This window comes from Cavia porcellus, unplaced genomic scaffold, assembly GCF_034190915.1.
Source record: "Cavia porcellus strain 051 isolate PalLab524CR breed Dunkin Hartley unplaced genomic scaffold, mCavPor4.1 scaffold_8, whole genome shotgun sequence".
NCBI lineage: Eukaryota > Metazoa > Chordata > Mammalia > Rodentia > Caviidae > Cavia > Cavia porcellus.
Window position 1 is genome coordinate 27,878,041 of NW_026947491.1, and position 260,831 is coordinate 28,138,871.

The 260,831-nt window shown below is 42.1% G+C and overlaps 1 protein-coding gene, 1 long non-coding RNA gene and 1 pseudogene across 20 annotated transcripts; 1 reads left to right on the forward strand and 2 right to left on the reverse strand.

The window, feature by feature from the left end:
* Nucleotides 1–23,485: 23,485 nt before the first annotated feature.
* On the reverse strand, nt 23,486–39,002 carry LOC134477276 (uncharacterized). 9 transcript variants are annotated; one of them, XR_010049201.1, is made up of 7 exons: nt 38,561–39,002; nt 33,428–33,546; nt 33,094–33,172; nt 32,013–32,125; nt 30,705–31,368; nt 30,094–30,180; nt 23,486–29,998 (listed from the first exon to the last, which is right to left on the reverse strand). It is a non-coding gene; the product is annotated as an uncharacterized LOC134477276 (long non-coding RNA). The 9 variants fall into 9 exon arrangements; XR_010049199.1 differs by having other exon boundaries at nt 23,486–31,071; nt 31,154–31,368; XR_010049200.1 differs by having other exon boundaries at nt 23,486–30,180.
* Nucleotides 39,003–39,060: 58 nt separating this feature from the next.
* Bicd1 (BICD cargo adaptor 1) lies at nt 39,061–241,135 on the forward strand. 11 transcript variants are annotated; one of them, XM_003466773.5, is made up of 10 exons: nt 39,061–39,512; nt 139,517–139,729; nt 180,179–180,331; nt 182,269–182,694; nt 193,632–194,726; nt 202,681–202,832; nt 206,044–206,361; nt 207,331–207,524; nt 229,757–229,832; nt 235,373–241,135. In XM_003466773.5, exons 1-10 carry the CDS (start codon nt 39,300–39,302, stop codon nt 235,458–235,460), a joined length of 2,928 nt encoding a protein of 975 aa, XP_003466821.1. In that variant the 5' UTR covers nt 39,061–39,299; the 3' UTR covers nt 235,461–241,135. The 11 variants fall into 11 exon arrangements, 10 of the variants coding, with proteins under 10 accessions (XP_003466821.1, XP_013004772.1, XP_063110594.1 ...); XM_013149318.3 differs by having other exon boundaries at nt 39,063–39,512; nt 206,044–206,251; nt 207,359–207,524; XM_063254524.1 differs by lacking the exon at nt 207,331–207,524 and adding an exon at nt 229,335–229,485 and having other exon boundaries at nt 39,063–39,512; nt 206,044–206,251.
* Nucleotides 161,758–162,012, reverse strand: LOC134477192 (trafficking protein particle complex subunit 2-like; annotated as a pseudogene).
* Nucleotides 241,136–260,831: the final 19,696 nt, after the last annotated feature.

The following is a 260,831-nucleotide window of genomic DNA, read 5'->3' on the forward strand; positions in this document are numbered from 1 at the left end:
GAAAACAATACATGGCTGGTCTGAGTCCTGGGTTCAGTTTGCCCTCCCTAAAATAACATCTGGCCAAACTCTCTTTCCAGAGGACTGCAGGACTGAAGTCACTCACTAGCTATTGTAGTTGACAGCATCCACTTCTCCATTCTACTGGTGCGTTTCTCCGTGGAGGGCCCTGCAATCACCCAGGTCACTGTGTCTTTAGATTTGAGCCTCCTCACTCACACCAGTTCGAGTCAGGGGAAAACTCAGGCTGCTATCCCTTTTTCCTGTGTTGAAGCTGGTCTCTCCTCTTCTCCTGTGGGCTCCAGTTCTCCATTCAGATCCTTCGTAGGTCTCAGGAATCCACCTCAGATTAATTCTTCAGTACTTAATTTTTCTTGACTAATGGTATTGTTTTCCTAATTTCTCAATGACTTCATTATTGGTGTACAGGAAAGCTATTAATTTTCATGTGTTTATTTTATATTCTGCCGTCTGTCTCAATTTGTTTATTTTGGGTGTCTTTTGATGGAAATTATTGGAAATTCTATGTAAAGGATTATATCATCTTTGAAAAATGACATTTGATTTTTTCCCTTTTATATATATATTCCTTTTTTTCTTTCTCTTCTCTTTATTGCTCTGGCTGGTGTTTTAGGTGCTATATTGAACTGGAATGGTGAGACAGTGAAATCCTCATCTTATTCCTAAGTTTAGAAGGGATAGTTTCATTCTTTGCCCATGCAATACTTCTTGCATCCCTAGGACAAAACCTACTGATGTGATCTTTATGCTGCTTCATTGCATTTCTTGGGGGGGAAGGGTCTTGCCATACAGTCCAGGCTTCCATCAAACACATTAGGGAAGGCACATTGGCCTAGAACTCATGACAATCCTGTAGTTCCCTCAAACTGTAGTTCCCTCAAAACACCCGTGTGTACATTTGTATGTGGGTGGGTATGCGTGCGTGTGCGCGTGCGCATGTGAATGCGTGTCTGGTGGGTATAAATATTTTCTTGCATCTCCTCACTATCACATAAAGAGCATGAGAACCAGATGTCCTGTAGGGTGAGGGGCAGTGCGGGAGGGATGCAGAGGACGGATCTGCTGGTCCATAGGCACAGCACTCCGGCACTCGCCCTATTTTGCCGTCTGTTTAGAACACAGCAATGGCACATGCGACTTCAGGGCACGGTTCCCTCTGCTACAGGAGGCGCACTTGTAGGGCATGGTTTCCCGAGGGCCATCTTGGGGAACAGCCTATTGTGTTATGGTAGGACCCCAGCGTTACCCGTGCTCGTACCCTTGACCTTGCTCATGGTCTGCCCTTCATCCCCACCGTCCCCATTCCCACCATGCCCCACGGCTTCTTGGGTTCAGTTTCCCTCCTAGTGACTCCCTCCCACCCAGAGTGGGTGCTGCTTGGCTGGACAGGGGCCTCACAGAGGTGCAGCCAGCAGCTTTATCATATATTTCCTGCCTGTCCTGATGTAGGACCAAGCCTAGCATGCCTGCCCTTCAGGTGGAATTCCTGAGCCTCTCCAGGGCTCTCCAGGAGCTTGCTCCTCAGCTCCTGCCTCAGAACATTCTAGGGAGGCTCTAAGAGCAGACAGAAGCTCCTGCTCTGAGGCCTGCCAACTTCGCTTGCTATATTTACATAAAAGGAAAAACATGCAGCTTTGAAGAGGCACAGAGGGCCACAGCCTGCTCTCAGCAGCAGCCGCAGCTGCTTCCTGCCCCTGTTCTTTCTCTGCTGCCTTCCTGCAGCTGTGCACGAGACCCGAGTTCAAATCCTGCCTCTTCAGTTTACTATCCCATGATCTGACCACAGCAACTCTAGAAGGACTAGAGCCAGAATTCGGGCCAGCAAGAAACCTTGGAGGTTGTGGCAGGTGCCCAGAACCTCAGAGCGTCATCCACCTCACACAGGTGTCCACCACTAGGGTGAACTGGTTAGAAGGCCTGAGAATAGCGTGGCCCTGGCACAGGAGGATGGTGGTGTGGAGGGCACCTGGGCTCGCAGCAAGAGGAGGAGCAGGGCGCTAGTGGTGTGGAGCAGCAGGCCCAGTTAGAGCCTGCACAGGGCCTGGGAAACCACAGTGTGCTCAGCCCTTGCCTACCAGTATCACCCCTCGGGGGCTGAGGTCTGAGTGCAAGACCACTCGGTGTTGCAGCCCAGGTGAGCGTTCCCAGTGGGAGCAGCCAAGAGTCAGGTCAGCACAGAAGCCAGCTCTATACCAACCAGGCAGCCTGTGACACCGTGAACAGGAGAGCCACCACAAGGATGCCTCTGCATGGTCTCTGCAGCCCGTGGCTCCCCATGGCGTGGACCCAACCCTGTGGGAGCCTCACTCACGTTTTATTCTCATTTCCCCTTCAATGTTTAAACATGTTTCTCACTGTATGCTGTCAGTGGGATGCATTCACCCCTTCCACCTTCACCCTTGTGATGTTTCCTAGGACAAGTGGTGGCCATGGTTCCATTTTCAGCTGTGAGGCCATGAGTTTCCCTGACCTGGGTTTTTCTCTTTCATCTCTTTCAAAGGAAATCCAAGCATCTTGCCCAGGTTTTCCTGATGGGAGCCTGTGTCTCCTCCATGATTGGATTGACAGATCTTGGGAAGTGCATTGGTTGAGCACAGAGGATTCATTCCCAATGGTGTCAAGTGTCACTCTGTCTACAATTGCATTTGTCAGCATCTATCTGGAAAGGTGCACCAGAGCACCGAGCAGCCCGAAGTCAACATGCACAGATGCAGCTGAGGATGTGCAGGGGGGCCTGGTGCCGTGTCCCGTGACAAGGCGACGTGTGGGTCTGAAGGATTGCTGAGAGAGCATTCTCTGCAGAGGAGGAGCCCAGAGTGGAGCTTCCCACGGAGACCTTCCTGGTGACTGGGTTTCTTCTGCCCCCTCCTTTGTTCTTCCCAGGGCTCCTTCTCTGCTCAGACCCTGGGCCTTGCAAAGGAAGCAGCTCAGAGGGCTCCTCTGCCCTTTTGTCTGTCCTCGGCCACCTGTGGAGTGTGTAGCAAGTGACTTGTCCCAGCCAGCGCCCTCTATGAACCCACACAGACACCGCACGCCTGTCTTTCCTGTGCTGCCCTTCCTGTTTGCCCTATCAGAACTCTTCATGGTTGCTTGTCTTGTGAGCGCACCTTCATGGTGTGTAACCAACTCATCACGGAGCTGAGTGCACAGTGCTTCTGGATCCTTTTCACTTCCCTTTCCCTCCTCACGCAGCCCCCTACCCCATCTCTTCAGTGTCTCGCTGTTTCATATCACATTTATTTTGTTTGCCTCTAATTTAGTTATACTTTGTGTTTCTCATATAAGGAAACCAAGCGATATTCATTCTTCTGAGTCTGATCTGTTTCCCTTCCCATTGCGGTTTCAAGGCGCATCCCCTGCCTACCCAGGACTCAAGCTCATCCTTCTTCGTGGCTGGAAAGTGCTCCATCACAATCTGTACCACATTTTCTCTGTCCTTTTCTCATCTCACTAGAATTCTACCTGTGAGCAAAGAGAGCTGAGATTTCTTTACTTTTGTCTTGGAGATGACTAATAGAAGTTCTGGTCCTGACATGAAAATGTGTTTTTTAGGAATCCATTTGGAGTCTTATGATAGGAGTTTTGTCCTCCATCTCCCACTTAGCTGTAAGCTCCCATCTATCTTTCTTGGGGTTCTGTGTGTCCTGTCTTCTTATCCCTACTCATTCTGAAAGGCTTGCCCTTAGGCCCTTGCCATTTTCTGTCCTGTCCCACGATTCCTTAAATGTCCATTGTGAATTTTCTTTGAAGAGTCTCTCCAAGGGTGATGTCTGAAGACATGTACAAAAAATTACAAAAAACTGTCAAAGCATCCATTTGGCTTGTTCCGTAGTGCTTATGCCTCAATGTGGCTTCCTTCTTTCCTTTTGGCATGAGCTGGGGGCCTGCTTTGGAAACCGTTCTGGTCTCTCTTCTTTTTACTGAGGTCTCTCTGTTGTCTTGGTCTCACTGAAAGCAGGCAAAGCTTTTCCCAGAGTGACGACCAAAATAATTAATCTTCAATCACTGCAAGAGGGAAAGCCAGATCTGATCAGTGTGTGAGGAATATCTCAGGCTGCTCAACTCCAGACGTGGCCTCCAGTCCACGGGAACTTTCCATTATCTCCTCATTGAGCTCACCAGGGCATGGCTTGGGCTGCAGTGGAGCCACTCACTTTGGGGACACAGGTTGTGATCCAGTGATATCATGGTTCATGAACTTAATTATTTCCACAATTCTGGTCACAATCTGAGCTGAATGAGAAACAAATCAAATTCAGTGGTTAGGTTTAGTGTTGGCCTTATTCGGACCATTGATTCAGTTCTCATCCAAGTTCATCTGTGACCCGAATCATGGAAAGAATAAGTTTGTGACTGGTATAGCACTGTAACTGAATTGGAGTGTGACAAGGATGGGTTCTAGGAACAACAGTTCCCAGGATTTTTGGATGCATGGTTCGGGTTGAGAGCAGAATCTGCCCAATGACAGTCAGCAGAATTAAAAGCAGTTTCTTCTGAGATCTTTGAGTTGGCCATTGTGTTTGCTTTGTCCCCAAGATTGCCTAAACTATGTTGGCTCATTGTCACTTAACCAACCATCCCATTTTGGCTCTGTCCCTTGACCAGAACTCCTGTACATTATGTGGCAGTGCTATTCTTCTGCGTCTTTGTTCTCATGTCCTTGAGTTATGGATAAATAGCTTCAGAGGTCTGACCTTTGGCTGTTTCTGTGAAGCTCTCTTAGCTTTGGGTCCTCTTGGTGGCTGAACTAAGGCCCATCTCTGGGTGATCCTTCTCACCCTCCACACAGCCATGGGTGCAGACAGCCACACCCTACGGGTGCTTCCGTCTCTGGGCTGTGATTGTGGATGGAATCAGGAGCCCTAGCAGGCTCCCATGAGCAGGCCGGACAGGAGCCACCCGGGGACCTTAGAGAGTGTTAAAAGCAATGCGTGACACATGGAAGGACAGCTCGTAGCTCAGAGCTGGAGCATGTCCACATGTACAACCCACTTTTACACTGCTCAGCAAAGCCACACAATTGCCAGCAGCACAGATATAAAGAGTCACTGGGGTTACTCAAAATATATGACCTTCCAGGGACCTTCCCTTTCTACCTTCACATTTGACTTTTATGTCTACCCTACGGGTTCAATTAGGAATCACTGGCATTCTTACTTGCGGATAAAACTGAAGCCAACGGGGTTGTGATTTTACCATGGCCACTAGCAACAGAATCCTTCCTGTGCTCCCAGTCCAATGCTTTGTTCATTGCAGCGTCTCAGTAGAGAACATGACCTGTACTTCACGTTTACTCATCGGGATGGAAGAGGATGCAGAAGGAATTGGGTCGAAGGAGTACATGACATAGAAAAGAAGGTTACATTAATAGCTGATGAGCATCATTTCAACTTGGGGAAGGCTTATAAGCTCCTCATGCCTTTGTTTCTCTGTAAAATAAGATATTATTATTATTATTACCCTAAATCTCCTAGATTGTTATTGGGACTAATTAGTTAACATATATAAAAAGTTTAAAATAAGGTCTAATAGATAGCATTCAAGACATGTTATTAAAAAAACTGGAAAAAGGATGACAATAGAATGAAATCTGCTTACCAAGGTCTTGTAACTAGGTTCTTCTCTGAGTTGTGCAAACTCTAGCTGCTCATTAAATTGAATGTGAGCTTTGTGTAGCTATTATTCTGGTTTGTATATGGAACCATGGTGAGCATACCTTTGAGTGACTTGTTATTATCCTAAAAATAGGCTAGTGTACCAGAGACTTTATCAGGAGAAATTAAAGAACTATTATGGCATGAGTTTACATTTGCTAAATTATTTTAAAAGAATAAAGGAAGCTAAAACATCAATAAAGAAAGCCCAAGATACTGATCTGTTATGTAACACAGTGCCAAAGCTTTTAACTTCCCTCTACCAGCCATAAAAGAAAGCATTCAAAAATAATTTTAGTAAACAAACTAGACTTCTACTATACTACAAATTGCCTGTGCAAGCTGGATTGTAGTCATGTCATTAGCTAGGTTTCCATGACTACCAAACTAATTACCTCTTCTGGAAAGTCTTTGCGGCTGAGAATTGTTTGAGTATGATCTTAAAATTAGTTTGTAATTCAAGGAGTTCTATTTCAACTAAAGATTAACTACATTTTTAGAACTGATAATCTCAAAATTTAGGACAAGAGGAGAGCTCAAGATTACACAAAGATTCTGTTAACTGTGCTTAGTGTGTTTTGCTTTTGGAACTGTGCCTCTCTCCTCCTTTAGTAAGAGGGAAGCTTACTGGGGCAGGACCACATGCGGATATGGTCATTTGTGTGTCTTTTGTCACTCTTTTCCACCCAACACTGTGACTAATACTGCTTTCAAACCCTTGTACCCTTCCTTTTCTCAGCAGGGGACTAGCGGCAGAAAAAATGAGAGTCCCTTGCTGGGAACTCAGATCTCTCATCCCAGCAAGGAGATCAGGAGTTCAAGGCAAGCATGGGTGACATAGTCAAACCCCATCTCAAAAAAATATACTTTAAAAGAAGAGTCCCTCATCTTAGTCAAAACATTTAAGCAAAACACAAGGACCTCAACAGAAATACTGCAAGAGATGGAGAGAAAGACAAGCTATATAAATAATAAAATAAATATAGTAGTCTTGGGCAAAGGTTTCAGTTTCATGAGTTACAAACAGAATGAATATTCAGATGACAAAAAGGTGACCTTCCTTTTCCACCTGTCAAATTAGCAAGGAAGTTTTACAGTAGGAGCATTTGACTTTGGCAAAGGCAGCTAAAGCTAGAGCTCACTTTCACTTGGAAAGCAGCAGCCATCTTTTGAAACATTCATACTCTTTGACCCACTGATTCAGCTAGAAACCAATAACAGGAGAGTGTTTGCAATGCTTTCTTACTTTGAAATGGTTTTATAATCCTACCTGTGACCTAGCCACAAGTCTAGATCATTGCATGTGCTTTGCTGTCTTCATCACTGAGGAGGACATTGCTATCCCCTTTTTACAGAGGAGGAAACTGAGGTAGAGGGCAGATGAGTGGCCAAACCCTGCTTAGCATTCAAGATCAGCCGAAATCAAGCATGTTCAAGATGATACAGCGTACGTCAGGTGGGTCAGTTTCTCAAGGGTGCATAGTACCTCCAAGGTCACTGTATTCGTCTATGAAAGGTTTAAGGCAGTCTGTGTAAAACACAAGATAATTCCAAATATTCTGTAGGGGAAGAATACAATGGTGGACAGACAGAATGTTAGCAAAGGAATTAGGCCAAAAATAGGGATCATTTGACTCCACTCCTCCCTAAAAGACAGACACAAATGTGGCTAGAAGTTTTCAGAAGCTGGGGGATAAAGCGAGTTCACTCTGCAATGAACTCCCAGTATCCGTGAGACAAGGCAGACCACATATTCTCAGAAGCCAAACCAGATGCAGATTTATCCAGCAGAATACAGAAGATTCTGCTAAGAAGAAACACTGTGTGAGCCCATAGAAATGACCTTGACATTGTCCTTGTGGAGACAAGATGGTCAGTTTCACTGGATGGAAAGTTCTAGCACTGCTTCATCTATTATAGGAGTTGTAGGCTGCGGTGGGCTGAGTGCTCTGTATCTCCACATGCCAGGTCCAGTTATTCATTCTGAAAGAAGCAATGGTGAGGAAAGGAACTTTTCAGCATGGCTGCAGGGGCACTGATGAGACCCATTGTTTCTGGAATCCAGGACGACTAGAAGACAGAATGACCTGTCAGAGAAAAAGACACATCAGAGAAGCCAGATGGCGTGTGTTCCTTTAAGAATAGGGTAGTGCCAGAAATCTTAGACACTACTTGGTCCATAGCAGGACACTGCAAAAGCTAGCAGTTGACAATCTATTCACGATGATGTCCCTGCAAAGGTTGGAAATCCCTTAGTTCTTAACTTGATGCTTTCAGCTTTGAAGAAGAAGGATTGCAGGCTTTGTTCAAGGCTCAAGGCAGAAAGGAAGTAGATACAAAATGAAGGCAGACATTCTTGGATGTAATCTCTGTTTAGTTACCTGTACCAGTCTACACTCCCACCAGCAGTGCAGGAGAGTTCCTTTTTCCCCACAGCCTCTCCAGCATTTGTTGTTGGTTTTCTTGATTCTGGCCATTCTTTCAGGAGTGAGATGGTATCTCAGTGTGGTTTTAATTTGCATTTCTCTAATGACCAATGATGATGAGCATTTTTTTATGTATTTATTTGCCATTTGCATTTCTTCATCTGAGAATTGCGTATTCATCTCAGATGCCCATTTTTGGATTGGATCTTTGAATTTTGGAGGTCTGAGTTTTTTTAATTCTTTATATGTTTTAGACAAGAGTCCCTTGTCTGAGAGAGAGTTCACTAAAATCTTTTCCCAGTTTGTGGGTTTTCTTTCTGTTGGTGGGAGTGTAGACTGGTACAGCCTTTGTGGAGATCTGTCTGGATATTTCTCAAAAAGTTGGGATTGGAAATCCCATTTATTCTAGCTATTCCACTTCTAGGCATATTCCCAGAAGAACTGAAAGCATCATACCACAGTGATATATGTGCACCTATGTTTATAGCAGCACAATTTGTAATCGCCAGATCTTGGAAACAACCCAAGTGTCCATCAACTGAGAAATGGATAATAAAGTTGTGGTATTTCTATACAATGGAGTATTATTCAGCTATAAAGAAGGATCACATTGAGATATTTATCAATAAATGGGCGCAGCTTGAGACCATACTCATAAGTGAAATAAATCAATCTCGCATGTGTGAATACCGAATAGTTTCCCTAATGTAAGTAATGATTCAAATATATAAAAATATGTGGTAATCATGACTCCCCATTATGTGGCCTTGAAGCCTTATAAAGTTTTCACTCATTAATTAGAAAGGCTTTATTCTGGGCTTCTTGATATGGAAATATTTGAAGCTAGAGTATATGAAGTTTTATCCAAATATTTCAAGGAAGAAGACAGACACTATGGTAACTACTATTAAGTCGCGTTATATGGTGGTGAAGTACTAGGTTGCTGAAACAGTCATGCTTTGACCTCTATTGTTATATTGTTATGTCCTGTTTTATCTCAATATCCCCCCTATTCTTTAAAAAAATTATTTAGTTATTTCTTATGTTTGTTTTAATTAAGGGGAAAAATTTTAAAAATTAGGATATATAATAGTAACTCTTTTTGATTACCTATTAACTTGTTTTGAAGTCCTGTAATACTCCCACGATCTTGTTTTGACTGATTAGACTCTGTTCCACTCTGTATGATAGTATCAAGTTTGAGGGTATAGGCAACTACTTTGAAGGCAATAAGATTCACTAAGATGCCCATTCTGGTTTGACTATTGTCTCCTTTGGAAGTCCTGTAATGTTTACAATGCCTAAGTTTTATTGGTCTTGTTCTCTACTGTTTTGTCCAACTTTATAATATCTAATGAGATAGACAATTCTTTTTAAGGAAACAAGAGACAACGTTGATAACCATTGTTGATAACCTTGTACTCTGTTCTACACCATGTGCTATGTCTATCCTTAGTTTTGACTGACAGCTTTGTTTTGCCATATTTGACTGTATTCTCTCCCCCCCCAAAAAAGTAATAAGAACTAAGGAGTAATAAAATCCAAAATGTGTACATTTTGTTGTAAAAAAGAGAGGGGGAAAAAAAGAGCTCTAACGGATATAACAGCAAGTGTGTTTAGGGGTGTTAAATAGCTGACTATATCAATGTTTTTGGATCATTGAACACAGCTGTTTGCAGTCTCCCTGTTTGAATGTCCACTTTGTATTCTTTGATACTGTGATTTGAGCAACTATTTTCAAGATGATAATATGTAATCTGTTAACAGGTGATTTCTTACTGTTATGTTTTTTTTTTTTGTAGTTCTGTATTATGTGTACCCTTACACCGCTTTGTTTTGTTTTGTGTTTTTCTCTTTTTCCTCTCAAATAAATAAAAAAAAAAGAATAGGGTAGTGCCAGAAATCTTAGCACTCCTAGGTCCATAGCAGGACACTGCAAAAGCTAGCAGTTGACAATCTATTCACGATGATGTCCCTGCAAATGTTGGAAATCCCTTAGTTCTTAACTTGATGCTTTCAGCTTTGAAGAAGAAGGATTGCAGGCTTTGCTCAAGGCTCAAGGCAGAAAGGAAGTAGATACAAAATGAAGGCAGACATACTTGGATGTAATCTCTGTTTAGTTACCTGCCAGGCATCTGTAGACCAGGTGAAGAGTCCATGCTTTTGGCAAAGGCAGCCTCTGTCCAAGTACTTGTTATAATAGGGCCACAGGCTCGAATGAGCCGTGGTGACCAGAGAACATCATGGGCCCTGGCACGTAGCTCTGAGTTGGGCAGAGGATTTAAGAGTACTTCAAAATGATAAGGGAAGTGTGACTTGCATCTGTGATTCCTGGGCTTAAGAGGCTGAGTCAGGAGGATCACAAATTTGAGGCTAACCTGGTCTACACAGTGAGTTCCTCTCTCAAAAAATAAAACAAAAGACATCTCAGAATAGGTAGGGCAATAGCCTTCAAATAACCCTTGTTTGGTAGATGTTGTGAAGCCTGAGAATGAGATTGTGCTTTTGGGGATAGAGCTCAGTGACAGTGTGCTTACCTAGCATGCACAAGGACCTAGTTTTAATTCCCACTAACACACACACACACAACGTCAAGTGAGGATAAAACAGACTGTGCTTCTCAAAACCTGGCTAGAAGCTGGTGTGGTGGTGCACATCTACAATCCCAGCACTTGGGAGGTTGAGGCAAAAGGATGACTTTGAGTTCAGACTAGCCTGAGCTACACAGCAAGACCCTGTCTCAAAAATTAATAACAACAACAATAAAAAAAAACCCTAGCTAAAGTTCATTTTTTCCTGTTCTAACAAGTAGTATTTATTTAAAAGAATTAAAAACTAAATTATCATTTGCTACCTTCTTATATAATAGTTTTTACTTTTATTTTTGTGCTGCTTACGTGGAGCCCAGAGCCTCAGGCCCGCTAAGCAAGCATTATAGCCCCGAGCTCCGACCCAGCCCGGTTAGGTTGTCTGATATGCAATAAGGACCACTACGTTGGAGATAGGATTCGTTAAAGAAAATTTTAATATGAAATGGTCAATTACACAAATGTTAAACACGATGCCTGTACTTGATACAAAAAAAAAAAAATGCAGACCACAATGTTAAGTCAGTAAAGCAGGAAGCAAAAATATGTACAATATGTCATCTCAGCGAAATTTAAAATATATATGTAGTGAGATACTGCACACAGTTATTCTTTAAAAAATCTCATTTTCTTCTTTTTTTTCATATCGAGGATTAAACTCACATCTTCACACTTGCCAGGAAGGTGCTTGTGCCACAGAGCTAAATCCCTGGCCTTTCTGGAAGGGTTAGCCTGTCTTAGGAAGAGGCACCAGTCTTCAAAATACTAATTGCTGTCCTGTGTCTGACTGGCCATTGAGCTAAGGGGACAGGAGGAAACACCTTGTGCAGCTAGCTGATGTATTTGGAGGGTCAGAGTGAACAGAGAAGCATAAAGACCATGTGGGGGAAACCCCCAGGGGAGAGAGGTAGAAATGTGCACCTTTCCAGAGCAACTTCAAAGCCCAGAGCTGATCCCTGAGGTCATTCACAAGGCGAGAAGGCCTAGGTCTAGAGATAATTGTGTCCATGAGAGATGTGGGCTGAGTCTTTATCCCCATGAGGTGGACCTAACTGTCAGCAGGCCCACCACCAGCATCACAGGCTCCACAACTTTGCTTCTCATAGGAAGTGGATGAGGCTTGCTGTTTCCTGCACTTGGATTCAACTGATGACTGACCCAGCCCAGGCCTCCATGGCCCCTCACTCTTTACCCTACAGAAACGACTTCCATGACCATGGCCTAAGATACCAGATAACGGGGCGTGGGGGGCGGTCAGGTCATTAACCACCTTTTCTATAGGACGATGTTGAACTAGGAAGCCAGCTGTGATTTTAATTAACAGCGCATGAACACATGGACAAAGCTGTCCCTGGGAGGAGCAGCACTTCTTCTGGGCTCCAGTGCCTTTCCCTTCCTGGTCCTTAAACATGAGCGCTACACACGGTGCGGTTTCAGACCGTCTTCTCTCCCAGCACGACTTTAACTTCCACACTCTTTGCACATAACCTCAGATCTCTAGCATGTGCTCCATACAATTCTGATAACATTTTTAAAAAGTTTCTGTGCAAGGAGACCATGGAGCTTCTCATCTATGAGTGGCTGAGGGGTGACTGATTGAGTGTGGTGCTGATGTGGAACCCAGGCCCTCATCCAAGCCAGGCAAGTGCACCACCATTGAGCTGCACCCCAGCGTTTTTAATTTTTTTTGTTTTGATTTAAGACAGAGTTTTCTAAGGTGTGTAGCCTGGCCCTGTACTTGCAATCCTTCTGCCTCAGCCACCAGCGTACCTGGAATTGTAAGTATGCACCACCTCACCCCGCTTCATTCATGAGCTTTCTGCCTCTGTCTTTGCTTTTGCATCTAATTCCCCAGAACACTGACAGATATTGTTCCACTCTAAGAAGGATGGTCCCGGGGAAGACAAGAGACACTAGCTCCTGATGAGATCACATCTTTATTTCATCCTTGTGACCCCTCTGTGAAGCAGGTCGACTCATTCTCGTGGGTAGAGGAGAAGGCTGAAACCTTGAGAGGGTGATTTGTGCAGATCACACAGCTTGGATGTAGGATGAGGGAGGCTGGAGGTCAGGCCTGTCAATTTCTCTAGGAAAAGAAAATTGAGGATTTCCTTATGGTGCCCAAGAAGCAAAAGGGAGAAACAGGAAGAGGCCAGGGTGCCCCAGTCTCTCCCAGGGAACCCCCTCAGTGACCCAGCTTCTTTTCTCTGGTACTAAAGGAGCCACTGCGTCCCAGCAGCACCACATGCTGGTGACCAGTGTTCAGGACAGAGTCCTCTAGTGGACTTCATGATCCGAGTTTACATGAGAAAATAACCAGTGGTTATTTTCCTGAGGATGTATTTTGGGGTACATGAAATATTTTCTAAGGCAATGACTTTTGTAGTATTTTGTGGGTGGTGTACTGGGAATCAAAATCCCAATCTTTTGCTTGCCAGGCAGGCCCTTATGGAACTGAGCTATGTCCTCTGCTCCACAGTGACCTTTACTTAGATTTTACTTTAGCATCTTGAGTAAGGACAGTCTCTTTCTTGCTTTATTTTTCTTCTGATCATTGTCTGGGATTCCGCCTGCCTGTCAAAAAGTTATATTGCAGAACTCACAATTTCCACTTCAAAATTACTACAAAGCAATGGTAACCATGGCATGTGGTGTTGTTATAAATAAAGACAATTCTGAAATTCAGCTTGGTGATGCACACTGGGAATCCCAGAACTCAGGGAAGCTGATTCAGGAGGGCTGCAAGTTTGAGCCCAGATGGGGCAATTTAACAAGACTCTGTCCTGAAGTGGGGGAAGGCAGCCGCTGGGGATGTCTGCCTGTGCAGAGGTCCTGGCTTCAGTGCCCCATACTGCAGAACAAAACAAAACATCACAAAACTAAACACACACACAGAGTTTTGAATAGACAATTTGAATGTTTCTGTGCTCCCAAAAACTCATGCTGGAACTTCCCCTTATGTAACCCTGAGCCCATGTGGGTGATTAGATCACGAAGGTTCTAAGTGGCAAAAGGGAGTCAGCTAGGCTGTCCCCCTACCATCCTTCCACCATTCTTCCACAGGGAGAAAATATCATGTGAGTAGCAAGGTGTGGTGCCTGTGACATGTCTTTATTCCCAGCACTGGGGAAGCTCAGGTGCGGGCGCGGAGTTCCTGGCCTACACAGTGAGACCCTGACTGGAGATACAATGAGAAACACAACACATCACAGCACAGGAAAACAAAGAAGTTCGGATGGATCAGAGACCTAGAAATAGGAACTAAATCCGTAAAAGCTTTTAGAAGAAGACATAGATCCACAGATTCAGAGGGAGCTTAGTGGTAGACATTTGCCTCACATGCATAATACTGTTGCTCTAGACCTTCATGACCTCCTGTCTAGTGATGGATTTTTTTCTTCCTATGGTCCTAGGGATTGAAGCCAAGGCCTCAGGCATGCAAAGCAAGTGCACTTCCACGAGCTATGTCACCAGCCCTTTTTAATTTTATCTTGACACAGGGCAATGAAAAACTGCCCAGGATGATCTAAAACTTGTGATTCTCTTGCTTCATCCTCTCTAGTAGCTAGGATTAGAGGCAGGTGGCACTGTACCCTGCTTAGCAACTGGTTTTGCTATAACATCACAACCACGAAAAGAAAAGGAATAGATAAAATGAACTCCATCAACATTAAAGGCTTCTGCTTCAAAAGAAACCATGAAGAACATTAAAGGACAACTTTCACAACAAGAAAAATTCTTTGCAAATCAACTATTTGATAAGGACTTATAGAAACAACATATAAAGAACTCACATAGTCAATAATGAGGACAAATCACCCATTTAAAAACAAGCAAAGCATCTGGACAGCCATCTTCTCAAAGATACAATAATGGTCAAAAAAATTTGAAAAGACATTAAACACATTAGCCACCAGGGAACACAAGTCAAAGCCATAATGCATCACTTCACATTGGCAGTGGGCTAGAATAAAAAGAGATCAGATAATAACAAGTGTTTCTGAGATGTGGAAAAGCTGAACTCTTTATTTCCTGGTTCTGGAAGTGTACAACAGTTTAGCCATTCTGGAAAACAACCTGAAATTTCTGAAAGAAATGTTAAACTTACTAGTCACCAATTGATCCAGCAATATCAATGCTAAGTATACCCAAGAGAAATGAACATTTATGTCCACACAATAATTTGATCATGGTGTTTATAGCAGTATAAGTGATAGAAATCTAAAAGTAGCAATAACCCAACACTCCATGAAGTGGTGATGGAGAAAAACATGTGATCAGGACAAGGAAAGTAGTTTTGAATGAGCTATATATGGATTAACCATGTAAGCATTGTGATAACTGAAAAAAAAATCTTAAGAAATGATATATGATTCCATTTATTTAAAATGTTAAGATTAAGAAAATCCACAGAGAGAACATATTTCAGGCGCTTACTAGGAACTGGGGCTAGGAGCTGTGTTGAGTGTCTTAGTTAATTCCTCATTGCTGTACAAAATACTCCACAGCCACACATTAGAGGAGGAAAAGTTTATTTTATCTCGTGGTGTGCAGGGGTTTCAGTCCGTGGTCAGGTGGCTCCAAGGCAGGGTTACATGGCAGAGGAGCAACACGGAGGAGGAACAGTTCATGGTGTGGCAGGCAGAAGGCGGCAGGCAGCAGCCTCCCTTGGCCTTTAGATTCCATCCAGGCTGCAAGCCTGAGGCTGCTCCCACCCACACCCAGGGAGGGTCTCTCCTTCATCCACACCCAGAACCATGCTAAACCAACAGGTGCACTAATCCAGTAATCACACACCTTTAATCCACAGCCACACACTTGAACCCAGCACCACACCACCATGATCCAGCCACCTTCCCTAACCACTGCACATGGACCATGAGGCTTTGGGCGATGTCTACACATCAGCCAGTAGCTAAGGGACAGGGTTTCTTTGCGAGGTGGCAGAAAAGTTCTAAAATTGACTCTTGTGATGGTTGATAATTAAAAGCCATTGGGTTGTGCATTTTAATTACATGAATTCTATGCCATGTGAAGTATATCTTCAGTAAAATTTTAAGAAAATGACCAGAATACAAGATTTCTAGTGTCACTGTCAACCTTAGTTACGCTGTCCTTGTAGTCAGGATGGAAAAATAAATACTAAACTGATACTCTGGATTATAATTTTTTCTTTATTTCATCTAATTAAAAAAGTCACCTAACAGGAGTTTTGTTGGCATTGGAACAGTAAGGCCATTTATTCCACCTGCTGCATACAGGTTTGAGGAACCCAAAGTTTTCTGTCTTATTACTTGGTTTCCGTGGCTGTCATAATCAAAATTATTTCCGCAGCCAGGATGGCTCTCGAAGCACTAGTTATTCATTGTTCATTCCTGCCAGCAGGAAACTGTACACTTTTCTTGTGCTTACATCCTACTAGTCAGATCTTGGTTACATGGAAAGTTACTGAGCACAGTAACTGAGGTCAGTAGCCACACTTATTTTATGACCATATACACAGCAAGAAACCGGAGGTTCTATTACCATGGAAAGAGAAAGGAGCAGGTGTTGAGAGGCAGCTATTCACGTGCCGTTTGGTCCCTGCTGTAGCTCAGTGGCGGCTTTCCCATCAGTATCCCTGAGTTCCTGTCCCCTGGTCCTCTTGGGATCAGTGAACCGGACCCCCACCCCACCACACTGCTGCTCTTACTTTTGACCCTCTGGAGGAAGGTAAGGAATTGTGAGGCTTGCATAGCCTCTCTCTGTGCAGGCTTTCTAAATTTCAGCTGGAGTTTTGACTCAGATTGAAAAAATTCATTGAAAACTACTTTCAAGTTCTCTGATCCACAGAACCTTGTAAGACTGTGGATGTCTGTATCACTCTAGCTGCTTACAAATATTTGTGCTCAGCAATGTGTTCTTCAAAACACAATTTATAAAAAGAGGACTTGGTTTTCTGAAAGATGTGACTCAGGACAATGCCACAAATAAAGGAAAGGAAGGCTCGTCAGTGGGCAGCCTCTAAAAGGATAATAAAGAGTAAAGAGGATGTGTTAGTCTTCTTTTAAAGACAGAATCAGTTACATCATCCTGTGCACTGAACTTGTGCTGTATATTTTGAGGCTATTCTCAGCTGAAATGGATAGTGAACAGACTCAATATCGAGGGATTAATAATAAGAGACAGGAGACTGTCCCCCAGTTCAGTAAAGGCTGATGACCTCAACAGGATCATTAAGAATTCTGAAGTGATCATCATTTAGAGAACAAAATAAAAACCAGATGAGAAAATGTAATCCAACATGTATAGAATTATACTCCTGTAAATTAAAGATAAATGAGAAACAGTTTAAATATGCAATCTCAATTTAAACACAATGTGGAGACGACAAAGTGGCGTGTGTGACTAAGAAACCCCAGCAAGCAGACAGAATCTCTTGGCCTCTGATTTGGAGATGTAAAGTGTAGAGAGATCAGTTATTCAGTTGTTCTGTTTCCTGGCATAAACTATTCTTCCTTTTACTAGCCAGCATCTTGAAAGAGAAGAAAAAGCCTGTGTGGTGGTGCAAGCCCGTCACCCCAGTCCTCAGCGGGTAAGGCAGGAGGACTGCAAGCTCAGGCCAGCTGGGTGACTTAGTGAGACAGTGTCTCATGACAACACATCAGAAAGGGCTGGGTGTAGCCTAGGCTCAGTGCCCCACAAGGGCACACAGCTTACAGGGCTTGGGGAGCCTCATGAACAGAGGAAACACCCTGAGTTCTGCCCATCCAGTACAGAGGCAGCTGGTTTGAAGGCTGCTGTCTAAGTAGCCTGAAGTTGAAGTCCTGGCCACAAAAGTCTTGGGTACGGTGGTTTCACTCTCGGTGTGAGGAGCTCAGGAAGGGCAGATTTCCCCCTAGCTGTCCACAGGAGCGCGCCCAGTGCCCCAGTGTTCACCTCTTCATCACACCCTCTCCCCTCCACCATTTCTGGGCACACAGGCCATCTCCACTTCTCTTCATGCTTCCATGAATTAGAAAGTGGTTTCTGCTCCTTGTTCCACACAAACAGCTAATTTCAACCTTACCCTCCCCCATGAAGCCAAATCCAGTGATGCTCTGGGTCTTTGTCTAACTTGGCTTTGAGCTCTGGGAGGCACTGGCTGCTCCTACTCCCTCATTCTCTAATGTTCCCACTTTTGGTCCCTTCTGACTTTCCTCCCACACTTGCCTGGCCACTCTTAGCTTTCTGTGCTGGCTTCTCCAGCAGGGGAACCCCAGGAGTAGACCCAGGATCCCTTTTTTATTCTTACTTCTTTCCTTAGGTGATCTCACCCATTTCTATGGTTTTAAACAGATGACCCAAAGAAAACCCATTATACTTTCAAAAATTCTTCTTGGTTCTCGTTTTACATCAGATATTTCCTAACATTTGTCTTCAGAAGTTTCAAACCTAACCCTGCATGTTGAAAATTGAGCTCTTTAGCTAGCTGTGGGCTGGGAGGCTGAGGCAGGAGGATGTTGGCAAATCGAGACCAACCTGATGTACAAAGTGAGCTGAAGAGCCGCCTGAACTGCAAGTGAGACCTTGTCTCAAAAAAAGATAGAAAGAAAGAAAGAAGCTCTTCATTTGTTGAGTCTGTCCCATGAAACCAATTAGAAGCCCATCTAAGCAAAAGACAAACCACCTAACTAAATAGAACCACCTATCTTTCCCATCTCACTAATGCCAAACCACCTTTCTCTAGGCTTCTTTTCTTCTCCCTACCAGCTTTTGTCTCATCCAGTCTCCAGCCAGGTCTCAGCAGCTCTGCTTTTCCATTCCCCTCATCCCATTCTTGTAAGTCCAACCACTTCTTCCCCCCACTGCCATCAGCACATGGCATCTTTTGTCTTTGGCAACAACAGTGACAGCTTTCACACAAGTGACCCTCCTCGTAACTTTGCTACTACAATCTTTTTTGCACTCTGTAGCAATACTCTCACCATACAAATAATTTCCTTCTCTATCCAAAGAATAATCAGAGGCTTCTTTTTGTCCTCAAAATAAAACTCGAATAGCTCCCCACCTGCAAAGCAGGCACAATTCCCTCGCTCTCATCAGTGTTTCTCGTCTTGCTGATGGTGTCATGGGTCATCCCCATTTGCTGATGAAGCCTCAGCCTCTCTGACTTTGTTCTGTACATTTGCTAAACTCTTTTCTGCCGTCAGCTTTTACAGATGCCATTCTCTCTTCCTGGAAAGCTCTTCCCTCACATTTTGCATGTCCCGACGTCTTGTTTAGATAACAGGTCAATCCAGCGTCACATATTCAGTGATATCCTTACCAGACATACTTCTATGTTATTTGTCTCTTTTTGCCTTATTGGTTCTTTTATTCTAAACATATTACATTGCCTCGGTTAAGGCAATTGGAGAACATGTAGCTTACAGTGAGTGCCAAATCTGGATGTGACTCAAGTGGACCTGTAGGATTTGAGTAGCAAGGATTTGAGTGCCAAGTAGGAAAGCTTTGCCCTCTCAGAGAAATCCTAGCTGCCAATGTGAAAACTTGGGATGATACTGGTGACTGTTCTTTTGGGCTTTTTTTATTGCTTGTTTTTTGTTTGCTTTGTCTGTGCCTTCTACAACAAAAGCACCATCATACAAGGGCCACTGACAACTGCTTCGTCACTGATTTTGCAATGTCTACTACTGCACCTGGTACATAACAGGTACTTAATAAACACCTTAATGAGTGAACAGAAGAGTGAAGGAAGACAAAGCAGTATTTGTGCTGACAAAGTAAGAGACTGGTTCAGCAAACTAGGTCAAAAACACAATTTCTCCTGAACATTTATAAGAAATAACGTTTCCCAAATGATTGGAGGTTGCTAGGATGAAGCCATCTGAAGGAACCCTAATTGTAGAAATGTTTTAAGAAATTATTTCTTACATACTTGACATTGATGTACATGAAACACACGTGGATATACATTTGAAGAAAAGGAACTGTTACTTGCACTGTTGGAAAGAGGATAGCTTACCTTCTTTGAGTGAGATCCCAATGTTGAGCAAGACCACGAAGTGTTAGAACAGTATGTGCCCAGATGAAGTCAGACTGAATATACTAAAGTTATCAATTAGAAAGGCAGGGCTGCACAGAGAGTGCGCAGCAACGGAGACTTAGCGGAGGAAAGTCACAGAGGCAAACTCCACTTAGTTCTGTGAAAAGGCAGGGAGACCCATGTAAAACGACTCCAAGTATTTTGATCCCTCCGTGGGCTGTGGTTAGTTCCTGGGGTGAGGAGTGCCCAGGGACACACTGGGAAGAAAGCAGGCTAAGTGAGTTCCACTGTGAGTTTCATCTCTTCTCTTTGGCAGTTCATGACATTTCCTCAGTGGGACAAGATGACAGATGTCACAGTGTACATGGAAGGAGCTTCTTAATTGGAGTGTGAGATCCAGGAAGCCTGGTTGGAAGATGGGGTCATTATCCTGCCTCTGAGGGAAGCTGGAGGTTGGGCATCATGGCAAGTGTTTTGTTTATATCAGCAATGTGCAAGAGAATATTCTGATTTTCTCAAGCACAGCAGGCCATCTTTACAAAGTCTGTTGGTAGGAGCACTGGAAAGCACTGCCATTCGCTTTCCCGAACACACATCAGTTGTCCTTTTACTGTGTCTCCACCAGAGAAACCAGAAAGGAGTTAAAGCTGCTTTAGGGGACAAAGTGGGAAGATTAAGGGCCAGGTGAGGGTTAGTGATGACAGTGTCCAGTGGAAAGGGTCTCAAGCACATTCTATTTCCCCCCTCCCTGTGCCCAGAATCTGTGTGTGCCCCCACCCTGCTCTGTGCCCACACAGGGCAAGGGAAGGAGGTCCTCTGATGTAGGGCTCAGGGAGGTAAGTGTGTGGGATGAGTATGAGGCCAGAGCCAAGCCCCACGTGAGGCCTACAGGTGTGACCCTCTGGAGGTGGAGGCATCCATTTGGGCTGGGAGGAGAGGGCTGTGAGAGGACTTCAAGGGGGCACTGGAGTGCTGAGGGTCCCCCCTCTTTGCTTCCAGGGGGTATAGACTCTGCCAAGGAGCTGCTATCTGGGACTTGCTCTGGGTCCAGGGTCTGGGACCCTGTTGCATTTACCTTTGTCTTGGCTGCAGCCAACTTCTGCTTTCTGATTTCTTCAGGTATTCCAACACAGGGAGGGGGTAAGGGGTGGGACCACTTCATGACAATCACTTCCATCGCAGGAATCTTCCTGCAACACCCTCCACTGAACTCCACAACCTGCCCACAAGAGGGGTAACCAGGGGCTGGTGGTTTAGCTCAACGGCATAAGCACCTGTCTTGCAAGCAGGCAGTCGTGAGTTCGATCCCTGGTACCGATAAAAATGAAAAAGACAAAAAAAAAAAAAAAAAAAAAAAAAAAAAGAGGGGTAACCAGGGCGGAGCCAAACACAACACAGCGGGGCGTGGCCTCAGACCTCCCATCCCATTGGCCCAGTGGAACTGTGACATCATAAGGGACCTAGTGAGGCCTTCTCCAGGGAGTGGGGGATGGGTGGAGTGCCATTAAAGCTGCAGACTGCTTCTGTTCTAGGCCACCCCAGGGAGCTGGGACAGGAGGGGCTGAGAGGAAGGGAAACTAAAGTATCAGAAATACAACAGAGTAAAAGCATAGAGAAAGATGTGAGGACCTCTAGTAAGGAAAATGTCATGGCACAGCTCTTTTGAAATCACATAAGAGCCAGGCATGGTGATATGCACATGTAAACCCAGTGCTCCAGAGACTGAGGCAGGAGGATCCCCCTGAGTATGAGGGCAGCCTGGGTTCAAGAGCCTGAACTGCCTATCAAGACCATATCTCAAAAATAAAAACAAAATGAAATAGTCACATAAAACAGACTTTGAGGCAAACAGTATTTACTCTCAAAAGGGCCACATTCTGTTAAAATGTGAACTTCATAAGGCACTGATGACGAGCCTGCATTTGCCTGACCTCCTTTGTTACCTGATGAATCCTCCTCAGCTGACAAATCTGGTATGTACCAGGATCCAGATCCTACATCATCCCTATGATGATCTTTCTCTTACCTCATGTGATCACATTCAGTTCTGTGGCATCAAATACCAGCTACACAGCAACTGTGGAAGTTGTGTGTTCAACCAATAGCCTATTGTGAAATCTAGGCTCATGAAATCAGTAGTCTCTGTGACATTTCCTTTGCATGTCTGATCGTATCTCCAGCCTTCTAGATCCTGATGTCGGCCTTTGGTGTCACTCCTAGAACGTGTTCCCCTCACAGGCTTTAGCGTGTCAGGTGCAGGAGATTCCACCTTTCCAGTTGCTTAGGCCTAAAACCATGGAGGCATCTTGGGTGGCCACTTCCTCTCTTAGCACTTATCCTAGCAGCCAGCCTAGTAACTGTTCTCTTCCTTTATCATGGTGTTAAGGATTGAACATGGGGCTTTTACCCTGAGCTGTTAAGTGCCTAGGTTCTTTCTTTCCATGGGTTTGTAGTTTTTTCTTGACATTCTGTCTTTGACAGAAAGGCATAATTTGATTTGTCTCCACCCCTGTTGTCCCTACTCTATTCCAAGCTACTGTCCCCTGTCCCCTGTCCCCTGTCCCCTGGGTTGTTCTGTTTGCCTTTTCTCCCTGAGACCCTGCTTCTGCCTTGGAGGCTATGTTTGCTCAGATTCAGATCCTCCAAAACACTGATGCTGAGACAGGATCAAATATCCCTGTAATTGATTGTGGGAAACTTGGGAGAGAAAGTGAGAAGAGAATCAGGAGGCATGGGCACAGCTGTAGCTCAGGACCCCACACCAGCCTGGCTCAACTTTTCCTAAGCACAAAAACATCTACATTCATTGCTCTTAACCTGCCTTCTCTTTCATGTAACATCAGACTTACATTATACATAGCAGAGCTTAGTAATTTCCAATGTGTGCTGTAAGTGCTAATCTTGCTGCTGTGCCCAGATGTAGTCAGACTGAATATACTAAAGTTATCAGTTAGAATGGGCAGCTCTGGAGACTTAGAAGAAGAAAGTCATGGAGCAAACTCCACTTAGTTCTGTGAAAAGGCAGGGAGACCCAGGTAAAAGGACTCCAAGTATTTTGATCCCTCCGTGGGCTGTGGTTAGTTCCTGGGGTGAGGAGTGCCCAGGGACACACTGGGAAGAAAGCAGGCTAAGTGAGTTCCACTATGAGATTCATCTCTTCTCTTTGGCAGTTCATGACCTTTCCTCAGTGGGACAAGATGACAGATGCCACAGTGTACATGGAAGGAGCTTCTTAATTGGAGTGTGAGATCCAGGAAGCCTGGTTGGAAGATGGGGTCATTATCCTGCCTCTCTGGGAAGCTGGAGGTTGGGCCTCATAGCAGGCGACTTGTTTATATCAGTAATGTGCAAGAGCATATTCTGATTTTCTTAAGCACAGCATACCATCTTTAGGAAGTCTGTTGGTGGGAACACTGGAAAACACTGCCATTCGCTCTCCGAAATACACATCAGTTGTCCTTTTACTGTGTAAAGCAGATTGGAAAGTTGGGTTCTGTGTTTTGGCCCTGAAAACGCAGGTCTGCTGAGCACTAGTGCCCATGAGAAAGATCTCAGGGATAAGAGCCTCCTGCTAGGGGCTAGCAGGAGCCAGGAAGGCCCAGGGCCTGTGGAAGGAAGGGCGCCTGCACTTCCTCCTTCTTCCAGCCCCTGGGTGCTCCTGACCTTCATCTCTTTCCCCCTCTTTGTTGTTTTTAAATGTATTCTTTATTTTAAAGAGAATAAAATATAACGAAGTAAAGCCAATCCAAACGAAACAGTAAAAGTGGTACAAACCTTCAAAACACAGTATAATAGGAAACCTACAATGGCTACTTTAATAACACTTGTTATCTTCACAAGAGCTGTGCATCAGACATAGTAAAAGCAAATGGGGGCTGGGGATTTAGTTCAGTGGCAAAAGCACCTGCCTTGCAAGCAGGCAGTCATGAGTTCGATCCCTGGTGCCAATTAAAAAAAAAAAAAGTAAAAGCAAAAAAAAAAAAACCCCACAAATAAACCAATCAAAATAGAACATTCAATAAAACAAAGTAATAATTGGGAAAAAACTAACCAGTGAACGCCCTATTGGATTTCAAACACAGGACAGAAGGAAATTTCCCCGTATTTGCTATGCTGCGTGCTGTCATCCTCCTAACAGATGCTTAGACTATGGGCCTCAGGCCTGCAAAGTCAACCAAACAACACAAGCATTTAGTTGGTTTTGTACCTGGGTTTCTATTAACTCAGCTTGTCCTCCAGAACCAACCTGTTGTTTCTGGAGGGCAGGTACCTTGATTCTCACACCAGTGGGCTCACAGGAGGGGCAAACTGGCTTCTCTTTTTCTGGGCCCCACATGGCTTGAGTGGCTTACAGGAAGGGCAAATTGGCTTCCTGCTGTGCTCCCCCATACCCAGCTTGGCTCCTGCTGACTCCTGGGAGGGGTGCACTGGCTTCTGTCTTCCTGGGCCCTGAATGGTTTGCATTGCTTACAGGAAGAGCAGATTGGCTGCTTCATTTTCTCTTCCCAGACCCAGAAGAGCTTTTGCTGACTTATGGGAGGAGCAGATTGGCTCCTCCTTTCCTGGATCCCACATGGCCTGCATCTTCCCTGCTCTTTGATCTTTTCCACCCCCACTTCACTTTCCCCTCTTTGGGGGGCTTTACCCTAATCTCCATACTGATGAATGCAGTTATCTTAACGACCTGTACTGTTTGGTTGCAGGCTTTCCGGGAGTTATGCGTGAAGATGGCACCAACCTGACCACCCTGTGTAGAGCTCTGGATTTATTTATGACTCACATTTGGCTCCCCATTTAAGAAATGCCTGCCACTGGGCAAAGCACCCAACCTCTCTGCCCATGAACTGTAAGTAGAAGCCCCCACATCAAAGAACTGTCCTTAGAATAGCACAGACTGACTGCAGGGAGCATGCTCAGGACAAAGCTTGGTCTCCAGAACTCTGCCCTCATTACTTAATTTTTTTGTCACAGGGTGATTTTGTTACTTTTATAGGGACTTTTATGCAGTTTCTTTTTAATAGGGACCCATACAATAAAGCGCTTAGTGGTACACCCACGCATGCAGAGTTCCAATCACAGAAACATTTTCAGGAGCAGCCAAGGATCCTGTGAGGAGCTGGGCTCATCCAAGCCTGGGGGAGGCAGCACAGGCAGCTTGTGAGGAAGCCTGTCTTGGGGAGACACTGAAGTTCCACTCTGAGAGAGGAGCAGGTGAACAACCCAGACTTTGGAGGTGAGGGCTTGTGTGGAAGGCTTCAGAGACAGTGTCCGTGCTGGCTGGGATCAGGACCCCGCGGCGTTGAATCACTTTTTGTGGGGAAGGTGTTTCTTTCTGAGTTGGGGTGCTCACTGTGGCCAGAGACTCTGGGCAGGGGTGTCTGTGCCTAGCACAGTGATGGTGGTCGGGGGAGGATCTCGCACCTCAGGGGGGACGCAGTGGACACCCTGAGGTCTATGCCAGGCAGTGCTGCCAGAGGCGGGCATTGGCATTGCTGCTTCTGTCTGGCCCACCCCCCAGTCCTGCACCTCGCCAACTGCATCTGCTCCCGCGCCCAGCTGGCCCATCCAGGTCAGGCAATGACAAGCTCAGTTGGGGCAGTGACTGCAGCTGCAGCATCCCAGTGATGCAGAGCAGGTGGCCCAGCATGGACTGGGGCCCGTGGCGGCTGTGGCTGTGAGCCTGAGCCCCGGGCTGATGTTTCCACATGTGGCAATACAATGCCCCACAGCCGGGTCCCAGCATAGCCCAGCACCATGCACGCTCAGCCAGCGGCCTGGCCCGCACCCCCACAGCAGCGGTGGCCACAGAGGAGCTGAAGCCAAGTGTGGATCACTGCAAGACCGAGAATGATCAGCTGACCCGGAAGCTGAGACCACCAACTAGAATATCTAGGTGGTGGAGTATGCGCTGGTGCTGCTGGAGGAGAAGCTGAACCTGAAGCACCACTGTGACATGCTGGAACCCGAGGAGGACAGTCCTTGAGGTGGGTCACTGGCAGCTGAGGGCAGGAGGGGAAGCAGGCCTGAGCTGTAGCTCCAAACCTTTCTTGGCCAGAGAAGATTGGGAAGTCCATGTGTTCTCCTTGGGAGAGAAACTGCCCATGGAATGAAGGTGCATGATGGACTGGGAGTCTCCTCCGGCTATGGGGAGCCCGCAGAGAAAGGACAGTCTCCTGAGTCTTCCAGGATCCAACTGGCTGGGGAGAAATAAATCCAACTTCCCCAAACTGCTGTCATTTCCTACCCAGATTTTAGCGACAACACCGAGGTCCACAGAGCTGATGAGTGGGTCCATGCCCAGAAACCCCAAAATATAGCAGGGTAACTGCTCAGGGTGACAGGGCACCAGTCTTAGGAGAACTTGCTGATGCCAGCCCACAAAGACTGGCAAGCTTGGTTCCCCTGGATTTAGTCATTCTTACCGTGGAGCTGTCATGGCACACCACTTAGTTGGGCTGTCTGCCTTGGGCTCACCTCTGAGCCCACCTATAGCCCAATTCTAGCTCTAACACTAACCACATAGTAAGCCTACCCCTAATTTAACTCTACTACAGGCCCAAATCCTAAACCTAACTCTCACCCTAAGGATAAATCTAATCCCAAATCCCACATTAGCCATAGTCAAATCCCAAAAGTAGACCTACACCAAAGCTAGAGTTAGCCTTAATCATAGGCCTAATTTGAAAGATAACACAAACCTAAACCTAACCAAAAGCCTAGCCCGGCACTAGCACTATTCTGATGCCTAAATCTAACCTTACACCTAACTCAAAGCCTAGCCCTGTCTCCAGAAACCTAATACTAACACTAACTATAGCTGTATACTTTCCTAACCTAACTAGTACTACCTCAAACCATCTTTTCCCTAACCCTAGCTCTAGTGCCAGCCCTAACCACAACTCCAACCACCACTCTACCACTAACCCCACCAAATCTACCACAGCCCCACCATTGACACATTTTCCATTTTGGAATAAATTTTCCTGTGAATATGGGACTCTTTTGAATCCTTTCCTTAAGGAAAGCTGGTGCTATCTCAGGTTTTGAAATTTCTGGACCAGAAAGTTGAACTTCAGTGTGATTTTGGGGGACATGTTTGCTGAGCACTTATTGTAGGCTGATGCATGAACTTGTTTCTATAAGCATTGTGGTTTCTTCTGTGTCCTAAGATGTGTTGTTTCTAGTAAGAAGCCCCCTGGACTTTTACGGTGACACTAAAGATGGGTTGTGAGTGGTAGCTTTAGAATTGAGAGGCAGCTTAGGAAAGCACACCTCTTGATGTGTCCCTGAAGTGTAACAAAGGACACTATATTGGACACCTGGCACTCGCTCTCAGGAATAATCAATCTGCTCTGCTTCCCAGATGCCATGAAGTAAGCAGCTTTGCCCTTCTGCCACGATCTATCTGCTTCAGAGCCAGCCAGACGTGGACTGAGTTTGCTGAAACTGTGAGCCAAGGAAAAGTCTCCTTCTTATATTGTGGGTGTCAGCTACTGATCTCAGTGAGCAAATACAAAGAACTGGGACTAGAGAAGTGGAGTCCGAACAGCGACTGCCTGAGACCATGAAGTTCAGATGCATTTGGGACAGTTTTGAGGGAGGGATTTGGGGATGTTAACAGCTGTGTGCTAGAGAAGCCCTGCAATGCCATAAGCACAGTCTAGTGGGTGTTTCTGATTGGATCTCAGATGACCAGAGTGCTGGCAAACTGCAGAGAGCGGAGCCAAGTCTCAGGAGGTCTCAGGTGGGAACTTCCTGTGCATGGTACATTCTGGCCAGAGAGAACTTGTCTGCACTCTGCACAGGTCCCGAAACCTTCATGTCTTTCTCACTTTCCACCTGTGAGACAAGATACTTGACACCCGCAGTTTAGAGGAGGAGGGGTTTGTCTGGGCTCAGACTTCTAGTCTCTGATGGACTGGCTCCAAGGCAAAAACAGGAGGGAAGAGGGACACGGCCAAGGGAAAGGTGCTCAGGCCACAGTGGTCAGCAACCCCGTTCCCAGCAGCCTCACACCCTGACAGCACATCTACCCCCTGAACTCATCAGTGGACAAGTCCTCTGTAGAGTATGCTGCCCTTCCCATCCAATCAACTTCCAAACAGAGGAGACTTCTGAGGGGGACTTCACGTTAAAAGGTATCACCCCCACCTTGTTCCCAAGGACTCATGTCTGTCTCATGAGAATGAATTGAGTTTCTCAGACTAAAGTTGATATGTCACAGGCATTCCAGGGCTATGGAATTCCCATAGAGTATTCTTATCAAAAAACAACAAAGAAACCATTCTTACCACTAAGGAGCAGGGTCACAAACTGAACCTCAAGGAAGAGGGGCAGCAGCCAACAATAGGCTGAGCTAACCAGAAGGAACAGGCCCCCATGTGCAGACAGCACCAGAACCAGGGCATGAAATGGAAATGGTGCACTGCAGGGCAGGGCAGCCCCCTGAGTCTGTCCTTCCCCACTGGATCTCAGGCTCCAGTCCACAGCCCATTAAGACGGGATGCCTGGGGAGCCTCCACACAGTCCCCTCACTATGCCCTAGAAGCATCCAGGTGACAAGGTAAGGAGATGCCATCCAGGCCTGCTGGACCAGCTCTGACTTGGGACCCTGCACAGCCTGATGTGCGCCCTCTGCCGGCAGCATCTGCTTCCTGCTCCTCATCTGATCCTTGCTCTTCAATCCCAGGAACCTGCTGGGCCAGGAAGCTGATGGAATCCAGTGATTCACAACCAAATGAAAATCAGCATAAAGGGGATAATCACGACCAGGGCATCAGGACCCCATCCCATCTCCTCCCTCTGTCCTTCAGAACCATAAATGAGCTTTTCAAGTTCAAACTGTGATAGAGGAAAAAAGAAAGGGAAAAAAGAAAAAATTAGAGTGAAGATAATTGCACAGCTAGCTTTGATTTGTTCCTTGAAAGCAAAGTTTTGTGCTAACATTGTTTAGATGCTATAGGATGCCTACATCCTGTACTCCGAATAGCTACCTGGAAGACAACAGCATGCAGGGTATCAAGTATTGTCGCTGTCCTACTATCCTGTTCGGAAACTCAGTTTCATTTTGTCATGTTTTACTCTTTAAAATAAAAAAGATTTTAAAATTTTAATACTTTTAATTAAATATCTCTGTGGGGTTTTTCCTTTTTATGCAAATTAATTAACATTTTTTGATATTTTAAAGAATCCTTGGAATTAAAATATATTTAGGAAGAAATAAATTTGTAGAGTTTTTCTTGCTCCTCTAGACATCAGAGCAAATAAGTCAGGAGAAGAGGGATGCGGAGGCAGGGACTGAATTGGGGAAAGAGGGCACACAGCCCCGGCCCCACTTCCCCAGGACCTGCTGGTGAAACTCTTTAGATTAGACTGGGTCCTGTGGTTTCCTCCTCCTCAGCGTGTTCCAAAGCAGAAACCACTGTACTCGGGGTGAAGGCCCAAGCCAGTCCGCTGTGCAGACTCTCACTCTCATGCAGCTGGGGTTCTGGGGGGCACCAGGCCACAGCCTCTTCAGCTGGAGGCTGCTCAGTGTGTGCAGGGCTTCCCTCTGCAGGATCTTTGGGGAGAGAGCAGCAGGCACTGAGTGTGTGCCCCTTGCCATGCCTGCCCCTGCCCATCCCTCCCAGGACCGCACTCCTCATCTGAGGCTGCAGCGTGCTTGGTGGGTGGGGATCCCACAGTGGGCTCCTCGCCACGGCTCTGTGCAGTGCCCTTAAACTCATCCTGACCGGACCTGCAATCTGTTTTCAGGATCAGAACCACCTCCTGCAGCACAAGCAGCTTTATTTTACCAAGAGGGACAGAGGCTCAGGGCCCACCCTGACCCAGCCTAAGGAGACATCCAGACCTACCTTCTCCTCTCCCTTCACTGGGAACAGCTGGTGTATATGTTCCTCCTCCTCCTGCTGCTGATCCTCTGCCTCCATCTCTTCCTCCTTTTCCTCTTCCTCCTCCTCCTGCTCCTCCAGCTCCTGCTCCTCCTCCATGTCCGCTTCCTCCTCCTGCCCTTCTGGCTGCTGCTCCTCCTTTTCCTCTGCCTCTTCCTGCTCCTCTACTTGTTCATCCACCTCCTCCACTCACTGATCCTCCTCCTCCTGCTTACAACGCTCCTCCTCCTCCACCACTTCTTCCTCCTCCTCCTCCTCCTCCACTTGTTCATACTTCTCCTCTTCCTCCTGATTCTCCTGCTCTTCCTCCTCTTCCATTGGTTCATCCACCTCCTCCTTCGTGTGTCCTCCTCCTCATAATTCCTCTTTTTAAGGACTGGCCCCTGTTTGGGGCAGATGTCAGGGTGCTCGGCTGTGCAAAGGAGAACAATAGTCACAGGTCACTTGCAGGCCTCCCCAAATCCCAAACCTTAGTGCCCCTGCTGCAGGGGCCCTGGCCCAGCTCACCAGCGGTGCTGGAATCACCACAGAGCAGCAGGCCCTGACATGGCAGCTCCTGCACACTCTCTTCAGTCCTGCCTGGCCCTGCAAGGCCTGCACGAAATAGGAGGCAGAGCACAGAGTCAGGGCTCTGTGGCAACCTGTCCTGCCCACCCTTCTCAGCCGGGTGGAACAGCCTCTCCTGCACTTGCACTGTGGCCACATGGTCACCACTGCTCCTGGGTACTGAAGCCTCCTCCTTAGGCTTGCCCTGGGTCGGGATTTCCACTAGGTTATGCTCGGGCATGGCTGCCTCTGCATTCTCTGATGGCTGGCTGGCTGAGCCCACTATTTCTGCACAGCGGTGGGACCTCTGTTGACAAATACCATCTGTGGAGGCAGGGTGTGATTCTGTGGGGGGAGCTATCCAGATGACAGTTGCATGGGGTACAAAGGAGCCTCCCTTCTGCCACTGGCACCTGTTGCTCCTAGGGGATGGGGTGTGACCACTGCTTCCAGAGAAGGTCCAGGGAAATGAGGGGATGGGAAAATCCAAAGTATTGAGATGTTCAAAAGGACCTCAGAGGGAGAGGCAGGGAAGGAGACCCAGGCCAGGCTCAAAGCAGAGCCCAGCTCACCTCGGCCTCTGAGCTGCCCACATCCTCAGGAGTGGTGCTGTTGGTCTGAGGGCTCTTCGTGTTCCTTTCCTCCACATCCCCTTCATTTCCAATTGTGATCAATCAGTCAGGAGGGTCCCCAGTAAGCCCCAAAAGGGAGGCAGAGCAGTCCCGGGTCCCCTCCACCCACCTCACCAGGTCCCCCTGGCCCACCACCCTCTGGGAGAGAATGAGCAGCCCTCTGCCATCTCTTCCCCCTCCACTCTCTTTCTCAGAGTGCTCCTCAGCCCATCCAGCACTGACACCTCCACTCAGCTTCCCGGGGCAGTGCCAGATCTCTGCCCGGGGCTGATTGCTGTTTCTGCAGCCTGGAGGATTGCACCACTTCCTGTAGGTGAGGATGGACAGTGACAAGTCAGAGGCAGCCAGGTCCTCCCAGGCAGGGGCCCAGCCTCAGCAGCCTCAAACACCTGGGTCTTCTTCAGGTCTTGGAAGATGTTCTCCAGGGCCTTGTTTTCTTGTTCGTGTTTCTCCTGCAGCTGCATTACTAGTTGGGAGAACTCCACTGAAGAGCCTGCTTTTCAGAGACCAGCTGTAACCAGGCCTCAGTGCCCTGGCACAGGGTGCCCAGCAGCTGGTCTCTCTGCAGCTGCAGCACCTGGGCCTCCTGGCTCTTCAGCACCACCTGCAGAAGACCCAGAAGTGAGGGCAGGCATGCCCTGGGGCCTCAGCACCCTGAGCTCAGAAATTTGGTAGGGGCCACTCTGAACTGCTGGCCTCCTGTTCCCAGCCTCCAGCCCTGGAACCTCTGTTCTTGAACTTGGACTTCACGCCACAGCTGTGGAGGATCAGATGGAGCCATGTCACACGTGTTAAGTGCTCTCCTCTAGCCTCCAGCGTGCACACATAGTCTCACTAAGTCCAACAAGTCTCTGAAGAAAATGCTAACATCCAGTGGAAGGGATGGCAACTGAGGCTGGGGATGGGCAGCACTGAAACTGTGAGCAGTGAAGCTGAGACCCAGCCCAGTGTGAAACCAAGGAGCCTCCCTCCTACCCTGTCTCCTCCTGTCTACTCCTAGGAGTAGGATGACTCAGGCTTCTGGCAGAGAAGTGACATCAGGACCTGGTTAGACCCCAGAGCCACACACCTCCAATAGTCAGAGGCCTAGAGCAAGAGACACTCCCAGAATTGCTCTGCCAGACACTGCAGGACTCTGGGGTCACTTGTCAGCCCTGGTATAGGAGATCAGTTCTGGCCCCAGCACCTCCCCTCCCCATGGGCGGCACCTCTGTCCTAGCCCAGTCCTATGGGGCAGGAGTCACCTACCACTGACTTGAGTTCCAAGATGTCCTCCTGTAGCTGGCCCAGCTTCAGAGTCCACTCATGGTTTCTCAGCTGCTCTGAGCTCAGGTGGTCACTATATTGGTGTTCTCTTCTCTCTACAGAGAATGGTAATCAGTGCCACCCACACAGGCAGACCCGAGACGCCACCTGGGTGTCTACAGTGCAGGGCAGGATGCAGAATCATCCCCTGCCTGCAGGAGATGCCCCAGCAGGGTTCTGGCTCACAGGACACTTTCATGATTGAGGGGGACAGTGGCCCAATGTGTTGTGTGGGAAGAATGCAGAGGGGTTAGTGTGCTGCTGTGCCCTCAAGGTGCTGGCAGTGAGGAGCCCAGTGAGCAGTGGACACACACCAGCCTCTGCAAGCTGTCCTGCATCTGGGCCAGCTGCCCCTTCATCACGCAGTTCTGCACTCCTAACCCAGCCAGGGTGGTATGCTGTTCCTCCAGTCGCTGCTGCGGGGTGCTCCTGTGCTGAGCCTCCTCAGCAGCCCACAGCTGGGCCTTGATCTCAACCTGAAGAAGGCGCTGCTCCTGCTGGCTGGCTGTGTTCCTCAGGGCCAGGTTTCTTCCTGGGTGGTCTTTAGCTGCCCTTAGAGGCACTCCAGCTCTGATCTCACCTGCTGCAGCTCCAACAGCAGCTGCTGCTCTGCCCTGGAGGGCCCTGCTCGGGGCTGCGGGACTGGGGCACAGGTGACAAAGGAGGCAGCCAAAAGGGTCCGGGCCTCTGGGCCCTGAACAAGCTCCTCAGTGCTCAGCCCCACTGCAGGCTTCTGGCTTGGGCCTTGGCTTCCTCATGACTGATCCCTTCTGCCCACAGCATGGCCAGGCCTAAAAGCAATTCCCTCTATGGACCCTAGGTGTGGGTTGGCACGGGGCACAACACCTATCTCTGCAAATGGGGATACTGAGGTCCAGAGATAGGACTAAATTGCCAGCTCCTGGCATAGATGCCTTTCCATTTAACACTGTGCCCTTGAATCCACCTTACTCCCTGGGGCAGTGTGAGCCCCACCCACAGCCTGGGCACCCGCCCTCCCCAGGTCACCCTTGTGCCCACTCACCCATGCAGTTCTTCAGTTCGCTCAACTTTACAGGAAGCTTCTCAGCATTCTTGTCCCGAACCTCCTTCAACTCATGCACCTGCCAAGGCACAGGGGACAGTAGATGGAGGAAGGGACCAATGAGCTCAGACACTCCTAGCACCCTAGCATCTCTCCCATTTTCCCTCTTCGGGCCCCAAGCCGCAGTCCTCTCTTTGACATTCTCCCACTGAGCTAGAACAGGCCCAGCCCCAGAATGCAGGATTCTCAGCACCTGACCTTGTTCTCATCTGCACCCTGACCCTCTGCTGCCATTGCAGCCCCATCCTCAGCTGCCTGGCCACCCATGACTCACAGCTTCATGGGGGTGATATTCTCCTCCACTGGCAGGCTTAGGTTTTATGCTTTTTAAAAACTTGCTCTTTTGTCCACTGGAGAGTGGTCAGACTTCTTCTGTTTTTGAAATTGTCTTAGCTGCAGAAAGAGAAGCAATCATACTCTTAAAAGCAATGAGCTGCTGTGTTCACATCCTCCTGCATACTTTCTGTAGCACACTCCTATGCACACCACTTGCTTAACGCTGCCAACAGCCCAGCAGCTCACTGTCATGATCAGCTAGTCACTCAAGAAATGAGCAGTTAACATGCCTGGGCACCAGAAAGTAAGAAATGAAAGAAAAGAGAAAGAGAAAGAGTAACTTGTGACTGGGGTGTAGGCCTGTAAACCCAAACACGGGTGGTGTTGCCATAGCAGGATAAGAATGAGGGAAGCTTGAGAGGATACAAGCAGTAAAATGCCTCCCCAAATAGAATAAAAACTAAAAAGCGCTGAACATGGAGCCCTGTGCTCCCCGCACTTAACCCCTACTTGTTGGGGGAAAAGAGTCAGTAACATGCTGCATTGCAGCTCAGTAACAGAGAGCTTCCTCTGCTTTTGAATGCTGTGGGCTTAGCCATCAGCAACACACACACACACACACACACACACACACACACACACACACACACACAGAGGAGAGTCAGAGGTTCAGGGGACAATTAGAAAACATTCTGGGTCACTGTTAGAGACAACCCCTGGGAAAAATCCAACACACATGGCAAATCCTGTGGCCTCCCAGAGTGACTGTCAGCCTTTTGAGGTCCCTGATGAAGTTTTTATGTTGTCAGTGTCTCAGTTAAGGTGCCCAAACCTGTGACCAAAACCTCTCTGCACCCATTCCCATGATCACAGGTCCTTCCAGACAGAAATCTGTGTCTCCACCAGAGAAACCAGAAAGGGCTTGAAGTTGCTTTAGGGGACAAAGTGGGAAGATTAAGGGCCAGGTGAGGGTTAGTGATGACAGTGTCCAGTGTAAAAGGTCTCAAGAACATTCTATTTCCCCCCTCCATGTGCCCAGAATCTGTGTGTGCCCCCACCCTGCTCTGTGCCCACACAGGGGAAGGGAAGGAGGTCCTCTGATGTAGGGCTCAGGGAGGTAAGTGTGTGGGATGAGTATGAGGCCAGAGCCAAGCCCCAGGTGAGGCCTACAGGTGTGACCCTCTGGAGGTGGAGGCATCCATTTGGGCTGGGAGGAGAGGGGCTGTGAGAGGACTTGAAGGGGGCACTGGAGTGCTGAGGATCCTCCCCTTTGCTTCCAGGGGGTATAGACTCTGCCAAGGAGCTGCTATCTGGGACTTGCTCTGGGTCCAGGGGCTGGGACCCTGTTGGATTTACCTTTTTCTTGGCTGCAGCCAATTTCTGCTTTCTGATTTCTTCAGGTATTCCAACACAGGGAGGGGGAAAGGGATGAGACCACTTCATGACAATCCCTTCCATCACAGGGAAACTTCCTCCAACACCCTCCACTGAACTCCACAACCTGCCCCCAAGAGGGGTAACCAGGGCGGAGCCAAACACAACACAATAGGGCGTGGCCTCAAACCTCCCATCCCATTGGCCCAGTGGAACTGTGACGTCATAAGGGACCTAGTGATGCCTTCTCCAGGGAGTGGGGGATGGGTGGAGTGCCATTAAAGCTGCAGACTGCTGCTGTTCTTGGCCACCCCAGGGAGCTGGGACAGGAGGGTCTGGGAGGAAGGGAAACAGGAGGAGTAAAAGCGTAGAGAGAGATGTGAGGACCTCTAGTAAGGAAAATCTCATGGTACAGCTCCTTTGATATCACGTAAGAGCCAGGCATGGTGATGTACACATGTAATCCCAGTGCTCCAGAGACTGAGGCAGGAGGATCCCCCTGAGTATGAGGGCAGCCTGGGTTCAAGAGCCTGAACTGCTTATCAAGACCATATCTCAAAAATAAAAACAAAATAAAATAGTCACATAAAACAGAGTTTGAGTCAAACAGTATTTACTCTCAAAAGGGGCCAAACTCCGTTAAAATGTGAACTTCATCAGGCACTGATGACAAGCTTGCATTTGCCTGACCTCCATTGTTACCTGATAAATCCTCCTCACCTGTCAAATCTAGTATGTACCAGGATCCAGATCCTAGATCATCCCTATGATGATCTTTCTCTTACCCCATAGTGATCACCTTCAGTTCTTTGGCATCCAATACCAGCTACACAGCAACTGTGGAAGTTGTGTCTTCAACCAATAGCCTTTTGTGAAATCCAGGCTCAGGAAATGAGTAGTCTCTGTTACATTTCCTTTGCATGTCTAATAGTATCTCCAGCCTTCTAGATCCCGAATTCAGCCTTTAGTGTCACTCCTAGAACGTGTTCCCCTCTCAGGCTTTAGCGTGTCAGGTGCAGGAGACTCCACCTTTCCAGTTGCTTAGTCCTAAAACCATGGAGGCATCTTGGGTGGCCACTTCCTCTCTTAGCACTCATCTAGCAGCCAGCCTAGTAACTGTTCTCTTCCTTTATCATGGTGTTAAGGATTGAACATGGGGCTTTCACCCTGAGCTGTTAAGTGCCTAGGTTCTTTCTTTCTATGGGTTTGTAGTTTTTTCTTGACATTCTGTCTTTGACAGAAAGGCATAATTTGATTTGTCTCCACCCCTGTTGTCCCTACTCTACTCCAAGCTACTGTCCCCTGTCCCCTGTCCCCTGTGTTGTTCTGTTTGCCTTTTCTCCCTGAGACCCTGCTTCTGCCTTGGAGTCTATGTTTGCTCAGATTCAGACCCTCCAAAACGCTGATGCTGAGACAGGATCCAATGTCCATGTAATTGATTGTGGGAAACTTGGGAGAGAAAGTGAGAAGAGAATCAGGAGGCATGGGCACAGCTGTAGCTCAGGACCCCACACCAGCCTGGCTCAAATTTTCCTAAGCACAAAAACGTCTACATTCATTGCTCTTAACCTGCCTTCTCTCTTTCATGTAACATCAGACTTACATTATAGATAGCAGAGCTTAGTAATTTCCAATGTGTGCTGTAAGTGCTAATCTTGCTGCTGTGCCCAGATGTAGTCAGACTGAATATACTAAAGTTATCAGTTAGAATGGGCAGCTCTGGAGACTTAGAAGAAGAAAGTCATGGAGGCAAACTCCACTTAGCTCTGTGCAAAGGCAGGGAGACCTACGTAAAACGACTCCAAGTATTTTGATCCCTCCATGGGCTGTGGTTAGTTCCTGGGGTGAGGAGTGCCCAGGGACACACTGGGAAGAAAGCCGGCTAAGTGAGTTCCACTGTGAGTTTCATCTCTTTGGCAGCTCATGACCTTTCCTCAGTGGGACAAGAACACAGATGCCACAGTGTACATGGAAGGAGCTTCTTAATTGGAGTGTGAGATCCAGGAAGCCTGGTTGGAAGATGGGGTCATTATCCTAGCTCTGTGGGAAGCTGGAGGTTGGGCCTCATAGCAGGAGATTTGTTTATATCAGTGATGTGCAAGAGAATATTCTGATTTTCTCAAGCACAGCAGGCCATCTTTACAAAGTCTGTTGGTAGGAGCACTGGAAATCACTGGCATTCGCTTTCCCCGAACACACATTAGTTGTCCTCTTACTGCATAAAGCAGATGGGAAAGGTGGGTTCTGTGTTTTGGCCCTGAAAACACAGGTCTGCTGAGCACTAGTGCCCATGAGAAAGATCTCAGGGATAAGAGCCTCCTGCTAGGGGCCAGCAGGAGCCAGGAAGGCCCAGGGCCTGTGGAAGGAAGGGTGCTTGCACTTCCTTTCTTCCAGCCCCTGAGTGCTCATGACCTTCATCTCTTTCCCACTCTTTGTTGTTTTTAAATGTATTCTTTATTTTAAAGAGAATAAAATATAACAAATAAAGCCAATCGAAACGAAACAGTAAAAGTGGTACAAACCTTCAAAACACAGTATAATAGGAAACCTACAATGGCTACTTTAATAACACTTGTTATCTTCACAATAGCTGTGCATCAGACATAGTAAAAGCAAATGGGGGCTGGGGATTTAGCTCAGTGGCATAAATACCTGCCTTGCAAGCAGGCGGTCGTGAGTTCGATCCCTGTAACCGATTAAAAAAAAAAAGTAAAAGCAAAAAAACAAACCAGAAATAAACCAATCAAAATAGAACATTCAATAAAACAAAGTAATAAATTGGGAAAAAACTAACCGGTGAAAGCACTATTGGATTTCAAACACAGGACAGAAGGAAATTCCCCCGTATTTGCTATGCTGCGTGCTGTCATCCTCCTAACAGATGCTTAGACTATGGCCCTCAGGCCTGCAAAGTCAACTAAACAACACAAGCATTTAGTTGGTTTTGTACCTGGGTTTCTATTAACTCAGCCTGTCCTCCTGAACCAAAGGTTGTTTCTGGAGGGTGAGTGGGGACGTACCTGGATTCTCACACCAGTGGGCTCACAGGAGGGGCAAACTGGGTTCTCTTTTTCTGGGCCCCACATGGCTGAGTGGCTTACACAAAGGCCAAATTGGGTCCTGCTGACTCCTGGGTGTGGTGGCCTAGCTTCTGTCTTCCTGGGCCCTGAATAGCACTGCTTACAGTAAAAGCAGATTAGCTATTTCTTGTTCTCTTCCCAGACCCAGAATAGTTTTTGCTGGCTTATGTGAAGTGTAGACTGGCTTCTCCTTTCCTGGATCCCTCATGGCTTGCATCTTCCCCGCTCTTTGATCTCTTCCACCCCCACTTCACTGTCACCTCTTTTGGGGACCTTACCATAATCTCCATACTGATGAATGCAACTATGTTACAGGTCTGTACTGTTTGGTTGCAGGCTTTCCTACCCGTGAAGATGGCGCCAACCTCACCATCCTGTGTAGAGCTCTGGATTTATGATTCACATTTAGCTCCCTGTTTTTTAAGAAATGCCTTCCATTAAGCAAAGCACCCAAGTTCCCTGCCCTTGAACTGTAGCCCCTACATCAAAGAACTGTCCTTAGAACAGGACAGAGTGCGGGGAGCGTGCTCACGACAATGCTTGGTCACAAAAACTCTGCTTTCAGTACTTAACGTTTTTTTCTCAGGAGGTAGTTTTGCTTCCTTTTTAAGTAACTTTTATGCAGTTTTCTTTTATTGGGGAACCCATCCAGGTAGGCGCTTCTCTGGTGTACTCACATAAGCCCTGCAGGACTTGGAGAAACGTTTTCTGGAACACAGAAGGATCTTGTGAGGTGTTGGCCTCAGCCAAGCCTGGGAGGGGCAGCCAGGCAGTTTGTGAGGAAGCCTATGCTGGGGAGACGCTGAAGTTCTGCCATCAGAGAGGAGCAGGTGGAACAGGCCAGACTGTGGAGCCGAGGGAGCGCGTCGAAGGCTTTGCGAGCAGCATCCGCGCTGGCTCGGGCCAGCACCCGCAGAGACGCATTGCTTCCTTTGGGCAAGGTGCCCCTTTCTGAGCTCCAGCTAGCTCTGCAGCCAGAGCTCCAGGGCGGGGGCGTCTGTGCAGAGCTCGGCGCCGGTGGAGCTCGCGAACCAGGGGGCGGCAGTGCGCAGCCAGAGGCGCGTGCCCCACGTTACAGTCCGCTGTTGGCCTCAGTGGCGCCGGTCCTTCCGTCGAGCCCGCCCCCATCCCCGCCCCGCCCCCGCCCCTGCGCCGCGCCGACGGCATCCGCTCCCGCCCCCCGCCGGCCGCGCCGGGCCGAGCCGGGCGAAGGCTGCGCGGCGACTGCAGCTGCAGCATCGTTTCGCGGCAGAGCAGGTGGCGCGGCGGGGACTGCGGGCCGTGGCGGCCGCGCGCCTGAGCCCCGGGCCGACGCTCCCACGCGCGGCCATGCGGTGCCGGGCAGCCAGGCCCCCCGCGTAGCCCCGCGCCGCGCGCCCCCGCCCCGCGCCCGCGCCCCGCGCCCCCACCGGGGCGATGGCCGCAGAGGAGCCGCTGCCGAACGTGGATCACTACAAGACCGAGATCGAGCGGCTGACCCGTGAGCTCACCGAGACCACCCACGAGAAGATCCAAGCGGCCGAATATGGGTTGGTGGTGCTGGAGGAGAAGCTGACCCTGAAGCAGCAGTATGACGAGCTGGAGGCCGAGTACGACAGCCTCAAGCAGGAGCTGGAGCAGCTCCGCGAGGTGGGTCGCTGAGGGCTGCCAGCTGAGGGCGGGAGGGAAGCAGGCGCGGGACCGCAGCTCCAAGCCTTTGTTGGCCAGAGAAGCCTGGGAAGTCCATTTTGTTCTCCTGGAGGGAGAAACTGCCCAAGGAATGAAGGTGTACGAGGAGACTGGGGAGTCGCTGCTGGCTGTGGGGAGCCCGCGGAGGAGGGACTGTCCCCTGAGTCCACCAGCGACGAACTGGCTGGGGAGGAATAAATCCAACTTCGCTAAACTGCTGTCATTTCCCACCCAGGTTTTAGCAACAACACGTAGGTCCTCAGAGCTGATGCGTGGGTTCCTGACTGGGGACCCCCAAGATGTAGGAGCAGTGGCCCCTCAGCTGTAAGCAGTGTAGTAGCTCGTGATGACAGAGCACTGGTCTTAGGAGAACTCGCTGATACCAGCTGACAGAGGCTGGCAGGCTTGGTTCCCCTGTCTTTAGTCATTCTTGCCATGGAACTGTCATGGCACACCACTTTGCTGGGCTGTCTGCCTTGGGCTCACCTTTGAGCCCACCTCTCAGGGGGTCACCCTGAGCAGGAGACCAGAACCCCTCGGGGAGGTCTGCTCTGCAGGGAAGCTGTGTGGAGAGACCCTGCAGCAGGGATCTCAGAGGAGGCCCTGCAGGTTGAAAGGCCTGTGCTGGCCACACCGAAATATCACAAATGGGCCATGTAGGATATTTGTCCTCTTAAGTCTTTTGGTATTTGACTTTTTTTAAGGGGTGACTGTGTTCTGCATGAAGGTAGTGAATGAGCTTTGATCTCCCATCAAGCTCTTGTAAGCACATACGTATTATTTAAGACTCTGGGTGGTTTTACCTCACTCTCTGGGCGCTGTGAGGACCAAATAAACAAGTAGAAATGTTAGTGTACACATACACTGCTTTTCTGTGTGACAAACCTGTCTTTGGTGGCATGGTAGCGTCTTAGACGTTAAACATATAATTTTAGGAATCTTTTTCTAATAATGTAAGTTTGTTTTTGCAGGCTAGAAGGTTTTTATCTTATTACAATTTAAAGATGTGATTTATGATGTATCTATTTAACCTGCCTTCTACTTTAGTATGTAATATGATAAACATTTTTGTTTTCAGATTTTAATTTTATCTGAAATTTAAAGTAGGGGAAAAAAACCAGTGTAGTACATACAGTTAAAACCCCAACTAGACATACAATTTTTGTGTATCAGGTTGTAGATTTCTAGATGATGCTTTTCTTGCCATGTCAGTGTTTGGTCCTAAGGACCACTGGACCTGTTTCTATTTTGTGGCTTAGATGAGGTCCTCAGTTGGCGTGTTTAAGTGCAGTGATGCTACCTTTGGCAGAAGCAAGGAGTCGGGACTATGGTTGTAATTCTCAGAGATGTTTTGATGTTGTCTTCACCTACCAGTTGGGCTTTGCCAAGGTGAAATGCAAACCAGAAGGACCAGGCCACACTCTCCTTGATAAAGGAGGGGGACTTTTTCAGACAGGGCCATAGCTGTGCACTGACCTTCCTGCTTGCTTTAAAGAGACCTGCATGATTGGCTGTGTTGTTGTATATACCATGCACAGTCAATCTTAATGAGGCTTTTACCTTTAATAAAAGACCATGGGCTTTGCAGGCAAGGAATCGCTTAGGTATTTATTTACTTTACCTAGACTGTGTAAAATTGTATGTATGTATTGTTTGCAGTGTATTTTGAGGTATATAGATTGGGAAATGGTTAACTCTAATTAACAAATACATTATCTCACATGGTAGCGTTTTTGGGACCCACTGTCTGCATTGTTCAGAAATACAGTTCATTGTCATTAACTGTATCACCGTGCTGTACAATAGTTCTCTTACACTTATTCTACCAGGTATCTCTAATTGTGTGTGTTTTGACCAGCATCTTTCCAACTTCCCCTGCCCCTGGCCAGCCCAGCCTCTGGTGACTACCATGCCTTCTACTCTCTACTCCTAGGAGATGAACTTTTTGATTCCACATTTGAAGGAGATCATCAGGTCTTTGTCATTCTGTGATTGGATTACTTTGTTTAATATAATGAACTTGAAGGAAGCTTAGTGCACATCAAATCCAAAGTTTTTAACACTAGCTTAGCACATAATAGCAGTGAAATAAGTGTTTTATGAAAGAATCAGGGGATTTAGCTCAGTGGCATAAGCACCTGCTTGACAAGTGCAAGGGCATGAGTTCGATTCCTGGTATAAAAAAAAAAGAAAGAATCAATTTCTACTGGATCAAGTATTCACCTAGTCAGTATTGGTGGGTGTCAGAGAAAAACTAAGAAAATCAGGATGTATGAAGTGACTACCTGTATTAGTTTCATCAACAGTAATGAAAAAAATGTTTGTTTCCTAATGCAGATTAATACAGATACCAGTTGTATACTTTTTTCTACAAAATTTTAGAGCAATTTTATTCTGTACACCAGAAGATCAACAAAGATTTATCAGGATTATTTTTTAGCAAATGCCACTTGACCCCATACATATTTTGAGTTACATTTAACATAAATGAAATTCAGTTTAAGGTTCTTAATAAATTGGCTTATATAATTATATACAGATTGTTTAAGGTGACAGTTATTTTAGTTATTTAGGTAGCAAGACCTATTATTTTTGTCCATTAAGCATGGCTATGTACTTTTAGTTTGAGCACCACTTAAATGAGCTTCGTGAGTCTCAATCTGTAATGTTTCCTATTTGAAAAGTAAATCCAAAGTAATTGTGCAAACTGAAATATTTTGATGGTGTCATGTAGAAGCCATTTTTGAAAACCATTTTGTGAATGCTCTGATTCTTCAAAGAAAGTTTTGTTCATTATCAGGAAAAAATGTTTTTGTATTATAACTGTAAAGCCAAGTAGAAGAGAAATCTTTGACTTACTTTGGAGTTTTTCCAACAGATGTGATTCATTGAAAAATAGCTGGATCCTTGTATGGAAATGTCAGCAGAAGCTACTGTGCTATCTCCAAAAGGGGCATTGGGGCAGCTTCTTAAACGTGGTACTCAGCGAGGGTGCCGGCCCCCTTCCAAGGCTGGGTTCTGGGATGCCAAGAATGCAGGGGAGATACCAAGTGAACAAATTCATCAGTACTTTTCGGTTACTTCTTCTCTAGGCCCAGTTGCTTTTTGCACTGGCCTGACACTGTTGAGGGCTTTGTGTGTGCTTAGTTGTGTGACTGCTGTAATTCTGTGCAGGCGGAAGATGCTCCAAAGCACCAAGGAGCTGGAGAAAGGATGACTTGTTATATGGTGATAGTGTTTTCCTGCTCATGGTCCTCTGGGCAGCTGGTCAAACTGTCTTGTCCACCTGAAGCCTTGACTTCTCCTATGGGACAGAGGGGCCCACCTGCCTGGTTGGCTGGTGCATTTGGGAGGTGCCTAAATTAGTGCTTTGTGTCTGTCACCTGGGCCAAAATGGTGTTGGACGAACAGTCATGATTCTAAAATAACTTGACAACTAAAAGTATGTATCCATAAAAATACCCTAGATTTGAAAGTTAAAATGCTTTCTTTTGCTTCCAAATGGTTGACATTTAAAATCAAAACTTACAAAGGTACCTTCAAAAGGAGTGAGTCAGCATTCCCCATAGCCAGCATGCTGTTCACAGCCAGGACAGAGCAGCAGGGTGCTAGGACCTCAACTCACTGCAGGCTGCTTTCCTGGACCCTAACCCAGGAACAGGGGCCAAACCCAGCCCCAACCCCGACTGACCCTGACCCCAAATCCTGCCCTGTGGGAAGGCCACAGCTGTACAAGTGCTTCCTGGGCATCATGCAGTTCTTCCTCTCCAAAATTCTTCAGGCTGTCAGTCATTCCAAAAAGCAAATATGTTCTTGTATAGTTTTAGAGGTGATCAAATTAAGGATCTGATGAAACCCATTTAAATTCCCTGACTTCATCTTTCAATGGGATTCATTTTTATCTCTCTTAAGGTCTGACAGATTGTCAGCTTACTTTATGTCTGAGATTCAAAGTCACAAATCTTATGTGGGGAACCCCAGATTCCTTTTCTAATGTCTAAATGGACATGATGAGAACGCAAATACTCAGCTGATTTGCCCGAACTATTTGAACTGCTTTTGTTTTTGAAGAAGGAATATTTACATTTATAATAAAATGAACACTAATCTATCAGTCTGTGATTTTGGAAATGGCTTACAGTTTCCAGTATCACTTCAATCACAGCTTTGATTTTGACCCAGGTGTGCACGCTTGGAATTTTACTTTTTTTTTTTTTTCTTCTTTGTTCAGTCAGGGTTTGTTTCTGGCAAAGGCATTTTTCAGGCACCGTTGTTTAGCCAGCACATGTACTTACAAATATCCTGTCCTTTCATCTCTTTAAAGCTTGTGCTTTTGGATATTGTGTTCTAAATTTGAGTTTTTTGCTTTTTGAGACAGAGTCTCACTATGCAGTTCAGGCTCCCCTTGGGCTCACTTTGTGTAGCCCTGGCTGGTCTGGAATTTGCAGGTTCTCCTGCCTCAGCCTCCTTACAGGAGTGCACCACTATGCCCCGCTGCATTCCAAATTTGAAAATGTAGCAGTTTTTGCATATTGAAATTTGTGGTAATGGTGTTTCTTATGCAGAAAGTTCAGCCAGGAGTTATGGCTTTGAAGGCCAGGAGAATGTGAAGAGTTGCTGGTCTTAGGGCTGAACAGTCCCTTAAACTGGAGGAGAGGATACATGGGCTCAGGAGGAGAAGCTGTTGGAAGAGTGTGGAGGCCATAGCCACAGATCACTTGGTGGAGAGCCAGGGAAGAAATGAACAGTAGCTGTGTTTGGGTGCCCGCATCTTATCTCATTTAATGTTTAAAATCAGAGATGTATTTCTCACTTTTACAGTGAAGAAAATAGTAAAAATAACCTGTCTATGAAGCCAGGTGTGGTGGTGCACACCTGTAATCCTACCATTTGGGAGGCTGAGGCAAGAGGATTGCTTTAAGTTGGAGGCCAGTCTGGGTTACATACATGAGTTCAAGGCCAGCCTGTACTACATAGTGAGACCTTGTCTCAGAAACAATAAACAAACAGATAAACAAGCAGTCAAACCAACTCCATATGGGGTTGCACTGAGATGTAGGTGAATTGTAGGACTTGTCTCTGGTTTTTATAAAAATCCTTATTCCTGCAACCCAGCAAGGCCAGGCCTGGTGATGCACAACTCTAACCCCAGTACTTAAAATGCTGAGGCAGGAGGATCACCGTGAATTTGAGGCCAACCTGGGCTACCTAATGAGTTTAGAGCCAATTTAAACTACACAGTAGTACCTTGTCTCAAAAAATATGAAAAAAAAAAAAAGCCACGAAGTTCTGATACATACCACAGTGTGGAGAAAACTTGAACATATCATGCCAAGTAAACAAGCCAAATACAAAAAGATAAATACTGTGTGGTTCCGCTTCCGTGGAACCTCTGAACAGACAAGTTCACAGAACAGAAAGTACTAGGGTAGAGGTTGCCTGGGGTCAGCTCCCCCAGCTGGGCCACACTGCTGCATGGAACCTGCCAGGTAAGCAAGATGATGATAGAGCTGAGACTCCTTACAGATGGCGGATTGAGGTTGCATTTACAAAGGAAAATGCTATGGGCAAGAACAGTTATAGAGGATGAGGTTGATAGGCAAGTTTATGTGTCCTTTCAAGTCGTGTTTTCTTGGGTGGGACATCAATTGCATGATAAATTCAAATACAACTCTCAGTTTTATAAATTATTTTATTCAAATCTCCCTTTTAACTTACAGAGTGCATGAACAGAATAGTAATGGTCTCGTTTGTTGGTTTGGTTAGGAGAAGTTCAAGCTAATAATGGTAGGTAAAGAAATGAGCACAGGGCACAGACCAAGAGAGCCCTGGTCCTTTCTAATCGTGGGATTCTGGGAGCTCAAGGCAGCCTCACTGTTGGTGGCTCAGGAACCGATTTCTTGCACTTGTGTTAGCACTTGAAATTAAGGTTTTTTTTTTTTTTCCCTTTTATTTTTGGTTAAAGAGTTTGCATGAGTTGCAGTCACAATACTATAAGGTAGATAAAAGCATGAACAAATTACTAATGTTCTCTTTTCTGCTTCTCATCTGTTCCTGTTATTGACACTTGAGTGAGTTTTTTTTTTTGATACGTGATTTAAACACCTTCAGACTTATAGATCCATCTGCAGGGTTTTTTGTTGTCTTATTTCTCATTTTTATAGGAATGTCATGCCACGCATGCTGTTTTGCAATCTGGTGCTTTATGTTTTAACAGTGGGCCCTCAAAATGCAGCTGTTTCTGGAACAGGGCTACCTTTTGTTGTTGTTGTTTTTGTTCTTTGAGACAAGGTCTCACTATGCAGTTCAAGCTAGTCTTGAGCTCACTTTGTAGCCCAGGCTGGCCTTGAACTCACAGCAGTCTTCCTGCCTCTGCCTCCTAAGTGCTAGGATTACAGATGTGTGCCAGCATGCCCAGCTAGGGCTGCATTTTCAACACAATGTTCTTTCTTTCTCTTTCTTTCTTTCTTTCTTTTTCCTTCCTTCCTTCTTTCCTTCCTTCCTTCCTTCCTTCCTTCCTTCCTTCCATCCTTCCTTCCTTCCTTTCTTTTTTCCCCCTGGGGATGGAACTCATGACAGAACACTCACCAGGCAGGTGCTTACACCATTGAGCTAAATCTCAGACCCTGATTTTATGTTTCTTGTTGTGGTATTTTTGATGACAGGATGTCACTGTGTAGCCTAGGCTGGTGTTGAATTCAGGGCAATTCTGCTGCTTCAGTCTCCCAAGTGCTGGGATTACAGTTGTGTACCCCTGTGTCTTGTTTCACTGCTTTTTTCAATATGAAAAAAATCGAAGAAAGAAAACCAGAGAGCTTCAGAGAGAGGGGTGATCCTGGGAGCTGGGGTGAGGGAAGTGGCACAGGTTCTGCCCTCATAGTTTGCATGGTAAGTGAGAGGAAGAGGTATAAGTGTGTGTTAAGTGTAAAAGGAGCTGGTGGGATGCCTGTGGGTGTCCCCGGTAGGCCATGTGATACCATGGGGAGCTGTGGGCATTTTGTGGGGGAGGAAGCAGTGATTTTGCTTCCTTGTCTCCCTGGCTGGGAATGGGACTGGCATGCATCAGCATCACACCTTGCGGGTTTCCATGGGTAGCAGGAGTGGGCCTGCAGTGTGACTACATCTTGTCCACTCTGGATCCTGGGAGAAGCCCCAGTGATCAGCCAGGCCTCATTGTGTTATCCAGTCTTGGCCCTCTGGGAGCTGTTTTGGGTTTATTCAGCTTTATTCAGCTTTAGGTGGCCTCTCACAGGGAATGGGGGCAAAGAGGCTGAAAACAGGACAATGTTAGCAAATGTGTCTCTTTATTACAAGGGCAAATAAAGATAGTCATTGGTACCTGTTCCTCCCAGAGTTAATTGTTTCATCTGTAAAATTCGAGTTTGGAATAGATCAGCTCCATGAGGTTAAGCAGCCCTGCATTTCCGAGGTGGTCTATTTTGGAGCTACCTATTCTGCTTGCGGATTTTCCTGTCCTTTTCAGATTCAGTCCTTCTTCTGCAGTACAGAATCATCTCACTTAATGTCAGTAGCTTGCATGGGGTCCCCAGGGATCTGTCATCATCTATTCTATTAGTCTTGCTGCTGATTTCAGCCCTGGGCTTTACTTCTAGGGGGATACTCTGCTGTCTGAACACTTGTACTTTGTCCCTGGACATTAAAAAAAAAAAAATAATAGAGTAATGGTTACGATTTCTCTGCTTTAAGCATAGCGTGTGAACACACTTCCATCTGGGTTTGCTTTTCTTTTTGAATCACGGTTATGTTGCAGAATGGGTTCACTGACTTCATTCTCAGGGAAGCATTTGAACTTGGCTTTGCAGAGCAGGACAGGACATAGGAATTCAAATTTTTGGGTCAAAATGAAGAGCTTTCTCTCAAGTATAACTGTCCAGTTGTGGAAAGAGGAGGGTACCTTAAAAATTAGTGAGTTCCTTGTTAGCCAAGGAGCCCCAGGTAAGGCCAGCTGAGCCCTGGCAGGATGCTGCCTGGAAGGGAGCTAGGACAGGGTCTGTCCTGGAGACCATCCCAGAGGTCCTCTTTCCTTTCTGAGTCTCTTTGATTTTGTTCTTGCTCATGTTCCCAGTAATTTCCTAAGTTTCTAATAGTTAAGATCTCTTCTTTTCCTAGTAGTTCACAGTGCTTTCAAACGGTTAACGTTTTCTGCTTTAATTTTTGGTAATTTACAGTATTTGATGACATGTATGGTTTTGGTATGGATGCTATAGAAGTTTCATGTGAATGTGTCTGGAAATTTTGGGCATCTATATTTTAAAACCTATGCTGAGGTTCTATTGAGGGCAGTCTCTGCGCCCTCTAAAGTCTTTTCAAACATGCACATGTATGCACGTGTGTAAGCACACACACAGTATATTATGTCATTTGTGACAATGTCTGTTTTATAATTGCATTTTAAGCTACTTACAGTATGTAGCAATCTGACTTTTTCTTTTTGTATTAGACCACTCATTCCTTCTTGTTCTATTTTAGTTCCTCATTCAGAAATTCTTAAGGAGTGGCCGCTGGGTAGGGCAGGGTGTTGTCAAGTGTGAGATCTGGGCCGCAGCTGCCTGACTGTATACACTCTTCAAAAACTGGTCCTTCCTTTTCTCACCAAAAACTTTCCTGCATTAGACAAAGAAATAGGTTAAATTGGACTGCACCTTCCTCTCCCTCCTCCCTTGGGTAGGGCTCAGCCAGGGCCCTGAGCATGGTAGGCACATGTTCTACCACAGAGTTCTGTCTCCAGCTCTTGATTTTGCATTCTGGAAAGTTATTTAAAGTTGTTTTTTGGGGATTGGGCATTTAGCTCAGTGGCTCAAGCACCTGCCTGACATGTGTGAAGTCATGAGTTTGATCCTTGGTACCAAAAAAAAGGAATAAATAATGTTTTCTTTGTTTTTAAAGTTATTTGTCTTCTTTGTTTTATTTGTCTCATTGGACTTACTCTTGTTTACGGTTGCTTATGCCAATAGACTGTTTAAGAAGAATTTCTGTGAAGGATTAGTTTTCATTGCTGGATTATTTTCACTTGTTCTTTTGGAAATACACAAACATTTTAGGAAGAAAAGGCACCACTTTAAGATGCAATATTTAACTGCTGTATTTCTACCTTTAAGTTAGAATTGAAAACATGGAAGCTGTTTATGTTTATGGGAAGAACCCAGTGACTGGTGCGATTTCCTGACGAATGTTTGCTCCATGGTGCAGTGGGGTCTCGAAGAGAGGGCTCCAAAAGAAGGGTTTTGTGTTTGTGCTGCAGGGCCCTTTGCTGCCGGCTTTAGAAACTGAAAAAGGCCTGTGTCCCAGCGTGGATGCAGGGCTTTCCTTTCCTGACTGTAGATTTCCTGAGGTTGACCTCCTGGGAAGTGACAGATGGGGACAGGATGCGCTCAATCTGGGCATGGCTCCTCTTTCTCTTTTGCCGAGGTAGAGAGGCCCTCATTTTGCAGATAATCGCTTTGGCACGCTTTCCCCTTCTTTAGGTCACAAAGTAGCTTGTTTTTGTGTGTTCATTTTCTCCCAGTGCTGGGGCCTGAACTCAGGACCTCATGCATGCTAGGTGAGTGTCCAGCCCCTGACCACACAGATGGCTTTTCTTTTTGCTAAGGCTTGTGTGCACTCAGAGCCTTTAATAAAGCCAAAAATCTAGAAAATATAATTAGGAAGAAAAATCGACCCATAAATAATGTTCTCTTGAACCATAGGCTCTTTTTGAATTTTTAAAAAATTAAATTCTTAATATTGAAAACTGAGAACTGTGGTTTAATGATCCAGTGGTCAGAATAACAAGGGGCCTATTTTTGTCAATAGGTTAAAATAATTTAGAACCAGAATTCTTTCTTAAGAGAATTTTATGTCTTCTACCTTAATCATTATAGTTTTTGGTTTTTTTTGTTTTTTTCAGACAAAGTCTCACTGTGTAATTTAGGCTGGTCTTAAACTCACTGTGTAGTCTAGATTGGCCTCGAATTTGTGGCAATCCTCATGCCTCAGCTTCCTGAAAGAAGGGATTATGGCAGGAACCACATTATAGTTATTTTTACTTGAAGGACTGCTTTCAAGTACTTTTTTCTTGGTATGCAAATTAATAATGTACATTTGCAAATCATCCCTGAGACATCTGAGATAAAATATTATTATTTGCTAATATTTAGACCAAGGCCGCAAAACTTTTAAAAATTGTTTTGGATAATAGTCACGAGTCATTTCAGGAAAAAGGATGAAAAGAAATGTACTCTCATGAGATTGTAATTGTCATTGATCAATGCCATATGAATTAGTTTTAAGATGTATTTAAATTTGTGATGCTGAAATGATGAAACAAAATAGATATCAGAGTAAATGCTGCCGGTATTGAGGTTGTTCCACACAGATGAATTCATTTATTCCTTCCTTCAGTGGCTGTGCGTTTAGTGTCTCTTGCCCATTATTAGTCAGCAGTCTAGGTGTGGAAGGATGTAACAGAGAACAAACCCAACAGAAAGTTCCATGCTCCTGTAGCTGCCACTTGTAGGGGAAGAATGTCAATAAACATAAAAAGGAGGAAAAACAGCCAATTGGGTGGAGAAACATAAAAGTTGGGAACATGGAGGGTGGCAGGGAAGTGGGAAATGTTTTATTTTTAGTAAGATGATCAGAGATAGCCTCACTGATGAACACCAGCAGGGGGCCTGCGTGGCTGGAGGAGACTGAGCCAGGGGTGAACAGTAGAAGAGACATTTGGGCTGGGATTTGCAGTTCTCCTGCCTCAGCCTCCCAGAGTGTTAGAATTAGAGAGGTCTACCACCACACCTGGTTTTCTTTCTTTTTTCATTTAGTTGAGATGAATCTCTGTTGCCTCGGTTGGTCTCTGATTCCCTTCTTGACCAGCCTGCCGAGTAGCCGGGAGTAGAGGTATGTGCCTGTGGCCCAGTTTGAAAAGGAGTTCTGATCACCCCTGTGTGTAGCCTGTGAAGTGGGTGGTGTTCTGTGTCCCTTCTCATCACAAGGGTTTCATAGATATTTATGGTATCACATTGAATTACCCTGGGAAAATAAACATGAAGTTATTAGAGACAGCCAGTTATTTTGAAAAGAAGTGAAACAAAACCATTCGATTGATATCAATAATGGTGATGCTCAAACAGAACTCAAAACCCGTTTATTTATCACAAAGTGCCAACACTAATTAAACAGGAGTCTGAGGTTTAAGTTTAGACAAAAACAACTCATGGCCAAGCATCTCGGGACACACCCATAATCCCAGCACTTGGGAGGCTGAGGCAGGAGGATTGCCTCAAATTCAATGGGATCTTCTTGCCCTGGTCTCTGGAGTACTGAAATTACAGGTGTGTGCCACCATGCCTGTCTGAACACTTGCTGTGCAGAAACCCACCATGATGGTGGGCTTAAAAGAATCATTACAGATAATAATAAAGATAATTTTATATATATATATATACACAAATATACATACATATACCTATACATATCAACTTATGTTAGAAGTGATTGTAATTGTACAAGTGTACAAGGAATAAGGTCTCATTGATTATACATCGTGGCAACTACTTTGTATTATTGAATTTAAAAATATTTTCCTCACTAGTAGTTGCAGTTTTACTCCACATTTTTATGATTAATAATGAAGTCAAGCAAAGAAAAAAGAGGAAGAAGCTGGGCATGGTGGTGCATGCCTATAATCTCAGCACTCAGGAGGCTGAGGCAGGAGAATCGCTGTAAGTTCCAGGCCAGCCTGGGCTACATAGGGGGATCAAAACAAAACAAAACAACAACAAAAAATGCAAAAACCCCCAAACAAACAGACAAATGGAAAGGAGGTTAACCACCTTTAATTTTATGGGCATGGTCATGGGTTAAATCCAAAATGTACCCTTTGGAAAGGATCATGTCAGAGGACTGTCCCTCTTGTGGGATGACACCTGTGAAGTGACTGGGTCCCATAGGAGCTAACCCGGTCAATGAGTGATCATCGTTGGTGAGTGCATAGATGAATGGGAGGTGGACCAGTTAGAAGGAGGTTGTGCAGTGTGCCTTTGGAAGCTGTGTCTGGCCCCTGTCCTTTGTTCTCTGTCTCTCCCTGTTTCTCCTTCCTGGTTTCCAGGAAGTGAGCAGCTATCCTCTGTTAGGCCCTTCTATCACGATGTCCCTGTCCAGGAGCAGCAGACCATGCACTGAATCCTCTAACACTGTGAGCCAGGTAAGCCTCTGCTCCTCTAAGTTGTTTATCTGAGGTATTTGTCACAGTGATGAAAAGCTGAGGGATCCAGAGGTTTACTCCCCTTCACTGAAATGCATTTATATGTTTTGCCCATTTTTTTCGTTAGGTTGTTTATGTTTTTGAATTTTTAAGACCTTAGTTCTCAATATTTTACATCATATATACTAAACTTTTTCAGTTACTTATGTTGGAAGTATTTTTTTCTTGTCTATAGCTTGTCTTTGCAGTTTTTCTGTGGTGTTCTTTGATGAAGAGAAGTACGTAACTTTTTTGTTATTGCTTTGTTTTTTTGGAGTCAGGGGCTCACTATGTAGTGCAGACTGGCTTTGAACTCATGGCAATCATCCCACCTCAGCCTCCTAAGTGCTAGGTGTGTGTCACCACACCCGGTACAGTACTTCTAATGTAGTTGACTTATTGTGTTTATAGATTGTGATGTTTGGTTCTTAAGAAGTCTTTTCCTAATACAAAGACTTGGAAACGTTTACCTATGTTACCTTTTAAATATCATAAAGTTTGCCTTTTATATTTACACTTGATCTTAGCCAAAAGGCCAAGAAGTGATTGTCTTTTATACTTAAATCTTTAATTTTTTCTGACATTGCTTTATGTATTTGGTGTTAGGTAAACATCTAACCTAGTTTTCTTCCCCATAGATTTCCCCCCATAATTTCCCTCTCAGAACAGTGGATAGCCAGTTATTTTAGTATCACCAGTTACCAAACACCCATATGTTCTGATTGCACTCTGGTGCATTTTATTCTATTCATTTGTTGGCCTTTTCCCAGGCAAGTAACACACAATCCTACTCCGAGAGCTTTTGGCCAGTACTTGGTAGCTGATGAAATAGTCCTTCTCATTTTGCTCTTCTCCAGGAGCCTTGTCTTTAGAAGTCTTTGTGGTCATAGGGCTTTTGCTGCAGGATACTTCCAGCACTTACAAGGACGTGAGCGGTATGAGGGATGGTAGATCATAGCTATCTGAGTTACTTTTCTGGCTGAGACAAAGCATCCGACACCGGTGTTGAAGGAGAAAAGCTTTACCTCAGCTCACAGTGCATAGAGGTTTCAGTCCATCTTTGGCTCCAAGACAGGGCAGCATGACAGAGGGACATCGCAGAGGAGAAACAGCTAATGGTGTAGCAGGAAGAAGGCAGCAAGTGGCAAGCAGCAGCAGTAGCCTGCCTTCCTGCTGTCCCTTTATAGTCAATCAGAGCCACCAGGATGGGGCTTTCATTATCCAGCCCCCTTAACTCAGCATCACACCCTTAATCCACATTCGCAGCGCTAATCCGGACCACTTCAGAACTCCACGCCTGTGACCACATGGCCAGACAAGGCTTTGGGAGGACATCTAGATACAAGCCCTAATGATAGGCTTGTTCCTGAAGAACTTTTGAAAGAGAGCCTGGGAGTTTGGCTCTGGTTCATTAGAGCAGGTTTGTGTTTATAAACAAGGAGCCCAATGCCAGTGAGGCAGCACAGGTGCTCAAGTGGGTCTTACTGTGAGCTGATTCTTAGGAAGTCTCTTTGGGAGAAAAATATTATCCAAAGGCTTTTTGTAAAGTTTTAAAAATGTAAGCTCAATTGAGCAGACTTTTTTTGGGGGGGGTGGTATTTCAGCAAGCACATGCATATTTCTTTTTTTTTTTTTTTTTGTCTTTTTCCTTTTTATCGGTACCAGGGATCGAACTCACGACTGCCTGCTTGCAAGGCAGACGCTTATGCCGCTGAGCTAAATCGCCAGCCCCGCACATGCATATTTCTAACTTAAAACAATTATTTGGAATTTCTTACTACCCACACACAGCTCTGTGATTATTTTCCTCAAGCCTTGGAAAGTGAACATTTCTACCAATTTCCTGTTAACTAGTTAGATGTGAATGATACGAGAATCACATGAAGTTTAAAATGTCTGTGGAAAAGGCTTAAATGAAATACTAAGTGGAAGTTAATTGCTTTTTATCGCTGTGGAGCATTTCATTTTTAGTATTTTGAAAAGTGTAACTGTTCCTCTTCTTACTTTTTAGGAAAAAGTTCTTAGTATGATTTGTATTCAGGTAGTTTTAAACCAATATGCTGTTTGTGTTGATGGATTAATTGCAATTTCAAGTAAAAAAAATCTGAGGTTATTTTTTGGGGACAAAAAAAGGCTGAAGCTGTTTCTCCATGGTAGAGCACTTGCCTAGCACATGCAGGCCCTGGATTCCACCTCCAGCACCAGAAAAATTTTTTAAAAAGCTATTCTTTCTCTACTAAAAAGCTAATTAATTAAGCTAATAATTAAAAAGCTAATTAATGTTAACAAGGAAGGAGAGGTTTAGCCAGCTAGTGTCACGTTTTACAGCTTTCCCAGTCTCTCTGTCTGCCATAACGGGCTGGAACCCATGAACACACAGGCCCTCTGTCCCTGAGCTGCTCCCAGGCCTTCCCGTCTCTTCCTCCCCCTTCACCCCTCACTTCCTCAGTGTCTCTCCCTGGTTCTTTCATGAGCATTACACTGGGATACCAAGGATTTAGGGACTGATTGAAGAATGAATTGCAATCAGGAAAATTCTTGAGAACATTTATTAAATATGGGTATGGAGGAAATATTCCTAATTAAGATATAAAATATAGAATCAAAAGACAGGACTGGCATGTGGTTGGTTACACAGATATTTTGGAAAAGGGTGAGATCGTAAGTGAAACCAGAATACAAACAACACCCTGGAAAAATGATACAGTATGGTTGACGTATAAAGTATTATTATCCATAATTTACAGCATCAATGAGTTGATTGAAAACAACAATAATATAATTGAAAAAAGGCCCTGGACAGTGTATGGATTTACAAATAACCAATAAGTATGTGAAAAATGCCCAATTTTAGTAGTCAGTACATGTAAATTACATAGTGATTTTTTACTTTTTTACTCATTGATTTAGAAAAATAGTAAATATTGATATCAGTGTTGGAACGTATGCAGAAGTGGAGGTGTGAATTGCTGGGCACCTTGAGAATGTGACTCAGCAGTGTGTGTAAAATGGCAAAGTTTATAAAACAGAGATTCATAAGGGCTGGGAATGTAGCTCAGTGGCATGAGTACCTGGCAAGAACAAGGTCCTGAGTTCGATCCCCAGTACAAAGAAAGAAAAATGAAAAAAAGAAAGAAGAGAGAAAAAGAAAATGTACAAGCCTTGAGGCCAGGAGTCTTACGGAAGCCATTGGTGACAACCCTTTACCCAGGTGTGAGGAGTGCACTGCTCCTCTTTCTGGGTGTTTCCTTCACAGTCTAGTGAGGAAAACGCCATGAAAAAGTAAGGAGATGAGTAGTTTTGCATAGTGGTTTGTGCAGAAAGAAAATAAAGCAGCACTGAGGACTGAGGAGACCCGCGGAGTACAATAGAAACCAGGCCCGGTGTGGACCCTGGTGGAGAGCAGGAGCCAGCAGGGAGAGGGTTGTCCTGGCTGCCAGTGCAGCCCCGGGAGACCCATGCGGTGAGCTGAGCCGGCCTCTGTGTAAACAGCATGGGTGCTGTTGGCATCTGCATGCCACAACCTTGGTCGCGCAGAGCTGCACTGTGCCGGGGCCTCCATGGGCCCTGTGTGGCTCTGCGTGGCTCTGCAGGCTCCGAATGGCTGTGTGATTCTGGCATCCCTGGCCCTGCCCTCTCGGTACCTGCTGCCTCCTTCCTAAGACTGTGTTTGCAAAGACACAGCTGTGTACTCTGAACACCTGCTCTGGCCCCGGCAGCGCTTAAATTGGCAGGAGCAGAGGGCTGGATGTCAGCAAGGCCCGGGCAGGGACAGTGGCAGGCCTGGGAGGCCGGGCAAGATGTCTGCATTTTATTTTAAGCATGACTGGCAGCCGCTGGAGTGAAGAAGTCTGACAAATGCTTTAAAAAGATTGTTTTGGCTGACCTTGCAGGCTGTAGATTCCCCCTTGATTTTTTTTTTTTTTTATAAAGAGCAAAGATGTATGTAAAGAAATAAGATAATAGTTATACAAGTGAAGGGATAACATAATTGTTCAATTCAGGAAATGAAACAGTACAGACTTATCTGAAAATTCTTATGCATCCTAATTTTGGCACTCTGTTTAAAAAAGGAATTAAAGGAGGAGTCTGCCAAAACATTTATAATTTGGAAAGGATTCATCACTCTGACAGAAAAACAAGCATCATTCTATAGCTGTAATGCTCCATGATGTAATTTACTGGACTTAAATTGGCTACATTTCATGATACAGAAGAGTGTGTAGCTATATTTCTTTGTTTCTATTGCAAAGCTAAAATTTTAAGTCATTTTCTGAACTAAGTAGCCAGGCCTCTTCTATTCACACTCTGTGCAACTAACCATTTCTGCTACTAAAATGGGTGTTAGGAGTTTTTAAGCCAAAGAGTCCAAATAATTCTTTATAAGAAGCAGTGCATGCTCAATTCCTGATTTCCGAGGTAAACAAACAAAAAAAAAGAAGTAGTGCATGCTCTGGAGATGAGGAACGTGAAGATGGGGATGAGAGTAAACCCTGCAGTGAGAGATGTGGCTGGTGGAGATGACAGTTCAACCCCTGTTCCACGGAGAGCTCGGGAAGGCTTTGTTGACACCCTGGTGTTGCTAAAGCATGCTAAGGATGGGAAGGCAGCTGGGAGGCAAGGCTGGGTAGAAAGCTGATGAGATCTTTTTTCTGCACTGGCAGAAGCACAGGGGGACTGTTGGCATGTGGCTTCTGGAATGCTGTGTTGTAAATGGCTGACTCAGGCACCTGTGAGTACGGAGGAACCTGGATGTGGAGATACTGGATGCAGGCTCGGCTTCCTGTGCAGAAAGGCTGCATGCAGACTGAGCAGAGTGCCTGTCAGGCCAGCGGGGGTTGTCTCTGTCGGCTCACGGTGCTGGGGCAGCAGCCAGACTGGCAGGGGTGTTGAGGAAGTGAGTCAGATGCTGGCTGGATTTTGGAAGAGGCGACTGCTGAATTGTTTTTAGCATGGTGACTGGCACTGTGGGTGCCTGTGTCCTTGTACCTCAGAATGGGACCCAGTTCCGATGCACCCCTGTGCTGATTCTGTGGCCATGCTGAGTGTCAGGTGCTTGAATCTCACACATGAAGCACTGCAGGGATGAGTGCCTAGGCGGAGGCCACAGACTGGTGTCCCAGGGCCAGAAGCCACCCCAGTGCCTGAGAAACACTTGATTTAGAGCATTTATTTTCTCAGTAGGAAGAGTTATATACAATTGGAATTTAAGGCCTCTCTCCAAAAATTGGAAGATTTCATGAAGCCCTGGTGTTTCTGCATGGCACCTGAGGGCTGCAGCTGGGCGAGTGTTTCCTTTAAAAAAGATGTGCATCCCTAGATCACCCTAGTCCCTGCCATCAGAGGAGGTCAAGCACACTGTCACGCCTCTGTCTGCTCCACCTCTTTATTGTGAAGGCTTGAGCTTTTACTTCTGATTGAAACTGACATATCTCTCCTTTCCATGGAAGTACAAGAAAGGAGAATGGAAAAGGGGAGATGTTGAAGGAGGATCACAGCATGGAACAGGAAGCCAAATTTCACTCTCAGTTCTGTCTCATGTCTTAAAGCTTCGGTTTTTTCATCTGCTGAACAAGAACGACAGGATTGATGTTTGTTTTTTTTTTTTTTTTTTTCCATACTAGGAATTGAAACAAGGGCTTTTCCACTATGTGGCCAGCTCCTTTTTATTTTTTATTTTGAGACAGGGTCTTGCAAAGTGGCCCAGGCTGAGCTGGAACTTGAGATCCTCCTGCCTCAGTTTCCCAGAGTGTTGAGATTAGAGTCATGTGCCATCAGACTGGCCCTGGTGTTTCCTAGTGAACAAGGTAAATAGAATATACAGCAAAAGCAGGTGTATAATCTTGCCCCAAGTCCACATTCAATGCTGGCTGCCAGGTATCCCAGTCTGTTTTGTAGAGGAACCTGAGGTATATTATGGTGGGTCCCTTGCTCTGGGATGGTATTTGTATTTGTAGCTCATTTAGCATTCTGTCACAGGCACCTTAGCTGACAGCTGGATGAGTAAACGAAGTAGTGAGTGAATTGGGGGGGCGGGGGAGAACAGGGAGATGTCTAGGGCTGCCCCATGGTCTCTAGAAGGGTGTGGAGCCAAATTCACCTAGACCCGTCTGTGCATGGTAGAAGGTTCTCAAGAAATGAAGAGAAGGCTCTGTGCTCACCGTTTCCAGTTCTTTGTCTAGGGGCTTTCTATGAGCTTTGCTATGGCTCCAGAAATAGCTGTTAATACCTACAGCTGGGGCACTGTTCGATTTAATGAAACTCTGGTTTGCACTGAACCTTTATCCTTCAGTTATTTCATTAACAACAGATTATTTGACTTGTACAACTCAGAGTAATACTCTCCAGTATTTCCTAAAGTAATTTATTATCCAGATTAGTAGTTGTTTTAAAAAGAAAAAGTCAGAGGGAAAAAGAGAAGATAACTGTTTACAAGTGTTCTATGGGAACATCTGACTCCTTACCTGACATTAGGTCAGGCCTTGAGCAGGGCTGGCCATTAGTTCAGTGGTAGAGCACTTGCCTAGCATGTGTGAGACTTTGGGTCTGGTCTCAAGTACTTTTTTACCTTTTGTTTTATTTTTATTATTGTTATTTTTTGATACCTGGAATCTAACTCAACATCATGCTTACCAGGCAGGCATGGTGCTGCTGAGTTATATACCTAGCACCCCAAGTATTTTTAAAAAGTTTTTGGTAGTCACCGAGGCCTTAATTACTATATCAGGTGAGACATGGTTGTATGTCTTATTTCACTGGGCCATGTGCCTGTGTGTGTGTTTCCCTGCAGCATGGCTATAGAGAGGGCTCTAAACTTTATTGTGAGACCAAGGTTTTAATTCAGGTAGATATAGAGAGATTTGTAGACATCATGTTTTTTGGTTGTTTTTTGTACTGGGAATCTAACTCTCAACCTTGTGCTTGCCAGGCAGGCGCTGTGCCACTGAGCTCAAGGTTTTAATTTGGATTAGTGTTATTTACCAGCCAGTTGACCAAGCCAAACAATTAAACTGTAAAAATAACAAAATTCTGTTCTGTGCTTTACTGCATCCTAGGCAGTACCCTCAGCAGCATATAAAAGTAGATGTTCTTATTCATATTTCCATTATGTACATGGGAAAATTGAGGTGCAGATAAATCAGTTTGCCTAAATAGTGATAAAACCAACATTTAAGTCAGGCAGTGTGACTTCAAAACTTATATTTTTAACAGCAGTACCCACAGTTTAAGCAAGGATAATGTTGCAGTGGAAGTACTAGATTGGATTTAGCAGTGTTGGCCTTGGCTGAAGCAGTTCTTTAAGTTTACTTGCATTAACTCATTCAACTCACTAAGCTGTGCTTTCTTAGTTCACAGAGTTGTATTAAATGTGAACGTGCACTTCTCAAATGAAGAAATACAAACAACAAATAAATATATGAAAAACTGTTAAGTGTCACTGGTCATTCAAGAGATACAAATTAAAGCCACACTAATGTTCTATCTCACCCCAGAAAGAATAGCTATCATCAAGAAATCAACCAATAACAAATGCTAGCAGGGTTGTGGGGGAAAAGGAACTTTTGCTCACTGTTGGTGGTAGTACAGACTGTGTAACCACTGTGGAAATCTGTATGGGGATTCCTCAAAAAACTAGAATTGGAGGTCCCATTTGACCCAGCTATTCCCAGTCTGGGAGGAATTTAAAACATTATACCCCATATGTGCACTCATGTTTATAGTGGCACACTTTTTCCCCAAATCCATTTAATTGAAGGATAAAAGAAAAACAAAAGAAGAGAAGAAAAACTGTAAGACTTCAAAACACATCAATCAGGGGGCAACAGTGTGCATTGTCACCCCCAAATCATTCACCCAGAGCAGACTTCTGCATTCAATTATCTAAGCAATATGAGCACAAATCTTTCTCTTCAGTGAACTAAAAAAAATCAGTAGCATAACTATCTTAACTATTTTTTTATATACATATACATGTTTTTTTCTTTCAGCTTCTCACACTACTGAAACAATACTATTTTATACATACACCAGCACAATTTGTAATAGCTAAATCTTGGAAGCAATCCAAATGCTCATCAACTGAGGAATGGATAAAAAGATGTCATTTTATACAGTGGAGTACTACTCAGCCCAAAAGACAGATAAACTGGAGGATTTTATTGATAAATGAATGCAATTTGAGACCATCCTCGTAAGTGGAATAAATCAGACTCACATGTGTCTCCTTACAGTGAGAAGCTGAAAGAGTTAATAAGATCCAAAATGGGAAGAAAGTGTTCAAAACAAAAGGAAAGGAAAAGGGGAAAAATATACAAAACAGTTAAGATAGTTATACCACTAATTTATCTTAGTTCATGAAAAAGAAAGTTTTGTGCTAATATTGTTTGAACAATTAAATGCCTATATTTTGTACCCTCGGTAACTAATTTAAAGATAACAATATTAACCATTGTTAATCTCCTATTATCTTGTTTTGAAATTTTGTTTTTTCTCTTTAAAATAAAAAAGGTGAATATATTTTATATACACCTATCTGAACATTCACATGCTCTGAAAATTATAAACTAACTCTAAATAACACATATGCCATTATTGTACATGTGCATGAAGGAATGAGGCATTTTGTGGTTTTGGCTGATTTATATTCTTTAAAGTGATCAGGAAACTGGTTTTAAAGCATGTGAATGTTAATTTCATAAAACAGTGTGACAGTAATAGCTTGGTTCTTTTTTAATTTTTTTTTAAAGAGAATAAAACAAAACAAAGTAAATAAGAACAGAATAATGTAAGCAACATAGGACTTCACAACAAGACAACAGGAAATCAACAATGGCTACCATAATGTCTCTTGTTTTCTTCAAAATAATCATCCATACCTTCACACACAACAAAATCAAACAACACAAAGCAGTGTAAAACCAAAAAAATAAAAAGAAAGCGTTATGGGACTTCAAAACAAGACAATAGGAAATCAACAATAGCTACCATACTGTCTCTAATTCTCTTCAAAATAGCTGTCCATACCATCATATACAATGAAATCAAATAATAGAAAACAGAATAAAGCCAATCAAAACAAAAGAATAAAAGCATTACAGGACTTCAAAACCAGGTAACAGGAAATGTACAGTGGTTACTATAATGTCTTTGTTTTCTTCAAAATAGCTGTTCATACCATCAAATTAATAAAATTGAACAAACCAAAACAAAAAATCAATTAAACAAAAGAATAAAAGCATTATAGGACTTCAAAACAAGATAATAGAAAACCAACCATGATTACCATAACATATCCCATTATGTTCAAAATAGCTGCCCATACTATCAGACACAGTAAAATCGAACAAAACAAGACAGAACAGAACCAAATCTAACAAAATCGTGAAAACATTACCAAGAGTTCAAGACAAGAAAATAAGAAATTCACTTTGTTTACCACTTTTTCCTCCTTGTGTTTCTTCCCCTGTTACTTTTGTCTCTGTTGTGTTTTTGGATCCCACTGTTTTTTATGCTAGTGTTCACCATATGGGTTCAAACTGTTTTGCCCGTGAATGTGACCTCCAGTTGCATCCATGTACCTACAAGAGCCTTAAGATTATCCTATTTTATAGCTGGATAGTTTTCCATTGTATGAAAATACCATATGTTTCTTGCCCATTCTGTGATTGATGGGCAAGTTACCCTTTCTTTTTTCTGGTCTCCTGTTGCATGAAATAATTTTTTTTCTCTCCTTTGATTTTCAGTCTGTGTTAATGTGTAATTTGGAGTTAAATGTGTTTCTATACACAGTGTATTGATGGATCTTGTTTCTTGATCTACACTCCCTGTGTTTCTTTTTATTGCTGAACTGAGGCCATCTACATTAATGGTTACAACCGGCATACATTGGTTTGTCCCTGCCCTGCTATCCTCCTGTTGTTGGCTCTCCACTTTTCCCCTTCATTCAGCTGCCTGTCTTGTTTGGCAATCCTCCTCTGGAACCATGATCATCTTTATCTCTCTCCAGAATATCCTTCAACACTCTCTGTAGGATTTGTTTGATGGTCACGAATTCTTAAGTTGTTCTTTATTGTGGAAGTATCTTATTTTCCCATCAATTTTGAAAGAGTTTTGCAGGGTAGATCAATCTGTGTTGGAAGTTGTTTTCTTTCAGGATTTGAAATACTTCATTCCAAGTTCTTCTTGACTTGATGGTTTATGTTGACAAGTCTGCTGTGATTCTGACTGGTTTTCCTTAAAGGTGCTCTGTCTCTTTTCTGTACTCTATTTAATATTCTATTCTTTTGTAGAATTTCTGGGATCTTGATTATTGTAGGTCTCAGTATAAGTTACTTTGGTTATGGCTAGTTGGAGTTCTGTATGCCTCACTTGTCTGTATACCAGATCATTTTCCCATGTTTGGGAAGTTTTCTGTTATTTCTTCTGTAAATAGCCTTTTTATTTCATTTGTATTGACCCCTGCTTCTTTATTGATACTTATCACTCTTAAATTATTTCTCTTTGCATCATCTTGCAGCTGTTGAATTATTTCCTAGTTCTTTGTTATTTTTGAAAGATCTTTCATTTTACAACATCTAGCTGCAATGCTGTCTTCAAGGTTTGAATGTCTATCTTCAGTCTCTTTCAAGTGGTTTTGCCAGCTTTTGACTGAATTTTTAATTTCCTGGATCTCTCTTTGAATCTGTTTCATGCCTTGTAATTCCTTTCTACATTCATTTGAGGGTTCCATCATTTTCCTATGCTCCTCTTTATTGTCTCTGTCTTTTTTAGACCTGCTGAGCAATTCTTTCATTATGTTTTTCATTTCTTCTTTTACCTGAGACATTATTTTTGATTTGATTACTTTTACAGCCTCATTTTGTTGTTTCTTTACTTCACTTGTTATCGTCTCGGAGATTTCAGGTGTGTAACTTTCATTTTCTTCCATGACTGTAAATGCCAGAATTGTTCTGTGTGGGCTGGAGGTCTGAGATTGCCTTTTGCTCTTTCATTTTGACATTCTCCCGAGTTCTTCGCAATAATCTGGTTGTGGGGTCCCAGGCACTTCCTACATTGGCAGCCCCTAGGCAGTGTAGGGGGATGGGATAGGCATCTGGGTTCCTCTAACCCCAGATTTACAGGTAGCAGGGTGTGGGACGGGCTTCTCCAGACCTGTGCAGCTGCACTGAGACTTCCCTGATGATGAGGGGTGCATGGAAGTGGGACTGCTTCTCTCAATCTGTGTCTATACTGGGACTCCTGTGATGGTGGCGGGCACATAGGGGTGTGTTTTTCTGATTCTCCAGGTGGGTGATGGCTGCCCAAAGGAAGCAAGGGTCTCCAATGGTGGCCTGTGGGTGGGGTGCACAGGGCTTACCTGGCTGTGTGTCCCTATTCCCACTGGCTGCCCACAAAAAGCAGCCTTCTATTGTCAGCAGCTGGCAGGTGGAGATGAATCCACTGGTTCTCTCTGCCTGTGCTGGCTGCCTGAAGGAAGGACTGGTTCTTCTTTAGTAAGTCTGTAGTTAATTTTTCTTTTCAAAATTTTTATACAACATGGACTTTACAGGATTGCATGCTGTTATTTTGCATCCTGTCACCACTTCATAATTTGGGGCTAAGTGTATGTTTTGTGCTGTAGTCTGTGTGGTTGCTGTGGTGACTGTTTTATTAAAGGCTCCATGACTTTTGCCTTCAAAGTGACTTCAGTGCACCATCCATGCAACTTAAGCCAGAGTTTCTGTCATGGCTTCCTCTGTTTCTGTACATTTGTGTTACTTATTGTCTCTCAGCATTTGTAGGGCAGTGGTTTTATGGCCTCTTTTTGCCTTTTGTGTCTGCAACATGATTTTTTAAAAAGCCCGTAATTACTGCTGCTGTTGACCTTTCCTCCCCTGTGCCTGGCACACCACCAAGGCTCTGTAAGCACTCGCTGATTGACCTCAGATTAAAGGTAACTTTTACTGTAGCACATGGTGGGCACCCAGCTTTTTAAAAACACTGGTAGCAAAAACCTTGCTGCTGAGTATTCATCTTCAGAGGCCACTAGCAGGTCTTGTCCTGGGTAAGAAGCAGCAGAACCTCCGTGCCACGGGTGGGGCTGGAAGCCCACCCTAGTTGCCTGTCTTCACAGTGACTTCACTTGCACTGTAATGAAGTCCACCCCGGGATCCCAGTGCTGCACCCCGCCTTCCTGTCACATGCATGGCATTGTGTAGGGCATAATTTTCCTTCCTGCACTGGTCTCAACATAACAGCAGGATCCTCTTTGGTTTTGTTCCAAGAAGCACTGTAATCCCTTGAAAATAACTGATGGATGGATTTTTTTCTTGAGACTATGAAAAATGCTTAGGTTAAAGCCTTCCTTTTCTCATTCAAAACAATGCTAAGTGTTTATAATTATACTTCCAGTGAGTTGCTTGTTCTGCTCGATGTTTTTACTGGGAGGAAGATGAATTTTGTTTCCATACAGAGGAACTGTATACAATGTAATGTGTAGAAAATGCCCTAAAGTCAGGCTATAATATCTCCTGCTTCCCTGGATCTTGGTTTCTTTTTTTTGTTGTTGCTGAGACAAAATACTCAACACCCAGAGTTAAAGGAGGAGAGATTTATTTATTTATTTATTTATTTAATTTTAAAGAGAAAAAATAACAGAAAAATCAAGAAGCAAACAAAACAACAAAAGCAACCCGGTAACAACAATACAAAACAGTAGCTACGTGGGCTTTCAAATAGGAATTTAACAATGCTTGTTGTTTTGCATATTGTTATCTTCACAGTAGTTGCTTAGGTTTCCAGATACCAGAATAAAACAAAACAGTAAAGCAAAACAAAGCATTGGATTTCAAAAACAAGACAGGAAGCAGGGAGCATTGGTACATATCTGTAATCTCAGCGCTTGGAAGGCTGAGACAGGAGGATCCTTGCAAGTTCCAGACCAGCTTGGGTTACAAAGTGAGCTCAACGGCAGCTTGAATTGCATAGGGAGACCCTATGTCAAAAGACAAACAAAGGCAGAAGGAAGTCCCCCTCAGTTGCTATAATGCATGTTGCTATCCTCCAAATAGATGCTCAGACTACCACTTTAGGCCTGCAAAGTCAGTCAAACAATACAAGCATTAAGTTTTTTTTTTTTTTTTTTAATACTTCAGTTGCTATCATGTCAACCTAACTCCCTCTGAACCAGCACATTGCTTACTGGGGGTGGTGGTGGTGTTGCTCTTGTCTCCTGGCCTACATACTAGCTAGTTTATGGGAAGGTGTGGTTTGGCTTCTTTTTTCTCTTCCTTTCCCCATGGTGACTGCCACAGCTCACAGAAAGAAGTGGCGGTGACGTTCATTTAGCTCACAGTCCATACTTAGTTGGCTCCAAGGAAGGGTGGCATGGCAGGGGGCATCGTAGAGGAGAAACAGCTCATGGTGGGCAGAACGCAGCCAAGTGGTGCAATAGCCAAGAAGTAGCAAGAGACAGCTGCAGCCCTTTCACTGTCCCTTATATGCTGTCCACAGGCTGTCCCCTTAGTGGAGACAGCACTCACACCTGTGAAGGGTCTTCCCTTTATCCACACCCAGAACTATGCCAAACCAGTGGACTGTGTAATCACAGTGGATCCCAGTATCACACCCGCTAGATCCAGCTGCCTCTGAAAAACCCCACCTCTGAGCACATGAGGCTCTGGGGGGACATCAAGCCATAACACTTGGGTAGCACACACACTGAACTGGATTGCTGCAGAGATGATTAGGGTGGGTGACATGAATTCATTATGAATTCCACATTTTTCTGTTGGTCTGTTACTATAATAAATTTAAGTTTCTGTTAGTTGGGAGGAATGAGCTTTTGGGGTCTCTTGCACAGTGACTATAGTTAACAGTCATGGGATGTTTATTTCAAAATTGCTAACACAGTACATTTGTAATATTTATTGTACACAGAAGAAGGGAAGAAGTATCCGAGCTAACAGAACATATAGTGAGTTTGGTAAATCATTCCATAATGGTGCTGTATGTCGGAACATTACATTGAACTTCATAAACATGTAAAATTATTTTTTGTTAGTTAAAAACAAAACCATAAGCCCCTTCCTATATCTAGTAAAAGAAACAGGCTTTATTCTCCTGTGCTTGAATTCTTTCCCTCGTAGAAACTTTGCTTCCTCACCTCTAGACTGCCCTGCATACCCTTTTCCCCCCTTTCCTCCCACCGTGTCCTCCAAACTGTCTACACCTTTGTCCAGCGCCCTTGGCTTTCCTGTAAAACTCTGTGGGGACTTCGGGAGGTGGTTGGGATCAAACCTAGACCTCACTTGTGCTGGGCAAGTGCTCTACCACTAAGCTGTACCCCTCCCTTCACCTTAATCTCTTCAATTTTATTTGTTCCTTCCACACCCCACCAATCTAAGAGTACGGAGACTGGCCAGTCCTCACCACGATTCTTCTGTCGTCTCGTCTACCTTTGCTGGGCACCTTTGCCTCCAGTCTGTTTTGAGTGAATAGTTCAGTGAGAAAGAACAGATTCTAGGAGGAAGGCAAGATGGAAATTACAAGGGATCAGTTCACCAGAAGATATTTTTATGCTCAGAGGATTTTATCGTTTTATGAAAATTTATAATTTCAATGATAAGCTTCTGATTTTGACTTTATAATTGGATACAGAGTAGCTGTGACAATGATGATACAAGTTTTGCATGTCTAATTTGAGGGTAGAAATGATAACCCTTTGCTAAAATACACTGTTATGAAATGCTGGTAAATCAAGTCAGAATGGTCCTAAGTTTTCTAAGCATTTCATGGCCTTTCATTTCCTGGAAATCTTTCCAGATCTGACCTTTTGAAGTCTGTTATTGTTCCAGGGATGAATTGTGGAGAACATACGATCAGAAATGTAATTTATGAAAAAGACGGAACTTTACCTGTGGTCTCAAGTGCTGCTGGCCTGTACATATAGCAGAGAGAAATCTGCTGATTTCTTATTTAAAAATCCCCTTGCTTATTGAATAGATAAAAAACATAGCATGCCATGCTATTTAAAATCTTTAAGACCAAATGGGTTTTTTTTGTGTTGTATAACCACGTAAAATTCTTCTGTTGTTTTGAGGTATATGCCTTTTTGCCTCTGAAGAGAGTGCTGCAGCATGGAGATTTCTGTTTCCTAAGCAAATTATTTGATTATACCTTTATAAGAACTAGTATATTAGCAAAGTAAAGGCAGTATATTGGGTTTGAGTTTCTCTGGAGGAATTAAATGTTACTTCTCGTTCCTCATTCTCACAGTGTTCACGTTACATACTTAAATGCGTGCAGTTTTGGCATTTAAGGAACCAGACCTAAAAGAAGAAAAAGACTGATAACGACACCCACGCCATGATGTGTGTGGTAGGGACGCAGCGCCTTATTTCTGTGACTGTAGATGCAGTTTTCCAGGGGAGCTGAAATCTTCTCAGATCGGACATGTTTCTTCGGCGTGGGAAGGAACCACACTGGGAACATGAGGGGACACTGGTCCCCTCCAATTGTGTCCAACTGTCTCAAACTCAGTCATCTCAAAGCCTTTGAGGGGACAACAGTTGCAAACCATGTTTCTTGCTGTATCCCATTCCCTGTGGCTGAGCGCTTGGCTTTTCCTGGGAACAGGAGGCGCTCCATCTGCTGTGTTAATACGCTGGCTTACAGTTCCCTTGAGACAGGGCCAGCTCCATATTCCTGTTCCATAAGATTCCACCTTCAAGCTAAGAAAATGGGATTACTTAGGACCTTATTATTCATCGTACTTACATTTTATTTTTAATTGCTTTGTTCTGTTTGTCTTCCTTTGACTGATGTGTTGTACTTTTATTATTAAGCTAAAAAACGAGCTCCTGTCCTTCAGGAGCCCACTGAGAACTCTGACTTTGACCCCCTCACGCCCACTTACTACTAGCATGCACTTCCTGGACCTCCGGGCTTTTTCCAGTCTTCCTTCCCCCTTTTTTGTGAGGGTCACGACTCAGAAGTCCTCATTCTGCTGCTTCTGTCTCCCCAAAGCCTGGCACGTGTTAAGCTGGCAGCAAATCTCAGTTGAGTTATGCGCTGAACCGGAGTGCTTTAGAGAAGTATCTATTTCATCATGGTTTCTGGGTTTGCTGAACAAAAGAGGGGGGGATTAAATTCTTTTTAAACCTGAAGGAGAAACTACAATGGAATCATACATCTCTGCATACTGGACACGCTGTCCATCTTGCACTCACGGGGCAGAGGGTGCAGCTTGATGCTGGACTTGCATGCAGAGACCAAGCACAGAAGTTACTATTTTTATAGATCAAAAGTGATGGTGTGTGGCAGTGCCAGCTAACACATGAAATGGAAGGGGAACATAATGTGAGGACTTGGAATCGACTCCGTTTGAGAGCCTTACTTGAGAACAGCTCAGATACTGAGAAAGCCAAAGCAAAATGAACAGACTTCAGATGCAGACGAATACTTGTAAATAGTGGGGGGAATGGGTTTATAGTTCTTTACTGAAATGTCAACATGTAAAATGTCATGGACAGAAATAGCTGGTGTGGTGGCACATACCCGTAAGTCCAGCATTTGGAGAGGCTGAGGCCAGCGCATCACAATTTTTCTGCATAGCCTGGGCAACTCAGTGGCTTAGAGAGACCCTGTCTTAATAATAAATAAATAAGAGGGGTAAGAAAGGAAATAAGGAAGGGAAGGAGGGGCTGGGGATGTGGCCACTTGTGGAGGCCCTGGGTTTAACCCCAGTACTTCCCCACCAAAAAAAAAAATCTTCATGTGAAAAATGGTTATTGCTGTTTATGGTCTGATTTTCCTTTTCTGTGGTAAAGGCACATTACCTGTAATCCCTGTTACTTGGGAGGCTGGAGCAGCAGGATCACTAGTTTGAGGCCTGTGTGGACAATTTAGACTCTGTCTTAAAATAATGAAGGACCAAGGTTACAGCTTGGTGCTTTCCGGGTTCAGTCCTCAGTATGACACAGACTAACGCGAAACAAACAGAAAAGCTCATGGTGACAGCCTTCGCTATGAGTCTGGTGTTGGCAGCATTCTTAGGACCAGAGATAGCAGGCAGTGTTTGATGGCTTAGGTGTTTTTTCCCAACTCTTTAAAAAATACTTTACCATGAAAAGTATTCTCACCTGATATGTAGACAGTCATTCTTGTTTCTTTCTTTTCTCTTCAGCTGTTCAGGCTTACACTGCCAGGTGTTTATCCGTCAGGGACTTCAGGTTTCACTGGAGATGGATGTTGAATTAGGCACAGATTGAAATCGCATGACTCTCGGTTGGCGGGGCCTGCGTAGCGGTAGTGGTATTCCTGAGACTGGTCTGCCAGGACTGATTCCACAGCTGTTAAATAGTTCTCTCCGCAAAACCAGGCCCCTTACCCTGCTTTCCTGTTCTCATTTGCTCCCCCATACTGTTTCCAGAGCATTAGTTTTACTGTCTGTACAACTTTTTTAAAAATACCAGAATCTCTGAAATACACTGTGCATACTGAAAAGGTACATAGATACTGATGCACAGTGTAACAAATAATGTGAGGTTGTTTTTGAGGTACCCACCATTGAGGAGAAGCAACTAGAATAGCACAAGCACCCCAGAACTGCCTTTGTGTCCATATCTGTTGCAATTTTCTTCACCCCAGGAAACGGTTACCCATAATTTTCTCATTATAATTTTCTGTTATAATTTATAGGTTTCTATCTGGTTGTGAGGATTACATGAATAAAACGACATTGTATATATTCTTTCATGACTTTTGTTTCATGTTTTTGTTAGCTTGTCCAGGTCCTTCCATGAGTGGTGCTTATTCCATTTCATCATTGTACAGTGTGCACATCGTGGTTTTAGCGAAATTTATTTACCCTTTCTTTGGTTGATGGACCTTTACATTGCTTTCATGGTTGGGCTGTTATAACTTGGTGCTAAAGTTCAAGGTTTCTGTGAACACAAGCACTGGGATGTACTGTATTCCTGTCCACAACCTGGACAAGTGTTTGGTAGCTTCCCATCACTGCAACGAATACTTAAGATGATCAACTTGAGTGAGGAAGAAGTTTATTTCAGCTCATGGATTTAAAGGTTTTTGGGGCAACATCTCTTGTCCCTAGTGCTCTGGGGTGGGCTGGAGGACTAGAGCTCCTGTCTAGCAGCAATCATATCAGTTTGGATTTCTGTTCCTATCACTGAAGAGAGTCAGAGTTTAGATAGCATACTATTTAGATATTTTGCCATCTCTGATTACTAGTGAGGTTGAGCAACTTCTCATGTTTGTTCCAATTTCCTGTTTTATGAAATGCCTGTGAAAGTCTTCAGCCATTTCAAATACTAAGCCATCTATGTTTAAGTGATGTGTAAGAGCTCTTCATATGTATTTTAGATGCTAGTACCATCTAATATGTACTGTTTAGTATGTTGCAGATATCTTGGCCTCGTCTTCTTTCTATTTTTGTGGATCTTTTGATAAAATTCTCAATTTTTACATAATTAATATAATTGAATGTATCAATTTCATCTGTTGTTCATATATTTTGGGGCCTTTTAAGAAATTTTTCTTTACCTTGAGATCTTGCATGTATTTCTGTCTTCATAATTAGTTGTTAAGTCATTCAGAATTATTTAATCCTTCATAATTTCAAATATGAGTAAGTTATTGTGAACATCTTTGAATCCACAGCCCAGTTTTTGTTTTTGTTTTGAGATAGGGTTTCACTGTATAGTTGAGACCTGCCTTGAACTCACTTCGTAGCCTGGGCTGGCCTCAAACTCACAGCAGTCCTCCTGCCTCAGCCTCCCAAGTGCTGGAATCACGGGCATGAGCCACCATGTCCAGTTTGAATCCACAGTTGAATTGAAGGTATAGAGGCTTGAGTTCATACATTATTCTTCCCAAGGTGATTACTAGTGTATCTCCGCAGGATGAGGGCTTTGTTAGTGAAATGTAAGATTTCTTTTCTTCCATTTATGAAAATATTCTTCTTAAGTAATAACGGATGATCAGGAAATATAAATCCATAGTATGTATAGATACCAAAGATCATGGTTTGAATAAGCAAATACCTTCTTAGGAGAAATGCTGAATGTTAAATATCTCCGGGCTTCTGCTGGACTGGGTGAAGAATCATCAGGAGACTAGTGTTAGAGACATCTTCCGCTTCCCAAATCTGCCCTCAGTGATTGCATCCATTCATCATGGCAGGTTAACACACTTCAACCCCTGCATGCACACCAGTGTCAAAACCTCCCTTGCTCACTGAGGCCTTTCACCTAGCAAGTCAAGCTGCTGTCTCCTTCATAAGATTAAGACTCATTAATCCACACCACCCAGGATTACTTCTTCTCCCTCCCTTTTGTGATCCATTCAACCCATACCTCTGCAGGAGACAGAAAACCAGTGTTCAGAGTCATCTAGGAGCTCAGGCGTTCTCTTTCCAATCCAACACAAGGTCCCTCCTGTACCTGATGAATGAATTCCAGTGGCATCAGTGCGGGTAGGGCCGTGCACTCTGTCCTGGTGAGGACAGCTGGCTGGCTTCTGGTAGTGGGCCCCCCCTCAGATACCCCAAGACTTGGGTGTTGTGGAAGCAGTTTCATTTTTTTTTTTTTTGTCAGTGTTTGCAACAGCACCAGGGCATGTGTATCATCCCTGTGTTCTTTAGATCTTGGTGTGGGACGGCTGTGTGTAGTTTGCTTCTTCTAAGGGAGAAAGTAGGGGAGAAAGAAGGGAGGGAGAAGGTCACAGTATTCATGAGTGCATTCAGACTATGGGGCACACGCTGACACACACGAGAGTGACACGGACTTTGTATACAGGAAAAGGCAGTGCACAGGTTTTACTCCAAAAATCCCAGGTTCGTGTTCCCAATTCCACTTCTTCCTTCTTTTAATGTATGTTTATTGAGAACTGTGTTAAGTGTACTAATGACGCAGGACGTCCTGAGAAGCTTGAAGTAGCTCCTGGCCTTGGAAGAGGAAAATACTTAAAATATGTTGTTAAAATATATAATAATACAGAGAACGCCTCTGTAACTCCACATGAAGATAGCAATTTACGAAGTCAATGAATCTTAGAAACCCAGTTGATAGAATTTGCTGAGCAGTTAGGTATGAGAGGTTTGCAATGGTGGTGAACCTATGGCATGCATGCCACAGTGGGCTGTTTGTGTCATTGAAAACACTACCAGGTTCACCATCAGTGACCGAGGGAAAAGAAACCTATTTGTTATGGGTGGAGTGAATGTTTTATTTCTGTAAGTGCAGGATTTTAAGGAGAAAGGCTTTGGATAAATTACCAGAAACAGTGGATTTTTCTTTTCTGTGTATTTAATGACAATACATTTCCAGGTTCAAGCACTTGTGTGTATACACAACTAATTCCTGTAATACTTACTTTTCCTGTCCAGGTGTTCAGTGTTGGTCAGATGGAGTAGTGGAGTGGCTTCCTGTTTAGTGGGTATTTGGGTGGAATGCTTTTGAAGAAGTTCCTTTCTCCTGGTTCTCTCAAGTTCAACCATCTTGACTGGACTTGTTTATCTCTTAGCTTCTTAATCAATTAATGATCAGAAAATTTGATAACAGAGACATTTTTAAAATTTTTTAAAAAATTTTTATTTCGGGGCTGGGGATTTAGCTCAGTGGCATAAGTGCCTGCCTTGCAAGCAGGCGGTCGTGAGTTCGATCCCTGGTACCGATAAAAACAAAAAACACCAAAAAAAAAAAAAAATTTTTTTTTATTTCAAAGAGAATAGAATTAAGCAAAATAAAACAGAATAAAGCCTATCAAAACAAACCAGCGTAAGTGACACAGGACTTCAAAGTAATAGGAACCCAACAGTTATCATAATGCCTCGTTACCTCCAAAATAGCTGTAGATATCTTCAGACATAGTAATACCTTCAGACATAGTAAAAATCAAAGAAACAAAACAGAATAGAACCAATAAAAATAAAATAATGAATGCAATAATGAACTTCAAAACAAGATAATAGTAAATCCAAAATGACTACCATAATATATCTCATCTTTGAAATAGCTGATCATACCATAGTATAGTAAAATCAAACAGAACAAAACAGAATAAAACCCAACCTACCAAAACAATGAAAATGATACAGGACTTCAAAACAAGACAATAGGGAATTAACAATGGTTACCACCTTCAGAAGGAGAGATCCTCCCTAGATGCTATATTGTGTTTTGTTATCCTCTGAATAGATGATCAGGCTACTCAGTGAAACACTAAACACTACAAGCATTAAATTGTATTTTACCTCAATAGCTATCATCAGAGCCTGCGTTTCTCTGGATCATCTGGTCACTTACAGTGGGAGGTGAGAGGGTGGGAGGTGTTGGCTCTTGTTTCCCAGCCTGCACACCGGAAGGGGCTGACAGATGTCTGGCTCTCCCCACAGCAGCCTGCACATTGGCACTGATTCACAGGAAGGACTTGCTTCTTGGTGACTTCTCACATTTTAGATTTTCTGAATCTTCATAAGAGGTTTTAAAAATCAATAAATGGCTCCCAGGTTTAATTTTTTGGGGAGGGTATTGGGGATGGAACCCAGGGTCTTTGCACTAAACCATTTTTATTTTTTAGTTCGAGCAGAGCCTCAAAACAAAATTGCCAAAGCTGGGCTCAAACTTAACAATTCTCTTGCCCAGCCTTCCAGAGTGCTGGGGTCATAGGTATTGGCCACCACCCCTGGCTTAGGTCTGTTTCATTTTGATCAGGTAAATTATGCTTATAATCAGTCTTTGATATGGTGAGATTAAAACAATTCTAACCAAATAAGACTCAGCAGATAAGCTGAGGAAGTTTATTTGTTCCATTAGACATTTCATAGCTTTGGTGATATTAGCTGATATCAACCTGTTGGTTTTCTGCATATCTTTTGGCTCTTGATAAATTAGAAATTGTGTCTCCAGCCAATCATGTTAGCAGCCATGCATTCAGCAAGTGTTGACTAGGCGTCTCCCTTATGTGAGCATTGTATGCAGATTGAGGTTCTGGGGATGTAATAATGATCAAAATGAACCCTGCCCTTTTAGAACTTAGACTTGAGGGGGAGAAACAAAGTTGGGCATATTTCCATATTTGTACTCCTGACTGGCCTACATGTACACATCAAAGTTGTCTCCTCCATGTTCATTTCTTCCTAGTTATGCACCAGCATACATTAACAGTTGTGTGTCAGTCTTACTTAGCAGCCAAACTTGCAATTTTTTGTGCACCTTATTGACAGTTCTATTTCATCATCATCATTACACATTCACCGGTACTGCCTTTGGTCTGCGGTGGCTTCCACATTTTTTAAGTTGGGAAAGCAGGGGCATGGTGCTATGAACTCCAATACAGAGTGCTGGGCCCAGGCCCTGGGGCACGGTAGGAATTTTTTTTTTAAAGGGTTTCAAGCAGATGGATTTAAGGGGAAATAAACATCAGAGTGAAAGTACTGGGTAGGTAAGTGCAGTGACACTTGTGCCTCTTAGGACTGTCCGATGGAAAAAGAAGAAAACCAACGAGGGCTGTTCACGTGTGTGTGGCTCTGTCTGTGTACTTTGTCTGCTGCCAGAACTTTGTGTCTGAGTGGTTGTTAGACTCTTCAGAGTGAGTGGGAGCAACTAGGGCTAGGGGGAGAGGAGGAGAGGACGGAAGCTGAGAGGGGGTCAGGGCCGAGAGAAGGACCTGAGCAGAGTGGCTATCTGGGACCAGGGGGGCAGGGCTGCAGGAGCGTCAGGGGAGGCCTTGGCGAGGTGCTGGCTTGGAAGAGTCATAGGGGTCAGCCAAGAACCTATAACCCTGGTTTCCCTGTACATCCACTGAGTGTTGTTTTTCCCTTTTGGAGATTTGATTTTGGTTCAACTTTCTTCCTTCCATTTGGAAAGGGAAGGAAAGATTTAGCCAGAATTTCTGTGCTGTTTCAGGTTAAAAGATAAGTGATTGAAATCATTTAAGTTGTTGGCCTTCAGGCAGCAAGTCTGTCCTTCTCAGCCTTGTTGGGAAAAGGACGTAAGATCTTTCTTTGGCCACTGCATGAAGAAACATGAAGTGACTTCCACCAACACTTGCCTGTGTAAACACGTACATTTAAGGAGTCAAGCCTTCAACCCAAAGGACAGATGCCCTAGGACAGAGAGTGGCCAGCTTGCTTCAGAGATGCTACTGTTGGTGTGTGTGGGGCCAACGGGGCAATTGTGATTGCCAGGCTCTGAAACAGTCTTAGAAGATCTTTCTCCCTTGTTCTTTAGTCACGATAAACAGCCAACTTGTTGAGGCTGAAGGGAGGAAAGGTTTTATTTTCTGGAATGTCTGAAGTATTGATGAAAACTTGTGTTAAGCCCAAGATTAATTTTAAAGCTGCATCTACAGGATAGGTACCTGAGGTAAGAAGATGAAAACTTTGAGCCCAGTCTGGGCATCTGAGTGACTTTGGGATACTCTGTCTCGAGAAAACAAAACAGCTGGGCATGGTGGTGCATGTTTATAATTCTGGCATTCAGGAAGCCGAGGCAGGAGAATCCCTGCAAGTTTGAGGCCAGTGTGGGCTACAGAGCAAGACTCTGTCTCACCTCTTCCCCAGAACCCCTCCCAAAAAAGGCAGAATAAAACAACACAAAACAAGGGCCAGGAATGTAGTTCACTGTGAAGAGACACCTGAGTTTGAGCCCCAGGACCAGAGAGTGAGGAAAAACCCAAAAAACTTGTGGCAAGTTGCAAACCATTCTGCAGGGGGCAATCTGGTCTCTCTCCCGGAGCCCCAGCTGTCTCCACTCCTGTCTGCTCATCCTCTCTGTCTTAGTTACTTTTCTCTTGTTGTTGGGACAAAATACCGTACACCCTAAATTATGGAAAGAAAGGTTATTTAACTCACAGTTTGCAGAGGTTTCAGTCCATAATCGGCTGGCGCCAAGGCAGCTGAGGACGGCAAAAGCAGCAAGAGCAAAAATGGGGGGAACAAGCCTCTTCTCCTCCCTGATATTGTAAGCAGGCTACCATCTCCTAGGGTGAGGACCTCCATCCCCTGCAAAACAATTTAAACTTCTGAACTTCTCAAGTGGACACAATGTATCAAGCATTACACCTATCCTCCCCTCTAGAGGAAGCCGGGTGACCTTGAACTTTCTAGCAGTTGCTGAGTAGGGCCCCAGGAGCCCACTTTCCACCTGCCTCCTCTTGATCCTCCTCCCTCAACCTCCCAAGTGCTAGGATTACAGGTGTGCACCACCACGCTCTGCTCACTCTCATCACTTTTTAACTCAAGACACTTTATGTGAGCAGTCTTTTGTGAGATTGGAATAGGTTCTTTAAAGGTGCATGGGAATCTCATCTGCGCGCTTATGGACTGGAGAACACATTTACATTGAAACTTTTACCACACATTTGGGAATTCTAGAAAACCAAATGAAGGAATAAAAATACCTCTCACTCACTGGTGGTTCACTCAGGTTTCTTTGTTTTTATTTATTAACATCAACTTCAAGGCTCTTCACTGCAGGGCGTTTTGTTTTGTTTTGCACTGTTGGGGCTGGACCCAGGCCTTGAGCACCCTAGGCAAGTACTCTGCACTGACCTGTACCCTCATGCCTTTTTATTTTTTGAGATTAGATCTCACTAAGTTCCCCTGACTGGCTTCATATTAGTGATCTTTCTGCCTCAGCCTCCCTTTTTGGGGTTTCTATGTGTGCAACTTTTTTTGGTACCGAGGATTGAACTCATGACTTCATGCTTGCCAAGCCAGTGTTTGTGCTGATGAGGTAAACTCCCCAGCCTATGTGTGTAATTTTTACAGAGCTTTCTTAGGCTCTTTGGAAGTAGATGTAAGTACTCACTAATGCAAAAAGACTGTAGCAGTCAGGTCTGGCAAAGAATAAAGAAGACCCAAGCAGCAGTGCTGGCTGTGTCTGCCAAGCACTAAGCAGCCTTGCTGTGGCCAAATCTTGGGGCCTGAGGCTGCTGCTGATTGGGCAGTCTCATGCTGCTTTGGATCCCAGTTCTATACCAGGGGCCTGGAGGCTTCGTGCCCAGCAGCCTGCCTTTGAGTGATGTCCTTCCGAGGCCTCTTGGTAACCATGGGTTCTTATGATCAATGTTTATTTTGATTTTTTACGCCAGTGCCTGTGCGTGGAAGAGCACCTTGGCTCCTGAGTGAGTTTGAGAGGATAAAGCTGCTTGGTGTGCAGATCTGGACCCGGACCACCCCAGAGCTGGGCTGCCTGTGGAGGCTCTTGGCCAGTAGGCATGTAGAGCTGCTGAAACGCCTCATAGGACCAAGTCCTCGACTAGGAACTTGAGGTTGCTGCTTTCTAGAAATGACTGACTTTAATGGGAGAAAGCTGCGATTGTGGAAAGGTGAAGCAGTTGTCATCTAATGAGCAATCTATACCTGGGTGTTGCTCATTTCTGCACAGCCTGTCCCCCGAGTAAAGAACCACAGTGCCCTAAACGTGTGTTCCGTGTGTGTTGCGTGATGCTGGTGCCATCCCTGGTCATCAGTAAGGGTTTTCTCTGTGATGATGGCCTGCTATCTTGTGGGTGATAGTATTTTACAGAGGTATGGTGCTGCATTTTGTGTATAACTCTGTAATAGATTGTGTAAATCACACACCTGAATAACCCAACCTGCCTTGAATATGTTTCTATGTGCATTATGAGAAACCATATTTTTTTCTGAATTCAAGAAATGTGTATTGTTTCATGTTGCTAAATTGTGTGCTTTGTCAAAGAAGCATTGCCAGAAAACGGTCAAAACGTACTACAGTAATTTCAGTGTTAGATGTGTTAGATTCGTGTCAGGGTTAAAGAGGTACAGAAGGAGGATTAAGGCAAAAATAATCCTACCTGACGTGGGGGAATATTGGTCGTTTGGGATTCCCTTATAGTGCCTGTTTTAGTCTCTGCAGGCCGCTGCATGAAAGTCCCTTCTGCTGGGTGATTGGAAACTACAGAGTATTGCTCACGGTTCTGGAGGTCCAAGATCACCAGCATCTTCTCTGGTGGCTGAAAAGCAATCCCTCCTCCAGGGCTGCACTTTGCTGTCCTTTTTGTCCTTTGGGGAACAATCATCAGGCAGCCTCCTATAGGCCTCCTGCCCTACTGACTTCCGAATCCCATCACAGCTGTTACCAGGAGTTCACCATTGCTTGCTACAGACAGTGCTTTGCAAGGCCGCTGTGTGGCACAGCTTTAGAAGTGGTGATATGGGAGATTGAGAGACTCCGCATGGCCTCCTGCAGGGCCTTGGGTTGGCCAGCGCCAGTGCTAAGTGCCTGATGTGTGGAGCTCTGCTCTGGTGTCTTAGACAGTAGTTGAGAATGTACAGGCTGTGCTCAGACAGTTGCTAAGGAGGAGAATCCCTCCTGTGGGTCAGAAAGGTCTGTGAAACTCACAGAAATCTATCAAAGATCCTTCTGTCTGAACATTTCCCTATCGTCCCTTGGAACCTTAAGATAAGTGATACCATGCTTCTAGCAATTCTGGTAAATCTGTATTTCAGCCAACACTTGGAAGAATGGCAGGATCTCCTGTCTTGTACATTCTGTATAGACACTGTTACAGACAGTGGTGGCATTGTTGGAAACCTGGTAGCAGATAGTTTCTTGAAGACAGGGCTTCTTTGATGTTCAAGAATACTGCGCTTTACATAATGGAAATTTCTGCACAAAGCAAGAGACAGTATAGGACGTTCTTAAACTGAAGTACAGGACCCCAGCTCCCCGTGTCCCAGCTCAGTGCTGCAACTGCAGTGGCGCAGCTGTGCAATAGACAATCTCCCCCGTCCTTCTCAGGCTGTCTGTGCCCTGACAGTCCTGTCTGTGCCAGAATCCCCGGCTGTGTGCCTGCCTGCTCACCATGGGCGACTCGCTCATCGCTTGTACACAGTATGGTGACTGGATCGTGCTTGGTTCTGCCTAAGTCACTGTCATCTTTCATCCTTATTAATTTGGAGGCACGTGCATGCCAATCCAAGCCCAGTAAATTGCATGGCATTATTGCAAGACTAGAAGGATTGGAGGTCGTGTTCCCAGACCTCCTTAAGCATCTGCATGGTCGTAAGGGTCAGTGCATTACTGGGTGATGACCAGACACGGTTGGGCAGACCCTCCCTCTGGGAGATTGAGAGACACAGAGACAAAACCAGAAATATCAGGAGTATGAGCAGAGACAGCAAAAGGAAGAGCAGTCGACTCTGAAAGAGCCAGATTAGAGCATCCTTGGTCACTGAGTCTGTGATGCACCGAACCTGAGGATGGTGGCATCCTGCCACTGCCTATACATGTGCTCCTTTCTCCTCCTGTGTGGCCCAGGTGGACAATGAATGCACTTCACACCTGAGACCTAGGTCTTTAGTTTAAGCAGTGACAGGTGCTAGTATTTTTAAATATCAGTTTTGGCTGCCAGGCAGAGAGAAATTCATTGACCTAGCTGGAATCAGGTTTTTGTTTTTTTTTTTTGTCTTTCTCATTTTTATCGGTACCGGGGATCGAACTCGAACTCATGACCGTGGAATCAGGTATTTGCTTACAGCCATTCTCTAGTAACCAGAGAGAAAAAATTTATGCATAAAAACAGTTGCTAAGCCCATCACTTAGGAGTAAAGATTCAGTGTTACAATGTTACTCTGTTTTTGGAGTTATTTCTTAAGCATATCACAGCTTTGATTAATTTTTTCTTTTAAAGAAATCAAACCTCGTGAATAGAGTGATAATACAGATAGGGAAATAGACAGCCTTGTGTAACCAGATGAGTTTCATTGTGCAGTGCTGGGGATCAAACTGGGGCCTGGGGCCTGCCTGGCAAGCCTTCCACCACTGAGCTCTCAGGAGCCCTGGTGAGGCTGGATCCCACCTCTTCCCTGACAGCCCAGAACTGAGAGGGTGGTTCATTTACATTCGAGAAACTTCTGCAGTGAAACTGTTCTTTATTGAGTCCTGAGGGCCCATTTGACAGAAAGAGAGATCTGACATGAGCTCAGTAAGGTGTTTTTTCAGAGCTTCAGTGCTTGACATGTGGGAGTGGAATTGAGATGTATCTTAACATGAGTTTTATGGGTTTTTTTTTTTTTTTTTTTTGGTGGTCTTCTCCAACTTATTATGGAACTTATTTTAAATAAAGTCAATAGTGCCAAAAATTCCAGGCCTAATGCTTTTGTACCACTCTACCTACCCAGGCATCTAGGACACTACTCTCAGTCTCTCCTGACCTTTGCTCTCCTCTCTGGTTGGGGCTGAGAACGAAGCCTGGCCTCTGATCTTTCTCACTTATTTTCCTGTTTGTCCATTTCTGTAGAGACGTGGTTACCAACTGAATGGCAGCTCTGTGTCCCACAATTCCCGCAGTCTCTTCAGTCTTAGAGAAGTCCTTGCATTTACCCAGGCCTGATCCTGGAAGAGCACAGAGCTGTCATGCTGAGTGTCATCCTTCACTGAGCCCCACTGCCAAACGCTCTAGGAATAACTCTTCCCATTCCTACTGCCATGGTCACAGGTGGGATTCCCACTGGAGTCCCTTCAATAATTTTCGTGCACAACCTCTTGTCTAGTGGCTCAGTCAGAAGTCATAGCAACATTACTTGAAAAATATGTTCAAAATATGTTTCCTCTTGCTTCCATTAAAATTAGAATCTCTGCATGAAGCCCACAATTTTTGAAAAAGAAATCCACTGTAGAACAGTCCTTAGGTAGTGCATCTATGTGGAGAGGTGCTGGCATCTAAACCCAGGTTTTCTGTCACTAAGCTATATATCTCCATCTCTGTTTATATTTTATTTTGAGACAGAATTTTGTCAAGTTTTTCCCAGGTTGTCCTTGAACTTGTAACCTTCCTGCCTCAGCCTCCTGAGTAGCTGGAATTGTGCATACTGCTGTACCTGACTCCTAGGTGGTTTTGCAGTGTGCTCTGGGTTAAGAATTGCTGCTGTGTTCTTCCTGCAATTCTTACTGTTAGACCAGTTCCTTAAACTCCAATGAATGTAGCTCATATTGTTTGTTTCTTCTCAGATTCCTCTGCTTTGATCATCTGGAAAGCTTGTTTTGTAACTCAATTGTTGATCATGTCCCAGTTTATATGTGTGAAATCTTTTCTATCAAAGAAGAGTTCCTATTTAAGAACAGGAAAACCTTTGGTGGTGGGTACATAGTCCAGTGCAGTCTTGTGCTCTGAATCAGTTTGTCAGTGCCCCATCGTCATAACATGTACTGTATCTAAGACAAGCCAACTTAAAAAGAGGAAAGGTTTATTTAGGCTCATGGTTGAGAAGGTTTTGATCCTTAGTGACACAGCCACAGCTTTTGGGCTTGTGGTGAGGCAGAGCATCATGCTGGTAGCATGGGAAGGAGGAAGCGGTTCACCTTAGGGTGGCCCAGAGATAAAAGAGAAGATAGGAAGGGACTGGGTCCCAGTGTTTCTTTCAGGGTGCACCCTTGGACAAGACTTCCTTCTCGAGGTCCCTTCCCCTGAGGGTTCTACCATCTCCCTTCAGTGCCACAAGCTGGGCACACGGGCCTTTGGAGGACCCTTAGTCGCACTGTGGCACCTGTACTGCGTTTCTATACTATGGTAGTGTATGTGGCTGGACCTTCTGTTTTGGCCTGTATCCATTTAAATGATCTTGTTTTAGATTTTCTCCCAACTCACACATTTTACCCCACATTGTTTCTGTAATCAGGCAGAAAAATGAGCATCTGTGAAGTTAATCTTTTTGCTTTTGTTAGTCTCAAAAGCTGCTTTTTCATTAAACTATGTTTTTTTTTAAAAAATCCAGTATTTTGAGCGGCATTTATTATTTTCTCAGCTAATCAATGTATTTCAAAATTTCTTTAACACACAGTGCACATAAGGCGCTAAAAGCAAATGTGGGTTTTTATCCACAGCTGGATCCTATCAGCCACTAACAGTTGCAGTGCCTCCCTTGAAAGGCACAAGCCATCATTTACACCCGTTATTACCCAGGGGCATTTCAAATGTTACTGAGATGCAGCCAACCCTTCAGTAACCATCTGTGAACGGTGACACCAGAAGGCAGAGAGACAAACACAATTAATATGCAGAAAGCAGAATCTCAGCTGCCCAGCTAAGGAGATTAAAATTCAACCTCAGAAGGCTGAGGGTTTCAGAACATTTTTAAATCATAGTATCTAGTTCAAGAGCTCACTGTTTTTGGATTCTCAGAGAGAATACAGACCTCTTCTCTGTGGCAATAAGAGCATTTCCAAGTTCAGTGTTCTCTTTTAATATGTGTTTATTGAAAAAAAACTCTATGGAGAAAAGCAATTTCTTATGAAATGCAAGATTATGATTGTTGCTGCAGAACAGCAAAATAGCTGTACATTTCCTGTGAGTGTGTATTGACGTGTGCCCCAAATTTGTAAGATAAATAAAAAAGAATGACTTATTTTACTATTTCAGTTACCTGAAAACAAAAGAAACAATATTTGTTGACACATTAAAATATATTCACTTAGGTGAAGTAGGATTTATTTATTTTTTTGCAGGGTGAGTGGGTTACGACAGCATCTTGCTGTGCAGCCCAGCCTGGCCTCAAACTCACAATCCTGATTCAGCCTCTCAAGTGCTGGAATGCCACTTACCTGGCAGTAAGTGGGTCTCATTACTGTGACCCACTTTTAAAGTGCTTTGTCCTTATTGTGACATGTAGACCTGCGAAGTCATTTACGTGAGCTGCCTGGCAAGATGTACTAAGTTTTCCTGGTCATTGCACCTGTCTGGAAATACCTCCCAATCCCACAGACAGTGCGTATGTCAGAAAAGAGGTTGCGTTGGTGATTGATAAGTCTGCATGGACAAATAACACCTTTAAAATGTAGTGAGGGCTTGAAACAGCCCTGCTGTTGCTGCCCACTGCGAGGGAACTGTTCTCCCGAGGCCTGTGCCAGCCGCTGGGCTTAATGTAGCAGCTCTTGTCTGTCTGTGACAGAAGTGGATGATCAGACATTTGGGAAGAGATAGCAGCAGACCTGGTCCTTTCTGCAGTAAATCACACTTAGAAGTGATTGCTCCTCCTGGGCTTTTTCATGCGGTGTTAAGGTGAGCTGCCAGTCCAAAGCAGCAGAGGCCTTCCTCTGAAGGGGGTACAGGGGTGTGAGAGTTCTTTAGAGGCTGCTCTGAGGACAAATGAGACAGAGACAGATGGCGAGTGCAGAATAAAGGTTAATTATCAGTAGGACCAAAGGAAAAGTAAACATAGTCATTGTTCTCTTTGCTCGAAATTTTTGTCTCTGGCTAGAACCTCTTCTGAGATTTCAGTGCCTGTCAACCTTCTTGCCTTCTCTTAAATCTCCTTTTTGGACACTAGCATTGTTTACATTTTTTTAAAAAAGGGTCTCATCAGCTGAACATGATGATGCACAACTGTAATCCCAGCACTGTAGGAGGCTGAGGCAGAGAGATCACACATTTGAGCCCAGCCTGGGCAATATAGTGATGTATTGAGATTCTATCTCAAAATAAACAATTATAAAAGGGATGGGGATTGCAGGTTGCTGCAGAGGCCTTGTGTTCAATCCTCCATACACCCCTCGCCCCACAAAAAAAGGGTTGTCAGATCTGCTTCACTACTAGTACTGCAATGATGTTTTAGCAGCATTTATGACTTAAATTATGCTTTTCTGATAAGGCAGTTTATCCCATTTGATAGTGTTTGGGAAATATTTTCTTTTCTTTTTTGGTATTAAGAATCAAACTCAGAACCTCATGCTTGCCAGGCGGGGTTGTGCCACTGAGCTATATCTCTGACCCTGGGAAATATTTTCATAATACAAGCCTAGGCACGAAAGTTTGGGACACTAGGGCTTTGTAGATTGGAGCTATACTGCTCAGTTACATCAACAGTGGACTACCGCATAGTGATCACAGGTTGGTGGGATGACCTCCCTTGCTCCCTGATAACTGTACCTTCAGACCTCAGGGGAGGTCAGGGCCTTTTTTTTTTTTTTTTTTTTTTTTTTGTCTTTTTCCTTTTTATCGGTACCGGGGATCGAACTCACGACTGCCTGCTTTCAAGGCAGGCGCTTATGTCACTGAGCTAAATCCCCAGCCCCAGGTCAGGGCCTTTTAATGCATAAAACATACAGCATGCAGTTTATTTAAATTTCATCGAGTTCCTTACTGTGTGGCAGCAGTTGGAGGTGGTAAGAGAATGGAGTGGTTGAAGTGTGGGTTTTGGAATGAGTCTGTCTGATTTTTTATTATTTATTATTTTTGCAGTGCTAGAGACCAAAACCAGGGTCTCATACATGCCAGGGAAGTGCACTAGCACTGAGCTACACTCCAGCTCTCCTACCTAGGTTTAGTCCCTCCCACTTACCAGCTTTGTATCTTTGAGCTCTGAATGCCTGTGTGACTCAGTTTCTCTTTGTAAAGTAATTTTTCAAAAAAAAATTAGCAATGCCTTAATTAAGGTTTTTCTGGAAATCAAATGAGTTTGTGCATAGAATATTTCTGGCGTTCGATGAGCATCTTTTGTTTTCCATGAGGTCTGAAGCTAGCCTACTTGGTGTTCCCCGGGTCAGCCCTCTGCTGCTGTCGAGAGGGGCTGCTTCCTACAGAGCTCTGCTGCCTCAGTGTCCCCAGGCTGAGGAGCCAGTCAGGCTGGTGCTGTGACCGTTGGTTTCACCCACTGGGGCCTTGCCCCATGCTTGCTGCTCTCCCGAAAGATTGTTTAAGAAGTGCATGTGGGGTGAGTGATGGCAGAAGGGCACTTGGGGTTTGTGGATTACTCACAGGCAGCTGGGGCTAGCTGGTGCTTTGAGCAGGTTAGCTGGGAAACTGTCAGTGCAACAAGCATTTTTGTGGAAGCAGGGTACAAGACCAGGGAGCCAGTATGCTTGCCATTTAGGATACCGAGGCAGAGCAAGCTGCCAGGGAAAGAAGCAGGCACTGTGGGCAGCGCAGAGTTTTGAATCTGATTTTCCCAAGCACGCCACTCATCAGGGTGCCATCGCCCTGCCTCCCCAGTCCTGCTTAGCTTCAGCCAGAACTGTCCTTCCTCTGCCCTTGCCAGCCAGGTCAGAGCATGCAGGAAGGTCAGCTCATCAGCATGTGGGAAATTGGGATGGAATTGCTGTAAATCCAAGTAGGCACTGGCATCTGAAGGCAAAATCTCCGAGCCGAGCGTCCCCCAGATGGGCATCGGGCTTGCACCCCACCTGCTTCTCTGGTGCTTTGACCTTCTTTCCCGAGTTCCCCCCTACCCTTCTCAGAGAGGAGAAGTCTGTTGCCACCAGAGGAGCACACAGATCTTGACTGTTTATATTGGCTGGATCTACCAACTGGAGGTTCAAAGCCAGGCTCCACCACTTCCTGGTCCTGACAACCTTGATGAGAACAAGTATTTAACTCCCTAAGCCTCAGCTTCCTCACCCACCAGTGGGTAGGAATTTAGACCGTGGGCATGTCTTGCCCCACACTTACCCTGCACGACTGTCATCTGGCACATACTTAGTAGTCAGCTGTCCCTCTCGTGGCCTTCCCAGATGCTGGGCCAGCTCAATGCAGACACTTCCTCCGGAACCAAGCCTGGCTCATCTCCTACAAAGACCCAGCAAGCACATCGCACCAGCTTGATTTTCTCTACCCTGGGGCTGTTAAGGAAAGAGTTTATCTTTAAAGAACTAAATAAATTATGGTAAACTAAAGTAGCTTTGAAAATCTACTACTGATACTTAAGAAATTATTTCCATAAATACTGTGACCTTAGAAGTACCACCTTTGTAGAAGCTGTGTTCATCTGTCTTGAAAATGGGACCTCCTGGTCTTCTTCTCCCCACTGTTGAGCCATACTGCAGATTGTGGAAAGTCAGACAGAAAATATAAGCTTTTCAGTATGAAGTCTGTGTAATAAGAGCTAACTGATTCAAGTTGCATCTAAGTTTTCTCTATTTCCAAAAAACAGTGGAATAATTATAAATATCTATCTCTTTAAAAAAAAAAAAAAAGGAAAGCATTTTTTTGCTTATATTGTTTGATTGACTTTTCAGGCTTAAGGCTGGTAGTCTGAGCATCTATTAAGAGGATAACAATATATAATATAGCAAATATGGGGGATTTCTCTCTGTCTTGTTTTTAAAATTCAGCAATGTTCTCACCGTTTTGTTTTGTTCCAGTCTGTTGTTTTGTTTCCTTCAATGTTCTCTTTTGATTGGTTTTATTCTGTTCTGTTTTGTTTAATTTTATTATATATGATGATATGGGTGGCAATTTTGATGATAACAAGAGGCATAATGGTAGCTATTGTTGATTTTCTATTGTCCTTTTTTTGAAGTTCTGTATCACTTTCACCATTTTTTGGATTAACTTTTATTCCATTTTATTTTGTTTGGTTTCATTTGCTTTAAAATACACTTCTTTTATTTTGATTGATTTTATTGTTTTGTTTTGTTTGATTTTATTACATCTAATGGTATGAGCAGCTTTTTGAAGAAAACAAGAAACATTGTGATAGCTATTGTTGATTTCCTGTCATCTTACTTTGAAGTCCTGTAACTCTTTCATTGTTCTGTTCTGATTTGCTTTATTCTGTTTGGTTTGGTTTGGTTTTATTCTCTTTAAAATAAAATTAAAAATAACAAAAAGCATTTTTATGGCTTAGGTTAGCTCTGTGATGACACCATAATATCAAATATTGTCCATACTTAGACTCAGAAAGAAACAATTCAGCTGTCATTTCTTCTGACTTACCAAAGTCCAGTTTAATAGCATGACTTACCGAGCCCCCAACACAATGAAAGGTCTGAGCCTGAGAATACCCCTTGCTGAGTCTTTCCCCATGATAATGCCAAGTAGTAACCTTCCAAGCTGAAAGATGCCACTGTGTAAGGACAGATGAGACAGAGCAGATACCAGAAAGAACATTAATGGAATCGATAGGGTTCAGCGGGAGACACGGGCTCCATTAATGGCCTGTCAATAGGACCAATTCTTCTCTCCATTCTGACTTCACTGCATTTCTCATTAATTGTAGGATGGAGTAGTTTTGCTTACTGTAATTGAATTTGCCAGAAGGTCTTCTGAGTTGTTTTGCTTTGTCACCATTACTGGTCTCAGTTTTTCTTTATTTGATATCTAAACTCCTGATTGTAAATTTAATGTAGTTTGAGAGTTAAGATCAGTAAACTGGACTAAATGAAGAGTAAATTGTGAATTCCAGAAATTCCCAGTAGTATTCATGGCCCAGGGAATAAGGTGAAAACAGAATTCATTCTTTCTTTCTTTCTTTTCTTGTTTTGAGTCTTGTTTTGATTCACTATGCAGATTAGGCTAGTTTTGAGCTCACTTTGTAGCCCAGGCTGGTCTTGAATTTGCAGAGATCCTCTGCCTCCACCTCTCGAGTGCTGAAATTACAGGCCTGTGCACCATCAGAACTTTAATAAGAACAATTAAAAAATGTAAATATAACTTGATCTTGAACTTCTGTAGTTACTTTCTGCTCCCCAAGTAGACTATAAAGTGCCCTAAGTTCAGGAATGTTTGTATTTTAACTGGTCATCGCCTGGTACTGTGCAGTGCCCAGGAAAGGCAGCAGAAGGGTGCTTTCAGAGTGAGCATGTACCTTTTCATGATCAGGACACTGAAAATACCATGCAGGTGTGCTACGTAAGTGTCAGCAGATGATCTCCCTCACTGTCCCCTTAACACCCACAAGCAGAGGGAATGGGCACCTCCATCTCTGGAAGCACTGTCTCAGAGGAGGCGAGTAGCCCTGTCTAATTGTGGACTCTAAACCACTGTGGACTCTAAATCACAGATGGACTCCTAGTGCAAAGGAGTCTAAAGTAAGTAATTTTGACGTATCCTGTCCTCTGCGGAAAAGCAGGCTCATTAGAGAGGAGTTGGAATGCACCTTGAGCACTGATCTACTGTGTCTTTTCTGCCTCCTGTTAAATTTTACATCCCATTAACAATCCATGGAGGAGCATGTTGTAGGTGAAGATTTCTTGGTGCCAAAATGTAATTGACAGGTACAAATGATGGAGTAGTGGCGAAGAGTGTGGGCTCCAGAGTGAGCCTTCTTCACTTTTTTGAGCCAACTTTCCAATCAGTAAAATAGGCATAATCGTTCTTTAAAACCTAACTCTCAGAAATAAATGAGATAAAGAATATGATATGCTTAGCACAGTGCCTCCCAATGGTAAGTGATCAATAATGCTCACTTTTGTAATTCCAGTTCTTCTTAACAGTTTGTTTATTTCTTGTTAGAGTTAGGGTTAGGTAGGATGCTTCAATTAAAAAATAAAATTTGAAATTTTATAGCCTTAAATTCTTTTTTTTTTTGGTCTTTCTCATTTTTATCGGTACCAGGGATCGAACTCACGACTGCCTGCTTGCAAGGCAGGCGCTTATGCCGCTGAGCTAAATCCCCAGCCCCATAGCCTTAAATTCTAATTTTAACTAATGTGGTTGGAAGAGAAGTCTAAAGCTTCACTGCAAATGCAGACATAAAAACTAGAGTTTTGAGAACTGTTCCAGGATTTCTGTCTGCCTTTTATCACCAGCACACCTACATGACTTGAAACTGAGATTGGTTTTCCTTCTAATAGATTTTCACATAAGAGTGTAACAATAGATTTCATTGTTGAATTCTTCGTGTCTGCCTTTTACTCACTCTTGCAGCAATTGGAGTTATTGGTTATGTATGTATTAGATATTGATATTAATAGATGCATCTGTTTTATTTGAATGGGATAAATTCTTTAACAATATTTTTGCTATAATCCTGGCAGTCCTGGAAGCAGTCACATGTTTTAGTCCTGCTGGAGCAACTTAGCAAGATGTTGTCTCTAAATAAAGAAATAAAAAAAAAAGACTGGGGATGTAACTGTGAAGCCCTAGGATCAATCCCCAGTCCGTGATTTTAAAAATGTATTATAAAATTAATAGTTGCTTTTTGTGGAGAATTTAACAATTGGGATCATATACAGAGTCACATTACATTACCCATAATCATGTGGTTATACACAAAGAACTGTCGTGGCAGAGATTTCTTTTGTTCTCTTTTTACTCTTGGTAATATGTCATGCATTTGGCTATCTTGCTTTCACACTTCAGTCTGTGTAATAAGCGTGTTCTATGGATTCTCTTGGAAAACATTAAAGCTTATTATATGAAGTATAAATGTCAACCATTACTTGCTCAGTGTGTAAGTATTGCCTGATCACGGTTCCAAGCCTGCCTTAGACTCCCCATGTCCCTTTAAACCCTGCAGTTCCCTGGCTGTTGTGCTAGAATCAGGAGACCCATGCAAGGGCCGTGAACTTCCTGCATGATGTCTTCCCCCGCGGAGTGGACGTGGAGCAGGTGTAGTCAGGGTGGCCTAAGTGTGCAGCGGAGGCCTTCAGGTGCCTGTCAACTTTATGTAAGTGAGAAGTAAGCATATGGTGAGTTAAATTGCTAAGATTTGCGGATTTGTCTATCGTAGCTACTGGTGTTAATCACCCTGATTTGTAGAATTCATCTGGTTTACCAATGGTGTTAATTTACTATTACAGTTCTTAAAAAGCGCTTGCAGTTTTAATGGCCATGCCATTATTTATGCCTCGCTTCTCATTAGTGTGCCTATCAGTTCTTTCCACTGTGAAGGGAAGGTAAATCGGAATATAGGTCTTGATGGTAAAAGACCTAAGGAAGCTTATTACCACACATCTGTCTTTGTCTTTTTTGTCTTTCTTATTGACATGGACTAGTCAATATTTTAGACTGCAAAACTTCTACTGCATGGAAGAAAGTAAATAGGAGAATTCTTTGCTGTTAAGTGAGACTTCATGATATTTATTATAAGAGGTAATTAGGGTAATTAGAGGAAACAGATATAACCTGTCTGTCTCTGCATCTTCTCCTTGGTGGTGAGGGAAGTGGGAGATACGCAGCCTGGGTTCAGAGGTTACTCTCAGTGGCTCATACTGAGAGAGAGAGAGAGGCTCTCCAAGCACCTCAGAGGATGGGAGTGAATGCAGTACTTAGTGCTCTTGCAAATAGCCTGACTTCTGGAAGAAAACTCAGCAAGTGAAGTGAGTTTGGGAAGGTTACAAGTGCCAAGTGTCAGTCTTTGTGTTCTCTGTGGAAACCAGTTTTAGTGAGCTCCCTGACTGCTGTGCTGCAGCCTGACAGCATAGATGAAAGGGTGCATCTGGCCCAGGGAGATGGCATTTAGCGGCACTATCCTGCTTTGGCTGCAGCAGGGGCCTACTGTTGAGGAGGACCTGGAAGAGACCGTGAAGAATCGGACAGAATAGGCTGACACTCAGGTCAGCACCCAGAAGAACCACAGTAAAGAGGAATTTGGTTGATGGGTATTAGTTCCAGGAGTCTGAGAGGAGAGACCAGAATGACTAGAAGAGGTATTTGAAAGTAAGCTCCAGGCTTTGTGCCAGTGCAGATTTGCATGAATGTGGTTGAGCTTGTGCTCTGTAGAACTTTATATGTCAAAAAGATTTGGATTACTGGTGAGACACCCTGAGCTCTGCCTCAACTAATTTGCAACTTGACTGATTTGAGGATGTGCAGAAATCCATCTATTTATAAACACAGAACACAACCAAATGATGCAAGACACCTCCAAACTGCAGGAAATATTCATGGGTCTGTCCTGCAAGGCCCTTTACAAATGGAAAATCATAAATGATCTTTACTCAGTGGTTTCTGTGAGGTACAGAAAGGACACTGTCAGTGCATAGTCTGTGAGGCTCCACAAGGGCAGAGAGTTTTCTAAGCTGCCATTCCACCCTCTCCCACAGGATCTTTGGCACTATCTACTGTCATTGTTGGCTGTCCATACTGGACATTCATGTCCTTTAGTGGGCAAAGGGTAAGGATGCTGCTGACCAGCTCCCCTTCACAGGACAGGCCCAGTGACCCACCCTCTGCCTCCAGTGTTTACAGTGCCAGGGCTGAGAAACCTGAAGCAGATAAACAAGGGAAGCTGTAATTGAATGGGAAGGACAGATAAAGCTGACCACATTTGTTATGTCTCTGCCAGGCACAATGGATTAAAGACAGGGTGTCCACCTCCCTCAGATTATAGATCCACAGTGCAGTTTCCTCAGTGGAAACTCTTGATTGTGAGCAAGTGATAGCCTAGTTACAGAGAGCAAGAACAGTTATATAGTACTTGCCTTTTATGCCTTTGTGAAAATGAAGTAAGAAACCTAAGTAAAGTCAAATGTGGTGGTACAAGCCTATAATCCCAGTACTTGGGAGGATGAGGCAGGAGGATTTAAAGTTTGAGGTCAGCTTGGACTATACAGCATGACCTTGTTTCCAAAAAACTAAATAAACCACCCCCCCAAACATATAACAACAGCAGCTACAAACTAAAAAGAAGTAAAAATCAGTGCATTCCATGGTGCCTGACAGTCTTTAAAAGTCCGTCCACTTGTTAGCTAATCTCAGCATGGAAATAACATTGAAAAATGTAAAACAAAATGTTTGCATTGGTTATTACTGGCTCCTAGGTTATATTAGAAATTTCCCACCATGCCATGTATTACTTTAGTAATAAGAAAATAATAAATTTGTTTACCTCCCTTTAGAAGGAGCTGGAGTCCATATTACAGATTCTAAATGTTCTCTTTTCCAGAGTTGGGTGGGAGTCAGTAGACATCTATTTTCAGCTACTGCCTCATTCATGAATGTGTGGAAAGCCGTGCATTCTGTTTCTGGAAGGAAGTGACAGGAAGGATAAAGTGGTTGTCAGTACATGGAGAGAACAGAAGTAGCTGTGTGTTGGGATTTGGTTTTGCTGAAGTTACCCATACATATTGGTGCTTTGCTTAGGTTTGGGAATTATATCTCTTCCTGTGGATGTATAGCAGTTACAGGAAGAGGCTGAAGGTCATGCTGACTGGGCAGGGTTTGCCTCCTGCCTCCTAGAGAGCAAGGGAGACCCTGTGCATGTGAGCCAGTGCTCAGACATTGGAGCCGGGTCCAGACATTAGGCCCTGCTCCGTCACTCCACTCACTTTACAGGGAGGTTCATTTCCTTGGGATTCAATCTTGTGTTTGGAAAAGGGATTATCATGTCATCAGACGGCATCATGAAGATTGTCCATGTTAGCTAGAGGCAAAAACACTTCTTCTATAGGCAGACAACATCTTCTTTCGCATTGCACTACTGGGGTAGGACTAGGGCCTCCCTCATGCTGAGTACACACCCTGCCCCTGAGCTCCACCCTGAGCCCCTACAAGTGACCCTGGGTCATCGAGCACACTGGACAGGTTTCATTGGAAAAGCTGCCTGTATTGCTTTACATTCCCAAAGAAACATCTTTGCCAGACTGCTTCAAAGCTGTGCTTTTAAGTCCTATGAAAGTTCATGTAAGAATAGGCCCTTGCCATGCAACCATGAAATTTGGTCCTTTTGACATGTGTTCCTCACATGAAATGTATCTGTGAGTTGAATACTCAGAAAAACCTTATTTGACTGAAGAGTACAGCTCACCTTCTTTGATAATGCAGATTAGATAATTATTTGATTTCCAAATTTTTCTTAGATATTCCAAAAGTCAAAGCTAAGTTTTATGCTTGTCCCAGAAATGCTATTGATTTTCAGGATTCATTTCTCTGCTTCCTTCATTTGTTTACTAGTTCCTTCTCGTTATATATGCTGTTTTATCATATTAATTCTTCTGCCTTGAATGCTTCTTAGAGTGAGCTAACATATGAATTCCCTAAATAAAAGACATCTGAACAACTCTTGAACAAAACCTTCTTGATACAGAGCCCAGGCATCCCTTACAGAAAGAGATCTGGTGCTGACCACAACAGGAGTATTGCTGCCCCATATTCCTGTACCATACTTCACCCTGCAAAGGCTCTGGAGTGTTAGACCATGTGTTAGAAGGCTGGTGGATCTGTGTTTATAGCAAGTGAAATCCTCATTTTGTTTTTTTTTTTTTTTTTAAGTACTGAAGATTGAATCTAGACACGCTCTGCCACTGAGCCACATCCGTAGCCCTTTATTAATCTTTTATTATGAGACAGGGCTTCACTAAGTCACTAAAGTGCCCAAGATGGGCTTGAACTAGGGATCCCCCACTTCAGCCTCCCAGACTGCTAGGATTACAGGCCTGTAACCCCACACCCAGCTCAGAATCATTCCGAAAACAGGGAAATGTTGAAAACTTTCTTTCTAAGGCTAAAAAATCAGACAGGTGTCTGCTATGACAGATTGCTGTCAACAATGCTGTGCTCTCCCTGGGGAATACTCACTGGGGAGTGACAAATCAAAGCCCTGTGGGAATCAGCCTGGCTGCTCCTCACTGTTTGGGCCATGGCGTGTGTGCCACGTGGACGATTCACTTAGACGCGAACATCTCTGGGACGCGTGGCTGGGGCACCTCTCTGCCCCTTTGCAGTACTCTGGGGTTAGGTGGCCTGGTGCGAACTGGAAATATACTTTACTATAGTTTTTAAGATGTCTTCACATTATTGTCAAGGTCCCCAAGGAATGTGATGCACAGTATTTGCATGCAGAGCAGGACTTCAGGGCTTGCCCTGCATTGGTGCCTTCTGGTCTGTGTAGGTGGCCTTTGCTACTTTCTCCCCTGCTCCAACCCGAAGGCAGGATGTCGTTTTTTCACATCTGCCTGGTGTCATCTTGTGGCCTTGACCACAGCCTTGCTGCTACTGAGAGCAACAGGGATGCTTTGTTATCTGATACGGTTTGTGTGTGTATTTTACTATTATATCACTGAGACTGCTGATATTGAACACCAGACAAGAAGACTGGTTCTCCCTGACCTTGTCTATTTGTCCCACTGACCGTGGCTTCTCCTTGAGGCTGGGCATTAGTGCACAGTGCTGGCCGCTTTCATACACCCCTCCAAGGTAGGAGGCCTATGGTGAGCAGTCAGGCAGAGGCCTGAGAGTGGCTCAGGAGTAGACTTCGGCAAGAGGGAGTGGCTGGGCTGGGTTCACACTGGGTCTGGCTGTAGAGAGATGAAAGGCAGGGTTCCTTCGCTCACACATGTAAGTGTCTCACAAGGAAGCTGCTTTTCCCCTTACCTCTGAAGTTATGCTTGAGTCTCAGATTGTAACACTGTAATGCCCAAAAGCAAGAAGAGAACAGAGTGCAGATCTTTTTTCCCCAGGCTTAAATAGATAGGGCAGAATTGACCTTCCCTTCCCCTTCCTCCCTGTCATCCATCTGTCCTTCCTATACATAGGTCTTTTAGAGGTGTGAAGAGGTCTCAAGAGGTCTGACGTGTCCCATTCTCTGGGCGCTGTGAGTGGTTGGGGCTGCTCACAGTGGGTGCTATAGAGCTCAGTCAGGACCTTCACGCTTTCCTCCAGGCACATGGAGTGGAGGGCCAGTTGCAGAATTGGGAATTTGCTGCCTAGTAAGATGTAAAAGGTGTTCCTTTTGCTTCCACTGGTAACAGTAGTTGTCTTAGTCTCCAGTCCCTCCTGTGCCCTAGGCCAAGCCATCCTCTTTCTGTTTCTCATCCTGAAGTAGGCATTGTTCACTTGTTAAACCAGCATGGCCAGGCTGACAGCTTAACCCCCTAATACTGAGTAACACCACACTTCACAGACGCTTCTGTGGGTGGCCAGAATTTGGCTTCTGTTCACCAGCTCCACATCAGTGATGGACACAATGGTGGCATCTCCCTGTTCTGACGCACGGTCGCAGTTTCCTCTGGTGGAGATTGCAGTCACAGGCAGACCTGAGAGGGTCAGACACGGCTGTGAAGATTCCCCATGGGCCGTTTAGCACACACGGTGCTGTGCAGTGTTGCTCACTCCAGCAGGGTTCCAGAGAAAGTGCAGAGCCAGCTTGGGGATAAAAAGAAAGTGTGGAGTCATAACGAAGGTGACAAGAAAATGTAGAGCAAGAATGGTAAGAAGAAGGTTTTAGGAAAATAACCATCAAATTGAAGAAGGAAAGTGCAGCACGGCACAAGCATGGCATTTGTGTGACCCGTGTGGCCTCAGCGTACAAGATGGTGACTGTTTTGAAGCGTACAACAGTCTCAACCGTTTTGAAGAATAAAGTTGCCATTAAAGGAGCTGAGGTGGTAAAAGGAATAACGATGTTAACCAAGCAGAGAACACAGAAAACTTCTGTTGGTTTGGATGAGTGAGAAACTGCCAGGGGATAGCATCAGTGAAACTCTGATCTGTGAAGAAACTGCCCTGATTTACTGCAAGAAAACCCCTCTATACCTACGAGAAGTAATAAATTTAAAGTAGGAGAGAGTGGTTTGATAAATTCTGTAAGAGAAGTGACATCCACAGTGTGATAAGAGATGTGTGTGTGGCTTCTGGTTCTGACAAGGCCATTGCAGAAGAATACAAGAAAGAATTTACAAACTGAATGTGGTGGCACAGACTGGTCATCCCAGTACTTGAGAGGCTGGGGCAGGAGGATTGCAAGGAGTTTGAGGCCTGCCTGAGCTACATAGTAAGTTAAGGATGTTCTGAACTCTACATAGTAATGTCTCAAGAGTTGGGGCGGGGTGGGGGAAAAGAGAGGAGGAGGAGAAGAGGGGAGAAAAGGAGAGGGGAGGAGAGGAGAGGAGAAGAGAAGAGAAGAGAGAGAAGAGAAGGATGAATTTGCAGAATTCATTAAGGCAGAAGGCTACGTTGCTCCACAGGTATTCACCTGTGATGAATCAGGGCTTTTCTGGAAGAAGATGCCTAACAGAACCTATGCACACAGAGGGAAAAGGCAGTGCCAGGGCACACGCCTATGAAGGAAAGAGTGACTGCTGAGCTGTGTGTGAACACAAGCACCAATCTGAAGATGAAGCCGCTGGTGGTACACTGTTCCTGGACCCCTCGGCATTCAAGGAGCAGAACGTGACCAAGGCCAGATGCCTATCACATAGAGGGCCTCTGTGAAAGCTTGCGTCACAAGGTGATTGTTTATGGAATGGCTGCACGAGGTATTCACACCCACTGTTAAGAAATATCTGACAGCCAACCGCCTGAAGAGTACCTTCTTCTGATGGACAGGGCCCAGCCCACCCTCTAGCCTTCTAAGACGATGTGGATGCTGTGTCAAGTTCCTCCCCGCAACATGACACTTCTGCAGCGATGGGCCAGTGAGTGATCTGCAGCTCCAAGAAGCTGTACCCAAGGGTGCTTTTTATAGGAGTTCTGATGTCATAGCAGAGGTGGCCTTGGCTCTGAAAGAGCTCCGCAGGAAGCATTTGAATGTCCTCCACTGCATCAGCCTCGCTGACAAAGCCTGGGAAGATGTCACCTACCAGACCTTAAACACAGTCTACAGGAACAGCAGGCAGAATGTGTCCCTGAATGTGACTTTGGAGGATCTGCTGCACAGGGAGTGAAGGAGGTCGTGTCTGTGGGCAAGAGGGCAGGTTGAAGGTGCAGACCCAGAGGAGCTTGCCAGGGACCATAAGCAGGAGCTGATGACAGAAGACCTTGCTGGCCTCCAGAGTGAGCACAGAGGCTTGTTGCGGAGCATCCACTGAGGTAGAGGAAGGCCGGGAGGAGGAGGAGGTTGGCAGCCATGGGATCAAATCCATTCTGGAAAATGGAACGAGTGCTGGGTTTCTTTAAGAAGCCCACCCCAACATAACCATGTGCAACAGTGTCGAATCTGATGAACCATAACGTAGTCTCTCATTTCTGAAGGGTTATGCAGGGCAGGAAAACAGAGACATTAGACAGGTTTTTTCATTAAAACTGATCCTGCAGTGACAATGAAGACAGGAAGCACCTGAAGGAGAGCACTCTGATGTCCTTATGGAGGGAGACTCTCCCTCCAATAAATGACCTCCTCTCCACTCTTCCTGTCCTCCGTGCCAGAAATTGCCTCAAGGTTAGTGTCCTTTTCTTTATACGACAGTGTTTTGTACTTTGTTTCATATTTTTGTGGTTAAAAAAAATATATGGTCCAAAACATTTAACATTATTTACATTGAACCTTAGGGGAAATTTTGTTTCCATTCCCAGCCAGTCTGGTTTGGGACCAGAATTGCCAAACAAATTGAGTTCATGAACCAAGGTGCTACTGTCTACCCATGTCAGTTTCCACCTGGCTGGCTGGGGTCCTGCTCTGGGAAGGCAGAAGATCAGGTCACCATCACCTGTGATGTCTGGATCCCAGCTTCCGCCTGGACTCCTCTTTAGAGCAATGCCTGCTCACCACTCGGCCAGGTGGAGCTTTCTGTCCACCTCAAAGCTGCATATGAATACTTTGATTTTACACTGTCATTCTGGCAAATGTTCTCCAAAAAAAGAAAGAAAAGTAACTGCTAGATTCGTGCTCAGCTACTTGGGTCTTCTTGGAGCTCTGTGTCTTCTCTCGTGATTATAGTAGCTCAGAGACAGAATCAGTGTTCCTTCTCTCCAAACGTGTTTCCTTTATGGCCCTTAAAGATCATTGGACTTTACTTCTGTTTCCTCTCTGAAAAATTTTATACACTTACACAGTTGCTTGTTGCTAGTGTTTGTTGTACTTCCCTAAGAAAATCGTATTTTTTCACAGATTTACTTGCAATAAATATTGGGTCGATAAATGAGTATAGATTCTTAACGAACTGCTTACTCCACAGACACTCTTTCCAACATTTCCAGAAACTATTTTCAGATTGAAACACAAGCCACAAATCACAGGCCAGTCTGCTGCTTCCCACAGAATTCTGAAGCAGCTTTTACATGGAGATTGTAAACATATTTGAATCTTGTTTATGGGGGAAATAAAAATGCATGATCACATTTTTTCTTTTGGGTAATTCATTGTTTTCTACATGAATTCAGAGGAGTTCTTTGTGTATTATGAACACTGCTACTTTGTTTTAAAAAATAGTTTCATCTTTTGTGCTCTTTTTTTTTCATGTATTTTTGTTCTCACAAAAGTATTAAGATGTCCGCACTGTCAAAGATGTCTTTTTTCCATTTTAGTTTCTTTTCTTTCTGTATTATACAAAAACATGTACTAGATCGTGGGCTACACAAATATTCTTAAACTTCTAAGTTTTTTAGATGATATTTTTCCAGTTAATTTGCTGGAATTGTTCTTTATTTCTGTTCTTCCAGTTGGATAGCCAATTGTGTCAGCATAATTAACTGTCCTGCCCTGTGAAATGAACTGCCCCCTGTACCACATCCACATCTTTCCCCACATTTTCTCTTTGCTCCCCAATAGTTATAGTTCAGCATCAGATTGTTTGGGAGCATTTGTGTTTAATGAGAAATTTAAAATACAGTGATAAAAGCATCTTCATTTTTATTGTTTTAGAAATAATTTTTTTCAAATTTATTTCTAAAATTACAAATCATTTAGGTCAAAACCTCCTTGTAACTGGAATGAAACCTTCTGATTCACAAGCATAGAATATAGTTCTGTTTGTTCAAATGTTCAAATGCTTGGCAGTGGGAATCGAACTCAGGACTTTGTGCTTGCCTGTGTACTTCTGCTAACAGTCTGTATCCCCTGCCTCTCTTTCACCTTTTAAAAAAAGATGTTTTCTTTATATAGGATGTATGCTTTTTCTAAATGTTTAATAGATTTTTTTGTTAATGGAGTTTAAAATTTTCCCTTTCTACACAGTTACTATAAAGAAAAGCTATTTTTCCTCTAATCATTATTTTACAGTGTATTCCTCCTGAGCATTTTTAGTTGAACTTTTTTGAGGCTGTTTCCTCTTTCTAATATCAGCACAAGATAGGTCATGTTTGCCTTACTTACTGTTTTATCTCCAGCATCACAGTGGGTCAAGTAGATGAACGGATAGATGGCTAGATGGGTGGGTGGTTATCTTAAAAAGACTACAAGGTAGAATTCATTGATCTCCTCTACTTTCCCCTTTCTTCCTTTTTTTAAAAATGAGACTAACATATATCAAAGTTTTAACATACTTAGATTACCTCTGCAAATAAATTGGAAAGGTCTTTTAATTGTTTTGCAACCTTTTTAAAAAAAACTTTATTTTTTGGTACCAGGAATCCCACTCAGGACCTTTTGCTTACCAGGCAGTTGCTGTGCCGCTGAGCTATACCAAAAACAACTCTATTAAAGTATATTGTATATAGAGCTGGGTGTGGTGGTGCACTTATAATCCCAACACTCAGGAGGCTCAGGCAGGTGGATCATCACAAGTTCGAGATCAACCTGGACTGCAAAGTGCACCCAAAGCCAATCTGAACCACATAGTGGGACCCTGTCTTAAAAAGAAAAAATACATAAATAAAAGAAGCATATTTTCTATGTCATAAAGATCACCCATTTCAAGTACACAATTGAACAGAATAATTTTAGTACGTTTACTGGGTGGTATATAACCATAACTATAAATGGGATATAGAGTATCTTTCTTCCTCCTGAGAAGAACCTTCATGCCCATTTATGTTAATTCCTATTCCTATCTTCTCTCAGTCCCAGGTAATCTTAAGTTACTTTTTGTTTCAGTGGATTTGCTTTTTCTGGGAATTTACTAAATATAGGATGATACGGTTTAGTGTTTCTTATTCTAGAACCTTCTATAAACCTTCTATAATCATGCATGTATACTCTGCTGGTTTCCTTTACTTGGTGCACAGTTTTTGAGTTTCTTTGGTGTTACTGTGTTGATCTGAGAACTCTGTTCCTTCCAGAGGACACCTGGGCCTGAAACGAATGTGGCCTGGTTACTTACACATATGCCCACTGGCGGACACCTGAGCTATTTTCAGTTTATGTTTATTAGGAACAGATGTGCTGCTTACTGTTCTTCTACTAGTCTTTTTATGATGTGATTTCATTTTTCTCATGTACATACCCAAGAGTGTCATTGCTAGGGCATCTTTGTTTCTGATTTTAATGGAAATCGTTTTTGTATGACATTTGCTTTTGATAGTATTTATCATGTTTAAGCAGTTTAATAAAGCTTTCCATCTTTTACTTAGCTGCTGAATTTTACCAACTATATTGTGGAAATTCATTTGCTTCTCTTATTTGTTGATATAATAAGATTTATGAATTTCTTGAAAATGAACTTCTATATTCCTAATATAAATCTGACAGAATAGGATTTCACAGAAGAGGAAAGTTAAATGACCAGCAAACATGGAAAGGTTGTCAACCTTAGTTTTAGTTAGGAAAATGTGTATTAAGGTAATATTTTTACACCACTTTTTACTAATAAGATTAGCAAAAACAGCAGTGATTTCCAGTGCTGAGAATTTAAGAAAAAGCACATTCAGTGGAAGGAATGTGAATTATTGTAACCTTTGGGGAAAGCAGTTTGGAAAATATTTTAATACTAACATTATATACAGTCATTAGATCTTCAGTCTCAAATCTTAGAACCTATTCCTAAAAAAATAAAATTACTGAGATTCAGGTATATAAATACAAAGACCATTTTGCATAGTGACAAGAACTTAAAGGGAAGAATAATGATTGTGTGTGAAATCTATACAAAGAAATTCATTTGAGGTTATGAGTTTGATCCCCAGTACCCCCCCTCCAAAAAAAGAAAGAAAGAAATTCGTATGAGTAATAAAAAGAATTAGTTAGATCTTTACTTATTGATCTGTATTTCTGGACTTTCACAATTTTTAATTTTTTAGTGAAATAAGCAGGCTGTCCACAAACTTATAACTGACAATTAAAATTTTGTAAAACAGATCAGAAATGTGTGTGTGTGTGTATTTGCCATCCTATAGGCAAAGGAAAAAATTTGAAAGATGTGTTTTAAACTGTTTGCTAGCTGGAGGAGTGGGGATGGCTAAGGAGAGATCAAAAGAGTTGAGTTTTTTTTTTTTTTTTTAAAGGAAAGCAAAGATAAAGCAAGTGTAGAGAAAGTAAAATTAATAGAACATAACTATTTATATAAAATAACATTTGTTGGAAAAATTTCATAATGAATTTGGTAGCAACATAGATTGGCTTAATGAAATTATTTGCAGCTGTTGATGAGTAATATACATTTGTTTAGAATGCATTCTAATTAAAAATTCAGATTGCAAAAGTATATATGCTATGGCTCCAGTTATTGTTTTGTGCTAATATGATTGTGTGACTCTCGGCTTTTTTATTTTTTAACCTTACATGGAAAAAGAGCAGAAGTTATTTCTAGAAGTATGAGTCAACAAAATACCTACAGTTGTGTACCTTAAAGTGTACTTTTCTTCAATAGCTGTAATTTCATGGGATCTGGGCGTATCTTTAATTAGCTGGTAGGCTGGTTGAGGCTAGGAATCCCTTCCTAAGAGCATGTGTCATTCTGATTGTTGGGACAGCAGGTCATAGCTGTGGACAACCCTTCTGGGAGAGAGGGCTCCCCAGGGGAGACCAGGGCACAGTGTTCAAAGGAGAACTCCTGCAGGGAGCCTACTCTGCTTGAGTTCCATGCACGGTGCCAGCTTGGTGCAACTACTGGGATTGACCATGGTGACTTCTAAAGTTTTTTATTTTAGCAGTTCTTAATGAAAATTATGTATAAAATTGGTTTATTCCTGAGTCTTTTCAAGTGTGTGCCCCATATATTTGCTCTGTTGCTTCCCTTCCTGAGGAGACTTCTAGTCTCTGATCTTTGTATGTTGGTGTTTGCAGCCTGGTGGGGTGAATGCCCACAGGACAGCAGCCCCACCAGCCTGCTGCTCTGTGCCTGTTCACGGGAATAACAGACCCCTTCCTGTAAGCCTGGACTGCCTTGCCAGACTGCTCATCTCCTCAGTGTCCTCGGTCATCCAGAGCCTCCTTGTCCTTCTACAAGGGCAAACAATTGCAGGGGATTTCTGTCTTTGTGTGAGTGCTGGCAGAGCATGGAGATGTCTTTTTGGTTTTTGCTTTGGTCAGAAGTCATGAAGACACTGAACTACTTCTGAATACACCGACAACCACAAATAAAATGAAATAAAATAAAATAGACCACAGTTGCTGTGAGGCCATAAGTTATAGTTTCAAGGGAAGGGCAGGACTGGGGTTTTATTGTTTGTGCTACTGAGGATCCAGCCCAGGCTCCCTCCACCCTTTCTCTTTTGTTTTTCTGTTTAAAAAGCAAGGCCTTCTAAATTGCTAACTTTTCCACACTGATCTCAAACTTAGGATCTGCCTGCATCAGCCTCCCAGAGTGCTGTGATTATAGGTATGTGCCACCACATTTGGTTAGGTCCAGAGTTTAAGGGGACTGACCTGTTGGTTGGGTCAGCAAACTTGTCTCTGATTTACATGATTAAATTTAGGATGTGTCATGGTTCACAGTGGAGTCTCTAGCGTGATCTGGTGGATGGCTCACAGATGCGGGAACTGTAACTTAGCAATCAATGTTAAAAACTCAGGCGGGTGGTCATTCATTTCTGAGCACTCATTAAATTTATTGAGAATCCTGGGGACAGACTGGAGAGATGACATGGCTGCTCTGTCCAGTGCTGGTGTGGGGAGTTACTTGGTTACTGCTTTGGCTGTTCTGGCCACCATCATCCAGGCATCATTTCTGGGAGGCCACGCAACCCAGCAGCCTCAGCTGTGATGAGTGAGGTTCCTGCCTGATGTCTCATTGATTTAGGGAGATCACTGTTCCTCAGTTACAGTGTTAACAGAGGGCAGCCTCTTTTGGACATGTAAGATAAAGCACATTTTGAGAATATAGTATGTAAATTTCAGAGAACATGAAGTATTTCATGGTTCCTTAAGGCTGCTAAAATGTAAATCAATCTGTAAGAATACATCCTTCAAGAAGACTCGTTCCACACAGTAAAGAGCCCTGGCCTGACTTTTTCCATGTGAAGCTGCGCTTCTGTACAGACAGCAGGCCACACCTCAGGTGACCAGGCAACTCAGTGCAGAAACCCTAAACCCAGCATCCAGATCTCATACCCACGAGGAACAATGCCAAGCATCTATTACCCGTAAATGAATGATGAAATCAATTTCTAGGTGAAGTGTACATTACCAAGTAAAAACTCTGTATTATTGATATATTTATGACTCCATATTTGCTAATGGGGAACTTGACAGAAAAATATTGATCCCTTCTTAAAACAGATAAAACATATTTTGAGGCTAATTGTTGTTTATTTGTTTGTTTGTTTTTTTGAGACAGGGTTTCACTGTACAGTTCAGGCCAGCCTTAAACTCATTTTTGTAGCCCAGGCTGGCCTGGAATTTGAAATAGTCCTCCTGTCTCAGCTTCCCCAGTGCTGGGATTACAGGTGTGTCCCAGAACACCCGGCAAGGTCAGTTGTTTTTCTTCCTGTTCATCTGTCCAGCGCTTAAAATATAATGATATGAGAGGTTGACTACTAAAGGAATCTAAATTCCTGTTCTCTTGATTCCCAGTATGCTAACTTTACTAAAACTGTGGGAATAAATAAAATGTTTTTCATTGCAAAAATATCTGTCCCTTAAAAAGTTACATGGTGATACTGTACTAGGCTGCATTTAGAGTGGTACCGAAGAGGATTTATTGTTTTGTTTTATGGTGCTGAGCTCAAACCCAGGACCTTGCACATGCTAGGCAAGTGCTGCACCACCTAGCTGCGCCCTCGGCCTAGGAGAAAATTTAAAGTAGAGGGTTCCCCTCCAGCAGACACAGAAGCAAAGTCCTGCATCACCATCACCGCAGCTCAGACTGGCATTCTTACCTGATCATTCCCTACCCTAATTATGAAGTGATAAAGCCCACTAAGTCTAGTTGTAGCCTTCTGGTCCCATATCTCACTTTCCTAAAACTCAGATGACTTCCTACCCGGCCCTTGTTGCCCTTCTCAGGATGCGTTTCTTGCTTCTGCTTTTCTGCTGCCCTCGCAGTCTTCGCAGTCTCTGTGTGGTCTGAGAGGCTCCGCCACACTCCCCATCTGAGGAGGCTGGGTGCCCAGATGCAGGCACCAGCTGCAGGTCCTTGTTTCAGTTCTCAAGTCTGGCCTTTCTCTGGTGTTTTCTAGACACATTTTTTGTCTCTTTATAGGAAAACCGAACGCACTCTGGCATGGGTCTCTTCATTTTCTTCTACTAAGGATTTCCTAGGCAAGGTTACCCCAGTCCTGCCGGAAGCACACAGTTCCCTCCAAGAGCCTCAGAGCCTCTCCTGTTATCTTCAGGCGGCTCTGCTCACTCTGCTGGTTACCTTTTCCTCCTCATATTCTGCTGTTCTCATCTTCACTGATAATTCAAAAAGGCGATGTTGTCTTCCAGAAGATCACCTTTGTAAGCATTTTATTAATCAGAAAGCAAGCATTTATTTGATACTGATTTGTGACATTATCTCATTTAAATGAATTAGTTAAGGCGTGCTTGCTTTCTCAGGTCTGTGACATTAGTCCCTCCCCATCCAGCTGTATCACATGGGTGTGACTGGCCTCTATCACATTCTCTGGGGGGCATTTAAAAATTTTTTAAAAACATTTTATTTTGATGGTAGAGGAGTTTTAGGAGCAAGTAAAAAATATATTTTCAGTCTATCTTTACCTAGAATAGTTTTGGTTTTTTTTTTTTTTTTTACAGTGGAATCAGAAATGACTTAGAATTATTTTTGGCACTTAGAAAAAAGCATAGGAATACTGCAGACTTTTTAACCAGTTTGTCATATTTAATACCCTGGTGGTTAGTAGTTCTGACTATAAAATGGAAACAATTTATTTTTAATTTGAGTTTTTTCTCATTAGCATTTGAAATCCATTAAAAGTTACCACCAGGGGCCCTTTATTTTGTGCATATAAATGAAGGGAGACAGCTGGTTATCCTACACTCTATTTGAAAGATTATACTTTAAATACATTTTCAGATTCAGTTAAGCTAATGATTCCATAAGAATATGTAATTTCTCCCTCACTGGCTTTGTTGGCAGAATTAGATTTTCTTAGCAGCCATTGTTCCTACTTGGAATTTATTTACAGTTTCAACAGAGAAATCCACTGAGTTCTCTAACTGTAGTGGAATTCTTTTTTCTTTGTATCTATGTGCATCTCATTATTTCAGCACAAGCAAAACATTTTTTTTAAAAAAATTTTTATCGGTACCAGGGATCAAGCTCAGGACCACGCACTTGCAAGATAGGCGTTTATGCCGCTGAGCTAAGTCCCCAGCCCCAAGCAAAACTTGATGTAGATAAAGTCCCTGTGTAGCAGCTGGCCAGGAGAAAGAGATGTGCTACCTGCTCTGTAGGGAAGAGGCAGAGTCTGGCGGGGCTGTGCTGTTGGCTGCCCTGGGATGTGTCCTGTTCAACCAGACTAGGGTCTCAGTACTCTTAGGTGAATGAAGAGCTGCCAAGGTACAGTGTACTTAATAGATCTACCTAAATTTATTTCACTTTGGATGAAGGAGAATTTAAAGAATGTCAAACAGGAATCTGCTTATTTAGTAAAGCAAGTTCAGAAAAGGGACAGTAAATATTTGAATGCATCCTTTTGATTCTTTATAGGAAAAGAAAAAGTTGATTTCTTGTGACACAAATCATTAGATTCTGTATTGTGTTGTATTTTTTTTTCTTTTTCTTTGTTTTGAGATAGAGTGTTGTCATATTATCCAGGCTGTTTTCAAACTCCTGGGCTCAAACAATCCTGCTGCCTCAGCCTTCTGTATAGCTGGGCCTACAGGTACATGCCACCATGAACAGCTCATGCGTAGTTTTCTGGGTTTTCTTACATGCAAGTTTCTGTCCTGAGCGGATCATTCTCTTCCAAGGATGAGTCTTTTTGTAGTCTCACTGGCAACTGCTGTGCCTAATAAAAATTTACTGATATAAGGAGATTTGTAGCATTTCAATTGATGAAAGTTTTACAAATTGTTTTGAAGAAGCCAAAGGGTTGGAAATGAAGGAAAATTAAAGGCATTGTTTGAATTTACCATCCAGTTTGGTGACTGTTACAGCTTTGTTCAAGGAGTTGGAAAATCCATTCTTCTTAACTCTCTTATTCCTCTGTTTCACTTTTAGCCATTTTGCTCTTAAATATAAACATTGATGCTCATCTTCAGGATGGCTAAAAAAAGCTGACATTTTAGTGAAGTGTTAAATCAGCTGTGATGTCTAATACGGACACTTGAAAGCAAGGAGAAAACATTTATTGACTTGATTTCATGCTACAGTGATTTCCTGCTACAGTGTGGCCTTGAGTCGTCAGGAGTTCACTGTAATTAAGATGTCAGTTGAATATGATTGTTTTCTGTCCTTATTTAAGACCAATGAGAATTTGCTTCAAATAACAGCAAAGGGCTTTAATTCAGTAAAGGAAAGTGAGAGTAATTGGCCTCTCTGGCTGATACTTTCAAACATTGATAATAGATAGATGAATTATAATCAAAATCTCTTTCAGCTTTCAATTTCTTGTTGTGTACAAAGTTTTTGAATTCCTAAATTTTCTACACATATAAGATGTATATTATGGTTTAATAGTAAAGCTATACACATATGTCAAATTAGTTCCTATTGTCTGTATTCCTGCAGAATCAGCTCTGTGGTTTTCGATGTGATTTGTTGCTGTCAGTTGTTAGGAATGTGTTCCATGCATATCTTCTATCTGAATGACAGTCTCTTTACCTTTCTACGTGTTTGGACTAAGAGTACCAAGAGCCTAAGTCAGCATAACCATTTCACAGAAAATTCCCTCCTTCACAACGTGAGCCTTCTGCTAGAGGCACAGAGACTCCACCCACCATTGCTAAACCATTGTTAGAGTTTCCCCATGACCTGAGGGATAATTACCCAAGTAGAGACATCCAAGGCAAAGATTGTACCTAGTTTAAATGATCATCTTTGTCTCATTCTCTACTACTCCCAGAAATTTTTTATTCATCACAAAAAATAATCAATTATCGCTGTCCTTCTCTTTTTGCAGTTCTGATTTGTGATTTATAATACTTCTATGTTACATAACTCCTTTTTTAATTTTAAAGAGAATAAAACCAAACAAAATAAACAAAATAAAGCCAACTAAAACAAAACAGTGAAAGTGATACAGGACTTCAAAACAGGCTAGTAGGAAATTAGCCATTGCTACCATAATGCCTTTTGTTATCTTCAAAATTGCTGCCTGTGCCATCAGACATATAAAATCAGACAAAACAGTACAGAATAAAACCAATCAAAACAAAATATTGAATAAAATAAAACAGTAAAATGTAGCAAAACAAAGCAATGAGAAGAGTATTGGATTTCAAAAACAAGACAAAAGAAAATCCCCCATAGTAACTATATTGCATATTGTTATCCTCTCTAGATAGGTGCTCAGACTACTGGCTTTATGCCTACAAAGTGGATTAAGTCGTTTTTGTACCTCAGTTGCTGTCAACTCGGTCTATGTTCCTCTGAATCAGCTGGTTGCTTTAGGAGGTGGGGCGGAAATGAGCTCAGCTCTTCTTGTCTCCCAGCCCTAACAGGAAAGGTGCTTCTTGTTTTTTCTCCCAGCCCATAGTTACCACTGGCTCACAGGAAAGCTACTCTGTAGTACCTCTAAAGAGCTCTTCTTCTGCCATGGTTTTGATACCTTTTAGTGAGTTTAGGCCAACCTATGTGGTAGTAGCAAACAGCTCCCCAAATTTAGGTGCTTACATCGTCAAATTATTTTTTCATACTCTGCATACATTTTTTATAACCAAGGCACTATTCCTTATCACTGTAATTCTGACATGTAGAAAGGCAGAGCTGCCCTTTTCTAGGTCTCTGTTTTTTGGCAGAGGGAAATGGTACACAGTGGAAATGTGCAATGGTTTTTAAGCTTCTGCTGGACTACGGCACATTTTCTTGTTACTGGGACAAAGTACCTGACACTGGACCTTCCAGGAGGAGAGGTTTATTTGACTTATTGTTGCAGAGGGTATAGTGAATGGTTGGCTGACCCCAACACAAAAATGGCACAGTGGAAGGGCCTGGCAGAGGACAGCTGCTCAACTCAAGAAGCCAGGAAGTAGGGAGGAAGGAGCTGAGTAGAAAAACACACCTTTCCAAATAGCACAGTTATAAAGGGGAACCTCAATTCTCCACTATCAAAGTTAGGTCAACTAGACAAAACTCATCACAGTTTAACCATATTTCCAAACAAATTGACTTGATAGATATCTAAAATTGTATCCAACAACCATGAAGTATACATTCTTCTCAGCGGCACATGGAACATTTCCCCAAATAAACCACATACTAGTCTATAAAGCTTGCTTTAAATAAATACAAAAGAACTGAAATAATCCCAAACTTTCATCAGATCATAGTGCAAAGAAACTAGAAATCAAGACAAAAGAAAACACAAATTATGTAAGCACATGGGGATTAAACAATACAGTCGTGAATAATCAGTGGGACACAGAAGAAATCAAAGAAGTCTGATCCTATAATCAAATGATAATATGAGAGAACAACACACTGGAACCTATGGGACACAGTGAAAGCAGTCCTAAGAGGGAAATTTATAGCTGTGAATGCCTACATCAGAAACAGAGAGCCCAAATAAATATCCTAATGATACACCTGAAGTTCCTAGAAAAGTAAGAACAATCCAAATTCACAGCTAGTATAAGGAAGGATATTATGAAAATCAAAGCAGAAAATAATGAAATTATGAAATTAAGATCGAAAAAATTACAAAGAATCAGTAAATCAAATAACTGGTTATTTGAAAGAATGAGCAAAATAGATAAACTCTTAGCCAATCTTACCAGAAGGAGGAAAGAAAAGGCTCATACTAATGAAATTAGAAATGAGAAAGGTGAAATCACAAGAGAACCTACTGAAATCCACAAGATTATTAGTAACTACTTTGAAATCCTATACTTCAATAAATTGGAAACTCTAAGAGAAATGGATAGATTTCTAGGTACATATGAATTAGCAAAACCGACCCAAGAAAATATCTCTGTGTCTATGTCTATGTCTATCACTGTCTCTATGTCTATGTCTATCTCTATCCCCCCCCCAAAAAAAATTCCTGAATAACTTAATAGGAGGCCAAGTAATTGAGGCAGGAATGAAAAACCCAGAAGAGCCCAGAACCTGATAGATTCACCATCAAATTTGACAAGAACTTCAGGGAAGATCCAATGCCAAATTCCTCAAATGATTTAATGACATAGAAATAGAAGTATTTGCCAAACTCATTATTGGAAGCTAGCATTATCTTAATTTCAAAACTAGAAAGGACCCAAATAAAAAAAACAACAGGCCAATCTGTTTAATGAACATAGATACAAAGATTCTCAACAAGATTTTGGCAAACTGAATGAAACAAATCATTAAAAAGGTCTTACATGCTGGCCAGCAAGGATGGCTCAGCATATGAGAGTGATAAATCTAATATGTCACATAAATAGAAGCAGGGAAAAAAATCACGTGATCATCTCAATAGAGGCAGAAAAAGCCTTTGACAAAAATCCAACATGTTTTCATGATAAGGAAAAAATACTCTGAGGAAAATAGACGTACCAAACCTTATCTCAATTTGATAAAAGCCATTTATGACAAACCTACTGCCCACCACATGATAAATGGGGAAAAACTGAAGCTTTCCTTTTAAAATCAAGAACAAGATAAAGAATACCACTATCACCGTTTCCGTTAATATAGTACTCAAAATTTTAACCAGAGCAATGAGGCAAGGGCAAGCCATAAAAGAAATGTGTACATAAAGGAAAGGAAAAAGTCAAAGTATTTTTATTACAGATGACATGATCCTTTATAAAGAAGACCCAAAGAATTCTACTAAAAGACTCCTAGGATAAATTCAGCAAGGTAGCAGTACATAAAATCAACACACATAATCATTAGCATTCTGTATGCTAATAATGAGCCCACCGAGAAGGAAATTAGGAAAACAATACCATTTACACTATCCTCAAGAAAAAGTAAATACTCAAAAATTAACCTAACAAAGGAAAAGGAAGTGAAAGAACTCTACAATGAAAAGTGTAATATATACTGAAAAAAGAGATTGAAGAAGATATTAGAAAATGGAACAATATCCTCTTTTCCTGAATCAGCAGAATAAATATTGTGAAAATGACCATACTTCCAAAATTGATATATAGATTTAATGCAGTCCTAGTAAAAATACCAACAGTATTCCTTACAGAACTGGGGTGCATGTCAGGGTGGCTCCTAAAATGTTTATAGAACCCAAAGAGACCCAGAATAAGAAAAGCAATCTTCGGCAACAAGAGCCAAGCAGGAATCATTACAATCCTGAAGTTCAATTCTATTTCAAAGCTGCAGTGATAAAAGCAGCTTGGTTCTTGCACATACACAGACATGCAGACCAGTAAAACAGGAGAGGCTGCAGAGACAACCTCAGGTGCATTCAACCTTCTGATCCTTGACAAAGGGTAAAAACACAGGCTGACAGAAATGTGACAGTTGAATGAGCCAAAGATAGTCCAAGTTCTTGTGTATAACAAAGAAAGGATTGCAAGTGTACACTTCATAGGAAGTAGTACAGTAGCTGCATTTATTGAAGATGGCAGGACATTAGCAGCAGGAACAGGCAGTAGGGCGAAGAGAAAAAGGAAGTAAGTCAGGCTTCCAGTATTTGGAGTCAGGTGCCTCTAAGCTCCAGGTATACCCTGCCACCACCACCATGGTGATTGGACGCCTCTGACTCTGGTGCCTCCCATTCCGGATCTCATTGGTGTTGATGATCTATCACCTTGGGCATCGCGACTTCTTGAGCATGGATAGTAATTAGCCCAGGTGCTGTGTTATAGCTGAATAAATGGAAGGAAGTGACTTTTTCCACTGCCCTGTCTCTCACTGTATTAGAAAGATAAGCTCTTCAATGAATGGTGCTGAGAAAACTGGCTATACCCACGTGAAAGATTGAATCTAAACCCGCATCTCTTACCATATACCGAACTAAAATCAAAATGGATCAGAGATCTAAATATTAAAACTGAAACAATCCACTGGAAGATAAAATAGGTAAAACTCTTAAAGACATGGGGATAGGGAAGGGTTTTCTGAATAGAATAATGTTACTTCTGCACAGCAGCGGAAACGGTTGACAGACTGAGAGGCAATCTACAGAATGGGAAAAATGTTTTGCCAGATACTCTTTGGACTAATATCTAGAATGTGTAAAGAACTCACAAACGTTAGACCTTCCCAAAATAAGAGACATACTTAAAAAATTGGCAGCAGAAATTAATGGACACTTCTTAGGAGAAGAAGTACAAATGGCCAGTAAATGCATGCAAAAACATTCAGTGTCTCTGATCATTGGAAAAATGCAGTTTAAAGCAACACTGAGATTCTGTTTAACTCCAGAAAGAATGGCGACCATCAAGAAACAAATAATAGTGAGGCTGTGGTGGGAAAAGGAACACATCTATGTGATTGATGGGAATGTATAACCACTGTGGAAATCAGTGTGAAAACTACAACTAGTAATTCCATTCAACCCAGGTATGCCCCCCCACCTTGGAGATATCTTCTTGAAAGAGTTAAAGACATGTTCCAACAATTTCTGCATACTCATGATTATAACAGCACAACTTATAGCAACTAAATCTTGGAAGCAACAGGTGAATGGATAAAGATGTGTATACAGAATGGAGTAGTATTCTGTGATAAGAATAAATTTGAGTCTTTTATAGGCAAATGGCTGCACCTTGAGACAATAATGTTAAGTCAAATAAATCAGACAAACAGGTTAATATCTCATGGTTTCTCTTATATGAGAAACTCAAAATATGAATATATTCAGAAGCGAAAGATAGCTAGATATCTAAAAGATACAAGCAAACAGAAAGCAGTCTGTTTCATTAATGGGAAGCGAACCATTTCGGGGTGTGCGGGGAGGAGATGAAAAAAGAATGAAGTTGTGTTACTTGCATGTTCCAGCTTATGATGAATGTGATCATTGTGTACCCCACATGTGTATTAATACAAATAAAAATTTACAAAACAAATATATCCTTCCAGGTCACGCCCCTAGTGACTCACCTCTACCCAAGCTCCGTCTCCTGATGGCACATTCAGTTGTGATCACATCCAGACATTAATGCTCTGATAAATATCACACTCCCAAGGTCCAGTCAGTTTCTGAAAGGCCCACTCTGTCCACATGAGACTTTCGTTGGGTGTTAGGTCTGACGGATAGCACTGTGCAGCCCATGCCTCACAAACTGAGGAGGTGGCCCTGTGGAGATGGGCAGTCCTGCTGGAGAGGGACCCGACCTGACCTCCATGCAGCAGGTGCGTGGCCTTCCGTGATGAGGGCCAGCGAGTAGCTCTGAGTGGTGATACTCTCTGCTCCAATCACCCAGTCCTGAAACTCTATGTAAACAAATTATTGCATGTTTGCTCATTTCTGTGAGCAAACACCTGATTTCCTTGTCTTCCTCTGGTCACGGGAAGCCAGCCTGCTCAGCCCCTTTGCACCTCTGTGATCCAGAGGGTTATGGAGCAGATGATGCGTGGCACTTCCAGATGTGACTTGTAAACTTCTGGCAAAACAAAAATGCTGACACTCTCAGCTTTGCCTCCTTCCTTCCCTCCCTTGGAGGGGTGAAGTGAGAGGGATTTGTTTCTTTGAATCATCGCTTAGAGGAGGTTTATCTCATCCAAGCAAAAATTTCTACTTTGAGCATGAATTAAGATAATGAATCTTTCTTGCATTAAGTCACTGAGAAACTGTGGTTGTTATTAGTCAATTGTGGACTGAAATCATGAGCCAAAATAAATCCGCCCTCCATCAAGTTGTGGGTGTCAGATATAATGTCCAAGTGATGGAAAGGTGACTAACAGATATGCTACCTAAATTTCACCTTTCCTTGATAAGGAAGAGTCATAAAATGAACAAAAATCACGTCTCTGTATACTGTTTCCCTGGTGACAGTTAAGAGATTGAAGTGCTAGTGAAAGTTCTTTTCAGTGCAGGTTGCTTCTGCGGTTTCGTGGTAATAGCCTCCAAATCTAGAATACAGAGCAAATAGAGGAACAGACATTTTTGGCAAAGTATAGTTCTGATCTTTACTGATACCAAATAAATTCAGAACAGAAAAGGCTGATACTGAGTTCTCTTTTCATGGGAAAAGGCTCAAGATTTGCTGGAATTGACATTCTGCACATGGGTCTTTGTGGAATCTTCATGCCCCCCCCCTATGAAGATGCTCAGGGTGCTAGGAACCATTGGCAGGTGGTGTGGGACTATTTCCTGGTGTTTCTGTGTATTTAAAGGCAAGTTTGGAGCCAGAGCTGAGGGAGATGAGGAGGCAGAGTGCAAGGGCATGGCATGCACAGTCTTATTGAGGTTGTTGGAACTGTCTGGGTCTCAGTTGATTCTTGGATGAATTTATCAGCTTAGACCAATCTCGTGCTTCTGCAGCACTGTGATTGGAAGTCCGTGTATTTCAGTCAGGTTTATTTTCTATTTCTTTCTCCTTATCATGTAATGTGAGGCTGTAGAACTGAGCCTAGTCGTGTAGACAACATTTCATTCTTTGTTCCAGGAGTTTCTTCCCAGGAGGATAAGACAGTAAATTAATAAATAACTGTAGTGTTTGCTTTAGGAAATTCTTGCAAATCAATTTTATCAAGACAAACAATTTGCTCTTCTGGGCAAACAGCTCTCTTACTAAAACAGTATATCATTCACCTGGGCAAACATTTGACAGGTGTGTGGAAGAATGACATTACACACAATGGTGTTGAAAATGAATCAGCTCTTTGTGGCATTTTATCTTACTGTCTAACTAGAGTAAGGTATTATTGTATGTGAGTCTAGGTATTTGTCCAGGAGAATCCTCATAGTTTGTTAAAGTTAATTATAACAAGGTTAGTGAAGTCCTTGACATTGGGTTAAGAAAACAAGGTGGGTGGTAGAATCAGACTTTTACGTCAGCTTATAATTTTATGTCAGTTTGATTCAATATACATGCTAAGAAACTCAGTGTTCTGTCACAGACATACATAGTCCCACAGTTACAGGGTGAAGCCTCAGAATTTGAAGTTGTATGGCACAAGGCTCCCTGACGTTACTCACTTGATATTAAAGTGCTGTTAGTGTGACGAGACATAATGTGTGCTTTTAAGTAGAAAGCAGAAATGTGTGTCCATAGCTTCTGTTCTTTGTTTACTGTGCCGTAGACCATTAACTGTAAAGTGCTTTCTCTCTCTCTTTCTCTCTCTCTCTCTCTCTCTCTCTCTCTCTCTCTCTCTCTCTCTCTGAACTGGGGATGTAACCCAGGCCCTTTGCACTGAGCTCTATCCTCAGCCCTTTACTTTTTATTTTGAGACAAGGTCTTGCCAGGTTGCTGAGTCACCGAGGCTGGATTCAGACTTGTGATCTTCCTGACTTAAGCCTCCTTGAGTGCTGGGATTACAGGTGTGCATCACTACGCTCAGCTCAAAGTATTTCTTTGTGTGTCATATTTTTATCCTGCACCCTGAATTCTTAAATGACTTATTTCAAAGTTAATTTCCTTGAGCTTTCTCACCAAGTACCATCACCATCTATAGGTTCTCTCTTTGATTTTAAATAAGGCAAAATTATTTTCAAGTTCAATTTGTTTAGGTAGCTTAATAGACAAACTCTTCTGTGGTTCACAGTTTTACCTTTGAAAATTGAGCTATGGATCTGAAAGCTGCTTGTAGAGGTTCCAAAAGTTAGAATTAGAATGTACATTTAAGAAGTAACTCAGAGAAGGAATACCATAGCATTTATGGTCTAGTGATTTAAAATTCCTTTTTAATGTGGGAACACTTGATGTAAACTTAAGAGATACTCAGATTCACAGTGAAAGGAAATTAACAAATAATGTACAGAGCAACAAACAGACATCACACAGAGCCTTGCCCACTGTTGAGTGTTTGACCTTTTCTTCTCTCCTACCTCTGTCCCCTTGCTGTTCTCTACCCCTGCTGTGTCAGTGCTGGCAGTCAAGGCAGATCACAAGTGTGGTGCAATTGGTAAAACCAGGAGAAATGTGTGGTTGTTAAATAATATATGACAGACCAGCCATGTGAAACTGGGTACTAGAAGGTAACTTTCACACTTGAATAAAAGTTGTTAAAATTATTATTATTCCTATTTTGTCTTTTTGAGACAGGATTTCTTTATGAAGTTCAGGCTGGTCTTGAATTCACTTTGTAGCCCAGGCTGACCTCAAACTCGTAGTGATCCTCCTGCCTTAGCCTCCCAAGTGCTGGAAGTACAGGCTTGTACCATAAAATTATTAAAAAGGATGATCACTACAATAATTTGTTAATGAATCTCCAATATGAGAAGATGTAAAATGGATAGCATTAAATGGGGGAGATTTCAAAGTGTACGGTACAGGTTTGGATAGCATTGAAGTCATCAGCCTAAAAGAAAGTATTGTTAGATATTTTATCTAAGATCCATGGTAATCACAAAGAAAATACCTCTAGTACAGTAACTTGATTTCTACACAAAGACAATGAAAGAAGCAAAGCATATTAGTATCAAAACACACAAAATCACAAAGATGGCAAGAGAGAATGACAGGAACCATAAAATAGTTGAAAATAACAATTAATATAGCCCTTGCCTGTCAATAATTACTTTGAATCCCCAGTCAAAAGCAGATTGGCCCAAAACAGGATTCAGCAATGCACTGACTACAGGAAAGGCAGTACTGCCTGTGTTGAGAAAGGTCTCATACACAGTCTAGCTTCACACTTCACACAAGACAAATAACAAAATCTAAAGTCAAAAGGAGAAATAGATTAGGGAAGACATAAATCAGAGAGTAAAAGGATAATTAATAGATTAACAAAACCTTGAGCTGATTTTTAAAATCAGATCTTTTGCCAGAGTAACAAAGAAAAGAAATAGGACTCAAACACATAAAATTTTAAGTAAAAAGGTAAATGTTACAACTGATACCATAGACATAGGATTATGAGAGTCTACTGTGAACAATTATGTGCCAGAAAACTACATGAATCAGTGCCTAGAAATATCACCAAGACTAAATCATGGAGAAATGATATATCCGAACAGATCAATAATAAGTAAGGAGAATGGATCAGTGAAAAATCTTCCAGCAAAGAATAGCTGAGGAATGGAGGGCTTCAGTGGTGAATTCTACCAAGCACCAATAATTGCTACCAGTCTTTCTCAAATTCTTCTAAAAAAATTGAAGAACGTGATGAATTCCTAATTCATTTATGAGGCCAGCATTATTCCCATACTAAACCCAGATAGGAACATTACAAGAAAAAAATCATAGACCAGTATTCCTGATGAACATAGGCGTGTGCAAAAATCTTCAAGCAAACCGAATGCAGCAGCATGATCTAATTTATACCATAATCAGATGGGGTTTATCCCTGGGGTACAAGGGAGTTCAGAATACACAAATATTTTGTGAAACATTGTATTAACAGAATAAAGGCCAAAATCGTAAAATCATTTCGGTGGATGAAATATTTTTGACAGAATGCAGCATCCTTTCATGTTGAAAACTCAACATATTACTCAGAGAAGGAATGTACTACAATACAATAAAAACTATAACCAGCTCACTGGTAGTGTTCAATAAAAAGGAAAGCTTTTCCTCTAAGATCAGAAACAAAATGAGGATGGCCTCTAGCACCGCTTTTATTCAATGTTAATACCAAAATCCTTGCTTAGAGCAGTTAGGCCAGATAAAGAAAGGCACCCAATTTAGGAAAGGAAAAGTAAATATTCTGTGTTTACAGAAGGCAGAATCTTAGTTATGGAAATATCTAATGACTCCCAGAAGGCATTAGAACTAATAATGCAAATTTACTAAAGTTGGAGGACTAGCATAGATAAATTCGTAGTGTTTCTATACAACAACAGTAAATTATCAGAAAAAGAAATTTTAAAACAATCTCACTTACTCTAGATCAAGTTAAACCAAGGGAGTGAAATGTCTACACTGAAACCTGCAGTGTACTGATGGAAGAAACTGAGGAAGACACAAGTAATGAGAAGATGGCATCGGAAGGATTAGTTTTGTTAAAATGTCCATACTACCCAAAGCAGTCTACATTTCCCAAGTAATCCTTGTCAAAATTCCAATAGCATTTTCCACAGAAATGGATTTTAATTCTAAAATTTGTGTGAGTCTCTCTCTCCTTAAGAAAGAAAAACTGGAGGACCAGGAGGCTTAACTGGTGAATTCTACCAAGCACCAGTTCTTCCCCCAAAATCAAAGAAAACCTGATGAGTTCCTAATTCATTTTATGAGTCCCACATTGTTCTCATACTAAGCCCAGGTGAGAACACTACAGGAAAAAAAATTGTAGGGTTCAAATTTTGTCCCAAAGCTGTAGCGATCAGAGCAGTATGGAGTGTGATAAAAACAGACACGAAGATCAGTGGGACTATACGAAGCCCAGAGATCACCTGCTCTAACCTGGCTGGCCATCTGATGTCTGGCAAAGGCACTAACAACACCGTGGGGAGAGGTTCAGTATTTAATGGGATAGCTGGATTTCACGCGCCAAGGAATGAAAGTGTACCCTTGCCTTTTATCACATACAAAATTAACTTGAAGTGGGTTAACTTTAAGATCTGGAATCATAAAACTCCTAGAAGAATAACAGGGAAAATGCTGCTTGCCTGTGGTTTTACCGTGAGGTTTCAAGTGTGCTGTCAAAACACAAGCAACAAAAGCAGAAGCACTGAGGCAGAGCTGGTTAAAAGCTTTGGCACAATCACAGAGGCAGTTTGTGAAATGGGAGAAAATATTTACAAACCATTTATAAGATGAAGACTTAGAAGCCAAAATATGTAAGAAAGTCACACAATTCAATAGCAGGAAAAATTTGAAAATAAGCAAAAAGATCTGAGTAGGCATTTTCACAGAGAAGACATATCGATGGGTAACAGCTTAAGTGAAAGGTGCTTTTTATCACTAATTATCAGGAAGGTGCAAACTAAAACTATCATGACTGTCACATCTGTTGGAATGACTTTTGTCAAAAAGATAAAATGTAACAAGTGTTGACCCGGTGTGGTGGTGCACACCTGTCATCTGAGCACCCCGGCTGAGGCGGGAGGATCACTGCAAGTTCAAGGCCAGCCTGGGCTATGTAGTAAGACCGTGTCTCCAAAACAAAACAAAAATCAGAACAAACAAAAAACAAGTGTGGGAAAGAGTGTGGAGAAAAGAGAATCCTTGTGCACTCCTGGTGGCTATGGATGGGAATGTAAACTGACACAGCTATTGAGGACAGTATAGGGATTCCTCAAGAAGTTAAAACCCAGACTAGCATAGATTAAGCAGTCTTACTGTCAGGTATGTATCCTCAGAAGGTGGAATGGGTGTTTGAAGTCACACTTATACCTCGTGTTCATTGCAGCATGATTTATAATAGCCACACTATGGAAACAGTCTCAGCATCTGCTGATGAATGAATGATCAAAAAATGTGACATAAATACTTTATGATCCACTGAGGTATGGAATCTTAAGAAGCCTTAGAGGTAGAAAGGAGGACAGTGGCTGTCAGGAATGAAGAGCAAACAGATGCAGATTTTGGAGAAAGAGTACAGATTTCCAGTTTTAAGGTGAATCAGTTCTAGGATACAATGTGCAGCGTAATGAATATGCTTAGTCATACTGCAGTATATATTTGAAATTTGATAAGAGAATGGATTTTTTTTGGTATTGGGAATCAAACTCATGATCTAGCTCTTGCCAGGCAGGTGCTCATGCTGCTTAGCTAAATCCCCAGTCCCAAGAGAACAGATTTTAAGTGTCCACTAACATGCACGCTTGTATGCACAAATGGTAACTATGGTTGGTGAATTAATTCAATTAATTTGACTGTATACTGATTATAAAGTCTATATGTATATCACGTCATCATGCTACATAACCTGATGACACACAGTTCTTCTTTGTTAACTAAATACTAAGAAATTTACCAGTCACGTTTACTCATCTTGGGAAAATCCATCAGTCATTCAAAAAGAAGTTTTCTCTCCTTTTTGATAGTTTCGTTATATTTTTAATGTGTGTATCTCAAATCGCAGTTCTCTCCTAGTCCCTAAAAGCTGAAAGCGTTGTTGAAGATCCTGGTTTGAATGGAAATTTGGGGGCCTGTGAAAGAAAACTTTAACTTACTACTTGTTTGAAGAAAAAAACCTGTTTGTGATGATCTGATGTATTAAAATCAGACTCAATAGAACCAAAGAGCACTAATATTTTCTTACTGACAAATGTTTTTATGCTCTTTACAGGGGTACTACATACAAAGGGTGAAAGGCAGTTTTTATGGTGACCAATTAATATGCATAGCTTCGAAGTTAGTACCTGGTTCAGAGAACTTTTGTTCGTGAACACTTTGGTTCACGAACTTGTGAACTCTGCGGCAGGTGAGAATAATGTAACCATCTTTTCCAGAATTTGTGGTACAAATCAGATTTGCAGACCGAGCCACCACTCTAACTGTGTCCTATGAGTTGGGATTAGGCTGCTGAAATCTGGGCATGTGATGGTGACAAGACGCAGATCAGTGGTAAGAAAGGCAGGAAGAAGGGGTCTACACAGGGCATCCACTGGAATCCGTAGCATCTTGAGTGCTCCGTATTGTCAACATTCCCGCCTTTATCGCCTTCTCCTGCTGGCTGTGTGTGACTGACACAGAGCCCTGTGTAAAAGCACTCATTATATTTCTGTTACATGGTCTTTAAGAAGGATGATTTTGGAGAGGACCAATTATCCCTAAAGAAATGCTTGTTAAATACCAACAGCACGAGCTGATGAATGGAACATTAGTTCGTGATGAGAAACAACAGTTGTCCAGTTTGATAAGGCTGAGTGTTTTGCTTTATATCTGGGTATTCTTTGTTTGTTAATCTGTACACCCTCTGCTCCATATCCACTTTTTCTTTTTTCTTTTACCGTACTGAGGGCTGAATCCGAGGCCTTCACCTGGAGCTACATTCCCATCACTTTTTTTATTTTTTGTTTTGAGACAGGGTGTCACTAGTTGCTGAGTTGCCCGGGTGTGCTTGAACTTGTGATCCTTTTGCCTCTATTCCCGACTGCTAGGGATTTTAAGCATGTGCTACCCTGCCCAGCTGGTGCCGCCTTTTGTTGGAGTGACTCCCAACACTTTCGGTTTCTGACTATCTCTGAATAAGAGTTATCTACCGCCCACCTTTCTGCAAGGCGCTCCAGTAAACCTGTCACTCTTCCACTTTCTTTTGGCCAGTTCACGGTCATTTCCTTAGACCAGTGTCACAAGAGGATCTTTAGCTTCAAGCCCTGTTTTCATCAGTTTCTGGACTACATTCTGTTCCTTCCCCACATCCCGTCCACATGGCATCTTGAGCAGACTGCTCCTTTCTATCTCTGCTAGTTCTCACTTCTTTCTGCCTGTAGCATATGCCGTGCTCCCTGCAGAGGTCACTGTCCTGCTCCTTGGTGCATCTGAGAATCAAGGCAGGAATCCAAGGCTAGTGGAAGATGCCTTGCAGAGCTTTGACTGTGAGTCAGAAACCAAGTTAGCAGTTAGAACAAAATTTATTAAGAGATCTTGTAAATTTGTGGGAAAAAGCTACTTAGAGGATAACTTGAAGTTAGAATTATATAGGATAGAACACTTTTGATTAGGAATCAGCCACTTCTATATAAAACTCGAGGAGTGGCTCATACATGAAAGTCCAGTGGTGAGCAGTTAGGGGCCGGTCGGACAGCCACAGCCACAAGGCTCTGTCTCACCTTCTCTTCTCCCATCCTGAATGCTGAAAATCTCCTCATAGCCACAGGACCTCCTGCTGCTCCAGCCATCTGTGTTCTGTGCAGTGGGGAGAAGTACTCTTCTCTCTACTGAATCACTCACAGGGAAGACTTTCTGTGGCTTCCAGCCACTTAATTTCTGCTTGCATTTATATGTGTCCTCCTGGAAGCAGAGATCAAAGGACACTGTAACCCCCAAATTGCATTGCACATTCTCCACAGTGAGCAAGCAGAGTGGATATTGTGTCACAACTCCCTGTCCCTTCCCCATATCTAAGAAGGACAAGCCGGGTGTGGTGGGACTTGCCTGTGATTCCAGCACTTGGGAGACTGAGGCAGGACGATTGCTGTGAGTTCAAGGCCAGTCTGAACTACACAGCAAGACTCAGAAGAAAAAAACAAAAAACAAACACAGAAAAGCAAATGAGGACAGAGATAGTTGGGTGGGATTTTATTGTAGTTTTATCTGAAGAAGCTCATTTTGACTCTGCTTAAACTGCACTTGTATTTCCTTATTTCTGTATGTCCAGAGCAACAGCAACAGAATGTTTCTCTTCAGTGTCTTACTTTCTGATTCCTTGCTGCAGGTCTGCAGAAAAGAGCACTTGGGTAAATCTGCCCCCAGCTCTGAGTACTGGCATGCTCCTTGCCCTTGTATGCAAAATGGGGAATCATGTTATTGGTTATAATAAATAATTGTTTTACGCTCTGGCAGTGTTTTAAGATTTTAGTGAAAACTACATTATATGAGGACCCAAAACACATGATTGTTTCAAATTGTTATCCAGGAAGATTGGAAGTACAGTGATACAGAGCAAAGGGAGCCATCTGTCCAAGAAATACACTTCTTTTCTTACTTAATAGGTCGCTTTACCGATCTCCTACATCCTAGTCACTGAATTTTAAGGAAACCTTGACCATGTTGATAATTTTGTGTCAATACTACTTTTTGCTAATAGCTGCAAAATCAGGAATGGTCCTCATTAGTTTTTTTCTTTGACTTTCAAAAGATCCAATGTATTTTTTCCTTTCTGGAGTAGTATGAAATAACCCTTCCCCCAGAAGAAAATCTTATTTTTATGGTTTGTTCTTTTGAGACAAGGCTTTCCTTTTCTGAGTCTTGTGCTAGAATAATTTCCTTTTCAATCTTCCTCTTGTATAGGAGAATGTTAGGGAGTTCACAGCCTCAGCTGATTTCAGTCTGTGTTCTTGAGCTGAATGGAATGAATGGCTTAATAAGTTGTCCTTTAAGTGGACAGACTTGCTTTTATACAAAGTTTGCATGTGAATAAAACCTCCAGATTTCTGTGTACAATATAATGAAGCCAGAAACTTGGCACTATATACCCAGGCACTCAACGAGTGTGTGTTTGAAAGAAGGATGGCAGAATGAGAGAACAGAAAAAAAAGGTTAGAAAAAAATTTTTATAAGGGGAGAGCTTTGATTTTTTTAATTGGGAAAAGGAATATGAAATACTACTTTTATACTTAGGAACCATTTAGGATGACTTAGGAAGTAATTTCCTTCTATCTACGTTTTAATGACAACGATTCATGGGACAAGACCCTCCCCCCAAATAGTTTACCTATATTTTATACATATTTGTTCCAAAAAACATGTGCTGTATAAGACATCGGAGAATTTCTTTCTGGTTATTACATTCTGAAAATGTGTGCCTTTCAGATGCTGCCACGTGGACTCCCTCTGCAGCAGGCACTGTCTGGGGAGTTCTTGCTAAGTGTATGCATTTTTTTTTTTTTTTTTTTTTGTCTTTTTTCTTTTTATCGGTACCGGGGATTGAACTCACAACTGCCTGCTTTCAAGGCAGGTGCTTATGCCACTGAGCTAAATCCCCAGCCCCTAGTGTATGCATTTTTGTTGGTGCTGATTCTTGAAGTCTGTATTTGGATGGTGGCTGTGGTAACAGACCAGCTCCTCATGTAGGCAAGAGAAGCTGATGGGAGTCCTCACAAATGTCGACCATAAACTATAATGACAGGGCAGTGATTTGGTAAGCTTTTTTTTTTTAAACCAGTTCTGGGTACTGGACCCAGGACCTGCTCCAGATGCTCTACCACTGACCTGCATCACCAGCCCTCTGTAGCATTCTTGATCCCAAGATTTCTTGATGTGTGTCCCACTGCCAATAAAAAGAAAAGCTAGGCACCTGAGGAGGGATTCAGGGGAGAAGGTTTGGGTGGCTCTCAGCCTGAGCAAATGGGGTCCTTTGTGAGACACCTTCTTCAGGATGAAGACTAGTATCTAGCTTGAAGCCCAAACATGAATGAATAAGAAACAGCACTCAGGACCTTTAGGCTGCAGCATACACTGGTGGGCAAAGCCTAAGAGATCTCGAACTTAATCTGTGTTGTTGGAGTAGGAAGCACAAAAGCAATACAGGGGTAATTTTTTTCTTTTTCTGCTTTTCAGAATAACTTTTATCTATTAATTACATAAGGAAAAATTCTAGATTTTATATGTTGACTGATTAAGTTCAGCATTAACACAGGTTTGCTGCTTTTGTATAAACATGCTATTTTTGTCTGTAGCTTGCCATTAGTCACAATATCCAGCCTGACGCAGATGGTTCAAAGCGCAGAGATAGCTTACTGGATAAGGTACTAGATAGATGATGTAATGCGCCCCTTCTTTCTCAGGGGAACTGCTCCTCACTTCAGTGCCTTCTGAAGCACAGTGGAACATACAGGATGGATAGGCACAGATGCACGCATGCCGCTGTGGTTTATGGCTGATGTGGAAGGCAGCATCAGTGGGGAAGGAAGCGGGTGCATTAAATGGTGCAAGGGAAATTGATTATTCATATAGAAAGTAATAAAAATAGATCAGTATTTCATTCCATCCACAGAAATCAATTTCAGGTGGGTTTAGGGACTTAAATATAAAATGAAAAACTTCAAAACTTTTGGAAGAAAATACTGGAGAATAGCTTTATAACCTTGAGAGAGATTATAAAGGGTTTCTTAAGTGAGAGGAAAATAATGCTAAGTTTGCAGGAGAAAGGAGTGGTTGTTGTACCGCCTTACAGTCAAGGCCATGGCTTTATCAGAAGCCGGACTATAAGAGTTGGGGTGGGGGAAGCCACACATTGCAGAAAACATTTGCCATATACATACATACATATATATATATAATATTTGACAAAAATTTAGGAACAAAAAGCCATCTTTTATCAAAAGCCTTGCAAAATGAATGAGAAAGTAAACCGTAAAAACTGAAGGAAGATAGAACTCTGATCAATAAAGAGGGAAAAAGCAGTGTGGAGAAAAGGAAGCAAAAGCTCTGAAAAGAAGTTGCCCTGGGGAGGAAATGTGAATGGGTGATAGTGCTAATCTTAGTAATCAGAGAGATGCAATTTGAAACTGCCAGGCAATGCTAGTCCATAGATTCTGGGGTGGCAGTAAGTTTAGTCCATACCTCAGCAGTAAGGATGCGTAGCAAGCAAGAGGGCTCTGGGAGCTGCTGGTGATGATGTGAATGGGACGGCTGCTTGGGATGGCTTAGAAGCCTTTCATGGAGAATTGCTGCTGCTCTCACCTGCAGCCTGGCCACTTGGCTCCTGGCCTGAAGTCTGGAGTGCAGGTCAGTCATATGCTAAAGTCACAAAGACAGACTTGTTCCTCAGTCTTCCCCACACCTGGGGTTTGTAAACGATGTGCCATCCTATCCTGAGCTCCACAGCGAGCCCTCAGAGGACTGTGGGATTCCTTAAATATTCAAGGGACCACAGTGACATTTGGCGTGCATTGGACATGACGTTAGCTCAAGACAGTGCATGTGGTTTCCATGTTAGCCTGTGCTGCCTTTCTTTCTAGGTTGCAAAGTTGGGCTTTCGGTGGTTGCTGCAGAGAAAAGCAGCTACCTCAAGAAAAATCAGTGTGGAACAGGAAACCAGGCTGCTGGCATCTAATCTGATTTCAGGGCTTGAGAAATTACATGGCGCCAGTAGGTACCCATATCCCATTAGAAAGTAACTGTGATTGCTTCTGAGTGAAATAAAAAAATTTTTTTTCAATTTTTCATGCAGTTCTTAAAAGTTACTACTACATTGTTAGGATGTGAAGACTGAGGTTGTATTTACCTAGCTCCTTTAACAGAATTATAGTAGTATCTTGGTATGCAAACAATTTGTTTTATGATTTTGGGGGAAGGCAGCTGTGTTGATTTGTGTGGGAAAGATGGCCGTGGTGGTGTTGTCACCTGAAAAGGAGTTTGCAAATGGAAGCAAAATGTTGCTGAACACTTTTGTTTGGGAACCAAATTTTTTGCAAATGGAAGTATTTGTCAAATACATATACATACATACTTTTTTTTTCAGTTTCTCACACTAATGAAACAATACAATGTTTACACATGTGTGTCCTATTTATTTCACTATGTTCTTAGATTATATCCATTTACCTGTAAAAGTCCCCAGTTTATTCTTCTTTTTGGCTGATAGTACCATATCTTTTTAATCCATTCCTCAGTCCATGGGCTATTAGATCATTTCCAAGATCTGGCTAGTTCAAACTGTGCTGCTGTAAACATGGGTGCACATGTATCACTGTGGTATGATGTTTTTAATTCTTTTGGGAAGATACCCAGAAGGGAAATAGCTGGGTCAAATGGGACCTCCAGTTCTAGTTTTTTTGTGGAATCTCCACGCTGATTTCCACAGTGGTTGCTCCAGTCTGTGCTCTCACCAACAGTGGAGAAGGGTTCCTTTTTCCACACAGCCCCTCTAGCATTTGTTTATTGATTGATTTCTTGATGGTAGCCATTCTTTCTGGGATGAGATGGAATCTCAGTATTGTTTTAATTTGCATCTCTTAAATGACCAGTAATGTTGAACATGTTTTCATATATTTATTTGCCGTTTCTACTTCTTCCTCTAAGAAGTATCTTTTCATTTTAGATGTCCATTTTTGAATTGAGTCTTTAGATTTGGGGGTGGGTCAGATTTTTTTGAGTGTTTTATATATTCTAGATGTTATTCCTATGTCTGAGAATAGTTGGCGAACAGTTTTTCCCACACTGTGGGTTATCTTTTCACTCTGATGGTGATTTCTCTTGTTGTGTAAAAGCTTTTTGGTAAGATAAGATTACAGTTGTAGATTTTTTGTAATAGCTCCCTTGCAGTCTGGGTTTTATTCATAAAGTCTTTATCTACACCAATGTCTTTAAGAGTTCTACCTAGTCTTCTGTCGGAGTTAAGTGTTTGTTTTAATGTTTAGATCTTTGATCCATTTTTATTTTAGTTTATTGCATGATGAAAGATATGGGTCTAATTTTAATCTTCACCGTATGGAAAACTAGGGTTTTTTCCAACCACATTAAAAAGGCTGTCTTTTTTCTAGTGAAAATGTTTGGTACCTTTGTCAAAGATAAGGTGGCTAAGTACATCTAGAGTTGCATCTTCTAATCTGTTTCATTGACCTTCAAGACTATTTTTTTGCCAATGCCATGTTGTTTTTTATCACAGTACCTTTGTAGAATAATTTCAAGTCAGGAATTGTGATGCCCCCTGCCTTGCTTTGGTTATCCAGAATTGCCTTTGCAATTCTCTTCTGGTTCCAAATGAATTTTAGGGTTGTTTTTTCTAATTCTATGGGATATGCTTTGGAATTTGATCAGGATTGTGTTGAATCTGTATAGAAATTTTGGAAGAATGACTATTTTCATTATATTAGCTCTTTCTATCCATGAGCAAGGGATATCTTTCCATTTTCTGTATTCTCTTCATACTCCTTTTTCAGAGCACTATAGTTTTCAATGTAGAGATCTTTTAACTTCCTTCATTAGAATGATTCCTAGGTATTTCATTTTTTGAATGCTGTTATGAAAGGTGTTACTTCTCTAATTCCTGTCTCTGAGTTTTTTATTCATGTACAGGAAGGCTATTGATTTTTGAATATTGACTTTGTATCCACCTATGCTACTGAATTTGGTTACTAGATCTAATCTAGAAGTCTTTGGGTGGATTTTTAGGGGTCTTCTATATAGGGAATCAGAACTTTTTCTTTCCTATCCTTATTCCTTTCGTTTTTCTATTTCTCTGGCTAGTATTTCCAGAACTATATTGAATGAGAGTGGTGACAGTAATATCCTTGTCTTGTTCTTGATTTTAGAGTGAAAACTTTCAGTTTTTGTCCATTCAGTATGATGTTGGCTATTGGTTTTTCATAGGTGGCTCTTATCAGATTGAGATAAATACTATCTATTCCAATTTTCTGTAGGGTTTTAAAATCATGAATGGGTTTTGGACTTCGTTAAATGCTTTTTATGCACCTATTAAGATGATCATATGGTTTTTGTCCTTGGATTTGTTAATATGGTGCATTAAAATTTGATTTGCACAAGTTGAATTGCCCCTGCATTACAGGAATGAATCCTATGTGGTCATGGTGTATAATCTTCTTGATGATTTTCTGCATTCTGTTTGCCGGATCTTACTGAGGATTTTTGCATCTAAGTTCATTAGGGAGTTTGGCTTGTAGTTCTCTTTCTTGGTTGGGTCCTTCTCTGGTTTTGGTACTATAATAATACTTGCTTCCAAGAATGAATTATGGGAGTATTGCTTTCCTTTCAGTTTCATTAAAGATTTTGAAAAGTAGTGGTGTTAGATCTTTTCTAAATTCTTGTAGAATTTAGCAGTGAATCTGTAAAGGTCCAGGGTTTTATTTGTTGGTAGTTTTTTTTTTTAATTGCATCTTCAATTTCATTGATTAATGTTAGTTTACGTAGAATTTTTCTATCTTTCTGGTTCAGTTTTGGTAAATCATATGTGTCTAGGAATCTATTCATTTTTTCTGCATTTTCCATCATACTGGAATAAGTAAGTGTATATCATTTTCTGGATTTCTGCAGGATCTGTTGTGATTTTCCCCCATTTCATTGCCCCCTGGTTTCTTTTCATAGTCTGGAAGTTTGCATCTTATTTAAGTGTATCCTCTTGTATTTCTTATAGTTTGCTTCCTGTGCTGATGCTTGTAAATTGCCTTTAATGAGTAGCTTTATCTCAGAGGCATCTTCCAGGTGCAGCTGGCTTCTGGGTTTTGAGACTGTTGCGCAATCCTCCCTTTTCAATTCATTGGGGATGAAAAGTTGCTACCTACTTAGCCTGGTTCCTGTTTCTTTCTCATGGTCAAAGTGTTTTTCTGACCCTTAGGCAATCAGTCTTGGTATACAAGGAAGGACAACTGGCTAAGACAATGATGTCACCTTGGCTAAAGTGTATAATCAGCAATAACAATAGCATCAGACAGCCTAGAAAATGACAAACTGAGAAAACCTTAATTTGCCACCTTTAACCATATGGACTAGATTTGTGGTTTTATAACACAATCTAAAAGAAACCAGAAAATTATATGCAGTAAATAAGCCCTTGGTTGTAATTTTTCCCCCAGGGGAAAAGTAGAAAAGTAGAAGAAAAGGAAGAGATTAGAAGGCTAGAAGACAAAGGAAAACCTTGCAAACTTTGGGAAACTGTTGCAGAAGACAGAATGGAAAGAGAGAAGGAAGAAATCAAAACAAGAATAGAACAGAACAATAACAAGAACAAAGCTAGAAACCAGCTTTACAGTCATGTAAAAAGAAAAACAAACAAGAAAAAACGAGAAAGAAAATATGGAGAAAAATAAGGAAAAAAAAATGTCCACTTGTAGATGTGTCTGTGCTGCCCCGGTGGACAAGACTGGCTGAGTCTGTATCCATGTCCATCAATCCCAGAAGCCAGCAGTAGCACTATGGGGTAGAGAATAATCCCATCACCCTGCAACCCTATTTCCACTGAAGTTCAGGCTAGCCCCGGTTACTAGGCTGAAGCCAGAACTGCCAGCCCACGGCAGTCCCTGTGTCCCCTTTGGGTTTAGAGTCAGTTGAGAGCCCTTAGATGGAGCCAGCAGCTCCAGAGTCCTGAGCTCAGTTGGCCTCTCTTCAGGATGGCTCTGGACAATCCCTCTCTTGTAGGATGTCCATCTGGGATAACTCACCAGCCACAGCAATCTGCTGTATCCACCACCCCGCTCCACTTGTGTGCTTCTCTGTGGAAGCCTCTAGGGTTGTCAACCTCTCTGGTCTCTAGCAGTTACTGTGTGTACAGTTTTAAACTGCCCGTCCAACACAGTGAGTCTGGGCTCAAGAAAGCATCGCCTGCCTCCTCCTCTGTTGAAGCTTCTCTGCCTCCCTGTGGGATTCAGTTCTCACTTCAGATCCTTCCTGGGTCCACTTCCCTCTTGCTTCTGTTCCTCACATTGCTATATTCCAGTGTTTACACCAAATCTTGGAAAGGTTCTTTTTCTGCTGCTCACCACTCTGCATTTTCTCAGAAGTCTGGCAGCCACCATTTAAATGAGGATGGGGGTTTATTTGGCTCATGGTTTCAGAGAGTTCAGTCCATGTCAGCTGGGGTTAAAATGGGAAAGTGTTATGGCAGAAGGACATTGTCTTAGTTACTTTTTACTCATTGCTGAGACAAAATACCTGAAGCCCAATTTGGGAAAGGAAAGATTTATTTCTTACAGTTTTTTGGAGGTTTCAGTCCACACTTACTTGGCTCCAAGACAGGCGGGCATGGCTGGGCTGCAGTTCATGGTGGCCGCAAACAGCAAGCTGGAACCAGCAAAGAGAGACACACCTTCTTCCTGCCATTACATCACGTCCTGGCTCCACCCCTAAGTGGGTGTAGCACTAACACCATCAGTCTAAGCACTATACAGTGAACGAATAACAAATGCACAATTCAAACTCATGAGGCCTGGGGGGCACAGACATAAACCATGACATTCCAACCCTGGCCCCCAGGACTCATGTACATCCTTTATACAAAAGACATTTAGTCCACCTCCAAGAGTTGCCAAAGTCCTAACAGCTTCAGCATTGCTGAAAAGTCCAAGTCCAAAGTCTCCTCCAAGATCTATGGCAAACTCTTAACTGTAACCCCTGTACAAATGAAACAAGGTTAAACATTTCTGAAATGCAAAGGTACAACATAACCATTACCATTCCAAAAGTTACAAACGGGAATATAAAGTATTGGAAACAAAGCAAGTCCAACGTCCAGCAGGGCATACATTAAGTCCTAGAGTTCCACATTCAGCATCTGAAGCAATCTGGTTGCAAGCTCCAAAAGATTTGGGTGATTCCACCCCCAGGGCACTTCTGGTGATTTCAACTGCCGCAGCTTTTCTCTTAAATCTTCTCTGCTCGGTTTTTGCAGCTTTCCTTGGATCATCCACATTCCTGGCTTTTCTGGGGTCTCCACTGCACCTTTGGCTTCACACTTACATCTTCACAAATTGCCCTCTCAGGGGAACACTGCTTGGCCAGCCAGGCCCTTTGCAATCGAGGTGGAAGCCACCTTACCCTCAGAAATTGTGCATTTTCCTTGACCTAAAATCAGCATCTTGTAGATGCCGCCAACGTCTGCTGCCAGCTGAAGCAGTAGCCAGGCTTTTCTCTCTCTTGGCTGTAGGGGTCAGTTGCCTGGATCACAGGGCTCTGTTTGCCTGATTGTGAGAAAAAGCTTCTCTAAGTTGCCGCCATTCTAGAACCTCATGTGGTCGCGGTTGCCATTCTGGAACATGGCGCTCTGCAGCTTTTCCCCCTGAGCAAATTTTTTTACCTTTGCTGTGAGGCTGCACAGGGTGGGGACCCACTTCCTGGGATGCCCCAGGACCATTTTTCTTATTTCTCTGTTTCTCTTCAGGAATCAAAATCTCAACTCTGTCTTTACAATCCACAGCCTTCCTGGAATTTTCCTTCTGGCCAAACTCACAGCATTGTAAATTATCCTGCTGGGCTCTTTGCTCTTGATTTGAAACATAAAGCTACCTGAAAGCCCCCAACAATAGCCATGCCACAGCCTCAATGTTCTATTGCTTTTTAATTTCTTTTTCAAGATTAATCAGTCCATTGCCCTTTGTCTCAGTCTCAGGCAAAGTCTCTGGGCAGGAGCAAAATGCAGACAAACTTTCTGCCAAGGCATAACACACATTCTGTGGAGTCCAACGACCAATGCAGTCCTTCCAGCAGAGCTGGTCTTCTGAGCTCTGACCAGAATCTCCTCTACAGAACAGCCTAAGCTGCTCCAGCTCTATACATACAAGCAACATGTCCGAACCTTTCCAAATTCTGCCCACAAGCAATTTCCAAAGCCTCTTGAAAAACATGGCCAGGTATAATCACAGCAAACGACCCCACTCCTTGTTACCAAATTTCTGTCTTAGTTACTTTTTACTCGTTGCTGAGACAAAATACCTGAAGCCCAATTTGGGAAAGGAAAGATTTATTTCTTACAGTTTTTTGGAGGTTTCAGTCCACACTTAGTTGGCTCCAAGACAGGCGGGCATGGCTGGGCTGCAGTTCATAGCGGCCTCAAACATTAAGCCGGAACCAGCAAAGAGAGACATACGTTCTTTCTGCCATTACATCACATCCTGGCTCCACCCCTAAGTGGGTGTAGCACTAGCACCATCAATCCAAGCACTATACAATGAACGAATAACAAATGCACAATTCAAACTCATGAGGCCTGGGGGACACAGACATAAACCATGACATGCATCAGGTAATTGTAGCCAGGAATCAGAAAAGGGGAAGAGTCTCAGAAAGAAAGGAACCAAATGCAGTACCCAAAGTCCCAAAGAGGAAGGAACTAAGTACAGTACCTAAAGTCAGATCTCCATAACCTACCCTAAAGTATGTTCTTCTAACCACTTATGAGGCTGTTAATCAAGTTGATGGTCCATCTTGTCACAAGTTATATAAGCTTATGAATAGACTTGTGCTAGCTAGGCACTTCTGAATTATCTAACCATTAGTGAGCAATTTGATTCAAGCTGGATTATACCCTCTGTGACACTGTTGCTAGAATCTAATGATTGGGGAAACATTTCTCAGCCAGTTTTTTTTTTTTTTAATTAACACCGGTTTATATATTGTATATTGTTATCTCTGCTAGTTCTATTTTTAAAAATTTTTTTTATTAGTATGTGTTCATAGTATATAATGATTACTTTTGTCGTAGGCTCACCCAGTTCTAACAAGTTCAGCTAGGTCAGTGATGGCAAACCTTTTAGAGACTTGAGTGCCAACATTGCAATTATTAGTTTAGAAAAAAATAACTCATTCATATGTCTTTTTATTTGTTTTTTAACATCTTTTACCTTAAAAGAAAACACAGTAACAGAGCTTTCAATGGTAGTTTTTTATTAAAAGATAAGTTTGCATTCGGCATGCATTTGTACAACTGATGTGATCTTTGCTGTTGTATGCACGCTGATAATCTGTCAAACCTTGGCTTCTACTTTACTTGCCATGTGCAAGACTTGCTCTTTAACATTGTATATCTGTCTGCTAAGTGACATATCCAAGATGCACTGTGCCTGTTTGAGAAATCATGGAAAGGGGACAATGGGATAAAATTCCCATCAGAGAAGGGCTTATCATGTTTTGCTTAAGCAGGGATATTTGAAAGCTGGCAGCTGGCAGGTGATTTTTTTAAGAAAGATTGTTGCAAAAACTAAGATACTCAGAATGATATTTTTTCAATTTCCCTTCAAGAAACTCTTTCCTTTCAATTTCATCAAGTTTCACTTTCATGGTTGATGTCAAAGTGCTGTCTGACACTTCGTGTACAACACAAAACACTTTCACTAGGACACAGAATGCTTCCCCATTGTGTTCAGTCACTCCAAGTGACTCTGTCCACGCCTGTTTGAATGATTTTTCCACTATCTGTTTTCTGTTGTGCTTTTTGTACTGTAGTCATTTTTTGGTGGTTAAGACTTAGGAGTCTACAGAAGTCTACAAAAACACAAAAATTCTTTTAAAAATGAAGCACCTAACGCAAATATATCCCTATACCAAAAATAGCTAACACTGTTAGTTTACAGTAAAGAATTGGATATTCACTGAATCAACAGTCTTCCATAGTGATTCTCTGCTGTAGTTCCTCTTGAATTTGCTGACCACCAGCACAAGGCGACAATATTCCACTAACCACCAGCCTTTGGCCTGCTCTGAAAAAGGCATCTGAGTACATTTCGTATCTTTTCTACTAAAATCACAGCCAGACCAAGCCAATATGCCCAAATATCCTTGCTCTTGTTTTCATGAATTCTTCACAAAAAATTAAATAGGAGGCTGCAGATTCAAATACATCAGAGGAACAGCACATTAAAAGAATCGCTGTCTTTTCCTTAGAACGGCTCTTTGCTAAATATTAGATACTAAATTTCAGTTTTTCCAAAGAAAATGCAAAGCTAAATCTTGTGTTAATAAAAATGAATGTATTAAAACTCAGTCAATATAACCAAATGGATATTTATCCTTAGCAGCACACACTGATTGGCTGTGCGAAAACTTGGACAAATTGCAGCTCATGACTTCACCGCCTGGGCCTCTACTTCCTGAGCATGCACCTGGCCTGTGTGTGCTGTTACCCATGGTTGGCTGCTGGGGCAGTACTGGTGCCAGCTGGCTTATGAGCTGACAGAGGGCTCTGTGTGTCCGCTGCAGCACACGTGCCATGGGTTCCCCATCACTGAGCTGGGTTCTTCCCACTTTTTCAGTGTTGTACCAGACCCTTTGGGTTCATTGTTTTCCATGGGATGAGCATAAATTTTTAGTGTGCTTAAATTGCTAAACTCCTTTAATGTGGACTATTCAAGATTTTGTTTCAAATGAACAGTAATTAAACATTTAAACCATTTGGAAAAATTGTAACTTATATTCTCCTTAAAGTATTTAGTTTAAAATTTAAAGAAATACGAGATAAATACAATGAAAATTCAAAATATTGCAGCAAAACCAGGAGATAGTTACATTAAAAATCTAAGATATTTTAGTGATTGATATTTTGCATTGATGCTGAATGTCCTGGCAGCTGAGGCAGTGGGGCAGCAGAAACACAAGTGGTCGAGTAGTTTTTGTTATGTGTTCAGAGAAGGTGAAGCAGTTCACTGGGGAGGCTGGATCGCAGAGACAGGACACGTGTTGGCCCTGTCCCTCCTGCAAGCTGAATAATGTCTACTCTGCAGCGCTCAGATCTTGACGTGCTGTTGGAGACCTCATAAAAAATAGCTGTGCGTGGTCTTGGTGACCGCCCTGGCATTCTTCTTCTGCCAAAGGCACCTTAGGGTTCCTCCCTCACTCTTGAGTCCCTTCTGTGGCCACATATGTACATGAGGCTGCCTCACTGGGCACCTGTGTCACCCTCTGTCTCTGCATTATTCAGCTTGATAACCACTAGCTCAATGTGACAAATTACTTTTATAAAATTAAAAATCAAAGCAGATGTGGTGGCACATGCCTGTAATCTCAGCACTCAGGAGGCTCAAACAGGAGGATCGTTGTGTGTTCAAGAGCAACCTGGGCTACAAAGTGAGCTCAAGACCAGCCTGAACTGCATAGTGAGACCCTGTGTCAAAAAGACAAAAAAAAAAATTGAAAATCAACACTTTGGTCATACTGTTGACATTTCAAGAGCTCAGTAACCACATATGGATAATGCAACCATATGGGGCAATAAAGACATGTCATTGAGGAGAAGTCTATTGGGCAGTGCTAGACTGATCCTGTCTTGCCTTTGATTCTCAGGACTTTTCCACCACTGTGCCACACACTTATCATTGATTTATTTGTTTAAGTTTCACTGGAGTATATGCTTCAGATGACAAGAGATTTTCCTTTTCTAGAACATTGCAGAATCCTTAGTGCCTAAAGAGGTGCCTGGTTAATACCTGTTGGGTGAAGGAATAAATGAAAGAAGGAATGAGTGAGTTTCAGTAATATTTTGTAGTTTCAAATTAAACTTGTTTTTACAGATGTCTTTGGGTGACCTACTAACACTTTCTACCAGTTTTTAAAATGAAAATTCTGTAAGCAAAGACACTGAAGTTAGAGGTAATGTTGTTAGCCTCAGCAAAATTTTATTTACTTTTCATATTACGAAGACTAATAAGTACAAAAATACTGCTGCATACTATCCTGAACATGAAAACAAAAAATATTGATATTCTTCGGATTAAGAATTCCTGGTTCAGGGCTGGGGGTTTAACTCAGTGGAACAAGTGCTTGCCTGGCAAGTGTGACTTCAATCCCTGACACCAAAAAAAACAATTCATGGTTCGTGAATGTCATGGGCATAGCAGCACACACCTGTAATCTTAGCACTCAGGAGGATGAGACAGGAGGATCGCCATGAATTTGAGGCCTGCCTGGTCTATGCAGTGAGTTCAGGCCAATCTGAAATACATAGTGAGACCCTGTTTTTTTTTTTTTTTAAAAAGCAGGGTCCAGATTTAGCTCAGTGACTCAGAGTGCTTGCCTGATAAGTGCAAGGTCGTGAGTTCAATCCCTGGTACCAAAAAAAGGGGGGAGGGGGACAAAATAATAATAATAATAATAATAATTCATATAAGTAGAAGGAGAAAAAGGTACTTATATACCTAGGTGGACTTCTATTATTAAGTGAAGTTACTCTGACCCATTGCAATGGAATATATTAAAAGTAATACTGTGTAATTACAACTCTACATGTGATAAAAAATCATAGTAAATTCTAAAATTGTATAGAGATGTCAGTTTGCTTCAGTTGGTTTCAAATAAAATTCACCCAGGAAATATTGTAGTATTGAGGTAGAATTTCCTGTTTGAACAAAATCGAAGTGGAAGCCGGATTACCCTGTGTTTGCCTGTAAATAGATGTTGCCACTAATTTCATGATTCAAACGAGCTCTGCTTCAGCAGCCTTGAAGAAGGTTATTTCTCTTCTTGACAAGGGACACTTTGGTGATAGAGGAAGGAGGTGTGTACCTGGTAGCAGCAGACAAATCTGCTAAATCAGCTTACACACATAGCCAGGTGACAGATAGCAGTCAGCTGTCTTGTCCAGTATTCTGACAACTAGGAGTTAGATAAAATAGGAGTGTTTGCTCCTTTGTCCTCCCTATCTTAAGAGCAGCTACTTCTTAGCTCTGGGTGTGATGACTTGCACTATCATCCCAGTACTTGTGAGGCTGAAGCAGGAAAATATCGGTTTAAGACAAACCTGTACTATACATTGAGACCTTGTGTGTGAGAGATAGAGATAGAGATAGAGAGAGAGAGAGAGAGAGAGAGAGAGAGAGAGAAGTATTTTCAAATAGTGTTAGTTTTCATTTGCACATTTGGATTGTAGGGTACCTCTAGCCTGGGCAAGATTGTTTTCTATTTCAACTAAAAACATACTTAATGTCCTTGGATAACTTTCTGTACTTCCATTGTTTTCAAATCAGGTCCAGTGAAGGGCCAAGTTTGTCATAAAAATAATGACAGTTTTTGGAATCCCCTATGTTAGTTTCTGAGCTGAGATAAATACAAATGAAGTATTTATCAAAAGTTTTATATTTGCAGTTTCAATTTGTAAATGCTTGTTTTGAAAATTGATTGTATACATTTTTTAAAAATCTCCTTTGGTACTGGATCCAGAGTACAGTTTTTGAAGACTTTACATTAAAGTAGAAAGGCAAAGTTGTTCCCCATGAATACTCTGTGATCCAGCGAAGAGTACAAGAGCCCAGGATGCCCCTGGGTTTTGGTTTCACTCAGGCAGAGCCAAGCGGGAGGGCCAGCTCTGTGTGCACAGCCATGGGAAAGCAGCTGTGGAAGAACACTAGCTGAGGTTCCGGGCACACCGGTTGTGCTGATTTTACGTTTTACTGATTGATGTGTGACTATCCAGTCAGGGACACTCTGAGGGGCCAAAGACTGTTAAAGACTCACCAGCTCACTGTGGGGACTCCCCAGAACCTTTTAAATGGGTCATTAACTCGGAACGGACCTCACAGAGGTTGATCATTATGGATAGAAGAGATAAATACATATCACCTTGAAACACAGCTTTTCATCTTTTCATGAGTCTCACCTAGGGAAATCTAACTGCTCAATTTCTGTCTCAGGATTAAATGAGCCACGCCCCTGGATGCTTTGTATCTCTATTGTGATATTCCTTTCCCAGTGGATGCTTAAGACTTTTTTTTTAAATTTTGGTTTTCGTTGAAACAGTTCAGTGAGATGTGGATTTTGGTGTTTTGAATTGTTTTACTTCTATGAGTTTTAGGTGTTCACTAGATTGTCCTTTTAAAAATTGCTAGATTGCAGTAGGTGGCCCTGTATGAGCCATGTGGAGGAGATTCTGGCCACCGGAATGACTAAGTGGTCAGCAGTGAAAGCCAGAATAGGTCACACCACCTCAGACAAAAGTGGAGATGTTCTGGGAGTGCCATCCCACCAGGGACCTGAGCTGCCACCAAGATGAGGCAGATGACTTCCTCTGAGCCACTGTCCCTGGCAGCTTTGGCAAAGAGTAGGAATGAAGTAGAGAGTAAGGGCAAGAAGGAGGCGGTAAGTAGGTATTGCTAGCCATAGGTATAGATGATGAAGACAGTGAGGATGGAGGGTTCAGGGAACAAAAGGAATAGTGATCGTGGTGGTGGTGGTGGTGGTGGCGGCTACATTTGAAATGAGGCTGAGGCCTCTATGGATCCCAGTTGGTTGTGGAGTCAAAGGAAAAAATACTTTTCTGTGACATGGACTGTGGCTCCACATCCTGTTAGGGTCAGCCAAAAGTAGAGGCACAGGTAATTCAGCAGTGCCTGGCCCAAGCCCAGCAGATGATGGCTTTTGCCTTGGTAGAGGCTTTTGCAAAACCAGTACATCAAATAGAGGTGGCTGAGATGTGGTCATGAAGGATTTGGCGTAAGTTTCAGGGAAAAAGAAGTTGAAGATTTTGTGAAGGGAATCCCCAGAGCTCTTGGAGCTAATAGAAAACTTGAAAGTCAAGTTAATAGAAATGAAGAATGAGCTGGAGCCGTCACTACAGTTGGTGGGGCCAAGGGATCATTCCACCTGGAAAAGGAACCCAAAGCACCAACGAAGCCTCTACTTGAACTATTGTTGTACCATCCATTTTTCTGTAAGCCTAAAAGCTAGGAGAATCTCTGCGCATAGACTTTCTGCCTGCTCAACAAGTTGTGAGTTGTAGATCAGAACCAAGGGTCTAACATATGCTTACCCTTAAGGGTGGTACTGTAAAGAAAAATCTAAACCAAAAGCAAAATTTGCCAAGGCCAATCCAAAGATGTTGCAGAGACTTCTGCTTGTACTCGAAAGGCATTTTATTATTCTTTGATGATTCAGATTTTGATGAAGAAGTTGCACTGAAATACTGTAAAGAAATGGAGGACATGCAAGAATTAAAAAGAAAAAAAGAATAGGCTTTTGAAGATCAAAATACAAAGAAAGTCATTACCTATCAGACTGTTCAAAATAAGACACTTAACGCCTTAGGGAAGGAAGATTGATCACAGCCCCAGAGAGAAACATAAAAAGCCAGAATTCAAAGAAAAGACCAGGTTTGGAAAGTTCTGTAGTGAAAAACAATGTTACAGTTGTAAATTATGGTACTGAGGCAGGAGTTAAAAAGAGCATTAAGGGTAAGTAAAACTTTTGCTTAGCTTAACTAAGACTTTGTAATTTTAGATTAATAAATTTTTATTTTTAGCTAAAAAATTATTTCCATATCACTAAAATTCTACTGCAAGGAAGAGTTGTATTTCCCCATTTATTCCCAACTTTATTATATTAATGTGTACTTACAAATATTTGATTCTATAGATTATAACACAGCTCTATAATTGTTCATCGTGTTATTCAGATTATCTCAGTTTTGGGTGTTGGATACACCTTTACATAGTCTCCTGTTTCCTTTTGATAAATGGCCATGATTTTTTTAAAGGCATTTTATTATTCTTGGACAGCACAGACATGCCAAGCTTATTTTGTGCCAACCCTATACACAGTCATTTCTACAAAAAACCCTAGCTATTTTTATTTGGGGTTTGTATTTAGAATCAAAATTCAAGTGCTGAGCGTGCTTGTTGCTACTGGTATGTCATATATTGATATATGAACACACCCACCCCTTATCTTTATCTATGAATACTTACCTCGTAAAGTAGCAGGCTTATCCTAATGCTTCTGCTTACTATGCAGTGTTAATAGTTCCTTCTAGATTGTTTTCTTTGCTTAGTTGTGACTTCTTTCTCCAACAGGGAGAAACCTGAAAAAATACTTTCATTCTTGACTTTTATTCACAGTATTTTTACTTCCATTCTGAATCCTAGTACGTGTGTAAGGAGGTTTAAGAAGACAATCTCTGTGTGAAACAAATTTACCAATTACAGTTTTTACATTTTGTCTCTTTTTGTCGTTAGCCTTACAATATATGGTAAAATACTCTTTTTCAGAATTGCTTGTTGGGTCTTCTCTTCCCCATCCATTTCTGTTCAGCTGTTGTTCATTTGGAATACAGCCGGGTTAATTTGTTATTGTTTGTTGTGCTCCCCATATAGATACTGAATTTCATTATTATTTATTTGGGTAGTGTGTGTAAGAGTCAGAATATGAAGCATGTATCACATTGCATTCTTCCATTCTTTCTACCCAATTCATCACATCCCCTTGTAGGTAACCTTTGTTAATTCTCCTGTATTTCTTTTTGCACAAATGAACAACAGATACATATTTTCTTGAATAAAGATGGCATTTGAATAACTTTCATGAAATTGGGCAATTTAAATACTGTTTTATCTCATAAAGATACAACATAGGTTTAGTGGTAATGTACTGGAAAGCTAGTGAAACTATTATTTTCTTTCTTGGGAAATGTTTGTTTTCCTAAACCAAAGATAAGAATTTCAATTTTGATGGTCTCATTAGCACTCTGCTATCTATTTCTTAGCAATGTTAACAGAGAAATGGGTGATATTTTTCAAGTTCTCATACATGCAAGATATTTAAAAACTCTGTACTTAACAGTTCAATCTGAGGGGGCTGGGGTACTCAGTGGTAACGCATATGATTAGCATGCACAAGGCCCTGGGTTCAATCCTCAATACATGATGCACAAAAATGGATTTGAATTATCTCGTGCACCAGTGTTATTCACACACAGGTGCATATATACATTCCTTACCCTTCTTCCCTGCCCACTCCACCCTCACTACCTATGGAGTCCTTTCAGAGTAACTTTTCTTAACAAACAAGACCAAACGAAATATTTTCCCCAGTCTGCTTAAAGTGCTGGGGTGCATTTCATTGAACACTTTTTCTCTTTCCCAAATGCAGGCATTTGGGCAGTCCTTCTCCATCCACCGTAAGGTTGCCGAGGATGGAGAGACTCGGGAAGAAACGCTTCTGCAGGAATCGGCCTCAAAGGAAGCTTACTACCTGGGCAAGATCTTGGAAATGCAGAACGAACTGAAGCAGAGCCGGGCTGTGGTCACTAATGTCCAGGCGGAAAATGAGAGACTAACAGCCGTCGTTCAGGACTTGAAGGAGGTAAACTAGTAAACTGTTTTTCTGGCAGATTGGGTGGATAGAGAAACTTCTCTATAGGAGAGAAGAATAAGACTTTGTGTAATCAGAAGAGCTGCCTTAAGCAAAAAGCGTATAATATGCAGGAGCTTTTGTTTTTTTAGCAAAACGGCGTCTTGCTTTGAGATAAGCTTTTCTGTCTTTGGTTACCTTTTGAGAATTTTAAGTTTTCCTGGGTTGAGTATTTTGAGATTGACCTTGCTAGTTTTGCAAAGTGTTTAAAAAACATCATGCCTTTAGACTTCTTCTACCCATTATCTGTTTGAATGTGAGCTGGAGAATATCAGTAGGTTATAATGGATTGTAGCAGCACCAATTAAAAATGGCAGTAGCATCAGCTCAGATTGCTCCTCATTGGGGAGTGAGATACCAGGGGAATGTCTGAGGGGCCTTAGAATCTGGTTGATATAGAGAGCACTGTTATGATTTGTCTCTAGATGTCCCTCCAAAGCCTCATGTGGTCTTAGAGGTTTTTTTTGGAGGTGGCTGAATCTAGTGTGATTGATTCATGGTTCAATGCTGGGATTAAGGGTCCAGGAATTCAGGGTAATTGCTGGATTAGTCCACTGATTGGATTGCTATCACCGTAATCCCAGAAGTCTGGATAAAAGGGACAAAAAGAGTTTTGTCTCCCTTTTTCTCCTCTCCTGTTGCTTTTGCTGTTTTACTCTGCCATAAACTATTGCCCCTCTGCATGTACCATCCTGCCTTAGAACCAGCTGATTCTGGACTGCAACCTCCACAGACTGGAGCTAAATAAACCTTTCCTCTTTTAACTTTGAGTGTTAGATTTTTGTCTCAGCAACGAGAAAATCATAAGACCATAAACACAAATCATAAAATGTTTTTTAATTAAAAGAAGGCAGCAAATGATGGTTGTTATAAATTAGGTCTGTATGTCAGCCAGCTTTTCTGTTGCTGGGGTGAAATACCTGGCACCACAACGTAAAGGAAGAGGTTCACTTTGGCCCATGGTTTCAGAGGTTCTAGTCGTAGTCAGCTGGCTCCAATGCTAAAATGTCATTGTGGAAGAGCATAGTGGAGCAGAGTTGCTCAACTCTTGGCAGCCAAAAAGCAGAGATGGAAGGCGCTGCTGACAGGATATACTCTTCCAGGTTATACCCCATTGACCTGAAATCTTCCATCAGGCCCTACCTCCAGATAGTATGTTCAGCTATGGATTCGTCAGTGGATTGCTCTGTTGATGGGATTAGCATCACATGTCCAGTCACCTTCCAAAAGCCTCACTTCTGAATAGATGAGCCTTTGAGGAGACATTTTTGATCCAGATCATAAGAGTCACGGATTCTCCATACCAAACCACTTCTCATCAGCTTTTCCAAAGCAGGATATTGTGCTGCTTCAGACAAGTGAAATTGTTTTTTAGTGGAGGAATGGTGTTGAAAGATAGATAACCAAAGTCCCTGTGTCTGTCTTTTAGAACTGTATGGTAACTTCATATTAAAATGTTTCCTCCACTTTTATAATGTATTTATTTGCTACTAACTTGTATTCATTGTGCATATTAATAGGGTTCAGTGTGCTTTTTAATACATGTGTATAATATGCACTTATGAAAGCTGTAAAGAAGTGATTGACAGCTGCCAAGGCTGTAATCAGTTGGGCTCATTAATTGAATATTTAGTAAGAGAAATGTAGGATGAATAAATGATTTAATATTCCAAAATATAAGATAAGCAGTCCCTTCTAAATAATGAGTGTTTCCTTTCCCTTGAAATTAGTGACATATGACAAATAGATTTCCATTATTACAAGAATTGTCCAAAATTTATTGAAATGTAATGTACTTCATTACATTAATGAACATTAATCACTTAATGAACTTTGACAGTACAGTGTCTGCTGTCCTCATTTCATTATCTTTGGGCTTGTCCGAATACAGCAGTATGACTGCTGAATGCAAAAGAACTGATCTTTGGGAGTCAATGCAGGGTTTAGAGAAAAGCATGAGATGGTTTTTGGGATCTTATGCTTATTTTCTTCCATGCAAAATTGTTGTATAAAATAAAGCTACTCTCCAGTTTTTTTATTTGGTGCATCTTTGTATCTGGGTTTTCTCATTGTTTTCTGGCCCTTTGGGTCACTAGATCTTCCTGCTCTAAGGGGTTGCCTTTCACTCCTCCAACTCCAGGCCTCCCTGTGAGGCTAGCATCCCTTGTAGTAGGTCAGACATCATGCAGTGCCCTTGCCTACCATCTGGAGTATCCACAATGGGCAGCCTCAGCCACCATGACCAAGTTTCTTTGCAAGCTGGCAGAGAGAGCCATGAATGATTCTAGCAACTGAGAACTGCATGCATACATATCCTGGACAATTATTGAGAAGAACTGTGACCAGTGAGTTGTCTTGATGGTCATTTGGCTAGATCCCCTGAAAACTGGACATCTCATCTCTGGTGGTTGCTGCTGAGGAAAGTGCAGCCAAGATTTAAGAAAGGGCTGGAAATACAAAGATGTTTTCTGTGCGAATCGAGACAGTGGTGATTAACAGAACATCTTGGCCTCATATGCCCTGTTTGAATACAGTTTCTAAAGAGTAGGTTTATGATGACCAGCAGAAGTGGTTTAAGAATGAGGAGTAACAAAGCGAGGTGTGGTGTATACCTGTAATCCCAGCCCTCAGGAGGGCTGAGATAGGATGATCAACATGAGTTCAACACCAGCCTGGGCTACGTAGTAAATTCAAGGCCAGCCTGAACTGCATAGGGATATCCTGTCTCAAAACATATGGACATGCACATGCATGCACACACACTCAAAGAGGGGTAATTTAAAAGTGAAGTGAGGCAGTAAAAGCAAAGAGAAAATAATTCAAGGAGCCAATCTTAATCAGTTTCTCATCACTGGGACAAAATATTGTCACCCTCAATTTAACGGAGGAAAGGTTTATTTTGGCTCGGGGTTTCAGAAGTGTCAGCCCATGGCTGGTGCCTTAAATGGGAAAACGGCTTAGTGGAAGGGCCTGCCACAGAGGAAAGCCACTCATGCCATGATGAGGGAGGGAGGTATGCTCTTTTAGTCACACTTCCATGATCCAGTCACCTTCCACAACCCTCACCTCTGAACGCAGGAGAACTTGGGGGAATATTCTAAGTCTAAACCATGGCTTTCCACTCCTTAGCCCCCAAACATCTCATGTCCACTCTTTATGTAAAATGTGTTTGCTCCATGTCTATGAGCTATCAAAATTTTAACAGTTCCAGACTGCTGAAAGTCCCAAGTCCAAAGCCTTCTCTGAGACTCAAGGCAGACTTTCAGCTGTGAGCCCCTATAAAAAACAAAAAGAAAAGATTAGCTGAGCGTGTGGCATACATTTTAGTAGGGTGTGATGATTTTATATTTTAAAAGCTGCTTAGTTAATACATTTTTTATCATGTGTGAAAGTCTAGTGTTTCTGTTTTTGTATCACAAATTTCGTACTATACCAGTGACTCAATTTCCAGAAATCTATTCCAGAAATACTACTATGCTAAGGATATGTCTCTTCTACCATAAAGAATCCATATTCATAAAATCTTAGGGTGGGAGAGCATCTCAGTGGTTTTTGTTAGACTTCAAGTAGTCATGTATCTATGACTATTCTAGCAGTATAGAAAAGATAAATTGAGTTTCTTTCAAGGAAGAGACTGGATTCACTCTCTTGTTTATCTTGATATTCCCTGTATTGGGCATGTACCAGACCAAAAGTAGACATAATAGAAATAATATTTATTGAGATGAATTGAATTAGGGTTAATCATTCTTGAGCTTGAGTTTCAGCTGTGCCACTTCGCAGTTATGAACTACTGAACAAGTTCCATAGCTCTTTGTATTAGTCAGGTTTCTGTAACAAACATCTGAGCTGTTCAATGAGAAACAGTTCACAGTTTTGGAAACTTCATGATCAAGTGCCTTATGGGCTTTTTTTTTTTTTTTGGCAAGACAGCACATTATGACAGGGAATGAATGGCAGAACAACGCCCTACTCCATGGCCATGACCCAAAAATAGAAGAGTAGAAGAAGGGTCTGAGGCTCAACTCTCCCCTTCCGGCACATACCTTCAGTGACCACAGGATCTCCCATTAGGAACCCCCTCGACTGCCTTCCAGCAGTGCACATCTGGAGACCAAACTTTAACACGTGGGCCCTTGGGGACGCTTGACTAAGTCACAGTCTTAGTTTCCTTACTGTCGACATGGAGGTGACAGTTCTAACCTCCAGGGCCTGTGTAAAATAACTGGAATGATAAAGATGCTAAACTGCTGTTCACTCTGTATCTCCACCTCCCTTCCAAGTCTGCCCAGCCTGTTGGTTGGCAATTCTAATCATTAAACTGCTTGTTTATTTAACAAAAATTTGATGCATGCTACCGTTTTTCTTTTCTTTTCTTTTCTTTTTTTTTTTTTGCACTCTACTTCTTTGGATTTATAGATTTTTTTTTAAAGTTTCTTATTTCACTTGACAATTTTAGCCTATTCCCAACAACTTTAAATATTTGGAAAAAGTTCTTCTGTTTTCTTTCTCTAGATTCATTTGTACTTCCTTGTGTGACCTGGTTTCACAATACCTCAGTGTCCTGGTTACCCTTCTAAACTGACATATGATGTGTTTCTAAAATGTATGTTTTGAAAATACAACATTGTTCACTGTCTTTGCCTCTGTTGGAAATCCTTGAAAATATGAACCATTGCATCTACATAGTGAGTTTCTCCATATGCATTTATCCTGTGGTTTTAATATTTTTGGCTTTTCATCTTTACAATCGTATATTCAACACCTCAGCTGCCTCAGATAAGGCAGATGTAAGTTGAGTGCCTTTGATAGTTATCTATTTTCTATCAGTGCAACGTTGTCTGCTCACAGAAGTGGAGCTCACAAAATGGAACTCGTGAAAATGGAATCATACATTACATACCCTTTTGACTGGGTCCTTCAGCACAATGCCTTTTAGAGTCACTCAAGTTGTTATATCACTTGACAATTTATATATCAAGATTGCTTCTTTTATTGCTGAGTATTATTCTACTGCATGGGTATACCGCAATTTGTTTATTTGAGTTACCTGTTGGAGAACATTAGGGTTATTTTCAGATTTTGGTGGATGTGACTAGAACTGCTATACACGTTAATGTATATTTATGTTTTGTGTGAATGTAAGTGTTAATTTCTCTAGGAGAAACACTAGGAGAGTGGGGATATTGAGTCATATGGGAAGTGTATGTTTAATTTGTCCATAGTGGCTAGACCATTTTGCATTCCCTCTAGCACCATGTAAGAATTTCTATTACCTTTCATGCTTTCCAACACTTGGTACTGTTAGTATTTTTTTATTACAGCTATTCTAACAGATACTGCTAAAGCCTTACCCATCTTTAATTTAGTTGTATCTTAGGTAAATGTTGAAAATTCCTTATGTATTTTGCATATAAGTCCTTTGTCAGGTATGTGATTTACAAATATTTCCTCACAGTGTGCAACTTTTTCATTCCTTAAAATTGTCATTTGCCAGAGTGTACAAGTCTGGTTTTCATTGCTGTAACAAAGCACTAGAAGTGGACTACTTTCTAAAAAAGATATGTTCAGCTCATTGTACAATGAAAATGTCACAGTGGATGCTCGGAGCACCCCTGGGAGGGAGAAATCACAGTCGCCATGCAGCCCTCGCTACAGCCGAGCCAATGTGAATGTGGGAGCAGGGCAGGTAGCACATCATGGCAGGAGAGCAGAGCAGAACTATTCTCCTCGTAGCCAAGGAGTAAAACATAAAGAAAGAAAAGACTGGGCTTCCACCGTCTCCTTTGAGGGCCCACCCCTCTGACCTAAACCTCCTGCCACCTCTCAGTGTCGCCAAGCTGGGGATTAAACCTTTCACCTTGGCAGGGTGGGGGAACATTTGAGATCCAAGTGGCAGTATCTGTAATGAGAATGCCATTTTGCATTAAGATAGGCATTTTGGAGATGATGGCAATGAGCCAGGTGCTGGAGTCCAAGAGAAATGAAGGAGAATGAGGTCATGTTTAGCAGGTAACAGAAGCGATGCCAGATACGGACGATGTAATCTAATGACATGAGAATTATTAGGGAGAAGGGAGGGTTAATGCTCTGAGAGGAGCCACACACAGTGAAAGGGGCAAGAATCCCACCTCCAGGCCCAGTGTTAAGGGGCTACGGGAATAGAAAAATCAGCACTTTGAGAGTGATGCACGGGAAGCAGTGTCCCCAAGGGAGAGTCCAGTTCCATTAAAGGAAGGGGAGGTCTGCATTATACACATCTGTGAGATCTTTGCAGTGCCTGTTGTAATCCCATCTGCTCAGACAGTGAATATTGACTGTTTAGAAAAATGTAGACATTATTCTCTATGTAACACCTGGAAATATTTTTCTGTTTTTTTGAAGAGCACACATGTGTCAGTGAGAAATAAGAAAGTAGCTATTTAATAATTCTCAAAGAGATGGCATTTGATATTTATTCCAAAGTATGCAAACCATTTTTGAGGTTATTGTAGAAAGAGAATAAAGACTGTCTTCACGATCCCAAATATTTGGGAGAGAACTTCAAAATTTAAGCATTTTAAATATTCACAACGTTCAGATATTGGGCATCATTTGGACACAGTATAGTGTCATGACTATTATTTCTGCATTAGACAGTGAGAAAGGGGATACATTTGTGACCTGATACAATAGCTACATCCATTTTCTGTGTAGCAACCAGTCATTAAAACCTATGCCAAATGGGTAATTAAGTGAAAAACTGCAGGAAAGGTCAGGCTAACCGTAGAAATGGCTTAAGAGCATGGCTCAGGATGGATTGTTAGAATGGCATAAGTTTAGCAACATGTTTTTAAAGTAATCTTACATAGTCTGTTTTTTCAAGGTCATTAGGTTTGTATCGGTTATCATTGACCATTTGCAAATAATAAAAACATGAGGCAACCTACTTTTTACAATCTAGAATTAGCCTGAAGCATACTTAGCATATATACAAGCATTTCTGTCCTTCCTCTTCCATCTTTTCCCTTCCATCCTGCTCTCCTTTCCCTTGTCTTATGAATAGGTTATTTCTTCCTCCTGGAATGTAAGAATAAGGATCTGTGCACAATCCATTTTGCACACATTGATTCTTGAACTAAAAATAGCTTGATCTGGTTTCAAACTTCTTCTCCCACCCCAGGCTCAGATTTTGTTCCCTATGCAGCTTGGGCAGAAGGAGAAGTCAGCATTTCAGCTGACATGCTTAGTGGGCAGTTTTTAACTTTTTTTTTTACGTCCTGACCTCTATTTCCAGAGAACATCCTACTTGGCAGGTCTAGCCTGATTAAGATTCTGTTCAGGCATTTAATTCTTCTAAGGAAATTTACAACTTAATCTAACAATCAAGGATAACCGAATCCACTCAGGACTTAATTTTTGGAAGGTTATAGGAAACTTATAGTTGAACATAATGTGTGAGCTTAGTGCTGTAATAAAAAGCAAACAGACAAAGTATATCATTTGATATTAAAAATATGTGTAGCATCTTAAAGTTATTATGGAGACGTAATACAGACTGCATTCCCATAATCTCATATTTATATTTATATATTATATATCTCAAACTAATGATTAGCCAAGAAGGATAGACTGAGTTGTCCTGGGTATATAGCAGACCCAAACTGTACCTTGTATTTGAATTATGCACTGTGCATCCAACAAGAAAAACTACACATTGATTACTGTGTAGGTTACTGTTTTCTCATTGCTGAGATAAAATACCTCACACTCAAAATAAGGGAAGGAAAAGTTTATTTAGCTCACAGTTTTTGGAAGTTTCAGTCCATAGTTAGCTGGCTCCAAGGCAGGCTGGTGTGGCTAAGCCAAGGGTTCATAGCAGCACAGGACAAAAGCAAAAAGGGTAAAAAAGGAAGAAAGAGCATGTAGAGAAGACTCTTTCTGTCCCTTATATTGTATGTAGGTCACATCCACTTGGGGGTAGCACTCACACCCGTGATCCCAGCCTTCGACCATGGGTCAGTCACAAACTCTAGACTCAGCCGTCTTCGAAAGGCCTGCCCCCTAGGACTCCATGAGACTTTGTGGGAACAACCAAACACAAACCATAACAATTACCTACTGAGCTGGCATCCAGATCATCACTCGTTCATTAGCATGAAACTATTTGAAAATAATTCTCTGATAGAGCTTTGGTTTCACTAACACAGTTTTTCAAAAAGCATAATTGTAGCTAAACATCTGAGGTTCTCAAGGTGTACAAAAACTTCAGAGCATAACCAGATTATAGATACCTATAATATCAAAGTGGATTTCATGGATACACAAGTCTGTTGGTATACAATAGAGTCCTATAGTTGATTTTGTTTTGTTTTGCTTTGAGGCAGGCACTTGCGGTATAGTTGAAGCTGGCCTTGAATTCACTCAAACTCTGTGCAGTCATCCTGCCTCAGCCTCCCAAGGACTAGACTTACAGGGATTTGCAACCACATTATAATTGTTGTTAAATCTGCTTATTAATAAAACAGCAATACTTATAGGCAAAATTATTCTTGTGTCTTAACTAGTATGTGCAAGAGAGTGTTTGAAAATGAAATACTTTGCTACCTGTACACAGAGCTGGCCAACAAGCTTTTTCTGGATAGCTAACTCAATAATGAAAACAAAGAAAATACAAAAACCCGTCAGATAGCAAGTCACTTTGGGTCCTCAGCAATTAATGATAATGAAATAGGGCCTTGAAAATAATAAAAATGTTATATCACATTTAAATCAAATTTTCATTGACAATGCTTGCCAATGAAATGTTTCACAATTTTTGTTTCTATTTTAGAACATGTGCTGCTGAAGTATATTTTTCATTATCATCTTTTTTTTAAATTGAGCCAGGGTGTCACAAAGTTGCCTAGATTAGGACTAAACTAGCAAGTTACTGCTATAGACTCTCAGGTGCTGGGATTATAGGCATTCAATGCTATGCCAGGCTCATTATCTCCTTTTAGGACATTTTCCCCTAATTTTTCCCAACTATCACAGAATTAAATACTGAAATACTAGTTTAAATGTGAGGAAAAACCACCATCACTGTACTATCTAAGGAATTTTTGCTTCTCCAGTGACCAATTTTTACCCCCCTGTATCATATATAATGTTTTGTATAGCAGCGAAAGTAAAAGACTATTTTATAGCTTAAAATAGCACAACCAATTTTAAGTTCTTGAGGCTAGAAGTCTGCAGTCTGCTGAGTTACAATGGGAATTTGTCAGGGCCAGACCTTAATGGGATGTGCTGGGAAGTAGACACACCCTCCCAGTTTCTGGAACTGGCTTCTTTATATCCACTGGTTCTGGACTCTTCCTCTTCCTCTCAAAGCAGTATGGCATCTTGGTTTTGTGTCAGGCTTCCTTCTGCCTCCTTCTTAGGAAGACACTGTAATTACACTTGGAGTCTACCAGAGAATCCAAGATAGCCACTCCATCAAATTAAATTCCCTAGTTTAATCAATCTCCAAAGTATCTGTTCCTATGTAAAGTAACCTTGACAGGTCCCAGGGATTAGGTCCTGGGAATCTCTGAGGATTCCTATTCAGCCTACCATGGAAGTTACAGTTACTGGCACTTCCATTGGAAATGCATATTCTGTAAGAATAAGAAAGTGAAAAAAGAAATAAAAATACTAAATGCTTAGCTTTGGCTACTCGTCATTTTTGAGTCATGTGCCAGTCTACACGGGGCACTTGCTATTAGGACAAAGAGAAGATACGTTTGAAATGGACAGGATTCAGAAGAGTAGAGTTGGCGATGCTGGCTCACCGTGGTGTACTCACCCATTCATTTATTTTGTGTTACTCTTTCTGCCTGAGGCTGGTCAGCAGAAGGGCGGTGAGTCACCCCAAGGTCAGACAGAGTCATTACCCCTCTTATTGTGATGGACAAATCCACTGTTAAGCTTCAGATTGAGAGAAATACTATTGAGTTGGCAAATGCTTTCCATGTGTACGTGCAGAGAGTCATATGTAACCATGATTTTCCAGTCTCTGGGGCAAAGAAAAATGGAAACTGCTGAATTTTAACTTGCAGCAAAACATCTTCAAGATGACCATCCAGGTAAGCCAAACTTCAATGCAAGCAGCACATGTGAGACAGTATCTACCTATATTATATTGCTCAGAAGAATCAAGTGAATATACACTTTGCTCTAACAGTAGAAAGCGCTTCTCTCCCCACAGACTATTCTAGGGGAGTTGCCAGAGTCAGAGCAGATGACACCTGGCAAGTATCTTCCAGGATCCAGTGCACAGCTTAAGGAGCGATCCTTGTGAGACACTGAGGCAGACACCACTTGGCTTTCCATCCTAAAGGAAATCTTCCCTATTAAAATCTCTATGTTGGGTTCTTATGTCTTTGTTCTGTTGCACATCTGAGATGTCCTTGAAGTTGATCAGTTCTCTGTTGTGGAAAACAGGATAACAGAAATCTTCAGGTGACGCTAGAAACTGAGGGGGCCCTCGAGGCGGAGAAAGCCAGATTCTTTATTTGACTAGCCTGGCTTAGAGGCATTCGTGCTCTGAAAATCTGAGCACCAGGCACGGAGTTACAGAAAGTTTCATAGATCTTAAGGTGGGAAACAGGTGACTTAAGACAGTTACGTAGGTGACAGGTTTACAACTTTAACCATCCAGTCAAGCCTCAGTCAGTTAGGGGCAAAAGAGGAGGAGAAGGCAGGCAGGTTAGGGAAGGGGAAGGAGGAGGAAGAGGAGGAGGAACAGGAGAAATGGCGCTGCAGGTGAAGGAGCTGTAAAACTGCTTCTTTATCACATCAAAGTATAACCCCTAATTGAGGAGGGAGGACAGAAACTGCTACTGTCGCACCAGGCCAGGAACAGGGACCTGAGTCCCCAAGTAGGCTGCTTTTCTGCCTCACTGTACTAGCAATCTGTGATTTACACCCCTATATGAACTGCGAAGAGCTCAGGGTTATGGCTGTGGTTTGAATATGTCTCCCAGAAATTCATTTGTTGAAAACTTTATTCCCAAATTTGGTACTTGGAATGGGGCCTTTGGAAGTAATTAGTGTTGGATGAGGCCATGAAAGCAGAGCCCACATGGAGGGATAAGTTGCTTTGTAAAAGAGGAGAGACTCAGTGTGCCTGTGACCCATCTACTATGTTAGAACACAGCACAGTGGCCACCACTGGATGCCAGTGCCATGCCCTTGCCGCCGCCCCCCCCCCCAGAACTCAAAAAATAAATTTCTCTTCTGATTAAGTTACTCAGTATTCATTGTAGCAGCACAGAATGGAGTAGGATAGTTACGAGGTTGCATTCAGTAAGGGCTCTTCCAAGGGCTGATGTCTTGGTCCTCTGCTCTAACTGCTTTTAGAGAGAGACTTCTCCCTACACATTCTGTCAATTTACAAATTAAGTCTTTTTTGTTCTGTACTTGGACTGGGCACTCTTAATTTTTTTAAAAACTACATTTCTAAGAAATTTTATTGAAATCTAAAACTAACATTAACCATTAAGGAAGATACACAAAAGGGAAACTGTATTAAGTAGAATCATGTATGAATTTCAAGTGAAACTTTGCAAATTATTGAAATTAGAAGCTTTGCGTTTTGTTTTTAGAGCCACGGCAGGTTTTATATGTGTACTCATCTTCCTGTGTATAGTTTTAACACTGACTATATACATGTTAGCTGACTAACCTTAGGCAAATGAGTTATATTCCCCTGCCACAGTATTATGTACTAAATGAAATTAAAGACATACCTGCTTAAGGGTGCTGATGTGAGGACTAAACGAATCCTTATATGTGGAACACTTGAAACAGTATCTAACACAGATTAATGAGTCATTGTTAGTTGCTGTGTTAGTATTTCAGTGCTGTTTGCGTGTATTTGTGATGTTTTCTTAAGTATAGCTTTCCCAAAGTAGAATTAACTGTACCAAATGGTATGAAACTTCTTTTCAAGGACCCTACAGAAAACTATATTGCTTTTCTAAGCCAATTTGTACTCCCATTGATAAAAGAAAAAATTTCTCATTTTATCATCAAGCTCCCATATGTTAGTCAGCTTTTCCACCAATGTGATAGAACACTTGAGATGAATGACTTCCAGGAGGAGAGGCTTTTCTCACAGTGGAGAGGTTCAGTCCATGGTCAGTTGGTTCTGTGGCTCACCTGGCAAGTATTAAGCGTTATAGTTTTTTTAAGGCAGCTTATTTGATAGATAAATAGTGGTATTTTGGTATAAATTATAAGGTGTCTGTGGGTAGTGGCAAAGTTCACCTTACTCCTTTTGTCTTAGCACAGAGCTTGGCATATAATAGTAATCCAGGAAAAAACAATAAATATCAGAAACTTGCCATTTTCATTAATTTGTGGAATTATCAGTGTATAAATTAATCATGCATTTTAAGGAATAATGTATAGTTTTTAAAATTTTGCAATTTACTAGATTTTGGTGTTTCTATGTACTAGGTAATGATTGATTTTTCTTAATTCTTTGGTATGAGTCTTCTTCAGTTGTTTACCTGTTCTGGTTTTACTTTGGAGATACTAAGGTTTGGAGTGTTTGTTTTTAAATTTACTGATTGTTGCCCATGAGACTCTCGTTAGTGGTTTTTAAGCAGTTTTCCTTTAGCCTTGTCCAAACTATAAACTTTTAATGCTCATTTCTATCAGTTTTATGGTTTAATATTTAACTTTTAATTTATGTGAGATTCAGTGTGATATGTGTCAGAGTTTAAGTAAAAATCTTGCCCTAAATGACTGAATGTTTTAACTTTTATACTACGATACATCTCTTTTGTTTAAAATATTAATCTTATCTGTACTGTTTTTACTCTTGTATAAAGTTTTCATCATTTCCCCCTCAGTTCTTTATGTGTTTCCCTCCTCTCTCTCTCTTCCTTTTGTCTATTGTTCCCCCCCATTCGAAAAAGACCCCCTTACTCTCTATTTATCTATTTTCCATTTTGCTCTTTATTTGTATATATCTTTTTTTCATTTATTAGATTTAAAAAATCATGCCATATTTAGGCTTGTGTGTCTGACTTAATTCATTTATTTTGTAAATGGGAAGGGAACCAAGAGATGGAAGGGAGGAGAGAGCTAAGGAGACAAAAAAAAAATACATAATCATACTTGATCCTATTTCCTCTATTGTATTGTCTAAAATAGGTTTTGATGGACTAAATCAAATATTCAGTAGCCTTCAGATTTCTTATTATGTCCAAGAAGATAATTATACACCTGGTTTTGTATATGAATAAAACTTTTTTTTTTGTCTCAGTGGTTTTCTTCATAATTCTTTTTAATTAAATTTATTCCTTCTTAAAGGATTTGCAGTGTTTTCCAGGAGGAAGCTGCATTCTTCTGTCTTCATTGTCTGTGATTTTCTATCCTAGACCTGTTTCAGCTCCATCCTGTCTTATTTCTGCCCTCTTACTCTCTCTGCCCACTTTTGTATCAAGCATACACTATTTAATTTGTAGCATGTAATAATATGTATAAAATTTACAAATGTTTTTCTCCTCTTTTTTCTTATATTTTAGTTATTTTGGTGACCTTTTCACTCTTAAATTCTATCCAAATGATGTTATTTCATTTTTAGATTATCAGTATGCATGTATTCTTAATACAGGAGTTTGGAAAAACAGATTCAGGCTTCTTTTTTTTTTCATTAAACTGTGCTAATTTTATTTCTACTAAAAATAGCTTTAAGAAGTAATTAGTTCCATTGTCTATATGCAAAAAGAAGAATTCTCTACCAACTGTTACAAAATTAAATTAATTTCTTTTCATACATAGTCTCTCAAATGAAATGTGGAAACCAGTGGTTTTTATAACCACACATTTAAAAATCAATACCAAGCTTCTTCGGTATTTGAAATAGAGAGCTAATAATGCCTGGTTTTTTTCTGCAGTTTTTGCTGAGTCTGATGGAGCTCTTCTTATGGACCTCTGGATCCTGTGGCAATCCTTGCCCGACCCCGCCCTAAAAAGATAAGATGACCTCCATACCCAATCATGTCACCACAGCAGGCTTTTCGTCACTTGAAGGGAACATTACTGTAGCCATCTGCAGCACAATGTAGTTGAGGCTATCATCAGTTATTCCAATGGGTACTCAATGGACCTAGCCCAGTTTACAACCAAATATATCAGTTCTCTAGTTTACAGCTGTCTTAGTTATTTTTCTCTCTCATTGCTGAGACAAAATACCTGATGCTCAAAGTTAGGGAAGGAAAGGTTTATTTCTTATGGGTAAGGTTTCAGTCTATATTCACTTGGCTCCAGGAGGCAGAGTGGCAGAGCAGGACCACAGCAAACAACAAGCTCAAACTGGTCAAGAGAGGGACACACATTGTATGCTGGCTCCATGCCTAGGCAGGTGGAGCACGCATACCACCAATCTGAGCGCTGGACAATGAACCAATCACAAATGCAAGATTTGGTTGCGTTCCTGATTACATGAGGTTTGGGATGGGGCCACAAGAACACTAACCATAACAATGACCAAATATATCAGTTCTCCTCTAGGATATTAGAACGTACACATTGTTAGGAACAGTCTGAGGTGATGATTTAAAATGTGAACTCTTGATGCCAGGAGGGATCTGAGTTCGGATAGGGTTTAGCACTTCATTTCAGTGAAATCTTGTCTAAATCTCCTTCTGAGCCTCAGGTTGTTCTTCTGTACAACAGGGATGAAAGTAATAGCAAATGTGTGTCCTTAAATATCTAATAGTAGTTTTATGAGATCGTTGGAACTTTTAACCAAACTTTTAACCACTGTGCCCGATGGCCCCTTTGTACTCTGTCCCCGCTGACACACAGGGATGATACTGTGATTCGGATTTTATTGCTCCTTATTCTGTGTGTTTAAGATACTTTGAGATAATTTATAACATGTATAATAAAGCAATTAAATAGGAAACCTTAACAGAAAAAATAGAGCAAATCTCCTTAGACGGATGATCTTGACCTCATATAGCTGCATTAGCACTAAGGACAGAGAACCTGTGTGCAGCGGAACTGCCCTGCACGGGTAAGATGATAATTCAGCACACCCTGTGCTTCAGGAAAAGAGCTTGATCTTAGGTGACAGATTGCTCACCTCTGCAAAGAGCCCACACACCAAATAACAGCAAATATCCTGATCAGGAATTTATAGTCTTCTACTTTTGAGGGGTTGTGGGTACTGGGGATCCGACACATGACCTCAAGCTTGCCAGGCAGGCACTTGTGCTGCTGCTGAGCTACATCCCTGGCCCTTAGTCTTCTGCTTTTAAGAACTATTAATAATCATTTTTACAGTGGTTTGATATTTATAGGTTTTCTTGTGTTTATTTTCACTTTCCTTATATCATTATTCTCAATTCATTAAATATTTATTGATCACAGGCTTTTTTTTTAAAACTAAATATCAGTTTGGACACAGGAGATGCAATAAGAAACAAGATCACAAACACACTTGCCCTCAGGAAACTTAAGTTCAAATGGGTGAGACGGACAGTGAGCCTCCTTACAATAAGCTGTCCTGTTGTAACATGGAACACCCTCACAGAGGGACTGTTCCGATTGTGTTGGCTCAAGAGGCCTACTTGACATCCAGGAGGGAGTTCATGGTGGAGACTGAGGTTTGGGCTTCACCAAGGGGCTGATGGAATTTAAAGGTAGGAACCCAGATGCGCTCTTTAAAGAGCAACAGGAGAAGCCCTCCAAGGAGCCAGCCTTGGCACTCCAGCATAGAGAACTCAGAGAGAATGGAGAAGCCATTTAAAAGGACTGAGATATAAGCAGCTGCCCAGAGCCCTAGAGAGAAATGTTTCCAAAAGCAAGACATGAAGACCACATGAATAGAAGGAAGCTGAGAAGGATCTCCCCAGGGGTGGTGGGAATCTCGACCTGATGAGAACAACCTGAAAAGCAAATGGAAGGAAATGAGGGCTTCAGGCATCCCACTTCAGGATTGTGCTGTGGGGCAGGGATATTGTTTTTGTTATGTTTTGCTGTTAATTTCTGTTATGGTGGTAGTTTTGTTAAAGGGAGATGTGTGTTTGTCAATTGACAATCCTTAAAACATGAAAGTTGATGACGAAGGGAAGAGGAGGATTAACTGCAAGAACACATAGGTGAGTAGGTGAGGTCTGCTTTCGTATTGCTGTATATATCTAGGTAAAGAAAAGGCTCATGTAGATTTTAAGAACTGAGTAGCAGGACACTATATCCGCCTTGGTTGCAGCTACTAGGAAGGCTGAAGCGGGAGGATCCCTTGAGCCCTGAAATTGGAGACCAGCCTGAGCAACATAGAAAGACCCTGTCTCAGACAACAAACAAGCACTCTTTAACTTTCTAAATTAGGAGAGTATGGGGTGGTGCCCTAGGTTTAGTACTGGTCTTTAAGGAAAAAATTCAAGGTCAGCAGGACAGAATATAACAGTAGTAGGAAAAGAGGGCAAAGGATTTAAAGGAACACATTTCTTGGTCCCCTGTGGGGACCAAGATGGGAAAATGGTTCTGGGGCTTAACTGCCAAGAACCCCGAGGTATACAGGGAATAGTGCATGCGATTGTATGAGTTCTTTAAAATGGTGTAGTTATAATCTTTAGTTAACAAATCTAGTTTACTGGTCTGAGAGTGTGTTTTTTCTCATTTTCTGTCGCATCTAGAATTTGAATGAGACAGAAGAGAGTTTCTGATTAGATTTTTATAGGGGAAGGTGACACACCATTATGGCTGAGGCCAGAGGGTCCCTGTGTTCCCCAGGTGACCCTGACAGAATTCAAAGGAAATCTAGCATACAGCACTGTGGATTTGGGGGTGTCTTTCTGGAGATCAGGGAGAGTTTCTGGAGTGGGGCTTTTTGTATTGTTTTATTTTGTTTTTAGTATTTTAAAGTACATTTGGTTAATTGGCAGCATTGTACCAAGATTGTTCCATTATTAAACCTTGTTCATTCTTACACACAAATAGTTTGCTGATACCAGTAATTTTCAAATGATTTTATTGCAGCACAATTTTGGTTCCTAGGAATACTGAGATTTTAAAAGAAAATACAAGGATTTGATATAAATGCAGGCAGTTATCTTGGTAGTGACCCATTCTTTGAGATCAAATATGAAAGATAAAACAAACTAGTGAACCTGGACGGCAGGGCTGAATATTGGAATCAAAGGACTGAGAGCAACAATGCCCAGGACATACGTAGTGTTGATTTAGTGTCAGTTTTTAACAAATTACTATTGCAGTTTAATAGGACGACGTGAAAACATTGTGATTTGCAAAGCACATTTATCACTTAGTCAATTTAAGGAAACTGGACTGAGGACATAGCTCAGTGGCAGAGCTTGGGTAGCATGCATAAGACTGTGGGTTCAGTCACCAGCACTGCACCCCAATAAAGAGAAAGCGAACTGATGAGGCAGTGAGAATGGATTCATTGGATTTTCAGGATGAGATACGAGACTTACGGTTATATTGTTTTATTTTTTACTTCTACCAAGTATCTGCTTACTTTCCAAAAATTATGCTGTCTTCATCTTTTTTACATGCAGACGTATTCTCAGTATGTTCAAGCTATTACGGGTAACTACAAGGATGAAATTATAGCTTACTTCCTGGTCCTTTCGAATGAGTTAGACCTTACACAAAATTTTCCTTTTTCTGAATTTTGTTTTCTTATATTTACCTCATTTTCTAGTGGGATAAGAAATTGCCCTTAAAGTTATTGCATTATAAAAGAAATGACAATTTTTAAAGTGGTAGTTTAAAACAATTCTATATTATTGTTGTTACACATTTTTAAAGATCTGTGTCTTTCCAGTGAAGTAGAATGATACAGAGATGCAATCTTCCACCACACTGCCTCAGCCCCCAGCCTCACTCTATGGAAGTAGTCTCTTAACTATGTGGTCACCTCTCAGGTCTCTGTCTGGAGGCTGTGCTTGCATTCAGTCTGGGTAAGTTCCATGGTATTTCTTTCCCAGCGGGAGGCTGAACTATTCCTGTCAGGGTGACCTTTGCTCTGAGGTTTGTGAGAGCTCCGTTGATGCTGGCTGCCTTGTCTCCCGAGCACCCCAGCCAGACTGTCCCGTGCTGCCACGTGATGTGTTGCCTCAGCCTGCGAGGTACTGAGCAGGCCTGATGGTGACTGATCTTACAGCTCTGATGTGTCTCTTGCACTGTGCTGCAGAATTGGTTTAGCATCTTACTCTGTTTATTGGCCGTATGGTTCCCTTTTTTTTTGAACTAGTTTCTGTGTATTTGGCGCCCCCCCCCCCGTGGCATTTTGCTCATTACTAATAGCGCCAGGAGTGATACAAGATGCAGATGTGAGGAAAGCCAGGTCTCCGCTTTCAAACTGCTTGTTTTAATCTGCACTCATGTGCTTGACTTTAATTTCCCATTGAACCTATCCATCAGCACTTTCCATTTTACCTTTCAGAACCACTCGTTATATATAATTAATAGCCCGGGGAGGACCATGGCTTATTCTTTTATTTTTAAACTAAAAGTGATACAGAAATGTGTGTTCTTTTAAGGTCAAAAAAAAAACCAAGCAGAAATGCGTGTTAATATTTATTATAAGTAATAGGTGACTAATGATAGAAATAGTTGTCACTTTCTAGTTTATTTCTGTTTGTCTTGGTCTTAGCATTTTTCTCTACATGAAATTTTTTGTTTGTTTTGTTTTTTTCCAAGGGGAATACAAATACTCTTTTAAAATTTTTTTTATTAAAAGGTTTCATTTTGTCAGATTTATACGTGCATATAATGTGCTCTGGTCATTTTGACTCCTCCTCATCCTCTTTGCCCTGCCTTTCCCCTTAGTTTAACATGTGGGGGAAAATTTAGTGTGCCTTGCAAACTATTTGTGGCCTGGGACTACACCTGTCTCATTTCCTGCTGTATCCCAACCTCTGGAAGAGTGTCTGGCACTCATGGATATTCAGTGAATATTTGCTGAGGAAATAAAACAGCACATTGGAGCCTCTTAACAGGTACCCTATTTTGAAATACTCACTTGTAACATGTTTGGAAAACTAGAGGCAGTATAAGCAAGTAAATAAAACTCTGATCCTTCCCACTCCGTTCAGCATGTTGCTATCAAGAGCAGTGCCTGTGTGTGATTCTCATCTAGCTGGGACAGTCACATCATCTTTCTCTTCAGAGCCTTTTTTGGAATCAGATGAACAAAATCTAGCCCAGTCTCCCAGAGCTCAATGAGTACTATTGTCTAGTTTCCTTCTGGCGCAATTAGAAAGAAGCAATGAACCAACAGATAACATCTCTTAAAAAGCAATTTCCTTTACTATTCTTGTTTAATTGGTTCATTTTCTTCTCTTTTAGCTCTTGAGAGGCATTTTTTCCTCCCCCAATACAGGAGCATTAAGAAAAATGCAAGGCTTTCATTTAGACACATTAATTCATTCTTGAATTAAATGTTGACCATTGTATTAGTCTGCTTATGATGCCATAACAAAATATTACACCAGGCAGCTTCAATAACAGCAATTCATTTCTCACAGTTCTGGAGGCTGGGAAATCAAGATCAGGGTGCTTATCAACTTGGTTCTTGGTGAAGGCCTCACTTCCTGCTTATGACAGCACCTTCTTGCTGAGGCCTCGTGGCTTTTCCTTATGTGAGATGGTAACAGACTGGGCACGAGCAGCAGTGTGAACTCTGGTGTTTCTCACAAGGGCACTAATCCCAGAGACCCACTCTCGACACTCATGATCTCATCTAAGCCTGGTTACTTCACAGAGATCCCAGTCTCAAATGCCCTCACAGTGGGGCTCAAGCCTTCACTATAGGAATTGGAGAAAGATAAACATTGAGTTCTTAACAACCGTAACATACCAGTCATGTGGACAGTTTGAAAAATTCTGTATGCCAAGGCTTATCTCTCTTTGAAAGTAGTACAGACATTGCTTTAATGTGACTCTTTTGGTGTTTGTTTGTTTGTTGGTTATTTTGTTTTGTTTGTTGTGGTACGGGGAATCAAACTTACAACCTCTCACTTGCCACGCAGGCTCTATGCTGCTGAACTATATCCCCAGCCTTGTTTGGTTGTTTGTTTTCAAGACAGTGTCTCACTGTGTAGTCTAGGTTGGCCTTGAACTCATGGCAATCCTCCTGCCTCAGCCTCCTGAGTGCTGGGATAACAGGTGTGCATCACCACACCTGGCTTAATGTGATCCTTTTAATTTTTATTTGTTCTGCAGATACTTCTTATTTGTGCAGTGTTACTTATGGGCATAAATGGTCTTTCAATGATGAGGCACTGACATTGAAAGAAGTATCCGAATTTTTACAGATGCTCTTTGATTTATGGTAGGCTTCTGTCCTGATTAAATATTAAAGTAGAAAGTACATTTAATGCATCAAGCCTATTAAAGATTGCAGCTTAGCAGCATAGCACACTGTAGAGTAGCTACCATTTACCCTCGTCACCATGTAGGTGATGAGGAGCTGCAGCCACCTGCTCCCCAGCGTGCAGGAAAAGGTTACTACCTACCACTAGCCTGGGAAGAGATTATAATTCAAAATTTGAACTGTGGTGACAGTGAACGCATACTGTTGCACCATTATATAGTCAAGTGGAAAACTCATAAGGTGAACTGTCCTAAGTCTCCTGTATTCTGCAAGGCTGTGCTCAGGCACCTGCTAGCTTCCCATATGTGATACATGTGTCGCTTTGCTCCACCTGCACTGGTTCAGCCACACTGGCCATCTTGCATCTGCTTTCTCCCATGGGGCATTTGCTCTTTTCCCCTGACTTTATTTTTAGTGCCTATTTTACAAAATAATGAGCTTCACTGTATATTACGTGTTTATCATATGCATCCCCCTCCCCAGGTATTTGCTCTTACTGTTAACTCTCCCTGGGATGCTCTGCCTCAGACCATGCAAGAAGCTCATGTAGGTGGTTTCTATAGGGTTGAGGTTCTTGAAGGGCTCATTCACAGTCTGCATTCATGGTCATCCTTTGGGAACGCTCTTGATCCAGAAGGATTTGCTTGCTTACGTATGCCTTTTATTCCTTAGCCTACCTAGGCAATTCCGATTTTTTTAAACAGTGGTATGTTTGCCCTAACGGCCATTTTTATTGAAATAGAAAATCAGATAAAGGAAGAGTCAGCAGGGAAACTTGCAAGAACTTCAGTGGTTTACGTTCTAATACCCTTGGTCAAACCCAGTAATTGCACACCTTGAGTTAGTGGGGGCGGCAGATGCTGATCACTCATGTAGCATCTGGCCCTAGGAATGCTAAAGGGTTTAAACAGAAGTTCATTCTAAAACAGTAACAGTGTCTAGAGCAGTAGCAGATAAGCCACAATACTGAGACCAGTATGTTTAGCCAGGAGGCTTGGAAGTAGTTTACTTTCACAGTCATTTAAAAATAACTTCCACTCATTGTTCTCCTGACTGCATGATAATTTAGCAGTGAGGGCCTGCTTGCTGAGAAGATTTTTAGAGTTAGTTCTGATTTGGCAAAAGCTAGTCTGAAATGAAAACTGTGCAGTCTAAGGGAGTTACTTAAGCCAGTTTCTTGTCAAAACTAGAATTCTTTTTTATAACCAGATTTTAAAAAATTACTGAACATACTGTACTTTATATATGAATCACAGACATCGGTAAAGAAGTTCTTTATTCCATCTTCTTGCCTTATATCACGAAGCATAATAAATCTCATATGTGGAATAATTAAGGTATGATCTCTTAAGAATGAAAAACTATCCTATAAATAAGTTACATGCACTATATTTTGCAGTGGACGAGTTGAATGTATAAGCTAAGTTTAAAGTCACCTTAGTTTTATCTTAAAGAGAATGTAACCTTCTAAAATTAGGAAATAGTTATAAAAATAGCCCCATAAATGGGAATTTTTACATTTTTACCTGATTCCTTGACATCTGTAGATTCACAACCTGGCATCTGTGTTCCATATTCTTCTAAATCTGTTCACCTAACCTTTAGTTAAGTATCTTTACCAACATGGAAAGGAATGTCCTGCAGTGACAAATGCTGGCACAAACCACTCATTGAATCTGTCCAGTTTTCAAGTACATGTTATTTGAAAGCCATGGGTTTTCATCCATAAGGTCAAGAGCAGCATGAGCTATGAATTAGTTTAGACAACAATGATCATTTTGGATTCTACTTCTCCAGCTGGCAAAATTTACATTTCAAAAACTGGATTATCATGGTGGCCAGCGATTATACAGTAGAAGCTTCCAGACATTGTCTTCTATATACGGCCCTGTTCTGAGACACTGACAGTGGAAACACCCAGTTGATTCAAGGGGCTGAGACCCCTGGAGCAGTCCTTCTCTCTAATGGGTTCTTATGGATCCCCCGTGTGCCAGGCCACAAGCAGCATGCGTGGAGATGCCAGTTGGAGAGGGCCAGTTACAGTGGAGAGCCCTGTTGCCGTGTTGGCATGGAATTCCACAAGGCGCTTCATTTTAGGGCTGGCATCATTTCAATAGCAGAGAAGTCCCTGAGGAGTGTCCACCACCTGAGAGTTTTTGTCACCAGTGCAGACAGCGGAAGCAGGCAGTACTGGGAGGACATGGCACGAGGTGTTCTCTCTGGTCATCAGATAGTAGTGAAGCCACCTCGTGCCGTGGAGAAGTCGACATGGAGGGAGCAGGAGTGGAAGGACACGTTGGTGAGCCCAGACCCAGGAATACGACTTGTGGAGACTCTCAAGAACAATCACAGAGGTGAGCCAAGTCCACGTTCAGTTAGAGGTGTCTCAGTAGCTGGGAGGGGGAAGCTTCAGTACCACCTAGGGTGTCACTACTACATGTGATTCCATTTTAAACCATGGACTTATAAAACAAGATTCTTTATGTGTGTTACCAGTAGATACCCTCGGCCTTCAGTAACAAGACCAAGTAACATGACCAAGAAGCCTTGAGCGCCGTCTCCAAACTTGTCCCATTGCTTTGATGTTTGTTCTTTGTCTTTTTCTTAATAATGTCTCCTTTTCTGACCACTGAGCCCTTGTTCTCTCACGTTTACATCTGAGCCTGAGGAGAGGAGAGTAGCAAACACTGTGTTACTGATGTCTTCTATTCAGATTCCTGCTTCCTGAACTCGCTGTTCCACACCTTCTGCATCCTGGTGCCTGCTGCTGACGGATCTCTTTCTCTGCCTTTGCTCCTCACCCCTTGTAGCACTCTACCTATGTAACATTAGGAAAACAAAAGAATCAAGTGGGCACAGAGGGTTGTACATTGGCCCCAGAAAGAAGCACCACACAACTCAACACATGCTAACCCACGGCACCTCAGAATATGATCCTGGCTGGAATAAGGGTCTTTCACATGTAAAGAAAAGAAGGACCTAAAGACAAGACCATCCTGGATTAGAGTGTTTTTATAGAGACAGAAAAGAGAGCTGGGGATGTTGCTTTTGCAGCAGAGCCCTTGCCTGGCATGTGCCAGGCCCTGGGCTTGAGTCCCCGCACTAACAGAGGAAAAAAGACAAAGATGAAAGATTGGAATTCTGCAACCAGAATTCCAGCTCTGTGGTGAGCTCCAGGAATTTCATGGGCCTCCAGAAAAGGCAAAAGAGGATTCTCGCCCATAGCCTTCAAAAGGTGTATGGCTCTGCTAGCACCTTAAGTTTCAAACTTCTGTCCTCCAGAGCTGAGAGGGGAGCTGCAGTTGCTTCCACCACTAAACCTGTGGGAATTTGTGGTAGCAGCCCAGGACCTCAGCAAGCAGGAGACCAGACAGCACTGGAGGGATTGATTTCACTGTTGTTGAGCTTTTCAATATGAGAAATGGATTCCAGAAAAGAATGATGAATAAATAAAAGAATGTGTGCTGGGTATTCTTGGTAAAACATTAACTAGAGTCTGTTCTCACCCATCAATAAAGTGCTTTTAAGTTAACTCACTTAGTAGCCGAGGCGGCCTCAAACTCACAATGATCCTCCTGCCTCAGCCTGCTAAGTGCTGGGATGTGCCACCACACCTGTGTCCACACAGTGTATTTTAATAGCAACTGTTTTGGAGTCAGATTGTAAGACTTGAAATCCTAGTTCTGCCACTCCCAGAATGTAAATCATTAAATAAATTATGTAACTTCTATGTACCTCAATTTATTTGTCTATAAAACTGGGATAATAGTTACTTATTTTTGAGACAGAATTTCATACTGTGGCTCAGGCTGGTCTCAAAGTGATCTTTCTGCCTCAGCTTCCCAAGTGCTTGGTTTATAAACATGTGCCACCACACCCAGCACGTTAGCTCTTGCTGTTAGCTCTTATGCACCCATTCCAAACTAAATTGAGTGTGGCATTGTCTTATGCTTTTTATAATCTTGACACTAATGTAATTTCTTATATATTGTATGCACTCAGTATTTATTGAACTAATACAAGCAATGAAGGAATGAATGATACATGTTTATTACATGTTCTCCATAAAAATCAGGTACATACAGAATTCTAATGTTTACCCCAGTAAAAAAAAGTCTTTAAATAGAATCTTTGAAATGTCTAAGATTTTTCCTTTTTCATTTCTAATTGCATTGATATGACTCTTTTCTTTCTCCTGGTAAGTTTGGCTAGGGATTTATCTATTTTGTTTATTCTTTCAAGGAAGGAGTTCTTTGCTTCATTAATTTTTCACTTGTTTGTCTCAATTTCACTGATTTTACTCTAATATTTTAGATTTCTTTCTGTATTTTTTGTTTGAACCTGGATTGTGGTTGTTCGTCAAGTATCAATGCATGAATATTTGTGTTATCTCTTCTGATTCCCTTAGCTAGTATGTGGTGACCTTCTTTGTTTCTTCCAATCCGTTATTAACTTGAAGTTTACTATGTCTAAAATTAAAATTGCTCCCCCTGCTTGCTTTGGGCATCCTGGTGCATGAAATATTATTTTCCATCCTTTGGTTTTTAATCTATGAATATCTTTTTTGGATTAGATGAGTTCCTAGAATGCTATAGACCGTTGATTCTGTTTTTTGATCCAGGCTCCCAGAGTTTGTGTTATGATTTATTTGTCAGCATTCCCCCAGTGCCTCATGTGGTCATAGGTGGGGCTTTTTGGGAGGAGGCTGGATAAGGGTATGTGATTCAGGAATTAGTGTATGATGTTAGGATTAAGAGTGCAAGGCTGGGATTAAGGGTGCCTGTGTTGGTTACTTTTCTCTCGTTGCTGAGAGAAAATACTTGACACCCAAAATGAAGAAAGGGAAGGTTTATTTACCTTATAGTTTTTGGAGGTTCAGTCCATACTTAACTGGTTCCAAGGCAGAGGTGTATGACTGAAGGGCAACCATTCATGGCAGCCACATGTGACAAGAGAAAAAAGGGCAAACAGAAAAAGCATGCCTCTTTCCTTCCCTTATATTGTATGCTGGCTGGCTGTCCCTGGGCAGGTGCAGCGCTCATATTGCCAATCCTAGCACTAGACAATGAACCAGTCACAAATGCCTGATTCAGCCACCTCCATGACTGCATGCAGTTTTGGGGGGACATCCAAATGCAAATCATAACAGTGAGTGCTAATCATCCAAAAGGCAGATAACCTGGACAGATTATAAGAAACAGAAAAAGCTGTTTAGTACCTCATTGTTTTGCTGCCTTCTGCCTGCCATGAACTGTTTTTCTTCTGCCATGACACCCTGCCTTAGAACCAGTCAATTATGAACTAAAACCTTTTACAAACTGTGAGCTAAAATAAACCTTTCCTCCTTCAACTTTGGATGTTGGACATTTATTTTGTCTCAGCAACAAGAAACATAGCTAAGACACTGTCTTTTAATTGGAGATTTGAGGTCATTGAAAGATATTATTGAGAATTGTTAATAACCATATTTACTATCATTGTGCTCTTTCTGTGTTAGTGACTCCTTTGTTTTTCTTTTCCTATCACTTTTTGTTGTTTATTCATTGACCTTTCTTGGTGTTTTCATTTCATCTGTGTTTTTAACTTTATTGGTTTTGTCCTCCTGTCTAGGATATTTTTGAGTATTTTCTGGAGTGCTATTTTAGTATTCATGTATCTCTTGAGCTGATCTTTTTCTTTATTTCTCCATCTATTTTGAAGAAAAGCTTTGCTTAGTATGTTAATCTGGATTGGAAGTTACTTGCTTTTAGGGATTGAAATATCCCAGTTAAAGCTCCGGCCTATAATGTTTATGTTGAGAAGTTGGTTGTAGTGTGAATGGTTTTCCCTTTGTTTTTCTCCAACTGCTTTTACAATCCTGATTTTCTATTGGCTATCTGGCAGTTTAATTAGGATATGCCTTGGTAGGCTTTTTTTGTTGTTTGGAAGTCTTCTTACTTGTATGGTGAGCTCTTTTCTCACAATTGTAAAATTTTCTGCCATGATTTCTATAAACATTAATAATTCCATCTGTGTTATTTTCTGGCTTTTCTCTAATTCTAGTTAAGCCTTAAGTTAGTCTTCTTAGTGTCTTCTAGTCAATACTAATTGTTCTCAATACTTTCTTATTCTCTATCTCTCTGTCTTTTCTTTTTCATGATTCCTTTAGTATATTGTCATAATTTACCATTTTGTCCTCAATTTCCGACACTGTCTTCACATTGGTCATTTCTGCAATTTATGAATTCTATGTAGATTTTTTTTTTAACTTTCAGGTATTTCTGTCTGAATTAGACCAACTAGAAGACACAGTTAATAAATGGGCAAATGAAATGAACAGACACTTCTCAGAGGGAGTACAGATAGCCAACAAATATAGCAAAAATGTTCAGCATCTCTGGCCATTAGGGGAATACAACTTAAGCAACACTAAGATTCCACTTTACTGCAGAAAAAGTAGCACTTAAGAAGACAAGGAATAACATGTTGGCAAGGCTGTGGTGAACTGGAAAGTAATAACAGTAACAATCAGGTCACATTCTGTAAATTCATACCCTTGCAACTTACTTACTGCTATGATCTTTTCCATGCAGTATCCCAGCACAGCAGCCACATAATCTAAAATTACTTTGAGAAAGAACCTGTTGTCTTAGTTACTTTCTCATTTGAAGGACAAAATACCTGAGGAGGAAATGTTTACTTTAGCTCACAGTTTGTAGAGGTTTCAGTGTATAAGTGGATTGGCTCCAAGGCAAGGTAGCCTGGCAGAGGAGAAACAGTCCATGTCAGGGCAGACAGGGCGGGCAACAAGCCTCCTATTTTGTCCAGACTACAAGTCTACTGGTTGTTGCCACTCACGTTACACACAGGTTGGGTCTTACCTCTTTAGTAAATCTGTTGGTTACATCTAAAACTATGCTAGTCTAATCAAGGGGGACTAATGCGTGCTCACCCATAATTCATGTTCACACACCCTAGAGCCAATCACCTATGAAAAGCCCCAATTAAGAGCTCATGAGGCTTTGTTGGCAATTTAATACAAGCTGTCACACCTGTGACCCAAAGTCTGTGCTAATTATAACTGAGATAGAATTTAGAATAAGCACAGTGAAGAATGTTGTTTGGTGAATGTTCAATGCGAATTATTGTATGTGTACGAAATTTCTATTCCTAGTCAGAGACTCGTCTTCATTTTCTTTATTGTAAATGATGTCAGGATGAACTGATACTAAATTTTAATGTAGTGAATTTATTGGAATACAACTTTTTTAATTTAAGAAATTTCTGTTGTAAAGTGATAAATATATTCTACATTTTCTTCTAGCCCATCTTTCCCCCACTAATCTGTAATGATAACTCATTTTGTCACCTTGTCTGTCCTATTTATTTTTTTGGCTTGACAGTTGATGTCCTTGAAGAGCAAATAAGCTAACCTGATAGAGGGGAATGATTCTCCCAACCTGATAAATGTGCAAAGTGAAATGGAGAGTTAACAGTAGGAAGAATTTAATGAGAGAAAGAAGGCTCCTAAGAGAGGGCCCAGAAAGTGGGTTGCCTGCCAGTCCCACTTTTAAGAGTGTTTTATTAAGCAAAGCCATGAGGTGAGGCCAGCTTAAGGTAGGACAGAACCATAATCAATCAGTAAGATTACAAGAGTAGTTGCTTTCATAATATTGATCCAATGGCAAATCATAGGATGGATGTGAGGTAGAGCAAAACTATGGTCGACCCATAAATATACAAGTATAGTCACTTAGGGTAATATTGATTAAATGGGGAAACCAGTGTGCAGACAAGGACTTTCCTGGACGAGGTAGGTTAAGGAACTTTGATCCTATACCCCAAAATGACTGACGCCTACTTAGACTACCAATCTTTGCTGTTCAGCCTTAGGGGATCTACATGAGTGAGTAGCTCTTTTTCTGGAAGCCTGGCCTTCATGAATGGGCCTCCAGCCACAGTTGTCTTTTTCACTGACTTCTCGAGGGCCTATCCCTGTCTGACTGCATATAGTATTCCTACCTAACTTAACTGTCTGTAATACTAAGATCATCTGTTGTCTGGATAAGCTAAAACTGTTGTTAGTAAATTTTTCTGCTTTAGAGCACAGGTTGTCAAACTTGTGTGTGCATCAAAAGAGCTTCCACACAGATTACTGGAGTTCTTGGGGAGGGACTATAGAATTTGCATTTTTAACAAATTCCTAGGTCATATTGATGCTGCTGGCAGTTCCAAAACCACTCTTGGAAAACCTCTGTTACCAGTAATAGGTCCACAGCTCCAAATGGTCATTATTTACTTAATATTATTATTTATTATTAATGTTATCAGTTTTAAATGGTAGCATATCTTAATGCTAAACATCACGTTAGAAAGGCAGATTTATTTAAAACAGTATTACAAATAGGCACATTAATAGAAATAGACATATTTTTAACTTAAATGTTGCAGTGATTGTTTAAAGGAGTGTGAATTATAAATACTGTCCTTCAAAATGATAGTAATGTTCTGGTAAAAGTTTTTAATGTAAGTTAGTGTCACAGATTGTAAAATCTTACAACATACTCCTCTTCAGACCTTCGTTTTTATATATATGGAAATTGTAAGTTGAATGATTTAAGAGTTCCCAAAATATTTTTAAACTGCAAAAAATCATTTTCACTAGTCTGTATTTTTCAGCTTTCTAATTTTGTTTTATCAAAAAAAGAATTACAAAGGAAATGTTTTAGACCAAGAAATGTAAACATTTAAGGAAACATTTTATTATTTCTAAGCAGAATTTTGAAGAAAGTGATACTTGAATTCTCTGTGTCATAACTCTGTTATATTACAGTCTAGTATCATTGTGAATCTGATGGCCATGAACTTGTGACCATCTGCCTCAGACTCCCTCATAGCTGGGTGATGAGTGTGCCACACGCCTGGTGTCGCCTGTGATTTGTTAAGTTGGTATGCAACTTGAGATTTGCTTGAAGTTGATTTGTCTAGCATGGTCCTGTTGTGAGCCTCAGGCACAGGTTAATTCACAATCCTGATTGATCCCAGCTACCCCATCGTTCAGTTGTGCATTCCCATTTTATTAATGAAAAAGTAAAGTGATGAGTAAAAACATAATAAATATCCTCCTATCTTTGGGCTGGGGATTTAGCTCAGTCGCATAAACACCTGCCTGCCAAGCACTAGGTCATGAGTTTGATCCCTGGTACCAATAAATAAATAAATAAATAACACTCTCTTCAAAATCTGAGTATAATTGCTACTACATCAGTATTGTAGTTGATTATTTACAAAAAACAATTCTGGCTTACTGAGAATTGCACATTCTAAAAATTTATTATCTCAGCACCCTGGCACTTTCTTGTAATCCCAACTCTGTGGGTGGCTGAGGTAGGAAGAGGGTAAATTCCAGGCCAGTCTTTGGACTCCACAAGACCGTGTCTGAAAATAAACTGTGAAAACAGGACTCTGGCACACTTGCTTAGCATGCACAAGCCCTGGAGTCCGAGCCCTCAGCCTGAAGGAGGCATGCAGGGATGCCCCGGGTCTGAGAGGACGAAATGGGAAAAGAAGGGAGGAAGATAAGAAAGCAAAGGAGACAAAAGGAAAGAAGAAATAGGTGTGTCTGTTTGTGTCCTGATAGTGGAGGTTTGTTGAAAAGTTTGACAGAAGTGAAATGGGATAAGTGAGGGACTACTGAAGAGTCAAAGGTTTCTGACACAAACTGATCAATTAAATAGTGGGTAGCAACATACGTTGTATCACTGTTAAGCTCACTAAAAATGTGAAATACATAAGACAAAAAGGTAATTATTAGAGGTTTTTAAGTAAAACTATGACAAGATAAAAGAGTGGATACAAGCAGAATACTTTTTGAATAACCACACCCTCCTTCCCTCCACCCTGCACACTGACAGTTCTGCTCTATTCCCCTCCCCTTCCCTTCTCTTGACTCCCTGAGATTCTCTTCCCTTGCCTTCCTCTTTTTCTTTTCTTTGTGGTGCTGGAGATTAAACCCAGGATTTTGCACTGAGCTCCTCTTTTCTTTTTTTTTTTTTTTAAACAAGGGCTTGCTAAATTGGCTAGATTGGGTTTGAATTAGTGATTCTCCTGCTTCAGCCTCCCAGAGCCCTGGAATTACAGGAATACATCACCACAGCCTGCTGGATTGATTCTTAGTATATATTTTATAATATTTCCTTAATCTGAGCCCACAAAATAAATGCAGACAATTAGGTGTTTTGGGGTCAGTTGCTTGCGATGCTAATTGAAATTCTAGGCAGGGAAACCTGCATCACTGGCCTTTGTGTGTGTGAAAGGCCTTCCTGGGGCGCAGCTCTGGGAAGCGCCACTCTTCCTGCTGTCTGGCACAGACTGGCGGAAGTGTGCTCAGCAGTCCTCAGCCGGCGGGAGAGGACAGCCGCAGCCCAGCACGTCCCCAGGGCGGTAGGCGCCAGCCAGTCCCTGCGCTCTGGGGTCCACGGAGGGAGTGCATGTTTTCATTCCGCAGTGCCTCCAGTTTGCTCTGAGCTGCGCGCTTTGCCTGAGCCAAAAGCGATGTCGCCCCTAGCTGGAGGCTGTGCTCCAATGTGGCTGCTCGAAGTGAGGACTTCCATCCCCCTGGAAAACCCTTGGTTTGCTCCTGGTGTGTTTTCTTCTGTTCATATTTCCTCCCTGGCTTTCTGCCTGAAGCCAGGAGACCGGTCAGGATTCTAAAGGAAAATGCAGACGTCTTAGCTGCGTGATTTACCTCAGTTTCCTTACTGTCTCTGGGATCGGGATTAGGGCCCCGGTATACGCATCATGATAGTAAAATACTGCAAGTTATTATTACTTGCCAGACTGGGATCCAACTTAGGGGCAGTATACCCCAATGCTACATTCCAAGCCTTTGTATTTTGTGTTTTGAGACTGGGCCTGGCTAAGTTGCCCAGGCTGGCCTTGAACTGGTCCTCCTGCCTCAGCCTTCCCAAATAGCAGGGTTTAGTGCAGGACACCACCATGCCTGGTAAAAGTTATTTTTAACCACACACACACACACACACCCCAACACCTCATACATGGTTAAAATGCTTATATTAAAACATGAGAAATTAAGGATACCCATTTCAGTGGCATTGTAATTGATTGGAAAGTTTATTTTGAGTGATTATGAAATAAGACAGGCATTTTAGGATAAAAAGGGAAAGAACCAAAAGACTTAGAATCTATCTCATTCTTTTTGCTTGCCAAGGGAAAAAAAACATTGTTTAATTTATATTTATACATTTCAGATAGTAAATGAATTTCTGTTAAGATAGTTAATGATCAGGTGTTCTTTCTGTACCTCTTGCCCATAGTACATTATTTGGCTTTGTAAATCTCATCTGCAGAGATACAGTTCATGGGGCAGGCCTGTTGCAGATGTTTCTTTGTTCTGGAGCATGTGCGGAATAATGGATTAGACTTTTTTTTTTCTTTCTTTCTTTTTTTTTTTTTGGTACCAGGGATCAAACTCACAACCTCATACTTACCAGGCAAGTGCTTGAGCCACCGAGCTAAATCCCAGCTAGAATATTTCCTTAGGAAGGCAAAAAACCTGCCTTCTACCTTGGTGCTTAAGACTGTTGTTTCACTGGGAGCTGCCTGGTGGGAGCTGAGAGCTCAGCTTCCTGTGTGTGCAGATGTGAGCGGGCTGTGTCGCGCTTGGTACCCTTCTGCACGGGCACTGGAATTCCTCTTTACTGCGCTCTGTTGTTGGGGACTCCTTCCCTGCTTCTGCTTACTTCTCCTGGAGTTTCAGTAATTACCAGGGTGAGGCCACTGAAGGGACTCACATCTTGGAGGCTGTATCTGAAGAAGGCATTGATAAACCACAGGCTGCAGTGACACAGAGGAGGGAGCGGGCACAGCCCCAGGCGCGGTGTGCAGTGTGGCCCTCGGCCCTCCTCGCATCCCACGTGTGCTCTGTGTTTGGGTTATGGGCGCCAAGATAGAAGCCTGATACCAGTTTCAAGCAAGCCACGGCTCAGGTGTACAGAGAAGCCTGTTTTGTGTCCTATTGGCATGGCTCCAGCTGGACAATTAGACCAGGTACCAAGTAGCCTATAAATTTCTATACTTAATATGGACAAACTAGTAGAAAATGGCTCAAGGGAGTTCCAGACTTTAAATAACACGTTATTAATCACTAGCTTTTTCATTTCTTCCTTATGATTATAGGCCCAGTCCTGGCCTCCTGGCGTCACTAAAGCTATGCCCACAGCAGGTTCATATCAGTTGTGCTTGGTCATTCATGCCTTTTAATAATGTTGTTTTCTTCCTACCTCAAGCATGTAACTTAATTTCTCTATCTAGGCTTTCCCTCATATCCCCTGTCATCACCTTTCTGTCATCTGAAATTCTCTTCTTTAGGGAATTGCAAAGTTGCATTGTCATTTATTCTGAGTAAAGTGGGAAATTTGATGCTAAAAAGAGTGGGGGAAATTCCCTTGAAATTTTAATGTAAAGTGTGAGGTAGAATACTGGTCACCTTTAAGTCGTTTTAAAACTACACCTTCGAATTTTTACAATGAGTATTCAAAACATGGAGAGCTATTATTTTCATCCTACCCTTAGCTTCAGAAATTTGACAGGAAGGCATGTTGAAAATAGTAATGCATTTTTCTGAAATAATGTTCGCTAAACCATTGGCTGTTGATATTCATTCATCACTTGATACAAAGAGAGACACTGAGGTGACAGTTATCGGGTTGGCATGGCCACATACTTCAGCAACCAATTAATGAGCCATTTATTGTTATGACAGAGTGTAGTGGCTGAGGGCAGTTCTCAATGAGTGACTTTAAGTAACCTCAGGCTAACCAATCAGTTCTTCACTTGTTCTGTTTCTGTGTCCCCACCTTACAAGGAAAAGAACTTTAAAATGGCCCGTCTGTTTTTGGCTATAGTTTCTGCTTTTTTTCAGCCTTTCTCTGTGAATATTTATTCTGTTGTATGGGGCAAAGGGTTGCCTGATGCTAGAATCAAAAATAAAGCCAATGAAGGTCTTTAAAAGCAAAATGAAAGCATGTATTGTAGAACTGGACAGTCAGAGTTTGACTCCTGACTCTGCCACTGATTTATTCTGAAATTGAGAAAATTATTGCAAAACCTACCGATACTTTAGTTAGCCGATGCTGTGTCCCTCATAGGATTGTTTACAAGAGTTAAAAGGTTCAAAGAATTTTCTATTTCTAAAGTATTTAGAACTGTGTCAATATTGAAAGCATTCCATAAGTGCTAAATAAAAATAAATTCTGATTTGTCATTGCAGAACACCACTTGAGATATACATTCGAGTGTTGTATACCATTAAACATGAGATAGAGGTGTTTGTGTACACAATATGGATACCAGGATATGGATAAATAAAATTCTTCTGCAATACTAGCCCATCATAAAAATATGCAGCCATGTTTATTTTCATTTGGAAATACATTGGCTTTAGAAATCTGTTTGGAAAACAGGAAAGGTGTGAAGGAGTCTGAGGGACCAGAAGGTACTAAGAACAGTGGATTGAGGGGGTGAAGGAGCTGATAGCAAACACCATGGGAAGGACAGTTTTGGTCACCTACCATTGCACAACTTCTGGGTCTGAAGCTTCCCAGTCCTAACTTGTTTATACGGTGAGATACTCAGAGTTACCTGCACTTAGTTTTTTCAAAGAATCTCCAAATGGCTGCTAATAGGATACTCTGAAGGCCTCCAGAGTAATCATTTCTTGCAAAAAGCTTTTAACCGACTTTTCACCTTAGTAAAGCTGTAGAGTGGCTCCTGCTATTTACAAGACATTTAGTTTTTGGTTTTGCTTTTGTTTAAGATGGGGTCTCACTGAGTTGCCTGGGCTGACCTAAGGTTTGTGATCCCTCCCATGTCTTTAGATGGTCTGTCTCCCTCTTTTTTTTCTGCTTTTCAGGGTAAACAAAAGACCAGCCATAAAAAATGTTTAACTGCAAGCCAAGATTTCAGCCAAGGTTTATGCTCAGAATGGTTAACTGCTTTGTATAGAACAGCTGCCCCTCTGAAGCTGTTACTCCTGATACTTCATATATTAAGGATGTTATCTGGGCAGCTGTTTCACTGTGTGTGTGTGTGTGTGTGTGTGTGTGTGTGTGTGTGTGTGCATGCATGCACATACCTATGTGTGTTACTGGGAATCAAACCCAAGCCCTCAGTCCTACTATGGAAGCACATTACCAAGTACACCTCAGCTCCTATATCTACAATTATTTTAAGATTTTTCTGTCACTACTGTTATTTATTGAAATTCTGTTTCCTAGATAAACATGTTTTACAGCAGCAAAAATAAACAGCTACATTTAAATTAGACCCCCAGCTTTCCCGTTAAAACCTTAAAAACTGGCCAGAGTGACCAGCCAGCCTCTGCTACACACATCCCTAAAGAATAAATAGTTTGTGTTGCTGGTAACTTTCAGTCCCTTGAGAGAGTAATTTAGACCTTTCAAATTAAGTTATAAATGATATATGTATTCTCTTTTCTATAGAACCTTATCTTCCTGATGGTACTCATTACTTTCCATCTTCAATTCTTAACTTCCCTCTATATATTTTCATTTCCTTCTTTGTAGCAGTGTTCAATTCCATTGTAACAAATCACTTTACTACCTACCATTATCCTCATTTTTATTCACTCGTTTTCCCTTCACAGTATGTCTTCTCAATAAAAATCTATATAGAGTGTGTTCTCTAAATTTACTTAGCATAATCAGTGATTTCCCAAAATTAGCCAGCAACTCCTGGAAACCTTCTGCAGAATAAGCCTCTGCAGAAAGCACTGTGGGAAGTGCTGCTCAGCAGTCATAATTCTCACCTCCATGACTCTCCCCCGGCTTTGACAGATCTCTTTGTTTTTCTTTTTTTTGTTGGTGGATGTGTTTGTTTTAAGTCACGTTTGAGACTTGCTATATTTACTGTGCTTAGTGACTTGCCACTTGTTGAATCTGGATTGCACTGAGAAGATACTGACCTTGCGGGGCTTTGGATACCTGTTGTCTTCGTCTGTAACTCTATCGTGGATTTGTTGTGCCAGCACTACCACCTGGTGGAACAGAGGGGCTGAACACTTGAAAGATATGTCCAGCCAATTGCTATTGGCTGATGTTACACGAATGTATTAGTTTTTTTGTGCCTTGTTAATTATATCCCATCCTTCAGAGAGACAATGAGTCCTGCCAGTCATTCATACTTTATGGGGGATAAGTTTGTCATATCCTTTCCTTAAAACACATTCTACAAAGGTGGAATAAAATATAAATACACATGGAATGGATGAAGGTTTTTAAACACTGGAGAATGTACAATGTAGTTTGATTTGTAGGTATCTACTTTTCCCCTAATCTATGAGCTCAACCACTGAGGCTGTGTTCTGGTAAATGTGCCATCTGGCAATTTTGTGATTTCATTGTGCAAACATTTTAGAGTATCCTGATACAACCTAGGATGAGTTCAGTGTCACTACACTGTATACTCATATGTGACCCACTATCTAATGTTTGGTCCATTGTTAACCAAAACATCATCATGCAGACACAACTGTGTGAGATGTGCTCTCCATCCTTTGACGATGCCCCACCTCAGCTCATCCTAGCAGATCCTCAAGAGCCTCTTGTCACCACAAACCCAACAGAGGCTGGAAGTAATGAGAGTGAGTTATGGACATAACCCCACATACAGGATGCTTCTGAGGTCTGAATGTATAACAGCCTTAGAAGTTATTAAGTCCCTGCTGATGTGGCTCTTACATCTGGGAGTGAAAATGATCAGTAAACAGAGAAATAGATACGTTAAATAGTGACAGATACCTTTCACATCAGAGCAGGGTTGCGTGACTGTGACTGGGTGGCTGCTTGAGACTGAATGCTTTGGGGAATTTTTATGTGGAGATGACATTTGACATGAATAAGGAGAAGGGAGTCCACACAGAAGAGACAGGTGTTCCAAAAGTTCCAGATCCCACAGAATGTCAAAAGGGCAGCTTAGTGGTAATGGAAAAAGATACACCGTGAGCCCTTCCTTTTCATGGTACTAGGAACTGAACCACTAAGCTGTGCCGAGCCTTTATGGTGAGCTCAGCAATGTGAGGGAGGCCAGGTCGTGTTGCAGAGGGTTTTACTAGTCCTGGTGGAGAAAAGGCCAACATAACTACTGATTAGAAAAATGGATAGAAAGTTCAAGGTTTGTGACTGAGAACAGGCTTTATAGTCCTTTAGACTATTTAAGTAAAATGGAAGAAATTCATCAAAACGAAAGTGGGAATAGGAACCACACCTTCTCATGTTCTCCAAAGTAGGTAGGATTCTTAGGGAGGAAGAGTGCGCTGACTTCAGGAAGATGGAGAAGTAAAAAATTTACCTACACCTGAACATGTAGTGTGATCACTAGGCACTGTAAGGCCCATGTGAATTCCAGAAATTCTGAACTTTTAGATCAATCTCTGTTTGATCCACACAGCAACCCTCAGAAGTAATTTCTCCTATAATAAAGAAATTCAGACATGGAGAAGTAACTTTGACCACAGTGATGCCAACATGTAGGAGCCAAAACAACACAGTTTGTGCTGTGCTAACCGGGCAGTTTTCATGGACTTGTTCAGGGACAAGGGTATGGCTCAGCCCTTGGACAGCTCAAGGTGGCCTTACTTGGGGCTGGCTAGTGGGCCGTGTAGTCCACAGACCCACCCTGGCTTCTTCACCTGGTGACATGTTCTGCTGAGGCATGTGGTGTCCCACACCATTTATTTGTGCTCTGGGTTAAAACAAGCCAGGAAGCCACCCCAGAGTCTACTTTAGAACCCTCATAAGTTGTGACTACAAGGAAGTATAACCACTATTAAAGTTATCTAACCAACTACCATCTCATACTTTTAAAAAATTACTTTTAAAAATTATTTTGTGAGGGGGCCAGGGATTTAGCTCAGTGCATAAGTGCCTTCCTGGCAAGTGTGAGGTCATGAGTTCGATCCCCGAAACCACAAAAAATAAAAATAAAAATTATTTTGTGGGCCAATGCCAGCAGGATCACAGCCAGACCCCAGCCTTTCCCAGGGGTCAGTGCCATTTGTGAACTGCAGCACGGAGAGAATAAGGATTCACCAAGAAGCAAGCCCTCCCTGTGAACCAGCAGCATGCATGAGCCACTGCTGGTGAGGGGACAGCCAGACTCCAGCCCCTTCTGGCCTGCAGACTGGCAAACAAGAAGAGCTTAACCCCACCGCCCCACCCTCACTGCCCATAAGTTACCAGCCAATCCAGAGAAACTCAGGCTGTGATGATAGCTATTGATGTGAAATGCAATTGGATGCTTGTGGTGTTTGGTGTTTCACTGACCTTGCTGGTCTAGGGCTGATGGTCTGATCCTGTATTCAGAGGATCACAGTATGCAGTGCAGCATCTAGGGGGACTGGAGTCTGGTTGCAGTGGCCCATGGATGGCACTGGTTTACAGGGAGGGCTTGCTTCTTGGTGACTTAATTCCCTATTACCTTGTTTTGAAGTCCTGTATCATCATTTTCATTGTTTTATTGGGTTGAGGTTTATTCTGTTTTGTTTTTTTTTATTTTGTTATGTCTGATGACAGGAGCAGCTATTTCAAAGATAGCGAGACATTGTGGTAGCCATTTTGGATCTGCTATTGTCTTGTTTTGAAGTCTTTTGTTGAATTCATTGTTTTGTTTTTATTGTTTCTATTCTATTCTGTTCTGTTTGATTTTTACTATGTCCCAAGGTATCCTTAGCTATTTTGAAAACAAAAGACATTATGGTAACTGTTGTTGATTTTGTATTGTTTTGAAGTCCTGTATCACACTGGTTTGTTTTGATTGGTTTTATTCTATTTTATTTTCCTGGGTTTTATCCTCTTTAAAATAAAATTTTAAAAACTATTTTTAAAAATTATTGATAACTGTAACATAGTAATTCTGTAATTCTCTTGTAATTCTGACTTTTTCATCCTTTAAAATACTACTCTCTTTTCCTTTTGAGACAAGGGCTCACTATGTAAGTCAGGTCAGCCTTGAACTTTTGCCATGTAGCCCAGACTGGCCTTGAACTCACAGCAATCTTCCTGCCTCAGCCTCCAGGGTGCTGGGAATACAAGTGTGAGCCACTGCATTGGACTGAAATACTATTCTGAAAAGAGGTTCATTGTCCAGGAGGACCATGTTATAACAGTATGTCTCCAGCTCTTGGTCTGAACACAAGACTGTTGAGTTCCAGGGTGGAAGCACAGAAGGAAAGGCCCTGTGGCAGAGCTGAGTGCCCACGGGGTACAAGGGCTGACAGAGGCAGTTGGACCTCTGACTTATCTGGAAGGTCTTGAAACACAGAGGGCCATTTCCTGATAGAAAAAGTGGACATTGTAGCTATACTGTATTTTATAGCCATGTCCGGCCATTGCTAATTTTGAGAGGTTGTCTTAGCTCAATTAAGTACAGTCTTTTTGCAGTTCTGTAATTGTCCAGTATATCATGATCTTGCTCAGAAAGGGTGCTTGGACAGTTGCTCTCCACAGCTGAGAAAATCCATGTCCCAACAGGACTATGCCAACGTGTACCATTCCATAAAATCAGTTGTATTTGCAAATCGCCTCCTTTAGCAAGATAAGAAGCAGATGTGCTGGTTTTTAGGAAACCCATATAAGCCACTGGTAAGATGCCTCCCCATCCCTGGAGCTTGCCTGTGATACAGTGGCACTGCAGCAGGATCAGGCTGCCGTCTGTGCGTGGAGCAGGGAGGGTGAGCTGGTAAGAATGAATCTGTTAAATTACTAGCCCAGCATAATGCAAACTGAAGAGAGAGAACCCAGGTGTCCAAAGCAGCTGAACAAGGAGCTCAAGCCATTTAGGTACAAATGATATTACATACAGAAGTTAAACGCAGGTTTTTAGTCTCAATAGGTGTCACAACTGATTATCACACTCCCCCAGGAGATAGCATTGAATTGATGGAGTCTGCACTTCTCCAGGCAACTCTTCAGAATCTAGCTAATGACTTTTTATGATGACAGGTTATAAAACAGATAAAAATCTCATGCTTAAAAGGCCTTGGTCTTGTCCCATTGGGGTCCAACCCTTGATCAAATTCTTTCCCCCCAGCCTTGGCATCTGAGCCCTTGGACTGCCATTAGCAAGAGTCCTACTGGTCCAGTTTACTCAAGTCTGCTATCCTTGAGGTCCTCTTTTCAGTAATTTTCTATCCACTGAATCGTCACTATGCTCCTTGGCCACTCTGCATGCCCACTCCCCCTTGCTGTGCTCAGAGCTGAGCCTGGCTTCATGGCAGCCTTTGCCTGGCAATCATGTGCCAGCTGTCCCATGTGCCTCCACACATTCTTGCCTCTGTGCGTGTACATATTGCGGGCACATGTCCCTGTTTTATAAAGACACTCATCCTACTGGACCAAGCTTATCTTTACCTTGGCAAAGACTCTGCGAGCTGGTTTCCACGTATCTTTTCCAGAAGGCAGTTTAACCCAAGTTGCATGCTTCTGAACTTCCACACGCACAGTCGTAGAGTACTGTACATAGGCTTTTGTGCCTGACTGATTGCAGGCAACACTACATCAGTGGACTCAGCATGTTATTGTTGAAAGTAACAATATCTACTCATTGTGAGTTCTATATCCTATAGCGAGGGTTGACAAATTACTTCTCTTTGTATTTACCTATACAGAAAAATATTTAAGAACGATGTTCAGATCTTGAGTTGCTGGGTCATGTGTGTATACTTATAAACTTTTGACAGAAGAGCTAGACAAGTCAGTGCATGCTTGTGTTCCCAGCTGCTCAGCAGGCTGACGTGGGGCAATTGCTGGGACCCAGAAGTTTGAGGCCAGGCAGGGCAACAGAGGGTTTCTTCATCCCAAGAAGAAGGAACAGGATAGAGATCACTAAATCGTCATTGGAAAAAGGCAGTAACAGTGTCTCCAGGTGTTTTTTAGTGTTATTTTTAACTGCCAGGACTTTTACTGCACTGATGAAATCTGGAGTGAGGAGTTGTGTATTGATTGTTTACCTCGTTTCAGAACAATGAGATGGTGGAGCTGCAGAGAATACGGATGAAGGATGAGATCAGAGAGTACAAATTCCGGGAGGCCCGGCTCCTGCAGGACTACACTGAACTGGAAGAGGAAAACATCACACTGCAGAAACTCGTGTCCACCTTGAAACAGAACCAGGTGAAGTCTCAAAAGGTTTTTTGAGTTTTACCCCTTAAGGGGTCCATTCTTTCAGTCTCCTCTACTAGGAACTTACCAAAATGTGTTAAAAACCCCTTCTCTCCTTACAGCATTTGTGTGCTGAAATTTCCTAGCCTACCTATTTCCACTACAGTGTGGAGGGAAGAGACACGGGCTTGTCAGTCATGTAGTTTACAGTAATCCGTTATAGGGTCAGGAGATCTCCCGAGAAGCGGTCCCTTAGAAGCGGTCCTTCCTGACAGCTAACTGCAGGCGCAGTCTGCACAACCACCTGTATTGCATGGAAGGATGGGAGGCAGTTCTGGAAGAGCTTGTCCGGATCTCCTGAGCCTTAGCTAACCCCAATGCCAGTCCTGTGGGGATTTGTACTGTCATTCCGGTGCATTAGTGTTCATCATTTACCCAGGCCCTTCTACCAGAGATTGAAACTTGGGAACTGAGAAATTGTAAGGAAAAACAAAACAGAAATTTATACAGCTCTTCAGTCTCTGTACCAGGGATTGAACTCACGACTGCCTGCTTCTGAGGCAGGAGCTTATGCCACTGAGCTAAACCTCCAGCCCCCAGTCTCACTTTCTACATGGCATAGGATAATTTTCCCAATTCATGTCTAATTAATCAATTAAGATTATTCATATGTATGTGGCAAGCCATTCTGGCTTATTCCCTGACAAATGGCTATGCTCTAAGCCAAGGTTTGTTCCAGTTAAGGAAACATTGTATTTTCTTCTCTTATTGGCCTTCACTTACAGACACTAAATAAATGAATAAAAATAAAACTGAGCACAGTTCCTTAGCATGTCGATAGTAGAATGTCGATACTGTTTTTTCTAGTTTATTTTTTCATTCACAGCAGTTATTCATTCTGCAAGTGCTACTGTTCCAAATACCATCAACACTGAAGCACTGTAAGGGACACCTGGTGGATATGAAGGATGTCCCCTCAGCAGAGCACAGGGTGACTGTGGAGAAGAGGTGCTGAATAGTGAGAAGCACGAGGTCTGTGCCTGGGCAAGCTCCCAGAGAAAGCTCCTGCCACAGCTGGGCTTCTGTGACTGAGAAATCCTTCCACAGCCTCTCACTTGATTCCAGTTCTGGAACATGACACTGCCAATAACACACATCTGCTGTGTTACTGGATCCTGGGGCACTGTCCCTCCATTTTATATGCTAAGCACATAAAACTTTCTCTGCTTTCTCATCCTACTCTCCATTGTATTTTATTAAGATCATGTTCTTACTGTAATTTTTTAATTTGTCCCTGAGTATAAAAATGTCCTCTTTATTAATAATGAAGTCAAACAAAGGAGTAGTAGTGATGGAATCTTTTCTTGCATCTGACAAATTACTGCGAAACCTATTCCTCTGGGAAGCTGAGGCAGGAGGGTCACAAGTTCAAGCCCAGCCCCAGCAACAGTGACTCAATGAAACCTGATCTCAAAGTAAAAAATAAAAAAGACTGAGGACATAGCTCAGTGCAAAGCCCCTGGGTTCAACCCCTGGTACCAGAAAACAAACCCAACCATATTCTTAACTTACTAGGCAAACAGTGCCTGCTTTTTGACTTCTGGATAAAGAAGTGGTAGAACCGTTTGGGGAATAGATGTTTCCAGCTCTGCAGAGAATTAATGTTTGATACGTTGATATTATCTATTTCTGTCCTATAGTTAGTATGTTCCTATGCATAATTAGCATTCACATATGGCTACATGTTATATATAATTCACATCTTCTCATGCTTTAGAGGCATAAAGCTTCTAGGTTGCAGATGTGCATTGCCTCTGGGCAACCGCGTGCGTCTCTGCTGTGGTGCTGTGGATGCTACTCTTAGCTGCTCGGTGCCCTGGCCACCTGGTGGTTTTCGGCCGACCAAGTGCAATACCCTGACCCGCGCTGGCCCGTCCTGTCTGCTGTAGGTGGAGTACGAGGGCCTGAAGCATGAGATCAAGCGCTGCGAGGAGGAGGCGGTGCTGCTCAACAGCCAGCTGGAGGACGCGCTGCGGCTCAAGGAGATCGCGGCCCACCAGCTGGAGGAAGCACTGGAGACGCTCAAAAACGAACGCGAGCAGAAGAACAGCCTGCGCAAGGAGCTGGCCCAGTATGTCACCCTCGGCGACAGCCACCTCGGCCTCTCCGTGGACGGACTCAAGTTCACCGAGGATGGTGGGGAGCCCAACAACGACGACAAGATGAACGGGCACGTGCACGGGCCCCTGGGGAAGCTGAACGGTGACTACCGGGCGCCCACGCTGCGGAAGGCCGAGGCCCTGCACCCCGTCTCAGACCTGTTCAGTGAACTGAACATCTCGGAGATCCAGAAGCTGAAGCAGCAGCTGATGCAGGTAGGAGCTCTGGGGAGCACTGCAGCACAGAGCTGTCTGTGCTGTGAGCTTTCTGGTTTTCACGTTTGACAGACGTCCACATCACTGTTACTTTGGCGGCACTGGGGATTGAACCCAGAGCCTCTGCACTGAGTAACATCCCATTCTTTCTTTTCTTTTCTTTTTTTCTTTGTTTTGAGAAAGGGTCTTACTAAGTGGCTAAATTGCTTACGCTAGTCTCGCAGTCGTCAGCCTCCCAGAGTGCTGCGATTACAGACATGGGCCGCTACACCCAGCTCAAATTAATTTTTTTAAAATATTGCTTCTTCAAGTAGAAACTTTGACAGTACATTATTTTAGAAAAACTTGACAGATGTTAAAACTAAATCATCTGTGTCACGTTAAGAAAAAAGTTCTTTGAGGTAATAATTAGCTTTCAGACAGTTCTAAGGAAATACAGATCCTTGACACAGGCATTTCTGACCAGTGAAAGAGTTCACGAGCTCTATGCACAAATGACCTGACAGAAAGTGCAGTGTTGCATCACAGCTAGCCAGATTAACAGTTAGGGTTCCCAAGGAGGCCTTAAGCCCCACAAGACTTACAGGGCCGCCTATACCCAGATTAGCCAAGAGACCATATGGTTAAAAGCACAGAACAGGTGTAAATGTAGGGAGTTCTGGCTATGCAGTGTTTTGTGACGATCCTAGCCTGTTGCATGTCTCACCAGAATGGGTTTTCCTTCTCAGAGTCACGATTCCTGGATGGAAATGTCTGAGAAGGGGTCTCACCTCCCCCAGAGCTCAGACATCAAGTTTGTGGTGCCAGGTGTCTGCCTTAGCAAGCTTCTAAGTGACTGGGTTTAAGGCTTAATCTTTAGTCTCAGCCTGGTCCCGCCAAGGTTTTCGCGGATAGCAGGTAATTAGACGCACCTAGGACACAGAGCAGTGACTGGTGTCCTGTTTGATAACAGAGCTTTTAGTTTTCTTCCTCCACAGAGGCAACAAATGAAAGATGAAACTAGCAGAAATAAATAACCGATGAAATTAATTTGTCATTAGACTGATAGAATTAACATATCCTGTACTTTACCACCAGTGTTCACGGCTGCTAAAATGTTTACGTTATTTAATGTGAATGATGACCAGAAGCCATGACCACCAAGTACAATGAATGTCCTGTAGATTTGCACTGTACCATCAAATCCAGAGGCTTTTTGTGTCTTGGTCTTAGTTGGTAGCCATGTAGAAGATGTTGAGAAGAGGCCTAATACAGAAGACACTCAACCATTTTTAACCAAGTTGTCCCTTGGGCTAAATTTCAAAGTAGTTCTCACATTTAACCTTCATACAATTAAAATGGAATAACACAGAATTCTATGAGAGATAAGTAGCTCAGTAAAAAGAACGTGGAAAACAAGTTATCAGCAAGAGAGTGGTTCTCCACAGGGTGTCATTCGCACTTGGGGTTGGGATAGTCCCTCTGAGACTGTCCCAGATTGCAGGAGGCTTAGCACTCTGGTCCAGACCCACTGGGTGCTGCTGACATCTCCACTGCCAGTGTGCTCAGCAGGAATGCCACACCTGTCAGATGCTCCAAGGTCAGCCACTGATTCTTTCAAGCGACAGCACTTTACTGTTCTGTACAATAGAGCTGCGTCACAAGGGGTTGCGGGTTACACATGAGTTCATGAGTGCTTCCGGGGATGCCCGGGCTCTGGACAATGCTTAAATCCTTGGAACTTCCCTTCTTATTTCAGCTCTGCCGTGCCTTTAATTTCTGAAGCCCTCTAGCTGTTGTTATCCTTGGCATCCCTGTGAGGGAATAGTTTTAAACCATTAGCTCAAGGGCAGTCGTCTCAGGAGGGACAAGAGATCACGACTGGAAAAGAGCAAAGGAAACTTCATGGCATGAGAGGTGATGTTTGAGTCGAAAACATCCGGATGAAAAGGCAGGCAATATCTCAGCGAGCCGTCCCACCCGATGGCTGTGTCTGGCCCGAGGATGCGCAGCTGGCCCCGAGGGTGTGGAGATGGGGAGCACGGGCAGGGCCGTGCTGTGCCCAAGTCCATCATGAGCGGAGCTGTGCTCAGCACAGGGAGTCTGTGCAACTTCAGCCTCACGCTGCCAACACCAACTTGTGACATCTTGTCCTCATGCTGGGCTTTGCACCCAGGGCCTTTGGCACTGAGTTACCTCCCCAGCCAGTTCGTTCTCTTCATTCATTCACTGACTGATTTATTCATTCATTTCCCTGAGTTACCCGGGCCAGGCTCAAGCTCACACACCACCACACTTTACCTCACACACTACCACACTTTACCTTTTTTATTAGGCAAAGTAATCATTTACCTTCTCACAACCAGCATTTTTTAAAATCAGTATTTCCTAGGATTGTATTTCATTCTAACTGTTGAGTGCAGCAGAGTGTATCGTCTCATGAATTATTTTTTAATAATCTCAGAGTTTTCCCTTAGCCATCTCACCCCTTGAGTTTCATTTATATAATTATGAACATTGTAGTATATGTTGCCATGAACTTATTGTAATTGGCTTTGATGTTAATAAAACTGGAAACTGATATGGCAGTTCTGATGAACAAACAGTAGAATTTATGCTTCTCATACCATGTGTGGTACCACTGCCAGTAAAATGCACTTTAAGAGCAGCTATCTGAGCCAGGCATGGTGGTACACACCTGTAATCCTAGCACTCTGGGAGCCTGAAGCAGGAGGACTGCAAATTTGAGCACAGAATGGGAGACTTAGCCACTGGGTGAGACCCTGTTTCAAAGTAAGAAAATAAAAAGAACCAGGGATGTAGCTCATTGTGAAGCCCCCAAGTTCAAACTCTCCACCAAAAAAATAATAACAGTAATTTCAAATAAAGGAGAGAGATAAGTTTTGGAGGTAGGAAGGTAAAATACAGCATGTCCTCTATATATTGTGGTATCCCTACTGGGGTCAAAGGTGCCACCCTAGAAGCAAGTGAATGTTAAAATTTAATGTTAAATGTGAATGTTATGTGTTCGTATTCAGACTGTGAGGTGAGCACATTCACCCTGAGAGAAGAAATCTCCTGAAAGACCTGTCAGCTGTGGTGATTGTGCTCCTCAACAAGGATTTGGAGCTTTGGCCCTGCTCCAAGTGAGTTAGGCGATAGCCTCACTCCAGGTCTTTTGGATGTTGGGTTTGTGGCTGTCTTAGGTGTAGCCCTTGCTGACCTCTTAGACTCTGCTCAGTTCTGTGCTTCAGCTTACAGTGGCAGCATGACTGGAACAGGGCAGCGTGCACTGTCAGTCTTGTCTCTTGGGGCATCTCTGCTGGAGTCCAGACCCCTGCAGCACAGGGAAGGCTGGGTGCTCCAGATCCAGGGTCTATGTTTAAGTGATGTCACCAGTTTGTGGAAACACTGACGGGCTCACGCCAGCACAGAACACCCTAAATAAAAGCAGTACAGAGCTTTTAAGATACTTAGCCAGGAATGGTGGTGAAAGCCTGGAACCCCAGGACTCAGGAGGCTGAGGCAGGAGCATCACCATGAGTTAAAGGACAACCCAAATGACATGAAAAGACCCTGTCTCAGAAAAATTCTTTTTCCTTGTGATTAAGAACCTCTTTGATGGGTAGGAAAAAGATCAAGAGATCTACTGGTGAGCATTATAGTAATGCATTATGTTCTTAAAAACCACTAACAGTAGATGGTTTAAAATAAGTATGTGAATCCATGTATATGTTAACTAGCTTGATTTATCCATTTAAAATGTCATGTTGCACCCAATAAATATGTATATTTTTATTGTTTAATTGGGGGGATGTGTTTTAGGTATTGAAATGAGGGCCTCTGTGCTGAGCTATAATCTCCATCTCTCTTTTTAGTTAATTTTGAGAGAGTGTCTCATTAAGTTAGTTGGTCACATTTTATTTTTTAAAAAAGCCTCTTTAAAAACAGCTTACGTAGGCCATACCTTGTTGGCCTTTTCTTATCTTACAAAGCTTCATATAATGTATTTTCCCACCTCTATGAGTTTTCTTAATTATCCTTGGTTGAGGAGTGGAAAATCTGTGCTTCTTTCTATGGTGGGTGTCAGGAATGTTGACTGAATTACTTTATTTCTCTGAGATTCATTCATAAAGGGAAATTTACCATACTACTAGTCTCTGATACCTTTGCTAGAATTAGAGAAAAGCAAAACCAGGTCTCCTTTAAGATAGCTTACTGCCACCTTCTGGGGAAATTGTGATAATAAATACAAAATTGAGGATGAGGCAAAAGGGTCCTTAGAGCTGAGGCATTCACAGCCATAGCCTCCAAGAATTGGTTATGTTGCCGACAGCCTGCAGTCTCACATTGAAAGCTCTGGTCGTGATGCCATACCTTCTTGCAGAGCTGTTGAGAAAAACTGATGGGATGATAAATATGGAACCACACACAGAAGTCATAAAACTGTAAGTTTCTGCTAGGTCTTGTATCTAGATGTACCCCCCAAAGCCTCATACGGTCACAGGTGGGGAGTCTCAAAGGTAGCTGGATTAGGGTTTGTGAATGTGGATGAAGGGTATGATGCTGGGGTTAAGGGTGTGGACGATGGAAACCCAACCCTTGATGTAAGTGGCACCAATCATTAGGCTGGTGGCCTGGATGGAATAAAGAGACAGAGAGAAGGTAGGCTGTTGCTGCTGCTGCTCGTTGCTAGCCACCGTCTTGCCACACCATGATCTGTTTCTCCTCTGTGATGCCCCTCTGCCATGCCACCCTGCCTTGGAACCAGCCAGCTGTGGATTGAAACCTCTGCAAACTGTGAGCTGAATAAACCTTCTCTCCTTTAACTTTGGGTGTTGGATATTTGTCTCAACAATGAGAAGAGTAGCTAAGACAGTTACTGTTTCTATACTGGAATTTATTGTCAGTTTCTGAAGTTACCCACTACTGTTTTAGATGAACAGTCCATACACAAAGCACAGAAAGTATGGTCCAAGGTAAGTGATTGTAAGCTATATGTAAATTAGGAGATGTGTTTGTTTCCAGAGCAGATCGGAGTGAATATTGTACTGATTCATGTGTCTTCCTGGGTTATGGAATAGATTACAGGAATGTTTTACATGTTAAATATAGTTATTTGTGCTAACTCTCATCTAATACACAAGCACATCTGCAGGAATTACAGTAGACAACCAGACGGTAGAGGCGTTGGCCAATGTGAGGCCTGACTCAGGACCAGGACTGAAAAGGTACAGCGAGGGAGCATCTTACTCATAAAACCTGACAGTAGGCTTTGGTAGTGAGCGGCTCAGCTATGTCATCCCACATTCATGAGGAGAAGTTTTTCAGGGTATTAGTGATGAATTATTTTGGGTTTTCAGTGCCCTCAGGACCTGGCTATTCAACTAACATTTTGTTTATAACTGACATTTTGCCATGCCAATCAGGACCCTTAATTCGTTTTATTAGAATGAAAGTAAGTAGGTCCTGTCTGGAAAAACTAAATTACTTAATCTATTTAAGGAGGTCCTCTCTGCTTGTGCTGACATTTCTGCTTCTGATAAACAACTTCTGTTCACCTTTAGAAACATATGGAGTCTGAGCAGGGGAGAACTCATCAGCTTTGTTTTCTTTCCTTTATTTTAAAGCGAGTAAAGCTAAACATAACAAAACAGATCAGAAGAAAACAATGTAAATGACACAGATTTCAAGCAAGACAATTAGGAGATCATTGTCTATCATATTGTCTCGTTTTCTTCTACATAGTTGTCCACACAACAAATTCATACAAAACAAATTCATACAAAACAAAATATCATAAAACTGATCAGAACAGGATGATGAAGGCATTATAGGCTTTCAAAATCAAACAATAGGGAAATCAACAATGGCTGCTATAATGACTCTCGTTCTCTTCAAAATAGCTGTCCAGACCTTCATGTCTGTTGAAATTAAACAATACAAAACAGACTAAAATCACTCTGAACAAAGAATAATAATATTGCTGGATTTCACAGCATGACACTATGGAATCAGCACTGCGTACCTTAGTGTCTCTTTTTCTTCAAAGTAGCTGTTCATTTCATCATGCATTATACAATCAATTCTCATAAATTATTTAGAAGTTCTATGCATGTATGCGTCTCTACATGTATACCTATCCTTTCTGTAATATAGGGAAAACAAAACACATTACTAGGAAAACAAAACAAAAAAGACAAGTAAATAACAATAGCAAAGAGCCCAAAACACTGACAATATAGGCCTTCCAAACAAGGCAGTAGGAGCATAACTAAGGTTGTTATTTTACATAATGATCTTCAAGAGTTCCTCAGTTCCTCAGATCACCATGCACAATTGTTCCAGTCCTATGAATGTTAACTATTTTGTTCCAAGAACTTATAGACTTTGTAACACAATCATCTTAGCTATCCCAAGTGTTTATATAATTTTAGATATTTTTTCTTTTCCCTTCCTTTTTCTTTTTCATTTTCCCTGAGATATTATTTTTCCCCTTTAAGCAGATTCTTATCCTTTCACTGTATTTATTGAATTTTTTGTATTTTATGTACTCTTACTATTTCTTATACTAGGTTTTTTAATATTAGATATATAATTTCATGTGTAATGTGAGACAGCAATAATGTTTCTATAAAACTAGCATCCATAAGCAGTATCCTCATGGATGGAGAAGAAATAGATTCATATTATACTTGACCCACCAAAGCAATTTTAATTGTTCCTATAATGAAGGTAGTGGTGATAGTAATTTGCCATATGCCTTATAAAGGAAAACTTTGCATATATTTTACATATTTGCTTAATTGGTTAGTTCTTACAACCACTATGTAGGGTAAACAGTATTGTTGTTCCCATTTACAAATAGGGTAACTAAGGCACACTATGTTGTGTCATTTGTTAAAAGACAAAAATCTAATAAATGGAATAGCTATACAGAGAGAAGTTAAATATCATCACTGCTTAACAAAGTCTCACAGTATTTATGAGGTGAAATTAACTAAATAAAATTGGTTACTTCCTGATTTTTAAAACTTACACAGATACTTTCTTAGTAAAAGTTGACAATTTAGGCACTTATGTGGTTAAACCACAGACTTCCTATTACCTTTATAAACTTTGTTAGCAAACACATTTCTCAGAAGCATTACTTTTTTTATCAATAAACATTTAAAAAAGCACCAAGGGGTTTAGGTGTGGCTCAGTGGTACAGTGCTTGCTTAGGTGCACAAGGCCTTAGCTTCAAAGGCATTTATAACTACAGCAGCCAGAGGAACAGAGATCACTTTAAAAAGAAAAAAAGCAGGGAGCTGGGGATTTAGCTCAGCGGCATAAGTGCCTGCCTTGCAAGCAAGCAGTCATGAGTTCGATCCCTGGTATCAATAAAAAAACGAAAAAGACAAAAAAAAAAAAGAAAAACAGCAGATCTGCAGAGATATAATTCACACACCTTGCAACATACCCATTCAAAATTGTTGTCAGTATGTTTGCAGGACTAAGTGACCATCACCACAGTCAAGTTTAGAATATTTTCACCACTAAAAGAAACCACATACCATTAGCAGCCCCTCTCCATTTTCCCAGAAGCCTTAAACCGTAGGCAGCCACTTCCTGTACACTTTCCTGTGTATTTCCTGTCTCCACAGATTTATTCATTGTAGACATTTCATATAAATGAAGTCATACAATTTGTGGTCTTTTATGATTGGCTTCTTTCACTTAGCTGAGGTTTTCAAGGTTCAGTCATGTTGTAACAAGGCATGTTAGCACTACATTCCTTTACAGTGCAAATGTACGGTATGGCTATACCTTTTATCTCTTGATGGGTATTTGAACTGTTTTCATCTTGAGCTTTCTGAATAATACTACTGAGCATTTACCTACAAGTTTTCATGTGCAGCATATGCTTCACTTCCCTTGGGTAGAATTCTCGGAATGAAAGGAACCTTGGAAATCTCTGAAACAGTCACAGATAACATTAGACTTAATGCTTCCCTTCTAAGATCAGAAACAAGCAAAGTATGCATCTGCTACTTTTATTTAACCTGTGTCATGAATTCCAGCAAGGAAAGATAGTCAGGGCAATGAAATGAAAGCTCTTTCAATTAATTATCTTTATTTGTAGACAACATGATCTTGTATGTAGAAATTCTTAGGGAATCCACTAAACTTATTAAAACTAATGTCAGGGGCTGGGGATTTAGCTCGGCGGCATAAGCGCCTGCCTTGCAAGCAGGCAGTCGTGAGTTCGATGATCCCCGGTACCGATAAAAACGAAAAAGACCAAAAAAAAAAAAAAAAAAAAAAACTAATGTCAGTTCAGTAGCATTGCAGGATACAAGATGATTATATAAACACTGATACTATGTGCGATTGTTACCATAACCCCACTGAAAATTCAAGGGTCAAATGACTAGAATAAAGACTTCGTGAAAATTCCTCAAAATACCAAAAATAGAACTACCCAGTGATCTAACAATCCCACTTCTGCATGAATATCCAAAGAAAACCCAGTCAGTGCATTGAAGAGATGTCAGCACTCTCACGTTCATTGCAGCATCATTACTGTAGCCAAAATATGAAAATCACCTCAGTGTTTGTCAATAGATGGATGACTAAAGAAATGTGGTATGTGTACATAGAGAATGCTATTTATTTCTTTAAAGAACAAATAAAATCTTTTCACTTGTGATATGAGTGAATGTAGAGGGCATTATGCTAAGTCAGATAAGCTATACACAGGAAGATAAATACTGCGTCACCTCATGTATATGTGGCACCTTAAAATGGAATTAGAGTGAATGGTAGTTTCCAGAGGTGTGGGATTCTAGGGGTGATAGCCAGGGTAGAGTTGAATGGGGAAGGAGAGATGATCAAAATTCCAAGTAGATAACACATTGCACAATGTGGTAACTATGTTAATAATTACATGTTGAAATTACTAAAAATAAAAGCTTTTACCACAAAGAAATATATGTTGGCCAGATTTTTGTTGCTGTGACAGACAGATAAATCAATTTATGAGGAGGAAAGGTTTGTTTGGCTCATGGTGTAAGAGGATCCAGTCCATGGTTATTGGTCCCATTCTCTTAAGCCTGTTGTGACGAATATGTCACAGTGGAGAGCAAGTGGTGTAACCCAAATGCTCACTGCATGGTGGCCAGGAAGTGAGAGAGAGAGAGAGAGAGAGAGAGAGAGACCCAATGTCTCCTTCAAGTACAGGCCCCCAGTGACCTGACCCCACCTCCTCTACTACCCTTTACTAGCACCACAAGTACATGCCTGAACTTCAGTCCATTGGCCTTTGGGGGACATTTAATAAGAGACGATAAACGTGGAGGAAGTAAATTTGTTAATTATCTGATTAGTTAGCCTGATTACATGATTTACATGGAACATTACATTGTACCCAAAATGTATATGCAGTTATTATATCTCAGTGTTTTTTTTTTTTTAAGTTAGAATTAAACTCGGCACATGGATACATACAGTCCCAGCTACTTCGGAGGCTGGGTCAGTAGAACTTACATATTGACATAGAATTTATATAATAAAACTAATGCTTCTTAATACTTTGAAAAAGAAATTTATGGGAAATGATAGTTTTCTAAATAGCTTCGATTCCTTTTCCTATAGAAGTCTTTATATAAAGTCTATTTTCTGTGTTCTTTAACAAAAGAAATTATCAGTCCACATTACATGTAAAGGTGGTTATTTAACAGCAATCATTCCACGAAATTAAAAGTAATTTTATAAGCTATCACAGCATTAATAATTAACATATATGCATACAGACACGAAACAGCTTGCAGATCTTAAAATCACCTTTTCTAGCAAACAGTCATTCCTACCTCAAAAAAATTCTCCTAGTTCAGACAAAAAGTGAAAATTGTAGGAAGAGAAGTAGAGAACTGTTCTTGATCTCTATAGATTATAAGTAACTCAGTAAGTCTCCCTTTGATGAGGTCTACTGATGAAGATTAAATAGTGATACTTAAAATGCATAGTCATTTTAAGCTGTAAAGTGCTCACATTTATTAATTTAGAGCACAGAGAATATTAATAGTTTAAGACCCAGGCTTTAAAATCCAAATACAGTTTAAGGTACTGTAAGTCACAGTAGCTGAGTGAAAATATAACATTGGGGTTTAATAAGATTTTCCATAATTCAGTAATTTTTTTTGGTCAGATCATCTTTAATTGTTTGGATGGAGTGTGTGTGTGCATGTGTGTGCACACGCGTGCGTGTGTGTGTGTAACTTGGGATACTACTCCTCACCAAGCTGATTTCATAGAAATATACTGAGTGTGGAAGGAGTGTTGTATGTGGGCCATATACACATAAAAGAGACAATGGTCTGTATTTTCTGAAGAAACTGGGAGGTTTATCCTTTCAATCTTAGAAAATGTTTATGTTAAATATGAACAAGCAGAGTATAGATTAAAGATCATTCCAAAGCCATTACCTCATTTATCATACGCTTTTACCTCCAGAGCAAGCTCAACACACACTCAGTACATTTTGTTTTGATCGATATCCACAGGCTTTTCCTATTGAAGGGCTTTTTGGAAACAGTTTTATTTATAATCATGTACACTAATTAAATAAAGCTTAGACTATCTAGAGGAAATTCATTTAATTTTCAAGGGAAAAAAAGCAATCTCTGAAATCCATTTTCACTTGTCCATAATACCAGTAATATAATTTTTAGGTGATACTGCATTTCCTTTATGAAAAATTGAAATGGCTTGGCTTTCATCAAATACCGTGTTAGGAATTGCATGTGTTTAGACTGACTTAGCAGAGAGAACTGCTGACTAAGGAAACACATCCTAATTTAATTTAGAGTAACAGGAGCGTTGGCTCTGCTGCAGGTATTGAGGTGTCCGCATATCTGGCTGGCTTCAGGGATGGCATCACATTGAGGTCATTCACAGGCCGTCTCTTTCCCCTGCAGGTGGAGCGGGAGAAGGCCATCCTTCTGGCCAGTCTCCAGGAGTCCCAGACACAGCTGGAACACACGAAGGGAGCGCTGACAGAGCAGCACGAGAGGGTGCACCGGCTCACGGAGCATGTCAATGCCATGAGGGGCCTGCAGAGCAGCAAGGAGCTCCGGGCTGAGCTGGACGGCGAGAAGGGCCGGGACTCTGGGGAGGAGGCTCATGACTATGAGGTAGACATCAATGGCCTAGAGATCCTTGAGTGCAAATACAGGGTGGCCGTCACGGAGGTGATTGACTTGAAAGCAGAAATTAAGACCTTGAAGGAGAAATACAATAAATCCGTAGAAAACTATACCGAAGAGAAGGCCAAGTATGAGAGTAAGATCCAGATGTATGACGAGCAGGTGACAAGCCTAGAGAAGACCACCAAGGAAAGTGGCGAGAAGATGGCTCACATGGAGAAGGAGCTGCAGAAGATGACTGCCATCGCCAACGAGAATCACAACACCCTTAACACAGCGCAGGATGAGCTGGTGACCTTCAGCGAGGAGCTCGCTCAGCTGTACCACCACGTGTGTCTGTGCAATAACGAAACGCCCAACAGGGTCATGCTGGACTATTACAAGCAGAGCAGAGTCACCCGCAGTGGCAGCCTAAAGGGGCCTGATGACCCCAGGGGACTTCTGTCTCCACGATTAGCCAGGCGGGGTGTGTCATCTCCAGTAGAAACAAGGACCTCATCTGAACCAGTTTCAAAAGAAAACACAGAGGCCAGCAAAGAACCAAGTCCAACGAAGACGCCTACGATCTCTCCTGTTATTACTGCCCCGCCATCTTCTCCAGTGTTGGATACAAGTGATATCCGCAAAGAGCCAATGAATATCTACAACCTTAATGCCATAATCCGGGACCAAATCAAACATCTGCAGAAAGCAGTGGACCGGTCCGTGCAACTATCTCGGCAAAGAGCAGCAGCCCGGGAGTTGGCCCCCATGATCGACAAAGACAAGGAGGCCTTAATGGAGGAGATTCTGAAGCTCAAGTCACTGCTGAGCACCAAGCGGGAGCAGATCGCCACACTGAGGGCGGTGCTAAAAGCCAACAAGCAGGTAATCTCCTGGGGGAGGCAAGCTAGGTAAAACCCGCACCATCAGCTTATTCCACAGTTTCTTTGAGCTTTCCATAGTACCAAGATAAGAATTAAGGATTCCTGGTCAGTGGATAAATAAAACTAGCTACAACCCAGTACCAGAGGAGAGCATAGTGGTATTTTTTGGTGAGTGAATGGATATATGAGATAGGAGACTAGCTGTGCCCAGCTGGGTGGCCAGAGAGCAGATCAGAGGAACAGCCCCAGCTACAGCTGTGGGATTGCAGTCCAGGTGGTGTTGAGTGGAAATGAATGAGGAAATAGGAGGGGGAGGGAGGCTGAGAGGCTGGCGTGGCCCTGTTCACCAACCTGGGAGATGCACACACCGGCAGGAAGTAGGTGCAGACAGACACTGTGGAGATCTGGAGTCAGTGAGCAGACCCCAACTTGAGAGATGGGGTTCAGTTACAAGACTTGATTTCTAGGAGCACAACAAGACAGGAAAAAGGAGTCTTGGCCTTTGTACCACACTTACAGAAGCAAGGGCGCTGGGTAAACTCTAGGGTCTCAGAGTCAGGGAAGCAGAAGACAGTTGTGGGGAATGGAGCGAGAGAAACAAAGCCAGGCAGATGTTACCAACGTCAGCAATAATTCAGAGCAGCAAGACAATAAGAGGATAGGAAGGAAAGAGAAAGAGAGTGCATCTCCTATGTCCCATCTGTGACCTGAGCTTTAGGTTCAGTTGAGTGTAAGGCAAGAGCTTGAGAAGCTAGGAGTTTCTGTTTTTTTCCTAACCCGTAGAGACCCCATCCTCTGTAAGGAAAGTTAGGTGCTACAGCACGAGCCTAACTAATTCCTGTATCCTTGATGACCGAGTTTGTGTTCTACCCAGAGTTGTATATGATGAAAGTGACATGAAATACAGACCTGACAATATGATGTAGTTTATCTGAAAAGGTAGCCTCCAGTGACACACGAGAAGTGTGCTGAACAAATCCTGGGGTTGATACAGACAAGCAACAAGCATCAGATTCCTTCTTGCAAATGGAAGCATAGATCAGTGGCTTAGGCACACTTTCTCTTTTGAGACGAGGTCTTGATAATGTTGCCCAGGCTGACCTCCTGCCTCAGTCTCCTGAGTGGAGCACATGCTCTCTGAAGAGTGAACGTTAATCCTGTATCAAGCACCTTCCCCTTTTGTCCTGATCTCGGGGGAACCACACTAATGTTATGTCACCTACCTTTCTAGTCTTCATCTTCTGTTCCCATAAACCCATTAAGATTAGTTGGACGTCTGTACTATAAGCAAAATATGGTTTGCACTGTAAAGATACTTTTAAGACTCAAGAGACAAATAGTACCTTTTGTGCTGTCATTTTAGGGAAATAAAAAAAACAATGGGAGAATGAAGAATCAATGAGCTGTTGGATTCCAATTTGATGTGAGAATAAAGCAACTTTTTACCATTCAATGACTCAACAAGTTAGAGTGGTCTGAAATAACCAAAATCAGCTGAGCATGGTGGTACATGCCTATAATCCCAGCACTGTGATAGGCTGAGGCAGGAGCATCATGAGTTTGAACACAGCTGGGTGATTTAGCTAGACCCTGTGTCAAAATTTTAAAATGGGTTGGGGATATAACTCAGTACAAAGGACCAGGGTTCAATCCCCTTCAAAAATAAATGACCCAGACTCACATTAAATGAGGCAATTTAACCTTTATCCAGGATAGGGGACATTCTTGGCCAAGTCATTTAGATAATTTCTCTGATTACTACCTGAAGATTGAATATTAGCCAACAATAGATTTAGGAAGATATTAAAATGCTTTACTGAAGCAGCTGAGAACAGTCTGTCGTCTTGGAGAGACTAATTTATGAACCTGTATTCATTGATTACATATATAGTTTATGGAGAGAGAAGGTAGGCATGCAGAACTAAGTGATTAGCACTCTAGTACAATTTCAGCACAGCCTGTAGCTGCTCCCAGGACAAAACACATGAAGCACTTTGGAGTGGGATAAACAGTGCCATAGGGATTCGGACCGGACATGGCATGCCTAGCCGAACTGCCAGAGTGCTTTGTGGTGATATTTGCATTAGATTAGAGCCACAGCCTGAGTAGATTAAAGCCAAATACATTTTGAACCACACGTTTGTTACACATTTTAATGATTTTGGAGCTGTTGCTGGGATGCATATGTTCCTTAAACAGCTTCAAGTGTCCACAGATAAAATTGGTTATATTTAGATGTTGTGGAATGTTAATTATTAAGACTCAGGTGAGAATTCTGTGACTTAGGAAAAAATGGAAATCTTCTGCAGTAGGCATTCTGTATTCTGTGTAATCTTTATTATCCTTTAGGGTGTTTCAGAGGCACCCTCTTTGGGTGGAGTGGTAGAAGGTACCATCTGTGGACAAAACTGTGGTAGGTGTGAGATTCTAAGAAGACTAAAGAACAGTCACCATCTTCTAGAAGAGGACTGTGTCAGGGTGGTGGAGCACAGGCAATAGTAAGATAAGACCTTGGTGTGACATGTGCTATAACCCTCACTGCGGGGGCGTTACAGAGAAAACAGCTAATGCTTCTTTTGGGAGCTCTAGAAAAGACTTCACAGAAACAATCATACTTGAGTTTTGTTTTATTTTGTTTTGTTTTGCTTTTTTGCTTTGCTTTGTTTTGTTTAATGCCAGAGTCCTACTCAGAAGCACTGTGTCATTGAGCTATCTCTCCCTAGCCCATTTTTCAAGACAGAGTCTCTCTAAGTTGCACAGGTGGGACCAGAACTTGTAATCTTTCTGCCTCAGCCTCCCAAGTGCCAGAGTTACAGGAATGGTGCCCAGCTTTGAATTTATTCTTACAGGATAAGAAATTGTTTTTCCAGGGGAAAAAGACTAATTCCAGAATGAAGAGTAGGTACAGAAGGGCAGGGGTAACAAAAATAAGGTACTGTGTTGGGAGAATACTTGAGAAGATCTCTGGCTGGAAATAAGGCTTTTCTACTTAGAAAACTGACATTGCGATGCATAAAAAATGTAGTGAATGCAGGTGTCAGCACATGTACTAATAGATTTTAGATACTTAAAATTACTTAGTGCTTAAAAAGCTTTGTGCAGCCTGTGGACAAACAAATCTCCAAGCAAATCCACGTCCTCCTGGACATTCTTTACAAGCATGGAGCTTTTGCTTCTGGTTGACCTCCCTGTCATCATCTTCCTGTCCTCCCCTAGATTCTAACCGTGCACTCACAAGCTAGTCACGACTTCACGTTCACAACATAAACTGAGTTATCTGTTCTCAATGAATATATGTCTGAACTTTTTTTAAAAACCTAAACCATTGCCATCCTGCCACATCAACTTTTCTACCCTTTGGGTAATTTTCTGAATGAATAACATTTCTGAAGATTCCACTAAGTATTACTGCTACAGAACATATAGAAGTATTTTTTGGGTAAATTCTCACTTAAATCTTATTTTAAATTCATTCAGAACTAATAGGAAGCAACTTGAATTAAAATAGTAACAAACTACGATGTCATATGATGTCACTGGAGAACCATGTCAACATTGGTTTAATTAGGAAAGAATCTCTCTCTATACTATAAGTTGGCACTTCACCTAAGAAAGCTGAAGCTATCTATTTCAACCTTAAAAGGGTATTTTACCAATCCAGTGTAGTCTTCCTCGGAAATTCCATTAGGCATCGGGTTTTTCACTAATACTGAAACAAATAATTTTGTATAAACCTAAGTTCTTTGTTTCCCAGAATTGAATAAATTTGAGTACCTTTTGGAGTGTTTATTAGAAACTCTGCTAAGAGGGGAAAGGAATCCAGTGCCCTGTATGACAGGTAGAGTGAAGGTGGCTTGCTTGTCTCAGAGCAAATGAGTTCAAAAAAGTTGAAACTGTCTTACATTTTTAATGTGTTTTCAAAGTCAGATCTGGTTGAAGTCCAAGTCTGGAGGCAGGAGAGAGCTGTCAGCTAACTTTGTATACCTTCTTCTGGGAAGAAAGTCCTTATCTGTCTTCTGGTTGTAGCTTTTATCCTTCTTGTGCTTACCTTTGCACCTCTAAGTTTGGCTTAGCTGCTTAAATGCACTTAACCTTGAGGACTAGTTTCTTTTTTTGACCCTGTTGTGAGACTCTTCTAACTGTGAGGCATAATGACTAAGCTAAACTAAACGATCTGAATTAAGCAGTACTGTATTGGGAATTTTTATACAATCTGAAAAGCTGTATAAAAAATGACGTTCCACTTTGACTTCAGTGTGGACAACACATTCTGTGCATTCTGTGGGCAGCTCTGAAATACATGCCGTTGAGTCAGTCAGTGAGGGTGCTTTTGACTTCCAGCTCTCCCCTGCCAGCTCTGGATTTGAAACACTTGTTAATTGAGGAACTTCAGAAATGCCCCAATCCAAATTTAAACAAATATTTGAGCTCTTTCTACATTTTGGCACTTCTGGTTTTTAAAGATATTATAAAGAATTAAATTTGACTATAATTCATTGTTTTGAATAAGTTATATGAAAATACTTAGAAAATACTTGATTGTCATGTTTCCTTAAACATATAATGATAGAGTTTTTGGCATGATAAAAGAGAGAATATAAAATAAAAATAGCCTTTATTTAAAGGACACAGAGAGAGCTCCATGACGGCCAGGGTCTGGCTTCTCTGCTGGAATGTGGGGCATGGGAGATACATATAACCTCTGACCGGAGTGGCACTTAGGGTGGGCTTTGCTGATGTGTGAGCAGCTGATTGGGACTTTTTTCGCACCACTGGAGAAGGAAAAGGAAGTTGTCATAGGGGAAGGGGGAAGTGACCTCAAGCTAAACATCCTTTGGTCCCATCTCCCACTGCTGTAATATTGTAATATCATATCTAGGGCAAAATCCTTTCATTCCTATCTTTTTATTGTTAGGAAAAGGGTGAAAATCTCTTACTACTTCCTGATGAAAGGGGGTGCTGTATTGGGGTTTAGGAAGGTTAACAGGATGATGGTTGATGCCCATGTAGAAGCTGGTGTCAGCTGTTTTAGCCAGGACAACTTTATCATTGGTAAATGCCACATGTTAGATTGGAAAAACAAAGAGACAATGAGGAGGCAGGCCACTATCATATTTAAGGACCCAGGGGAGGTAGAAGGTGCCTTTGATTTAAATATGCCATTCCATCAGGATCATGGTAAGGTAGAATCATTACCATGGTGAGGTAGAATTCTAAAAAATATGTGTGGGGTTAGGAGGAGTGAAGTTATGAGAGGTGATTATTTTTTTTATCTGAAAGGGTAACAGTTAAATGATAAAGTTGCCCTGGCTAAGTGTAAGTCCCTGTAAATGTTTGGGAGCTGTGGGGTATTGGAGAACATGAGGAAAAAATTGAAGGATCCTTGAGATGAATTAAAATAGGCATGGCATGGATAGCACAGGTGGGATTGGAGGTATCTCAAACTATGGGATTGACCAGAGAAGAAAGGAGTCTGGAACCTGTGTGGAGTAGGCCCTGTCTGTAAAGGCTGCGTAGGTTGGCCATCAGCACCCACTACAGAGACTGAGGACTAAATATAGCAGCCTGAAAACTCAGGAAGAACACTCATACATGGCCTCTATGTCCATAAGTACAGAGAATGTCTTACCTGAGACCTCCAGTGCAACTTGGGGCTTAAGGACACCTTAAGGGAGGACTGTGGACCTCGAGCCCCATCAGTCTTCAGCAGCAAGTCTAAGTAGATCAGTCTGCGATGAATCTGGTAGTGATGAGATCTCCTATGAGGGCAGGTAGAGGATGGCTTAACCGCACTCTAGCGGCTAGGGCAGTCACTCCTCCAATGGCCCTTGGGATTACAAGAGGGGCAAGGCCCCAGAAGAATGCCAGGGTTGGGGCACTCTCCTGCCCAGTGTCCTTCTTTGTTGCATGAAGCATGGTCTGGGAGGGGCTCGGGCAGCTCCACCTTGTCTCATTTTACCTGTCTTAGAGCTCTAAGTGTCACTGCTAAAAGATCAGATTGTTACTTTTCTTTTTGATTTTTATCTGTGTTGTTGAAAACATGAAAAAAACATATTAAAAAAGTCTCCCTATGGGGTTTGAGTGCTTCGTTTAGCCTTTTGTCTTGGTATCTGGCCCACAGTGGAAGGTATCTGTCTCCTCCACAGTCACAAGACATCTGGTTTTTATCTTGGGTAGGTGTACAGCTTTAAGTCTAAAGGAGACAAAGGCAAAGAATCAATTAAGTGTGCAGGAGTCAAATAATACAATCAACAGGGTATTTATGATTACAACTTTAGTAATGGCTTCCCATAAAGAGGATAAGGATAAGGTCCAGGGAATTTTAGAAACTGACATGTCATTCATTTATCATATACACATTAAGTTTTACAATTGTGTAACTACCTCTTATGCCGTTAGAATGTCTAATGTCATCTGATTTTTGGAGGATGGCCTGTTTTATTAATTTTACCTTTTTATTTAAGAGAGAGATCAGCTGTGGTATCATTTAACGCCAGTTGAGTATAGTTAATTATGATCCCAGTATGCATAATATAACCTTTTTGGAAAAGATCTGGTAGATTCCAGCAAAAGGAATCCAAAAGGAATTTATAATTATCTCTTAATTTTAGTTGTTGAACATCCAGAAGATTGATAACAGTACAGTGCAGTAGAGGCAGTAAGGTTAACATAGACCATTAAATGGAACTATTATTTTGTATTAACCATACCCATGTTAATACATTTTAACATTTGAGCACTGAAGAAATTTGTGACATTGTTTGGACTGTTCACTATTTAAGCATCTCTAAGTATAACAGGTACATTATTTAAATTTTTTTAAAAAAATTATCATTTGACTGGCAACCTCATGTTGGTCTGACCTGAATCTCCTGGCTGGAACACAAGAAAAAGTCAGACATCTAGGGCAAAATCCATTCATATAATACCTTGGGTTTATAGGTTACTATCTTACACTTAACGCTGTACATTACCATGACCTTTGTCTCTTAGTCTATGCTTCAGGCTCACAGAGTATAGAAGACACAAAAATAGATGTGTTTTGAAATTTTTAGGTTTCTTTTTTTTTTCTTTTTCTCCTTGAAATCAAATGGATTAAATGAATAAATAGAAATACTTGAGCTCAACCATTTCTCACCTGGAAATCGTACTTCTTTTAAAACTTCTTGGGTGATGTTTCACATTGGCTCCCTCTTTGACATCCTACACTGTCAGGGACCTCACCAAGATCCAGGTTGCCTGTATCAAGGGTACAGCAAGAAGATAAAATAAGAAACAGAAGCAAATTTAATAATAGATGATGAGTGACTGGGAAGTCGCCACCTCTAGATGGACCAAAAAGAGACAGTCCAAGACAGCCACTGTCTTGAAGCGTACACAGTGATAGGCAGGGCTGGTTGGCATCACTCAGCGGACAAGTATAATCTTGAGATGACTCAAGTCGGTGCAGATGATCTTAATGCTAAGAAGGATCTGCCCTGGAGTGTTTTTTTAATTTAGTGGTTTTAGTTTTAATCTTAGTGGGTGGGGGACGATGGCCCATCCCTAAAGAGTTAATGGGGAATCTCAAATGGGTTGTACTGATAATCCTAAATTTCCATTTGTCCCTTAGGGAAGTATGCAAAACTAGCCGTTGTGAATTTGTGGTGCCCAACACTCACCCTCAGAGGTCTTCAGGAGGGATTTACAGAGCTGTTGTCATTCCCTTGGCTGTCATACCAACTCTGCTCACTCTGGCTTCTAACATAATGAAATCACATCACCAGTTCACAATATGTTTGATGTTACTCCAAAGTCTCTATGTCCAGTGTATGAGTTATGCTTATGTAAACTCTAACCAAATCAGTTCCATTTTCCACTTACGGAAGGAAATGGAGCTCAACCCAGTGTGAAGCAACCTGGGTAGCAGATTTTCCTGCCGTGAAGTGGTAAGCATTATGGTTTTTGTGCTTCAGACGGCAGAGGTGGCCCTCGCTAACCTGAAGAACAAGTACGAGAATGAGAAGGCAATGGTGACTGAGACGATGACGAAGCTTCGCAATGAGCTGAAGGCTCTGAAGGAAGACGCTGCCACCTTCTCCTCCCTGAGGGCAATGTTTGCAACCAGGTAAGTGTGTTTTTTCCCCGAAACTAGGGCTGCGACATAGGAGGGGCCCCACCTTCATAAGTGTGTCTTGGAGCAGTCTGGGTGAGTTGGGTGTGCGATCCAAATAGGAAAGCATGAAGAAAATGATGCCTTTCTGACAAATCCGAAACAAAACTGCACCACTTCTACCAGAGCCATCTCCTGGACACTGAACCAAGTAGTTGTATTACACAAAAACACTGGCAGCTGCTCAGCAGCCTCAGTCTGAGAATCACTCAAGCCTGGAAGTTCAAGAGCAGCCTGAGCAACCCAGAAAGACCCAGTCCTTAAAAAGCTAAAATAAGACAGTTACCCGGTTGCTATGGTAAGTTTTTGGTGGTGCTGGGGATTGACTCCAGCGTTTCACGTATGACAGGCAAGTACCACTGAACTACCTACCTTCTCAGGGCAAGAATTTGATTTATTAAAAGACTTCCAAAAAGAGAAAGCTACTTTTTAAAATAGACAAATACTTTATCACTTTGAAATATATTTCTGTGACTAAAGTATATAAAAGTGCTCACCATGAGCATTCTGTCAGGTTAATGTCTAAAAGGTAATTATGTATATCGCCAAATTTTACACATTACCCAACTAATTAAAACAAATACTAACTTCTATCTCCCCCCATGAGTCATTTTCAGGCAGCAGTGTATTTTCATTTAAAACTTGAAATAGTTGTTAAGATTCTTTGATTTGAGATTCTCAATATATAGTTGAGATTCCTCTTGTCACAGTGCAGTGCCAAAAATAATTTGAGAAACCACTAATGATGTATCTTGTATCGTATAACTTTGGCTCCAAATTCCCATAGCATAACTTTGACTTTATATGTAGATGTAGAAATTGATTTACATATAGCTGCTATAAAGAAGATCCTGAGCTTCCTGGGAATCCCCTGAATCTGTCCAGCTTTTTACTAGGAGAGAACAAGCTCCAGGTTGTGTGCGGATATCTCCTGGATACAACAGGAAGAAGGTGGGCGTCTGTGACTGGAGGTGCAAGAATTTAAGGGGACTCACTTCTGGTCACACAGCGTGGTGGCATTTGGAGATCAGAATTCACATGACCCTGGAGAGTGGGACCGAAAATAGAAATAAGCACAGTATCCCCTTCAATGAAAGAAATCAGAATTGCAGTTAGAATCAAGAGAACATAAATTTCCTCTTTGAGAAAAAAAGATATAAAAGAATTAAAAGAGCATTTACAACCTCAATATATGAAAAATGTCTTATAAGTGAATTATCCCCAACTAGTACATTTTCACAGACATTTTTCAGGTACAATAACTACTTTAACTCTGCGGCACTAAAAATATTGTTACCTGGCCGGTGTGTATTAATCTAGGGTGCTGAAAGTCACTAACTGTTTTATAAAGGTCTGATACTTACATAGCCTCGCTACATTCCTTGACTTTCAGAGGTAAAGAGAATGGCCTTCCCTGGGTATTGTGGTTTTTTTCACTGCAGTGTCTCCTTTCAAACACCCAGGCTCATGCTGCTTCCATGTGCACAGCACATTTGGGTTTACTCCAAGAAACTCTCAGCTATCAGCTGGTGCAGAGGAGTGATTGTCATTAATATCACACTGGGTAAATAAAATCAGCAGAAACTCAGAGATTTTCTCCTACAGTGCTTCTTCCTTCCAATGCATGTGGATTTTCCTTGTGGGGAAATAGGTCAGCAAGCCATTCTTCATGCCTCAGTACAAATGTGAAGCCAGCCTGGAGATATTCCTGACAGGCCAGCTACCCTCATACAAATCTCGGGTTCTTTTGACAACTCACTGCTTTACCACCTGGTTTAAAAAAATCAATATTTTCTAACTCAGGCAAACCTGCCATGTTGAAAGCAGTGTCAACTGCAGTCTGTTCTGAGCTAAAATAAAAACTGTAATTATAAATAAAGAAGCAAATGTTTTCTTTGTTAACAATTTTGCATGCTATAGGCATACCTATAATAATCCTAAATATTGAGTATGGTAGTCCAAGTATTGTAATCCCTTTTCAGTCTTCCTCAATCCAGAAAGTTATATTTGTATTCCTATTGAGGCATTATTGGACATAATGTTATTATGGACATAATTCCAATTTACCACCTCCAACCCACAGTGAGTGTAAAGACACCAAAACATGTTCAAAGGACAGCCTTGTGGGGTCCTAAGTCCAAACCCCAAGAGGATATGTGGACAAACGCCCTGATCTTAGGCCTCTCCCAGGATTTACTATTTTGTGAAGAAGGCGGGTGGTTCAAGGATGAGTGACAATGGGGATGTCAGGAACTGTGTGAGTAACTTGAGCTGGCTACCCAGGTTGGGAAAAAAGCATCTTTGCAAAATGCAGGGAGAATGACATCCAGAAGGATTAATGTGCATAATTCAGTTAAGGAAGCAATTGAATTGTTTTTGGACGCCATTGCTTCAGTTTCTGATATTTAAACTTTTGTGCCCTGGGGACTCAAAGCCTCTTTATTTTGAGGATCCTACTTAGTTGACTTTCCTGGAGCTGACTGGCTCTGCCATCCCGCTGTGATTGTATCTTTTACAGAGAGCACTATGTGAGGAAACAAGAGACTGTCTGATGGCTTTAGATTACACACCAGTAATCTAACCTTATTCGCAATGCTTAGAGCCAATTAAAGAGAGGAATAAATACCAGTCAGCTCTGTACATACCAGTATATGGAAATAAGCCTCGATCAATGTTGCAGTGGTTGTTCTGCATTCAAGGAGAATCCCTCAAATTGTCTCCTACACACAACTATAACAAATATCACATTCCTGCAAAGAATTCACTGTTACACAATGGAGAGAACCATCCATAACACACCTGAGTACACTAGTCCTAAATGCCTAAATTCCAGTCAAAAGCATAGCAGAGCTCCTTATCCATGGGGGACAGGCTTCATGACCCCCAATGGACTCTCAAAGCCATGGCTGGTATGAAACTACACAAACTTACCTATGATAAGTTTTAAGTTATTATAATTAGGCACAATGAGAGATGAACAATAGTAATAAAATGGAACGCTTATAATATACTGTAATAAAAGTGTAAATGTTGAAAGAGTAAAGGCAAGTACTCGTTGGCCTCAGATAACTGAAGCCAAGGATCAAGGAGGAGAACTGTGCTGTTTGACTTGTTGCAGTTCCAGCTCACCAGATTCTTCCTGACTGCTGTTGTGCTTGGGTTCCAGATGTGATGAATATGTCACACAGCTGGATGAAATGCAGAGACAGTTAGCAGCCGCAGAGGATGAAAAGAAGACCTTAAACACTTTATTACGAATGGCTATCCAGCAAAAACTCGCCCTAACCCAGCGGCTGGAGGACTTAGAGTTTGACCACGAGCAGTCCCGACGCAGCAAAGGCAAACTTGGAAAGAGCAAGATCGGCAGCCCTAAAGTAAGTGGGGAGGCGTCAGCCACCGCGCCCACCATAGACACTTACCTCCTGCATAGTCAGGGCCCACAGACACCCACCATGAGGGGCAGCAGTGGCACTCAGAGGAAAAGGTATGCATGCAGCGATCTTCACAGCATGGTGCAGTGGCCAGATTTCAGCTAACTGCAGAATGAATGTGCTCTTGTGTGGGATGCAGGAAGGGAAGGGGAAGCCCAGATGGGAGCTGGTATTGATGGGCCGTGCTCGTGTTGGTCTCTCCAGATCAGAACCTTGTGATAATTGTGTTTATATATTCCTTTCTGCACCCCATCCACACCTCTCGATTAATCATAATTTAATTTTCTCAAGTGTCTGTTTATATTTTTGCTGCTGTTTGTATTCATATATATGCTTCTCCCTTACCTTCAGCCTAAAAAATTGATAGACAAAGTGGATATTAAAAATGAAGCTGTGTTCTACATGAGCTATAATTTTAAAGGTTTTTGTACTTCTAGAAAATGGTGTTGTTTAGCAGCTTCTCTTTAATAGAGGCAAGGATATGAATATGTTGTCTCAGAAACTTCTGCCCATATAACCGAAACTGATGACTGATGGCCAGGACAAGACTATATTTAGATAAAACAAAATGGAAACGTATAGTCCTTTTCTAAGAAAATTTTTGTGCTTTTTAATTTAGCATGGGAATATTGCACCAGAGAAACCATTTGAAGGTTTTTAGTGGCTTGCTTTTGCAGACGTTTTTTTCTGAGTCCTGGCTATTAAATTTTTTATCTTGTGTTTTCCATTACTATGGTAAAAATTTTTGAAGAGCTTTTATTTATGAATTAAATAGTACATAGAGCTTCTATCTGTGCTTCAAACTAACTGTAATAAATCTCTCTTCCAGCATCCAAAACAGTTTCCAAGTAGGCTTATATCCTGATGTGGAAACTTTTTAAAATAATAGCAAGAATCTTAATTTATATATTTAAAAAGTTAAATGCCAGTTTAAATAATGTTGTCACTGGTGAGGCATTGAAAGGTAATTAAAGTAAAACTTTTTTGTTTCCTATATGTATTTTTCTTGGATCTCCTGCAAGACAATTTTCACCTTCCCTTTGTGATCAGAGCCGTCCCAGGACTTCAGGGGCCTCCTACCTCCAGAGTTTATTAAGCGTTCCCCCCGATCCCACCTCCACAGAATCATTTCTTCTGAAGGGCCCCCCTTCCATGAGGGAACTCATCCAAGGGCACCGGCTCAGCAAGGAAAAAAGGTTAACCGTGGCTCCACCAGGTAAACACTTTTTCCTTGGGTGCATGTGATGCAATGATTAGTTGAAGAGGCAGCTCCCCTTCCCTCCGGCCAGGCGTACCCACCATCTTCAGAGCCCCTTCCAGCTATGCCAGTGAAGACCACTGTGTGCTTAGCTTCCCCTTTCCTCCTCCACTGCCGCCAGCAGCCTTCCTCCTTCTAGCAGCCCAGGATGGAAAATTCCAGTAGGAATGCATGGGGTGAGGAAATTAGCGACAGGTGCAATGCAGGACACACACCTAGATCCTGTGTGCAGTTTGGTAGCTCAGAGTGATTCTAGCATGGTCAGATTTCATTTCCCTCTTCCTGTTTTTAATGAGATTTCAGCAAAGAGAGCCATATTTATAACAAGCCTTTTGGGCTGATTTCCTTTTGTAGTGACTCAGAATGTCTTTTCTATCATTTGTACACAGAATAAAAGTGAGCTTTTTGAAGATTTTGCTCCTCAGTTCTCCTCACAGTTCTCAAACCCTTCTTGACTTACGTTATCAGCGTGTTTACAGTTTAACATTACTGTTTTACATTTTCTTTCTTTTTCTTTTCAACATTCCCCATGAAAAGGCCTCAATAAAAAGGTCTCTGACTAATCGCAAATAAAGAAAATATAACTTCTAGTAATAAAGATCATCCTTTTGCAAAATCCCTGTGTGCCTTAAGAAATAAGTTAGAGGTGGCAAACAGGAAGTCCACACACAAAATAAAGCCAAGGACAGGTAGTATTTGAAATTTCCAGGGAATAAGAAATTAAAACTAACTCAAGTTAGTAGTCAGCAGTAACACAATCAGGGGCTTCACTTAAATGTGTGTATTTCTGGCCTCTTTTTAAAGATCGGGTATTTGGCAGCTCTGGATCTGTGGTCAGGCCTGTCAGCTACCCCTGAGCCTCTGCAGCAGATGCCACTGTAAGGCAGGTGGACCTTGCACTCTGCCACAGTGCCATTGCTCACACTGCTGACACTTGGCCTCCTGTACTCGTGTTTGTTACCTTCTGGCTTCTGCTATAGCCTTTGAGTTTGCTCCTTTTGCCATACTTTTTTGTTTTGGTTTTGTCATTTACTTTGATTTTACTTCCTACTTAATTTACCTCAATTTTACCTTAATTCCTTTTTGGAAACCTCAGCCTCAGGACCTCTGGTACTTTGTTATCTGACTCATATAATCAACCTACTGATTGGGATGAAAAGCTGTTGTCATTTCCAGCACATGGTCAACACTCTAAGACTGTCCTAGGAAATGGGTGATAATAAGTTGGAATGGCACGACAGCCCAAATGCATGTGTGTGCATCACTCTGTTGGGCATTTCTACTTTCATAACACATTTCCTATTGTTATAGACCCCTTGGGAGGTACCATGAGTTATTCTGTAACTCACCAGAGTGGTGATTAGTCATCAGAACACTTAACTCGGATAAAACCCACAAAATCTTTTTCAGTGCTCCAAATGGATTTCGGAGCCCTGCCTCCTAGTACTTGGAAAAGTAATAGTGCGGTTTTTATTAACTCCTGTTGTATTTAAATTTTAAAGGTAACATAACAATAAGATTAAAATTAATAAATATTAACAATAACTATTTTCATTTTATATGACTGTTTGGTCCTTGTATACATGAATGTGTATTTGACATCATCATCATTACATTGTAGAAGTCATTAATTACTGTTATATCATAAACTCTTCCATGTTGCTGGTCATTTTTATTTTTAAGGTAGTATCTTCAATTTTATTTCCGATGTTGTTATTGCATTGTTCACTCCTCTTACTGGCTGAGATAGTTTTTCATGGTTTGTTATATTATATAATGGTGCTGATTGCAATATCCTTACGCATTCCACTTCTCATCTATTCAGGTTTTTCTCAAGAGTGAGGCCATAGTTTAGAGGCTGAACATCATTATGATTTTTGCTCCATTTTCGTGTTGCAGTCAAAAGGATGTAACTGTACTGACTATGCACAAAACGCTTTCCCTATATTGCATTCTACAGTGTCAATATCTTCAACTCTAAGGCTAGTTAGTGTACATGAAGGAAAATATCATTGCATTGTTTTGAATCCTTCAGTTCTGAATAACCAAAAGATATCACCACCCTTAGAAATGATTGCCATATACAAGTGGCAATATTGTAGAAATACAGATAATAAAATTCAGAATTATCATAGGACAGAAAATAACATTAACAATAACAGCATATTGGTAAATGTTATATTTCTAAGTATTTGCTTGAAATTAAAGTAACAAGAGGAAAGAAAACAAAACTGTTATAGTTTGAGAATTTTTCACGTATATATCACGAGTTCAATCAGATTAACCCTTAATAAATTCTTACCATGTCAATCCAACACTTGCTAAAGACCCTGGTTAAATGAATTACTATAAAAATTGATTGTCTACACTAACTTGTAGCTTTTAAAAATGTCTACGTGCTTGACATATATTATATTTCTGTGACTAAACCATATTGAGTAAGATATATTAAACATTTATAATGCTTTTGCTATATAAAATGTTTTTACTATGCAGGAAAAAGGCAGATGTGTCACATATATAACTGGATATTAGTATATTAAACCTATGAGAAACAATAGATCTTGAGTATTTTTTATTCATAAATTTAATATAAATTATTGATTAGTATAAAATTTTCTGGCTGGTAACAATATACATTAATCATTTTAAAAGACAGTTTCTTGTTAATTCTTCCAGTGCTTTGGATGAGTGTTGGTTTTTTTGTTTGGTTTGGTTTTTTGATACCGGAGATCAAATTCATGACCTTGTGCTTGCCAGGCAGGCACTTAGGCCGCTGAGCTAAACCCCCAGGCTGATGAATGTTTTATAAAATACATATTTAATGTATGTTTTAGGCTGTTTTTATCATTTCAGTAAGCAGATAATGGGCTTTATTTTTGAGAATCATTGAAGTAATTATATCAATAAAAATGAAATTTTCTTAATTGGTTAAGATGTGGAACATAAAATGATTTTACCTTTTGTAAAGCATACTTTTAAATAGGTTTCATTTCTCTGAGTTTGGTCAGCAGAAAACCCTCTCTTCTTAAAGGCACCATCTCTGGAGAATAAGCTGTTGGCGGACCACTTTGTGGAACATCACCAAAGTGTCCCGTGCTGGTTGGGTGGTTACGTTAGCACAGCCTGCTGTGGGGAGTCTGGCCTCACCTCCGACTTTGGCTCAGCTCTGGTCAAGTCAGCCCCTGAAATTCTGGCTTCCAACTGACACTGTTGACTTCTTGTCCTACCACACACACTCATGTGTCCTCCTCGTGCTCACCCTAGTTTTTCAGGCTAGAGGACCAGCTTGGATGAACTGGAATCAAAGGGACCCAAGTCATCAAGGAATTTATAATAAAGCAACAGATGATACATCTTTATCAAATCATTTATAATCAACATTTTATCTCTTTTGGGGGAGGTATCAGGGAGCAAACTCATAACTTTGTACTTACCAGGCAAGTACTTGAGCCAGTGAGCTAAATCTCCAGCCCTTCAACATTTTATCTTGATCCCATAATAGTCTGAGTTTTAATAGTAATAACAACAATAGTAATGTAGTAGAATTATTAATCTGTAGTCAAAACCAGTCTAAACTGAGCTTGGTGGCATATGCCTCAAGATACTGAGATAGGAAGATGTCAAGTTTGAGGCCATCTTGAATTATGTAGTGTGACCCTGTGTCAAAAACAAACCAAAAAATCAATTCATCAGAATATATAAAAAGGAATCTACCTGATTCACAGGCAAGAGATGTTATTTTTGTAATTAAAATCTGAATGCATGTGTGCAAGACAGGTAAGACATTTCAATTTTGGAAAAGCAGGTGAGAAGTCTCTTCTTGAAGTAGCATCCTAAGCAATTTGCTCTTTAGGTTACTACTCCGCTAGTGGGAGAAAATAGTATTATTTGTGATATTATAGATTTTGCTGATTTTAAAAACCTTAAAGTCTACAGTCAGTAGCTGGTTGCGGTGGTGCATTCCTATAATCCCAGGACTCAGAAGGCTGAGACGGGAGGATTGTTGCTAGTTTGAGACCAGCCTGGGCTTCACAGTAAGCTCAAGGCCAGCTTAAACTGTATAGCTAGACCTTGTCTCAAAAAGACAAAAAAAAGTCTATAGTCAACATATACCCAGATATTTTCATAGTGAAAAGTGCTTTTACATTTCACTGCATATGAACCAGAAAACATTTTCCTGCCTCTTGTATTGCAACGTCCACTTACATGAAAACTGCATTTCTTTCATTAACATTTGCCCATTCACTCATTCATCAAAATGTATTTGAGTACCTGCTTGTCAGGTACTTTCCTTGGCTCTTGGTATACAATGAAGTTCAAATGAAACCACACTCCATCCTCCTTTAGAGGACTCAGTCGTGGGCTGGGTTTGTAGCTTAGTGGTAGAGCACTTGCCTAGCATATATAAGGCCCTACATTTGGGAGGGAGGGAGAGAGTCACATTCTGATAGAAGGAAGTGGGCACATAAGTAATAGTGCTAGTAGATGCTTCTGGAATAAGTAAAGGTGTAAGAGAGATTAGGGACCTCTTCCCAGAAGAAGTGCTGCCTGTGAGAGGTGAAAAATAGTGATGAAGTTCATTAGAAGAGGAACAGAGCTTGTGTGCACAGGCCATGAGCTCATAGCTCCAGTCTGCTCAGGACTTGGAAGTGATCGGAATGAGACTAAAGGTGAGCAAAGACTAGGACCCAGAGGGCAGATCGGAGCTGGCCAGCTTCTTGCCATGGTGCTAAGAGTAGGGCCAGTGCACAATGCCACCCTGACAGCTAGGTCGGGTAACACCTGAGGTGAAGAAAGGCTGTGCAGACTAATGAGACACCCGGAGGAAGGGGAAATGCTGCAGTCAAAGCTGAGGAAGAGAGATTCTTGCATGTGCATGCAGGGGTGATGCCCAGTGTGAGGCCAGCATGTCCTGGGCACGTGGCCCACCCTGCCCTGCCGATTTCTCCCTCACCATCCCCAGTTTTGTATGTAGGAAGAGTTCAGGAAATGTTACTTGAACTTCCTGAACAAATGACCTCAGTAGTTCGCTGTTTCTAAGTTGTAGTTTTCCTGTAAAGGCTTTCCTATTTCCTCATAACTATTCATTCTTTTTCCATAGTACTCAGTCCTTGAAAGAGTAGGAGAGGAATAAAAGCTTTTTGTTGAAACCTGTAATCTTTATTCTCCTCTCGTGCTGGGGAGGGAATCCAGGGCCTTTAATATGCCAGGCAAGTATTCTACCAAACCTGGAATCTTATAACTAATCTTTTTTTCAACATAACTTGCAGAGAATTCTTCGCTGTAGAAGAAGGCTTTTCCCCCTGTACCCATTAGTTTAGAATTTACTGAAACAAAACTTAACTTAGAAATATTAATTGAAGGCTGGAGGTATAACTTAGTGGTACATTGCTCGCCTAGCATACACAAGGCACACCCCCTCCCCAGGACAGCAGAAAAGCCACAAGGTTATCAGCTACACATGTTTTTCTATGTAGAGTAGTATGCAATTAAACATTGGCTCGGATTTCCAGCTTTAACCAGTCATGCGTGTTGCAAGTTTTTTTTTTTTTTTCTTTTTGGGGTGGATTAAGGATGATTCATTACACAGTGGGAATGTACAACACTTCCTTTTTTTTTCATTTCTTTCAGTATTTCTTCAAGTAGTGATTTTATTTTTCCAGGAAACCTCTTAGTACAGCATGACCTTGATACCCATGTTAAGGATATTATTTGAGAGCTGTGTCTCTTCATTAGATGCTGGCACTGTGATGGCCAAGACCTAATTAAAAGCTGAAAAATATGCTTTATTCATTTGATTTTTCCTACTAGCTCTATGTTTGCTTTGTTTAGGTAAATACCAAATATCTTCACATTTAACTCACCATTTTTTTACTTTAAAAGTTAATCTCAAAAAAAATATTTTGAGATTCCAAGATTGCTGTCCTTGTGCTTATTTAAGCTCTGTGTTGTATGTACTACTTTGCTGGCATGTCCATATACAGATATCAGGATATTTCTACTTGGGAAGATAAGCTGCCCTGTACCTGCTACAGACAGCATGATTGGAGTTTAACGATTCTCCTGTGCGTCTCTGAGCTCCCTTCGGCCAGAACCTCCCAGGTCTTTGAATTCCAGGGTCTTGCACAGTTCCTGGCTCATAGTAGACCTTCAGCTTGTTGGATAATTAATAATCAGTCCAAACTGTCCACAGTATCAAAATAAGTAGCTTTGTTATGGCTTTCCTTGTTCGTGTATCGTCCTCTTAGTTACAGAGTTACAGTCTAACTCAGATACCCTTTAATGTAGTAAAATCTACGTATTTTTCCAAGTGAATTACTCATTTTTATAATTTAAGCCTGATAGCATGTGTGTCTTTTGAAGTGTCTTTGATTATTTTTAGAAAATGTGTGCCTAAAAATCAAGGCAAAGAATTTTAAAAATCCATTTTAGGATTTGGGGGAAAAATAAAAAATTTTTTAAAAATCCATTTTAGATGGCAAAATTGATCCTGTAGTACAGAGTACTAGAGTACTGTAGATAGTTACATGCTTCCTTTATTTCTTTTTTTGTATATGTGTTAGTTTTTAAATATGATTTTCAATAGTCAATGATGGTTCAAAATTCAAAAGATGCCCAATTATATAGCAGGAAATAGACCTCTGCCATGGCTGTGCCCACCCAGCCTTCTAGACACTGCCAGGAACATTCTGTGCACATGCAAGCAGATGCATGGGGATGCATACCCATGTAGACAGGCACACATGGTGTGTGTGTTCCAAGCAACACTGCAACCACTGCATTGTCACGTGTGCTGCTTTCTTCACTTACTTACCTTGGCTTTCATTTCACATCATCTCATCTATTGGTTATTTTTTGTTTTTTGTTTTTTTAGATGGTCTCCCTATGTAGCTGTCCTTGATCCTCCTGCCTCACCTTTTTGAGTGCTGAGATTACAAATCTGCACCACCGTACCTGGCTTTTCGGATTATTTTTAGTCAAAAGAATTTATGGAGGAAAAGAAATAAAGTTCAAACTCTTAAAGAGAGCTTAAAATGTTTCCAATGTGAAGTAGGTGTATTACTTGCTAATTGACAAAAATGTCAATGACCAGACTCTTTAAACTTCTAGATAAGAACAACCCAGTAGAAATAAAAGCCACACACGTAATTTTAGTTCTCAACTAGTCCTATAATAAAGTGTAGTAAGAAACAAGTGAACTTAATTTTAATAATATATTTTATTTAACATAGTACATACATAATGGTATCATTGCACCATGAAACGCACAGAAACAACTTGGCCCACCACCAGGGCCCAGAGTCACGTGTGTCTGTGCTGCTGTCTCAGATTGTGTAGTTCCAGACTGGCTCACTGACTAGTGCTTCTAATATAATTTCTCTGCAAAAATTAAATTTTAATAACTCACATCTGATTTAAAATAATATCTGAGGTGGTACATACCTACTTTTAGGGGCATGTTTTGTTTTTCTTTTTGAGGTAAGATCTCAGTGTATAGCTCAAGCAGACCTCCAACTCATTGTGTAGCCCAGGCTGGCCTCAGACTCATGGCAATTCTCCCTTGGCCTCCTGAGTGCTGGGATTACAAGTGTGCCACCACCACACCTGGATCTTAGTTTCTAGGTTCCTTTTCTTTCTTTCTTTTTTCTTTTTTTGGTTTTTTTGAAACAGTCTCCCAGGCTGGCTGTGAACTCACTGGGTAGCCCAGCCTGGCCTCAAACTTGTGGCAATCCTCCTTCCTCAGCCTTCCATGTGCACAGGTGTGACACCACCATGCCCGCACTTAATGTTTACATATTTGCTAACAACACATATGCCTTAAATATGATAAAGCATCAACAGTAAACAATCAAACAATACAATAACTTACTGTTTTTAAAAATTGATATGACCAAGTTGTGGAAAGCTTATATTTCTTATTTTAAGAAAAAAGTGTTTTGAAAATGTTTAAAATGCATCTTGCCACTTTTAAGTAGCATCACTCAACGTTACCAAATGTAGAGATTGAAAATACATCAGAGGTGAATTTCTCTTCCCTAGAAGAAAAGAGGCACTGAGGGCAGAGCCAGGTAAATAGTTCTCTATAGCCAGTGAGCCACTGGCCAATAAGCAGAGCCATGGGGGACCTGAGCTCCTGCAGTCCTGTCCACACCATCATCCTGTTTTAGTTTCCTGTCCCACTTCACCAGGTATTCTCATCTAGGAACCACATTTTGTTAAAAGATTCCAGATTCAAAGTCTGAGCATTGCAAGCAGAGTAAGCCATGGCGAGAAGATGCCGCCCTTCACTCCAGAAGGGGCCATCTTGGCATCCGGCACTGCAGCACACTTGTGACTGGACTGCTTTCTCAATCCTTGCCGATTATCTAGTGTCATGTGATTTTAAATTCTAAATCATAAAATTAAATTTTATTGAGCCCGTAGGAAGTGAAATTTTCTTTACTTCTTAAGAAAAAAGACATACTCTTCCTCTAAGATAACCATAAAGTAAAAGAAAATATACATTTTGATGTTCTTGGCTTATAAATTCAGAGCAGAAGCCATCAGGGCATCCTTGGGTCCCCCACACAGTGTTGAAGCAGAGCCCATGGGGCTGTGTGCAGAAGGGAGATAGATGGCCACAGAGCCCTGCCTTGTGCCTCCCTGAGTAAACATCAACAGGAAGATCTAAAACCTCAAAGAGACCTTCTAGGGTTCATTCCTAGTATCTGGGTCATAGAGATCCTGCGTTGAACTCAAGACCAGCCTCTACTCAGTAACAACCAGCTAGTCCACACACACAACAGGCCAGTGGTACGCTGTATCTCACCCCCGCTGCCTCTCATCCCAAAGCCCTGTGCAGTGTACTCTGGGACCCACCTCACTGTGCTTTCTGTGTTGGCCCACCTGCAGGTGCTGATCTCTGAACTCGCATGCCCTCGCTGTACCTGAAGCTTGCCCTCAGTGATAACCAGACAATATAGCATTCTGAGACCTTGTGTCCAAACTCTGACTTTTAAAGGACTTTTCCTGTCTGCAAAGAATTTGAGAAAATGCGTCCAAGTAGCTGCAGAGGGTACCCAGGGAAGCCAGGGCCTAGGGCAAACCAGTTTCCTTTTGCCCATGAAGCCTCATGCGTGAGTCCTGAAGATGCTTCTCCCCACACTGAGACTCACTCTATGGTAGGGTCTGGAACCCCTCATATAAACCCATGTTTCTGTATAGATAGCTAAGCAAACAAATTAACATCTCAACACTGCATTATAGTTTCCACAAAACTTCTAAGAAAAAGAAAAATTCCCATTAATGTGTAAGACAAATTGTTGACAGCAGGGAGTATGGGGGGGGGGCAGGGGGCTGGACAAGTAGTTCAGTGCTTACCTGTTATGCTCAAGGCTCTGAACTCTTCCTCAGCCCTGCAAAAAATAAAGTGTCTACGTGTTAGGAGTTGAATATGCACAGTAGGAAAGAGTAGTCTGTGTCCCTAAGTTCAAACCAAATTCCTGCAGTGTACTAACACCTTGATTTCCTTCTCAAAGCAGATAGCATTCAGTATCTAAAAATATATCCTTATTGTGTATCGGGAGATCTTCTTTGACACCTCTCAGCATGGCAGGTGCTCACACTGAGGCTTCTGAGCAGTGCGGGGAATGGATCTTCCTGTTTAGCAGCCCAGGTCCAGCGTCTCTCGAGCTCCCAGCCAGCAGGCCTGGAGGGACAGTCAGCTCTGGCTGTGAGCTGGCACAGGTGTCATTATAATGACATGTCATTGTAATGCTCACACAGGGAGGTGTGGGCTTGCCCCTTCTTGTGCCTTTAAGTGACATAGAAGAGATGGTTCTGTTGCATAGAAGGTTCTGTTGCATTTTATATCTGGACACTTAAAGTGACCTGGAAATTAAACTTCTAATGCTAGTCAGCCACATTAGGGCTCTGTAGATTATTTCAGGTTTCTTGGCCTTTTCTAGAGTATTATGCCTGCAAGGTGTGAGCAGAGAAAGGAAAGAGGCAGCTCAAAATGATGGACTTCATTCCTTGCTTTAAGTGTGGTCATACAGATGTCATAATCATTCAGTTCATGATCCTTGGTCATCCCAGCCAAAAATAAAAGTCATCACAGATTTTGGTTTTTGGGAAATGTATACAAATGTGCAAGTTTATCTTGTTTTTACTCATTATAGGACTCCAGTTTTCTCTTTTTGTTTTCGGTTTTGGCTTTGAGTTTGTTTGGCATTTTGCTTATTTACATCACTTAAGTATGATCAGTCCCCAAGTCAGATCTCCTTCAGAAGGACTGGTCTAGAGCTGGCATCTCACATACTGGCTGTTGTCAGCCACTGTTCTCAGGAGATGGGCCAGATTGGATTGTCAGTCTTAAACTCCTGACTTTTAATCGGCTTACATATCCTTATTGTTTTTCAGTCCTGAGCACTGAACCTGAGCTTCCCACTTGCTAGGCATGTGCTCACCCCCTAAACTACACCCTCGACACCTCTTATTTTAGTTTAAGATAGGGTCTCACCAGGTTTCCTAGGCTGGCCTTGAACTTAAAATCCTCCCATGTAGCTGAGATTAAAGCTAGAATTCACATTTAAAGATTTCTGTGAAATGCATACATCTATTTTTTTTAGGGTGATGACCTATGGCAGGACTGTCATTTTAATTAAACTTACTTGTGGTGGAACACAAAAACTGATTTTTTTTTTTTTTTTGGTCTTTTTCGTTTTTATCGGTACCAGGGATCGAACTCACGACTGCCTGCTTGCAAGGCAGGCGCTTATGCCGCTGAGCTAAACCCCCAGCCCCATAAAAACTGATTTTTGTTTTTTTAGTTGACAATACATTTCTCTTACACTGAGGACTTATTTTGCTGCCCTAATTTTGTTCATCTACCTTTATTTTTCATTTTCTTTTTTTTTTTTTTCCCCCTCTAAATGGAGCCTTTCAATTCTTCATTACGCTTAATCCTCCGTCCTACCAGGGCTTAGCAGTACAGCACTTGCCTTTCATGCTCAAGGCCCCGGGTTCCATCTCTGGTACATCAGAAACAAACAGAAGAGTCCATCCCACTGCACACAGAAAGTCAGCCAGGAGGAGGAGTGAAACTCAGTGCTACACAGAGCAGGGATTTCCTGGAGTATAGGAGGCCCTGGGTTTGATCCCCGGCACCACATACACACACACAACCCAGAACAGAACAGACATTTCTGATTATCAGACTCCAAATTCAGAGCTCAGAGTAGGAATGGGTACTGTTTTTTCATGGTTAAATAGCACCCAGGTCCCTGGAATAGGTCCCCCAATGACTCTGCAGCTTAGTTGATCCTGTAGCCGTGTTTCTGGTGTCAGGAAATCCTTGCTTCACCTCTATTCATAGAATCCTTTAAAATCCAGGATAAGCCTTTATTCTGAGTAGGTACTTATGAGAATAAGCCGTTATGTAATGACGTTAGAATAAGTTAAACATAAACTTTTTTTTCCTTTTTATGCACTACTTGACATCAAAAGCAAAAAGAGGTAAGTTGGCTGTGAACACGCAAGTGACCCTTGTTTTCCTTGATCGTGTTCTTGAATAATTATGTTTCAGTTAAATTGCTATGAACCCAATGCTTTTACATTAGGAAACTTTCATTGTAAATCATTACTTTATTGCCTTGAGAAATGAATTTACCTTCTGTAAACTTGGATTTTAAAACTGTCGAGTATTTAAACATGTTGCTTTTCTTGTGGTTTAGTTTGCTTGTGGGCATATAAGTCTTTTTAAAATACTTGTTTTAGCTGGGGGTTTCTGAGTTGTTTCTCCCCCAAAATGTGGATTATATATTATAAGTATTCTTTTCTTAAAAAGAGAAAAAAAGCTAATAAAGAACTGATAATGATGAAAGGCTACGATTTTCAGAGCCAGTGATTACAGAAGAGGGTACCCTGAGCTTTCAAAATATTTTCTAGTGTAATGTTCTTTTGCAATGATAAAAACAGTGGGAAAGAAAATACTAAGTAAGAAAATCAAGCACATTTCATCAAATAGTGTCTCCTATTTTGTCTGGGATCTGTTTTCACAACTCAGCTATTTAGTGAGTTCTTGGTTGTGGTTTAACTTTATTTCTCTTTTTTGTCTTTTTTAATGTTGAATTAACTCTTGACATTTTAAAGGAATAGCTGCTGTTCGTTTGATAGACGCTGCTATGGGCTTTGCTTACCAAGAACAGATCACTGGTCCCACCTTGACTTAACTCTGTGTCATCTGGAACAGACAAAGTCATTTCTAAACCAAAGGTTATGTTTTTAAAGGTGTTTAGTTGGTGTAACAACCCAGCAGCAAACTATCCTTTTATCTGTTGGGGCCACTGTGTCCCCCTTGTCCTCCTGTCTCTCCTGAATGCTGTTGATGACACACGTGCTCATGACTGCAGGGAAGGTCACTATGCTACAGGGCATTTTCATGTTTCTTTTCTGCAAGCTTTGAAATGAAATACATTTTCCTGCACAGATTACTCTGGTTTTACCTGCTAGTCATGTGACACTCATGAAGACAAAGAATGGAAAATTGGTCAAAGTTTTTGTCTCCCTGTGACCTGAAAAGAGTGCCCTCTCTACATCTTAGGAAGTCGTGCTCTGATTGACATCGCTGGAAACCACTTACTGCTTGTTTACACAGTGTGATAAAATGTATGCGGCTGTGTATGCACTTATGAAAGGCAGAGCAAGATGCTTTTTAAGTGTGTCACCAGGTCTTTGCATGATCTCCTGTATATTGAAATTTTTGATGTGTTTCACCAATTCTGTTTTGTTCTCTGAAAAACCAATGAATAATGATTGTTTCTGACTCTCAAGGGTATAAACATATAATGGAATTTGCAGCTAAACACTGGTGTAACATAAGGCTGAAGTGTCTAATGATATAAATTATCAGATTATACCCCTAATTTATACTGTCGGGTGTGGGTAACATCAGAGAAACTTGTGTGTTAATAGGACATATGATAAATTTGGCAAAAAGTGTTGAGATAGCCAATCTATGTGTTTGATTATAAACAGTCAAAGGTGTCCACAGCTGTCCATTTTTATTTGTGTCTATGTACTATGGAATTCATCATATGATTTTTGAAAATGTTTCAACTTTTCCTGTTGTTAGTACCTATGTATCTATCTCATGCTGTTCTTACTGTTTTTATGTAATATTTCTCTCTCAAACTTTGCTCCTTTTTTCCTAAATTCTCTGTAAGTCTGTCTTTTCAGTTGATTTGTTTGGAGGTGCCTAGGTCTACTTAAATATTTAAGTTATTACTACAAGAAGAATGTATTTGATGCTTTTTTCCATTAACTTTTCTGTTAAGTTACTAACACATGATTAGTCATTTTGTAGATTTAGTGAGGAATAATTTAGTATTAATACCATTTGATACATCTTAAAGGCAATTTCAAAATTATGTTCAATTATTTATGCATCAAAATCTTGTATATAATTTCCAGTTTCAATTATTAGGAAAATTGATAGCATTATATGAAAACATTTACTAGTTGCTATTTTGTTTTTTTTTTAATTTCTCTTCTTTATTCCTTTTCTTAGAATGATGTTTCCTTAATAATAGAAATGCCCAAATTGCAATCTTCCTTCTTCAAGTAGATCTGCCGAACATTAGAAAGGTCCTACTAAAGGGGCAGACACTATTGCGAGGCCGGAGTCAGCAGATTAGCAGCAGCTCTGTACCTAGAGGAGCTCTGTACCACGCTGGACCTTCCTGAGCAGAGTCCTGCAGGGAAACATTAGAAGGTCTGGGTCTGCTGAGAGGGATTCGATGGTCACAAGCTGGGCAAGAAGGCCAGGGAAGATGAGTCTAGAGGAGTTTGCAGGAAGCAGTGCTTTCTCTCTGTAAACCCAGGCTGAATGGCTCTGAATAGTCCAGAGAAGAGAAAGATTTCAAATGAATCTCAAGTGGTAGCAGCCAAGACTTGTGGAAGTGAATTCCTTGGGCAGTCCATTCCCCTTTCTTCTTTTGGTGTTGTTCCTGTCCTTTAGTTTCGTTGTTGTTTTTGTTTAGTTTTGGTTTTTTCCTCTATGATAGGGTCTCCCTGAATTGCCCATGCTGGGCTCACACTTGCAGTCCTCCTGCCTTAGCACCCCCATGCCTGTCTACTTTATTTTTTGAAGCTGAGAACTTCAATGTCCTGTCCGTTGCTCCCTTTCTTTTGTCCCTGTGTCATTGTCAGTAGACTCTGGGCTGAGTGTTTTCATGTTCTCTGGCCTGACCTTCACGCAGACTTTGTAAATCTAATATTTAATGTGCCCACTCATCAAGTGAGCAAGGCTTACAAAGCGAGGCTCAGAATGGTTGTCACTTATTTAGTGGTGCTCAGCTACTGGTGGGCAGAGCAGGGATGGAAACACAAAGCCCAGGCTTTGCAAGTTAGCCACTTAGAGATCTTGTGTCAAAGTAAATAGTGTAAATAGACTGGGGAGGTGGCTCTGTGCAAGTCCCTGGGTTTCAGATTCCATCGCAGTCACTAGAGAAGGACTGCGGAAGCCCCACTGGTGAAAGACAGGAAGTGGCTGTGGGGTATCGGTGCCTTGCTTACGCCTGAGGGTGCCCAGTGTGCCCATAACTTGTGTTAGGGGCACCTATTGCTGTTACCCACCAACACACAGAATTCCCAAGTTTAGGAGACTTGTTTGTAATTACAGTTTTTCTATCTCAGTGCACACTATGAAGAAATTTCAATTTATCTCACATAATTACACATATTTCACATTCTGTCATCAGTTTAATTTTCCCAATACGACGAGATTTGGCCATTTTCACTTCTGTACGACATGCTTTTGCTAAGAAGAAAACAGATGTGCACTCAGAATTTGTGTTTCTGGTCTTCTGTAGATCTTGATTTCCTTTGCACTTCCTTGAATCAAAGCATATTTGTTTTAGCCCTTAGACTACTTTGGTCTATTTGGGCTGACTACTCTTGGCAGAGTAAGCAGGACCACTGCTTCTGCTCTGGAGCAAGTGGCCGAGACTATTTACTGTGCCCAGGCTGAGACCAGACAGAACAACCACAACAAGAAAATTTCGTTCTCTAAGGACTCCAGAAGCTTAAAGCCCACATCTGGTTTCTCCTGAGGCCGCTTCCCTTGGCCCACAGATGGCTGAGTCCTTGCCATGTCCTCCTCGTTGTCCTTCCTTTGCCATGGGTGTGCACCCCTGGTGTCTCCTCTGGCCATAAGGATGTGAGGCACATTGGATCAGAGCCAGTCCCAATGGTGTCACTTCAGCTTGGTCACTTCCCCATAGGCCTGTCTGCAAATGCTGGGTTAGGGCTTCAACATACGAACTTGGGAGGACACCACTACCACCATCCTTACCCATGGGACGTTTCATGGGTGGATGATACAGAAGGGGCTCCGCCAAGTGTGGTAGCACACACCTGCATGCTAAGCACTCTGGGAGACTGAGGCAGGAGGATTTTAATTTCAAGCCAGGCCCAGACAACTGAGGGAGACTAGAAAGAGAGGGAGAAGTTACAGGTCCTAACTTCCATAACCTTGCTATTCTCTCCATGGGCATTAAGAAAACCCTGTATCTCTCTGGTCCTCAGGGTTCTAGTATGATAAATGGCTATTATGACAACCAAACTGAATTAAGTTTTTGGAAACTAAGTGTTGTAATTTATTGTGTTTCATAGGATGATACTGAGGCTTAAACCTAGGGCTTTTGCACTGAGTTATATCCCCAACCCTATTTCTTTATTTCTTTAGTATGAGTTCCTTCTGCTCAGGTGCATACCATTACACCTGGCTGCTAAAAAGCTTTTGTTCAATATAAAAGTCCTACCAGGTGCTGGGGATATAGCTGAGCGGCACAGTGTCTGCCTGACAAGCACAAGGTCCTGAGTTGAGTTCCTGGTACCTCCCAACCCCCTCAAAAAAAAGTCTTGCCCAAAATGACCAGGCATAAACTTCTTAACCTCATTAAGTCTCAGTTTCTCATTCTGAGTAAAAATAAAATTTCTCCTTGGGTTTTTACAAGGATCAGAATCTTTGAGACTCCTGTCTACACACTGTGGTGCTTTGTAAGTGGTGCTTACGCCATTATTTCCCATCCTTCACTCTTCCTTCTCTTCTCCTTCTGCCTGCTCTTCTTCTCCTTTCAGTGCCCAAACCCATGCCCAGATCTACACAAAGAGAAAAGCCCTTTTCCACCATCACGTGTAGAAGAGCAACTCTGCACTTTGATCATCAGCTACAGAGAGCTGACATGAAGGCGATCCAGAACTCTGTCCACCTCTTATCCAAGAACTTTCATAACTTTGCTTTTCTACTGTAATAGTCATCTGCTTTAGTAAGCATTGATGATTTATTCTAAATACTGTACAGTGGTGCTTCACTTCACAAACTTGCTCCACTTCCTGATTCTTGAAAATGATGGCCATGGTCATACTCATCAGTCATGAACCTTGGTACCACTGTATATGAAATTTTTGGTCCTGGGTGGTATCTATTTGAAAGTAACAGCAGTGTCATTCTATGACAGCCAGTTGCAATTGATTTATTAAACATTTTTAAAAATAGTATTGGGAACAGTACACGAAGTTAACAAAAATAATCACATGTCTCACTGGTGTGTGTGTGCTGTTTATATTGTAAACTCCCATTTCTCCTGCCTAGTTTTGAGAATAGAGTGTGTGGGTTCATTTTCAAAACAAGAAAAGAGGAAAAGCATACACCTCTTTCTCACTTTCAGGTTTAAGAAAAGATACAGAAAGATTATGAACATACGGAAGAGAGAGCAAAAAATACTCAGGGAGAAAGAGAATATTACAATAATACGATAATTACCTAGGTATGCAAGAAGAGGTATGAACATGTTTTTGTGCAGTGGAAAAAAAAATTCTCTAAACTGTAAACCAATAAACGTGAGCTAATTCTAGGTAAATTTCTAGAAATTGAGTTTCATATGTGCCAATGTATAATGAGAATTGCTGACAGCCAGCATGAGTCCATTAAGAATGACTTCTGAAGCCAGGTCTGGTGGTGCACATCTGTGATCCCTGTATTCTGTGTGGCTGAAACGGGAAGATCTCAATTGTGGCCAACCCTGGACAAGTTAGCAAGACCTTGTCTCAAAAAGTAAAACACAACAAAGGACTGGAAATGTCATGTAGCTCAGTGTGGAGGCCTTGAATTCAATCTCCATTACTAAGGGGGGGGGGGATTATTTCCTGTCTGCTAGACTATCCTCAGAGTCACAGAACCAGGGAGAATGACAGTATACCTGAACGACCAGTTCTGTGTTCTAAAGTGTCCCTGAGACCAAAGAGAAATCGAGTCTAATGACAATGCAATTGTTTGGATTCACAACTGGTTCACATAAATAAAGAGGCCAAGCTAATAGATTGGTTCTTATGAAATGTGACCTTGACTTAGCCTGTCCCTGATACTGTGTTAATCTTGGATAATGATATCAAGGTCATGAGCTGCACGTTTTCTGATTGAGAGTAAAAGAAACGGGAGAGGAAAGGAATATGCAAAAGATGCACTGTGCAGGAAGAGGTGAGGTCCTGGGGACGGATGTGAGGGACAGGCGTGACTGGAGTGAGGGGGGTGTGCCAGCAGATGGCTGTGAACAGAAATCAGTGTGAGGTCACAGAGGATGTGGCGTCCCAGGACACCACTTTCGGCTGTTTTCAAAGGATTGGGGGACTGGGATGAGGCGAGATGGCTGCCTGCTGCTCTCACCTGGGACATCCGGGCACCCTCACTGCCTCGCTGACCACGGGCATGGATCTGGACCATGGTTGGAGAGCCAGCAGGGGTGTGGAGAGAGCTGCCCCTGTGTCTCAAGTGCAAGGGAAACAGAGAACACCGCTTTTGTAGAAAGTGAAAATGAGCGGCCCTTGGCAGAGCTCACGCATACAGAAGCTGGGTAAGGAGACAGGAGTCAGGAGAGTGGGAGCCACTGCAGCCACCGCTGTCCTGACCGCCAGGGCCCCCTCGGAGCGGCTCTCAGCCACACGGTCCACATCAGGGCCACTGCAGCCAGAGGAGACCTCAAACATGGCCCTATCACTGCCCCAGTCCCCTTGCCGTCCACCCTGGACACCAGTGGGTGCCCAGCCCTGAGGCATCAACTTTGGGGAAATGGGTTCATCTACTCAACTGCATTTAGAGGTTTAAAAATACAATTCTGAGAGAAAGCCAGAGCCTCAGACCTGTTCCTGCTGGTGGCGTTCTGTCATTCTCAGCCCCATCTTTATAGAAAAGAGACGGTGTTCCTATCCCGGGCCTTGCTCACCTTGTGCTTGCGAGGTTTTTCACTGTCTTTGAGGTGACACTTTGTGAAGGTCACCGGGGCCATGCAAGAGATAGCTGGGTCTGGAATGAGAAATGGGCTGTGGTACCAGCAGCCTGGTCACACCTCTCTGCAGAGGCTTGGTGCCCTGGGCCAGGGCTGGGGAGCTGGCATGGGTGAATCTGCGGGAGGGTGTATAGCACCTCTGTGACAGCACCATGCCACAAGGGAGACCATGAAAACTGGTGGTGTGGCCGTGTCAGGCACTGGGTACTGCCCCCATACCGTGTGCATGTATGTCGGTATGTCTTTCCATCTGTCTTTAACTAGATATAAAGAGAAAATAGCCTCAAAACAGGAGACTTTGGTATAGTCCAATATATCAATTTTCCTCTTTTGTAGGGGTAGTGAAATAGAAATTCTGCAATGTTACAAACCTTAAAGTAGCTGACTGATGTAAAGCTTGCCAGGAAGAGTGCATCATGTAGACTTAACAGACGATGTTTCTTCTCCTTTTCCTCTCCCTTCCCATCCTCTCTTCCCCTCCCCCCTCATTCTCCTTTTTACTAATGCAGGAAATGGAACCCAGGGCCCTGGACATGCTAAGCATGTGCTGTACCCCTGAGCTGCACCCCCAGACTGTCTCTTTCTACACCTTTCCCCTGTAGTCTCTTGTCGAGGGACTCTTCCTGTGGGCTCAGCGGACCCTCAGGGGCTTGGCTGCATGGTAGCCTGTTCACCCTGTGCTGGCTGCATCCTTGCAGCACTGAAAAGCTCTAGAGTGCACTGTGACATTATTCACGCCTGTGAGTGACAACTTACTGTAGGCTTGAACACTTTGTAGCTGCTAGCGGTGTCAGTCTGCTGGAAACAATTCCCTGACAACACAGATTTAGTTAGCTGGAGCTGGATTCAGTCTAATCCACCTCACCTTAATCCATCTCCACTGTGAGGGCCCGTAACGCCATGGCTGTAGGAGCAGCACAGATCGCTCTCTGCTGCTTAAATGACCCTCACCCAGTTACTCAAGCTAATTCTTCCTTTCCTCAGCTGTAAACTGGGATTAGTAAAGGATGAAGCCATGAGAACCAAAAAACTGGGATTAGTAATGTAGGGTCAGAGGACAGCAAGCATATAAACACCTGCACGATGCCTGACTCTTGGTAAGCTGTAACACATTCGAGTGGTTCTATCTGCTTCGTTGTCACTGTCGCCATCAAAACCATGGCATGTTGCTGTCATGCTCATCTCTGTTTGTCTTCTAATAAAGCAGGGACTGTATCTTCTCTGTTCTTCTTTTGTCCCCTCTGTTGAGCGGTTGCAGACAAAACTGGAGTTTAGCACCAGTGTCACTGAATGACACGTCAGTGCTGGTGACCACGTGACAGCAGTCACTGTGGGTTGCTTCGGTGCCTGCTCTGTAAGTCACTTGGCCACTCAGCCTGACTCCCTCAAGAGCAAGTGGGAGAGCAGGTCCAAGCAGAGTGAGGGAGATTGTGCAGGGGGTGCCCAGACCAAAAGGGACCTGCTCAGGCTGGAAGCCACCTCCTCCCCTTCTCGGAGTATGGGTGAGACACAGCTGCACCTCAGTGAGGCTGGAAGGAGTGTAACTGAGGTCCCTGAATGGAAGAGGGGAGATGTAGAAAGCAGTGGCATCGGAACAGCATAGTTATATTTTTAGTTTAGTGTTTTCATCTGTCATCAACCTGTCTGGGGAGTTTGTTTAATGATTCCTGTAGGGCTGTGGCTGTTGCTGAGCAATAGAGTGCTTGCTTACCATGTATGGAAACCTGGGTTCAATCCCAAGACTGAAAAAAATCCTAAAGTAAAATAATAATAGCTAGGTGGAGAATGATATTACTACAGATGTGAAGAGTTACTTACACAGCAGGCCTAACGGCCATGCCTGTAATCCTGGGAGGCTGAGGCAGGAGGATCACAAGTTTGAGGCCAGCCTGGGCACTTTAGGGAGACTGTCTCAAAATAAAATCAAAAAGTACTAGGGATGTAGTTTGGAGGCAAGAGTGTGGCTCTATGTTCTATCACCAGTTCCAGTATGGAGAAAATAAAAGAACAACCACCACATAGTAAGAGACTCATTAAGACTGCGTTGTGGTCCTGCTTGTCTGCTTTCTTCGCTTTTCACAAAACATGTTTTCTGAAAACATGTTTTGTGGAGAATGGACCATTTCTGCATATGTGAGATATGAAAAACTATGTAAGCATTTTCATCCTGTGGCTGGGCCTAGGGGTTGCCACGGGCTATCCGTCTGCTCGGGAAGAATTTTGTCTCTGTCACCAGGGCCTCTTCTCCACATCTTGCATTTACTCAAACACGACACAGGAGGGCAGCACACACCTGCTTGACTTCACAAATACTGTACAATCGTTGCCAGATTAGACTGACAGGCAGGCCTAAATTCGCATTGGAAAAACCAAAAGGAGCAAAGATTAAAACACAAAAGGACATAGGAATGCATTCCTTAAGACTCTGAGTTTCTGCAAAAGGGAATCTTTGGAGCTAATCATATTGCAAAAGGGAAGTTAAAGGAGAAAAAAATCTGAGAAAACAATTACTTGCAAGACTTTACTAATATAACCATAAGAAGAACAACTGCTTAACAGGAATCAGATTCCTTGATTCTCAATAATAAGTAATTAATAAGTTACTCTTCAACAAAGACCACTTTATACTATAAAGGCTCCCTGCAGTAAAGATACTCTCTTGAGCTTGCCTTACATAAAAACATCGGCAGTTTTTGTGAGTTGTGAAGTTATATAGGCAGGTTTTGTTATAACAATATATTGACTACTAAATTCAGAATTTGTGATAATTTGGCTTAAATTTTACCTACATAACACATAGAGAAAGGGATTTGCTAAGCAAATACATAGTTGAGGTTAACAAGAAGTGCTTGGATTAAGGATGGTTTTCAAGTAAAACTAATTTTAACTTATTTGCCATCTTTTTGCCCAAATAGAAAGTATGCATTTTTAAGTAATCTTTTCAATGATTCTAGTAAGTTAATCTGGTGCCAGTAAACAGACTGATCTTTGATTTATTTGGAACCCTGAGTATGCAGTCTCTCAGCATAGATGATTAATCTGCTAATCAGCTATCACATGGACTTTCACTAGCTAGCACTTAGTTAAGCTAGGATGAGTCATATAACGCTGCTTTAAAATGGCAAAAACAGGCCCCAAGGATTTTGCTTAGCAATACGGTGCCTGCCTGCCAAGTGCAAGGTCCTAAATTCAATTCTTGATACCAAATAAATAAGATAAAATGAAAGGGCAAAAACAAATCCAAGGACCTTCCCATTAATTCAGGCTAGTTTTCTCTGCTAGTCCAAGTTATGAACAATTTAGTATATAGTAAAGGTGCTAATGTTTCAGCTAATGATTCTTGTTTATAAAATGGATTTTCAGAAAAATTATTTCAGATGATTTTCTTGTCCACTCTCCTTCTATTAACCAAGGAAAAAAATGTATGCATGCTCAACAGGAATCAGATTCCTATGGAACTGGCAGTGTGCCTGTGCATCTTGATGATGAAGTCACTTATCAGAGTATGTTCCACTTGGGAACAGCAGATCCACATGCTAAGCAAACGACTCCTGACATGTTCAAATGCAGAGCCTGGACATCTTATATTAGTAAATCCTTCATTTTTAGAAATATCAAAATACCAAAAATTAATGGCTATATCTGTCCTAACGTACTTGAGAAATCCCGCTACTAATTTTGTGTCACTAATTTTTTAATTACCAAAAAGCCTGTCTTTCCTATTGGCATCATTCAGGGTCAAGGTGTTTCTGTGTGAACGCATTCCTCACTAAATCTCGCAGGCAGCTGCCTTAGCTCTGTTACTAACACCGAGCGCTGTCATCGCGTTGTATACATGTCTAATTTATCAGTTTCTCGTAGATTGTCAGCAGCCTGCTGCCTCCGTACCGCCACAGTGCTCACAACTAGCCAGGAGGCAAGACTGCCCGCCCGTCAGGTAAATGCACGTCCTCTGCCCTCCACCCAGCTGCATGCCGGCGTGCCTGCTACCCTTTCAGCTCCTGTACCTGATTCTGTTTCGCTGCAGACTCCTTGGACCCCCCTCCCACGGACCTGCCCCTCCCTCCCCTCTCTTCCCCCACCTTGTGGTGCGGTGCTACCTTCCCTTCCACACACCTAGCGTTAGGAAGAGAGTTTGTCCCACTATTGCTTCTTTTGTCTTTTTACCCTTTAAATGTTTCTCAGGCAAACAAATACAAAGAATGAGGTATGCACTGATTAACGGCTGTTCCAGACAGCTTTATTTTTACAAGCATTTCTGTTTCCCCTCAAGCACTCTCTGAAAACTGAGTTTAAAGAGTGGATGAGTTAAAAACCTGGTCATTGACATTCAGAAATAAATATTTGCAGCCCAAGCCCTTTCTTGGAGATTAAGCAAAGGATTTGAAAGGTTTGCATACTCCCCGGAATGGACCCAGGGTTTGGTGAGGATTCGGGTTCCAGAAGAGTTTGCCCACCGGCTGGGAGATTGAGGGCGCCCGCTCCTCTCCTCCAGGTCCATGTGGCCATGCGTTAGCGGTCACCTGTGCCCTGCTCTCTGAGCTCGTGGCGCTGCCAGCCGCAAAGAGGCAGAGTCTTCCCACCACTTCCAGAAACGGCTTTTATTGCAGAATTGCTCTTGCTGCCATGCTAATGCAGCTTTGTAACAGCCACCAAACCAGAGTAATTTCAAGTATGAGAGGAAATATAGCCAAGCGCAAACGCTCAACTGCGCCTCCCTGGGCTCTGCGGGCGCCAAGGTTGAGACTCAGCTGTGGCCCCACCCCAGGCCGGGGCGGGGTCAGACCCGGGAAGGGTGCTTGGGAAGCCTCAAGGCATGCTCTCTAGAGTCCAAGGGTTTGGGTGTGGGTCTCGTGTCCAGCACCTCCTAGTGGTGAGCTTGCAGAGTTGCTCCCTGGAGGAGGTCCGGGAGGCCGAGCCTGGCCAGGCGGAGTCTATCATCAACACTGCAGCCCTTGCACCAAACCAGCCCGCCAGGCAAAGATCTGCAGTCTCTTTCACAACCTTCCTACCTTGCCTGAGCCTGGGCTGGAGAAGGCTACTCGTCTAGGTGTTACAGTGAGATAGAAAATGGAAAGGCTGCAAGGAAAAAATTTTAACTGTATGAGGTGTGATCTACAGTGAAGGTTTAAATGCTTAAAATTTATTACAGTAAAAGACACACTGCCATTAATCCCCCTCAAAACACTGCCCATCACTTGGAACACACTTAGCCCATCATTCTTGCTGCTTTCTAAAGCGGCTCTGGAAGTCGTTTTTCCTGAGTATCTTTGTGAGTTGCGATCACAAATACGGTGAATTCTGCTGCCCAGAGGCAGGCTCCTAAAGACACTGCAATGTGTTGTCACCCACCTTCTTCACCAGACCTCCCCTGTGCAGCCTCTGGCTCCTCCCCAAAGTCACAATGACCATGAAAGGGAAATGTTTTGAAAGATTCAGGATGTTGAGGCAGCCAGGTTAGTGCAACTAAAGACATTCATAAGAGATCTTTCAGAGCTGCTTCAGAAAGTGGCAAGAAGGATGGGATAAGTGTATCCAAAGCAAAGATGACTATGTTGAGGGGGTCAGTGGTAATGTGTCTTTTACTGTAGTACTTTTTTAGAAGTATTTTTTATCACATCACATAATTTTATTTCAGCATGCTTTTCTTTTGGGAAGCTCAACTAAACAGTTATAAGGCCCAGTTCCTTCTCTTTTGAAATCCTTGAATTTAAACAGCTTGCAGCCTCTACAGGGATGATTTGCTTGAAGAAAAAGCCAGGTGTGGTGACACACATCTGCTCATAATCTCAGCACTCTGGGAGGGTGAGGCAGGAGAACTTTGTAAGCTCCAACCCAACCTGAACAGCTTAGCACATTCTGTCTCAAAATAAAAAGCTGTACTGATATAGCTCAGTTCAGAGACCCTGGGTTCAATCCCTAGTTGCAAATAGGGAATAAAAAGCAAGTTCATGAATTACAAATTCAGTGACACTTGCAAGACCACTGTTCATGCGGTCCATGCAGAGAAATGATTAAATACAGATGGACCGGGGCTGGGGATTTAGCTCAGCGGCATAAGCGCCTGCCTTGCAAGCAGGCAGTCGTGAGTTCGATCCCTGGTACCGATAAAAACGAAAAAGACAAAAAAAAAAAAAAAAAAAAAAAAAGAATACAGATGGACCTGAAAAGATTCCTTTGCAAAGGTGCTCCAAGTTAGAATCCTCGCTGCTCATTGGCTCTCCACTGGCAGAAAGCACCCGAACCCTAATGCTGTGCGCTCCACAAGGATGACCAACTCATACAGGCTGCAACATCCCTCAGGTTTGCCCATCACTCCCAGCGAGGTTAGGGAGGGAGAGCCACCCAGTGTCTGCAGTCACACCTGACACCACTGGAGCTGGCATGGAGGTGCAGATCCCCATTTTCCACACCCTTGGAGGAGTGACACGCTAAGACCATGCACAAGGACTATTTTTCTAAGGGGACATTTGTTTCATGAGAACCTTGGTCAAAATGTTGAATAATATGAATGCAGGTGTTCTTCTTTTTTGAAAATCTGTTCATATTTCCTGCATTTTTACTTCACTTGGTGGTGTTTTTTGCGGATCTGGAGGTGAATCCTGCATACTAGGCCAGTGCCTAGCACCAAGCTGTGCTCTAGTTCCATCCTCACCTGTCTCTATGGCGTGTCGTTTTTAAACAAGACATCGTTTTCTCATATTTGAATTTTCCCATAGATAACTCTTCAGCAAGATATTCCATGATAACTCCCTCAACGCCTAGGACAGCACTGGGGACTGAGCCAAGGACTGTTCCGTTTTAGAACAAATACAGTTTTTATAGATAACTGTACCATAACACAGGAGACCTCAAGCTAGTACAGTCTCGCAGGTCATAGTCACCTATTATAAAGGAATTTGGTATTCTGTCAAATAGTCATTGACTTAGAAAAGGGAAGAAAAAAGAGGAATTGAAGCTACATCCTACTTCTTATCTTAACAATAGTCCCCTGAGCTCAGTTTACCCTGTGCTTTTCCTATGAAAAGTAAAATTGTCACTAATAGAGGTGGACTAACAGGTGGGCTGAGAGTGAATTCATTTTGTACCTTGCTTGGTTAGAATTTATCAAATATTCATATTTTGAAAATAATTTCTTAACCTATAAACCTAGAATGTTTCTAATGTTCTTAAAAATATGTACAATGTAATTTGATTTTTTGCAAATTTAAGATAGTAATAGTGTGATGTCTAATATTTTTAACTCTGAAATAGTGCAAATTGTTGTGTCATCATGGAGGATGTCATGCCAGGGTGTCAGGCCAAGAGAGCTGCAGGCTGTGTGTGCTGTCACCAGGCACTTCAGCTGCTCTCAAGTACATTCTTGTTTGCTGTATCAAAAAGAGCATTGAATTACACACGATACACAATGGAACCTCACTTACACATGATCTTCAAAAATATGTCCTTGCATAATGTGACCACCCTGGACTACCTTCTAGAACTTATGTGCATAACACATTTAATTCCCTAAGAAGAAATTAGTCCTTTCTCCTGCAAACTCTATGCAAAAGCCCACTGCTTCTTTCAATTAATCAACCTCTGTTTCCCATCTAACTCCTGTGGGAATATTAAGGATTCTTGCCATATATTATTTTCTTCCAATTTTCAAAGGTCTATTTTAGTTCTTTTTTTTTTTTTTTTTTCTGTTTTTATGAGGTAGGGCTCACTCTGTCATCCGGGTAGGGCCTGAACTGGTGATCCTCCTGAATGCTGAGGTTACCAGTGTGTGTACAGCACCCAGCTCACTGGTTTTAATCAATAAATAAAACATGCCTTAGACTTGTGGTGAAAGCTCTGATTATCTCATGTTTACCACCACAGTTTAAAAGGAAGGAAAGTAATTTTTACACCTGTTACCCTAACTGTGCAAACAGTCCCCTTTTAAACTTGGTTAACAGCAGTTCAAGGTGTGGTGGCTCAAGTCTGTTAATCCCAGCAGTGCAGGAGGCTGAGGCAGAAGGATCACAAATTGAAGGTCCACCTGGGCAACTTAGTAAAACCCCGTCTTAAAATAAAAAATAAATAAAAAGGGCCTGGTTCTTACTCAGTGGTAAAATTCCCCTGGGTTCTATCCCTAGTACTCCACCCCCCCCAAAAAAAAAATTACAACAATTCGAAAAGTTTGGAAAGACAAACTTCAATTACAAGAATTATGATTTTACAAGAAACACATGATTTCAGAGACAGAGATTAAAAACATTTTTTTAAAACTGAGAACAGTGCCATGTGCCCATAATCCTAGCCCTTTGGGAGACTAAGGCAGGAGGATTGCAAGTTCAAGTCCCATCATGGCAAGTTAGTGAGCCCCATGTCAAAATTTTAAAAATTAAAAGGATTGAGGTGTAGGTTAATACAAAGACCCTAAAAGGCCATCAGAAAAAAAGCAAAAAATAAATTGCTTAGTACTGATTTTTAACGACTCCAATGATATTTCTTTCAAAAACTAGGTAAATAAGCCAAGTGTGATGGTGCATGACTGTAATCCCAGCACTCAGGAAGCTTAGGCAGGAGGATTGTTGGGAGTTCAAGGCCAGCCTGCACTGCAGAGTGGACCCTGTCTCGAAAAAACAAAACAAAACAAAAACTAGTTAAACCTCAAGTAGCTCTCTCAAACACTCCTGGCAGAAATGAATTCTATGGTACCAAATTTCATAACACATAGGAAAATATCCAGTTTTAGAAAAATACCCAGCTTTTCAGCTTAAAACAACCAATCCCTTGGTGTCTCTTCCCTACTGATCGTTGTGCTATAAAGGATGTGTTTCATATCTCACACTAGAAAATTCAGCGACTTTGCCTCCTTATCCTTCAGGGCCATTCGCCAAGACCCTGCCAAGCCAGAGGCTGCAGTGGTGGCCCTGCCTCCCACAGCCGCATTACAAACTAGACTGGCCCCGAGCGATTCTGTTGGTTTTGTAACCACCAAGCCCACGCAGAGCAGGGGCCCTGCAAGCAACCGGCACTTCCGCAGCCCCGACTCTGTCCTATTAATCCCGGGTCCCCCAGAGAGCACACAGCAGGCTGGGCATGCTTCCCAGGCCGTCACCAGCCCTCTTGGGCTCAGCAGGAGAGGAAGGAGACCCAGGGTTCCCGACCTTCCGTGTGCTTGCAAGGCGCACCAGGTTACATTGCATGCACAGGAAAGTTAGAAGCACGCTCAGCAGGAGGCAGGGATGAGGGTCAGGCTGGGACACTGGCCTAACAGGCCCGAGGCCCCAGGTCTCCAGACCCACCTGGTTTAGAGACCACAAAAAGGGAGAAATCGCCACTTTGGAGGGACACTTTGTGTGGCATTTCTTTTCTTTTGAAAACTGCGATTGTCATGGCATGCTTTGGTTTGAGCCGTTTTTCTGTGCCGAATTTCTGTTCCTGCTTTTGTACGGGGCCCTGGCCCCATGCCTCAGCTCCCGCTGACCAGCTCTTTCTCCTTCGCAGTGCTGATGCCACCCTCCCGGAGGAGCAGCCACCCGCCAGCCCTCCGTGCGCCCCACTCCACTGTCTGGCCAAGCCGCCCTGCCCCTAGTCTCTCCGCTGCCACCGACCTCCCCTCCATGAGGCTCCAGCCACATGGGCCTGCGGTGTTTTCTTCTCTCTTCTCGGTCGCTGGGTGCACAGGTGGACTGGAGTCCGTTGTTTCGGAAGAGGAGAAAACGCTGGGAAGAGTAACACAGAGCACAGACCCCGTGTGATCAGACGTCTCATGGTGTTCCTGGGGCCCAGAGACACTGCAATTCGATGGCTACAGCTCAGTCAGAAAAAGAAGGGAAGCAAGATGAGGCGTGTGTGTCAGACGGCTGGCTTGGCCTCAGTGGCCTAAGAGACACCTCAGACCTGCAAAATGCAAACACTGTAAGATGAGCTGTCCTCATGCCACACTCGGCGACATAATGTTTTTGTCATTGATATTTAGTTTTGTACTTTATTTGCTATATGATTTATGCTATAAGAATAATTTCTGTGAGAGACGAATTTAATTTACTTATTTTTAAATAAGCCTCATCTGCTCAGTTCAATGAGTTTTAATTTAGTTTTTAGTCTGGAACTGGCCAGACTGGTCATGTTTCTTGCACAAAGCGATAAATGAGGTGCATCAGAATGTTAAAATAACTGTATTTTGCTGCTACACGGATATTGTTTATGCACTTATTTCTAATCAGTAGCTCATTAACTGCTGGTTTCTGTTTTAACCAGAATTCTTCATCAATGAATAAGTCTAAGAAAGAGGTTAAGTTGTGATTCCTGACTTACTCAGTTTTTTAACCGCATTGCATAGGTGTACTGTGCTGCTCCTCTGTGCGTGTGGCCACGCGTGAAGACATTAAAGAAGGCTAAATCATGTAAAGGGAGGAAATGCTGTGTTTATTTAATGACCAGAGTTGTTTTTTTCTTCCAAATTCAGGTTCCTACTATGAGTCTTTCCTGCTAAACAGTATCAAGAACAAAACACACCTAAATAGACGTAAGGTAGCCTTGGCAAGTTAATTTGCACCAATGGTGTTCAGATTTTGATTAGAATTGTATGTTTTGTTGTTAGGTTTTTTCATAATGAATCGTCCTTGCCAAAAAAAAAAAATATATATATATAGATAACAAACCTTAGCTCATTGTCTACTTTTGACAAACACTCAGGTGCCTACAAATCATTATATTATATTATACTGATGATAAGACATTGCTGGTTAATTTACAGGTTCTGCTAGGTAATTTTTATGACTTGATTTAAGGCAGTGGATTTTCATAGCAAAATTTTTTTGCACATTATCTGACAAACAAGGAAAACAGGTTCAGCAGCTGAGAAGTGTCTCAGGCTCCCTCCCACTCAAGGGCTCCCAGCCCTGATTCCTTGTCTTTGTCAGTAGCCTTAACTTATTTAAAACCAGAAAGGTTTCACCTCTTCATATATCTGTAATTTCTCTTCCAAATGAGCTCGGTCCTCACTGTTAGCACCAAGAACAGTTAGCAATGTAGGACACTACCCATGACGATCCTGGAGCCACTTGGCTAAGCAGTGGAGGGCAGTGCACATGGGATGCCCCTCGAAAGTCAAGTCATCAAGCGCACATAGGAGCTTCAGACAATTGTCCCCCCATCAGGGAGTAGTCACTATTACCAAAGCAGCCAAGAGTTTCTGTGTTCCTTACATGAGTGCTGTCTTCACCAGTGTCATTTCTCGAGCAACTTGGCCTAAACAGTTGAAACCTCTACCAAGATAGGCATTCAGGTCAGAACGCAGAAATGGACAGACCTTCACCAAGTCCTGATCATAGCTTGTAAGGCGCACGTTCCTACCTGTATCTCCTTGTTGGCGACATACTGGGTTTTATTAAGTGAGTTCAGTTTAAGACTGACCCACCCTGCTCTTTCTTTTCCTTTTGGAGTCAAGTGTTTGGACCTGAGAAGGCGCATAATTGCTAAACTGACTTCGTGCCTGAGGGAAAACATACATTTCTACCATGACCACAGAGCAACCTTCCATCGCCTGTCACGTGCTGGTGGAATGGGAACTGGGCTGCAGATGCTGTGTGGCTGGAGCTGGGTTTTCCTGTCCACAGGGCTCAGTGTGTTGCCCCAGCCCTGCCCCATCCTCCCTCTGGTTTATCACCCAGTGCAAAGCCGAGGAGTGTGCAAAGCATTTATTTCTTCCAGTATGAAATCTGTCATTAAATCTGTTAGAAAGTGGTCTCTAACAAGCATGGGAAATGCTTGTTCTGAAGTATTATTGTATAAAACAATTTTAGCAGAATTTTGACAAAAAAATATAGAAACTTCAAACTAAATTTTTCTTTTCAGCACACAATTAGGTGGTGCAGCCTAAATCGTAAGAGAGAATACTACTTCCACTGTGGCGTCATTTAGCATAGTGGTTTAAACCCAGCCATATTTATATTTATTTATAGGCATTTTAAGTGAGTAGATATGTGTAGCAGCAGTAAAAATCAGTACCTGTAAAGATAACATCAGGATCCAAAAGGAAGTTAAGAAGTGAAGAACTAGTGAGAAACAAAAAGAATGAACTCCGATCAATCAAAGATGCGTGCAGAGAAGGGAAATGATGGGCTGAAGTCCAGTCTAAGCCATGGGATCCTGTTCACAAATGTGGCCAGCAACATGCCGGGGAGCTGGCCGGTGTGGTTAGCAAAGTAAGCACAGTGGTGGCACAGAGAGGAATAGTTAAGGTGTAGAAATGCTTTCCTACTGAAGATTTTTTTTTTTAAGGTACAAAATAGTAACAAAGTAAAAAATAAATGGTTTGACCTGAGTTCTTGGGATTGGCAAAACCTTGGATGACTCTTTCCCATCAATTGATGTTTCATTAGATGCTTTCACATATCCAATTGTAATTTTTTAAAAGAAATTTGGAAAGCTCTGAAAAAACAAAGTTATTAACTAATAAAGATTGAGAAACTATATCTACTTAGCCTAAGGAAGAAGAGATATAATTGTAGCCTTCCAGAAAAGAGAATTGATAGAAACAGCCATAGACACCACTAAGACTAGAACTAGGAAATCTTCAAAGTGAAGGATTTATATTAACTCTAGAATAGAGATTTTTAGCAATGGAAAATCAGTCATCAGAATGATATAAGAAAGATTTGTGTTTTAAAAATTGAATATTATTGGTGGTTTGGTAAGTATTAAGTGGCAAGAAATCTTAAAATAATGCGTTATTCTGCAAACCTATAATCCTATATTCCTTATTCTTAAAGTAGTTCTGTTTGGTCATAAATATTTTATCCTTTGAAATAGCATAGCAATCTTAACTTCAACAAGATATTTGTTCTTTTTTTAAAAAAAAGAAAAGAAAAAAGGACTGTTGGTAATTTTTTTCCTTCTAGCTATATATCATTTTGTCCTTAAAGTTGTCCACAAAATAGTAATTTTAGTATTAAAAGCCTCAGTTTTGGGAGTCTAGAAAGGAAATGTCCTTAGGAATACCTGAGAAGCAGAAAGGTATGCAGTCCCTCTAGCAGAGGGAGGGCGTGAGCCAAATGCCTTCCGACTTTCATCTCTACTGAAAAGCATCTTTCATGTTTGCTTTTTTCTGCGCTATGGAAAATATTCTGATATAGCAAAGACCTGCTGCTTCAAACAAGCATAAAGCATTGGTCTAATAAACTAGCTAAGAGTGTGGAAATATCCTGATATAAATCCTCTCCAGTTCTCCAATAAAGATTATGAAACATGAAAATGAAGAAATGAAATCTATTTTCTACTGAAATAGAAATATAAAATTTTATTGTCATAATCATCCAAGAAATAGTGTGTCCAGAAGGATACATCAAGGAACCCAATGGGTTTCCCATTGGAACACTTGGCTGGCTCAGCCCACAATGCCTCAGATGGATACATCTATATTGCAGATACATCTAGGTTTAAAAGAAACTCTTAGGGTGAGGTTCACAGCTTTAAAAGGTTTACTATCTTTTTGTTTGTTTGTTTGCTTAGAAACCAGAGTACTTTAAGATAATCCTTATTATTAAGACTGCAGAAAGTTTGTAGTGATGTTTTCTAATGAAGGGAACATACTTTTTCAGAAAGCTGTTGAACTGGAGTCACTGTTCAGGAATGATACTGACACATGATTTTTGACCTTAAATTCAATTTCTGTAGACATAAAAGACCAACATAGCTCCTGAGTGACCCTTCCCATTGTTGGCAATGGTGTTGGAAATTAAATTCATCTTTATTTAAATGCCAACTTGACTGCCATGGTCCCTGCTGTGTGGCATTAGTAGCATGATCCTGTTGTGTTAACAACTGATTTTCCCTAGACATCGCTTTCATCCTATTATATAAGGTATCACTGAAAGAGGTATTTAGTATTAAGATATATTCCCCAATGGAGCATTTTTCAGAGATGATATTCTGTTTAAAAAAGAGAAGGAGAAGCAATTAACTACCTTTTGTGTAAGGCAAGAGTACAATGTAAGAAGTGTAGGATGTAAGATGTTTGCATGAGATAGCTCATGTCAGGTAAGCTTTTCTATGTCCATACGACAAAACCTGAGAAATCTTTTTTCTCTTGTGACCTCTCCATTAGGAGTGTAAGGACATTGCCGTATACCTGGTCCCTTTCATTATTCAATGCATGGCTCTTAGTCTCAATGTATTTTTATCCCTTTCCTCCGGAAAAGCTATTTAAAATTTGCCCTATTTAAACTGAAATCTGGATAAACTGCTGAGCCAGATTATTTCTGAGATCAGAGTTTAATTGCTGTACAACACTCATTGGGAATTTATTTTATTTCAGCATTTCTTTTAAAATTACTCTCTGGTCATTCTGATTCTCTAATGAAAACATACTTCTTAGTGCAAATGTATGTTTTTCCTTTCAAAAAGTTATTTTAAAAATAAAGACCAGGGAACTATAAAGCAAAGGGAAATGTCATGAGTTTGTATAAAAAGTCTTATTTGGTGATAATGGAAATATCGAACGAAGCATCATTGGGTTCATAGATACAATTGTTTGGCAAATTGTAGAGGAAATACATCATTTTGACATTATTGCCACAAGAATTTTTAAGCTCAATGGTTTGACTGTTAAGAGTCAGTTAAACTATTCTTTGAAAACCTTTTATGACATTTTTGTAATCTACTCAGTGTTTTTATTTGCATGATTATGCGTATATGGTGAACAAACATGATCCTGATAGTACTGTATTTCTTGGCAGTACTAACATTCGTGTCGCGTGAGGCCAGCCTTGATTTGTACACTGTGTGATTATTGTAATGATTCAGCTATTCCTACATTTAATTGCAGTTTTATTGTCATGCCTTCTGGGGCTAAATGATGTGAAATGTTTCCACTTAATTATAATATCATATAAATACATAACTAAAAGACTGATCTAAGAAACATTTTTGTTAATTATTTTTTAAAAATCCAAATTTCAAAGAAAAATTCTCAAAGACACATGCATTTATTTTAAATTCAAAAAAGTTCTTATGTATTTATTATTGCTGGTCGTTTTTACTTTTTTATTGTGGACAATCCTCAGTGAATGTCTTTTGGGAGAACCGTGTAAGACGTGCTTGTATTTGTGTGATCTGATCATGCCCTCAGTGGTTGGGAAAGCGAAGAAAGTAACCAGAAGTCAATCTACCAATTCTTATATCTTGGTTTATGTTACCAACTGAATATCATGTAATGCATAAATTTTTTCCAGTAAATAAACCAGTTATCTTTTGTTCATTTCACCAGGACTAATTTTCATCAGTAGAGCAGCTTTTCTGTATGTCAGTGTGATTTATACTTATTTTTAAAAGCATACAAAGATGTATCTTCAGGTAGATTTTTTTTAGAGTAAGAACTTATGTGGACTAAAAACTGAATGATAGATGGGGGTGTGGTTTGGGGTAACATCTTGGCCTGGCATTTACAAGACTTTGACCCCCTCCCCCAGTACCTCAGAAACAAAACCACAAAACACAAAACTGAGCGGTTTGTTGTAATGATGTTTTGGTACATTCCTTGTAAGCAGTACTATAAGCTTTGCCGTTCTCTCCATTTATCATCTCTCTTACTTGTAATTGTTCCTAAAAGGCTGTTTGGCAGCAAATAGACCCATATGAAGGTGTCTGTTCTAAAAGAGAAAACATTGTTCATGAAGAAGAATGAAGCTTACACATTTTATTTTTGGAGCCAATTCTTGGGGATCTTTTACATGACAGGAGAGCGCAGTCCCAGAACCATTAAGGAAGTGAGTCTCCTTGCTCTTGCTATGAACTCAGATGATAATAAATCACGTGCTCTCATTGGGTTTTATTACAAAGGTGGGGTAGAGGACAGGAGAGAACACAGACTCAGGGAAGACTGTAAGGAGTTGAAATCTCAATGTAGACCTCATTGCAGCTAACCAGACTTGTCCACCATGAGCCACCATTCCTAGCTAAAGTCTCTTATCTGTTTTCTCCCCCAAAAGCTACTGGGTTACTTGGGTTCTGGTTTTAGTTTGGTGGGTTTTTTTTTTTTTTTTTTTTTTCTGTTACTGTTTGAAATACACAGGGTTGAATTCAAGGAGCACTTCGCTATATCCTCAACCTTTTTTATTTATTTTTAGACAGGTTCTCCCTAAAGACAGGGCTTGAATTTGTGACCCTCCTGTTTCAGCACCCCAGAAAACTGGGATAACTGGCATGCACCACAGCCCACCTTGTAAATTTTTTTTCTTTTTGAACAGGGTGTTACTATGCAGTTCAGGCTAGGCTTGAACTCACTTTGTAGCCCAGGCTGACCTCAAACTCATGGTGATCCTCCTGCCTCAGCCTCCCAAGTGCTGGAAGTATAGGTGTGCACCACTATACCTGGCCCTGGCTTGCAAATCTATTGAATAGTTAACCTCTCTTACACAGTCACACCAGTATTATGTCATATGTAAACAGTGAGAGAACCAGATCAGCCTCCCCAAGCATCAAGAAAGTCTCTTTTCAAGCCAGTTTTAGTGGCACTTACCTGTAGTCTCAGTAACTGGGGAGACTGAGACAGGAGATGGCTTGAATCTAGGAGTTTGAGGTCAACCTGGGCAACATAGCAAGACCCTGTCTGAAAAGAGAGACAGAAAGGGAAGGGAGATGGGGCACCATGTCATGAGGCAAGGTAGAAGGCTTCTGAAGACCCACCAGGATTGAGGGAGAAGGCAGAAGTGATGGAAATCTGTGGGATGCATTTTCCTGCTTTCTGGTTGTACACATGCTTACTAACGCACTGGAGGAAATCAAGGCATTCTGAATTAGAGGAGCCTAAGAATGGGTTCCTTGGCTTCTTTATATCTAACTTTTCCCTGAAGGTACTGAAACTGAGCTTATAGAACAATGTCCTCTGCCTCAGAATTCAGGCAAGTGCTAAATGCCAATTCATTGGCAGAAGTGGCCTTTGAACTACGTGAATGGTAATTCCTGTTATACTTCCTTGGTGAGTTTAAAATCTAGACCTCTAAGGTTGTGTTAGAAGGTGCCTTAAGGCATACAATGAAGTCAACTGACAATTGCTTCTTTAGCAATTTATGAAACAATTACACTGGAATGTCTTACAAAAACCTTAGGATACTTAATGCACAACATAACTGTCCAGGAAAATGAATCTCACAGAGAACAATACTAGTAAACACCATCTATAATAAACTTAGAGATGGAAAGCAATACAAAAATAAGACGAAACTATATGGCATATTGTTACAGCAAAGAGGTGTTACAATAAGAATACTTCATTTTCTTTATGTCAGTGGATAATTCAATGAGTTAACTTCTGTTACTACCAAAATCAAGCAAGGGCAGACAGATGTCTATTTCATAATTGTATTACTTTCTCACTACTGGGAGAAACATCTGGTAATCATAAGTTAATGGAGGGAAGGTTTATTTTGGCTCACAGTTTGCAAAGGTTTCAGTCCACAGTTGGCTGGCTCCAAGACAGGGTAGCATGGCAGAGGGGTGCTACAGAGAAGATCAGTGCATGGCATGGCAAGCAGGAAGCAGTGAGCCGGCCTTCATTCTCTTTTTATTCCATTCAGGCTACCAGCCTATTGGTCAATGTTATCCATACCCAGAACTATGCTGAACCAATCACTGACCTCCCCACTATCATACAGGCATGATACAGTCACTCACAAAAGCCCGCCTATGTGGGCATTAGGCTTTGAGGAGACATCATCTAGATATAAATCACAACAAAACTGAAAGATTTTTGTCAGCCTGGGTCTTAGCTATCTGTGACATGCCATCCACCTAGCTTAGTACCAAGCGCAGAGAAGCAACTTGTTTCACTAAGAGTAACTTCTATGTTCTCCTTCTAGTTTTAGAAATAATCCCCCTGCTTCCTTTATGTGCATGCACTGAGCACTCTCCAATCCCAAGACCCCACAAAGTGCTCCACCCTCCAGCCCCCAGTAAATCTGTTTCCTGTTTTGCACACAGATGCTCCTTTAAACCAGCTGTTAATGTCATTTGCCCACCTCCCAAACTCCTCCCTCAGCCAGTCCTAATACAAGTACTTCTACTTTTTTGTTCTTACCCAAGGGTGCTTGCATCTCTTCTTCAGCACTCCTGTGTCCATAATAAAGGCATCTTTTTTTCTTTCTTTGTCTCTCTATTGTGCCAAAATTTTATCAGATGGTGCAGAGACTCAGATAAGTGAGAAGTACAACTCCTGGGGGCTAACCCCAGTTTGAGTCCCCCTTACCTGTGAGCCTTTTTTCCTCTTCCCCTTCTGTCTCCATCATTGATGGTACTAGCTTCCATCCACCACCAGCTGACTGCAGTTCTCTCAGGTCCAAACAGGTGAGCCACTCCTTGCTTTGGGGTTCTTCTCACACGCTCTTCAGGGGTGACAGCTCCTTATGGGAATGTGACTCTGCTTTTAGCCCTTTGGCTCACCTTAATTTGGTTACAATGGGCAATGCCACTTCTCGCCAAGCAAAAGACACTCCACTTGGGTGCCTGCTGAGACAGCTTCTTGCTCCATAACCTCTGATCTCCAAGTAAATTCTCACTCTCATCTCCGAAGGCACTTTATAGCCCACAAATTAGTTTTTACTGCCAGACAGCTTAGCTTCATTACAAGCTTGATAATGGCCACCACCCTCCTTGCCTTAGACAATTTTTGCTACGATAGTGGGAAATGGTCAGATTCCTTATCTTCAGATGTTTGTTTTGTTCGTTTGTTTTGTTTTGTTTGCTCTCAAGGTGCTTTCCTCCCTCATTCAGGCATATGGGGCAGTCCAAACACTTTTGGCCTGCTCCACACATCCAAAACCCTTATCTGTCAACCCTGCTGACCTTACAGACAATATCCCTTCCACTCCCCCACCCACCATACCCACAGAGCTCTCCTTGTTCTGCTCTGCCACCACTGTCTTCGCCTCCCCCTGTTACTCACCCAATACTTCTGCATCGCCATCTTTTCCTCCTCACCTCACAACCCCTCCCCTTCCTGCTCCTCCTCCTCCACTCCACTGTCATCATTGTCCCCACCACTACACCACAGCAGGTCTCATTCCTCCGCTTACCGCCATCTTGTGGCCCCTCACACCCGCCACTATCTGGCAATCCTTCCCACGTGTTGCCTTCATTATCCCTACCCCTGCTGCCTTTGACATGACACCTCAACCTCTCCTTTCTCTTTGTGAGGTGACAAGTACCAAAGGCTTAATCGCATGTCCTTTTTTCTTTCTCCAATCTTCTCCCAGCATTTAATATCTTTCACTGCTGACCCTTACAATTGTATCAAAGAGCTTAAATTCATCATTCAATCCATCTATAAAGATCTTTGTTATTCTTGCTTCCACTCTGTCCCCTCAACAAAATTTAAACTCCCATTTTATTTCCCAAGCAGCACCATATATTCAGACTAAATTCAAAAAGTCAGACCTTGGTCCTCAGTACCCCAAGACTTAGATAGGATTTTCTGTGTCTTCAACAATAGAGAAAAAACAAAAGCACAACAATCTTTAAAAGGTTGCATTCAAATATGAGCTAAAAATGTTGCATTTTAGGCTAAACTCCAAAGCCAATTTCTGGCTGCAGCATTGGTATTGGCACTCAGGGCTCAAAATAAAACACAGGCCAAAAAAATAATCCAAAAACCCTGCTTCAGGTGTGGCGGGAAAAGGACACTGAACATGAGCCTGCCCTGACCATGGCCATGACTGGGAATTTGTCCCATCTGTAACCAAGAGGGTCACTGGAAGTGTGGCTGCCTTGTCCACCAGAGAGCAGGTAAGTCATCAACTTTCCTGCCCTCACAGAATATGCCACTGCCACCTCTGGACTCATTACTGGCTGATCTGCTTGACATCGTCCCTGAAGAGGATTGATGGGGCCCAGGGCCCACAGCCTCACCAAGGTATCTCTCTCAGAGCCCCAAGTCTCGCTAGACATCTCAGGTGAAACCGTCTCTTTCCTTGTTGACATGGAGGCCAGCTATAGTGTTCTTCCTGAGTTTTCACGCTGATGTTCCCAGTCTACAGTCTCTGTTGTGGGAGCAGATGGCAAACATACATGACCTTCCCAGAAAACACCTATTCCCTGCAGATTCCAAACTTTTTTCTTTACACACAAATGTCTTGTTATCCCAACTGCTCCTGTAACTCTTTTTGCTAAAAATCCACCAACACCTCCCCCGCCTCAATTTCTCTTACACGCTCTTTCTCTCCTTGGCTCTCACACTCGATCCCAACCACCATGTGCCTGCTGATTCAGCATCTCCTCTCCCCTCCCCCCTCATCTCCCCTGCAGTCTGGGACACCTCCAGTCCCAATTGTGCCATCCATATTGCACTGGTGCTAATTCACCTCAAATACACCTCAGTTTTCTCTTGTGCGCCCCAATACCCAGTAATCCCTCAACATCAATAGGGGCTCAAAGCTATAATCCATCACTGGTTAGCTGATGGGTTTCTAAAGATTACCCACTTACAACACCCCTATTGTCCCTGTCCTCAAATCCAACAGTTCCTATCACCTAGTCGAAGATCTCAGAGCCATTAACAATGTAGTGATGTCAATTCACCCAGTGGTGCCAAACCCTTACACTATACTGTCTCAAATTTCTCCATGTACCTCTCATTTTTTTCTGTATTAGACCTTAAAGATACATTTTTCAGTATTCCTTTACACCTTGATTGCCAAGATTTCTTTGCCTTTACTGGACAGATCCAATCTCCAATCTACACAGTCCCACCTGAAGGCTTCAGGGGAAAATTCACACTTCTGCAGCCAAGCCCCTGCTGCTTACCTCATAGCTCTCAATCTTAAACCTAACACTTTTCTCCATATAGACAATCTTCTCCTCTGTTCTCCATCCTATGCTCTAGCTATACATCCTGCAGCCACCCTTCTCAACTTTCTCTCAAGTCACAAATACAGGATGGCCCCTGCTAAAGCCCAGATAGCTTTACCAAAGGTTAACTGTCTGGCTCTGACTCTCACACCCACCGCTTGCTCTATAATCTCCATGATCTCCAGGTACCAACTACAAAACAACTTTTATCTTTTCTAGGTTTAGCAAACTTCTTTCACCTCTGAGTTCCCACTATCCCAAACTCTCTACAAGGTGTGCAAAGGTCCCTTATCAGAGCCTCTCAGCACCACTGTTCCTACACACTCTTCATTTTCTAAACTAAAAGAGGCCCTTTCAAAGGCCCCAGCCCCCAGGCTCCCCAACCCAACCCAAACTCTGTACCCCTCAAGATCGTGCTACTGTAGGAGTGTTAGGACGGACACACACACACACACCTTCTTTCCAACCAGTAGCCTACCTCTCAAAACAATTAGATAGTACAATACAAAGCTGGCCTCCCTGCCTTTGACCACTTGCCCTAGCAGCCACACTAACACCAAAGACCAAAGATTTCACTTTAAGACAGTTAATTACAGCCCACTCACCCATTGCCTTAATGACCTTATTTTACACAAAACACTTCCTGCCTTAATGACTCATTCTTGTCTTCAACAAGTTCACTTAACACTTATACAAGACCATACAGTCACTGTCTCTGCTAGCAGCTCCCTCAACCCAGCCGCCTCACTTCTCACCTCTGAGAAGACCCCTGTCTACAATTTATGAGGTCCTACAGATGACTTCCGCTCCTTTTCCTCACATTAACAGTATTCCTCTCCTACAGCTTCTGATATACTGTTCATAGATGACAACACAACAAATACACACTAAAAGAGGACAAAATATGCTATAATCAATGGTTCTAAGGTAATAAAGGCAAGCCCACTGCCACCCAAAACATCTTCTAAACACAAAATCATAAACGCCTATACTGACTCCAAATATACATTTAACATCCTTTACTCTGATACCATTTGACAGAAAAGAAGTCTAATTAATACTCAAGGGAACCCATCACTAATGTCCCTCTCATTGTCAAACTTCTAGAGATGATACAATTCCCAAAACAGATCACAATCCTTCACTATAAGGGACACCAAATATCATCAGACTCTATCCCTTGAGGACACATGGGCTAAATTAGCTTTGCAACAGCCATATCTCTCTCATCTTCTCCCCCCATCCCAAACATCTTGCCTCACTCAATATTCACCCACTCAACCACAATTAATTCACAAACCCACATGTAGCTGAAACAGATAAATTTCCAAAAATCAAAGCTCCTCCCCCTGATCAACAAACCTTAGACTAACATCCATAACTGCTTTCATCTAGACACTCAACCCTTCCAGTCACTACTATCCCTCTCTAAAGTTATTCATCAAGTCACTCACAACTGTCATCTTTGTGTCAAAACCTCTCCTCAGAGACACTTACCTGCTTCTTTCCCAACCCACCAACTTCGTGGACACCCTCCAGATAAAAACTGGTAGATTTTACATACATGGCCCATCACAAGACCTCCACACCTCCGCCTCACCCACTCACAGCCCCAGGGGTCTGCTATTGCCTTTACTTCCTTGTCATTGTTTATCGCTGGTTCTCATCTTCATTGTCATACTTGGGACAATCTCTCCCTACAGCACCAAAACTCTCCTATTCTTCACTCTAATTTTAGGCTCAAACACCTTACACTCCCTAAAATAAAGCCCTTAATCTTACTTTCTCTTCTACCATTTCTGCTCATCTTCCTTCTAGGACACATAATTTTACTGATAGCTTATGCAACAATTTTCAGTCTCATTATTCCTCTCTCCCACTGTATTCCAACCTAAAATTCCAAGTTCAAACAAAATTCTCCAATACTGCAACACACAACAACCCCAACTCAAAGCAGCCTCTCCCTACCTTTCTACAAGCCCCACCATCCACCATCTTCACCTCCACCATCTCAAAAACTGATGACAAAACCTGGGCAACAATTAACTACAGGGCATCAAGACATCTGTAACTCTTCATTCCCTGTACTGTCAGCTTTGCCCCGCCACACAAATAGACATAACCGTAACAACTAACAAAAAACATTACTTTAGACATAGTCATCCCAAACATCTCCTGTAACCAATACTCCTCAGACAAAGCATAGAGATATGCTTTTATGATGGAGTGGGTCTCTCCTCAGGCCTCATGTTTCACTCGATGTCCATTACAGCCCCACTGCTAAGTACTCTTGCTGATGTTCTCTCCCCACACTACAGCTCTCCATTCTTCTCTCCTTAAGCAAACAGTGGAGACTCTTTCCAGCAACATAAGTATCACTGACAAGGTTTTTCCATCTGCTCTTCTCTGGGGGGGTTAGGCCCTCTATCTCTGCCCTTGACAGGACTCTCATACTACTGGCCATATTATTACTTACAGTTCTCTGTCTTTTTAAACTTTTTTCAAGATTTCTTCAGTCTAGGGTATAGGCTTTCACTACCAGAGGGCTCCTTATACTGCCTAAGACCCCTGGCACCAGCTTCCCCATGGGCCTAACCCATCATCCTACAGCTGCAACAGCCCCCACCATGACACCCCTCTCTAGCAGGAAGCAGTCTAAAATGACCACCACCCCTGTTCAACCATAAATCAAAAAGATGGGAATTATAGATTCTGCCAGCGCAGGGCTTAGCTGCCTCTAACGTGACATCTTCCAGCTTCGTACTGGGCCCAGAGAAGCAACTTATCTCTCCAAGAGTAACTTCTACGTTCCCCTTCTCATTCCAGAGATAAACCTCTTACTCCCTTTTGCACATGCACTGAGCCCTTTCTAATCCCAAGGCTCCACAAATGTTCCACTCCCAGGCCCCAGTAAATCTTGCTCTTCCTGTTTTGCACACACATACGCACCTTCAGATCAGCTGTTAATATGCCATTTTGCCCACCTCCCAAACTCCTCCCTCAGCCAAACCTAATAAAAGTCCTTCCACTTTTTATAAGCACCTGAGGGTGCTTGTGTCTCTTCTGCAACCCTCCCATGCCCACAATAAAGGCCACTTTTCTCCATTTTCGGTCTCTCTATCACGCCAAAATCTTACTGAGAACCATCTGCAAATGTGTGAGAACTACTGCAAATTGAAAATGTGGATTCCTCGGTTAAAAATTGTTAAGAATTTTAAGATCATTAAACCAAACATGAGATTTTTTTCTTTTTTACAGTATTGGATTAAATCCAAGGTCTTCACACTGAGCTATATCCCCATTACTAAGTTGCCCAAGCTGGACTAGAACCTGCCATCCTCCTGCCTTAGCCTCTCAGAGTGCTGGGATCACAGGCATGTGCCATGACACCCAACACATGACGTCCCTCTAAGCACAGGTTGCTATGTGAGTGTAGGAGTCTACATGGCCAGGAAGCAAGCTTTGCCCAGAACGTGTTGAAGGACTGACAAAGACCTCAGTGCTACAGGTTACTCCCAGAAACTTGGCCTTACCATTAGCTGAATGTCTGTGCTGGGAAGCGCAAATAATGTGCTTATGTTCTGGGAAAAATTGTCAATGGTGATACCTCAGAGTTTAAAGTTCAAGGCTGGGCAAGTCCCTCAGAGGAAGAGTGTTGCTAAGATGTGGAAGGCTCCTGCTTTGATCTCCCGCACTGAAAGGAAAAATATAATTATTGAAACTTACAATACTCTGGTATTTCCATGTTACAATGACATTTCAAACTCAGAAGTCTCTAAACTCTTAGTATCATGTTGCACTCAATTATAAACATTTTTATCTTCAAAATAGCAGCAGTGAGCATTTTAATAAGTATATATTAAAGTAAGACTAATTTAAGAGCCCTACCTATCGATATCTTCATGCTTTGACTTCTTTTGAAGCTTTAAATTACTAATATGTCAGTCAAATTTCACAGGAAGGTTTGCTTCACTTAAAGGAGCGATTAGATCAAGATTAGTCAGTGATTCATATCACAGGCTTTCGAAGGAAAGAAAATATGGGCTGGGGATTTAGTTCAGTGGCATAAGCGCCTGGCAAGCATGAGGTCAGGAGTTCAATCCCTGGTACCACTGAAAAAAAGAAGAGAAAATATTTACCTCATTGACATCCACTGACTTTGAAAATATGAGCTCTTCATTGTTGATTTCCTATTATCCTGTTTTGAAATTCCATATCACTTGCACTATTTTGTTTTGATTGGTTTTATTCTGTTTTATTTTGCTTGGTTTTATTTTCTTTAAAATATGCTTTCATTCTTTGTTTCAGCTGGTTTTATTCTGTCCTGTTTTGTTTGATTTCATTGTGTCTAACAGTATGGACAGCTATTTTGGAGAAAACAAGAGACATTATGGTAGCCATTGTTGATTTCCTATTATCTTGTCTTGAAGTTCTGTATCACTTTCATTGTTTTGTTTTGATTAGCCTTATTCAGTTTTATTTGGTTTGGTTTTATTCTCTTCAAAATTAAAAAAAAAAATGACCTCCCAGTGAGCAGGAAAAGAGAAGGTAAGCATATACGTGAGTTGGTCTTGTTTTTTTTTTTTTTTTTTTTGTCTTTTTCGTTTTTATCGGTACCAGGGATCGAACTCACAACTGACTGCTTGCAAGGCAGGCGCTTATGCCGCTGAGCTAAATCCCCAGCCTCCTGGTCTTGTTTTTCACAAGGTGGCAGCAGGGCCTTGGAAAAGGGCCACGAGAAAGAGACGGGTTGGTGGCAAGCACAGGGAAGCCACATTCAGCAGTGAGGGTCCCCATTTTGTTTTGTTTTTACTGTTTTTTCTGTATTGACCATAGAAATGTACTGTCCATTCAAAAAGGGAAAGAAACTTCAAAAATGGGCTCTCAAGAACATCACCACGAAGCGAGGTGTATGGCACATGCCTATAATTCCTACACTGGGGACACTGAGGCAGGAGACGCCAGCTCCAGGCCAGCCTGGATGATGCTGTCTCAAAACCAAACCAAACAGATCTATGTCACAGTGAAGCCAGGAACAGCGGCATAAGTTTTTTCTTTTTAATTGTTTTAGAATATATTTATTGAGAGAAAGAGAGTTTCTGTCCAAGAGAGACAGAAGGAGTCCAAAGGGTTTGCCTGAACAGCATAAGTTTCAGGGAAATATTTTGTTCCAATGCAGGCTGAGTTAGTAGAAGTATTTTTAAAAGCATGGAATTACATTCACATTCTAGCCCTGGCATTTTCTATGGGAGACACTAAGCCTCTTTAGCCTGCGGTTGCATCTTGGTTTTAAAATGAACACAAAAATACCTGCTGGCACAGTGATTTCACAGAGGGGACAAGGTATCACGGATAGTGTTTTCAGACAGTGTTCGGCCTGTGGTACCTGATATTATATTAATAGCACATGCCTTAGACCTTTGGAGTGTGATACATGGAGACAGATGAAATTTATTAACTCCATTCATGCATTAATTCAGCAGGCATTTATTGAGAAACCAGTATGGGTGCATGTACCTTCTGCAGGCAAAAAGTTTGAGGTTTTTGTGGTTTTCGGTTTTATTTGGTTTCATTTTGGTTTTTGGTTTTCTTTGGCTTGGTTTGGTTTTTTGGGAGGTAAAGAGTAGGAAACTTTATTGAGGGAGAGACAGCTGAGAGGTCTAGATGGGGCCCAGTGCATAGCCCCTTTCAGGACTTTTTGAAGATCTTATCATATACAGTAAATACAGAGTGGGGGGAGACAAAACACCATAGATACAGTGAGCTGAGCTCAGAAATCTCAAAGAAGCAGACAAAGATCCTGCGTCAGAGGGGGGCAAAAGGAAACATTTCAATAGGAAGTGTGGTGACCAGGTTGAGCCTTAAAAAGATACAATAAGAATCATTCTTTCTCACGATGACTTCGGTTCTTGACATGGTTAAAATACATATATCCATTTTTTTTCAAAAACTTGCAAGTTACTGTCTACCTAAAAATATCATCAAACAACAATTAATATTTAGGAAGAGCATTTTTTAAAAAGGAATCTTTTAAATTTTTCTAGTATGTAATTTGGAATAACCATTACAAAACACTTATGAAGTAGTTATTTCATGACTGTTGCTTTGAAATCTCAATATTTGTTTTGCAAATAGATATTATGCCTCTTGCACATTTAGGAGTTGTCCTCTTTTGTGTTTCTTACACACTTTCTTGTTTCTTTGTTTTTGTTTTTTTGAGACAGGGTTTCACTAGGTAGTTCAGGATGGCCTTAAACTCACTATGTAGCCCAGGGTGGACATAAAACTTGTGGCAATCCTCCTGCCCCAGCCTCCCAAGTGCTGAAATTACAGGTTTGTACCATATTTTATAAACATTTTTGTCAAATAATTTTACTGTATAGGCTTATTGTCTATTAATTCTAAAGTCTGTCTAATTGATCCTATTAACCCTTACTAACACCCACTGATGTTTTCCCTGTGTGGTCAAGAGACTAAGCTATCCCTTCTTCTAATTCTTACTGCTAACTCTGTCCTCCTTGGCAATCTTTTCATTCAATTTTTCTATAAAACTTAGGGCATCTTTTGAAATATTTTTTCACAAATTTCCTTATACAAAGAAAAATTATCACATTGCTAAACTTTGCATCTGCTGTCAGTTGTTACTTTTTCTTAGATTTGTTCAGATTCAGACTTCAAGCTGTGCTATTTTAATAGAATTATCTGCTTCTAGTATATAGCTAAAAATCAACATTTGTCACCTTGACTTCCACAGTTGTCATAATTCTAGATTTTTATTTTATTAGAAAATAAAGACAATGTTATACTGAATACAGCATGAATATACTGAATATTTTATAGTGAATATATGAAAATGGCTTCATCAAATTACACACTTCAGTAAGTATTATTCATACTTCACAAATATCAAACAAAAGCGAGTATAAAATCTAACTGGTGAGAAGCTTACCTGTGAAGTCTACCATTTCCTGTGAAGAGTTTTTAATGTCCTGCTTAAGACAGAGAGAAAGCCATGGGATTCTAATCACATGACCCACCCCCAGAAAAGTCTGTCCTTTCTGGGGTGCTGGTGCTGGGTGGGGTTCTGTGGGCACATAATGGGGGCCTACCTTGTCTACAGTGCTGCTCAATGTCCACATCTAGTGGTGGGAGGGAAACAAGTTTTTCTGAGATGCGCCTTAGAATCACATTTTCATTGGATGCTGGAATATGCCAAAGTCTAAATTTCTTTATATTATGCACATTCCTATATATCATCCATATTGTTTAAAAGATACATACCTTATATTTAAAGTATATTTTCTTGCTCAGTATATGACATTACAACTTTGAACTTGAGGTCAGATGAAGCTAATGAAATAACATAATGCTTCTTCTGTTTCTGAAAAACAAATGAGGTCTGGCGGGCTTATTGTGTAGGTACCAATTACTTCTGCTGTTATGTTCTTTCCTTACTGTTGCATAGGACCAACCAGCTTTTTCCTATAAGCAATCCAATTTCTCCTAAAAATTATTTTTTTTAGGTTTCTTTGCATTTCTTTATTTATTCTTAAAAATTTTTATCAGGACATGTTTGCAGTGCATAATTGTGGAGGACCACCTCGATGACTCTGCTTGAACAAAGAAGAGTTACCTCCATTTTGGCTAACCCTGGTCTTATCTCCAAGTGCTGATATGTACAGAGCCAGAGAAGCTCTGGCTCTGTACATATCTGTACAAGTCTTTTTCCCTTGGGTTGACTTTCAGCAATGTAAATAGGGCTGGCTGAGGTGCTGATGCATAATCTTTGAAGCCAAAGCAGTCATTGTTTCCCTGCCCTGTGATTCCCATTGAAACATGATTGAGCCAGGCAGGATGCCGGGCCACTGCTCCAGGGCTGTCTACTGGGTTTGAGTCTTGAGAAAGGCTACGAATTCCCAGAGCAGAAAAGTTTGCACATCAGAGCTGGAGCACCACCCCTTAAGCATTAAATTCGTCCTCGGTTGTGTGATGCAGATTGGTCTTTCTGCATATCCTTCTCTCTGCGTATTGCAGAGGGGCTTTCAAGCCTCCTAGTTAGCTCAGCTCACAGGACTCCAGTGTCTCCCACCATTCTCACAGTCACTCATCCTCAAGCCACTCCCTCCATGAATTAATAAATTCTGGGTTAGGCCCTGGGTTGAGGTCTTTGTTTTGATGAATCTTCATCCTGGCAGGACTTAGGACCCCTTGGTCTCCCATAATTATAAATATGCTTTAATGTTTTTGTTTTTTGTTTTTATCGGTACCAGGGATTGAACTCATGACCACACACTTGCAAGGCAGGCGCTTATGCTGCTGAGCTAAATCCCCAGCCCCTGCTTTAATGTCTTTATTCTCACCTTAGGTTGTACTAAAAGTGGCAGATTGGAATTAACTCACTCAAATTCCAATAGCTTTTCCATGGGTTTACAAACATAAACTTTCTGGGACATGATAAGGACAGGAAAGTGTTCTCCATACATAATGATCACATTCATCATAACACTGGAGTTAGTCTGTGCACATAACAAATAAATCTCAATTATTTATATGTCACCCCCACTGCTAATAATTCCTCTGAAGATCAATAGATGAATGCTTATTATTCACACACTACATGAAGCATTGGAATCTCAGAAATTCTTTTATAATCAACCAGTTTAACAGAATTGTGCCAACTTCAGAGCATGTCACACTGGGACAGAGCCAAGGTGATGGCTTTCTCCTTGGGAGAATCTCCTGAAGGTACTGATGCTTCTAAGGCAGGCACATTATTTGGGATGTATAAATTCAGTGGAACATTATTAATTCACACTGTGTGATAGTGAGTGACAACAGGCACAGACAGCCTATGACTGCCTATTTCCAATGGAAACCTGGGGCTGGAGGTATTGAACAAACTGATGGTGTTCTTAAATACCTATGGGGTGATACTGGCTGGCTTCATGATGAGCACATTAGTGGGCCTTGAAGACTGTCAGATCCTGCTGCCCATGCCTGTTAGCAACTGACCCTTGGTCTGACAGAGCCCATCTTCCTTCAGGAGTGACATAGTCCTCAAGGCCAGCAAGCCTGGGGATGCTCACTCTATTCTGGGTACAGACAGTCACTTTCTTCCTTCCTTCCTTTCTTTCTTTCTTTCTTTCTTTCTTTCTTTCTCTTTTTTAAGACAGGGTCTCACTGTGCAGTTCAGGCTGGACTTGAGCTCACTTTGAACCCAGGCTGGTCTTGATCTCACAACGATCCTCCTGCCTCAGCCTCTTGAGTGCTGAGGGATTACAGGCATGCTCCACCACGCCCAGTTCAGACATTTCAACTGGAGTCTGTCAGATTATTTTCCATGAACAGGCACAGATGAGGGGCTGCCAAGCCTGTCCCTTTGTTTCTCAAATGTTTGCTTCTCTTTTCCTAGTAATAAAAGCAATCTATATTTATTATAGTAAATTTGGATGATATGGAAACAGAGAATGAAGATAATTTTATCTTGGTGAAAAATTGCCATTAACATTTTGTTGTCTTTCAATGAATCATACTAAATACACAATTTCAAATCCTGGTTTTCTTCTTTAACATATGCTGGTGAATAACTTTTCTAGGATATTGGAAGTTTTCAGCTACATTACTTGTAAGGCTGGTTGTCAGCCTGCTCAGGAGAGATTTTCACAGATGAGGTCCCAAGTTTAAAAAACACATGTGTGCAAGACATCAGCAACAACAGCATGCAGCATGGAGCAGCACAGAGCAAAAGAGCGACAGCTGCCCATGTCTTCATTGTATAACCCTCGAACCGGTTATTATCTCATGTTTACATTCTTATATGGTGCCATAACCACTGTGTATGTGCTAAGTTATGGTTACATAACTGTATCTCACTGTGCACCTGTGCTAGACAAGCAGGGTCATATCCTCGGGTGTTGGGAGCCGCGGCCGAGCCCGGTCGCCTTACTTGGCGGACGTGAGGCCTGTAAGAAAGAGCAAAGCCTGAGCTAGATTACCCCTCCCATCGAGTGAGCCAAGTTGGCGCCTGCTTCCTGCCCCCTGATTGCCCTGGCGACTTAAACAACCCGCTCTGTAAGATAGTCTGCCTAGCAACAACTGATGTTAGCCAATCAGCCCGCATCGCGCGCTTTGAACTGATTGGCCACTGTTACCCTATAAAAGTGAGTGCCTCTCCCGCCACGAGAGAGAAGCACAGGGAGAGAGATAGAGAAAGTCCACCGGTGAGAAAGGACTGGTGGCAGAGCAGAGGCCTCACGCGGCCCACGCGGAGACAAATAAAGACAAGGTTGCACACCGTCAGAATCTGTTGTGTGTTCTTCCTGCCGGCCGGGAGCGACACCGACACTCGGGTGTCTTTAGATGCCCCTAAGCTTTGAAGCAGTTTGAGTAGTTCCCCACGCTGGTGTAATGTTTCCTAGGATAGGACTGGGGATACAGCTCAGTGGTACAACATCTGCCTGCAAGTGTGAGGTTGTGAGTTCAATTCCCAGTACCAAAAACAAAACAAAACAAAAAAAGGACAGATACATTATACATCTTTTTAAAAGAAAATACTCTCACCCAGCCATTCCTCTTGGTATCTTCCCCCAAAGAATTAAAAGCATCATACCACAGTGATATATGAACATATATGTTTATATCAGCACAGTTTGTAATTGCTAAATCTTGGAAACAGCCTAAGTACCCATTGACTATTGGATAGATAAAGAAGATATTTTTATACAAACAGTCTGTCATAAAGGATAAGCTTGAGATATTTCTAAGTAAATGGATGTAGCTTGAAACCATACTACTAAGTGAAATAAATTGGACACACGTGTAAACACCACATTGTTTTTCTAGTGTGAGAAACTGAAAGTGTAAATAAGGATCAAAATTTATAATAAATATTGTGAAATAGGAAGAAAGTGTTCAAATGGGGAAAGAGAGCAAGGTGGGGAGAGGAAAGAAGGGAAAAAGAAAAGAAAGAAAATACTCCCTAGGAGGCTGAGGCCAGAAGATTGCATATTTGAGCCCAAGCTGCACAATTTAGCTCCTGTCTCCAAATAAAAAATAAGAAGAGATAAGGATGTAGCTCAATGTGAAGAGCCTGGGTTCAATGCCAGGAAGGAAGGAAGGGAAGAAGGAAGGAAGGAAGGAAGGAAGGAAGGAAGGAAGGAAGGAAGGAAGGAAAGAAGGATGGAAGGAAGGAAGGAAGGAAGGAAGGAAGAAGAGGAAGGAAGGGAGGAAGAAGAAAGAAGGAGGAGAGGAAGAGAAAAGGGAAGGGGGAGAAGAGGTGAGAAAAGGGAACAGGAAAGGGGGGAGAAAAAAGGAAGGAAATAATTTATTATTATAGATAAATTACTTTCAGACTTTTACTGTTATAAAAATAGTGCCTTTGCTGGGGAAATAGCTCAGTAGTAAAGCACCTGCCTAACAAGAGCAAGGTTGTGAGTTGATTCCTAGGGCAAAAAAATGTTATCAACAAAATGATGCCTTTAAAAGGCTTGTGCAGGAGGAAGGGGGTGGAGCTCATGGTAGAGCACTTGCCTAGCATGCATAAGGCTATGCGGCCAGTCCCCAGCACTACCAAAAGGAATGGGGGGGGGGGGTAAAATAATATCTTTACACAGAAATTGTAACCCAGATTTCTAGTAGGATCCATAACTTAAAGAGGAATTGCTATTTGTGTTCATAAATATTTTTTCTTTTAGTCTATTTTGTTCAGTTGACTTTATTGAAAGCTTTACTAAATGAAAACCACTGTACAAGATGTTACAGAGAACACAAACATGAATTAGACAGACTTGGTCATCATGGTACTTACACTCTAGAAAGGGGAACCAAAATAAGGTGTACCAATTATAATGTGTGGTGGAAAGTGATATATTTGTACATCACAGACTCTAAAATAGAAGATGTTTTCTCATGATGAATTGAAAACTATTGGCATGAAAAGGTTATATATATGTTTGTTTGTTTTGGTCTTTTCTTTGCTTTTGGTGACAGGATCTCACTGTGGAGTTCAGGCTGACCTTGCACTTACTGTGGAGGCCAAACTGGCTTTGATTGCATGGTAACTCTCCTGCACTGGCCTCCTGGGTGCAGGGATTACAGGTATTTGTCAGCACACCCAGCTCTAAAATATATTTTTCTGACTGCCAGTATTCTCAGTAAAAGTTTTATATCTGTGTCTACCTTGAAAAAATAATTCTGTGGGATTTATATCAGTGGTTTCACATTCATAGTTTGTCTCTTCACAGGAAACTTCAGAGTGTGTTGCTCTTGGTTCTGAGACCCAATCAGCAGAACTCTGTGGTCTCCTGCTGTCACCTGTAGATGAAGCAACCCCATCTGCTGGAGAAGATGCAAATCTGCAAATGACAGATTTGTCCTGCAGGTGATGGCCTCAGAGTGTCCCTCCAGTGAACACAGTTGTGGTACTTGCAATGAGCCATAGAGCAGAATGTGTGCTGCACTTTTTACAATAATTCAGTCATTTTTCAGAACCAACACATCTTCTAAAAGTTTCTTTTTGCATCTAGAGTCAAGATCAGCATCATTTCTTTGCTGGGGCAATTTCAGACTCTGGCCATCCAGCCTCTGTCTAAGCTGCCTGGCTTGGTAACATGGCTCAGTAAAAGTTTCATGTACAGATATGAACGTGTACTAAGTTCACATCTATGAAATATTGTTTTGGAATTTGTAAACGTGAAATCATCTGAAATTTGAAATGAGCTTGACTGGGGGTGGTGTTTAAGTGATTCACAGTACCCCGCTCAGCATTCATGGAAGCTGGAAACAGAGGCCCTTTCTCCTGATGATCCCAAAGAAATGAGGAATAAATAAGTTCTAGGCCAGTTTGCCGCTGGAATCTTAACAACTGTAGGTGTCTGCTCAGTCATCCTGACAGGTCCTTAGTCTGATCTCCACCAGCTCATAGCAGGCTCACTGATGACTCTGATCAGATGTTGTTCATTTCTTCGCAAAGGTATGCAATGTATTCTTCTCAAGCTGTGTTGCCAGCAGTGAAAATAAGTGGGGATATACACACATGTGCATGCACATGTACACATATACTCTTTTTTGAGCCAGGCTCTCACTGTGTAGCCCAGGCTGGCCTCAAATTTGCAGTGATCCTCCTGCCTCAGTCTCCTGAATGGTGATATTACAGATGTGTGCCACCACACCTGGCAACATCACATACTTTGGACTTCTAGAGGTTAGCAATGGAGTTCAATGATAGCACATGGTTATTATAAGGGATTCAACATGCAGCATCTGAAAACAACAAAGAAAATTTTTTCCAATGGTTTAAAAATTAAGGACCATTCTTTTTGGTGGCGTAGAGTCCTGGAGATCAAACCCAGGGTCTGGCACTGGCTAAACAATTCCTTTATTCCTGAGCTTCACACCAAGTTTACTTAACACGCTGTACCGGTGCTCCAGAGCCTAGCTATGTTGCTGAGGCTTGCCTTAAACTTCTCGTAATTTTCCCTCTGGCCCTATATCCTGCTAAAAGTGTATTTTCTAGAATTTCGTATTAATAGCCTAAACCACGAGACGATAATTACAGAAGGGCTCTGAATGCATTACTGACAGCAAAGTTCCGACGTCCTTGTTTTTCTGTTCTCCACCCCTCGGTCTGGGTGCGGAGCTCCGGCTTGGACTCTGACTCGGAGCCTCCTGCTAGGACAGATGTACAGAGACCTGGACGGGGCTCGGAGTCGCTTCTTCGAACCATGTACAATCGGAGAAGGCTAAGCACAGCGGCTGAAGAGGCGCGCGTGCCCCTGATTGGGGAGTCTAGGCTCGGCGAGCTCCCTGCAGAGACAGCAGGGCAGCGGGACTTTTCTTTCCGCCCGGAACCCAGCATGGCCTACAGGTGGCCGCTCCACTTTTCCGCGCGTCAGATACGATATGAGGAGCAGGTGCGGCGAGGGGGCGGGGCTTGGACCGGCGCGACGCCGGATTGGGGCAGGAGCCTGGCATCTACAGCATCTGTCCCAGTCCCACCCAGGTTGCCTGCTCTGCCCCGGGCATCCTTGGCCACCCGCAACGCGCTACCGCGCTCCGGCGCGCCCCTCCTGTCGCCCCCGCGCCTGGACTCTTGGCTCCGGAGGACGGGGCGGGGCCGCAG

Bases quoted from the DNA above. Each gene is read 5' to 3' on its own strand.
- Bicd1 (XM_003466773.5), top strand. From the start codon at position 39,300: ATGGCCGCAGAGGAGCCGCTGCCGAACGTGGATCACTACAAGACCGAG. The intron at 39,513-139,516 runs GTGGGTCGCTGA...TCCCAAATGCAG, and splicing joins AGCTGGAGCAGCTCCGCGAG to GCATTTGGGCAGTCCTTCTC. The intron at 182,695-193,631 runs GTAGGAGCTCTG...TTTCCCCTGCAG, and splicing joins TGAAGCAGCAGCTGATGCAG to GTGGAGCGGGAGAAGGCCAT.